At 42.5% G+C, this 288,358-nt stretch overlaps 1 protein-coding gene and 1 long non-coding RNA gene across 17 annotated transcripts; one reads left to right on the top strand and one right to left on the bottom strand.

Annotated features, from left to right (window-relative positions):
* Positions 1–59,815: 59,815 nt before the first annotated feature.
* Positions 59,816–264,187, top strand: PPIP5K1 (diphosphoinositol pentakisphosphate kinase 1). Of its 16 annotated transcripts, none has more exons than XR_012251298.1 (33): positions 59,816–59,910; positions 101,797–102,309; positions 108,069–108,264; positions 111,203–111,293; positions 118,967–119,052; positions 119,980–120,134; positions 122,507–122,608; positions 122,695–122,856; positions 124,042–124,163; positions 125,252–125,353; positions 137,252–137,338; positions 137,519–137,594; positions 140,063–140,172; positions 147,153–147,238; positions 147,788–147,913; positions 153,707–153,828; positions 155,696–155,878; positions 157,124–157,265; positions 161,367–161,590; positions 163,491–163,618; positions 164,773–164,887; positions 166,747–166,854; positions 176,486–176,602; positions 178,564–178,728; positions 190,990–191,139; positions 199,387–199,477; positions 214,858–214,986; positions 224,370–224,432; positions 249,855–250,034; positions 256,023–256,160; positions 257,920–258,033; positions 258,149–258,379; positions 261,018–261,155. XR_012251298.1 is itself a non-coding variant. In XM_073653163.1 (33 exons), the coding sequence occupies exons 2-32, from the start codon at positions 102,154–102,156 to the stop codon at positions 258,232–258,234; spliced, it is 3,912 nt and encodes a 1,303-aa protein (XP_073509264.1). In that variant the 5' UTR covers positions 59,816–59,910; positions 101,797–102,153; the 3' UTR covers positions 258,235–258,264; positions 261,018–261,148. The 16 variants fall into 16 exon arrangements, 15 of the variants coding, with proteins under 15 accessions (XP_073509264.1, XP_073509254.1, XP_073509257.1 ...); XM_073653163.1 differs by having other exon boundaries at positions 258,149–258,264; positions 261,018–261,148; XM_073653153.1 differs by lacking the exon at positions 258,149–258,379 and having other exon boundaries at positions 261,018–264,187.
* Positions 264,188–266,527: 2,340 nt separating this feature from the next.
* LOC141166462 (uncharacterized) lies at positions 266,528–279,744 on the bottom strand. The gene is made up of 3 exons (XR_012251297.1): positions 279,418–279,744; positions 276,578–276,785; positions 266,528–267,003 (listed from the first exon to the last, which is right to left on the bottom strand). It is a non-coding gene; the product is annotated as an uncharacterized lncRNA (long non-coding RNA).
* Between the last annotated feature and the right edge of the window lie 8,614 nt (positions 279,745–288,358).

The following is a 288,358-nucleotide window of genomic DNA, read 5'->3' as shown; positions in this document are numbered from 1 at the left end:
ATCGACACCACAGGTGTGTCACATAATTTTATACCATTGGGCAGTAAAGAAAAAATAATTACATTTTTACCACGAAAATTTTGTTTTAGCCCCAGATTTTACATTTTCACACTGGGAAATGGGTAAAAATGGCATCAAAATTTGTCCCACAATTTCTGCTGAATGTAAAAATACCCCATGTGTGGCTGTACAGTACTGTTTAGCCACATGGCGAGACTCGGGAGGGACGGATCGCTTTTTGCCTCCTAGATCACAGATTTTCCTAGAATATTTTGCGGACTCCATATACAGAGCCCCTACAAGCTAGAAGAGCAGAATCCCCCTCAAGTGACCCCATTTTGGAAATTATACCCCTTTGTGAATTTATCTACAGGTGTAGTGACGATTTTGATGGGTGTTTTCCAAAAACAAGCACAGTGGATGTTACTAAATGAAGATTGCAAACTGCTGTTGTAGTGACCAGCACGCTGTAGTGACCAGTACGTTGTAGTGACCAGTACGTTGTAGTGACCAGTACATTATGCCCAGCTCGTTCTTCTGGAGACATGCACCCATAAATTAGGCAGGCTCTCATTGCTACAGGAATGTAAAACATAAAAAAAAACCTAGAAACATAAATTGATGTGCATGCAAAATGTAAATGCATGTTCACACAAGGCCACGAAACAAAGAAAAACCAAAGACAAGCAAAATACCCAAGTAACTGGAAGTAAATGGGTAAATCGCACAGTGCAAAAATAATGATAAATAATAAAGGGTATTTAGTTAACATAATTTTGATCAAAATAATGTAAAAGCTATCCCGCAACGTCATGGCAACCCTTATGGGACAGTCCTAACTCTAATATTAAAACCTTACCATTTGTCAAGTGACGTACATGTGGATAAGGGCAGAGAGACTGACCCCCTAGTAGAAGCATAGACCTGAGGCAGAATGAACCTTTCAGCTCAGACAAAGGGCAGCCACACCCTTACATGTACTAAAGCACACTGAACTACAAAGAAAAAACCTAGAAGTCTGAACTGAAGCATAAATTGATGTGCATGCATGTGGATAAGGGCCACATGTATGTCACTTGACAAATGGTAAGGTTTTAATATTAGAGTTAGGACTGTCCCATAAGGGTTGCCGTGACGTGGCGGGATAGCTTTTACATTATTTTGATCAAAATTATGTTAACTAAATACCCTTTATTATTTATCATTATTTTTGCACTGTGCGATTTACCCATTTACTTCCAGTTACTTGGGTATTTTGCTTGTCTTTGGTTTTTCTTTGTTTAGTGGCCTTGTGTGAACATGCATTTACATTTTGCATGCACATCAATTTATGTTTCAGTTCAGACTTCTAGGTTTTTTCGTTGTAGTTCAGTGTGCTTTAGTACATATAAGGGTGTGGCTGCCCTTTGTCTGAGCTGAAAGGTTCATTCTGCCTCAGGTCTATGCTTCTACTAGGGGGTCAGTCTCTCTGCCCTTATCCACATGTACGTCACTTGACAAATGGTAAGGTTTTAATATTTGAGTTAGGACTGTCCCATAAGGGTTGCCGTGACGTGGCGGGATAGCTTTTACATTATTTTGATCAAAATTATGTTAACTAAATACCCTTTATTATTTAGCATTATTTTTGCACTGTGCAATTTACCCATTTACTTCCAGTTACTTGGGTATTTTGCTTGTCTTTGGTTTTTCTGTAGGAATGTAAAACATGTGGACGTTAACTGTGGTTTAGACACACACTGGAGCGCAGAATGGAGGGGGTATTTGGATTTGGGAGTGCAGAATTCGCTGAATTTCTTTTGGACGGTGAGGAGCCATTTCGTTTTTCCAGAGTCTTTGTGCTACCAGTAATGTGGAAGCCCCTATATTATTGTTAACAGACGACGGACCTGAATGGGGGCATATTTTGTGAATGGAGTTGAAGCTTTTATTGGGAACATTTTACATAATATTTTGGATCACATTTTTCCTGCGCTCTACGCTGAGCACTTATATCGGGGTTTACATCTAAATCTCCAAGTGATGTGATTTTGATGAAATTCCCAAGGGATCCATTCACTATAATGAGGCAGCAGAGTTAGTCTGGACTCCGTCAGGCCTCTCTTCAGCATCATCCTTCTTTTCAGAAGTGCACAGAACTGTGGCCGACGGCACTTTTATGCACGCCTAATAAAAAGACGGACACAGTGGGATCACAGGTCCTACGGCGTCCACAGTGCCTCCATCTGCCTCATTACAGGGAATCTTCCGCCGGGGGTTCTGTCTGAATCACATATTTCAGAGATTTACATGGAAACCCCGGTGCAAGCGATCAGCGCGGAGTGCCGGATAAATGTGAGCCAAGCCTTACTGCGATCTTTGGGAGGCAGAATGAATAAATCAACAGCATGTGAAGAATTGGTTTTATATATTTTTACGCCTTTCCTCGTGCGGTATAAGTGATTACACGACTTTATTCTTTGGGCTGGTGCGATTACAGCGATACCAGATTTATATCGGGTTTTTATGTTTGGCAGCTGTCACACACTAAAAGACGCTTTTTATTGTAAAAACAAGTTTTTGCATTGCCATATTTTGAGATCTATGATTTTTCTATATTTTGGCCGACAGAGTCATGTAAGGGCTTTTTTTCGCGTGCCGAGTTGATGTATTTATTGGTACCATTTTCGAGCACGTGATATTTTTTGATCGCTTTCTATTCCATTTTTTGGGAGGCAGAATGAACAAAATCCAGCAATTTAGGTATTGTTTTTGGGGATTTTTTTATGTTGTTCCGCGTGTGGTAAAATTGATAAGGCAGATTTATTCTTCAGGTCAGTACGACTACAGAAATACCACATTTATATATTTTTTATGTTTTGGCGTTTTTACACAATAAAAACTATTTTATAGAAAAAATAATTATTTTGGCATTGCTTTATTCTGAGACCTGTAACTTTTATTTTTCTGCTGACGGAGCTGTATAGCAGCTTGCTTTTTGCAGGACAAGATGACGTTTTCAGTGGTACCATACTTATTTACAGGCGTCTTTTTGATCTCGTTTTATTCCACTATTCGTTTGGTGATATGATGATAAAGCATCTTTTTTTGCCTTATTTTTTACCTTTTTTTTACGGTGTTCACTGAAGGGGTTAACTAATTGGACAGTTTTATAGGTTGGGTCGTTACGGACGCAGCGACACCAAATATGTGTACTTTTATTGTTTTTTTACACAGATAAATATATTTATTGGATTAATATTTTTTCTTTTTTTTTTTTCTTTATTTTGTGATTTATTTTTAAATATTTTTATAATTTCTATTAAAAGTTTTATTAATTTTCTTTACCTTGTCCCAGGTGGGACATCATCTTGAAACTGTCAGATCACTGATCTGATGCTCTGCAATGCATCTGCACTGCAGAACATCAGAGCAGCGTCTGACAGGCAGGAAGGAAGGGTCTCAGCTCCTGCTCTCTGAGCAGGAGCTGACAGGCCACCTTCCTGAAGGACCCCGCTCTTGGGACCAGGGGTCACCATGGAGACCATCAACACAACGTGATCACATCGCGTTGTGTTGATGGGATCACAGAGGGAGCCCACTCCCTCTGTGATGCCCTGCGATGTCGCTGTCACTAGTGACAGCGGCATCACAGGGGTTAAACTCCCTCGATCAGTACTAGCGCCGATCATGGGCGGTGCTGCAGGGTGTCAGCGCTCACACAGAGCTGACAAGCGTATGTGATCGCGGTGGCGCTCAGCGTGAGCCCGCCCGATCACCGCGCCGTACATGTACTGCTCTTTGTGGGAACGCAGCTCCCTCAGAGCAGTACATGTACATCGCATGTCGGGAAGAGGTTAAAAACAATTAAAAAAACAATAATAAAACACCATCACCGCAAGATGGAAATAACATCAAAATCTGCAGGAAAACATGAACCATTGCACAACTCTGATCCAAAATCATTAAGGGTGCGTGGAATTGACGTGTTTCATTTGGGCTCTCGTGGTGGCAACACTAAACAACTCCTGGATCAGAAAGAGGCCAGGTGGATTGTCACCCTTGACACCGTGACTCCACGTGGCCTCAATGAGGCTTTAAGCTTTGCTTCTTTCTTGTAAGTGACTTCTCTTTTTTTGCAAATGGTTCATGTTTCCCTTTGATTACATTGTGTAATGCCTTTTTGGCTGCTATACTTATTTACCGTGAGGACCTTGGGTGTCCAGACCTGCTTGCATTACACTTTATTTGGCAGTAACTAGAGGGGCCCTGTTCCTTATGCTTTACAGCTCTTACCTGGTGTATCAGTTTTGGTTGTTTTTTCATTCTATTGTTTTCTACTGAATGTAATAATGTTTGTATCGTATATGATATTTCAATAAAATAATGTTTTTACGCCAGTCAAACTCTATATTCTCCTTTTGAAATATTTATTTTGTATTTTGTGGTTTATTTTACTCACTTTACTTTTTTCAGCACACTTTCCCTTTTGTAGGCAATTTACACTCTGTTCTGCCCTCCAGTTGTTTAGGGGGAACGTGAAGCACTCAACGGCCTTTCAGGCAGCATAGGTCCGAGTTGCTATTGTCTAGACTGTAGTTAGTGCTATCTCAGCTCACACAGGCATCACTAGGGACTGTGGGGTCAGGATCTCTAGTCTGTGCAGGAACCGGCAGGGTCAGTTGCAGTTTTTAGTTTTACCTATTGATAAAAATAGCGCAAAAGCCATCCCACCACAACAAAGTGTACCCAATCAGAATGGTCCCTAACTCTAATATCACCTTGCTATATGCCAGAAGGCCTCAAAATAAACGGGACCTAGACCTGACTGTTTCACATCTGCTTGTTGAAAGCTAAATAGACAAAAAGTAGAGTACAAAGAGTGGGGGGATATACAAATGTGTCACATACTAGGCTGTGTGCTGCTGTAGTTTCAATACAATCAGTGTTTTATCAGCAGATTATCATTGCTGGACTAGGAGTTTTGTGCAGGCCGGTCCAGCTAATCTGTGCAACCCCGCCCCCACCACTTATTGGCAACTTGCTGAAAATGTACAGTGTACAAAAGAAACTGCTAATCAGGGGTGTGGGCGGGGTTATACAGGGCTCAGAATTGTGACCACTGATACATCTACTGCAGAAAAAACAGGGATTTTATCAAAACTGCACAAAGCAGCCCAGTAAGTGAACATGCATCTTCATCATGCAGCTCTCAGATTCCATAGCAGAAAGATGGCAGATTCCCTTTAAGGCCAGGGTCATATGAGCAATGATTCTCTCATGCGAGAGAATCGGGTTAATTTTGTTAATTACACTCGTCTCAAACTCTGTCAGAGTTCGAGCCGAGAGTCAGTTTACTGTGATCCAATTCTGCAAGAATCATATCACAGGTGCAGAGAAGACTGAGAACTTAATTTCTTCATCTTCTCCATTGTCTGTGTCTGCGTAAATCAGACTGCACTCTGGGTGCAGGCCAATGTTTTACATGCACTCATAGACTTGAATGGGTGCACGTGCAGCTTGGATTGTGGCCTCTCCACTCTTCCTCCGGACTCTCGGACCTTGATTTCCAAATGAAATGCAAAATTTACTTTCATCTGAAAACAACACATTGGACCACTGAGCAACAGTCCAGGTCTTTTTCTCCTTGGCCCAGGGAAGACGCTTCTGGTGTTGTCTATTGGTCATGAGTGGCTTGACACAAGGAATGTGACACTTGTAGCCCATGTCCTGGATACGTCTGTGTGTGGTGGCTCTTGATCAATGACCCCAGCAGCAGTCCACTCCATGTGAATCTCCCCCAAATTTTTGAATGACCTTTTCTTAACAATCCTTTCAAGGCTGCGGTTATCCCGGTTGCTTGTGCACCTTTTTCTACCACAGTTTTTCCTTCCACTCAACTTTCCATTAATATGCTTGGATACAGCACTCTATGAATAGCCAGCTTCTTTAGCAATGACCTTTTGTGACTTACTCTCCTTGTGGAGTGTGTCAATGACATCTGTCAAGTCAGCAGTCTTCCCCATGATTGTGGAGCCTACTGAAAGAGACTAAGGATCTTTTTAAACGCTTAGGAAGCTTTTGCAGGTGTTTTTTGTTAATTATTCTAATTTACTGAGATAATGACTTTTGTGTTTTCATTGCTGTAAGCCATAATCATCAACATTAACAGAAATAAACACTTGAAATAGATCACTCTGTTTGTAATGACTCTATATAATATGAGTTTCACTTTTTGTATTGAAGAACTGAAATAAATTAACTTTTTGATGATATTCTAATTTTGTGAGAAGCACTTGTACTAAAGTCACTAAAAAAGAGCAAATTACTCTAGAGAACTGGAGAAATAGCAATGATGAAATAGGGCTCAATTTTCTACCATTCCAGAAACTAATATACAAGCTCCATCTGCTGGTTGAACGTCTTCAACTGCGCTTTATATAAATATAAGTGACTATAAGCAGCAGATGCACCGTATGGAGGATGATGTATAGACTTGTGTCAGAACAGTTCTCAGCAATGTAAGAAGGAGTAAAATGCACAATTAGAAAAAATCAATTGATAGGATTCCGTTCACATGTGCATTTGGGAACAGACAAACAGAATAAATGATCGGTTATTTACAGTTATGCAAATTCAAGCAGAAGGTCTTAACTGGGAAATGAAGATGGATCCAGCTCAGCACACCGGGCAATTAATTAAAATTCAACAATCTTTACTGGCAAATAAACACTGCCAGTGTTCAAGAGTTTTTCACTCGAAACGGGTATGTTTTTTTTTATACACACCACCCCATAATATATGCTCTGTCGTCTGAGATGTTCATTTTTTGTCTTTTCTACAAGTTTTTAAAAGGATTTGCCAATGAAGATTGTTGAATTTTAATTAATTGCCCGGTGTGTTGAGCTGGATTCATCTTCACTTCCCCATTGACCCAGGTGCTGTGCAGCAGCGAGGACGCCGTGCTCCGTGCCGGACTGGAATTACATCTCAGGGGTGGGCTGACATTTTCTCTTTATTCAGAAGGTCTTAACTGCAACATTAAAAACACTTAAAAAGCCAAATGGCTGTTGATCACATAAACTCATAAGAGTTTAATTCTGCCCTATCAAACAATCACATGGTTAATCAATAGCAAAAAATTGGTAAAAACACTTAAATAAAGTGCTTAGTGCTGGATATGCAAAACAACAGCAATAAAGACAAACTGCGCTCAATGATAATATGAAACTAACAATAAAGATTAATCAAAAAGCAAGTACAATTGAAACCAGAAGTTTACATACACTATATAAAAAGACACATATGCATTTGTTTCCTCAATATCTGACATGAAATCAGAATAAACCGTTCCCATTTTAGGTCAATTAGGATTACCATAATTTTTAATATTTGCCAGATGCCAGAATAAAGAGAGAGAGAACGTTTTAAGGCATTTTTATTACTTACTGCAAAGTCAAGAGTTTACATACACTAATATTACTATGCCTTTAAACAATTCTGGACTGCCCATATGATGATGTTATGTGTTTGGAAGCTTCAGATAGTTTTTTTGGCAACATCTGAGTTAATTAGAGACACACCCGTAGATGTATTTTAATCCACACCCGAAACACACTACTTCTTTGTTTAGCAACATGGGAAAGTCTAAAGAAATCAGCCAAGATATCAGGAAGAGAATTGTAGACTTGCACAAGTCTGGCTCATCCTTGGGTACAATTTCAAGATACTTGAAGGTGCCTCGCTCATCTGTACAAACAATTATACGCAAGTACAAACAAGATGGGAATGTCCAGCCATCATACCGCTCAGGAAGGAGATGGGTACTGTGTCCCAGAGATGAACGTGCTTTGGTCCGACATGTGCATATTAGTGATGGGCGAGCACTAAAATGCTCGGGTGCTCTTTGCTCGGGTCGAGCACATTGGAATACACGGGTGCTTGACCCAAGCAACGAGCCCAATGTAAGTCTGTGGGAAACTCGAGCATTTTTCAGGCGACTCCCACCGGCGGTCTGCAGGGGGCCTAAAAATTGCCCAAATCGATGGGAACAGTGCTCAAATGGCATGGGAACAGCATGGGGAAGACCCCTGGAAGCATTTCTGATTCCCAGGTCACTGCTGTCAACAACGTTGTCAGAGGTATTACTCCACTTTTACGGACTCACAATAAAACATACAAAAACAAAAACAAAATGGATTTTCCTGGGAAATATGTTAAGGAACATCCTTTCGCTGGTAATGACTTGTATATAAGGCAAAATAAATAACCCCAAGAAAATACACCTCCACACCATAGGCTATGTTCACACGTAGCGTTTTTAATGCGTTTTTGCACTTTTGTATTGCTTTCAACAGTGACAAATGCATTCACCGAGAAATGTCATTTTAACTTTTTACAACCAAATCTGGCCATGTGGTGTGTGAGACATGATCATACACATCCTGTTTCATTTATGAAGGAGGGACTCTGAAAGTCACAAAGCCTATTTTTATAGGGTCATCAGGCGGCCTTTACTATTCTTATAGGGCCAGCAGTCCGCCCTCACTATTCTTAGAGAGCCATCAGCCGGCTATGCTTTGTTGTTCCCATTACTAAAGAGTGGGTCTCTTATACTGTTATTGCGTATGCAGTGAGTGGCAGGGCTGCCCAAAATTTGGACGCACCCCAATACCCATTTGAAAATTTGGATGCACCCCAATACCCCTTTGAAGAGACTTAGAGGAGGGTCTCCTGAAAACAATGTTCCCATTATTAGGAAGTGGGTCTCCCATTGTGTTTGCCTATGCAGTGAATGCAAGGGCTGCCAAAAATTTGGAGGCACTCCAATGCCCCTTGGAAGAGATGTGGAGGTCAGAGGGCCTCCTGAAAACAATGTTCCCATTATTAGGAAGTGGGATCCCATAGTGTTGGTCTATGCAGTGAATGCAAGGGCTGCCAAAAATTTGGAGGGACTCCAATGCCCCTTGGAAGAGACGTGGAGGAGGGCCTCATAAAAAAATGTTCCCATTAGAAAGGAGCGGGTCTCCTATACTTGTAATGCCCATGCACTAAGTGTATGGGCTGACAAACATTTACCCTTGGGGGGTATACATGAACATACTGTATAAAAAATTTTTTTTACGGGCATCATAAACACCCTTTAAAAAAATTATTATGTTGGTGTTGCATCACGGACCACAGTCACCCTGGTGATATGGTAGTGGAGGATGGCCCAATCCAGCCCTTGTTCATTTTTATAAGAGTCAGCCTTTCAGCATTTTCAGTTGACAGGCGAATGCGCTTATCAGTTATAATTCCACCAGCGGCCATAAAAACCCGCTCTGATAAAACGCTAGCGGCAGGGCAGGCCAGAAGATTCAAGGTGTAGAGAGCCAGCTCATTCCACGTATTCAGCTTGGGTACCCAATAATTATAAGGCACAGAGGAATCACGGACGATGTGGTACGGTCGGCAAGGTACTCCCTCAGCATTTTCCCAAACTTTGCACTCCTTGTGAGATTACCCTGCGCCTCAGGGCCTGTGCGATGGGAGGGGCTGATAAAATTCTCCCAAAACTTTGACAGTGTTCCCCTGCATCTGCTGGATTGGAGTTGTGTCTCTCTCGCCTGTAGTCCTTGGTTGTCCAATGAACTGTGACCTCTGCCGCCAGCGTTTTCAGATGGGAATTTTTTAATAGTTCCGCAACAAGGGACTTCTGGTACTGCCCCATTTTTTTAGACCTGTCCGCCTCAGGAATAAGAGATAGAAAGTTCTCCTTGTAGCGTGGGTCTAGAAGTGTCACCAACCAGTAATGACTGTCACCCAAAATTTTGAGAACGTGAGGGTCATGGGAAAGGCAGCGTAACATAAACTCAGCCATGCGTGCCAGACTGCTAACAGGCAAGACTTCCGTGTCCTCACCAAGAGGACGACTGACCATGCTCTCCTCCTCCTCCTCTCTGTCCTCAGGCCATCCACGCTGAACAGACGGTATGACAGTTGTGCAGGTAGTACCGTCTATAGAGCATGAAACTAGCTCCTGTTCTTCCTCCTCCTCCTCTTCCTCATTGTCACCCAATCCACGTTGGGATGAGATGAGGCTGGGCTGTGTGTAATTACCCTGTATGGTTCCTTGCTTCATCTCATCATGCTCCACCTGCAATGCATCCTCTTTAATTGAGAGCAGAGAACGTTTCAGAAGACAGAGAAGCGGGATGGTGACATTAATTATGGCATCATCGCCGCTCACCATCTTGGTGGAGTCCTCAAAGTTTTGGAGGATGGTACATATGTCTGACAATCATTTCCACTCCTGAGGTCTTATGTGTGGAGTCTGAACTGAATACCGACGGCCTTGTTGATGCTGGTAGTCAACAACTGCCTTATCTGCTCACAAATCCTTTCCAACATCTGCAGTGTAGAGTTCCAATGGGTGGGGACATCACACACCAGTCTGTGAGCCGGAAGCTGCAAACGCTGCTGAAACACGGCAAGGGTGGCGGAAGCTGTAGGTGACTTTCTAAAATGGGCACACAGGCGGCGTACTTTAACAAGCAGCTCCGGGTAGGATTTGAGAAACTGCTGAACCACGAGGTTAAGCACATGGGCCAGGCATGGTACGTGTCTGAGCTCGCCTCGGCTCAGAGCCGCCACCAGGTTTCGGCCATTGTCACACACGACCATGCCTGGCTGTAGGTTCAGCGGTGTGAGCCACAGATCTGCCTGCCCATTCAGAGCTGTCTACAACTCTTCAGCATTGTGCGGTTTGTCACCTAAGCATATTAGCTTCAGCACAGCCTGTTGCCGCTTGGCCGAGGCAGTGCTGCAGTGCTTCCAGCTTGTGACTGATGTGGTCATTTCGGAGATAGAGGCTGAAGAGGAGGAGGAGGCTGAGGAGGATGAGGTGCTGGAGCTGTAGACTGTGGGGGCAACCCTGATTGACCTTGGGCCCGCAATCCTTAGTGTCAGGAGGACTTTTCCGTCCCAAGGTCTGACTGGGTCCCGGCTTCCATTATGTTAACCAAGTGTGCTGTCAGCGAGATGTACCGTCCCTGCCCACAAGCACTTGTCCACGTGTCCGTGGTTAGGTGGACTTTCCCAGTAGCTGCATTGTTGAGGGCACGGGCAATGTTTTGGGACATGTGCTTGTATAATGCGGGAACGGCACACCCGGAGAAATAGTGGCGGCTGGGGACCGAGTACCAAGGGACGGCCGCTGCCATCAAGTTGGGGAATGCTTCCTTCTCCACGAGCCTAAAAGGCAACATTTTGAGCGCAAGCAGTCGCGAAATGTGGGAATTTAGTAGTGTGGCCTGTGGGGCGATTTGGCTGCGCATTTGTGGCACAATTTCAGCTTGCCCACGGCCTCGGCCTCTGCATGCACCATCACCATCACCATCACGCCCAGTTCCCCGTCCCTTGCCACGCGCCTTGCCCATTTTAAATGGAGGACAATATCTTCCACGCTCACTACAAATGGCTGAATTTGGAGCGAAGTTATATGTGATCTGTGTGACGGAGAAACCACAGTTTTAAATACCTGGCCTGTAGCTAACTATTTTGAACAGGAAACCGGTGTCAAAAACTTCGCTGACACACTGAAACTAATTTTTAATGGAGGCCAGAAATGGCAGTATTTTCTGAAAATGTATATGTGATCCATGTGACGGAGAAACCACAGTTTTAAATACCTGGTCACTCGTCAGAATTGTAAATTTTGGCCTGGTCATGAAGGTGAAAAAACTTGGAGCTAAAACAACAGTTTTAGTGGTAAAAATGTAATTTATTCTTTCCTCACCACCCAATGATATAAAGTTCTGTGAGACACATGTAGTGTCAACATGTTTACCGCACCCCTACATGAATTCATTGGGGGAGTGTAGGTTGTAAAATGACTCCACTGTTCTGGCACCTCAGGGACTCAAAACATTCCAGAGGTACGACACAGAATTTGATAACATTAGGTCATCATATTGAATGAGTTGTCATTAGTCTTGAGAGCAAGTGCTCGCTACTTGAGTTTGCATCGGGTGCTCGGGTATTCACCGAGTATCGCGGGTGCTCGAGTGACATGCTCGTGTCCCCGTCCCAAATGTTTCACGGTTGTTAGACACCCAAAAAAAAACATGCGGGGCATGGCACCCAATCCCCACAAGTTTTTTTTGGCTGTATAACAGCCACGAAACATATGGGGCGGAGACTCGAGCATGTCACTCGAGCACCCGCGATACTCGGTGCATACCCGAGCACCCGATGCAAACTCAAGTAGCGAGCACTTACGCTCAACACTAGTCGCCATATCATCATTTTTTTTCTTTACTTTTGAAAAAATCCCAACCCCAACACAACCCTAACCCCTACCCTAATACAACCCAAACCTAATACAACCCCAACCCTAGCACAACCCCAACCCTAGCACAACCCCAACCCTAGCACAAACCCTAGCACAACCTTAGCACAACCCTATCCTCACCACAACCCTTACCCTACTCTAACCCTAACTCTAGCACAACCCTAACCCTAGAGTTTATTTTTTACGCCGTTCCTCATGCAGTATAAGTGATTAGACAACTTTATTCTTTGGGTCGGTGCGATTACAGCGTTACTAGATTCATATCGGGTTTTTATATTTGGCAGCTGTCACACACTAAAAGACGCTTTTTTGCAAATGCTAGTTTTTGCAATAATTTTTCCATATTTCGGCCGACGGAGTCATGTAAGGGCTTGTTTTTTCTGGCACGAGTTGACGTTTTTATTTGTACCATTTTCAGGCATGTGACATTTTTTGATCGCTTTCTATTCCGATTTTTGGGAGGAGGAATATACAAAAACCAACAATTCAGGAATTGTTTTTTCCTTTTTTTCATGTCGTTCCATGTGTGGTAAAATTTATAAGGCAGCTTTATTCTTTGGGTCAGTGCGTTTTTTGCTTTGTTTTTTATTTTTTTTACCGTATTCACTAAAGGGGTTAACTAGTGGGACAGTTTTATAGGTCAAGTCATTCTGGACATGGTGATATCAAATATGTGTACTTTTATTGATTGGTTTTTTTTTTCATAATAATATTTAATTTTTTTTTCACTTCGTGACACTTTTTTTTACTTTCACACTTTGTCACACTATGGGACTTTCATTTTTTGCAGGCAGCAGCATCTCTATGCTATGCAGCCTGTCAGCGCTGCACAGACACAAGTTACTTTGATCCTGCACTGTGCATGATCAAAGTAACTTCCTGATGCCTGGTGACCAGGATGTCGTCATGATGACAATCGGGTTACCATTGAAATGACCGGGACCCAGTAGACACAGCGCCGGACCCAAGAAATAAGGTAAGAGGGGCGCGCTTACCTCCCCTTACTCCCGGAATGCTTCGATCGACTTAGATTGCAGCATTTCGGGGGTCAATGTGCCGGGAGTGGTGCGGGACCGCTCCTGGCACATAGCACCAGGTGTCAGCTGTGAGAATCAGCTGACACCCAGCTGCGATTGCCCAGCACAGCTTCTGTGCAGGCGCGATCACATTGTGCGTAATAGTACGTACCTGGTCCAATAGGCCCAGGGCACAGGGACGTACTATTACTGACAATGTCAGTAAGGGGTTAATCCACAAAAATGGTGTAAATTAAAATAGAAATGTACTCCGCTAAATGACTGCAGTGCATTTCTTGCAGTAGTGCACAGGAGTTAAAAGCTGCTCCAAATTGATTAATAGGCATTCGTCTCTTGTAAATGGATGCACCTGTACATTTGTCCGGGATCAATGTGTGTGGAGGGGTTTTCTATAGTCAGCATATGCCTGTAAGGCCACGGTCATGTTCACACGTTCAGTATTTGGTCAGTATTTTACATCAGTATTTGTAATCCAAAACCAGGAGTAGGTAAAAAATACAGAATTGGTGACATGTTTCTATTATACTTTTCCTCTGATTGTTCCACTCCTGGTTTTGGCTTACAAATTTACTGATGTAAAATAATGATCAAATACTGATAGATTAGTGAGGGGAGAGTTTAGTGAGAAGATCAATAGTAGTGCATTGCAGTAATGAAGATGATAATACATAAGAGTGATAGTAAACGTTTTTGCAGGTTTTTTTTATATTTTTTAGTTTATTTTTACTTGAACCTGCAATGGTCTGATCACTTCTATTATATACTGCAATACCACAGTCACTACATTTAGGACATCCCTACATACCACTAGGGCTGCCATCAGGGCATTACTGCCCTTACTTGTGTATGGGGCCCAGTGAGCAGGGCCCCCGTTCTTCTGCTCACCGGGTCCCAGCAGCAGGATTCTGTCGGTTCAGTTACTGTGAATGTATGTCCCAAGATGGATGTTCACTTCAAATCTATTGCCAGCAACAATCACAGTTAACAGCCGCTAGCCAATCAAAGGCCGGCAGCTGACGTCAACGCGCAAGTCGCTGGTGTATGACTGTCATGCGCCTGCCACCGTGCTTTGGGTGATGGGAGAGCTGGGTACTGCTGGAGCAAGGCAAGGTAAGGAGAAACTTTTTTTTGTAAAGAAAGCACTGTGGGGGCAGGATGGAGAGACATAGAGGGCAGAATGGAAATATGGCAACAGAATGGAAACATGGGGGCAGGATAAAGACATTGGGGGCAGGATGGAAATATAGGGTCAGAATAGAAACATGGGGGCAGGATGGAGAGACATTGTGGGCAGAATGGAAACATGGGGGCAGGATGGAAACATGGGGGCAGAATGGAAGTCTTGTGAGCCAGAATGGAAACATGGAGGAGAATGGAAACATGGGGGCAGGATGGAAACATGGGGGCAGAATTTAGAGACATGGGGCAAGATGGGAGACATGGGGGCCAGAATGGAGACATGGGGACAGGATAGAGAGAAATGGGGGCAGGATGGAGAGACATTGGGGGCAGGATGGAGAGACATGCGGCAGGATGGAGAGACATGGGGGCAGGATGGAGAGACATTGGGGCAGAATGGAAACAAGGGGTTAGGATGGAAACACGGGGGCAGGATGGAAACATGGGGGCAAAATGGAGAGACGTGAGGGCTGGATGGAAACATGGGGGCAGAATGGAAGTCTTGTGAGCCAGTATGAAAACATGGAGAAGAATGGAAACATGGGGGCAGAATGGAAAAATGGGTGCAGAATTGAGAGACATGGGGGTCAGGATGGGAGACATGGGGGGCAGGATAGAGAGACTTTAGGGCAGGATGAAGACACTGGGGGCAGGATGAAGACATAGGGGGCAGGGTGAAGACATTGGGGGCAGAATGGAGACATGGTGGCAGGATAGAGAGACTTTAGGGCAGGATGAAGACATTGGGGGCAGGGTGAAGACATTGGGGCAGAATGGAGACATGATGGCAGGATAGAGAGACTTTAGGGCAGGATGAAGACACTGGAGGCAGGATGAAGACATTGTGGGCAGGAGGGAGACATGGTGGCAGGATAGAGAGACTTTAGGGCAGGATGAAGACACTGGGGGCAGGATGAAGACATTGGGGGCAGGGTGAAGACATTGGGGGCAGAATGGAGACATGGTGGCAGGTTAGAGAGACTTTAGGGCAAGATGAAGACATTGGGGGCAGGGTGAAGACATTGGGGGCAGAATGAAGACATGGTGGCAGGATAGAGAGACTTTAGGGCAGGATGAAGACACGGGGCAAGTTGAAGACACTGGGGGCAGGATGGAGACATTGGGGACAGAATGGAGACATTGGGGGCAAGATGGAGACATTATGGACAGAATGGAGACATTGGGGGCAGGATGGAGACATTGGGGGCAGGATGGAGACATGGTGGCAGAATGGAGAGACATGGGGGCAGGATGGAGAAACATGGGGGCAGGATGGATACATTGGGGGCAGGATGAAGACGTTGGGGGAGGATGGAGACATTGGGGGCAGGATGGAGACATTGGGGGCAGAATGGAGACTTGGGGGTGGGATGGAGACATTGAGGGTGGGATGGAGACATTGAGGGTAGGATGGAGACATTGGAGCAGGATGGAGACATTGGAGACAGAATGGAGACATTGGGAGCAGGATGGAGACATTGGGGCCAGGATGGAGACATTGGGGCCAGGATGGAGACATTGAGGACAGAATGGAGACACGGGCGAAGGATGGAGACAAATGGGGGCAGGATGGAGACATTAGGGCAGGATGGAGACATTGGGGGCAGAAATCGCTTTTTTTTCTTCATCCGGTGTAGTGTAGAAGTTGGGGAAAAATTGGGGAATGTGCTCTGGAAGCTGTGCTCTAGATAACTGTGTTATTTTATGCAGAGATGAGTCCTGGCTGGAAGAAGTGATGGCGATCTGCGCTGGATGAAGAGGAAAAGTAAAGATGAAAATCTTCAACTAGAGACGTCACCGGTGAGTCAGTGTGTTATCTGTACACTGACACTATACACTGTATACTATGAACAGAGCCCCTGTGTATAATGGCACTTATGGTAATATTAGTATTGTGTTAATGATCAGTATTGTAGTATTCGGTCACTATGTAGTGGTAATATGTGGCCTGTAATGGTGTTATGGTATTTTTCCCTTGTGTGTGGTATTATTTGGTCACTATGTGGTAGTAATATGTGTTCTGATCATGGTGTGACGATATTTGTTCCTTGTATGTGGTATTATTCGGTCACTATGTGGTGGTAATATGTGGTCTGGTCATGGTGTGACGGTATGATAATATTAGCATTGTGTTAATGATCAGTATTGTGGTATTCGGTCACTATGTAGTGGTAATATGTGGTCCAGTAATGATGTGATGGTATTTGTCCCTTGTATGTGGTGTTATTCGGTCACTATGTTTTAGTAATATGTGTTCTGATCACGGTGTGGCGATATTTGTCCCTTGTATGTGGTATTATTCCGTCACTAGGTGGCGGTAATATGTAGTCTGGTCATGGTGTGGCTGTATTTGTCTCTTGTATGTGGTATTATTCGGTCACTAGGTAGTGGTAATATGTGGCCTGGTCATGGTGTGACGGCATTTGTCCCTTGTATGTGATATTATTGGTCATTTTTTTTAAATATGTATGTATGTGTGTATGTGACACATTCCCTTAAATAAAAATAAATAAAAATATACCTAAATAATATATATAAAAATATACCTAAAAAGAGTATTGGGTATTATAAGAAATTTATAAGAAATTAAAAATTATAAGAAATTTTTAATAGGTTAGAGTAGAGTATGGCCCGCCAGAAGAGTCTACCTTGCCCTGGTGGCGGCTTAAAAAATCTTTTGGCCAAAACTAAAGCTGCTGGCTGTGTGTGTGATATGGTGTTCGATGGGTACTGTTAATGTGTGATTGGTTAAGACGAAAACATATAACTCTGCTCTTCCCCTCTCCAAACAAGCCTGCTTCACCATCATTTTCACCTCCCTATCCAATAATCCCAAAATGACTCTTTGACACTTATCACTCCCTCAGTCCTAAAGTATGGCAGCTTAGCACCATCTCTGCGCTGATGATCTTGCCACTTATTCAAAAAAAAAATTGACCATATCCAGAATTTTTCTCCCAATCGCCTTATAGCATGGATTCTATTTCCTCCCACACTTTAACAAGTTTACTTTACATCTTTGAACTAGTCACAAAAGAAGTTATCAGACTCCTTGCTTCTTCTGGTCCTACTATCAACACCAGTGACCATATTCCCTCTCACCTCCTCAAGTTCTTCTTCCCAGCAATCACTAGCCACCTAACTAAAATATTTAACCTCCCTTTTTCATTCAATATATTTTCCTTCATCTTCAATCGCGTTGTCACAACCCCATTACTGAAAATTACATAACTCATCCAGAACTGCTCTGCTAACTACAAACCTGTCTCTAGCAACTCCCACCTACTCCTCTATCTTTCACATAACGCTCTTCTTGATCCTTTACAATACGGTTTACTCTCTTTACATTCTTCAGAAACTGCCCTTGCTAAAATCTGTAAAGATTTACTAACAGCTACATCTAATGGCCACTACTCATCTGATTCTCCTGGATCTCTCTGCAACATTTGTCACCATGGACCACCAACTCCTCCTCATTAGGATATGTCCACACGGTCAGCCGCTGCGGGTTTGAGGCTGCGTGTCTATGGACACGTGAGACAGCTGTTACCTCCGTCAGCAACATATGGTACTGGGCGCAAGTAGAGGGAAGGCCAATAGTCAGACAGGGACCATCAGACACCAGAGCGGCACAATGAGTGTGTATAAATGCTACCAGGGGACAAGGCAGCAGTTTGTGACAGGACCAGAGCACTGACAAGGCTTCCAGAGACTGCTTTTTGCCTGGTACAGTAAATGACAATTTAGTTCCCATTCCCTCCGGGAAATAATCTTGGACTGACAGCCCCTGAATTCCAGTGCATTCTTATAGTTTATTCTTCTGTGCACATTTCTGTTTAGTTTACTGACTAATATTGTGAATACTGTTACCATATTACCCATGCTTAATAACTACCACAATTAATACTAGTTTGTTAAATAAAAGAAATAAACTGTTGTTCCTCCACTGTCTCCGCTGTTGCATTCTGTTCACTTGCTTACAATTTGGCGTAGCAAGCAAGATACAACACTTCAGTGCTCAAATGGTGGAACAGGGTGATAGCGGGCTCATCAGGGGAAGTATTCCCCTAAGAGTCATGTTCACTAACCTCCCCAAAATAATTTACAGCTGTGGAAATGGGTGGAGAGACTTCGGAGCATGATACGGATGTATCCTATGACCCCCGCCATGCAGGTGGAGCTGGCCTGACTGACTCTTGATGGAGAGGCACGACAAATTGTTATGCAACGACAACCTAAGGACCGTGACACAATAGAAAAGGTGATTGGGATTCTAGAGGATATGCACGGTGACACTACTGACCTTGGTAACTTGCGAATGTGCTTATTTAAACGAGTTCAAGGAGAGGGTGAGACTATAGCGCAATATGTCAGTGCTCTGTAGGAGGTGACGGCCCATATCGCCAAGAAGACTCAAGAGGAATACCGAAGGCTAGGATCCTTGGACAAAGTATTGCAGGATCAATTTGTTGCTGGACTAAGGAATCCCTACTTGCAGCAGGCCTTGAAAGAGCGGTTATGGGTTAACCTGGACATGAGCTTCTTGGAGATGAGGGCTGAGGCACGAGTTTAAGAATAGGAGGCGCCTGCCTTAATAGGGGTGGTTCTGAGACACCAGGTGGCTACAACCTCGGAAGTCGCCAGCCAGGAGTCTGACTGGGCCCGAGAATTACGTCATGAAATCAGAGATATTCGGGGAGAGTTATGCAATATCAAAGGAGCCGCTAGTAGCTTACAAAAGTATGACCTCCCCAACTAAATATGAGGAGAGGGATCAAGGACAGTATCCTATGCCCCCAGGTTCATCATCTAACGGTTGTCGCCGGGTGGAAGAACGAAGAATTGAGTGCTGGAACTGTGGTGGCCGAGGGCACATATCTCGAGACTACCCAAGTTGGAGCCAAGGAAGAAGGGAGCGTACTTTAAACTAAGGAGCCCCACGGTCGAGAAACACACCGTGGTGTACCATGCACCAAAAGAAGGGGAGGAAGACTCTGAAGATATTATCACGGGTGTGTCAGAAGTGACAGACAGTGGCCCTGCAGTTGGTTGCAGGAGATCTCTACGCTTGGCATTACAGACATCTTCTTAGAGGCTGTCTCTAGGACCCAGTGGCTACCTTCCTCTGGTTAATTAACACCCTGCCTGGGTGTATAAATACCTGCTGTGTTTCAGAGGGAGATGCCGGTGATATTCATTACTACTTGTGAAGGCTTTAGCAATAGCAGTACTACTTCCTCTCTGGAGATTGAGGACGTGTGCGCATTTGTCTGGAGTCATCTAAAGCTAAGCAATTTCCCCCTGTTTGTGTACCCTTGTTGTCAATAGTGTTTAGTGGAGATCGACTACTGCTCATCTCCTTGCTTCCCTAGCCTTAGCCATACCCCCTAGGAAAGGACAGGGCGAGGCACACATGCGGCGATTGGTGAAGAGCCAACACAGGGACGTTAGGGGAGACAGGGTGTCGCTAGATCAACCTAGGAAGTCTCCACTCCCCCCCTTTCCCTAGAGTCAGGGCTCCTTTTCCCTCTTCCCTTTGTGTTGCACTAAGTCTTTCCTACACCTTGCGTGACATTATCGCCGGCCGAGCACATTTTGAAAAGGAAAAAAAACAACTGTTTTTTTTTCTCCCCTCTGTGTGTTTTTGGGGGCGGACTTTCTTATTCTTTTCTCCCTTGGTATGGGTACTGTTGCAGAACTCACAGAGCAGTTCCGCAACATCAGCGGCTACAGGTCGCTAATGTGGGGGTCTCTGCAGGTAGGTTGCCCAGCCTGAACCCAAGGTTGCCCTCCCGGACAGGTTTTCAGGAGGTAGGGACAAGTTTTTTGCATTCAAGGAGGCCTGCACACTATATTTTAAAATTCGTCCTTACTCCTCTGGAAATGAGAAGCAACGGGTTGGTATTGTGATCTCTCTACAGCATGAAGATCCTCAATCGTGGGCATTTTCTTTACCGCAGGACTCAGTTTGTCTCCAGTCTGTGGAGGGGTTTTTCGGAGCTCTGGCCCTCATCTATGATGACCCTGACCGAGCCGTCTTTGCTGAGTCTAGGCTATGTTGTCTTCAGCAGGGGAATCGGTCAGTGGAGACGTACAGTTTGGAATTCCGTAGATGGGCAACAGATTCCAAATGGAATGACTCAGTCCTTAGAAGTCAAATTTGTGAGGGGTTTACTGAAATGTTGAAAGATGCCTTGGCAGAATATGAAACCCCTCAGTCCTTGGAGGCTGCCATGTCGTTGGCCATACGTCTTGATAGACGCCTTTGGGATAGACAGGTGAGACCACTTTCTCCGGGGCCTTCTTGTCGGGGTTGAGTACCTCTGCTGGGGGAGCGGTCTGGAGTTGAGCCAGTACTGGGGGAGGTGGAGGAACCCAAGCAGTTAGGGGGTGTCTCTACATCATACATCTCCCCGGAGATTCGCAGGAAATAAAGGTGTATGCTTTTTTTATGGGAAAAAGGGACATTTTGTTGGGACCTGTCTTGCAATTCCTAAACAAAAGGAGTCTCGATTAACTCTTGGTAGTCTAGAGTTGGATAAACAGGGGTTGCATTTGTTGCCAATCTGCAGTTCCCGCTTTGTCCTGTCAGCAGAGGTGGTGCTAGAGCGCAAAACCGAGAAAATTTCTGTGTTTGTTGACAGTGGAGCCGAAGTTAGCATGGCTGATGCTGAGTTTGTGAAAACTCATGGTCGTGCTTGCTGTGCTTTAGCTGAACCTATTTCCATCTTTGCCATTGAATCTGCGCCACTTGCACAGAAAGCATTTACTCAGATTGTACATAATGTAAAACTGAAGATGGAGTCAGTTCATTGTGAAATAATCCCTTGCTATGCCCTGGACAATCTTCCCACACCGATTGTTTTGGGTATTCCTTGGCTTGTTAAACATAATCCGTTGGTGGATTGGCAAACCGGGGAGATTATTTAATGGGGAGATTACTGCCATGAGAACTATTTAGATATTTCCCTTGCTACTGTCTCAATGGAAATATTACCTTCGTTTCTGTCTGGTTTTTAAGGGGGTATCAGGATTTGCCTCCTTATCATGCTTATGACTGTCCTATTAACTTGACCCCCGGAGCTAAACTACCGAAATCCAGACTGTATATTCTTTCTGGACGTGCGGAAAGTCTGGAGACGGAACATATCAGATCCTCATCTTCGCCCTTGGCGGCAGGGTTCTTCTTTGTGAAGAAAAAAGATGGCGGTCTACGTCCCTGTTTAGATTCCCGGAATTAAATCAAATTACCATCCGTAATCCATACCCTTTTCCTCGGATCCCTGATTTGTTCAGCCAGGTTGTAGGAGCTAAGGTATTCTCCAAGTTGGATGTAAGGGGAGCATACAATCTGGTTAGAATCAAAGAAGGGGACGAATGGAAAACAGCGTTCAATACCCCGGAAGGACATTTCGAGAGTTTGGTTATCCCTTTTGGTTTGACCAATGCACCTGCGGTATTCCAGCATTTCATAAATTTATATTTTCCTTCATTTGGTGAGAAGGTTTGTGGTGGTCGCCTATCTGGACGATATTTTGGTTTACTCATCTAATTTTGAGACTCATTGGGGCCATGTTAAGTAGGTGCTCCAGATATTAAGTGATAACTAACTTTATGCCAAACTGGAAAAAGGTGTTTTCGCTGTTCAGAAGGTGCAGTTTTTGGGGTACTTATTGTCATCTTCGGGTTTTCGGATGAATCCGGAGAAGATCCATGCAGTCCTTGACTGGGAACGTCCCGAAAACCTGAAGGCTCTACAACGTTTTCTGGGCTTTACTAATTTTTACCGGAAATTCATCCAAAATTACTTTTATTGTGAAACCTGTTACTGACATGACTAAGAAGGGGTCTGATTTTTCCAAATGGTCGGATGCTTCCCTCCAGGCTTTTTCTTCCTTAAAGAATCATTTTGCCACTGCACCTATACTCAGTCAACCGGATGTTTCCCAACCCTTTATTGTGGAGATTGATGCATCAGATGTCGGGGTTGGGGCTGTGTTGTCTCAGGATTCCTCTCCTGGTGAATGGCGTCCATGCACCTTCTTTTCTAAAAAAAGTGTCTTCGGCTGAGAGAAATTATGATGTGGGTAATAGGGAACTTTTGGCAATCAAATTGGCGTTCGAGGAATGGCGACATTGGTTGGAGGGGGCTGTCCATCCTATTACTGTTATAACTGACCATAAGAACCTGTCATATCTCCAGTCAGCTAAATGTCTCAACCCTAGGCAAGCCAGATGGTCCCTGTTTTTAACTAGGTTCAATTTTGTTTTCACTTTTTGTCCAGGGGTCAAAAATGTCAAGGCTGATGCTTTGTCCCGGAGCTTCCCTGGTGGCGGTGACCATGAGAACCCTGCTCCGATATTACATTTCGGCACTGTATCCTGAACTGGAGGATGAGGTGTTGGACGTTCAGGGGGATGCCCCTGCCTCCCGCCCTTCAGGAAAGTTATTTGTACCATCTGATCTGCGCCGCAAAGTAATTAAGGAACATCATAACTCTGTTGGGCATCTAGGTGGTAAGGCAACCGCGGACCTCCTCTCTCGTTGTTTTTGGTGACCGGGGTTGCATCGGGATGTGATTGAACACATAGCTGCTTGTAGTATTTCGCGCGTTCTAAGGTTTCGCATACCCATCCGTTTGGTACTCTTTTTCTGCTACCTATCCCTAGTAGGCCATGGACGCAGGATAGCATCTGAAACGCGTAAAGCTACCCTCCCTTCCTCTTTACAAGTGGACATGTCTTTTTAAATTGGTTGAATAAATTTAAATGTTTTTATCTGGAGCTGGAAAATTCACCAATTTTTTTCTACAAGTACACGTCTGGGTCAGGACTGTTTCTGTGCTCCAACCTTACAATGTGCTGCAAGTACAGGTGGGCTGGCATTCTTCTTTCCAATACTTCTTAATCGCCCGTACTGTCGCCATGGCGTGTGCTGGTACGCTGCGTCAATTTGAGTGAAATAAATTTACAGTTAAACCCGCAGAAAAAAATCACCCTGGTGAATGTAATGCCAGAGAACCTCCCCAAACCAGACTCCATTGACTTGACACCCCTGGAAAATGATCCATAGACTCTATCGGTGTCTCTTGCTGCAAGAGTAAAAGAAGGGGAATAACAGACTGGTCGCTCCCTCCTGGAGCAGATGGAGGCTGATCTTACAGAATTTTCCCCTGAGCATGAAGGACAAATCGAGGGCCTACTGCAGCATTATCACGGGGTGTTCACTCGTCATGAAGGCGATTTCAACTCCACTGAGGCTTTCCAGCATAAAATCCCTACGGGGAAAAGCACTCCCATCGGAGAGAGATACCATCAGTTTTCGCTGCAGATGTTTCAAGAAGTGAAAGACCTCTTGTTCCACATGTTACGAAATGGAGTAATTTGAGAAAGTCAGAGTCCTTGGGCCACACACATTGTACTAGTTCGCAAAAAGGGTTGGACCTTGAGGTTCAGCATGGATTATCAAAGGTTGAACGCTTGTACAATGTGGGATTCCTATCCCCTGCCACAGATTGAAGAGTCCCTGTCGACTTTGGGAAAAGCTAAATATTTCTCTACCCTCGATCTGGCCAGCGGCTACTGGCGGTTCCCATGACCGATAAGGATCAGTCAAAGACTGCCTTCATTCTCCCCATGGGTTTATTCGCTTTCAACCGGATTCCTTTCGGCCTAACTAACGTGCCTGGAACTTTTCAATGGTTGATGGAGAGATGCCTTAGGGATCTGAATTTCAAAGCGACCTTGATATATCTGGACGACATTGTAGTATTCTCCTCCACCTTCGAGAAACATCTGTCGGTTAGAACAAGTGTTGGAGAGGCTCCAAAAGCATGGGCTGAATGTTATTCCCTGGAAATTCACTTGTTCCAGAGTGAGATTGAGTATTTGGGGCACACCGTCTCCAGTGCCGGGGTCTACCCTACCCCCGGAAATGTGGAAATGTATTGGCCATACAGCAGTGGCCCATTCCAACTAGCATAAGATAACTAAGAGCATTTCTACGCTTGTCAGGTTACTCTCGAAGGTTTATTAAAAATTTTGAAAAGTAGCGACCCCGCTCCACATGCTTTTGAGAGGATCATCTGGGGAGCATAAACAATGGGCCATTCAGTGGGGGCTCTACAGGAAGAAACCTTTTGTGCCCTGATGATGGCGTTAACCAATGCCCCCATATTGGCCTATGCCGACTTCTCTCAACTCTTCTTACTATACACCGATGGGAGTTTGTACAGCCTAGGGGCAGTATTAGCACAGATTCAAGAAGGCAAACAAAGGGTGATTGCATACGCTAGTCGGTCACTGAGAAAAACTGAGAGAGACCCTGATAACTACAGTTCATTCAGGTTAGAACTGTCAGCGGTAATTTGGGCTATGACTGAGAAGTTTGCTGAGTATCTGTCGGGGTCGGAGGCTCTGGTGCGAACCGATAACAACCCCCTTGCTCATCTCGAGAATGCAAAGTTGGGAGCGCTGGAACAAAGGTGAGTTTTAAGGATGTCCAAGTACTGGTACAGAATCGCGTATCGGTCAAAATCTCAGGACATTCAAGCTGATGCCCTGTCTCGAGTCACTCCAAAAGGTCTGAAGGGGGACACAGATGAAGATCTAGAAGATGACGAAATTCCGGATTTCACCCATTTTGCAGCTCCTGTGGTGGCCGCTCAAGGAAAAGAGGGAGAGCGTAAACCTGCTCAGGTCATGGGATGCCCGAGGGATGAGTGGATTTATCTACAGCAGTCCAATCCTGAACTTGAGGAGCTGAGGAAGTGGGTCACCTTGGGACAGAAGCATGACCAGGAGTTAAGAGTGTCTGTGTCAGATAGCACATTGCAGATCATGGGCCAATGGGAAAGACTCATCATGAAGAATGGATTGCTATGCCGAAGGATACAGCTGCTTCAGGAAATGGACGTCACCTGGCAAATGGTGATCTCTGAAGAAATGGCGATGAGTCTGTCTAGGGACGCTCATGAATGGGAGGCCCATTTTGGCACTGAGAAGACTTTCCGATGGCTGCAACGATTAGTATATTAGCCTCAGCTGCATCAGACAGTGGAAGAAGCCTGTCGAAGGTGCCGTCAGTGTGAGTTAACCAAGCATCCAGAGCAAAGGGCCCCAGTTCAAACTATGAATACGTTCGCCCCGTTGGAAGTATTGATGGTAAATTACTTGATGATCGGAACATATTACAATGGTTATGAGCATTGCTTGGTGATGACCGACCACTTCATGAAGTTCACTGTGGTCACCCTGACCCGGGATCAGATGTCAGAAACAGCCGCCAAAGCAATTTGCCAGAATTTAATCCGTGTGTAATGGTGTCTGAAGAGAATTCACTCAGATCAAGGGGCCCGCTTCCAAGGGAAGATAATGGAAGAAGAGCACCATCTCTACGGCATAGACAAATCACGGACCACGCCCTACAAATGGAGCTTGTGAAAAATGCTACAGACACTGGAAGAAGCTCAGAAGATGAGGTGGCCTGAGTTTATATCCGAGCTGGTGTTGATGTACAACAATTGGGTTCAAGCGACCACTGGATACATACCCTACACATTGCTGTTTGGGCGGGGTGGTTGAGAAATTACCAAATTAGGACATGAGCTAGAGGATGAACATTCAGGAAACCACCCAACTACCTGGGTTCGGGGCCATCATCATCGACTTCAAATGATGAGGCATCTGGTGCAACAGAAACTTAAGGAGATAGAATAGCCCATCAAAGCTGTGACACAGGAAGAACCCCTTCTGGCAGAAAAGCAGGTGTTGATACGGGCCAAGCAGCCCAGGAATAAGCTAGATTATCAGTGGGAGGATTTGCCCTATCGTATTGTGAGGAGAATCCACCCAAATAGCCCGGTTTATGAGATCCGACCTGATAGTGAAGAAAATACGCCGATTAGTGCCGCACAGGAATATACTTCGACCATGCCTTTCCGAGGTGGAGGATTGTAAGAAGGTGGTCCCCCAGGAGGCTCCACCAGAAACAGTTATGGAACCGGCGGCCGATCATTAAGGATGGATCAATGAGTCGATGGAGCTACCGGAGCTGACGCCCAATGGAATAACTGGAACCCCAGATCTCTCAGATGAACCCATATCAGAGGGACCATGCAGGACAGAACAGGCCATTGTAGGCATTCCTTCTATGTAGTATGCATAGAACGAGTTCGTCTGGACGCAAATCCAACAGAAATCTCAGGAATGTATGCGGCTCTAGGCAGAAGTTAGACTACCTTTAAAGAAACAGCACACCTTTGTAGACTTTCCTCGCCTGGGGACTGGCGAGATAAAAGGAGGGAGGAATGTAAGGAGACAAAACTCCACGAAACCAATATAGAGAAGAAAGTTGCAGAGGGGACGAGATTAACCAGGACTCCAGGTCGGGTGATGTCAGAGAGGCCAGCACAAGAGATAAGAAGTGCGCACGCAGATTCTGAAGAAATTTTGGCACCAAGGAGAGTGACACTGAAAGCCACAGCAGTGCCTGGAGAAATTACCGGAAACAGAACTGCCATGCATCCGCCCAGCCCAGATGCAGACGGTCAAGCCCCGAAGACCAGAGCGACGCCAGTCAAGGTTCCCAGCCCAGACATCGAGGGTCAAGCCCCGAAGACCAGAGTGACGCCAGTCAAAGTTCCTCACTTGAGTAGGGAGTGCGGGAGCAGATTCCGACAGCACAGTTCTTGGACGTGCGCATCAGCGGCAGGACGTCGCAGAAGTTGTGGAGGCACCAGATCGGGAATCCATATTCGGCGCAGCAACCATAGAGGACGTGTGAGACGGGCCATCCTTGTATATGCTCCCTCCATCCTTGTATATGCTCCCCCATCCTTGTATATGCTGCCCCCATTCTAGTCCATGCTCCCTCCATCCTTGTATATGCTGCCCCCATCCTTGTATGTGCTGCCCCCCATCCTTGTATGTGCTGCCCCCCATCCTTGTATGTGCTGTCCGCCATCCTTGTATGTGGTGTCCCCCATCCTTGTATGTGCTGCCCCCCATACTTGTATATGCTGCCCCCATCATTGTATATATGTTGTATGTTGCTCCCCCATCCTTGTATACATGTTGCTCCTCCATCCTTGAATACATGTTGCTCCCCCATCCTTGTACATACGTTGCTCCCACGTCCTTGAATATACGTTGTTCCCCATCCATGTATACATGTTGCTCCCACATCCTTGTATACATGTTGCTTCTCCATCCTTGTATACATTTTGCTCCCTCATCCATGTATATATGTTGCTCCCCCATCTTTGTATACATGTTGCTCCTCCATCCTTGTATGCATGTTGCTCCCGCATCCTTGTATACATGTTGGTCCCCAATCCATGTATATATGTTGCTCCCCATTCCATGTATATATGTTGCTCCCCCATCTTTGTATACATGTTGCTCCTCCATCCTTGTATACATGTTGCTCCTCCATCCTTGTATACATGTTGCTCCCCCATCCTTGAATATATGTTGCCCCCATCCTTGTATATACAGTTGTGCTCAAAAGTTTACATACCCCGCCAGAATTTTTGCTTTCTTGGCCTTTTTTGAGAGAATATGAATGATAACAAAAAAACGTTTTCTCCACTCATGGTTATTGGTTGGGGTGAAGCCATTTATTGTCAAACTACTGTGTTTTCTCTTTTTAAAACTTAATGACAACGAAAAACATCAAAATGACCCTGATCAAAAGTTCACATACCATGGTGATTTTGGCCTGATAACATGCACAGAATTTGACACAAATGGGTTTGAATGGCTACTAAAGGTAACATCCTCACCTGTGACCTGTTTGCTTGTAATCAGTCTGTGTGTGCATAAAAGCTAAGTGAGTTTCTGAGGTCCAGACAGACTCTTGCATCTTTCATCCAGCCACTGACGTTTCTGGATTGTGAGTCATGGGGAAAGCAAAAGAATTGTCAACGGATCTACGGGAAAATGTAGTTCAACTGTATAACACAGGAAAGGGATACAAAAAGATATTCAAGAAATTGATCATGACAGTTGACTAGCCCCCTGGGCCGTGGGGTACCCGGAACCGGGCTTCTGTACGATGCTGGGGGTAGTAGTGGCAACCCGATCCCGTGGCTCAGGGTGGTCAGACCAAATTGTGGCAGTCTATTTATCAATGTTTTGAATGTCCGACTACGCCACCCGTGGATTGCGGTCAGGGATAACCGCCGCTGCAAGGCAGACCGCTGAGGCTGGTGTTGGTGTGCAGCACAGGGGTAGGACAACTCCCCACGGGAAGAGTGTAGCCTCAGGGCAGTGTAGGTGGATGCTGGGGGTGATAGTGTAGGCCGCAATAGTAAGAGCTCAGAGTCCGCTTCAAACAGTCCAGGGTCTTTATTGTAGGAATTATTAATGACCCAACAGTAGTACTGGTTAGGAATGGGCCTGGGTGTCTGAGAGCATTCGGGCGAGCCCCACTGGTCAGGGTGAGTGTGTAGGCCTACCGTTCTCTCTATGTTCTGTCTGACTATCCCCTCTTCGTGGTGTAATAGCCCACGTCCCTGAGCTGGCCGTGTACTTCTCGCCCGTATGGCTTGCAACTTGGGTTCCTTTTACCTTTGGCCTCTCCTGGCCTTGCTGGCTCCTTCTGTTGTGGTGGAGCCTCCGGGCTTCTTAGGCCAAAGGACATGAAATCCCTCGCGGATTGGTTCTCTGCTGCTGGGCTTATAACCCTGACAGCCTTGGACCCCAATGTCCAGTAGATTGGTTCTCTCAGCCAGGACCGGCTCTCGTCGCCTCTGTCCCTGGCTTGCAGTTTCTCCTCTGCCTCACGGACTCCTCGGCTACAGCTGAACTGTCCCTCCTTCTCTGGGACTAGTCTCAGTCCTGAGCTAGGTCATCCAGTTCTCTCTAACCCTGCCCTCAGTTCCAGCTTTTATAGGGGCAGCCAGCTCCCCCCTACTGGCCTGGGACAGTTGGTGCTGTGTGCTAATTGTCCCTAACCAGGAAACCTCCCTCCTGCTCTCAGACACAGCCTTTATTATTTGTGGCACCCAGGCCTGGGGTGACACATTCCCCCCTAGTAAAATTTAGTACTCCGAGACTAAGCCTTTTTGGCCAAATCAAACGAGTAACATATGCACGACCATAAACACAACATCAATACATGGCAACAAACAAAACACAATTGAGTTCTTTAGGTCACAGTGTGGTCTGTGACCGGGTGTCCATTTCACCAACACAAGGGGAGCCTTAACCAGGTGGGGGTCTGTCCTTGCCCTGAGTCCTTGATAGTCTTTATTCATTCCTTTGGTTAAGCTCCGAACATATCTTACAAGAAAGTCCCGGTTACTCAAAGTTCATAACCTGTGAATCCATATAGTTAACTAAAAGAAACTGAAACACATAATTACTGGTCATGCAATTAACTGTTTAAACATGTGACAATTATTTACAAGGGTTATTTACAGCTCTTAATACACCCTATATTTTCCAGCGAGCGTTTATCTGCCCTCTAGTGCTCCGGGTTGACCTGCGTAACCCACTATCTGGTGGTGGTCTAACCTGGCTTTCCCCACTAGCATTTAGGGTACAGCTACTAGCTGGGTTTACAGGCAGGGCAGGCAGCTGTCTGCGGGTCCTTTGGCTTACCGCAGGCATGGCAGGCTCACTGTCAGCAGAGGGTTGACTCTCCTGGGCTGCTGGCATGGGTTCTTCTGCCTCTGGGGCTGCTTGTTCTTCTTGTTCTTCCTGCTGTCCTGTAGGCTCCTGCTGGGTTGGCTGAAGGAAGTGTAGGACTGGTACCACTATGGCATCGTTTATCCGAGTCCAGGACCGGGGGAACTCTCCGAGAACGGTGCTGATCATTTCTTCCTTGTCCACTGCGAGCTCAAGGTCATCTTGATCTTCACTTGGACTCTGCAGTTGCTCGGGGCACCGTTTTAGGTGGTCTCTGGAGACAGTGCTAGTGGTTTCTCCTCCATCCTTGGTAATTACACATATCTTCGGGTTGTTGTGGTCGGACTGCAGTACTGTGTACGGGTCTCTCTCCCACTGGTCATCTAGCTTGTGAAGCTTTCTCTTCCGCTTCAGGACCTGCTCACAAGGTTCCAGGGGACCAGCAGGGTCGTGTTGGTTGAAGAGCCTCTCTTGCTTTTCTCTCGCTTGAGCCAGACTCCTCTCCACACTCTCCTGTACTTTCTTGTACTGTAGTCGCCGTTCCGTATCCCAGTCCGCATCTGGGGAGGTGTCCTCGGGTACCAGGACTCCCATCTCCAGGTTCATAGGCAGCTTACCTGGTCTTGCTCGCATCAGGTAAGCCGGGGTGCAATTTGTAGCATTCACCGGGATATGGTTGTATAAGTCGATCAGGTCTGGCAGCTTCTCCGGCCACAGGCTGCGTTCTTCCAGGGGCAACGTCTTGAGGAGATCAATGACGATATTATTCATTTTCTCACATAGCCCGTTGGTTTGCAGGTGGTAAGGCGTTGTCCGAATCTTCTTACAGCCGTAGAGGTTGCAGAACTCCTGGAAGATTTCTGCCTCGAACGCTGGACCTTGATCTGTCAAGACCTGTTCCGGATACCCATGTGGACGGCAGAAGTGTTGTTGGAAGGCTCCGGCCGATGTTTGGGCTGTCAAGTCTTTAACGGGAACCACCACCAGGAACCGGGAATAGTGGTCCACTATTGTCAGGGCATAGACGTAGCCCGACCGGCTTGGAGCCAATTTCACATGGTCCAGAGCTACCAGCTCAAGAGGCTGCCTGGTGACGATGGGCCTCAAGGGTGTCTTCTGGCTGGTACAGTCCTTCCTTCTGAGGTTACATGGGCCGCAGTCCCTGCACCACTTCTCTATGGCCCCTCTCATACCGACCCAGTAGAACCGCTCTCTCAGTAGGAACTCCAGTTTCTTCCACCCGAAGTGTCCCGCTCTGTCATGGTAGGCCTCCAGGACCATTGCTGCATCTCGTCTTGGGACCACTACCTGCCAGGTCAGCTCGTGCGTCCGGTGGTTGACAAGCCTTTTGCACAGCTTACCTTCGTAGAGGAATAGCCTGCTTTTCTCCTTCCATAACTGCTTGGCTTCCTCTGGAGCGTCCGGGCCAGGGCTAGCGTCTGCCTGGGTCAACATGTCTTTCACCTGGCGAATTACAGGGTCACTATCTTGCGTTTCAGCCCAGCCGTGGTGGGGTAAGGGATTGAACATGATGGTGGTTAGGTCTTTGTCTCTTACCCGGTGAGAATACTGAGTGGCCCCATACCGGTGGAACGCAGGGAGCTCTACTTCCTCCAGCTCTTCTGAGTCCTCTTCTCCTTCGGGTAGGTGGGGCATTCTTGATAGGGCGTCTGCATTGGCGTTGGTTCTGCCTGCCCGGTACTTGATTGTGAAGTCATAATTTGATAGCCGAGCCATCCACCGCTGTTCTAGGGCACCAAGTCTTGCATTGTCCAGGTGTGTCAACGGGTTGTTGTCCGTGTACACAGTGAACTTTGCGGAGGCCAGGTAATGTTTAAACCGTTCTGTGACGGCCCACACCACCGCCAAGAATTCTAGCTTGAAGGAGCTGTAATTCTCCGGGTTTCTCTCGGTGGGCCTCAGCTTTCGGCTGGCGTACGCGATTACCCTTTCTCTGCTCTGTTGGCTTTGTGACAGTACGGCTCCCAGCCCCACATTACTGGCGTAGGTGTGGAGGATAAAAGGCTGGCCATAATCGGGGTAAGCCAGCATCTCATCCCCCGTGAGGGCCATCTTCAGCTGGCGGAAGGACTCCTCTTCCGGCTTGTCCCACTTGAAGGGTGGGTTTTGGCTTCTGGTCTTAGATTGTCCTATAAGGAGGTCCTGCATAGGGGCTGCCATCTTGGTGAACCCGGGGATGAACCTTCAGTAGTAGCCTACCAACCCGAGGAATTGCCTCACTTCTTTGATGTTAGAGGGGCTTGGCAAGCTCTTGATTACTGTAACCTTGTCGGGGTCGGGGGCTACTCCCTCTGCACTCACCACGTGTCCTAGGTACTGGACCTTCGGTTTCAACAGGTGACACTTTGAGGGCTTCACTTTCAGGCCATAGCCTGCCACGGCTTCGAACACCTCTGCCAGGTGTTTTAGATGGTCTTCGTAGGTCTTCGAATAGACGATCACGTCGTCCAGGTAAAGTAGGACCGTCTCAAAGTTTCGGTGCCCTAGACAGCATTCCATCAGCCTCTGGAAGGTCCCGGGTGCGTTGCAGAGCCCGAATGGCATACAGTTGAATTCACTTAATCCCATCGGGGTGGTGAAGGCGGTCTTCTCCTTGTCAGCCTCTGCCACATGAACCTGCCAGTACCCGCTAGTAAGGTCCAAAGTAGAAAAGAAATTAGCTGATTTTAGTGCGGCCAAAGACTCCTCTATTCTAGGCAACGGGTATGCGTCTTTATGGGTGATACGATTGACTTGTCTATAGTCCACGCACATTCTCATGGTACCGTCTTTCTTTTTTACCAGAACCAAGGGGGCAGCCCAGGGGCTACAGCTGTCTCTAATGACCCCGGCTTCTTTCATTTCTCTCAGCATACCCTTTGCGTTCTGATAGTGTGCGGGGGGTACAGGTCTGTATCTCTCTTTTATTGGTGGGTAGCTCCCCGTGGGGATATGGAGTTCTACCCCTTTCACTCTGCCGAAGTCTAGCGGGTGTTTACTAAAGATTCTCTCGTACTCCTGAACCACCCGGTAGACTCCTTGTTTTTGGTGCAAGGGAGTGGAGTTTCTGGCACCAGTCCTTGGGTTTCTGGGAGCCATTACCCTCCGCCTGGGGAGATGGAGGCAAGGGTTCCACGGCCCTGACAGCGTTGTGTTCAACAGTATACAATTTGGCTAGTGTAGCGTACCGGGGCAAGTGTACTTCCCTTTCCCCAATGTTTAAGATCCGGACGGGCACCCTCCATGGCGGACATCAACCACCCCCCGGGCTGTCAAAATGGTGGGCCTGCTGTCTGAGTACACGGGTTCTACCATGGCTTGGTAGTCTCTCCCTCTTAACCCGATTGCAGTCCGATACCAGATCATCATTTCACTTTTGGGAGGCATGGCAATGGGGAACGGGTCGCTCATCCTCACGCTACCGATCTCACCACCTGACAGTTCTACCTGTTGCCGTCTCATCAGGGCTCTTATCTCCTTCTGGAGGACCCTCTGTTGGCTGGAGCTCGCATTCATCGCCACCTGCTGAAAAATTACAATCACTTCTGAAAGACAATTTTCAATCACGTTAGTACCCAGGGTTATTTTAGGGTGACTTTCTCGACGGTCAATGTCCACAATGATCACTCCCTGTGCCGGCAGTTCAACTTTACCAATCTTAATGGTCATCTCTCTGAACCCCACCTGCGGCACGGGCTGGCCATTGCTGGCGATGATGCTCAAGTCATTGTCTGGATAGCGGGTTATGTCAGTGTCACTCCAATACTGCTTAAAAAGTACATAGGGGATGGTAGTTACTTGTGACCCGGTATCCAGCAGTGCACTCATGGTGATACCGTCCAGCACTACGGGTAGAACTGGGCGTCCCCCCCACATACTTATCATGCCAATTAGACGGGCCTGGTGACCTTATGCCTGGGGGTCGGCCCTCTGCCCCAGGTCGGACCCATTTAAAGTACAGTACATGGCTATGTGTCCCGGTTGGCTGCAACGGCGGCAAATCGGCTGTCCATCCTCAGTGTAACGATCGGCGGGCCTCCCTCTGAACGACGGGATCCTCCTCTGTCGACGCCACGGGACATCCTCCGGACTGGAAGCCAGCTTGATTGGTCCTGACGGGTCCATCTGTAACGACTGTACGGTCCTGGTCAATGCAGCAACACTCTTTGTTAGTTCTTGGACCTGATGGTGCAGGTTTGCAGGCGGGGATGGGTTTAGTGCCTGCGCATCAGCCCCTACAAGGTCTGCAGGGTAGGGCGCTGCCTCCTGGTGGTAAGTGATGGCAGGGCGCCGGGAAACTACAGCGCCACCTGGTGCGGGTTCTCGGAGCACCCGGATGGCCCTATCTTTGAACTGTGCAAAAGTCAAATCGGGGTTCTGTAGGGCCATCAGGCACAGCTGGGTTCTGTGGGCGCTGGACAGCAGACCTTCTATGAACTGGTCAGTCAACAGTTTATCTGTATCTTGCACGTTGCCAGGTCAGCTTGCTTAATTGCTCCCAAGGCTTCCTGTAAATTTAGGGCATAATCTCTGATGCTATCTTAAGCTCGCAGCTTGCATCCATAGAACCGCATTTTGACTTCTGCTGAGGTACGGGTATCAAAGGTGTCCCGTAGACGGGTCAGAACCCCCCTTACAGTCCTTTTCTCCTCAGCTATACAGCCTTTCTTTAAAGTCGCCCAGGGTATGCGACTCGCCGGCATACTGTGGCAGCCAGGCCGCTCCGGGGATATAGGGCATGGAAAACGGCATCACAGCTGCAGAGGCTACGCTGGTGGTAGAGGGTCCCTCTGCGTCCGACATCTTCCTCCCCCCTAGTTAACCGTGGCCTACCTTCCGGGGATCCTCTTCTGTAGGCCGCGGCTCTGCTCGCGATGCTCTGGGCGAGGACCTTGCGTCGCTCGGTGACGACGTCAGCGTCCGCTGGATCTCCTTCCAGGACCTTGCGCAGCGTCTCAGCGTAGGGCGGGGCTTCAGGTCTCGCGCTTTTTTGACGTCCACGCCCCTCTTTTTCCCGCGCGGCGTCCCGAAGATGGCGCCCGATGGCGGGAAACGGCTCCGATTGGCGGGAAATGGCCCCGAATGGCGGGAAACTTCACTCAGGTAAGTATAAAGTCCTTTTCAGGCACGCAATACCCATTTGTGGCGGGTTGGTCACAATCCTGCCGAGTACGCCAAAGCTGACTAGCCCCCTTGGCCGTGGGGTACCCGGAACCGGGCTTCTGTATGATGCTGGGGGTAGTAGTGGCAACCCGATCCCGTGGCTCAGGGTGGTCAGACCAAATTGTGGCAGTCTATTTATCAATGTTTTGAATGTCCGACTACGCCACCCGTGGATTGCGGTCAGGGATAACCGCCGCTGCAAGGCAGACCGCTGAGGCTGGTGTTGGTGTGCAGCACAGGGGTAAGACAACTCCCCACGGGAAGAGTGTAGCCTCAGGGCAGTGTAGGTGGATGCTGGGGGTGATAGTGCAGGCCGCAATAGTAAGAGCTCAGAGTCCGCTTCAAACAGTCCAGGGTCTATATTGTAGGAATTATTAATGACCCAACAGTAGTACTGGTTAGGAATGGGCCTGGGTGTTTGAGAGCATTCGGGCGAGCCCCACTGGTCAGGGTGAGTGTGTAGGCCTACCGTTCTCTCTATGCTCTTTCTGACTATCCCCCTCTTCGTGGTGTAATAGCCCACGTCCCTGAGCTGGCTGTGTACTTCTCGCCCGTATGGCTTGCAACTTGGGTTCCTTTTACCTTTGGCCTCTCCTGGCCTTGCTGGTCCCTTCTGTTGTGGCGGAGCCTCCGGGCTTCTTAGGCCAAAGGACATGAAATCCCTCGCGGATTGGTTCTCTGCTGCTGGGCTTGGTTCTCTGCTGCTGACAGCATTGGACCCCAATGTCCAGTAGATTGGTTCTCTCAGCCAGGACCGGCTCTCGTCGCCTCTGTCCCTGGCTTGCAGTTTCTCCTCTGCCTCACGGACTCCTCGGCTACAGCTGAACTGTCCCTCCTTCTCTGGGACTAGTCTCCGTCCTGAGCTAGGTCATCCAGTTCTCTCTAACCCTGCCCTCAGTTCCAGCTTTTATAGGGGCAGCCAGCTCCCCCTACTGGCCTGGGACAGGAGGTGCTGTAGGCTAATTGTCCCTAACCAGGGAACCTCCCTCCTGCTCCCAGACACAGCCTTTATTATTTGTGGCACCCAGGCCTGGGGTGACACACAGTAACTGGCGTTCAAACTGTGATTAACAAATGGAAAATCAAGGGCTCTGTAAAAACCAAGCCACAGTCAGGTAGACCAACAAAAATTTCGGCCACAACTGCCAGGAAAATTGTTCGGGATGCAAAGAAAAAAACACAAATAACATCAGCTGAAATTCAGGACTCTCTGAAAACTAGCAGTGTGGCTGTTTCAAGATGCACAATAAAAAGGCACTTGAAGAAAAATGGGCTGCATGGTCGAGTCGCCAGAAGAAAGCCATTACTGCGCAAATGCCACAAAGTATCTCGCCTACAATACGCCAAATAGCACAGAGACAAGCCTCAAAAATTCTGGAACAAGGTAATTTGGAATGATGAGACCAAAATTGAACTTTTTGTCCACAACCATAAACGTTACATTTGGAGAGAGGTCAACACCATTCCTACTGTAAAGCATGGAGGTGGATCGCTGATGTTTAGGGGATGTGTGAGCTACAAAGGCACAGGAAACTTGGTAAAAGTTGAAGGAAAGATGAATGCAGCACATTATCAGCAAATACTGGAGCCAAATTTGCACTCATCAGCCCGGAAGCTGCATACGGGATGTACTTGGACGTTCCAACATGACAACGATCCAAAACACAAGGCTAAGTCAACTTGTCATTGGCTACAGCAGAACAAAGTGAAGATTCTAGAGCGGCCATTAGTGATGAGCGAGAACTAAAATGCTCGGGTACTTGTTGTTCGAGTCGAGCAAATTGGAATTCTCGAGTGCTCGGTCCGAGTAACGAGCCCAATATAAGTCTATGGGAAACTAGAGCATTTTTCAGGCGACTCCCCCCGGTGGTCTGCAGAGGGCCTAAAAATTGCCCAAATCGATGGGAACAGTGCTCAAATGACATGGGAATAGCATGGGGAAGACCCCTGGAAGCATACAGTGCTCAAATGACATGGGAACAGCATGGAGAAGATCCCTGGAAGCATTTCTGACTCCCAGGTCACTACTGTCAACAACGTTCTCAGAGGTATTACGCCACTTTAACAGACTCACAATAAAACATGCAAAGACAAAACCAAAATGGATTTTCCTGGGAAATATGTTAAAGAACATACTTTCCAGGGTAATGATGACTTGTATATTATGCAAAATAAATAACCAAAAACAAAAATGCTCCTCCACACCTTGGGCTATGTTCACAAGTTTCGTTTTTGATGCATTTTTGCACTTTAGTATTGCTTTCAACCAAGACAAATGCATTCACTGGGAGATGTCATTTTAACATTTTACAACCTTATCTGGTCATGTGGTGTGTGACATCATCAGACACATGCATACAGTGCTGAAAAGACATGGGAACAGAATGGGGAAGACCCCTGGAAAGCATCTCTGACTCCCAGGTCACTGCCTAAAAGTGTTCCCATCATAAGTGATCCTTGACGCATGCGAAGATGCCTCCTGCCATGCACCTGTCATTGCAGACTTGCAACAATCACCGTCCACGTCCTTGTCCCAGCGCAGCTTTCAGTTGTCCCTACCCCATTCCTTGGAATGCAATTATGCAACCAGCCACCCACCCACAGGCTGCAATACTATACTGTCAAATTTTTGACAGCTGCTTGTACTTGAAATGTGGCATTTTAGGCTCGTGGAGGCGGAAGCTGTCAACAACCTCATGGCGGCGACGGCCGGGTGTCCATACTCGGTCCCCAGCCGCCACTATTTCTCCTGGTGTCGTCTCCTCCTTCCACAAGCACAGGTCCAACAACATTACCAGTGCCCTGCCCAGTGCACTTAGGTAGGAATTACCGCCTAACCACAAACAGGTGAATTAAGCCAGGGACGGTACGGAGCCAGGCCACATTAAAAATGCAGCCATAGAGTGTCAGGGAACCTTCCCAAACACATTTCTTAGCCAGGACTGCATCTTGGCAGGGTTGGACGGGCCCACGAGAGAATCGTTGGATGGGCCCTGGCTTCTCCATCAGGAGAGTTCATGATAGCACAAACTTTGCAGCAGCTATGGGGCTCTTGAGCGGGGGAGAAATCAAATACTCTGGTGGGCCCAATGTTTTTCAGTTTGAAACTGCTTCTCAGTGGATGTTGTATAGTGATAAGCGAGCATACTTGCAAGTACTCGGTACTTGCCAGAGCATCTCAGTACTCGAGATGCTCGGAGCTCGCCGAGTACTTGCGAGATGCTCGGGCGGATGCTTGGATCCCCTCCCTGCATGTTTGGCGCTCTTTAGAGCTCCAATCAACATACGGGGATTGCCTGCCATTAATTGTAATGCCGCAGCCATGGTGGTTGTGGCATTACAGTGATTGGCTGGCCGCACAGTGTCATCAGGTCTATATCAGACCTGGCGCCACTGTGCTCATCACAGTCACTCCGGAATCAGGCAGAGTAGGGAGAGGTGCTGCTGCGTCAGGAAGAGATTTGCTTGTGTATTAGGCAGTGTAGGGAGAAAAACCGTACATTACACATATCCATCTTAACAAACAGTCCTTCTGAGGACTAATCCATCTGCAGAGATATCAGGCAGGCAGGGTATATAGGCAGGCAGTTTATATAGTAGACTGCAGTGCATATAGCACAAGAGGCTCCGTTCCAATTCTGCCTTCTGCTGCTGTTAGATATTTCTATACAAAGGCCCAGGTCTCAGGGGCCAGGAATACTTTTCTTTGGATCTTAATCCTCATTATTTGCTTAAAAAGCAATCCAGAGAACAATGTTTTTCTGTGCCATTTGCTTGTTGGCACTGCAGAATACAGCCAGGTCCTTTCCATATTACAGCCCTAGAAATCCAGCTATTTAAAACTGTGTTTTCTCCGTCACATGGATCACATATACGCTGTCAGAAAATACTGCCATTTTTGGCCTCCAGTCCAATTCTTTTTCCACTATGTCAGCGAAGTTTTTGGCACCGGTTTTCTGTTCAAACTAGTTACCTACAGACCAAGTATTTAAAACTCTGTTTTCTCTGTCACACGGATCACATATACGTTGTCAGAAAATACTGCCATTTCTGGCCTCCATTAAAAATTTCTTTCAGTGTGTCAGTGAAGCAATTCACACCAGTTTGCTGTTCAAACTAGCCACCTACAGGCCAGGTATTTAAAACTCTGTTTTCTCCATCACACGGATCACATATAAGTTCGCTCCAAACTCAGTCATTTGTAGTGAGCGTGGAAGAAACTGTCCTCCATTTAAAATGGGCAAGGCACGTGGCAAGGGACGGGGAACTGGACGTGATGGTGCATGCACAGGCCGAGGACAAGGCCGTGGGCAAGCTGAAATTGTGCCACAACAAACACCCACATCTTCTCGCCCGACCTTACTGTCCCAATTCCTAGGGGACCGTAGCATACCACTATTGAACCCAGAGCAGTGTCAAAAGGTTGTTGGTTGGATAGTGGATAATGCTTCCAGTCACTTAGCCACCACCACCACCACCCTGTCTTCCACACGGTCAAGTCTCAGTAGCCGTGAGTCTGGACCGCATATTCCTCACCCTGATCCTCCTTCCTCCCATCATGCCGAGTGCCTGGAGACAACTGATCCCACACTTAGACACTCTGAAGAGCTGTTCACTTTTCCATTTATAGATTCAGGCCTCTCGCCCGGTCCACTTGAAGCGGGGCAAGAGGAGATCACATGTAGCGATGCCCAAATATTTGAGCAGCCACGGTCACATGAAGGCGACGGTGGGAAAGTGTCACAAGAGGTGGACGATGATGAGACACAATTGCCGGAAAGTCAGAAGGAGGACCAGGGTGCGGAAGTGGAAGACGAGGTGGTGGATGATATAGTAACTAACCCAACCTGGCAGGAGGACATGCAGAGCGAGGACAGCAGCACACAGGGGGAGGGAGGCAGAGCACCCCAACAGGCAGGAAGAAGCAGTGTGGTGGCCGCAGACGGAAGGCAGGCAACCGTTCCCCGTAACACCAACACAAAGGAAGTTCTTCCCGAGTCTGGTTGTTTTCTGCCGATAACCCCAAAAAGGCCATTTGCACCACCTGCCAGGCCAGCATCAGCAGGGGTGGCAAAACGACCAGCCTGACCATCACCAGCATGATCAGGCAAATGGCAGCAAAGCACCCGACTTTGTAGGCCGAACCCCAGGGTCCAGGAACAGTGTCTGCGGGTGGCACCATGGCTTCTTCCCCTGTTGTGCATGCAAGCCAATCCCCTGTCCATGGTGCATGCGAAGATGCCTCCTGTCCTTTACTGTCGTTGCACACGCTCAAGTAGCAGCATCAGGAAGCACTTCCATGTCCTTGTCCCAGAGCAGCGTTCAGTTGTCCATGCCACAGTCCTTGGAACACAAGCGCAAATATGCAACCAACGCCCCACAGGCCGCACTACTAAATTCTCACATTTCACGACTGCTTGCGCTCGAAATGTTGCCTTTTAGGCTCGTGGAGACTAAAGAATTTTGCAACCTGATGGCAGCGGCCGTCCCTCGGTACTCGGTCTCCAACCGCCACTATTTCTCCCGGTGTGCCATCCCCACATTACACAAGCACATGTCCCGGCACACTGGGTTAACATATTGGAAGCCGGGACTCAGTCGGACCTTGGGACGGAACACGTCCTCCCGACACCAAGAATTGAGGGCCCTAGGTCAATCATGGTTGCCCACATGGTCTACAGCTCCTGCAGCCTCCTCTTCCTCTTCAGCCTCCATCTCCGAAATGACCACATCAGTCACAAGCTGGAAGCACTGCAGCACTGCCTCGGCCAAGCGGCAACAGGCTGTGCTGAAGCTAATATGCTTAGGTGAGAAACCGCACAATGCTAAAGAGTTGTGGACAGCTCTGAAAGAGCAGGCAGATCTGTGGGTCACACTGTTGAATCTACAGCCAGGCATGGTCGTGTGTGACAATGGCCGGAACCTGGTGGCGGCTCTGAGGCAAGGTGAGCTCACACACATACCATGCCTGGCCCATGTGCTTAACCTCGTGGTTCAGCGGTTTCTCAAATCCTACATGGAGCTGCCAGATCTGCTTGTTAAAGTATGCCGCCTGTGCACCCATTTTAGAAAGTCACCTACAGCTTCCGCAGCCCTTGCCGTGTTTCAGCAGCGTTTGCAGCTTCCGGCTCACAGACTGGTGTTTGATGTCCCCACGCGTTGGAACGCTACACTGCAGATGTTGGGAACGATTTGTGAGCAGAAGAGGGCAGTTGTTGAGTACCAGCATCAACAAGGCCGTCGGTATTCAGTTCAGACTCCACACATAAGACCTCAGGAGTGGACATGGATGTCAGACATATGTACCATCCTCCAAAACTTTGAGGACTCCACCAAGATGGTGAGCGGCGATGACGCCATAATTAGCGTCACCATCCCGCTTCTCTGTCTTATGAAAAGCTCTCTGCTCACAATCAATAGGATGCTTTCCAGGCGGAGCACGATGAGAGGGAGCAAGGAACCATACAGGGTGATTACACATAGCCCAGCCTCATCTCATTCCAACGTGGATTGGGTGACAGTGAGGAAGAGGAGGAGGAGGAGGAAGGACAGGAGCTAGTTTTATGGGCTATAGATGGAACTACCTGCACAGCTGTCATACCGTCTGTTCAGCGTGGATGGCTAGAGGACAGAGAGGAGGAGGAGGAGAGCATGGTCAGTCATCCTCTTGGTGAGGACACGGAAGTCTTGCCTGTTAGTAGTCTGGCACGCATGGCTGAGTTTATGTTACGCTGCCTTTCCCATGACCCTCACGTTGTCCAAATTTTGGGTGACAGTCATTACTGGTTGGTGACACTTTTAGACCCACGTTACAAGGAGAACTTTATATCTCTTATTCCTGAGGCGGAAAGGTCTACAAAAATGAGGCTGTACCAGAAGGCCCTTGTTGCGGAACTATTGAAAAAATTCCCATCTGAAAATGCTGGTGGCAGAGGGCACACTTCATTGGACAACCAAGGAGTACAGGCGAGAGAGACACAACTTCAATCCAGCAGAGGCAGGGGAACATTGTCAAAGTTCTGGGAGAGTTTTCTCAGCCCCTTCCATCCCTCAGGCCCTGAGGTGCGGGGTACTGTCACAAGGAGTGCATAGTTTGGGAAGATGCTGAGGGAGTACTTTGCCGACCGTGCCAACGTCCTCCGTGATTCCTTTGTGCCTTATAATTATTGGGTATCCAAGCTGGATACGTGGAATGAACTGGCTCTCTATGCCTTGGAGGTGCTTGCCTGCCCTGCCGCCAGCGTTTTATCAGAGCGGGTTTTTAGTGCCGCTGGTGGAATTTTAACTGATAAGTACATCTGGCTGTCAACTGAAAATGCTGACAGGCTGACTCATAAAAATGAACAAAGGCTGGATTGGGCCAGACTTCTCAACACCACTGAATGATAGCAGCGTAACATAAACTCAAATCCAGTGTCTTTTCACACCCAGACATGGGTATACGCTTCCTGATTTTGGCTATTTGCTTTTGTCCTCCTCCTTCTCATCATCCTCCCCCACCATATCACTAGGGTGACTGTGGTCCGTGATGCAACACCCACATAATTTTTTAAAGGGTGTTTATGATGCCAGGGGTAAATGTTTGTCAGCCCATACATTTAGTGCATGGGCATTACTAGTATAGGAGGCCCGCTCCTTTCTAATGGGAACATTTTTTTTTATGAGGCTCTCCTCCACGTCTCTTCCAAGGTGCATTGGAGTGCCTCCCAATTTTTGGCAGCCCTTGCATGCACTGCATAGGCCAACACTATGGGAGACCCACTTCCTAATAATGGGAATATTTTTTATGAGGCCCTCTATGTCTCTTCCAAGGGGCATTGGAGTCCCTCCAAATTTTTGGCAAACCTTGCATTCACTGCATAGGCAAACACAATGGGAGACCCACTTCCTAATAATGGGAACATTGTTTTCAGGAGGCCCTCTGACCTCCACGTCTCTTCCAATGGGCATTGGAGTGCCTCCAAATTTTTGGCAACCCTTGCATTCACTGCATAGGCAAACACAATGGGAGATCCACTTCCTAATAATGGGAACATTGCTTTCAGGAGACCCTCCTCTAAGTCTCTTCAAAGGGGTATTGGGGTGCATCCAAATTTTGGGCAGCTCTGGCACTCACTGCATACACAATAACAGTATAAGAGATCCACTCTTTAGTAAGAGGAACAATAAAACATAGCCGGCTGATGGCTGTCTAAGAATAGTGAGGGCCGACTGCTGGCCCTATAAGAATAGTAAAGGCCGCCTGATGGCCCTATAAAAATAGGCTTTGTTACTCTGAGTCCCTCCTTCATAAATGAAACACGATGTGTCTGATGATATCTCACACACCACATGGCCAGATAAGGTTGCAAAATGTTAAAATGACATTTCCTGGTGAATGCATTTGTCACGGTTGAAAGCAATGCAAAAGTGAAAAAAACGCATCAAAAACGCTACGTGTGAACATAGCCCAAAGTGTGGAGGAGCATTTTTGTTTTTCGTTATTTTTTTTGCTTTATATACAAGTCATTACCCTGGAAAGGATGTTCCTTAACATATTTCCCAGGAAAATCCATTTAAGGTTTCGTTTTGGAATGTTTTATTGAAAGTCCATAAAAGTGGAGTAATACCTCTGACAATGTTGTTGACAGAAGTGACCTGGGAGTCAGAAATGCTTCCAGGGGTCTTCCTCATGCTGTCCCCATGTCATTTGAGCACTGTTCCCATAGATTTGGGCAATTTTTAGGCCCTCTGCGAACCGCCGGGGGGAGCCGCCTGAAAAATGCTCGAGTTTCCCATAGACTTATATTGGGCTCGTTGCGCGGAGCATCGAGCACCCGAGCATTTTAGTGCTCGCTCATCACTAGTGTTGTATTTCACCACAGCCATGTACTTTAGCTCAGTGAAGGGATTGGCATAGAGGGAAACCATATCTACTCCGGCTGTCATTTCTCCGTCACCACCAGATTCCGCCCATTGTCATACACGACCATGCTTGGCTGTATGTTCAGCGGTGAGAGCCAAAGATCAGGCTGCTGTGTTACAGCTTTCAACAACTCTGCAGCGGTGGGCGGTTTGTCACCTAAGCATTAAGCATGTTATCTTCAGCACAGCCTGTTGCTACTTGGCCAAGGCAGTGCTGAAGTGCTTTCAGCTTGTGAATGATGTGGTCATTTTGGAGATGGAGGCCGAACTGGAGGAGGAGGTGCAGGAGCTGAACAATATGATTACATTGAGGTTACATTGGTAAGTCTGGTTTTTATTCTAAACAAAGATCCTACTGTGTTTTTATGTATTTATTTTTTTACGTTATTTTTTAAGACAAATGCATTCCCCGAGAAATATCATTTTAACATTTTACAACCTTATTTGGCCATGTGGTGTGTGACACATCATCAGACACATCCTGTTTCATTTATGAAGGAGGGACTCTGAAAGTCACAAAGCCTATTTTTATAGGGTCATCAGGCGGCCCATACTATTCTTAAAGGGCCAGCAGTCGGCCCTCGCTATTGTTAGAGAGACATCAGCCGGCTATGCTTTGTTGTTCCCATTATTAACGAGTGGGTCTCCTATATTGTTATTGCATAGGAAGTGACTGCAGGGACTGCCAAAAATTTGGACGCAACCCAATACCCTTTTGAAGAGACATAGAGGAGGGTCTCAGTAAAAAAAATGTTCCCATTATAAAGGAGCGGGTCTCCTATAGTAGTAATGCCCATACTGTGACTGCAAGGGCTGCCAAAATTTGGGAAAAACCCCAGTAACAATTTAAAGACACATAGAGCTGGGCCACAGTATTGGAAAGGAGAGGGCCTGCTATACAGTTAAAGGGTAAGCAGTGAATGCTACAGTTGCCAAAAATTTGGAGGAACTCCAGTGCCCTTGCAAGAGACATAGAGGTCGGAGGGCCTCCTGAAAACAATGTTCCCATTATTAGGAAGTGTGTCTCCCATACTGTTTGTCTATGCAGTGAAGCAACAGCTGCCAAAAATTTGGAGGAACTCCAATGCTCCTTGAAAGAGACGTAGAGGTTGGAGGGCCTCCTGAAAACAATGTTCCCATTATTAAGAAGTGTGTCTCCCATACTGTTTGCGTATGCAGTGAAGCAATAGCTGCCAAAAATTTGGAGGAACTCCAATGCCCCTTGCAAGAGACGTAGAGGTCGGAAAGCCTCCTGAAAACAATGTTCCCATTATTAGGAAGTATGTCTCCCATACTGTTTGCGTATGCAGTGAAGCAACGGATGCCAAAAATTTGGAGGAACTACAATGCCCCTTGCAAGAGACGTAGATATGTTGATATGGTACATATGGTGGTGATATGGTGGTGGAGGATGAGGATGCGGAGAATGAGGAGGAAAAGAGCAAATAGACAAAATCAGGAAGCGTATACCCATGTCTGGGTGAGAAGATAGAGGTGCATGGGAATAGAGTTAGACCTCCCAAAAAAAAGACACTGTATTTGCGTTTTTTTGTTATGCTGCTATCATTCGGTCTGGCCCAATCCAGCCCTTGTTCATTTTTATAAGAGTCAGCCTGTCAGCATTTTCAGTTAACAGGCGAATGCGCCTATCGGTTATAATTCCACCGGTGGCACTAAAAGCCCGCTCTGACAAAATGCTAGCGGCAGGGCAGACCAGTACCTCCAAGGTGTAGAGAGCCAGTTCATGCCCCGTGTCCAGCTTGGATACCCAATAATAATAAGGCACAGAGGAATCACGGAGAATGTCGGCAAGGTACTCCCTCCCCATATTCCGAAACTTTGCACTCCTTGGGAGAGTACCCCGCGCCTCAGGGCCTGTGCGATGGGAGGGTCTGAGAAAACTGTCCCAGAACTTTGACAGTGTTCCCCTGCCTCTGCTTGATTGCATTTGTGGTTCTCTCGCCTGTACTCGGTTGTCCAACGAACTGTCACCACTGCCTCCAGCGTTTTCAGATGGGAATTTTTTAATAATTCCCCAACAAAGGCCTTCTGTTACTGTACCATTTTATTAGGCCTGTCCTGCAAGGGAATAAGAGACAGAAAGTTCTCCCTGTAGGGTGGGTCTAGAAGCGTCACCAACCAGTAATGACTGTCACCCAAAATTTGGACAACGCGAGGGTCATGGGAAAGGCAGCGTAACATAAACTCAGCCATGTGTGCCATACTGCTGTAACATCCCTGGCGGAGTGCTGGCATGGCTTACCATCTCCCACCATGCAAGACCGCCAACTTACCTATCAGTCCAGACTGTGCACTGTACTCCTCTGCTTTCTGTGTGCGTGGCTCTTGTCTGCTGGCTTAGGGCGGCGGCGCTGTTACTTCCTGATTCTTAAAGCTACAGTGTGCGCAGTCCTAATGTGCCCCCATCCTATTGCTGTGAGTCACTAGATACTTAAATTTCCCTCACCAAGTGGGAGGTGCCTGAGCAACACTTTCTTTCAGTGTGTTCTGTGCAACTGAGTTGCCAGGTCCTGTCCTGAATCTTGTCTTTTTCCGCCACCCTGGTGGCTGAGTACCCAGGCCCGTTACCAGTATCTGTGACTTCTTGTCTATTTCCACCACCCTGGGGACTGAATGCTCAGGCTCGTTCCTGAGTCAGTTCCTGTCTGAACTGTGTCCTAGCCCGTTACCTGTTTGTCTCTATGTCCGATCCTTTCCTTTTCCTGCAATGTCTCAACCAGTTCCTAACTCCTACTTGTTGTCTCTGTACTTCTGTTTGTGAGTTTTGTGTTCACTCGCTACTTCATAGCAAGTACCTTGTGTGTATCTGGTTCTGCTTGTCCCGTTTCCCTGCCTCTGTATCTACCTCCTGTGTTCTAGCTATCTTCCTGTGTTTCCCAGTCTGTTCCATGTGAACAGAACTCTGTCCTGTCTTCCGCACCTGCGGCTCTGCTCCGCTTGCCCTCCGCACCTGTGGCTTTGCTCTGCTCTGCTCCGCTTGCCCCCCACACCTGCGGCTTTGCTCTGCCCTGCCCCGCTCCGCTTGCCCTCCGCACCTGCCGCTTTGCTCTGCTCTGCCCCACTCCGCTTGCCCTCCGCACCTGCCGCTTTGCTCTGCTCTGCCCCACTCCGCTTGCCCTCCGCACCTGCCGCTTTGCTCTGCCCCGCTCCGCTTGCCCTCCGCACCCGCGACTTTGCTCTGCTCTGCCCTGCTTGCCCTCCGCGTCTGCGGCTTTGCTCTGCTCTGCCCCACTTGCCCTCCGCACCTGCAGCTTTGCTCTGTTCTGCCCCGCTCCACTTGCCCTCCGCACCTGCGGCTTTGCTCTGCTCTGCCTCGCTCCGCTTGCTCTCCGCACCTGTGGCTTTGCTCTGCTCTGCCCCACTCCGCTTGCCCTCCGCACCTGAGGCTTTGCTCTGCTCTGCCCCGCTCTGCTTGCCCTCCGCACCTGCGGCTTTGCTCTGCTCTGCCCCGCTCCGCTTGCCCTTCGCACCTGCGGCTTTGCTCTGCTCTGTCCCGCTCCACTTGCCCTCTGCACCTGCGGCTTTGCTCTGCTCTGCCCCGCTCCGCTTGCTCTCCGCACCTGCGGCTCTGTTCCATTATCCCAGTCTGTACTGGTCCCTATCCAGCCTGTTTTCCTAACAGCCAGTACCGTCCAGTCTGCATACTAGCCGTACCTGCCAGTACCGTCCAGTCTGCATACTAGCCGTACCTGCCAGTACCCACCAGTCTGCATACCAGCCGTGCCTGCCAGTACCCACCAGTCTGCATACCAGCCGTGCCTGCCAGTACCCGCCTGTCTGAATACCAGCCGTGCCTGGCAGTACCCGTCTGTCTGAATACCAAACCTGCCCGTTGCTGCATTCCCCGGTGTGTGTCAACAGCTGTGACCAGGATCTGACCTGGAGTAGCACCTGGGCCACCTCCCATGTCCCTCCTCGGACCACGAAGTCGATTAAGCTGCCATGTGTTCGTGGTCGAATCTGGCAAGGCCCCTAGTCACACCCCTCCAGGCACTCGGTTCGTGGCCCAGTGGGACCACTAACCATGCTCGTGCCAGTCAGTCCGGGCGCGAGCGTAACAACTGCCAAGAGGCAAGAATTCCGTGTCCTCACCAAGAGTACGGCTGACCATGCTCTCCTCCTCCTCCCTGTCCTCAGGCCATCCATGCTGAACAGACGGTATGACAGTTGTGCAGGTAGTACCATCTATAGCGCAGGAAACTAGCTCCTGTTCTTCCTCCTCCTCCTCTTCCTCATTGTCACCCAATCCACGTTGGGATGAGATGAGGCTGGACTGTGTGTAATCACCCTGTATGGTTCCTTGCTCCATCTCATCATGCTCCACCTGCAATGCATCCTCTTTGAGAGCAGAGAACGTTTCAGAAGACAGAGAAGCGAGATGGTGACGATAATTATGGCTTCATCGCCACTCACAATCTTGGTGGAATCCTCAAAGTTTTGGAGGATATTACAGATGTCTGACATCCATGTCCTGAGGTTTTATGTGTAGAGTCTGACCTGAATACCGATGGCCTTGTTGATGCTGGTACTCAACAACTGCCCTCTTCTGCTCACAAATCCTTCCCAACATCTGCAATGTAGAGTTCCAACGCGTGGAGACATCGCAGATCAGACGGTGAGCGGGAAGCTGCAAACGCTGCTGAAGCACGGCAAGGGCGGCGGAAGCTGTAGCTGACTTTCTAAAATGGGCACATAGGCGGCATACTTTGACAAGCAGATCCAACAGATCCTGGTAGATTTTGAGAAATCGCTGAACCACGAGGTTAAGCACATGGGTCAGGCATGGTACGTGTGTGAGCTCGCCTCGCCTCAGAGCCGCCACCAGATTTGTCACACACGACCATGCCTGGCTGTAGGGTCAGCGGTGTCAGCTCTGACAGATCTGCCTGCTATTTCAGAGCTGTCCACAACTCTTCAGCGGTGTGTGGTTTGTCACCTAAGCATATTGGCTTCAGCACAACCTGTTGCCGCTCGGCCGAGACAGTGCTGCATTGCTTCCAGTTTGCGACTGATGTGGTCATTTCGGAGATGAATGCTGAAGAGGAGGAGGTGCAGGAGCTGTAGAATGTGGGGGCAACCCTGATTGACCTCGGGCCTGCAATCCTTGGCGTTGGGAGAACGTGTTCCGTCCCAAGGTCCAACAGGGTCCCGGCTTCCACTATATTAACCCAGTGTGCCGTCAGTGAGATGCACCGTCCCTGCCCACAAGCACTTGTCCACGTGTCCGTGGTTAGGTGGACTTTCCCAGTAACTGCGTTGTTGCGGGCACGTCTAATATTGTGGGACACATGCTCGGGTAATGCGGGGATGGCACACCGGGAGAAATAGTGGCGGCTGGGGACCAAGTACTGAGGGGTGGCTGCCGCCACCAGGTTGCAGAAAGCTTCCGTCTCCACGAGCCTAAAAGGCATCATTTCGAGCGCAAGCATTCTCGAAATGTGTGAATTTAGTAGTGGGGCCTGTGGGGCGTTGGCTGCATATTTGCGCTTGCGTTCCAAGGACTGGGGTAGGGACAACTGAACGCTGCGCTGGGACAAGGATGTGGACGTGCTTACTGATGGTGCTACTTTAGAGTCTGCAACGACAGGTGCAGGGTGGGAGGCATCTTGGCATGCGTCATGGACAGGGGACTGGCGTGCACGCACAACAGCGAAAGAAGCAGTGGTGTCACCCGCAGACACTGTTGCTGGACCCTGGGGTTCGGCCCACTTAGTCACGTGATTTGCTGCCATGTCTGATCATGCTGGCGGTTGCCAGGCTGCTAGTTTTGCTAACCCTGCTGATGCTGGCCTGGCAGGTGGTGTAAATACCCTTTTTGGGGTTATCTGCAGAGTCTTTAAAAAATAACCAGACTCGGGAAGACCCAACAGTTGTACTGGCAACTTCCTTCGTGTTGGCGTTACGAGGAAAGCTTTCCTGCCTTGTGTCAGCAGCCACCACACGGCTTCTTCCTGCCTGTTGTTGTGCTACGCCTCCTTCCCCCTATGTGCTGCTGTCCTCGCTCTGTGTGTGTCCCTGCCAGGTTGGATCAGTTACTATATCATCCATCACCTCGTCTTCCACTTCCGCACCTTGGTCCTCCTTCTGACTTTCTGGCAATTGTGTCTCATCATCATCCACCTCTTGCGACAGTAATTGCACTTTACCACCATCGCCTTCATGTGACTGTGGCTGCTCCAATATTTGGGCATCGCTACCTGCGTTCTCCCCTTGACTCGCTTGAATTTACAAATGGAAAAGTGGACAGCTCTTCTGAGTGTCCAAGTGTGGGATCAGTTGTCTCCGGGCACTTGGCATGGTGGAAGGAAGAAGGATCAGGGTGAGGAATATGCGGTCCAGACTCACGGCTACTGAGACTTGACCGTGTGGAAGACAGGGTCGAGGTGGTGGTGGCCAAGTGACGAAGCATTATCTGCTATCCAACCAATAACCTTATCACACTGCTCTGTGTTCAATAATGGTGCTCTGCGGTCCCCTAATAATTGGGACAGGAAGGTCGAGCGACAAGATGTGGGTGTTTGTTGTGGTACAATTTCACCTTGCCCACGGCCACGTCCTCGGCATGCACCATCACCATCACGTCTACTTCCCCATTCCTTGCCACGCACCTTGCCCATTTTAAATGGAGGACAATATTTCCAACGCTCAAGAGAAATGGCTGATTTTGGAACGCAGTTATATGTGATACGTCTGACTGAGAACCACGATTTTAAATAGCAGGCCTGTAATTTACTAATATTATTCTACACAGAGAAGTAGTGTGAATAGCTTCACCGACACACTGCAATGGAATGAAAATGGAAGAAATTTATGATTTTTGAAGTCTTTTCGGTGATATGTCTGAAAGAGAACCACGTCTTTAAATTGTAAGCCTGTAACTTACTAATATTATTCTACACGGAGAAGTAGTGTGAATAGCTTCACCGACACACTGCAACGGAATGAAAATGGAAGAAATGTATGATTTTTGAAGTCTTGTCGGTGATATGTCTGACAGAGAACCACGGCTTTTCAATTGTAGGCCTGTAATTTACTAATATTGTTCTACACGGAGACCTAGTGTGAATAGCTTCACCGACACACTGCAACAGAATGGAAAAGGAGGCCAATATTTTCCAAGTTCAGTTCAAATTTCTGGATTTTTATCGCTGAAATATGGAACAGATCTGGCTTGATTCTGCTTAAAAATGGTGTAGTCTGGATTGCTTTTTAAGCAAATAACCAGGATTAAGAAAAAAAAATTGCCTTTCTATGTCTAGAAATATCTGTAATTATTACAGCAGCAGCAGACAGGACGTTCAATGGACCCTCTTGTGCTGTATCATACACTGCTGTCTGCCACATACACTGCCTGCCTAGCACTGATTATATGCAGCTGGATTAGTCCTCAGAAGGACTGTTAGTTCAGATGGATATTATAGATATATGTTGTGGAATACCTATACTAACTCTAAACAAGCAAATCTCTCCCTGACGCAGCAGCACCTCTCCCTACTCTGCCTGATTCCGGGGTAGAGTGTGACGAGCATGGCGGCACCCGGTCTTATATACACCTGATGATACTGAGCGGCCAGCCAATCACTGTAATTCCCACAACCAACATGGTTACGGCATTACAGTGCGTGGCAGGCAATCCCTGCATGTTCATTGGCTCTCTAAAGAGTGCCAAATATGCAGGGAGGGGACCTGAGTTCCCGCCCGAGCAACCTGGAAATACTCCTCGATCGCCGAGCTTATCGAGCACAGTGATGCTCGGGCGAGTACCGAGCAGTGGCGAGCACGTTCGCTCATCACTAGTGGCCATCTCAGTCTCTTGACCTCAATATCACTGAGCCACTCTGGGGAGATCTCAAGCACGCCGTTCATGCTAGACAGCCCAGGAATTTACAGGAACTGGAGGCTTTTTGCCAAGGAGAATGGGCAGCTTTACCATCTGAGAAAATAAAGAACCTCATCCATAACTACCACAAAAGACTTCAAGCTGTCATTGATGTTAGAGGGGGCAATACACTGTATTAAGAAATGGGGTATGTGAACTTTTGATCAGGGTCAATTGGATGTTTTTTTGGTTGTCATTAAGACTTAAAATGAGAAAACACAGTAGTTTGACAATACATGGCTTCACCCAACCAATAACCATAAGTGGAAAAAAAGTTTTTTTTGTTATCATTCATATTCTCTGAAATAAGGCCAAGAAAAGCAAAAATTCATTTGAGGTATGTAAACTTTTGAGCACAACTGTATGTTTCTCCCCCATCCTTGTATACATGTTTCTCCCCCATCCTTGTATACATGTTGCTCCCCACATCCTTGTATACATGTTGCTCCCCACATCCTTGTATACATGTTGCTCCCCACATCCTTGTATACATGTTTCTCCCCCATCCTTGTATACATGTTGCTCCCCCATCCTTGTATACATGTTGCTCCCCCATCCTTGTATACATGTTACTTCCCCATCCTTGTATATATTTTGCTCCCCCATCCTTGTATATATGTTGCTCCCCCATCCATATATATATGTTTCTCCCCCATCCATGTATATATGTTGCTCCCCCATCCATGTATATATTTTGCTCCCCCATCCATGTATATATGTTGCCCCCCATCCTTGCATATATGTTGCCCCCCATCCTTGCATATATGTTACTCCCCCATCCTTGTATATATGTTGCTCCCCTATCCTTGTATATATAAAGCAATTGGGACGTACAAAAGCCACTATCTGGAATCAACTAGATAAGCAAAGTGGTATAGGAATAAAATCTAACTTTTAATATATCCAGTTTAAAGAAACAAGAAAATAAACAATTATGACTAAAAGGGACCAGGATCAAAATCTAGTCCTTATGGTCCAAAAGTTAATACACACGTACAGTGGGGTACAGATTGGGGAATGAGAAACAGTAAGCACACAGTGAAAAACTGTAAGACGCTGGGTACTTATAATAACCGAGTCCCACAATCAAAAAAACCTTCAGAAGAACACAAACATATCCTCTTGGGGGAAGGTGGTTTAGCATATACACCCTTCTATATCCCCCAGAATAATGATAGACAATCCAAAGGTAAGTATATGTAATGATCAATTAGAGACGCAACATTGTTCACACCTATTAGGGGTGTGTAGACATATGACCCAGATGAAAAGGAGTGCTATAATCACAAATGGACTCTGTTATGTCAATCCAACCAACCACAAATAAAAATATAAAAAGTACACACAAACCACAACTGGGGGTTGGGATGTATATTAGAGTGTTGTATAAATGTCTGTGTGACTGTGCAGCATCACAGAGTAATAGCACAATAATATAAATTCAGCAATATTTGACCCTTAGGGTGTCAAGGCTCATATAATACCAAAGTACTAGCTGAAGAAAGGATAATTGATGTATGCATATAGTAAGAAATCCAGCAATTCTCACCCTTAAATAAGGAGCTGCATAGCTTAATGCATACCTGAAAATGGTGCCATTACCAAAAAAGCAACATTTAACTACAAATCAGAACAGTCTCATCCAGTCTTGCAGTGATGAATAGGTATTAAGGTACCGTCACACTTAGCGGCGCGACCTGGCAGGGATCGTTGCTGCGTCACTGTGTGGTCGCTGGTGAGATGTCAAACAGTCAGATCTTCCCAACGACGCAGCAACGATACGGCGACCCGTAGCGACCTATATAACGGTGCAACGCAAATGCACGCCTATGTGTCTCAGTTCTGAATCGCCAACGAGGTCTTTGGTAAGGTATCAAACACACCGATGCATGCTACCCAGCGGGACCTCAACGATCAAAAAATGGTCCAGGCCATTTCGACACGACCAGCGATCTCACAGCAGGGGCCTGGTTGCTGCTACGTGTCAAACGTAGCGAGATCGTTGCTGAGGTCGCTGTTGCGTCACAAAACGCAATCTCGCTTAATGTGACGGGGGCTTTACTCCATATCAGGCCGATCCCATCATATCCAGGTTCGCTGCCCAGTCATATCAGATAGGGATTGGAGGTAAAAAAAAAAACTCCCAACGTGTTTCCTCCCATTTAGATTCATCAGGGGAGACTTCAGTCAGGCTGGGAGATTCCACTGCAGAAATGCTTAAAAAATGCTTGGTAGAAGGCCTGCCATGTTCCCCAATGATAATCAGCATGTGCTGTGCACATGCTGCAGAAATTTCCGCTGCGGGTTATCATTGCGGAAAAAAAGGCAGCACTACCAATTATTTTGCGGAAGTGCTGCGTTTTCGCTGCCATTGACTTGCATTGGAGTGCATGGATTCCGCATCACTGCATCTGTACATGAGGAATCCAAACGTTTCAATGTGCGGATGGTACCTGGGTGTGGAGGACAGGAGACTCTCCTCCGGACCCGGGTACCATAGAACCTGGAAAAAAAATAATAAAATAAAAAATAAATATTATACTTACCTTCTGATAGCCCGCGGTGTGCTTGTCTTCACTTGCCAGCAGATCGCGGTGGACTGAAGGACCTGCGCTGACGTCATTTAGTCATGTGACGGCAGGTCCTTCAGTGTACCGTGAGCTGCCGGCAAGCCGAGACGCGTTGAATAAAGACTCCGGGGGCCATCACAAGGTAAGTATAGATTTATTTTTTTATTTTTTAACATTCTTTACTGTCACACTATATAAATCCATGCCGTTTGCATGGATTTATATAGTGTGACCAAGTTGTCAAGCAGTTTCCAAGTGATGCTAAAATCGCTTGGAAAGCGCTTGTCAACTCGCATGCGGAAATGCATGTGAAGAACGTTTCACATCCGCTTGTCCCTGGCAGAAAAAATGCATGTACAATCCGCATGCATTTTTTCTGCCAGGGAGATGCAGAAACGCTCAAGAAAAATTCCGGAGCATTTCTGCATCGTGGGCACATAGCCTAAGACTAAGGGACATTGTAGGGACAGGAGTGTAAGGATATCCGTCGCGGAGTGGGGGCGCCACTGCGCAGGTTTTAGGGTGCTAACCTCCACTGCTAGGTAGGGTCATGTGTTGAGATGTTATCTAGTACCAGCTTGAGTGTGCACCCTGTCTATCTACATTGTATTTTATGGTTGTTCTTTTCCTCCAAAAAATACCTTTTTCCTTTGCCGAGATCCTCCTCGTGGACTCTCTTCGATACCTATCCCCATCCTCCAGATTGGTTAATAAGGGCTTTTGTTTTAATCTATTTTTATGCATGGTTTCTTCAATCTACTCTATGTCGCTGTGGTGTGGCCCCTTCTTTGTGGTGAAAGAGCTGCCATACTTCTAAAGGGGTAGGATGACGCATTAAAAGTATTGGCACAATGTGTCAGCGCTGTCCTGTGTCTATGTGCCTCATAACAGATCCTTTATCTGGTCTGTTGGTGGCACATACAGTTATATGAAAAAGTTTGGGCACCCCTATTAATCTTAAGGTTAATGTTTTATAAAAATTGGTGTTTTTGCAACAGCTATTTCAGTTTGATATATGTAATAACTGTTGGACACAGTAATGTTTCTGCCTTGAAATGAGGTTTATTGTACTAACAGAAAATGTGCAATCTGCATTCAAACAAAATTTGACAGGTGCATAAGTATGGGCACCCTTATCATTTTCTTGTTTTAAATACTCCTACCTACTTTTTACTGACTTACTAAAGCACTTTTTTGGGTTTTGTAACCTCATTGAGCTTTGAACTTCATAGCCAGGTGTATGCAATCATGAGAAAAGCTACTTAAAGTGGCCACTTGCAAGTTGTTCTCCTGTTTGAATCTCCTCTGAAGAGTGGCATCATGGGCTCCTCAAAACAACTGTCAAATGATCTGAAAACAAAGATTATTCAACATAGTTGTTCAGGGGAAGGATACAAAAAGCTGTCTCAGAGATTTAACCTGTCAGTTTCCACTGTGAGGAACATAGTAAGGAAATGGAAGAACACAGGGACAGTTCTTGTTAAGGCCAGAAGTGGCAGGCCAAGAAAAACATCAGAAAGGCAGAGAAGAAGAATGGTGAGATCAGTCAAGGACAATCCTCAGACCACCTCCAGAGAGCTGCAGCATCAACTTGCTGCAGATGGTGTCACTGTGCATCGGTCAACTATACAACGCACTTTGCACAAGGAGAAGCTGTATGGGAGAGTGATGTGAAAGAAGCCGTTTCTGCAAGCACGCCACAAACAGAGTCGGCTGAGGTATGCAAAAGCACATTTGGAGAAGCCAATTTCTTTTTGGAAGAAGGTCCTGTGGACTGATGAAACCAAGATTGAGTTGTTTGGTCATACAAAAAGGCGTTATGCATGGCGGCAAAAAAACACAGCATTCCAAGAAAAACACTTGCTACCCACAGTAAAATTTGGTGGAGGTTCCATCATGCTTTGGGGCTGTGTGGCCAATGCTGGCACTGGGAATCTTGTTAAAGTTGAGGGACGCATGGATTCCACTCAGTATCAGCAGATTCTTGACAATAATGTTCAAGAATCAGTGACAAAGTTGAAGTTACGCAGGGGATGGATCTTTCAGCAAGACAATGATTCAAAACACCGCTCCAAATCTACTCAGGCATTCATGCAGAGGAACAATTACAATGTTCTGGAATGGCCATCCCAGTCCCCAGACCTGAATATCATTGAACATCTGTGGGATCATTTGAAGAGGGCTGTCCATGCTCGGCGACCATCAAACTTAACTGAACTGGAATTGTTTTGTAAAGAGGAATGGTCAAAAATACCTTCATCCAGGATCCAGGAAATCATTAAAAGCTACAGGAAGCGACTAGAGGCTGTTATTTTTGAAAAAGGAGGATCTACTAAATATTAATGTCACTTTTCGGGTGAGGTGCCCATACTTATGCACCTGTCAAATTTTGTTTGAATGCAGATTGCACATTTTCTGTTAGTACAATAAACCTCATTTCAAGGCAGAAACCTTACTGTGTCCAACATTTATTACATATATCAAACTGAAATAGATATTGTAAAAACACCAATTTTTATAAAACATTAACCTTAAGATTAATAGGGGTGCCCAAACTTTTTCATATAACTGTATACAGTATATATGGAGGATTGGTGTGACATATAATGCACCCCTAGTGGTGTCTTAAGATACAGCACCTTGTACCCACCTCCTTCCCATCTTGCCCATAGTAGAAATCTAAAGAAGCACAATGGCTTTGATATGGATACGCTTCTGCTTGCGTTCCACTTGTGCGCACGTGCGTTCCGGTAACCAGAAATTGAAATTACGTCACTGGATGTGACAATCTAAGAATGCTGAATGCGCTCCACCGACAAGGTGGATGCGCTACATTCACAGAAAGTACCAGGTCCTGTGACCGGAAATGACTTGGCGGCGTTGTCTAGCGCGGCTCAGTTAAAAAGGGTGATTCAGAACAAGGTAATATAGCGCTCTAAGTCTGGTGATTAGAGACAGCAGGTTATGGGCTGGACGCTAGGGAGGAATTCCCCAGCCTGACTGAAGTCTCCCCTGATGAATCTAAGTAGGAGGAAACGCGTTGGAAGGTTTTTTTTTTTACCTCCAATCCCTATCTGATATGACTGGGCAGCGAACCTGGATATGATGGGATCGGCTTGATATGGAGTAATACCTATTCATCACTGCAGGACTGGGCGAGACTGTTCTGATTTGTAGTTAACAGTCATAGTCCATATAGTCATTTTAATATGCCATACACGTTGCTTTTTTTGGTAACAGCACCATTTTCAGGTATGCATTAAGCTATGCAGCCCCTCATTTAAGGGTAAGAATAGCTGGATTGCTTACTATATACATACATGAATTATCCTTTCTTCAACTAGTACTTTGGTATTATATGAGCCTTGACACCCTAAGAGTCAAAATATTGCTGAATTTATATTACTGTGCTAATACTCTGTGATGCTGCACAGTCACACATAGACATTTATACAACACTCTAATATACATCCCAACCCCCAGTTGTGGTTTGTGTGTACTTTTTATATATTTATTTGTGGTTGGCTGGATTGACGTAACAGCATCCATTTGTGATTATAGCACTCCTTTTCATCTGGGTCATATGTCTACACACCCCTAATAGGTGTGAACAATGTTGCGGTTCTAATTGATCATTACATATACTTACCTTTGGATTGTCTATCATTATTTGGATCCTCCTGGGGGATATAGGAGGGTTGTATATGCTAAACCTTCCCCCAAGAGGATATGTTTGTGTTCTTCTGAAGGTTTTTTTGATTGTGGGACTCGGTTATTATAAGTACCCAGCGTCTTACAGTTTTTCACTGTGTGCTTACTGTTTCTCATTCCCCAATCTGTACCCCACTGTACGTGTGAATTAACTTTTGGATCATAAGGACTAAATTTTGATCCTGGTCCCTTTTAGTCATAATTGTTTGTTTTCTTGTTTCTTTAAACTGGATGTATTAAAAGTTAGATTTTATTCCTATACCACTTTGCTGATCTACCCAATCCTTGTATATATGCTGCCCCCATCCTTGTATGTGCTGCCCCCCATGCTTGTATATGCTCCCTCCATCCTTGTATATGCACCCCCATCCTTGTATGTGCTCCCCCCCATTCTGGTCCACGCTCCCTCCATCCTCGTACATGCTGCCCCATCCTTGTATGTGCTGCCCCAATCCTTGTATGTGCTGTCCACATCCTTGTATATATGTTGCTCCTCATTTTGGTACATGCCCCACCCATGAATATGCCCCCCCCTAATCCTGGTATATGCTCCCCCATACTTGTATATGGGCAGCTGTTCATCGTATAGTAAAAACAAACAAGCATAACAAGCGATGGGGGCGTATGACGTCACTGCCATGCGCCCAGTCGCCTGTACGCTGACGCCGGCAGCGTGTATTGTGGTGCACGGGCCTGGTTTGGGTTTGTGCGCTGCAATACACTTCAGCTAGATGTGCGTTCTCTGACACACATCTAGCTGAAGTAGGGGCTGGCATCGGCGACCTCAGAGTCCTCGCCTGCCGGGCCCGGTCCATGAGCGCTAGTGCTGCGGCGATGGCAACCGTGCCATAGGTCCGCTAGCACTGCAATAGACTGTTGTTCTGCCTGTGTCTCCGCTGTAGCATTCTGTTCACCTGCTTACATCACCAAGTGTTATTGGTACAGGACGGTGAAATACCAGTGTAATGAGCCACGACTGTGAGACATAGGATAATTCAGTCTGCAGAAATGGCTGTTGAGCCAAGGCAGTCTGAGCCATAGCACAGAACTCTCCATTTGTCTTTGCAAGTTGTGGGCAAGATGCGCTATGTACACACTAGCATCGACCAAGAGCTGGGCCTGATCCCTCTGTTTACATTTTGGGACAAACCGCGCTCCGTACACTGTCATTGCTGACGGCTATATAAAATACACCCGAGATATGATCTCTAAAAACCCACACTCAGCGTATCATGTACAGCCGCACATCTGCCCGGGTAGCGCGACCTCCGGAGCATGCGCACTGTGCCACCAGCTACAGGTCGTAAGCTTAGGTTGCAAGGCGCACGGTGCAGCTGAACACGCTAGGTTCTTGTCATGCCTCTTCTGGCCTCTCATTGGTAGATTCTGGGAGATGTCGTGCTTTCTATTGGCTGCTGTTTCTTGTTCGTGTCATAGTATTGGCTGCTGTGTCTTGTCCGTCTCATAGTCGGGTTAGGCTGGTGCAGGCGGAGGAGGCAGGTCAGTGAATGTAGGCGATAGCCGGTGTAAATAACAATAATAACGCTATAGGTGGCAGTGCCCTGTGGGCGCAGTGTGGCGGCCGGTGACGGGTGCAGGGTTGAACCCCCCGGCTGCACCGTGCATGAGTTCATGTCATATAAGTCAGGACCCCATATAAACAGGCTGTGCTGTGCGCCTATTTATAGAGGAAGCCTTCTACTCCGGCTCTCTGCAGCCTTGTGCTGTGCAGTGCGCCCCCCGGGGGTCTCCCACTGGGACTGCCCACTATCCGGGCTGTCAGTTGCTCCAGCCGATCCAATCACTTCTAGAGTCTTAGATTTGCTGTGATTTGTCCTATTTGTGTTTCACTTCATCTTCCCTGCTTGCTGTCAGTGAATGGATGCAGCACTGCTGCTTGATGTATCATCTCTGCTTGCTGTCAGTGAATGGAGGCAGCACTGCTGCTTGATGTATCATCTCTGCTTGCTGTCAGTGAATGGAGGCAGCACTGCTGCTTGATGTATCATCTCTGCTTGCTGTCAGTGAATGGAGGCAGCACTGCTGCTTGATGTATCATCTCTGCTTGCTGTCAGTGAATGGAGGCAGCACTGCTGCTTGATGTATCATCTCTGCTTGCTGTCAGTGAATGGAGGCAGCACTGCTTCTTGATGTCTCATCTCTGCTTGCTGTCAGTGAATGGAGGCAGCACTGCTGCTTGATGTCTCATCTCTGCTTGCTGTCAGTGAATGGAGGCAGCACTGCTGCTTGATGTCTCATCTCTGCTTGCTGTCAGTGAATGGAGGCAGCACTGCTGCTTGCTGGCTCATCTCTGCTTGTTGACAGTGAATGGAGGCAGCACTGCTGCTTGATGGCTCATCTCTACTTGCTGTCAGTGAATGGAGGCAGCACTGCTGCTTGATGGCTCATCTCTGCTTGCTGTCAGTGAATGGAGGCAGCACTGCTGCTTGATGTCTCATCTCTGCTTGTTGTCAGTGAATGGAGGCAGCACTGCTGCTTGATGTCTCATCTCTGCTTGTTGTCAGTGAATGGAGGCAGCACTGCTGCTTGCTGGCTCATCTCTTTGTTGTCAGTGAATGGAGGCAGCACTGCTGCTTGCTGGCTCATCTCTATTTGTTGTCAGTGAATGGAGGCAGCACTGCTGCTTGCTGGCTCATCTCTGCTTGTTGACAGTGAATGGAGGCAGCACTGCTGCTTGCTGTCAGTGAATGGAAGCAGTGTCTTGGTGGCTGTTCACACAGCAGTACGCCCATGACTCCTGGGGAAATCAATGTGCCCCCAATGGAGCCATTGAGTTTAATGACGCAAACAGAATCCACAGTCTGAACAGATGGACAGCGCTAAAAAGGAGCACCAATCCAGAGTATGAAATCTCCTTTACAGTTGTGTCCATCTTTCGAGATAGGCACAATAATGTACAGGTACTTAATTCTGGCTGCAATAACCCTACAGGCAATATTTGCATAAAACTATTTAAAGGGAATCTGTCACCCCCTGAGACTTTTCAGACCGCTAATATGGGCATACAGGTGATAGAAATGTGAATCTATACTTACCTGTATGGCCCATATTAGAGCAGCAGGGGACTTGTGCGCAGGCATCGGTGAGTCACTCTGCCTTCCCAGCGCCTGCGCACAAGTTCCCTGCTGCAAAACACTACACTGACGGCAGGGAGAAGAGCGCCGTCCGTACAGAGGAAACATCGCAGGCGCAGGATCCGGCCGGGAACTGCATATCACAGGGCCCTGTGACGTGCAGGGGAGGTGGGGTGAGTATGGAAATAGGGCTAGTAGGCGGGGATTTCTTGGCGTCCGGGGGACGCGAAGCTTCGCTTTTTTATTTAAATAATTTCTGCTATTACACAGCAATCAGACCGCTAATATGCACCATACAGGTAAGTATAGATTCACATTTCTATAACCTGTATGCCCATATTAGTGGTCTTAAAAGTCCCAGGGGGTGACAGATTCCCTTTAAGGTTTGTCTCATCTTTGGCAGCAGTGCACAGCTCCCTTACCTCCGGCTTCTCTCTTGGTTTGGAAAGGTGATTGGGGCTAGGGGGTCAGTGCGCTCTTTTTTGATTGACAGTTCAGACCCGCAGTATCATTGTGCCACTGGCAGCCCAAACTGTACACTCAGAATTCACTGACTGAGGACCTTCAACTCTCCAATATAAATTCCACTATTTCAAAAATTTTACTGACTGTACACTCCCATGTTCCTATATTGGGCAGTCTTGTATCAGAATAGCAGGGACACTGACGCTGACGGGGCTTGGGAACTAACAGTATGCTCCAGGTATCTTCCCAACTCTAGTGTAGTGCTTACAAACTCCATCGCAAAGAGCCTGCAAGCACTGTGCATGCACAGCCTCTGCTGATAGACTGGCAGTATCCGGTAACCTGGGCAATGAGCGGTGAACAATAGATAAAAATCCTTTTCATTCTTTAGAACTTTTAATTGCAATATACTTGTTAAGTTTCTTGTTTTTCCAAGCACTGCAATTTTAACCATAAAATGGGTTGTCCCCTTTCAAGAAATTTTCGTCACTTGGCATACTTTGGTATAGAAAAACCTGACCATGCAATATGTGTCTGGCATTGGCTGCAGTGATGACATCACTTCAACAGCCTGACGGCTAATCGGTCAGCTCAGCGTCTCTGCTAGGGAAGACGGAACAACCTCACTCAGCCACTGAGCACACTCGCTGCTGCGCTGATAAAAGGAGCTTTACTTATCCCTGGAGTCTGCCCTCTGCTCCAGCGCTGACTCTTCAGCTAAGCAGTGGTCTTAGCGGTCATGTCATGACCTACCGTCTAGTGGAGACTGTCAGACCAGCAGTGCTGGAGTGAAGGGCAGATTCTAGGGGAAAGTATGGCCTTTTTATTTTTTTATTAGAATGACTTCCCATTGGTAACTTTTAATTTTTTTTTTTTAACGGCCTTCAGCTTGATCTTGAGCCATGTCGACTTGATGAATGAACGATATATAGGAAGATCCATCTTGTCCAAGCCTAGATAGGTCCACCAGGGTTTTTCCTGCTGTTATCTTGATCGTATCAAATCATCGGGTTGCTGGTCTTCCTCTTCTCCTTGTACCATCTATTCTGCCGACCATGGTGTCCTTCTCCAGTGATTGCTCTCCTCGTATGATTAGTCCAAAGTTGGCAAGTTGTAGCTTGGTGATCCTTGCTTTGAGTGACATGTCTGGCTTCATTTGTTCCAAAATTGATTTGTTCTTGCCATCCATGATATAATATCCTTCTCCAGCACCACATTTCGAAGGTGTCAATTCTTTTGTGTTTCTTTATCGTCCAGGTTTCGCATCCATATGTTACCACAGAAAAGACCAAACTATGTACAAGCCGTGTCTTTGTCACCAGTGAAATGTTCTTCTCTTTGAAGATCTTGTCCAGTGACTTCATTGTTGATTTGACCATTAGTGTTGAGCCACCCCCGTAGTGTTCGAGTTCGGTTCGGTTCGTCGAACACCGTTAAAACCAATGGCAGGCAAACAAAAACACATAGAAACACATAGAAAACACCTTCAAAGGTGTCCAAAAGCTGACAAACTGCTCAGAAGACATAACTAACACATGGAAAAGTGACAAGTACATATAGTCATGCGAAAAGAAAAGAGGTGGAGGAGTAAAAAGAGGGGGAGACACAGATATAGGCATGTCATGCCCTTCTAAAATCCAAAATGTGAGAAGCCGACACGGCCAGTCCGTTCCTGCCCGTGCCACCTCAGTTTGTGCCAGAGCCGCGGTGGACCCTGACGGCCAGCCCCCCTCTCCCAATACTGGTGCCTGTCCGCTGGTGGGTCGAGCGAGCCCCCCTGTGGTGGAGGCAGCTCTAAGCTTTTTAATTTAAATTGTCTCTCTAATTTGAATGAATACACTTTAAATCCTTTTACAAGGATCTATTGAAGGGCAAGTCTCATGCCAGCAGCCGCGTAATTCCAGCTCCAGTAGTGTCCACTAAAGCTGCTGCAGTTAAAAAGCTTTTATAAGGATCGAGCTCGGCTGTCCACCGCAAGGCGTCCTACCGCCAGTCCCAGCCCCTATGCCTTGGGGTGCCTCCTGATGCTCTTCACTGAGTATCCCGTGGTCCCGAAGCATTTCCTTTGAAAAAATTAAGTGTCCAAACTACAGGTGGTGTACCTTGCTTAACAGCCGGGATAATCCGCTGACTAGCAGACACTGCTACTAGGCACAAAGTATTTCCTGGGCTAGATGCAGTTAAAAATTTGTAATTAGATACTCTCGTTGGATGCTGAGAAAGCATTCCATAGAGTCTCCTGGCACGCCATATATTATTCTCTTAAAAACCTTGGGGTAGGGGTCTAGGGGACCCTTTTATAGCCAAAATCACGGCCCTGTATCGCAATGCGTCACCTAGGCTGAAGATAAATGGAACTGTAGCACCCCATGGGCTCGGTTGCTGCAGAGGTATTGCACCTCACCCAGAGGTGTGATATCTCACTCTCAGGTAAGGATGGAGTGTGGATCAGGACCCTGACACCTGCATGCATTACACCACATTGCCGTGGGGCAGGGCGACCAATATGCCCCTGAGATGGGCACGACAGTCCCTGTCCCTGGCTGGAGTGGGGGGAGGGAACACAGAGGAAGGGGAACCCTGTAGTGCAGGAGCAGGGAGGAAGCAGTTCCTGGGTGCATTGAGAAGGGAGTATAAAAGGTGGGCACCATCTTAGTTCAGTGCAGAGAAGTCTGAGCAGAAGTGACAGGGAGCAAGGGCTCTGCATTAGCTCTGCTCCAGAGGCGTGCCTAGTAACAGAGGCCCAGGCCTGGAAGAGGGAGAAGGAAGGAAGAGGAGCGGAGAAGGCTCCAGGAACGAGGAACGAAGGGATCCCAGGGGTGTGGACGGGCGAGTCGCCACCGCACGCCCGAATCCACCTGCGTGGAGGGGTCAGGCCAAAGGGGGAGACCGGTCCCCGAAACTAGTGGAGGCGGGAAACGACCCTCAGCTAGAAACCGGAGGCTGTGACATTTTATGTGGCGCAGCCCCTCGCTACACCCGCTAGGAGGGCATCACATAGGGTCAGGGAAACTGGCGCCAAGTTTACCAAGAGGAGGCCCGAGGCAGCCGGACAGAAGGATTGGTAAGAAAGGCCAGACAAAGGACACACAAAGGGGGTCCTGTGAAGCGCTCCAAAGTTATCTGGGAGTTGTCTGAGCCCCTCACCTGGTGAGCACAGTACGACGTGGGCAGCCGTTACCTGCAGAAGTGGTCTGGATAATAAGAACTGTGAGTAAAGGCCCTGGACTGCATCACTGACTCCGTGTCGTTACTGCTGCTGCCCTGCACCATCACCCCCATCCTCCGCATACACTGCCCTGAGGCTATACTCCTCCCGTGGGGAGTTATGCTACGCTCTGCTGCACCCACAACACCAGCCTCAGCGGTCTGCCCTGCAGCAGCGGTTCACTCTGACCGCAGTCCACGGGTGGCGTAGTCGGACATTTAAACATCAAAACCACATAAATAGTTCCGCCACTGGTTTGACCGCCCTGTGCCACGGAACCGGGTCGCCGCCACGGAGAATACAACCACCAGCATCCACCAAAAAGGGTCCGGCTCCGGATGTCCCAAGGCCCAGGGGGCGCGTCAGAACATTTTCATCACCTTTCACAATCACCAATGGGACAAGGCAGGGATGTCCTCTGTCCCCTCTCTTATACATCCTAGTGACGGAGCACCTGCTCTCATCAATTCGCCATAACCCCAATATTAGGTGGATTGAGGTGGGAGGCATCGAGTACAAGTGCTCTCTATTTGCTGATGATGTCCTAGTATATATCACTCAATCACATATATCCATCCCTGCTGTTATGGCTGAAATAGATCACTTTGTTACATGGTCAAATTTTAAAATCAATACATCGAAGTCTGAGGCCCTCGATGTCTCCCTCCCCAAATCCATACAGGATTCCATCCAGTCCAACTTTCCCTTTGCCTGGCCCTCACAGGGTATCAAATTCTTAGGAATTCCTATTCATAGAGACCTCTCCCGTCTATGTTATCTTAATTTTTGGCCCTTTATTGAACAACTCCATACAGACCACGGTTGGCATATTAGAACTGTAAGATTCACTACGTGAACCACTGGTGTTTTGTGGAAAAGCACATGTACACTGTGTTCCAAATTATTATGCAAAAAGTGTTTAGGAGTGATAAGGGAAGTATTTGTTTGTTTGTCAGTTAAACTCATTGATGGTGATGTGTGTCAGGGCTCTTTATATCACTGTAAGCAATTGCAGACACCTGTGCTAATTAGTTTGGCAGGTGTGTCCAATGAACGGCAAGACTACTTAAGAAGGCTGTCCCACATTATTCAGCAGCCTACATTTTCTGCCAAAATGGGAAAGAAAAAGGATGTGTCGGCTGCTGAGAAGCAACAAATTGTGGAGTGTTTAGGTCAAGGCATGACTACAATCAACATTGTGCGATGATCAGGATGAAGTGTCTTGGCAATCAAGAAGTATGTAGCTGATTCACAGTACACACGTGTGCGTGCTGATAAGGGCAAATTGAGGACTCTTTCCTACAGGCAATTACGTCAGGTTAAAAGAGCAGCGACAAAAAAGCCTTGTCATAGCAGCAGACAAGTTTTTGAAGCTGCTGGTGCCTCCAACGTCCCCTGAACCACAAGATGCAGGGTCCTTCAGAGGTTTGCAGCTGTGCGTAAGCCATCCTGTCGACCTCCTCTATCCACTGCACACAAGCAGAAACGGCTCCAGTGGGCCAAACATTACATGAAGACTGATTTCAAAACTGTTTTGTTCACGGATGAGTGCCGTGCAACGCTCGATGGTCCAGATGGATGGAGTGGAGGATGGCTGGTTGATGGACACCCCATGCAAACACGGATACAGCGCCAGCAAGGAGGAAGTGGAGTAATGTTTTGGGCTGGAATCATGGGGAGAGAGATTGTCAGCCCCTTTAGGATCCCTGAAGGGGTAAAGATGAACTCCATAATGTATGTGGAGTTTCTCAAACAGCACTTACTGCCATGATTCAAGAAGAAGAACCGTGTATTCCGCAGCAAGATCATTTTCATGCATGATAATGCACCGTCTCATGCTGCACATAACACATCTGCATCTCTGGCTGATATGGGCATAAAAGGGGACAAACTTATGGTGTGACCCCCATGCTCCCCTGACCTCTACCCCATTCAGAACCTCTGGAGCATCATCAAAAGGAGTGTCTATGATGGCGGGAGGCAGTTCACATCTAAGCAACAGCTCTGGGCGGGTATTCTGTCCTCATGCAAAACAATTGAAGCAGAAACCATCCAAAACCTGACAAATTCAATGAACAAGAGAGTTCAGAAGCTCCTTTCGAACAAGGGGTCCTATGTGCAAATGTAACATCACCTAGAATAAAGTTTTGAGTTGAAAACTGTTTGATTTCAGTTTCTAGTAACCTGCTAATGCTTATAATTTCAAAAATGACCATTTTTTTGGTCTTTATTAAAATGAAAAGGTTGATCGAAGAGTGTGGGGGATCTAAGAGTGTGGCAACCCAGTAGTCAGGATTACTTCGAATTCTGACAATCTGAGGGTCATGTTGCAGGTAGTGCAGCAAGAAGGCACTTATGTGTCTTGTGCATCTCGGAGCCCCAAAATTATTTTCGGGCTAGATGCAGCTAAAAATTATTATTAATTTTAAATCTGGTGGAGCTTAGTATAGATGGCCTAATAGAATCCGTACTGCACACTGCTACAAAGCCCAAATTATTTTCCAGCCAAGGTACAGATAAACATGATTAGTAATTTGAAAGCTTAAAACGGTTGGTGAGGTGATTTTAACCAATCATCAAGCTTTTACTCTCCCCAGGATGACACAGGGGTAGAAAAGTCGTTTCGGATCCATGATTTGTTCATCTTTATGAACGTGAGTCTGTCTACATTATCAGTGGAGAGCCGCGTGCGCTTATCTGTCAGCACACCACCAGCAGCGCTGAACACACGTTCAGACAGAACACTGGCTGCGGGGCATGACAAGATCTCCAAGGCGTAAGTGGCGAGCTCCGGCCATTTATCCAGATTGGAAGCCCAAAAAGAGCAAGGGTCCGGTGACACAGTCATGGCTTCAATGTTTACTTGGAGATACTCCTGTACCATCGTCTCTAGGCGTTGACTATGTGTCAGACTTCTTGTCTTCTGTGGCCTTGCAAAGGATGAGCTAAAAAAGTGGTGAAATGATTCCGCAAAATTGATGTTACCAGCAGATACTGTGGTTCTGTTACGGTTTGAGTGCTGAACACTCGACGGTCCCACGGTTGGCAAGTTGGAACTGTGAGATTCACTACGTGCACCACTGGTGTTTTGTGGAAAAGCACATGTAAGATTCTGCAACAGTCTCTGCTGATACTCCTGCATGCGTGCATCCCTTTCTATGGCAGGAATTATTTCTGCAAATTTACTTTTGTACCGGGGATCTAACAGTGTGGCAACCCAGTAGTCAGGATTATTTCTAATTCTCCCAATTCGAGGGTCATGTTGCAGGTAGTGCAGCAAGAAGGCAATCATGTGTCTTGCGCATCCAGGAGCACCAAGTCCCTGTTGTGTTGGTGGCGAGGTAACAATCATGCTTCCTTCCTCTGTCCTCTCCCCCCAACCTCGCACAACAGAAATGTGATCAAGGTCTCCCTCATCTGTTGAGTCTTCCATCAGTTCGTCCTCCACTTCTTCCTGGGCTCCTGCACCTTCCTCACTAGTTTGGCTGCTACCATGCGCCCTGGTAAAACCATCTCCCCCACCCTCACATGCCTGCCGCCTTGGTGCTGCCGACCGTCTGGACCTTGCAGATGTTAGCCCTTCCGCATACAACTCCTCTTCCTCTACTTCCTCCACCTCCTCTTGTGCCACCACCTGACTCCGAATTCTGTTTAACATGTGCTCCAGCATGTAAATCACCGGAATAGTCATGCTGATAATGGCATCGTCAGCACTAAACATCTTCGTCGCCATATCAAAACTGTGCAGAAGGGTGCGTAGGTCCCTCATCTGAGACCACTCCTCCAGCGTGATTTGCCCCACCTCTGGATCCCGTTGGCCCAGGCTATACGTCAGAACGTATTGCACCAGGGCTTGTCGGTGCTGCCACAGTCGCTGCAACATATGCAGAGTTGAATTCTACCGGGTAGGCACATCGCATTTTAGCCGGTGAAGTGGCAGGCCAAACGACTTCTGTAGAGATGTAAGTCGCTGAGCTGCGGGATGCGAACGGCGGAAGTGAGCACACAGCGACCGTGCCCTCTGCAGAAGGCCATCTAGTCTGGGATAGTGGGCTAAAAATTGCTGGACACGTGAGCCATACAAGGCACGTGTGTGACATTGCCCCGGCGAAGGGCCGCACCCAGGTTTGCAGCATTGTCGCACACGGCCTTCCCTGGTTTCAGGTCCAGAGGAGACAACCATTCATGAAATTGGTTCTCCAGAGCTGACCACAACTCCTCAGCTGTGTGACTCACATTTCCCAGACATTTCAAAGTAAAAACTGCCTGATGACGTTGAGCCCTACTGCCAGCATAGTAAGGAGGTGTGCAGTATCCCTTCTGCGCAGTTAGAAAGCTTGTGGCATGACCAGACAGGCTTTGGGTGCAGGTGGAGGACCGAGAGGAGGTTGAGGAGGCAGAAGCAGTGGAGGAACTTTGACATAAAGAGGATTGACGCACAACTCGTGGGGACGGCAAGACTTGGACAGCAGCCCCTTGTCCTGCTGTCACCATAGTTACCTAGTGCCCAGTCAGCGACATGTAACGCCCCTGTCCATGCCTACTCGTCCAAGTGTCTGTGGTGAAATGCACCCTGTCACACACAGAGTTTCTCAAAGAAGCGGTGATGTTGTGTGCGACATGCTGGTGGAGCGCAGGCACACCTTTCTTTGAGAAGTAGTGCCGACTGGGCATCTGGTACTGGGGCACTGCGACGGACATAAAGTCTCGAAAATCCTCTGTGTCCACCAGGCGGAAAGGCAGCATTTCTGTAGCCAAGAGCTTGCAGATGGTGAAATTCAACCTCTTAGCTTTCTCATGGCTAGGAGGAAATGGTCTCTTACTTGTCCACATCTGAGGGACTGAGGGCTGGCTGTTGTGCTTAGACGGGGTTGATAAGGGTGTCCCCGGCAAACTGCCGGTCTGTGAGGAAGATGCAGGCGGACATGTTAGGTTGCCTTGATCCAAAGGTGGTGCTATCGATGTCGGACAGCGCTCAACTCCAGCTGGTGTTACCACCTCCAAAGAAAATGATGACCTGCCAATCACGCTGGCTGTTGCGGGTAAAGAGGTGGCAGGTCTGCGTCCCAAAACAGGTGTGACTGCTGTCCCCCCAGTCACAGAGGATGAAGAGGCCGCAGATGCACAAGATGGGGCAGACGGTGGTTGGCCCGGCCGGCTAGGCCGCGTTGTAGCACAGTGAGCTTCCCACTGCAACTTATGCTTCATATCCATGTGCCGGTTCATGCATGAAGTACTCAAACTATGTATTTTTTGGCCTCTACTTAGCTTTTGTTGACAAATGTTACAGATAACACGAGTTGGGTCATCTTTATCGATCTGAAAAAATGCCCAGGCTATGCAAGGCTTAGCACCCATGCGACCTGAAGAGCCACCACGACTTGTGGTCAGAGGCAGAGTTGTGTTTGAGGATGCAGTTGTTGACATGCTTCCAGTACTACGTCTCTGTCCAGGAAGGCGCAACCTGACCTCGTCATCACTAGCATCCTCCTCCACCTCCTCTGCTGACCTCATCTCTTGGCTGACTGTGGGTTGACAGTAAGTGGGATCTCCAACATCATCATCATCATCACCCTGTGTGTTATCACACCCGTCGTCCTCAGAGCCAACCTGTTCCTGCCCTGACAAAAAACTAAAGTTGTCGCTCCAATCAGGTATTTGAGTCTCATCATCGTCTTCCTCATTGTCTCCACCAACAGGAGTTACAGTTTGGGAATGAGGGTCTACATTATGGTCAGAACCTTCTGCGTCTGGTCCTGGATCCGACTCATAAAGATTCTGGGCATCAGTGCAGATCATTTCCTCGTCTGGATTCACAGAAGCGCTGGAGCCGACCTCTGATTCCCAGGCTATAGTATGAGTAAACAGCTCTGCAGACTCAACCATCTGTTCTACCTCATACTCAGACAGGCAGCTGGAGATTTGGGAGCTGTGAGGAAGCAAGTGCGATTTGGGTGACACCTTTGAGGACTGGAGTATTTGTGATGTTGAAGTTGATGTGGAGGAGAGCCCACTTAAAGGAGCACTTGATATCCGTTGAAGCACCTGCTGTTTTTGTGCCTCATCTGGAATTTGTAGCGATTGGCGTGGCCGTAAGAAAGGGATCTTATCACATTGTCCGCTAAAAGAAGTAGACATTTTAGTTTGGCTGGAAGATGGTCTTTTTTCTGCAGATGTTACTGTTGCTTTAACACCTACCCCACGGACACAACCTTTTTTCCCCTTCCCAACACGCCTATTCCCCTTTCCACCAGCAGCAGGCCTTTTTCCACTCATTTTGGTGGTTAACTAATTCACAACTCTGGAGTTGTTTGCACAAAAAAACAATGGATGGGAACCGAGCAGAGCTGAGTGGCCAAACTGTGGTATTAGGCCAAAACTATTGTCTGGGTTAGATGCAGAAAAAAATTATATTCAGTTTGCAGCCTGATGGAGGTCAGTATAGATGGACTAATAGAACAAGTCCCACACACTGCTAGAAGGCCAAATATTTTTTCAGAGCTAGATGCAGAAAAAAATTATATTCAGTTTGCAACCTGATGGAGGTCAGTATAGATGGACTAATAGACCAAGTCCCACACACTGCTAGAAGGCCAAATATTTTTTCAGAGCTAGATGCAGAAAAATATTATATTCAATTTGCAACCTGATGGAGGTCAGTATAGATGGACTAATAGAATGATGCTATGCCCAAAAGATTTTACTTCACTAGGTGCAGTAAAAAAAATGGTATTCTATACACAGGTGGTGTAGCTTGCAACACAGATAGGCTACTCCACTGACTAACACACTCTGCAATAGGCCAAAAAGGATCTGCTTTGCTAGATTCAGCCAAATGCTGTGAAAAAAACTTGCACAGCACTGGCACAGACCAGCCTGGCAAAAACTGATAGGAACTGATCTAACTTAGTCCTGAAAAGGACTGCAATTACAATTAGTCTTTACTCCCAACCTATCTATTTAAGAGCACAGACCTGCCTGATAAAAGTCGTAGGAAATGCTGTAACCTAGTCCTTAAAAGGACTGCAATCACAACTATTCCCTACTCCCAAGCTATCTGTAGATTTGTGCGAAAATTGGCTTGAAATTAACAAGGTATAGCGCACACAGCAACAGCGGTGCCGTCTAACACGCAGCTGCAGCAGTGAGAAAATGGTGGCGACGGGGAAAATGGCTTGGTCTTATAGGGCAAGGACATGTGACATACACTGCCAATGACACATGCCCTTGCTTGTGTGAAAAAAGGACTTCGCTCCGTGTGTGCGCTGCTGATAGGCTGACAGATTGCACCTCCCCACTGCAAATGCGGGAAAGAGAAAAAAAAATGGAGATCTTCATTGTTCCTGCAGAGATCCATCCCCTGCCCCTCCCCCCGCCCCGCTGTACACTCAAACTGCGTATTAACATTAATTTTCATCATTACTGAGAAAAAATCCAGTTATGATTTTGGTGCACGAACAGTTATCGAACATAACCTCGAACAGCCGAATTTTTTTCAAATCTTTCGTGTTCGCCTAACGGTTCGAACACCGCCCAAAACAGCTCGAATTTGAGATTGGCGAACAGTTCAAGTCGAACACCGCTCATCTCTATTGACTTCTGGTCTCATCGTTGCTTCTTGAGTGATCATTGATCCGGGTAGGGTGAAGTCCTTTACAACTTCCAGTTTGTCGTCATCCATCTCAAATACAGGTGCATCTCACTAAATTAGAATATCATCAAAAAGTTAATTTATTTCAGTTCTTCAATACAAAAAGTGAAACTCATATATTATATAGAGTCATTACAAACAAAGTGATCTATTTCAAGTGTTTATTTCTGTTAATGTTGATGATTATGGCTTACAGCCAATGAAAACACAAATGTCATTATCTCAGTAAATTAGAATACTTTATAACACCAGCTTAAAAAATATTTTTAAAATCTGAAATGTTGGCCTACTGAAATGTGTGTTCAGTAAATGCACTCAATACTTGGTTGGGGCTCCTTTTGCATCAATTACTGCATCAATGTGCCGTGGCATGGAGGCGATCAGCCTGTGGCACTGCTGAGGTGTTATAGAAGCCCAGGTTGCTTTGATAGCAGTCTTCAGCTTGTCTGCATTGTTGAGTCTGGGGTCTCTCATCTTCCTCTTGACAATACTCCATAGATTCTCTATGGGGTTAAGGTCAGGCGAGTTTGCTGGCCAATCAAGCACAGTGATACTGTTGTTTGTAAACCAGGTATTGGTACTTTTGGCAGTGTGGACAGGTGCCAAGTCCTGCTGGAGAATGACATTTCCATCTTCAAAAGGCTTGTCAGCAGAGGGAAGCATGAAGTGCTCTAAAATTTGCAGGTAGATGTCTGCACCGACTTTGGTCTTGATAAAACACAGTGGACCTACACCAGCAGATGACATGGCTCCCCAAACCATCACTGATTGTGGAAACTTCACACTAGACCTCAAGCAGCTTAGATTGTGGCCTCTCCACTCTTCCTCCAGACTCTGGGACCTTGATTTCCAAATGAAATGCAAAATTTACTTTGCATTTACTTCGTGTCAATGACTGCCTTCTGGACATGTGTCAAGTCAGCAGTGTTCCCCATGATTGTGGAGCCTACTGAAACAAACTAAGAGACCTTTTTAAATGCTTTGGAAGCGTTTGCAGGTGTTTTTTGTTAATTATTCTAATTTAGTGAGTTATTGACTTTTGTGTTTTCATTGGCTGTAAGCCATAATCATCAACATTAACAGAAATAAACACTTGAAATAGGTCACTCTGTGTGTAATGACTCTATATAATATGAGTTTCACTTTTTGTATTGAAGAGCTGAAATAAATTAACTTTTTGATGATATTCTAATTTAATGAGATGCACCTGTATGTCCTGGTTTTACCTGGGCAGTAGTCAATATCTTTGTCTTCTTTGCATTGAGTAGCAGTCCCATATTTGAGCTTTCCATCTTGACTCTCTGTAATAAGTCCTTCATTCCATCTGTGCTTGTTGCTATCAACATTGTATCGTCTGAGTATTTAAGATTGTTGATGATTCATCCAGCAATTTTGAATCCTTCTTTTTCGGCAAGTCCAGCCTTCATTAAAATAGCTTGTGCATGCAGCCTTGTATGACACCTTGCTCTACACTCCCTGACAGAAGTTATGTCGCTTATCCATGTTATGTAAATAAAAGCTTATAACCTGACGTTAAATTCATCCATTGGTTTTATAAATTACTCTTTTGAAAGCTGAAACCCTCCCAAATTTGGTTTAGGTAAAGAAAATAAATTGGCATCAATGCTGAAATATTGATCATTTAATGAACAGACAATGGTCAGATTTTGGCAAGACAAAAGTTTTGTCGCCACAGAAAGTAATGTGATATTCAAACAAATAATTATCTTAAAATATAAATATATGTTGCATAACATTGGTGAATGAAGTTGTGGTGCTATTAGAGTCATATTTAATATTTTGTGTGACTTCCATGAGCTTGAAGGACTGCATCCATGCGGTTGAACAATGATTCATACAATTTATTAATGAAGTCATCAGGATTAGCAAAGAATGCAGTCTTGCATGCCTCCCTGAGTTCATCTAGATTCTTTGGTTTTGTCTTCCAAGCTTCCTCTTTCATCCTACCCCAAACATGCTCAATGATGTTCATGTCTGGTGACTGGGCTGGCCAGTCCTTGAGCACCTTGATCTATTTTGCCTGGAGGAACTTTGTTGTAGAGATGGATGTATGAGATGGAGCACCATCCTGCTGCAGAATTTGACCCCTTTTATGATTTGGAATGTAAGAGGTAGCTAATACTTCTTGATATTTTAGGCTATTGATATTGCATTCCAACTTGCAAATATTTCGCACACCCCCATACTGAATGTAACCCCAGACCATGATCTTTCCACCACCAAATTTAACTGTTTTCTGGGTGTATTTTAGATCCATATGGGCTCCAGTAGGTCTCCTGCAGTATTTGCGGCGGCTGTGGTGTAATTCTACTGAAGATTCATCAGAGAATGCCACTTTTCCAGCGTCCATCTGTTTAGCAGGCTGTGGGACTTTGCAAATGCCACACGTTTTTTTATTTGCCTTTTGTTTAACGCTGGCTTCTGGGCACTGATTTGACCATGGAGGCCATTTCGAGACTGAATCCTACAAACTGTTCTAGTTGACACAGGGACTTGAGGTGACCAGGCCTGTTGGAGCTCTGTTACAGTGGAAGAGGGGCTTGCTTTGGATTTTCCAACCAACAAACTTTCCTCCTGAGCAGTTGTCTTGCGGGGGGGGGTCTGCCGGACCTGGGCTTGTCAAACACATCTCCAGTCTCTTCAAATCTTTTTTTAATTTTTTGTACTTGACACGGAGACACATTAAAGGTGCCAGCCACCTCTGCAGTGGATCTGGTCTTCAGCCTCTTGATAATCAAGGCTTTGGTCGCCGGGTGGATTTTTGGCATGTTGTCAGACCTCAAGTTGCAGTTCAAGTGAAGGTCTGGGGTGCTGGGTTTCTTTTTATACACACCCACTAATTAACCGATCATTTACTGAGCACTGGTGAGTATGTAAACTAGGATTGGGTGCATTATATGACCAGGCGACAAAACTTTTGTCTTGCCAAAATCTGACCATTCTCTGTTCATTAAATGATCAATATTTCAGCATTGATGCCAATTTATTTTCTTAACCTAAACCAAATTTGGGAGGGTTTCAGCTTTCAAAAGAGTAATTTAGAAAACCAATGGATGAATTTAACGTCAGGTTATAAGCTTTTATTTACATAACATGGATAAGCGACATAACTTCTATCAGGGAGTGTACTTTGAACCATGCCGTGCCCCTTTCGGACTGATGCTTCTTGGTCATTGTAAAGGTTCCTAATAAGGCGGATCAGATGGTTCAGCACACCCATATCCTTCATAATATTCCAAAGTTTCTGCTGATCAACACAGTCGAAGGCTTTACTGTAATCAATGAAGCAAACTAGATCTTGTTGTTTTCTTTGGCCTTTTCCATTATAAATCTGTTAGCAGTTACATCTCTTGTTCCTCTGCCTTTTTTGAATCATGCTTGTTTCTCTGCCAGCTCTTATTCAAAGTAAGGCTGTAACCGTCTTTGTAGGATCTTCAGTAGTATTTTGCTGGCATGAGGTATGAGAGCAATAGTCCGATAGTTTCCACAGTTGGTAGCATCTCCCTTATTCGGACAAGGAAAAAACAAGGATCTCGTCCAGTCGTTGGGCCATTTACCAGTTGTCCATATCTGTTGACACGGGGGTGTGATAATGTCAACTGCTTCTTCAGAAGACTTTATTAGCTCTATTGGAATATTGTCACATCCAGGCGCTTTGTCGTTTGACAGAAGCTTTATCGCATCAACGACTTCGTCTTTCTGGATTTTTGGCTCTCTATAATTTCCAGTCTCAGTTTCCTTCTTTATCACTGAGTTCTTCTTGTAGAGGTGCTCCCTGTTCTCTTTCCATCTTTCCTTGATCTCTTCTGGCTCAGTTAGTTTGTTCCCATTGGTGTTTTTTTAACATGCCTGCTCTTGGTTGAAACTTTCGTCGTATCTCTTTGATCTTTTGGTATGCCTTCCCGGTCTTGCCCCTCAGATGTTCGCTTTCTATCTCTGTACATATATTTTGGTAATAAAGTTCTTTGTCTGCTCGAATGGCTCACTTCAATAATTTTTAATAAAGAACGGAAAACCCGTTTAACACTTCTTACACTTGCGTTTGCTACAATTGTATCCCGTATTAGGAAGCCTCAGAAGCAACTACATCATAAATGGCACATGTCTCTCTTCAGCTTGCTGGAATTCTGGAGCTATTTGGGAAGGAGTATTATATCGACAAAATATATGGAATCCAGGCTTTTAGTGCTTTTGATTAAAGGGAATCTGTCAGCAGGTTTTTGCTACGGAATCCGAGGACAGCAGAATTCACAGAAGCCACAGAATTCAGCATTGTGTCACGCTGTATGCTGTTGTTTACTTACAGTGAAGGTTTTATCACTAGGATATCATTTCTGTGACTAGGTGCCCATGTGCCTCCTGATCTGACTCCGCCCCCCTCCTGTGATAAGCAGCTTATTGTCAATAAACTATATACATAGAGAGCCTGGTGTGGGCAGGGTTAGCTTTCTCAGCTCTGCTTCATGATACATCTAGAAAGAGGGGGGAGACACCAAGCGCAATAGGGTCTTCTCTGGTGGAGAAATTGGTCTAGGTGACAGATGCAGAATTTGCTCAACTTTGAGGAATCAAGTTGTTACAGCTGCTGCAATACCCTCAGGTCGGGAAGTCCTGCTGTGTAGAACAGTTGCTGGAGGATAGGAGTAGTAGTCTGCGCTACTGCGCTAGGTTCAAGAAACCCAGAGGATGTGATGAGGCATTAGATCATGCGGTTCCAACTTCATCAGGAGAACCACAACCTTCATCATTGTAGTTCTCCTGATGAAGGAGTTGGTTCAACTTCGAAACGTGTTGAGAATTAACTGCTTGATCTAATCCCTCATCATGTCCTCTGGATTTCTTGAATCTAGCACAGCAGTGTAGACTACTACTCCTATCCTCCACCAATTGATCATGATGCATGTAAGAACTCTTATTGTGTCACAACTGCTGCACCCAGTAAACTAAGTGATACATCATTGGATTCAAGGCCTCTTTTCCTACATCATACTGTCTCAGATGAGGTAGCAAAAACCTGGTGACTGATTCCCTTTAAGTCTGGTGTATGAAAATCTGGTCTTGGCAAATATCCTCCCCCTGACGTTGGTGTTATGTATATCCACCTTTCAATACTTATCAATAGATTTTAGTAATGTTCCCACTTACCGTGTCTGTTGTAAGACTTCCTCCTTGGGAACTCCAAAACAAAATCAGTGACGAAAATTGATTTGAATGCTGATTTTGTTGTATTTATTTAATATTTATTTTACTCATTTATATAGCACCAGAAAAGCTTTGCACGTTTCACCTTGCACAGGGTGAAGTCCGCGCTTGTATCTTCAGCACAAGCTGAGAAACTGCTGATTTCAAATCCGTCACTCAAAATCCTTAGAATAATTGCATCATAGTCAGCAAATAATTTCTTCATAAATGTATACCTAGTCCTAACTCAGCCCTCAATCTTTTCTGCTCCGTCTCCTGATTTTCATTTATGTGGCCTGGATCAGTGCTGACTATGAAGGTGCTTTGTCCATCCCGCAGCAGAGAAACAGGCAGGGTAGGTCTGGTTTAGACTTCCCCAGCACTTCCCAGGACCCTGCAGTGACCATTTTTGTAAAAAAAAATATGAGGCCCCAATCAGAGGGACAGGGCCATCCGCAGCAGAACGGATGTGCTTATGTATAGTGACTGTACATTAATTATATCGTCACACTTAATTTGGGGGACGGCTTAAGTTACTTTAACTTCCTAAAATACCTAATAATAGAAAACCTGTTGACATTCCTGAGACGTCTGTTTTAGAAAAATACGTATTCATTGCTAATCAACAGTTCTGAAGAATCTTTCCTTTAAAACTGTTATTCCTACAAATATTTCTGAATAAATTGACAGTTGGATGTAATCACTTGTGGGCATGTCACTACAGTGACCAATCAGCATTGACATTTAGAATTTGGTAATGAAAATGGTAACCTCCACTTGTCAGTTTTTGGAAACATTCAGGGGAACATCAGAGAAGCGATAAAACATAGAGTTCCGAGAAATGGGAATAAAAGTATTTAGTCAAACAGACGTGTCAAGACGTTGACAGATGTGCTGTGCGACATAAAGATCGCAATGCTGCATGGCAGCGCCACATCTTATTATGTCATCCTGTTTATATTGCAACCCCCACAAAGTCCAAACTTGTCCAATTTTGGGCTGCAAGTGCCACCCACTTTGCCTTCACAGACTGCAATGCTCGACCACAAGTCACAAATGTCTTGAGTTTGTGCAACTTGTCTGAGACTTGCCGTTGTGTGACCACAGTTGCCATGTGGCCCTATCCTAAATGTAGTTTGACAAGATTGAGGACCTTTATCTATGCCAGTGTTTCCCAAACCCCATCCTCACGGACCCCCACATGTCATGTTTTCAGGATCTCCTTAGTACTAAACAGGTGATTGAAGTATCATCAAGACATCAGGAATTCTCTCACCTGTGCAATACGAAGGAGATCCTGAAAACATGACCTGTGGGGGGCCGTGAGGATGGGGTTTGGGAAACACTGATCTACGCCATCAGAGCCGTAGCTAGGTTCTCATTTAGTCCTGTATCTACACAGTATGGCCAGGGCACGTGCCCATATGCCCTCCCTAAATACGCCCCTGTATGTTAAGAAAACTTAAGTAGTGTAGATCATTCTTTGCTCAATTCTACTGTATATTATTAGCTCTCTGACCTTCTGTGTCGTATATCATGTAACAAAGGGGTTTACACTAAGAAGTCTGGCTTTTTGTCTGTTTTAGATACCTTGGCGTTTAAAAGTGCTGTATTTTCACACTGATGTGTATTATGAAGTCACACACAGCATGTATTTTATGGATTGTGGTTTTTCGTTCTTGTGAACAGTAGACAGTGAAGACATTCTTCTGAATGATTAACAACATAAGCTGAGCTTTAGCAAGCGAAAATAGATCTAGGTTATAAGGATGGAATGGAAAAGGGACAGCTGAGCAGCAGCATGCTTATAGGCATGGCCAGCACCCGAAGCTTTTTACATATTCAGAGGTAGCATTGAAATGGTTGAAGGGAAGCTATCATAAGAAAATGATCTATGGTTTAAAGCAGGTCTTTGTTTTAAAAGGAACCACTCAGGATGTTATACCCTAAACTTAGGGCATGTATGTAAAGGTGCTTTTACGCTAATTAAATCCTTACCCTGCTTGTAGAAATTCATTTTGCGGATTTAGAGAAATCCATAGTTCAAATTGTATGCAAATGAGTTACAAGTGCAGTGGGGCGGGGCCTGCACTAACAGCTCTGCTTCCTCTCTGCCTTTTCCCCTCCTGTCTGTCTCTGATGCATGAGTTATCTGTCAGTCAGAGACAGACGGGAAATAGGGAGAAAGGCCTGAGAGCTGGTAAGTGCAGTGGCAAATTACTGGAGTGGTGTCGCTAATTCATGTTCCCTGACCCTAGTGACATACTTACACCTGCTGCCATCTTCTGCTTTTACCCGCGCCGCTCTGGTCTCCTTCCACCATCTTGTTGCCACAGCACCTGACTGGCCGGAAATCAGCAGTCTCAAACTCTCAATGTAAGTCTATGAGAGCTGCCTCCTTCTGACTGTCATAAACTTACATTTAGAAGTGACCTGTGGCTCGTCCAGCAAACACTGGAGCCATCTGACTAGTCACAACTAGCAGAAGAGGACTGGAGCGGTGCTGACAAAAGAAGATGATGGTGGCTGGTAAGTATTTTATTATGGGCAGGAAACATGCATTAGTGATACCACTCTGGCAGTGAAACAAAAAAAATTCCAGAGTAATTATTTTTAGTGTGTCTTTTCATACGCTCAGTTTGGGGTATAAAATCACAATGACTGGTTCTCTTTAAGGAGAACCTGACACCAGGCTTATGCTACTCAGTCTGACAGCAGCATATGATGTAGGGGTAGAAACCCTGATTTCATCAATGTATCACTTACTTTGCTGCATGTTGTATATTTTTTATTAAATCCTTGTTTTCTCTGCTACAGATCTTCCAGTTCTCTGAATGCTGAGCTCTGTATAGCCCCACCCACACCACTGATTGGCTATATTCCTTGTACACTGTGCATAGGCAGGAAGCTGCCAGTCACTAGTGAGGGCGGGATTATACAGAGTGCATGAATATGAAGGACTACCTGGCAGCAGGTTTACTAGTCCTCTAATAATCTGCTAATAAAACAGTGATTTCATCAAAACTACAGCAAGAAGGCCAGGAAGTGACATCACTGGAATCAGGGTATCTGCCCTTACGTTATGCTACATTCCGATTAGAAGGTTTAAACCTGGTGACATATTTTCTTTAAATGTATTTTTAAAAAATGTTTTGGCAGTGTATGTTATTTTTTCCCATACCATAAGTTTTAACCCCTTTACAACCTTGGACATATGAGTACGTCCAAGGTCGTATCCCTGCACTGAATACGGGCTCCAGCGAGGAACTCGCATGTCTTCGGACACATGACAGCTAATCTGCCTCAAACTATGACAGCGGCCTATAACATGCACGCGCCAGAAGCGCATCTCTAATCCGGCCTATCGGCGCCCCTGTCACATGACCGCGGGTCGCCGATGGGTTGGCATAACAACCCGGGGTCTGCAGGAGACCCCTGCGGTTGTCATTGCCGGGATGTAAGCATTTATGCTACACACAGCCCAGGCGATATGATGATCACAGCTTCTAGTCTCCCATGGAGACTATTAAAGCATGTGAAAAGTAAAAAAAAAAAGAATTTGAAAACTAAAAATATAAAAGTTCAAATCACCCCCCTTTTGTCCCATTCAAAATAAAGCAATAAAGAAAAAAAAAATATATACATATTTAGTATCGCCGCGTTCAGAATCGCCCGATCTATCAATATACAAAAATAATTAATCTGATTGGTAAACGGCATAATGGGAAAAAAAATATCAAAACGCCAGAATTACGTTTTCTTTTTTTTTTTTTGTCACCGCGACATTGCAATAACAGGTGATTAAAAGACCTAATGTACCCTGAAATGGTAAAAATAAAAACGTCATCTCTGCACACAAACAAATAAGCCCTCACCCAGCCCCAGATTCCAAAAATGGAGACGCTATCAGTCTTTGGATTTTTTTTTACCACTTAAATAAAAAATAACCTATACATGTTTGGTGTCTACAAACTCGTTATGACCTGGGGAATCATAATGGCAGGTCAGATTTAGCATTTAGTGAACAAAGTAGAAAAAAAAACCTTGTTCACTAAATCTTGATATTTTCACACTGGTCACTGTGGCTTTTTTAGCCTCTAACTTCCTGTTATTTCAGGAAACAAAACGTGTACATTAGCCACAATGGTCAGACCCCTTCACCATCTTTTGCATTGAGGCATCTAATGAGCCTGTGCAAAGGTCATTATGAATTGAGGGGAAGCAGGGTCCGCTGTGACATCACATGTTGTGATTGGTGGATCCAGTAGTATCAGCTGTATATAGAGGTGTTACCTGTGATTGTAATCTTCTGTCTCTGATGATATGTAGCTTTGTTAAAAACTTTTCCTTTTCTATGATGAGTTTTTTTGTTGTTGTGCAAACAAACAGCGACATACAGTGTCTTCAAACTGGATTGGATTTATAGAAATCTCATGCCCACTGTGCATTTTTTGTTATTCAGTGTAAATTGACTTGCGGTGCGTGCTTGAAATCCACAACATGTTTCTTGCAGGTACGCCTAGTTTTATGTGCTGATTTTCGGTAATGTACTACAAAAAAAATGCATGTAATCTGCACATAACTATATCATTAAAGGAAATCTGTCAGCAGGTTTTGCTATGTAATCTGAGGACAGCATGAGCAGGGCCGGCTCCAGGTTTTTCTGGGCCCCGGGCGAAAGAGTCTCAGTGGGCCCCTTTAACACATACCACGATTCATGATGCAGAGATACAGCGGAGAAATATATATATATAGTACAATGCAAAGATTTCACTTCTTACATTACATGAGTGATATCTATTGTAAATTCCACAATAGCTCAGAAACCGGTGAATCGCTCCACACAGAATACTGGCCCCCATATAAGGCTCCATACGGAATACTGGCCCCCATATAACGCTTCATACAGGATACTGGCCCCCATATAACGCTCCACACAGAATACTGGCCCCCATATAACGCTCCATACAGGATACTGGCCCCCATATAAGGCTCCACACGGAATACTGGCCCCCATATAAGGCTCCATACGGAATACTGGCCCCCATATAACGCTTCATACGGAATACTGGCCCCCATATAAGGCTCCATACGGAATACTGGCCTCCATATAAGGCTCCATATGGAATACTGGCCCCCATATAAGGCTCCATACAGAATACTGGCCCCCATATAACGCTCCATACAGGATACTGGTCCCCTTATAAAGCTCCATACAGGATACTGGCCCCCATATAACGCTCCATACAGGATACCGGTCCCCTTATAACGCTCCATACAGGATACTGGCCCCCATATAATGCTGCATGCAGGCTGTTACCCCCCACATAATGCCCCATACAGGCTGTCCCCCCCCTTATAATGCTCCATGCAGGCTGTCCCCCCCCCCCCTCTATATAATGCCCCATGCAGGATGTCCCCCCCCCCCCTCTTTATAATGCCCCATGCAGGATGCCCCCCCCTTCTCTTTATAATGCCCCATGCCTCCATACATTAAAAAAAAAAAATCAAATACTCACCTCCCTTCTCCTCACCTGCTACCTGCTGCCCGCTGCTCGCTGCTCGGCTCCGAACTCCAGCTTTGTCGGTGTCTTCCCGCTCAGCGCTCCCTGTGACGGCTCAGGGGAGGGCGCGGTGAAAATACGTCACCGCGCCCTCTGACCTGAGACGTCACAGGGAGCGCAGAGCAGGAAGACAGCGGATCTGCGGAGGCACGAGGAGAGGTAAGTATCCGCCTGCCGGGGCCCTGAGCAAGCGGCGGAGAAGGGCGGGCGCTGACACCGCTCTCCTCCGCCCATAGCCCAGCGGGGTGCGCGACCGCCAGTGGGCCCCTCTGCCTGCTCAGGGCCCCGGCATTTGCCCGGGTGGGCCGGGTGCTGACGCCGGCCCTGAGCATGAGGTAGGGGTTAAAACAGAATTCAACGATGTGTCACATGTCAGGCTGTGTACTGTTGTTTAGTTACACTGAAGGTTTTATCACCTGGTGATTATCATTGCCCAGACTACAGCAGCTCATGCATGCTAGTGTGACTCCAACCCTCCCCTCTCCTGTGATAGACAGCTCACTGTCAAAAAACTATATCAGGGATGTCAAACTTAAAACACACAGACGGCCAGCTAAAATGAAAAATTTGTACAAAGTCGCGGGTCAACCAATATACAGTATAATGGGCCCCACATGGTCCTCATTAGATGCCTCTTTTGCATTGAGGCATCTAATGAGCCTGTGCAAAGGTCATTATGAATTGAGGGGAAGCAGGGTCCGCTGTGACATCACATGTTGTGATTGGTGGATCCAGTAGTATCAGCTGTATATAGAGGTGTTACCTGTGATTGTAATCTTCTGTCTCTGATGATATGTAGCTTTGTTAAAAACTTTTCCTTTTCTATGATGAGTTTTTTTGTTGTTGTGCAAACAAACAGCGACATACAGTGTCTTCAAACTGGATTGGATTTATAGAAATCTCATGCCCACTGTGCATTTTTTGTTATTCAGTGTAAATTGACTTGCGGTGCGTGCTTGAAATCCACAACATGTTTCTTGCAGGTACGCCTAGTTTTATGTGCTGATTTTCGGTAATGTACTACAAAAAAAATGCATGTAATCTGCACATAACTATATCATTAAAGGAAATCTGTCAGCAGGTTTTGCTATGTAATCTGAGGACAGCATGAGCAGGGCCGGCTCCAGGTTTTTCTGGGCCCCGGGCGAAAGAGTCTCAGTGGGCCCCTTTAACACATACCACGATTCATGATGCAGAGATACAGCGGAGAAATATATATATATAGTACAATGCAAAGATTTCACTTCTTACATTACATGAGTGATATCTATTGTAAATTCCACAATAGCTCAGAAACCGGTGAATCGCTCCACACAGAATACTGGCCCCCATATAAGGCTCCATACGGAATACTGGCCCCCATATAACGCTTCATACAGGATACTGGCCCCCATATAACGCTCCACACAGAATACTGGCCCCCATATAACGCTCCATACAGGATACTGGCCCCCATATAACGCTCCACACGGAATACTGGCCCCCATATAAGGCTCCATACGGAATACTGGCCCCCATATAACGCTTCATACGGAATACTGGCCCCCATATAAGGCTCCATACGGAATACTGGCCTCCATATAAGGCTCCATATGGAATACTGGCCCCCATATAAGGCTCCATACAGAATACTGGCCCCCATATAACGCTCCATACAGGATACTGGTCCCCTTATAAAGCTCCATACAGGATACTGGCCCCCATATAACGCTCCATACAGGATACCGGTCCCCTTATAACGCTCCATACAGGATACCGGTCCCCTTATAACTCTCCATACAGGATACTGGCCCCCATATAATGCTGCATGCAGGCTGTTACCCCCCACATAATGCCCCATACAGGCTGTCCCCCCCCTTATAATGCTCCATGCAGGCTGTCCCCCCCCCCCCTCTATATAATGCCCCATGCAGGATGTCCCCCCCCCCCTCTTTATAATGCCCCATGCAGGATGCCCCCCCCTTCTCTTTATAATGCCCCATGCCTCCATACATTAAAAAAAAAAAATCAAATACTCACCTCCCTTCTCCTCACCTGCTACCTGCTGCCCGCTGCTCGCTGCTCGGCTCCGAACTCCAGCGTTGTCGGTGTCTTCCCGCTCAGCGCTCCCTGTGACGGCTCAGGGGAGGGCGCGGTGAAAATACGTCACCGCGCCCTCTGACCTGAGACGTCACAGGGAGCGCAGAGCAGGAAGACAGCGGATCTGCGGAGGCACGGGGAGAGGTAAGTATCCGCCTGCCGGGGCCCTGAGCAAGCGGCGGAGAAGGGCGGGCGCTGACACCGCTCTCCTCCGCCCATAGCCCAGCGGGGTGCGCGACCGCCAGTGGGCCCCTCTGCCTGCTCAGGGCCCCGGCATTTGCCCGGGTGGGCCGGGTGCTGACGCCGGCCCTGAGCATGAGGTAGGGGTTAAAACAGAATTCAACGATGTGTCACATGTCAGGCTGTGTACTGTTGTTTAGTTACACTGAAGGTTTTATCACCTGGTGATTATCATTGCCCAGACTACAGCAGCTCATGCATGCTAGTGTGACTCCAACCCTCCCCTCTCCTGTGATAGACAGCTCACTGTCAAAAAACTATATCAGGGATGTCAAACTTAAAACACACAGACGGCCAGCTAAAATGAAAAATTTGTACAAAGTCGCGGGTCAACCAATATACAGTATAATGGGCCCCACATGGTCCTCCGTACAGTATAATGGGCCCCACATGGTCCTCCTTACAGTATAATGGGCCCCACATGGTCCTCCGTACAGTATAATGGGCCCCACATGGTCCTCCGTACATAATAATGGCCCCACATATTGGTGGTGGTTCTGGTGTCGCGGGCCAGATTTAGCTCAGGGGCCAGAGTTTGACACATATGGCTATATACATCCAAAGCCTGGTGTGGGCGGGGTTAACTTTCTCAGCTCTGCTGCATTCTCCATCTAGAAACTCTGTGTCTGGCTGCACGCAGTAAAATTAATTGGTTTATTGTTGGATTTAGCTTCTCTTTGCCTACATCATGCTGCTCTCCGATGAGATGGCAAAAAACTACTGACAGATTCCCTTTAAAGTTTTGTTAAAGCCAAATATCAGCAAGTATCAAAAACAAATCCGCTTAATTTAAAACATGACACACCAAAAAAAAACAAAATAACGCAGGGTCATAAACGCAATAAAAAGTTATGAAAAAACCCTGCAAATAACCTATTTTACTTAATATGTACAGAAAATCTGCAACATCAAAAACTCTCAAAATAGTCATTATGGGAATGTGGACTAAGGGCCTCATTCAGACATATGTGTTGTATCCAGTTTTTCCCGTATATAATACGTACCCATTATAGTCTATGGTGATATTCATATTTCCTTGTTTTTACGGACCGTATGTCCCTGCAAGACTCAGAGATATGTCAGTTTTTCTCCGGCTTCCTGGATGAAAAGTACCTATAGAAGTCTGAAAAACCCGTACAGCACATGGATGATAATGGACCATTGCACTGATGACACACTGATCCAAAACACTGATGACACCGGTACCATTTCTTTCACATACATATTTAAACATGGACTTGTGAATGAGGCCTAAAAGGACAAGATATATGACGCTAAAAAAGCCCCAGTGGCCATTGTGAAAATTACGCATTTTTTTTTTTTTATAAAGATTGTGATACGAGAACAAACATTGCCAAAAATGTTTTAAAACTACTTAAAAACACAAAAACCTGATTGAAATATTAGATAATTTTCTGATGATCACTTCCCTTGAAATCCCATTCTGCAGCCATCTCTTTCCCAAAGCACAAAACCACTTCCTGCATTAACCGATTACAAGAGCACTGGATGGTATCAAAGACATATTGTCAGATGCACATTTATTTTCAGATAGAACCGGATTAAACCATCTAGAAGCAGTTCCAAATTAAAACAATATGTTCTCTATGGTGGTTGTTCTGCAAGGTTATAATCCCATCCCAAGCAGGGAAGAGACTCGGCAGCTTCGTTTGCAACTATTATTTCCATACTATTTCTGGATGTTTGTGTGTGATGACTGAAATCACACCTTGAAATATGTTGGTGTTGGGAATTACAGAAATGGAGCACACTATTAACCTGCAGATTTGGGGTTAATCTGCAGGTTAATAGCGTTGTGAACCTGCCTGCCGGGAGCAAATGAACTTTATTCCTTCTCACAGCATTCGGCATTCATTTATAGAGGCTGCGCCGTTTCAGTCACCGCTCTGTGTATAGAGAGCAGCTGTTGGAACCACGCCCCCGGCACTGACTGACAGCAGGATCAGCATTAGGGCCGGCTGTCAGTTAGTGCCGGGGGAGTGTTTACAGCACGGAACCCGCACCATCGCCACCCCCTTGACTGAAACCCGAACACTGCTGGGGGGAATAAAGTTAATTTTCTCTCAGCCAGCCATATTTGCAGGTTAATGTTATTTTTTTCACGTGACAGTTTCCTTTTAAAGCATTACACATTGGAGAAACCTACATGCTTTCGACACCAGAGGAAAGCAGTACAGAGGAGTTTTAACCTTTAATGACTAGACAATTTTTCATTTTTGTGTTTACATTTTTTCCTCCACTTTTTTACTTTTTTTTTTGTCAACAACCTTATGAGGATTTGTTTTTGCTACAGGAGCAGTCGTTTTGATAGGCACCATTTGCTTTACCATTTAGTGTACAGGAAAAAATCCAATTGAGATGAAATAGTGGGGGAAAAAAATCTCAATTCCGCCATTGGGCTTTTTCCCGCTTTGTTTTCATGTCGTTGACTGTGCAGTGAAGAGGACATGACATCATTGTTTTCCAGATCGGTACAATTATGTTAATGCCAAACAGGACCATACAGCACTAGCACTTTTTACCATTTACGTTTCATGTCTCCCCCATTTCCTCATAGATTGTAAGCTTGTGAGCAGCAGGGCCCTCACTCCTCTTGGTATATAAGATGTGTCAGGCTGGGTGCCCACTATGGTTTTTTAAGCGTTTCCACAGTGGCAATTCTGCTGCAGAAACGCTTAAACGCATGATAGAAGGCCTGCCATGTTCCCCAATGATAATCCGCATGTGCTGTGCACATGCTGCGGAAATTTCCGCTGCGGGTTATCATTGCGTAAAAATCCGCAGCACTACCAATTTCTTTGCATAATCGTGGCATTTTCGCCGCCATTGACTTACATTGAATCTCTTAATATCCACATGACTACGTGTGCACAGGCGGATATTAAGCGATTCAATGTGCGGATGGTACCCGGGTCTAGAGAAGAGGAGATTCTCCTCCAGACCCAAATACCATGGTACCTGTAAAAAAAAAAAAAAAAAAAAAAGAATTAAAATAAAAAAAATACATTATACTCACCTTCTGATGGCCCCCGGTCTTTTCTCTGTTGCGTCCAGTCTCTTGTACGGCTCGATAGTCTACAAGGACCTGCCATGACGTCATTTAGTCATGTGATGGGTCACGCGACCGCTGACGTCGCGTGGAGGTTAGTATAATTTTTTTTTTTTTTTTTTTTACCATTTTTAATCTTTTTTCAACTATTAACTTGGTCACACTATATAAATCCATGCCGTTTGCATGGATTTATATAGTGTGACCAAGTTGACAAGCACTTTCCAAGTGATGCTAAAATCGCTTGGAAAGCGCTTGTCAACCCGCATGCGGAAATGCATGTGAAGAACGCTTCACATCCGCATGTCCCTGGCAGAAAAAACATATGTACAATCCGCATGTACAATCCGCATGTGTTTTTTCTGTCAGGGAGATGCAGAAACGCTCAGGAAAAATCCAGAGCATTTCTGCATCGTGGGCACATAGCCATACTCTGTAATGTCTTTGTCTGTTCAAGTTCCCTCTAAAATGTAAAGTGCTGCGGAATATGTTGGCGCTATAAAAATAAAATTACTATATGTATAGTTTTTTTTATTTATTTTAGTGGCATAAAAAAAATTCACCATTATGAGACCTATGACTTTTTTTTTCTGTCAAAGAAGCTGCGTGAGGGCTTCTTTTTTTTGCTGCCAAGCTGTAGTTTTTATTGATACGATATTGGGATGCCTGTGACGTTTTTATCACTTATGATGCAATATTTCAGTAGGCCCCCAGCTGCCTCCGCAATCTGTCAGCACTCTGTGACTTATGTTGGGGATGTGGCAATGGGCGCCTGAAACTAGATCACATGGCTTTAATGCCGCTGTCAGAGATTGACAGCAGCATTTAAGGGATTTCACAGCAGTGATTGGAGCTGTCTGGTCTGCCGACATCTGCCCTGGGTGGCGCTTGCTCGGCTTCTCTCTTGCAGATTACGATAAAAACGTATTACTGTTCTTTAACTCCATTTTAAATTGTTGGATCCTAAATTCATATACTGTGTTCCAAATTTTTATGAAAATGCTGTTTTTCTATGATTTTCCGAAATGATCGATACATGGGAGTCAGTATATTGTTTAAATTATCAACTGTTAGAGTAAAAATTAGATTTTATTGGACCAATCTTGCAATAACAGTATTTTTTTCAAAACTAAAAAATATCAAAATACACTGTTCCAAATTATTATGCACAATAGAGTTTCCAAATATTTTATCGGTTGTCAAGAACTGAAAATGGTGATTTGTTGAATTTACAGCATTAGAAGGTCTACTTTACTGAAATCAAAAACTTTTTCAGTAAAAAAAAAAAACATCTTAACATGCCAAGTTACATGTTAACATAGGAGCCCTTCTTTGATATCACCTTCACAAATTTCGCATCCATTGAACTTGTGAGTTTTTGGATATCTTCTGCTTGAATATTTTTATAGGATGTCCGAATAGCCTCCAAGAGCTGCTGTTTTGATGTGAACTGCTTCCGACCCTCATAGATCTTTTACTTGAAGATACTTCAAAAGGTGCTCAATAGGGTTGAGATTAGGGATGGTGGCCACACCATGAGTTTCTTTCCTTTTTATGCCCACAACATCCAATGACTCGGAGGTATTCTTTGCAACATGAGATGGTGCATTGTCATGCATGAAAATGTTTTTGCTACAGATGGCACGGTTCTTTTTGTACCATGCAAGAAAATGGTCAGTCTCAAACTCTATATACTTTGCTAAAATCATTTTCACAAGTTCAGTGACCCTAAAGGCACCTTTCTACTCACTTGCCATGATTCCAGCTCAAAACATTACTCCGCCACCTCCTTGCTGACATCGCAGCCTTGTTGGGATATGGTGGCCATCCACTTCTCCATCAATCTGAACCATCCAAGGTTGCACTGCAGTTGTCAGTAAACAAGACTGTTTTAAAATTAGTCTTCATATATGTTTGGTCCCACTGCAACTGTTTCTGCTTGTGAGCACTGTTTAAAGATGGCCAAATAGTAGGTCTTCTGCACCACTGCAAGCCACTGGAGGAACCTACACCATGAGGTTCATGACACCAGCAGCTTCAAATACCGGTTTGCTCCTTTGTAATGGTATTTTAACAGCTGCTCCTCATTATGCCTTTATCTGCACAAACCCGTCTGTGCTCTGTATCATTCGCAAATCTTTTCATAGTGCGATGATCATGCTTAAGTTTTTGTGAAATAGCAAATGTCTTCATACCTTGTCCAAGGCATTGCATTATTTCACTCTTTTCGGTAGCAGAGAGATCCTTTTTCTTTCCCTGTGGCCTGCTTAATAATGTGGAAAGTCCTTCTGAAGTTCCTTTATTTGGGCTCACCCGGAAAGCTAATAATCACAGGTGTTTGAGATTGATATCACTGATCCAAAGAGCCCCAAGACACAAACCATCTGTGAGTTTATTTGAAAAACAAAAATTAAATCTTTATGACGCTTAAATCTAATTTGCTTAATAATTTGGAATGCGGTGTATATACAATAACATGGCGGAAGCAACGGCAAAATGCTCGTCGGGGTGGAAGGACGCAGCTCCTACTCGCATTTCAACCTATGTGATTAGTACATTCGATGTTCAGGTAATATATCCATACTCTTATTCTTATACTGTTATAGCTATGTTTGGCTGGGTTAATGAGTTTATTTTGATTTTTGATGCGTGCTGTGAACGCACTTTGTTTATATGGGTATTTCCATTATACATGCTGCAAACAAAGATGGGTACTTATGATAATAATAAGTGAAAATGTGTTTTTCTGCCCCAGTATGTATTTTGTTTACTGTGTGCACTTTCAACATCTTGCTATCTTTGGAGTGTATACTTCTTTGATTTGGGAAATATTGTATCATAATGTGCACTTACTGTAATCATATGCAGTCAGTTATACATATGGTAATGTGGAGCTGGGTTCCCTCTGGGCTAGTAGCACCCTTTTATTAAATATCTTGTATGGTATTATTGAAATAAATTAATAAAGCAAATATTTTTAAAAATACGTTTTTGTAAAAAAAACACTTCTTTATCCTCTAGAAAGATCTAATATCTTAGAGTTTAATATATTTAGAATATATTTATTTCTCCTGGAGTGTTACCCCCTTCTGAGAAAGGGATTGGTTTTCTGTGGACTCTTAATGTTTATAACTTTATTAACATGTGCTCTGGACAAATCTCAGATTTATTCTACACCAAGCAACATAGCACAGAGCTGAATAGAATGTAGGGTTTGGTTACGAAAAAAAATGTGGCAAAATATGTTCACATGTGAACATAGCCTAAAAATGGGTTCACGCAGAGTTTTTCCTGTTGGTTCATACAACTGTGTTTTTTCCAAGTTGATTCTTAAAACCACTTCATAACTTGAAAGGCTCCACTGACGTGTCTGTTTTAATTGTACTTTTTTTTTATTAGCACATGGACACAATAAAGTCTAAAGCCACGTTCATACGTTCAGTATATGGTCAACATTTTACCTCAGTATTTGTAAATCAAAACCAGGTGAGGAACAATCAGGGGAAAAGTATAATAGAAACACGTCACCACTTCTGTATTTATCACCCACTGGTTTTGGCTTACAAATTCTGATGTGAAATACTGACCAAATACTGAATGTGTGCACGCGGCCTGATAGTTTTTTTGAAAACCAGTCGTCTGCCTTTGGTCTGCTCTGTGGACCAAACTTTGCTATTCAGATAAATAGGTCCACAAAAAATGGCCAGTACACGGATGTCATCCATGTTATATCCGTGTGCTGTCTGCTTTTCGCTAACTGGTTGCTCGGCAGAGCTTGGGAAATTTGCATCTATTTTTCTATCCTAGAAAAACAAATGACACGCATGGACAAATGGACACAGTGACCAAAAACAGATAAAAATCGGATCCAGTATGCTGAGGAAAATCAGTCTGTTTTTGTGTACGAGAAAAAAAACCTGCCATATTTAAAGGGAATGTGTCACCCCCCTGGGCGATATCAGACCTCTACTATGGCCATACTGGTGATAGAAAGGTAAGTCTATACTTACCTGTATGGCACATAGCAGAGGTCTGATTGCGGAGAAATCTGCTTTTATAAAGTCTGTTTTCCAGAGGCTTGGGGTCCGGGGGACACCAAGCAAACCCCTCCTATCTGCTTACTATTCCCCTAAATCCCCGCCTCTGTGCTAAATTACCATATTCCCCCTCCCCTGCACATCACTGGGTCCTGTGACAGGTCCTGTGACAGCCCTGCTCTGCCTCCCATGGAGCGTGCTTTGTCTCCCTCCAGCCCCGTTTGGCTGCGTACTGCCAGCGGAGTGGAAGTCTCAGTGACTCGCCCTCTCTTGTGCAATACAAGGCTGCGGCGCAGTACGCAGCCAAACGGGGCCGGAGGGAAACAAAGCGCACCCCATGGGAGCGGCGCGTTGCGCATGCGATGAAGGGAAGTCAGAGCAGGTCAAGTCACAGGGCCTTGTGATGTGCAGGGGAGGGGGGAAATATGGTAATTTAGCACAGAGGTGGGGATTTAGGGGAATGGTAAGCAGATAGGAGGGGTTTGCTTGTCGTACCCTGGACCCCAAGCCTCTGGAAAACAGACTTTATAAAACCAGATTTCTCTGCAATCAGACCTCTGCTATGTGCCATACAGGTAAGTATAGATTTACTTTTCCATCAGCTGTATGCCCATAGTAGAGGTCTGATATCGCCCAGGGGGTGACACATTCCCTTTAAGTGATTTCCCGTCCAATTGCATTGTGACAGGTAGCAGCACATCCGGTGGGGCTATTCTAGAAGTGAACCCATGACCATATATACTGCAAACCCACATCTAATACCTAAGATTCTGCCTTGGATCTTTGCTGAACATACATTTACTCCATGTGAGCATAACCTCCTGCAGCACCTATTGCAGTTAAAAATGTGGAAAACCACTGTTTTAGAGGCTATGTTATAAGTCTTTGTCACGTTTTGATTAAATACAGTATTATCACTGCATGCAAAATGACAGACACCTAAGTGGAATCCAACATATCCATTTATTAGTACATTGTACGACGGATCCTGCACTGCATTGTGGGTTTGGTTTGAAACCGAAACCAATGCATCAATATGAACAAATCCCTTAAAGGATTGTCCACTTTTGGCTCCAGATATCACTGAGAGTCTTGCAAATAGGATCGTCCTTGACTGGTCAGCAAGTCGCTCACTTGGAAATATTTCCCTTTGATTCTTGTGTGATAACTTTGTCAAATAAAAAGACAAATGCTCCTGTGAGCGCAATAATAAAAGTTCCAAAAAGTTTTTTTGCTCTTGAAATGCTCGTTCACATGATCGTTCTCATTTGTGGCATAATGTCCAGTAATAAAAATGGAAACCTGTCGTATCCTGTTATAAGGCATTGGGATATTCTCTAAGATGAATTCATGAAAGACTGACGTCAGTGTGAACCGTTTTATGTAATTACAAGAGAAGGTGTTGTCCTCGGTACATGCGGATGCCAACACAAACAGCCATTTATAAGCTTTTCATATCTTTAAAATAATTAATTGCCAGATAAAGACATAATAGCCGAGTTTATGTTGTAAACACCTAAATTACTATCTCGCTCCTGGTTAATCACTGATTTCTGTACACTATTGTGCTTTGGTTTGCTCTCAGTGATACAATGGATAACCCATTATTCTTGTCTTTACCTTCCCTTCTTGAAATGATGACCCTATCAAAAGCCCCTCATACACACTAGACTAATGTCAGCTGATATTGACGGGTTCAGCCATTAATGTGTATGGGAACCCCAGACAGATGATTGTTGGGGGCACAAAGGACCTGACACCTTCATTTCTGGACTGTCGATCCTTTTGTTCTCCCTGAGGTAAAACCATGCTAGAGATGTCTGTCAGCGGCTCTCACAAAGAGAACGCAGGAATGCCACTTAGACCACGTGCACATGTTGATTATTTGGTGAGTTTTTACCTCCGTATTTGATCAGTATTTTACATCAGTATTTGTAAGCGAAAACCAGGAGTGGGTGATAAATACAGAAGTGGTGACGTGTTTCTATTATACTTTTCCTCTGTTCCACTCCTGGTTTTAGCTTACAAATACTGATGTAAAAAACTGACCAAATACTGAACGTGTGCACGTGGCCTTAGGGTATGTGCACATGAGAAGTCGATCTGCAATATTTTCTGGTTCCATTCACATGGACTGTAAAAACTGTATGTTACCAGTCATTAATACGATCATTGTGTTCCCATATGCCATGCATGTGGGCAAAAATGATCTGATCAGACAACAAATGAGCATTTTACTCGTTTGTTATTCATTTTTTATAGCGGTGGATCTGCGATATCCAGCAGCAGCCACTAAACCGTGTAGGAAACGGTCTATTCAGCTTGGTTCAATGTTTACTTCCTAATCTCTTCTTCTGCCTAGACAACTACTTTAAGAAATGCCCTAATGCTACTGTCCCACTATCAGTATTCGTTAGTATTTTTCTTCAGTATTTTGTAAACCAAAACCAGGTGAGGAACAATCAGAGAAAATGTATAATAGAAACAAGTCACCAATTCTGCATTTATCACCCACTCCTGGTTTTGGCTCCCACTCCTGAGGAAAAATACCGATCGAATACTGATAGTGGGGTTGTAGCCTAATAGAGCATATGGACATCAGAGCGTGTGGGTCTGTTGCTTAGGACTAGCTGCCGTTCCTGAAAGTGCTGGAACAGAGAAATATTTTGTATGAGCATCTGGTATTACACGGACGACTATTCAACTGATTGTCCACTATCGCATGATCTTTATTCCCTAAGGCTATGTGCCCACGATGCAGAAATGCTCCGGATTTTTCCTGAGCGTTTCTGCATCTCCCTGGCAGAAAAAAATGCATGTGGATTGTACATGCGGATTGTACATGCGTTTTTCCTGCCAGGGACAAGCGGATGTGAAGCGTTCTTCACATGCATTTCCGCATGCGGGTTGTCAAGTGCTTTCCAAGCGATTTTAGCATCACTTGGAAAGTGCTTGTCAACCTGGTCACACTATATAAATCCATGCAAACAGCATGGATTTCTATAGTGTGACCGAAAGAATGTTTAAAAATAAAAAAATAAATCTATACTTACCTTCTGATGGCCCCCAGAGTCTTGCTTCGCTCCATCCTGGCTGCTGGCAGATCGCGGTACACTGCACTGAAGGACCTGCCGTCACATGACTAAATGACGTCAGTGCAGGTCCTTCAGTCCACCGCAAGCTGCCGGCAAGTGAGGACGAGCACACCGGGGGACATCAGAAGGTAAGTATAATGTATATTTTTTATTTTATTCTTTTTTTTACAGTTTTCTATGGTACCCGGGTCCGGAGGAGAGTCTCCTCTTCTCCACACCCGGGTACCATCCGCACATTGAACGCGTGCTTATCTAGTGAAGCAGAATCCATGCTATCTAATGCAAGTCAATGGCGGCGAAAACGCAGCACTTCCGCAAAATAATTGGTAGTGCTGCTTTTTTTTTCCGCAATGATATTCCGCAGCTTAAATTTCGGCAGCATGTGCACAGCACATGCGGATTATCAATGGGGAACATGGCAGGCCTTCTACCATGGTTTTTTTTAAGTGTTTCTGCAGCGTTTTTGCCGCTGCGGAAACGCTTAAAAAAAACGCATCGTGGACACACAGACTTAGAGTAAACCACTTCTAATGAATGACTGACTGAAGGAGAGATTTTAAAAACAGGTAGGAATTGATACAGAAGCGCTTAAACGAGAAAACCCCTTTAAGGGTATGTGCACACCGCGTTTTTAGAAGCATTTTCATAGCAGAAACGCTTCAACTTTTCCTCAAAAACTTTGAGGTTCTGTTTAGTTTCTGCTTTGAAAACTCATCAAAAAGACTCCATCTGCACATTGCCTGCTATAGGGAATCTGTTACCAGATTTTGGTACTCCATCTGAGAGCAGCATAATGTAGGGGCAGAGATCCTGATTCCAGCGATGTATCACTTACTGAACTGCTTGCTGCAGTTTTAATAAAATCCTTGTTTGATCTGCTGCAGATCTCCCAGTTCTCTGAGTACTGAGCTCTGTATAACCCCGCCCACACCACTGATTGGCAGCTTTCTGTGTACACTGTGCATAGGCTGAAATCTGTCAATCAGTGGTGGGGGCGGGATTATACAAAGCTCATAAATATGGAGGACTACATGGCAGAAGGTTTACTAGTCCTCTAGTGATAATATCCTGCTAATAAAACTGTTATTTTAATCTCGGACAGTGGCATTTAACATGAGCTGGCCAGAAGGGCGTCATAAGTCCCACCCATAGGCGCCCCCGTCACGTGTTTGCGTGGCGCCGATGGGTTGTCATAACAGCTGGGGGTCTGCAGAAGACCTCCGTACCTGTCGCCCGTGGCCAGTGTTCATAGGAGATCATGATTTCTTTTACACATAGCAGAGCTGAAGCATCAAATTGGCATGAGAAAAAAATTGCAGTTGTGAACTGCCCCATAGTATAATATTGATCCGAGCTCTAGATAAGAAATCACATGGCACTCGGCCAAGTTATAAGCTCGTGTGAGCGGGCCCTCAGCTTAATTTACCACAATGAGAGTTCGTTGCAGTCCATGTGTTGTCCATTTTTAACATCATAATGGATAGGAGAAGCCTTACTTTCTTACTTTTTTTTTTTTTTTTGCAAACTAGAAAATTGGTAATAGTAAATACTGACACATTGCCATCAGTGTGCTGGATCAGACTTTTATCAATCAGTTAGTTTTTTTCAAGTATGTAATGGCAGTTTAGGAGAGAAGTAAGCAAATAAATTGGTGAAGTAAATTAAAATAAAGTGTTCATTTTAGGGTTATGCAGAAAGGAAACGGAACAGAATAAGAACTATATTGGATATGTCCAGTATTCTAAGTGCCCACGATGCAGAAATGCTCTGGATTTTTCCTGAGCGTTTCTGCATCTCCCTGGCAAAAAAAACGCATGCGGATTGTACATGCGGATTGTACATGTGTTTCTCCTGCAGAATACATGCGGATTGTACATGCGTTTTTCCTGCCAGGGACAAGCGTAAGTGAAGCGTTTTTCACATGCGATTTCGCATGCAGGTTGTCAAGCGCTTTCCAAGCGATTTTAGCATCACTTGGAAAGTGCTTGACAACTTGGTCACACTATATAAATCCATGCAACCGGCATGAATTTTATAGTTAAAAAAAAGTTTTTAGTTAAAAAAAAGGTAAAAATGGTAAAAAAAAAAAAAACCCGATGGCCCCCGGTCACCTTATCCTGTATGATGCGTCCGGTCTCCCCGGTGTCTCACGGTTGTGTAAAAGGACCTTCCATGATGTCATTTAGTCATGTGACAGGTCACGCGACCACCGACGTCAGCGGTCGCGTGAACCGTCACATGACTAAATTACGTCATGACAGGTCCTTTTAGACCATCGCGAGCTGCCGGAGAGCCAGGACGCATCATACAGGAGACCGGAGGACATCAGAAGGTGAGTATAATGTATATTTTTATTTTAAATTCTTTTTTTTTACAGGTACTATGGTACCCTGGTCTGGAGGAGAGTCTCCTCTTCTCCAGACCCGGGTACCATCCGCACATTGAATAGCTTAATATCCGCATGTGCACATGTAGTCATGCGGATATTAAGCGATTCAATGCAAGTCAATGGCGGCGAAAACACAGCGAGTACTCAAAATAATTGGTAGTACTGCGGATTTTTCCGCAATGATAATCTGCAGCGGAAATTTCCACAGCATGTGCACAGCACATGCGGATTATCATTGGGGAACATTGCAGACCTTCTACCAAGCGTTTTTTAAGCGTTTCTGCGACGAAATTGCCGCTGCGGAAACGCTTTAAAAACGCATAGTGGGCACACAGCCTTAAACAGATTGTTTTATTAGGCCAAAAAGATTAAAAGATATCCTCCATGTTGCTCAGGACATCACACTTGCCAGAGAGATACCATTAAAAGAAATCTGTCAGTAGGATTAACCCTCCTAAACTGTCTATGGGCATATAGGTCATAGGAAGCTGAATAAAGTGATACCTTGATATCTGTGATCCAATGTCTTATTTTAGAGAAATCCATGTTTTTCTTATATGTAAATGAGCTGTTAAGATCTATGGGCCGGACACTGATCTCCCTGAGAAGAAAGATGGTGGTCAGCAGCACTCACTGCAAGGGACGCACGTCCATAATCCTCAAGGAAATGTCAGCATACAAAAGTAAAAGACAGCTTCCATGCCAGGGTGTTCAGTTGCCAAAAATTGTTTATTCCGCCCTCCCAAAACACACAACGTTCTGACAAAGACCCACACAGGGTCGAAACGTTATGTGTTTTGGGATAGCGGAATAAACTCCTCTTTTGCAACTGGACACACTGGCATGGACTCTGTCTTTTAGTTTTGTATACTGATCTCCCTGAGGATCTGCCTGTAGACATTATTTTAAAGGAAAGGGGGCATTACCAGTGTGAGACGAGTAATGACTGACAATCTGCTCTCCTGATCTACTTGTCTCACACTGGTAATGCCCTCTTTCATTTAAAATAATCTCTGAAGGCAGATTCTTATGCAGATTGGTTTCAGGCCCATAAATCTTAAAATCTAATTTATTTAGATAGATATAGATAGATATAGATATATGTTTTTTTGGGAGGTTATATATATAACCCCCCAAAAAAACAAACAGGGATTTCTCTGTAATAAGACATCAGATCGATGATATCAAGATATCATTTTATTCAGCTTCCTATGACCTACATGTCCATATATACTGCTTAGGAGAGTTGATGCCCTTTCCACTTCCTGCCGACTCCAACTCAAAAACATCTCCCGGATCCGTGCATTCCTCAGCAAAGACTCTGCAAAAACACTAGTGCATGCCCTCATCATATCCTGCCTCTACTACTGCAACCTCCTGCTCCGTGGCCTCCCTTCCAATACTCTTGCGCCTCTCCAATCTATCCTAAACTCTGCTGCTCGACTAATCCACCTGTCCCCCCGCTATTCCCCGGCCTCTCCTCTCTGTCAATCTCTTCACTGGCTCCCCATTGCCCAGAGAATTCAGTTCAAAACTCTAACCATGGCATACAAAGCCATCCACAACCTGTCTCCCCCATACATCTGTGACCTAGTCTCCCGGTACTTACCTGCACGCAACCTCCGATCCTCACAAGATCTCCTCCTCTACTCCCCTCTTATCTCCTCCTCCCACAATCGTATACGAGATTTCTCCCTTGCATCCCCCCTACTCTGGAACTCTCTACCCCAACACATCAGACTCTCACCGACCGTGGAAACCTTCAAAAGAAACCTGAAGACCCACCTCTTCCGACAAGCCTACAACCTGCAGTAACCACCGCTGCACGACCAGCTCTACCCTCACCTAATGTATCCTCACCCATCCCTTGTAGATTGTGAGCCCTCGCGGGCAGGGTCCTCGCTCCTCCTGTACCAGTCGTTGACTTGTTTTGTTAAGATTATGTAAATGCTTTTGTTATGTATATCCCTATCACATGTAAAGCGCCATGGAATTAATGGCACTATAATAATAAATAATAATAATAATACTACTGACAGATTCCCTTCAAGTATGACTCCACTCTGGATGACTGGGCACGGCCATGTATTATGTGGTAGCCCTTTCATTTGAACAGGTACCAATGAAAGCTACATTTCTACTCCAGCGTGTGCTGGAAGGTGAATAAGTGGTTACTCGTGTTGTCCCTTGGTTTATATCTACTGCTGGTAAGTGGTGGTGGTCGTCCTGGGTGCATTCTGAAAGGGTTTTGTTCCTGTTGAGGCTGCACTTCTCCAGCTGTTCTTCAGAAGCATGTACTGTACTTATGCTCTCATCAGTGAAAATGCTCAGTGAGTGAAGAAGCACCATGGAAGGGGTTACTTAAAGGGGAATGTCCAGCAACTTAGCCAATAGATTTCTTTACAAATCTGTGTAGCCTGATTGACTTTCATCTGTCCTCTACCAGCTCATCTACCAAGTGTATGTTAGTATCAAATTCCGGTGCCTGTAATATTGATAGTTATTCCATTAACAATCCCCCACAATGCCCATCCTTTACTGACTGTTATTGGAGTTTTACTTCAAGGCATGGGGTCACAATTGTGCTTAGATTTCTTTGTGCAGTCGATGAGGCCCAGTGCGGCTGATGCCATGTTATACAACTGTACATGTACGATGGGAATGTTACATACATACGTAACATCCACTTATTTCACAAGAGGACCAGGGCCGATAGCTGGGACTGACAGATGTCCATCCAATAATTTGGACAATTTGTATCGGCAGTGGGTGTTAGAGGCAAAACCCAAGAGAGCTTGTCCCAGCCCTTCCACCCCCCTTCCCATTGTCAGTCCTTTTAGACGTGGCTCTTGCATTCTGTCACTTCAGAGCCTTGCTTCTTCCTCTGAAGAGCTGAGACAGCTGCCTTATGGGGTGGAGACCTTAGCTCTGCAAGCCATAGGTTATTGAGCAGGCAGAACTTTGCCTCACCTACTGCTCAGAGAAGAGCTGGTTACTAATCATCACGGTAGCCAGCTCTTGGCTGAACAGTCTGCTTTATATCCCAGCCCTGCTTGAAGGACACTGAACAATATGATCATCTTCTTTCTTTCCCTCCAGATTATTGACTTGTTAGACACTCACATTGTAGAGTAAGTTTGTCTACTCATATATGTGTACACATAGTAAATCCTCCTCCAATTCCTTCTATTGTGTTGTGTCTACTAATGAGTAAATACGTCTAAGTGTTTGCCTGAATATTTCAAAATTCTGTAACATGTTTTTTTAATTTTTTTTTGTATTTTTTTTTAGGTACAGCTTTCTGGATGACTGATGTCTGGCAGAGATCACGTATAGAACTGTAGACGTCCACATTGGTTTTCAAGCACTTTTCTGCCGGGAATAGATGATAATTGCACTTTTAATTCTGACTGCCTTCTAACTAATAAAATGTATGCATCACCCGGACATACAGCACATGGTAAAATTGGTGCTTTCTCGCATAGTTAGAAGCCCTTGGATCTTCCTTGCCACTCATGCATCCTCTCCTTGCTTCTAAACCCCGTGTCCTTAAGCTGGAGGCCTTCAAACTGACCCCATATTTTTGCACGATCTGTAATATTTTTACGTAATGGTTCCAGAGCGTGATGTTAGGCTCACTAGTTTGTGATGTCATCCCTGACCCCACCCTGCGAGGGCGACAGCTCGACACCCAGATTTTTTGTCGGTGCCCGAGATGATGAGACAGACTTCCTGGAATCAAACATGAATCCAGACGAGGTTGATTTCTACGAAGAAGAGGAAGATGAAGATGAGGAAGAGACGGTAAGGAAAATATTACTGCAATTTTGTAGTTTCATAGTGCAATTCACCCAGAAATGTTCCTTTTTTATAAATGTGTTTCAAAGTTTTATTTAGTTTATTTGCATACATTTTATTCCAAAACCAAGTTTAGCTATAAGTAATAATTTAGTAATTTATTATCTTATGAATGTAGTTTTCAGGGATCCTGCCTATCAACCATTGTAGATCATATAGGCCATTGTTCAATGTGAGGGGATCTTTTGTTGCTTGTAGGTGACAGTGATATATTTCTCAAAAAAGCAATATTTACATTTTTTTTCTGTAATGTGAAGAATAAGATAATTCTAATATACTTTTATATGGAACTCTGTTACTTGTTGTTCAGAAGTGTAAAGATCTCAGAAGGAGGGAAACTTTTTGGTGAGGTTCCTGAACATGAGCTAAAATCATATTCTTTCCCTTCCCTTCTGTCTAACCTTTTTTTCCCTTGCTTTCTACCTGGCTGTGTGCCCACGATGCTTTTTTTAAGCATTTCCGCAGCGGCAAAAACGCTGCAGAAACGCTTAAAAAAACGCATGGTAGAAGGCCTGCCATGTTCCCCAATGATAATCCGCATGTGGTGTGCACATGCTGCGGAAATTTCCACTGCGGATTATCATTGCGGAAAAAAACGCAGCACTACCAATTATTTTGCGGAAGCGCTGCGTTTTTCGCACTGCCATTCTGTGCAGTTTTGGCTATTAGAAAGATAGACCTGTCCTTGCATTGTGCTGTCCTTATATAGCAAAGCATGTTCTGATCCACTATAAAGAGGTTTTCTGGTTTTGGAAACACCCTTTATCCTGGCTGCAGCTTGTTTAATAAAAACAACAAATTTTTTCTTCTCTCACCCTCCCCTGGTCCAGCACTGAGTCTTTGCCATTGCTCTCAGTATCTGTTATTGTCTGCAGCTCTGCGCTCACTGATCTGTTGCAGCGATGTCAATGTGACATTAGCGCTGCAAACAATAACAGACATCGGGAGCAGTGGCAAAGACTCATTGGTGGACCCAAGAAAAGTGAGATTTAAAATAAATAAATAAACTTCAGCTGAGGAAGAGGGTTTTTTCCAAACCAGATCACACCTTAAGGTCCTCAGTCATATAAAAATGGTTGCTAACAGTAAAAAAAAAGGACAATTAAACTTTGTTCTATTCATTGCAATAGACAGACACCTTTATAAAAAAAAATAATTCTTTATTTTTAATAAATTTTGTTTGTGTCTGTAATGCAAAAAATCAACAAAGTTGTAGGATATTAACCAAAAATCTCCACATACTCTCTCCACACTTTTTGTGCCTGTTTAACCCCAATGCTTATCGTTTAGAATTTGAATTGATGATCACATTACCAAGGAGATTGGCCACCTCTTTCCCAATGTTTACTTGTTGACAATAGACTAGTTCCAGAGAAATTCGATAGATCTAATTGTTTAGACTGTTATCTGAGCCTCTCTCACTCCTGAGAATGGGAGTAAAGGCACCGTCACACTTAGCGACGCTGCAACGATCCCGACAATGATACGACCTGTCAGGCATCATTGCTGCGTCGCTATGTGGTCGCTGGTGAGCTGTCAAACAGGCAGGCTCACCAACGATCAGGGGAGCAGCGACATCGTGGAAAGAATCTTTCCACGATGTCCTGCTCCTGGTTACCAGCCTGCTGAAGCAGGAGCAGGCTGGTAACCATGATAAACATCGGGTTACTAGGGGCACACGCGCACCTAGTAACCAGTTGTTTATCATGGTTACCACTCTGCTACGGTGAGCGGGAGGTTACCGCTCACTTTAGCAGGCTCGTAACCATGATAAACAGCGGTTTACTAAGTGCGCGTGTGCCCCTAGTAACCCGATGTTTATCATGGTTACCAGCCTGATCGCTGCTCCCGCTGGTCACACACAGCGATGTGCGCTGACCAGCGGGAGGGCAACGACCAAAAAATGGTCTAGGACACTTTGCAGCGATCAGCGACCTCACAGCAGGGGCCTGATCGCTGCAAAGTGTCACACATAGCACCATCGCTGGTGAGGTCGCTGTTGCGTCACCAAAACCGTGACACAGCAGCGATCTCGCTAGCAAACTCGCTATGTGAGACGGGGGCTTAAGTAATTTGGGATTCCAGCACATGGACCTTCACTGAAAACTTCTGCCATGTCATGCATTTAAAACCCTTCCCCACTTGGCCAATTTCTGTTTTTGTTTTTTCCTTTTCTTTTTCCGAAAACCATAACTTTTTAATTTTTCTGTCCACATAAATGTTTGAGGCACCAAACGTCGAGTTTTTCTTATTTTAGTGGTGAAAAAAAAAGTTCTACAAATTTTTTTGGGGGGGTTGTGTTGCCATTTTCCGAGACCCATAACATATTAATTTTTCAGTCGTTAAATCTTTGTGAGGGCTTACTTTTTGCAGGGGCAAAAGAAACAAAATTTTTATTGATACCATTTTTTGATAGATATGACATTTTGATCACTTGTTACAGCACTTCTGTAGTATTGCAGCGACCAAAATACTTACTTTTTCCGTTCTTCATTTTTTTCCGTTTACGGTGTTTAATGATTGGATTAATTATTTTCATATTTTGATAGATCTGAATTTTCTGAATGTGATGATACCACATATGCACAATTTTATTATTTTTATTATTATCTATTTTTAAAGGCGATGAGTTTTTTTTTTCATATTTTTTAAAACCTTATTATTTTTCACTGTACTTATTAAAGTCCCCTAATAGGACTAACCTACGAACGATTGTTTGATTTGCTTGTGCTAGTTACAGTAATACCACAGTATTGCTGCATATAGTGAAAAACAGTCTCATCTGAATCTCGGCCACGGGCAGGGCTTCAAGATTGTTCCTTAATGACAAGCACAGCAAACCCCCTGCTGTTATAGCAACTAGTGTTGAGCGAGTATGTTCTATTAACCCTTTCGCCGAGTATGCTCGGCCGAGCTCTGAGTATTTATAGCTGCTCGGTGATATGGTTGAATCGCTCCCGTGTACATGATTTGCAACTGTTTCACAGCTTTATTACATGGGAGGAATGTCTATTTCTTACACATTCCTCACATGTAATAAAACGGCCCGAGCGTACTCGGACAGAACATACTCCCTCAACCCTAATAGCAACCCATTGGTGTTCTCGTGACTTGAATGATGTGCCCTTTGCCAGCGCATTGTTAATGCCATTGTAAGGCTGTGTGCCCACGATGCTTTTTTTAAGCGTTTCCGCAGCGGCAAAAACGCTGCAGAAACGCTTAAAAAACGCATGGTAGAAGGCCTGCCATGTTCCCTAATGATAATCCGCATGTGCTGTGCACATGCTGCGTAAATTTCCGCTGCGGATTATCGTTGCGGAAGAAAACGCAGCACTACCAATTATTTTGCGGAAGCGCAGCGTTTTCGCGGCCATTGACTTGCATTAGAACGCGCCAATTCCGCAAGACTGCATCTGTACTTGCGTAATTGGCGCGTTCTAATGTGCAGATGGTACCTGGGTGTGGAAGACTCTCCTCCGAACCCAGGTACCATTAAAAGCTGTAAAAAAAATAATAAAATAAAAAATAAAGATTATATTCACCTTCCGACGGCCCCCGGACTCCTTCCCTGTGCTTGCCTGCAGATCGCGCAGGACTGAAGGACCTGCGGTGACGTCACAGTCATGTGACGGCAGGTCCTTCATTACAGCGTACCGCGATCTGCCGGCAGCCAGGACAGGAGCGCAGCAAGACTGCAGGGGCCATCGGAAGGTAAATATAGATTTATTTTTTATTTTTTGACATTCTCTCGGGTCACACTATATAAATCCATGCTGTTTGCATGGATTTATATAGTGTGACCAACTTGACAAGCACTTTCCAAGTGATGCTAAAATCGCTTGGAAAGCGCTTGTCAACCCGCATGCATAAATGCATGTGAAGAACGCTTCACATCCGCATGTACAATCCGCATGCGTTTTTTCTGCCAGGGAGATGCTGAAACGCTCAGGAAAAATCCGGAGCATTTCTGCATCGTGGTTGTTCAACTATCAGCTTTCTTTTCTTCTGTTTAAAGCTTCCCCATACACAATAGATAGTTGTCGGATTGTTCGGCCATCCGCTAGCTCTACCGACTCCTCCATACACAGGGGCGCTCGCTCCCATGTTCTTTATGAGAGAGCCACTGCGGCAGGTTGTGTGAAATCTGACATGCTGAATCCCTGTCTCCCTCCATTTCATCTATTGAGTCTGTAGGCCCCCCATACAAATTAGATTGTCGGCCGATAGCAGCAGGTTCGGCCAACATTAGTCTGTGTATTTGTGCCTTATGGTGTATAAGCCGCCTTTATTGCCTACAAGTACAAACTAAATTGATAGGACTGTAACTGATTTTCTAGGTTAGATATGTGTTATGTGTTAATTTCCCTAACTTGCTAGATAACAAGCCGCTAGATTAAGCAGTAGGACTGGACTCTGGCCCCTGGTTTACAGTTTTGAAATGGGAAGAAAAAAACATAAAAGATAGAAGTGTTAGCTACCTAGCTACCTATGAAGAGAGCTGGTGACCGTAGTATATGTCAGGATATAACTAGTTCCCTGGGGAGATATCATGGTGTCATGCCCCCTTGCTTCCACTTTGGATTGTGGGCGACTCCTCCGAGATAAAGGCCAGTTGTCGCGTCAGGTAATATCCACATGTTATACAGCAGGAGCTGTATGGAGCCATTACATTTATGTATACAGCAGCAGAATAAGGACATAGAGGTCTCAGTTCACAATGACGACATGAGTTCTGTATTGTAAGATCCGTGATGGATCCATCTCAACCTGCTTAAAATCATTGAATCATATCCTAATGGATCCAGTGGATCTATAATGGATCTGTAATTTGTTATTGAATCCTTCTGTATTGATAGAATATGTAAAACAACAAAATAGGTTAATGCGTAGGTTTCACTTGAGGCACACCCTGCTTAAATATATTTGGGAAACTTTATCATTCCATGTACACCAGTTTTCTAGTATCAACGAGTTGCAGAGTTTGCCTTAAGGGGGATTTGCAGAATTTTTTTTCTCATTGCCTAATAATAGCTGGGGCTTAGGAAAGGATGTGCATTTGGCGCACATAACATTTTCTATATTTTATGCCAGAAAATTGGCGTGCATTGTATATAAAATCCATGGCACCTCTTGGCTAACTTAGATTTCACATTCTGGTGCCCAGACAGACCATAGATGTACCTCTTAATAAATGTAACTTATTCCTAGCAGGATTTTAGACGATTAATCAAGACAGGCATTTAATTCCAATTTTGAAAAGAATTTGGCTGCAGGTATAAGGAATGCCAAACTCCTTCGGAGACGCACACCACCTAATGAATTTGGCGCATCTTTCAGGGTGCCCGTGCTCTATAATCAGACTTCTACACCCCCTATGAATTGGAGTTGATCTCTGCTATAGTTTACACCACTTTTGGGCATAAATTATAGTGAATAAACTGGTCAAATGCCCTACTTCTAAGCCTTACCCACCTTTAAGAAAAGTGACGAGAAATTGTATAAACCATAAAATTTTTGTGCCACTGTGTTGAGCAAGTATTTGCAACATTTATATGCTAGAAATCTAGGGTAAAAGACCTAACACGTTCTCCCATTGTGTTTTTTTTTTTTCATGCTAGTCAAAGAAAATTGATTTTAACTTTCCCTGTAAAACTCCTGTAGCATATAGTGTTATATATAGTAATATATCTTTCTATGATATGCAGCCTCCGGAGCGTCAGATTGTGGTGGGAATATGTGCCATGACCAAAAAGTCCAAATCAAAGCCCATGACGCAAATATTGGAACGTCTGTGCAAGTTTGAGTACATTACTGTGGTCATCATGTCTGAAGACATTATCCTGAATGAACCTGTGGAGAACTGGCCCATTTGTGACTGCCTCATCTCCTTCCACTCCAAAGGTAATCTCTCCCCTGTGTGGTACTGCATGCTCTGTTGTCAGCGCTCTTATTAGCTTGGTGTTTTCAGCGCTCTTATTAGCTTGGTGTTGTCAGCGCTCTTATTAGCTTGGTGTTGTCAGCGCTCTTATTAGCTTGGTGTTGTCAGCGCTCTTATTAACTTGGTGTTGTCAGCGCTCTTATCAGCTTGGTGTTGTCAGCGCTCTTATTAGCTTGGTGTTGTCGGCACTCTTATTAGCTTGGTGTTGTCGGCGCTCTTATTAGCTTGGTGTTGTCGGCACTCTTATTAGCTTGGTGTTGTCGGCGCTCTTATCAGCTTGGTGTTGTCAGCGCTCTTATTAGCTTGGTGTTGTCAGCGCTCTTATTAGCTTGGTGTTGTCAGCGCTCTTATTAGCTTGGTGTTGTCAGCGCTCTTATTAGCTTGGTGTTGTCAGCGCTCTTATTAGCTTGGTGTTGTCAGCGCTCTTATTAGCTTGGTGTTGTCAGCGCTCTTATTAGCTTGGTGTTGTCGGCGCTCTTATTAGCTTGGTGTTGTCGGCGCTCTTATTAGCTTGGTGTTGTCGGCACTCTTATTAGCTTGGTGTTGTCGGCGCTCTTATCAGCTTGGTGTTGTCAGCGCTCTTATTAGCTTGGTGTTGTCAGCGCTCTTATTAGCTTGGTGTTGTCAGCGCTCTTATTAGCTTGGTGTTGTCGGCGCTCTTATTAGCTTGGTGTTGTCGGCGCTCTTATTAGCTTGGTGTTGTCGGCGCTCTTATTAGCTTGGTGTTGTCGGCGCTCTTATTAGCTTGGTGTTGTCGGCGCTCTTATTAGCTTGGTGTTGTCGGCGCTCTTATTAGCTTGGTGTTGTCGGCGCTCTTATTAGCTTGGTGTTGTCGGCGCTCTTATTAGCTTGGTGTTGTCGGCGCTCTTATTAGCTTGGTGTTGTCGGCGCTCTTATTAGCTTGGTGTTGTCGGCGCTCTTATTAGCTTGGTGTTGTCGGCGCTCTTATTAGCTTGGTGTTGTCGGCGCTCTTATTAGCTTGGTGTTGTCGGCGCTCTTATTAGCTTGGTGTTGTCGGCGCTCTTATTAGCTTGGTGTTGTCGGCGCTCTTATTAGCTTGGTGTTGTCGGCGCTCTTATTAGCTTGGTGTTGTCGGCGCTCTTATTAGCTTGGTGTTGTCGGCGCTCTTATTAGCTTGGTGTTGTCGGCGCTCTTATTAGCTTGGTGTTGTCAGTACTCTTCAGCTTTTGTTGCTTTTCAAAGCAAAACCTTTTTCAATAATTAAATGCATCTTGTTTACTAATTAAGTAATTGGGTTGGGTATACATGTAATAAGGGGTATCTGGTAACCACCATGAACTGTGAATTGCCACCATGTTTAAAAGCTGGAGCACTGTCTGTACCCATACTCACACAGTACAGAATGGTGTGCCAAAACGTCCACTAGGGAGCTACAGAACATAATCAAAATGACTACAAAAGATCAGTGTGTAATTACAAACCTAATTCCAAAAAAGTTGAGTTGTAAAATATAAAGAAAACAAGAATGCAATGATTTGGAAATCTCTTATAGCCATATTTTATTCACAACAGAACATAGAACACAGATCAGAAGGCGAAAGTTACACATTTTTCTATTTCATTTTAAAAAATGACAGTATTTTTTGGACTGTAAGATGCATCTACAGTAATTATAAGACTGTTTAGAAAGCAGAAAATAGGAAAAACATTTTTCCTATTGATTAAAACTTCCCTGGTGGTGTAAAGTGGAGGGGTTATTATCACTCATTTTAATGCAATAGAGTAGAATATGGTGGTAGTAAATATTTTTGTTACAGCTTCCCTGCAGTGTGTATTATACTCACACATACAACTCTGCTACAAATGCACATATAAATCACACACACACACAGCTCTGCTACATGCACATGTATACACATAGCTCTGCTACATGTACATTTATAGACGCACAGAACTCTGCTACATGCTCATTTACATACATAGATTTGCTACATTCATATTTACATAGACACAGCTCTACTGAATGCACATACACACACACTATACATTACCAGATCTTGCAGCTCCTTCAGGCATGTGACTGATCAAATTACCTGAAAGGTCCTGGAGCTGGTCAGGTGGAAGGTCCAACAGCTGCTCAGGACATGCTGCCTTTGTGCAGGTCCCAGTAACTTCCTCCCCTGCTCTCCACATGGATTATCACATGGGTTCGTGTGGGGCAGGAGAAAAGAGAAGTTCTCTCTGCGATCGGTAAGGGCACAGTGTCAGCGTTCTCCTCGATCACAGAAAGTTGCCTCACACTTTTTAGCAAGAATTTTTCTTGCTAAATAGTGTGTTTTGGGCGGTGTGCCCACAATGAATTTTTGTTGAAGTTTTGACGCTGCATATTTTTGCTGTGTCAAAAACGCAGCGTCTTACAGTTCCAGCAAAGTGGATGGGATTCATAGAAATCTCATGCCCTCTGTCCTTTTTTTTTTTTTTTTTTTTTTTTACTAAGCGTGAATTGACCTGCGGCCCGTTTCAGATCCGCAACATGTCAGATTCTCTTGCAGGTACGCTGAATTTTATATGCAGATTTTTTCCATAGACTTGTTTTAGATGCGAAAAATCCGCAGGTAAAAACACAAATGTGTTTAGTGCGTTTTCTCGGCGGAAACATATCAAAACGCATGTAGTTCGCACATGACTGTATCAATTAAAAAATAAAGCAGCTTTATTTATAACATAACATACCAACAAGAGACAAAAATCTCAGCGTCAAAAACGCGATAGCTAACTCATTTAAAAATTGATGGCAGCAACACATCTAAAAAAAAGTTGGGACAAGGTTAACAAAAGGATGGGAAAGTAAGCAATACTAGTATAATGTCTTGATTTCAGTTTGCACATAAGTTGTGCTCTGCAGTAATGTAACTAACAATCTCCTTTTTATACTTCTAGGATTTCCGCTGGATAAAGCTGTTGCCTACTCAAAACTTCGCAATCCATTCTTGATCAATGACTTGGATATGCAGTATTTTATACAGGACAGGTATATTGTTGTCCCCTGTAATCTTTAACTGATATGTTAATCACACTTTTGTTAATTCCGTCCCGACATCTGCTGCACATGTATGGCTTGTGTATAGGGCAAGCATGTGGTTGGGCTTAAGGGTCCGTGCCCACGATGCGTTTTTCAAGCTTTTTTGCTGCGGAATTTGCGCAACATAAACGCTTGTAAACTGCTTGGTAATCCGTCCCCCATGTTCCCCAATGACTTTCCGCAAGTTCAATGCCCATGCAGTCCGCAGCGTTTTTGATGTACGTAAAAATCCACAGCATGTCCATTATTTGTGCGTTAACGCATGCGGAATTTCCTTCTTCAATGTATTAGAAAAACGCAAGGCAATTCCGCATGTGCGAAACGCTTCAAAAACGCGCGAAAAACGCATGTGAAATTCCTCATGCATTTTTCCAGGCAAGGACATGCAGAAATGAAGAGGAAATTTTCCGCTTCATTTCTGCATCGTGGGCACATACCCTTACAGTAATATTGCAGTATATAGATTAGACGATTGCAGATTCAAATTCCCTAAGGGGACTAAAAAATAAAATAAGGAGTTAAAAAAAAGTTTTACCAAGATATAAAAAAAAAGTTGAAAAGAAAACGTAAAAATTTGAATTTCACCCACTAAAAAAGATATTACAGAAATAAATACACTGCTCAAAAAAAATAAAGGGAACACTTAAACAACACAATGTAACTGCAAGTCAATAACACTTCTGTGAAATCTACCTGTCCAGTTATGAAGCAACACTGATTGTGAATCAATTTCTGCTGCTGTTGTGCAAATGGAACAGACAACTGGTAGAAATAATAGGCAATTAGCAAGATACCCCCTATAAAGGAGTGGTTCTGAAGGTGGTGACCACAGACCATTTCTCTGTTCTCATTCTTTTTGGCTGTTGTTTTGGTCACTTTTTCATTTTGCCGTTGCTCTCACCCCTAGAGGTACAGTAGCATGAGGCGGTGTCTACAGTACAACCCACAGAAGTTGCTCAGGTAGTGCAGTTCATCCAGGATGGCACATCAGTGCGAGCTGTGGCAAGAAGGGTAGCTGTGTCTGTCAGCACAGTGTCCAGAGCATGGAGCAGATACCAGGAGATGTGGAGGGAGCCATAGGAGGGCAACAACCCAGCAGCAGGACCGTTACCTCCTCCTCTGTGCAAGGAGGAACAGGAGGAGCACTGCCAGAGCCCTGCAAAATGACCTCCAGCAGGCCACAAATGTGCATGTGTCTGCACAAACGGTTAGAAACCGACTCCATGAGGGTGGTATGAGGGCCCGATGTCCACAGATAGGGGTTGTGCTCACAGCCCAACACCATGCAGGACGCTTGGCATTTGCCACACAACAGCAGGATTGGCAAAGTCTCCACTGGCGCCCTGTGCTCTTCACAGATGAAAGCAGGTTCACACTGAGCACATGTGACAGACGTGACAGAGTCTGGAGACGCCATGGAGAGCGATCTGCTGCCTGCAACATCCTTCAGCATGACCGGTTTGGCAGTGGGTCAGTAATGGTGTGGGGTGGTATTTCTTTGGAGGGCCGCACAGCCCTCCAAGTGCTCGCCAGAGGTAGCCTGACTGCCATTAGGTACCTAGATGAGATCCTCAGACCCCTTGTGAGACCATATGCTGGTGCGGTTGGCTCTGGGTTCCTCCTAATGCAGGACAATGCCAGACCTCATGTGGCTGGGAGTGTGTCAGATGTGATGTTGTTACTACATATGTGATTGGTTGGCTGTTATCCTTGTTTCAGTTTCTGCCTAGTAACGATGATGTAATGGGGAGGAGGGGACAAGGGGGAAGGGAACGGAAGCAGGAGAATAAAAAATATGGCTGTTTAAACCTACCATCCAGCATCTCTGTGTGGCCTTCTGAAGTTCCTTTCGTCTGCATAACAACACCACAACTGGCGACGAGGATGGGATTCATCATCAACTAAAGGTATTTCAGCTCTACAACAATGGCCTGTTTACCTGCCTTCCCTGCTTTTGATGTACATCAGTCCCCAGCTAACCTAGCAGCATGTTGGGAGAAATGGCTGAAGCGTTTTGATATATTCCTACAAGCCATGAACATATCAGATGATACTAGGAAGAAAGCCATGCTATTACATTATGCAGGGGAACAAGTCTATGATATCTTCACTACTCTGCCTAATACTGGAGAAGACAAAGACTATGAGCTCAGCAAGGCAGCATTAAGCAAATACTTCTCCCCACACAGAAATGCGGCATTTGAAATCTTCAAGTTTAGACAATTAAAGCAGTCAGCAACAGAAAATATTGATGAATATCATGTCCGACTACGGCACCTTGCAGCTTACTGTGAATTTGCAGATGTCGACAAAGAGATCCAAATGCAGATTTTACAAGGCTGCATCTCCTCTAAATTACGGAGACAAGCACTCAGAGATCCCACCATGACTTTAGCAAAATTGCTTGAAACAGCACGTGTAAATGATACCGCCGAAAAACAAGCTAAACTCATAGAGAACATTGAGTGCGAGGCGGAAGCACCATCTTGTATAGCAAAGCTAACACAGAGACCGCCTGTGCCTCGTACGCAGGGGGCAACTTGCTACAACTGCGGAGGGTCGTATCCTCACCAGAATGTCTGCCCAGCAAAAGGGGGGACCTGCCATAATTGTGGAAAACAAAACCATTTTGCAAAAGTGTGTAGATCCAAACCACAATCCCCTCATCCCACAGTACAACCCAGGTCACAAAAAGTCCAAACGCTGCAGCTTACTGACGAGCCTCACAGTACTTATCTATTCTCAGTAACTGCAGAGGGATCTCAAACACTGCACTCACTTACCCACTTACCAGTCCAAGGCGACTTATCCTGATAAATGGCAGTCCGGTGGAAGCCCTAGTAGACACGGGGGCGTCAGTAAACGTCATCAGCCGTGCAGTCTATAGCCGACTCCTGAACAGACCTGCTCTACAAAGCACTAGCCTAAAGATTTTTCCTTATGGTTCAGCATCGGCACTACCCCTGTGCGGCAAATTTCAGTCAGAACTTGCAGCTGACGGGAAGTTCTTCACCGACACTGTATATCTAGTAGAGTGCTCCGCAGACACGCTTCTCAGCTGCAGTACTGCTATATCTCTGGGTCTGGTCAACCTGGTCAATAGCGTCACGGGTCCTTCGGCCCAACACATCATGCAGAGGTACCCCAATCTCTTTAAAGGTCTCGGTAAGCTAAAAGACGTTCAGATAAAATTGCATATTGACCAGTCAATACAGCCGTCTGTTCAACCTCACAGGCGCATCCCATTTCATATCCGCAAACTTGTGGAGCAAGAACTGCAAGATCTGGAAGTGTCTGATGTTGAACGAGTTGAAGGCCCGACCCCTTGGGTATCGCCCATTGTTGTTGCACCAAAACCAAAGCAGCCTGGTAAAATCCGGCTATGTGTGGATATGCGGCATGCCAATCTGGCTATTCAAAGAGAAAGGCACATCACGCCCACTATTGATGACATTCTCGCAGACCTGAATGGTGCAAAAGTATTCTCTAAAATTGATTTAAAATCAGGTTATCATCAACTTGAGTTGCATCCAGATTCCAGATACATTCCAACTTTTAGTACCCACGTGGGTTTACGACGATTCAAGAGGTTGAACTTTGGTATCTCATCTGCGGCAGAAATATTTCAGAACGTTATCAGTCAGGTTCTATCTGGAATAGCAGGAGTCCTAAACGTCAGTGATGACATTCTTATATATGGTACAACCCAAGAGGAGCATGACAGTCACTTAGAGCAAGTGTTTCAGAGACTGCAAGCCTGCAATCTAACTGTCAATCCGTCAAAATGTGAGTTTAACCAAAAGTCATTAAGCTTCTTTGGATATATCTTTTCTGAGCAAGGAGTTTCAGTAGATCCTCAGAAAATTTCTGCCATAAAGTCAGCTAGCCAACCTCAAAATGTGTCAGAGGTTCGCAGTTTTCTAGGACTAGTCACGTACTGTGGACGATTTATACCTGATCTGGCCACGGTCTCCGAACCCCTGCGACTACTCACAAAAAAAGACACTCCTTGGACATGGACTACTGAACACCAAGCAGCATTCGACTCCATGAAGTCCACTCTAACTGGCGACACCGTCATGGCCTATTTTGACCCTCTAAAGTCCACCGAGCTTATCGTGGACGCAAGTCTGGTGGGCCTGGGTGCAATTCTCACACAAGTGTCCAAAGCAGGCAACGTCTCTACCATTTCCTATGCAAGCAAAGCCTTAACAGAGACAGAACAACGCTATTCACAAACTGAAAGGGAAGCTCTTGCGGTTGTATGGGGATGCCTTCATTTTCATCTGTACCTTATGGGACATAAATTCACAGTGATAAGTGACCACAAACCGCTCATTCCGCTTTTCAACAAACATTCTTCAAAGCCTCCCCCACGACTTGAACGCTGGTTGCTCCGCCTACAGAACTACCAGTTTCGGTTGAGATACGAGGCAGGAGCCGGTAATCCGGCAGACTACTTCTCGAGACACCCAACACCACAAACTACCAAGGACGACATCCCAGCAACTATCCTTGCAGAGGAACATATCAATTTTATCGTTGCACATTCTGTGCCAAAAGCCATGACTATGGAGGAAATACAACAAACGGTGGATTCCGATCACCAACTTCAGTTAGTTATAGAGACTGTTCGATCTAAAAATTGGAGCAATTTTCTTGCTGAAGCCCGCCTCCAAACACCAGATCAAACAACCTACTTGACAGCTTTCTTTAATGCACGACATGCTCTCTCCGTGTCTGATTCAAGTCTACTGTTGCGTAACAATCGGCTGGTGATACCCCAGAAGCTTCAAAGCAGAGTACTGGATCTGGCCCACGAGGCTCATCAAGGGGTGGTGAAAACAAAGCAAACAGAGAAAGTCTGGTTTCCAGGACTAGACAAAAAAGTAGAGGCACTTATTGAAACTTGCATACCTTGCCAAGCAACTACAATTGACCATAGACGCGCATCCTTACAAATGACACCCCTGCCAGAGGGCCCGTGAACTGCTGTTAGTGTTGACTTCTGTGTTTTACCGGATCACTCCTACCTGCTGGTTGTCATGGATGACTATTCGAGGTTCCCAGTCATTGAACATGTTTCGACAACCTCTGCCAGGGCTGTTATACCAAAATTAGACAAGATCTTCTCGGCATATGGCATACCGGAAACAGTGAAATCCGACAGTGGACCACCTTTTAATAGCACAGACTTTCGATCATTCGCTACCTATCTAGGTTTCACTCACAGGAAAATAACTCCTTACTGGCCTCAGGCCAATGGTGAAGTGGAACGGTTCATGCAATCAATCAACAAAACTTTGAGGATCGCTACCATGGAGCACAAGGATTTACAGCAAGAGCTACACAGATTTCTTAGACAGTACAGAGCTACACCCCATTCTACTACCGGGGTACCACCCGCCACTGCGCTGTTCAACAGGCCTATGCGTGTCAAACTCCCGAGCGTTCCGCTGAGTCCTGTTCAAACACCAATTGCTACTAAGGATGCCATATCCAAACAGAAGATGAAGAGGTATGCAGATAAGAGCAGTCATCGTTGCAAGCCGCCGGAAGTTTTGGTGGGAGATTGGGTCCTTGTAAAAAGACTAAGACCTAGTGACAAGTTTGCATCACGATACTATCCTGAACCCTTTCAGGTCACACAAGTCAAAGGCACCATGGTCACTGCTCAAGATCACGGTCGCCAGGTCACAAGGAACGTGTCACATTTTAAAAAACTTTGTGACTATATCCCAGAAACAGACGAGGCAGATGGCGATGATGTCCTGCCGGGTCCCCAGAGCTCAGCAGTTCCAAGGGAGGATACCTCAGAGGACTCGGAAAGTTCATCTGGGGCTGAGATGTCTCACCGCTATCCAGCGAGGGCAAATCGAAAGACCGCCAGCCCACCTCTTGGACTATGTTCTGCAGTAAAAAGAAAAAAAAAAAAAAAAAACCCTTTTGTACTAATGTGAATTTTTGAACCGTTATCCAGTTCTATTGTTGTTTTGTTTTGTGAGAAGAGAAGAGATGTGATGTTGTTACTACATATGTGATTGGTTGGCTGTTATCCTTGTTTCAGTTTCTGCCTAGTAACAATGATGTAATGGGGAGGAGGGGACAAGGGGGAAGGGAACGGAAGCAGGAGAATAAAAAGTATGGCTGTTTAAACCTACCATCCAGCATCTCTGTGTGGCCTTCTGGAGTTCCTTTCGTCCGCATAACAACACCACATCAGCAGTTCCTGCAAGATGAAGGCATTGAAGCTATGGACTGGCCCGCCCGTTCCCCAGACCTGAATCTGATTGAGCACATCTGGGACATCATGTCTCGCTCCATGTACCAACGTCACGTTGCACCACAGACTGTCCAGTAGATGGCGGATGCTTTAGTCCAGGTCTGGGAGGAGATCCCACAGGAGACCATCCACAACCTCATCAGGAGCATGCCCAGGCGTTGTAGGGAGGTCATACAGGCACGTGGAGGCCACACACAATACTGAGCCTCATTTTGACTTGTTTTAAGGACATTACATCAAAGTTGGATCAGCCTGTAGTGTGTTTTTCCACTTTAATTTTGGGGGTGACTCCAAATCCAGGCCTCCATTGGTTAATAAATTTGATTTCCATGGATGATTTTTGTGTGATTTTGTTGTCAGCACATTCAACTTTGTAGAGAACAAAGTATTCAATGAGAATATTTCATTCATTCAGATCTAGGATGTGTTATTTGAGTGTTCCCTTTATTTTTTTGAGCTGTGTATAACTGGTATCGCAACATCTGTAAAAGTCCTATATATTAAAATATAAAATCAATTAACCAGTAAACACAGTACAGAGAACAAAAAATAGAAATGACACAATTCAAAAAACCACCCCAGACCATCACACCACCACCACCATATTTTACTGTTGATATGATGTTCCTTTTCTGAAATGCTGTGTTACTTCTAATCCAGATGTAATGGGACATACACCTTCCAAAAAGTTCAACTTTTGTCTTGTCAGTCGACAGAGTATTCTTCCAAAAGTCTTGGCGATCATCAACATGTTTTGTGGCAAAACTGAAACGAGCCTTTGTTTTTTTTTACCCAATTTATTATATACTTTAGGAGTTGGAGTCAGTCCATTTTATACAGACTGCAACTCCACCAAAATGGACACCGTCATTAGAGAAAGAGGTTATGTACTATCTAATACTGACGGGATTTTCTGGTGTATTACATTTTAATTACCGGAGTGATCTGAATTTATAGAATTTCCTTTCGGCATATTTTTCATTGCTTAGCTTCCCTTTTTTTACAGTTATTGAAGTGAACCTTGTCATGAAACAAACCTCAGTAACTCCACAGGTTAAGTCCAGGGACTTTGGTTATTCAGTATGAAGTCAGCAAGAATCTGCTAATAATAAAATATTGTTAGGGTCTTAGGAAAGGAAAATTTACAGGATTAGTACTAGAATGAATGAGAAGTGATTTACTGTGTATACAATGGGGACCACTATAAATCAGTGGAATTCAGGAAGTTAACCTAGGATCTTAATCTTCATTTTTTAAGGTATTTAGAAAGAATTGTGAAGTAAGGCATAATTTTTGTGTGGTACCATCCTATACTAATTGTTCTTGCTTTGCTCTGTAGGAGGGAAGTATATCGCATCTTACAGCAAGAAGGAATAGATCTTCCCCGTTATGCAGTACTTAACAGAGATCCTGACAAGCCAGATGGTATGTTTACATTTATCTGTGAAAAACTAGCTTTAAAGTGGCTTTTGCATTTTTATTCTTTGGGAGCTACTACCTGGGTTCTTTCTTGCCTGGAGATGGTTTGGTCCTGTTTGCGTGACAGTCTGGACCAGCGTCATTGTCCTGCTGACCCGAACTATACACTCTCCAATGCTGCAATCAGAGGCAGGATTGTCTCTGTGGCAGCAGAGGAGCACAGCGGCTCTGAAGCTGGCTAATCCAGCTAGTTTTAGAGCAGGGTTTATGAGCTTCATAGCAAAGAGCTTGTAAGCGCTGCAATCTTTACCAAGAAAGGTGGCCACCTCTGATAGAGTTCAAAGGTGGCCTGTAGCCTAGGCAACAAGTAGTAAACGATACAATTAAAAATCCTTTCCATTCTTGAAGTTCTTATAACACTTTGCAATTTTTGTCTGATAATATGTTGGAACAAACCCTTTAATTTGGAAAAATACATTTCGGTTAGCTGTCAGTGAAGACAGTGTGATTACTTATTTTGGGTAGAGGTTTCTGTGAATTTCTGCCAGTTTTCTCCTGTAACTATGTTGAAAAAATAATATTCAAAGTGAACACCATATTTATGAAGCCACTGCACTTTTTTGCTTTATTTTTTTAATAGACATTTTTAAAATGTCCGAAAAGGGGACATTGCTTCAGTCACGCTCCTATTCACTTGGTCATTAAGCTTTTGCACAATTCTTATTATTAGAAAATACGGAAAAAGCACCAGACCACCCCCCAATATTACATTTATTAACAGTGTGCTTCCTGTTTATGATGATTTCATGTACCGCCATGGGAGTAACTTGCTTACAGATCTGACTTTGCAGCTGTATTGAGATATCTCACCCTTTGTTTCTTTGAATAAATAAATGTTAATCGGAGGCTTTTTTTTTTTTTTTTTTTTAACAGAGTGTAACCTGGTGGAAGGTGAAGACCAGGTAGAAGTGAATGGAGAGATCTTCCCTAAGCCCTTTGTAGAGAAGCCAGTTAGTGCAGAAGATCACAATGTATATATCTACTACCCAACATCAGCGGGAGGTGGTAGCCAAAGGCTGTTTAGAAAGGTAAGGAGTTGGACATTTACAAGTTTAAGATACTATGATTTCCTTTATCTCGTCAAAAATGACAGATAATAGAACAAATCCAGTTCTCTCCTCTACATCTTCTGCATTTACCTGCACCGTCAACACTTGCCTCTCCTTTCATTACACTAAACAATATAATGAGGTCACACTCTGTCTGCAAGGACATGTCCATTATCAGCTAAGGCTGAGTTCACATGTCCAATATTCATCTGTTTTGAAACGGATCCATTTCCTATAAGCTTCAATGTTTAATTTAAAAAAAAAAAATGTAGATCCAGTTGCAATCTGATTTTTTAAGCCCGATGAAAAAAAAAGAGCCGTCTGCACAACTTTTTGATCCTGCTAAAATAACTGATTACTGCTGGATCTGTTTCATACGTATGATTACTGGAGATGTGAACTTAGTCTAAGTTATATAGGCCCAGTGACAACTATGTAATAAGCAGAATTTACTGGTGACAAGGAAATATACTCACATTCATGTCTCATTTACTGCACAAGATATGTTTTTTTTAATTAAATGTGTTCATTAGAAATTAAAAAGTCATGAAACTTTACTACTCACAGTGTCTGTGTGCAGTCTGTGACTTGAAACATTCAGACACTGAAAACCCATACAAATAATGTACTGCTCAGATAGTGTATCAGAGCTCGCACCCATCTAAAGATGCATTTACACTGCAAGATTATCGTCAACACTTGTTCACAATATTCTTCAGTAAATACGGTAGGCTGACGATCACCCATCGAATGAGCAAAACTCGTTTATCAGGTGAAATGATATTTTGTACTCTACAAAAGTCCATTGTTCTGAGCAGCGTTTTATCCTGGCAGTCTATGCGCACTGAAGGGTCAATTGCAGATCATTTAATGTTCATTGCTTACTGTGGTCTGCCTGTGTAAACAGACTATTAAAGGACTGTCGATCAATAAACATTTACTGATCACTGCACCCAGTGTCAGTTCACATAAACTGACCTTAACACTCTGCACCTATGTAAACGGAATATAACCGAGACTGATTTTCAGATTTTAGATGTTTCCATTTAATTCTGGAAGCAGGCATCTTGAAAATGGTATGGAGTTAAAACACATCAGAATTATATCAGAAAACTGTAAGGTTTTACAATAAAGAAGGGTTATTCACATAAAATCCATTGAAAAGAAATATTAGTCATTCAATTTTTCACTTACCTTACCCATTCCCAAACAGGTTCCAGGGGATATACATAGAATATCGTCAAGTCTCTGTAGGATTTTTTTGTATTGTGTGAATTTTTTTTTTCCCTTTTTACAGTTTGTCTGTTGTGATATTTGTAAAGAGGCATGAATTCATTAATTTCCAAAACTTCTGTATATTACAATCTACAATGTACAAGATAAATTGTTAGCACATGAAGCAATTAGATTTAAAATCTAAAAATGTAGATAAGATGTAAAGAAATATATTATTATTAAGCATTTATCTTTTGTGACCCATCTCACACCCATTTCCTCATAGATTGTAAGCTCTTGTGAGCAGAGCCCTGTTTGGTTTGGTAATTTGTTTCTCTGTAATGTGCTTTTGTCTGTATATGCATCCTGTGAAATATGTTGGCGCTATATAAATCTAGATTATTAGTATCATTGATCAATGTAGGATACTTAAATTGCTGTGATATTACTTTCATTTCGTATACTACAATTCTTTAATGTTTATATGTAGTATGGAACATATATTATTTTCTATAATGTTATTCCTAAAGTTTCTGTATATTGTTGTGTGAAATGTGGTACAATGGTTAAAGATCATGTTTCACCAAATTGAGCATGTTAAACTGGCCAGATCATGACTTAGTGACTGCAGAGCTGAATAAAGCCTTTTTTTTTATTCTCCTCTCCGATTGTGCCGATATTAACTTGCAAAGTTTAGGGTATAATTTACCTCCTAGTTCAACTGAACATTACTAGATATTTGTCTCTGGGGGCGTGTACTTCTTCCACTGCATATGGTGGACCAATCATAAGCAGATGGCGTCATGCAGTTGAGAAAAGAACACGCCCTCCTCACTGATCCCTGCAGCTACTTGCAGAGCTGAGTTATGTATCATTACAAACACTTCCAGATCTCAACTCACAGTGCTGTCAGTTCTCCACAGTGACTGCCATAAGATGAGATCTGCAGAGGAAAAACTATAAAATAACTATGTTTTACTCAGCTCTGCAGCCACTATTCCATAATTTGGACAGTTTAACATGCTCAGACTAGTGAAAGGTCCTCTAATGCTTAGCATTTTATAGGGGTTTTACATGAAGGGTCCTTTAATGCTTAGCATTTTGTAGGGGTTTTACATTGGTTATTATTATTACAGATTGGCAGCCGTAGCAGTGTGTATTCTCCAGAGAGTAGTGTTAGAAAGACTGGATCTTATATTTATGAAGAATTCATGCCCACTGATGGCACTGATGTGAAGGTAAGAATTCATCCTTACCCCTTGATTTTTTGTTATTCTGCCAGTGATGAAAAACGGAATAATAGTAATGATTCCATGTCATTTAGGTGTATACAGTTGGTCCTGATTATGCCCATGCAGAGGCCCGCAAGTCTCCAGCTTTGGATGGGAAAGTGGAGCGTGACAGTGAGGGGAAAGAAATTCGTTATCCAGTCATGTTGACTGCAATGGAAAAGCTGGTCGCCCGTAAAGTTTGCTTGGCCTTCAAGGTAATGCAGTATTTCCAATTATGCTTTTGTCAGGTGTTATGATCTGAAATATGGGAGCAGTCACATCAAAATGCCTGATCTCCAAGGGAGCCCAAATGCAACAATGGGAGGGCAACAGGACAGATTTTGCATCAGGAAACTGGGGCTTTAACCTACACATCTGACTTTTAGTTACATTTGCCATGGTTGACCAGGGGTGTCAAAATTATTGTTCAATGAGGTAGTACACACAATAAATGTCTGCCTTGTGATTGACTCACTGAGGATGCTCCCTCTTGGTCAAAAAGTTTAATTTTTATTTCATGAATCAATAGTGGAAATAAGAAGCTTTGTAATACATCTTATCAGAGAAATTAGCTTTTTTTCTCCAGCAGGACTGATTTTTCATTCTCCAAAATCTGAATACCCAGGTAAAATCTTTATTCAGTTAAGGCCAATTGTTACATTACTGAGATAGGAGATGGCAGTGGCTACTGGTAAGGTTCTGGTCCGATTGGGAAGGGGTAGGAGGAGGGAGGAGCTCTGTGTCTAGCCCCTCCTTCCACCTCCTCCCTCTCTTCTACATAGATGACAGATACTACTGATAACATTGTATCTCAGTAATGTAACAATCTGTCTTCACTGAATACAGATTTTACCCAGGCATTGAGGATTTTGAAAATGAATGATCAGTCCTGGCAGAGAAAAAAAAATCAGATTTCTCTGATTAGATATATTACAAAGTTGCTTCTTTTCATGTGTACTATTGATTTCTGAAATAAAAATTAAAATAATGGTTACTTTTTAAATATATTTTAATGGATGGACATTACACCAGTTAAGCATTTCTAGGTAGCTTTTAAGTTAAAGAGTGTTATTCCTATCTAGCTACAAAGTATAATTTTCCTATAGATACAGGCTTTACCATTGGCACCTGCATTTATCTGGAGAATGGGCCCCTATTCCTCGCCGCTGTCAGTAGAGAGGGGGCTGCTCAGGATTTTTAGGAACTTTCTACAGGGCCTTGTCCCACAGATAGACTCGGGTTGTAATGGGACTCCCACCTATCATATATTCATTGTGCAGCTTATGGATGTCTCATAAATGTCCGATATGAAATAGTCTGATTAACAGACTATTATTTTAATTGATCAATATTAAGCTTAACAACGGTTCATCTATTGCTGAATATACCTCTGTTTTCAGCAAACAGTCTGCGGCTTCGACCTGCTGAGAGCCAATGGTCACTCTTTTGTTTGTGATGTCAACGGTTTCAGTTTTGTGAAGAACTCTATGAAGTACTATGATGACTGTGCCAAAATATTGGGGTAGGTTTCTAGCTTTTTGTTTATATGAGCTGGTAATGATAAAGTGCAAGCTTCATACAACATTGTGTATTTTGCACAAAGAAGGATCTGTGTACAGTCATTGAAAAATATAATTACAGGCTATTTGCTGTGCTGTCCCCAATGATTACACTGCTAAGCAGAACACTCTGGTCAGGGCGTTAATTCAGTGTAATTTCCAAACCTGCCTTTGAAACGCTATCCTCTGATATTTCTGCATAAGACAATACTATTACCAATGTGATACAGGGAAAATATATATTTTTGTACCGTGTTAGCCAGTAGATAGAAAAATATTTAGATTTGAGAGTCCCTGTGATTTTGTTGCCCTGATCACAGCATCAAAGACATGAAATTATTGGTATAAAAAGGTAATTTCAAATCTCAGAGAGACAGAAAAGTTTGGGAATATAAACTCATGGTGACCTTTGACCCCTTCAAAGCAGGAGTGAATGTGTCGCATGGATTTATGTCATTCTACATCAACTAAGGAATGTGCTCCTCAAACCTGTGTGGTCATCACAACTCTGGACCAGACCTCAATCACCGGATAATAAAACTTTCGCACTCTTTATCTATGAACTAATCCAATATTTACAGCCAGAACTGTTTATCTCTCTCTCACAGTAATAGCTCTGCTTTACGTCAGCTGTCTCATCTATTGCATTATTTCTGTGTCCTATTGTGTATAAATATGTGACTCTTCAGATTTTGTGTTATACTATGCCTTATGAAGAGTCCTGAGTAGTCTCGAAAGCTTGCAACTTGTTACCATCTTTTCAGTTAGCCATTAAAAGGTATCAACCACTGAGGACTCTTAAATCTAAATATTTTTCTATTACCAATGTGAAATTTGTTTACACCAGTGATGTCTGTAAACAGTGATTTCTTAATACACCATCACAACATTTAGCTTATATAATGTGTGTCTTTATATGTAATAGTGTACATTATGGGTAATAATGCTGAGATTTCTATAAATGTGTGTCTAGGCATTAGAAGAAAAGGGGAGAATGTGTGCACTATAATTAAGAAAAGCAATAAACAAGTGTTCATGTGTTTTATTTTAGGAATATAATAATGAGAGAACTTGCTCCACAGTTCCACATTCCATGGTCCATCCCGACAGAGGCAGAGGATATACCTATTGTACCAACTACATCCGGCACAATGTGAGTGGCATGATACCTATCCTTGGTTTGGTTAGGCTACGGTTAGCCAGGGTTTTATGGAACTTATTTCAGAAAATGTAACAGAAAGGCAGTCTTGTTTGTGGTTTACAAAACAGTTGGCCAAGTCTGCCTTATTTGGCTGGGCCGTCTGATTTTCTGATGTATATGGAAACCTCTTGACTCATTGATGGATGAGGTTGGAGGAAAGTTGGATCAGCCATGTTCAATTTGCAGTCCTTTTTTTTTATTCTCAGGGAGATGAGATGTCTGGCAGCAGCTTCTCCCCGCTCCGCTTTAAGAATATCACATAAGGATTCATTAAAGGGGTTCTCCGAGAAATGTGCTAAAATAAATAAACAAAATAATACACATTTAAATATTAAACATTTTTCTAAATACCTTTTATTTAGCAAAAAGATAAGCTTTATCTGCACTCTGATGGGAACTGCCATCTTTGAATCCTGACCGAGTGCAGTAGATAAAGCTTATGTTTTTGCTAAATGAAGGTATTTAGAAAAATGTTTAATATTTAAATGTGTATTATTTATTTTTTTAACACATTTATTGGATAACTTAAGATGTCAGTTTCATGGGTAGAACACATACCCATTATAGGCTATGGGGCTAGCCACATGTCCTTGTCTTTTTGTGGTCAGTTTGTCTGTGCAAAAATCATGGAGACGTCCATTTTTTACTAACATCAAAGATGACAAGTAGCTATAAAAGTCTGTAGGTCTGTGAGACGGAACATAGATGTCATCAGTGTTCAATTCGAGTGCGGTCTAGGATTAACATTGCAAAGGATAGGAGACGCTTTGTAACGTATATATTTCTCCTTTCGTGAAAAACACTGACTACAGTCGGACCATTTTTTTTGCGTACGTGAACAAACGGACATCTGCATGAGGCCTTAATACTGGTATGAACTGATCTGTATGCGTAACAGCTATTGGCCGACTGCTATGGAAGGTGTATGAGCACCTTAAAGGGGTTGTCCAGTACTTTTAAAAATATGCCAATGTGTTTTAATGATAAATAGAAGCTTCTTTCTAATTACCTCCTCGTGCTGTTTCTGCCTGTGAGTGGCGCTATCGATGGCCGCTCACAGGCAGCACGTGACCCCTGGCTGCAGCCGGCTCTGACATCCGCTGATGACACGACAAGTCCAGGCTGCAGCTGAGGGTCTCTCTTCTGCGTTCCACCAGTGGCTGCTGGGTTGTGGGCGGGGTACCCCACGCGTCACACCCGGCATCCACCACGCACTCTCCATGTCCCCATTCATTGGGAAAGCGCGCGGTGTGATGCTGGGAATAACCCCACCCACAACCCAGCAGCCACCGCGGGGACCCCAGCTCTGAGTCACGCCTCACTTGACGTGACGTCAACGGGGGGGTCACGTACTGCCTGTGAGCGGCCACCGATAGCGCCACTCACAGGCAGAAACAGCACCAGGAGGTAATTATAAAGAAGCTTCTATTTATCATTAAAACACATTGGCATATTTTTAATAGTACTGGACAACCCTTTTAACTCTTCTCTATGTAAAGACCCTCAATGAATTCTGAGCTAGGGATATTCCATTATCTAGATTATCTTTGCCTGGCAGCTTCCAGATGAATATAACGACCTAGGTCTCCAAGTAGGTTTATCATGTCACCTTGCTAATGATAGGCTATTGATGTTTAAGGCTCAGATAATAAGTTTGTAAATTTGTTCACATCTTATTAAACTCTTGACCAGTATTAAAGCAAGATGCCATGAGTTCTGTGAAAGCATGTATGCAAATGCTATCACATTAAGAGATTTGGAGAAGAGGAATGTTTTTTTTATCTGGCTCTGTTTGCTTCGCAGTTTGACAATTTTTGAAAATGTGGATAAGAGCTTTTGGCTGCTGAAATAATAGGACTAGTGATGAGCGAGCATACTTGCAAGTACTCTACTCGTCTGAGCATCTCAGTACTCGAGATGCTCGGAGTTCGCCGAGTACTTGTGAGATGCTCGGGTCCCTTCCCTGCATGTTTGGCGCTCTTTAGAGTGCCAATCAACATGCAGGGATTGCTTGCCACTCATTGTAATGCCGCAGCCATGGTGGTTGTGGCATTATAGTGATTCGCTGGCCTCACAGCGTCATCAGGTCTATATCAGGCCTGGCGCCGCTCTGCTCGTCACATGTCACGTGTATTAGGTAGTGTAGGGAGAAAACACATACATTACACATATCCATCTCAACAAACAGTCCTTCTGAGGACTAATCTATCTGCAGAGATATCAGGCAGGCAGTGTATATAGCAGACTGCAGTGCATATAGCACAAGAGGCTCCATTCCAGTTCTGCCTACTGCTGCTGTTAGATATTTCTAGACAAAGGCCCAGGTCTCAGGGGCCAGGAATAATTTTTTTTGGATCTTAATCCTCATTATTTGCTTAAAAAGCAATCCAGAGAACACCGTTTTTCTGTGCCATTTGCTTGTTGGCACTGCAGAATACAGCCAGGTCCTTTCCATATTACAGCACTAAAAATCCAGCTATTTAAAACTGTGTTTTCTCTGTCACACGGATCACATATACGCTTTCAGAAAATACTGCCATTTCTGACCTCCATTAAAAATTTGTTTCAGTGTGTCAGTGAAGCAATTGACACCAGATTGCTGTTCAAAATAGTTACCTACAGGCCAGGTATTTAAAACTGTGTTTTCTCCGTCACACGGATCACATATACGTTTTCAGAAAATACTGCCATTTCTGACCTCCATTAAAAATTTGTTTCAGTGTGTCAGTGAAGCAATTGACACTAGTTTGCTGTTCAAAATAGTTACCTACAGGCCAGGTATTTAAAACTGTGGTTTCTCCGTCACACGGATCACATATAAGTTCGCTCCAAATTCAGTCATTTGTAGTGAGCATGGAAGATATTGTCCTACATTTAAAATGGGCAAGGCACGTGGCAAGGGACCGGGAACTGCATGTGATAGTGATGGTGCATGCAGAGAACGAGGCCAATGCCAAGGCCGTGGGCAAGCTGAAACTGTGCCACAACAAACACCCACATCTTCTCGCCCGACCTTCCTGTCCCAATTCCTAGGTGACCGCAGCACACCACTATTGAACCCAGAGCAGTGTCAAAAAGTTGTTGGTTGGCTAGCGGATAATGCTTCCAGTCACTTAGCCACCACCACCACCCTGTCTTCCACACTGTCAAGTCTTAGTAGCCGTGAGTCTGGACCGCATATTCCTCACCCTGATCCTCCTTCGTCCCACCATGCCGACTGCCCGGAGACAAATGATTTCACACTTGGACACGCTGTAAAGCTGTTCACTTTTCCATTTATAGATTCGGGCCTCTCGCCCGGTCCACTTGAAGCGAGGCAAGAGGAGATCGCATGTAGCGATGCCCAAATATTGGAGCAGCCACGGTCACACGAAGGCGACGGTGGGAAAATGTCACAAGAGGTGGACAATGATGAGACACAATTGCCAGAAAGTCAGGAGGAGGACCAGGGTGCGGAAGTGGAAGACGAGGTGGTGGATGATATAGTAACTGACCCAACCTGCAGGAGGATATGCAGAGCGAGGACAGCAGCACACAGGGGGAGGGAGGCAGAGCACCCCAACAGGCAGGAAGAAGCAGTGTGGTGGCCGCAGACAGAAAGCAGGCAACCGTTCCCCGTAAAACCAGCACAAAAGAAGTTGCCAGTACAACTGTTAGGTCTTCCCGAGTCTTGTTGTTTTTTAAAGACTCTGCCGATAACCCCAAAAAGGCCATTTGCACCACCTGCCAGGCCAGCATCAGCAGGGGTGTCAAAACGACCAGCCTGACCACCACCATCATGATCAGGCACATGGCAGCAATGCACCCGACTTTGTGGGCCGAATCCCAGGGTCCAGTAACAGTGTCTGCAGGTGGCACCATGGCTTCTTCCGCTGTTGTGCTTGCTAGCCAATCCCCTGTCTATGGTGCATGTGAAGATGCCTCCTGCCCTGCACCTGTCATTGCACACTCTCAAGTAGCAGCATCAGGAAGCACGTCCTTGTCCCAGCGCAGCGTTCAGTTGTCCATACCCCAGGCCTTGTAACGCAAGCTCAAATACGCAGCCAACGCCCCACAGGCTACACTACTAAATTCTCACATTTCACGACTGCTTGCGCTCGAAATGTTGCCTTTTAGGCTCTTGGAGACGGAAGCATTCCGCAACCCTCGTTACTCGGTCCCTAGCCGCCACTATTTCTCCCTCCGGTGTGCCGTCCTCGCATTACACAAGCACGTGTCCCAAAACATTAGCCGTGCCCTCAACAACGCAGTTACCAGGAAAGTCCACCTAATCACGGACACATGGACAAGTGCTTGTGGGCAGGGACAGTACATCTGGCTGACGGCACACTGGGTTAATATGGTGGAAGCCGGGACCCATTCGGGTCTTGGGACAGAACACATCCTCCCGACGCCCAGGATTGTGGGCCCTAGGTCAATCATGGTTGCCCCCACGGTCTACAGCTCCTGCACCTTCTCCTCCTCTTCAGCCTCTATCTCTGAAATGAACCCATCAGTCACAAGCTAGAAGCACTGCAGCACTGCCTCTGCCAAGCGACAACAGGCTGTGCTGAAGCTAATATGCTTAGGTGACAAACCACACAATGCTGAAGAGTTGTGGACAGCTCTGAAAGAGCAGGCAACTCTGTGGCTCACACCTCTGAACCTACAGCCAGGCATGGTCGTGTGTGACAATGGCCGGAACCTGGTGGCGGGTCTGAGACGAGGTGAGCTCACACACGTACCATGCCTAGCCCTCATGGTTCAGCATTTCTCAAATCCTACCCGGAGCTGCCGGATCTGCTTGTTAAAGTACGCCACCTGTGTGCCCATTTTGGAAAGTCACCTATAGCTTCTGCCACCCTTGCCGTGTTTTAGCAGCGTTTGCAGCTTCCGGCTCACAGACTAGTGTGTGATGTTCCCACGCGTTGGAACTCTACACTGCAGATGTTGGGCAGGATTTTTGAGCAGAAGAGGGCAGTTGTTGAGTACCAGCATCAACAAGGCATCTGTATTCAGTTTAGACTCCACACATAAGACCTCAGGAGTGGACATGGATGTCAGATATATGTACCATCCTCCAAAACTTTGAGGACTCCACCAAGATGGTGAGCGGCGATGACGCCATAATTGCCATCACCATCCCGCTTCTCTGTCTACTGAAATGCTCTCTGCTCACAATCAAAGAGGATGCATTGCAGGTGGAGCACGATAAGATGGAGCAAGGAACCATACAGGGTGATTACACACAGCCCAGCCTCATCTCATCCCAACGTGGATTGGGTGACAATGAGGAAGAGGAGGACGAGGAAGAACAGGAGCTAGTTTCATGCGTTATATACGTTACTACCTGCACAGCTGTCATACCGTCTGTTCAGCGTGGATGGCCAGAGGACAGAGAGGAGGAGGAGGAGAGCATGGTCAGTCATCCTCTTGGTGAGGACACGGAAGTCTTGCCTGTTAGTAGTCTGGCACGCAAGGCTGAGTTTATGTTACGCTGCCTTTCCTATGACCCTCGTGTTCTCAAAATTTTGGGTGACATTCATTACTGGTTGGTGACACTTCTAGACGCACGCTACAAGGAGAACTTTATATCTCTTATTCCTGAGGTGGAGAGGTCTACAAAAAATGGGGCTGTACCAGAAGGCCCTTGTTGCGGAACTATTAAAAAAATTCCCATCTGAAAACACTGGCGGCAGAGGTCACACTTCGTTGGACATGCCTTGGAGGTCCTGGCCTCCTCTGCCGACAGCGTTTTATCAGAGCGGGTTTTTAGTGCCGCTGGTGGAATTATAACTGATAAGCGCATCCACCTGTGAACTGAAAATGCTGACAGGCTGACTCTTATAAAAATGAACAAGGGCTGGATTGGGCCAGACTTCTCAACACCACTGAATGATAGCAGCGTAACATAAACTCAAATCCAGTGTCTTTTCTTGGGAGGTGTATTCCCATGCACCTGTTCACACCCAGACATTGGTATACGCTTCCTGATTTTGGCTATTTGCTTTTGTCCTCCTCCTTCTCCTCATCCTCCACCACCATATCATCAGGGTGACCGTGGTCCGTGATGCAACACCCACATAATTTTTTTAAAGGGTGTTTATGATGCCCGTAAAAAAAAAAAAATGTATACAGTATGTTCATGTATACCCCCCAGGGGTAAATGTTTGTCAGCCCATACACTTAGTGCATGGGCATTACAAGTATAGGATGCCCGCTCCTTTCTAATGGGAGCATTTTTTTTTTTTTTTGTGAGGCCCTCCTCCACGTCTCTTCCAAGGGTCATTGGAGTGCCTCCCAATTTTTGGCAGTCCTTGCATTCACTGCATAGGCTAACATAATGGGAGACCCACTTCCTAATAATGGGAACATTGTTTTCAGGAGGCCCTCTGACCTCCACGTCTCTTCCAAGGGGCATTGGAGTGCCTCCAAATTTTTGGCAACCCTTGCATTCACTGCATAGACAAACACAATGGGAGACCTACTTCCTAATAATGGGAACATTGTTTTCAGGAGGCCCTCCTCTAAGTCTCTTCAAAGGGGTATTGGGATGCATCCAAATTTTGGGCAACCCTGGCACTCACTGCATACGGAATAACAGTATAGGAGACCCACTCTTTAGTAATGGGAACAACAAAACATAGCCGACTGCTGGACTTTTAAGAATAGTAAAGGCCGCCTGATGACCCTATAAAAATAGGCTTTGTGACTTTCAGAGTCCCTCCATCATAAATGAAACAGGATGTGTCTGATCATGTCACACACACCACATGTCCAGATAAGTTTGTAAAATGTTAAAATGACATTTCCTGGTGAAAGCATTTGTCACGGTTGAAAGCAATGCAAAAGTGCAAAAACGCATCAAAAACGCTACGTGTGAACATAGCCCAAGGTGTGGAGGAGCATTTTTGTTTTTGATTATTTATTTTGCTTTATATACAAGTCATTACCCTGGAAAGGATGTTCTTTAACATTTTGGTTTAGTTTTGGTATGTTTTATTGTGAGTCCGTAAAAGTGGCGTAATACCTCTGACAACATTGTTGACAGAAGTGACCTGGGAGTCAGAAATGCTTCCAGGGGTCTTCCCCATGCTGTGCCCATGTCATTTGAGCACTGTTCCCGTCGATTTGGGCAATTTTTAGGCCCTCTGCAGACTGCCGGGGGGAGCCGCCTGAAAAATGCTCGAGTTTCCCCTAGACTTACATTGGTCTCGTTGCTCGGGGCGAGCACCCGAGTATTCCAGTGTTCTCGACGTGAGCAACGAGCGCCAGAGCATTTTAACCGCTTCCCGACCGCCCACTGTAGATAAACGTCCGCGCTGCCTGGGCTCTGTGCAGCGCGGACGTTTAAAAACGGTGGGTGGTCTCGCAGTGCTCAGGACCCCCTGGGTCCTGCAAGCGCTGTGAGAGCGGTGCAGAGCGTTAGCTCTGACAGGGAACATCATCGGGACCTGATTAGATCAGGTCCCAGTGATGTTAACCCTTTGCTGTCTTCTATATGCTCTGATCTATAGTGATCGCGGCATATAGGAGACAGCAGGAGGAGAGGGGGTCGTCCACTTACCTCTCTGACGACCCCTTGATTGCTTTCAGGACCTGGCGTTGCTATGGCAGCTGGAGGTCACATGACCGCCTCCAGCTCTGCCATATATGGTGTCCTTCCTGTCTGACTTCAGCCTGTATGTAGCTGATGCCAGACAGGAAACTGACTGAAAGAGTCAGTGAAGATCTCATGTAATGTAATATATGTCTATTACATTACATGAGATCAGGGATCAGAAAAATAAAAATTAATGTCCCATACAGGGACTAAGTAAAAATGTAAAAAAAGTAAAAAAAAATGTTTTGAAACTGTTAAAAAAAAAATACAAAATAAATAAAAATAAATAAATAAAATATTAAACCGATAAATCCATATAGTTATGCAAAAATAAAAAAAGTACACATATTTGGTATCGCCGCGTTCGAAACAACCCGAGCTATAAAACTGTCACACTAATTAACTCCTTATGTGTACACCGTAATAAAAATAAATAAAAAACGGAGCAAAAAACTATGCTTTTTCCTCATATCGCCAAACAAAAAGTGGAAAAGAATGCGATCAAAAAGCAAAATGGAAATAGAAATGGTACCGCTGAAAACGTCATCTTGTTCTGCAAAAATCAAGCCACTATACAGCTCCATCAGCCAAAAAATAAAAAAGTTATACCTCTCAGAATAAAGCAATGCAAAAAAAATATTTTTTCTTTAAAATTGTTTTATTGTGTAAAAGCGCCAAAACATAAAAAAATATACAGTAAGTGTAGTATCGCTGTAAATGTACTGACCCGAAGAATAACGCTGCCTGATCACTTTTACCACACGCAGAACGGCATAAAAAAAAACCTCAAAAAACAATTCCTGAATTGTTGGTTTTTGTTAATTTTACCTCCCAAAAAAACGGAATAGAAAGCGATCAAAAAATGTCACGTACCCACAAATGGTACCAATAAAAATGTCAACTCGTCCCGCAAAAAACAAGCCATCACATGACTCTGTCGGCCGAAATATGGAAAAATTATAGCTCTCAAAATATGGCGATGCAAAAACTAGATTTTGCAAAAAAAAAGCGTCTCTTAGTGTGTGACAGCTGTCAGTCATAAAATCCCGATATAAATCTGGTATCTCTGTAATCGCACTGACCCGAAGAATAAAGTAATCTAATCAGTTATATCACACTAGGAACGGCGTAAAAAAATAAATAAAACCAATTCTTCACCTGCTACTGATTTGTTTATTATGTCTCCCAAAGATCGCAGTATGGCTCGGCACACATTTATCCTGCGCTCTGCGCTGAGCACTTACGTCAGAGTTTCCATGTAAATCTCTGAAATATGTGATTCAGCCGGAACCCATGACGGAAGATTCCCTGTAATGAGGCAGATATAGGCCACTGTGGATGCCGTCTGGCCTGTGATCCCACGGTGTCATTTGTTTTAGGCGTGCATAAAAGTGCGGTTGGCCACAGTTTTGTGCACTTCTGAAAAAAAGGACACCGCTAAACAGAGGCCAGACGGAGTCCAGAGTAACTCTGCTGCCTCATTACAGTGAATGGATCCCGCAGGGGTTTCATCTGAATTACATCACTTGGAAATTTAGATGGAAACCCCGATGTAAGTGCTCAGCCTAGAGCGCCGGATAAATGTTACGTAAAATGTTCCCAATAAAAGCTTCAACTCAGTCCTCAAAAAAAGCTAGTCCCCACTCAGGTCCGTCATCTGTTAAAAATATAAGGGACTTCCAAGTTACTGGTAGCAGAAAGGCTCTGGAAAAGCGAAATGGCCCTTGCCCCCCAAAAGAAATTCAAAAAATTTTATGCTCCCAAATCCAAATGCCTATTCTACAATAATTTGTTCTCCAATTGTCAAATAGCACTTCGTCCCCCCCAGATCTCGCCGTATGGCTGAGCGGTACGATACAGCCACATATGGGGTATTGGCACTTTTAGAAGAAATTGTGTGACACATTTCGGCACCATTTTTACCCATTGCCCTGTGTGAAAATGTAAAATCTGAGGGTAAAACATTTTTTTGTGGTAAAAATATAATTATGCTTTTTTCACTGCCCAATGGTATAAATTTAAAAATTAAAAAATACTCACTACTTCCCTAGATGAATTCCTTGAGAGGTGTAGTTTACAAAATGGGGTCACTTGTGGGGGTTTCTGCTGTTTCTGCATGTCAGCGACTCTTCAAATGTGACATGGTGTCTGCTGCCTATCCCAGCCAACATAGCGCTCCTTTCTCTTCCGAACCCTGCCGTACACCAAAGCAGTGGTTTTCCCCCACATATGGGGTATCGGCGTGTTCAGGAGAAATTGCACAACAAATTTCATGGTGCAATTTATCCTATTACCCTTATGATAATGCAAAATTAAGGGATGAAAAACGTTTTTGCGGGAAAAATGTGAAAATTTTATTTTTACAGCTGATTATTATAAACTTCTGTGAAGCACCTTGGGGTTCAAGGTGCTCACCACACATCTAGATAAGTTCCCTAAGGGGTCTAGTTTCCAAAATGGTGTCACTTGTGGGGGGTTTCCACTGTTTAGGCACATCAGGGGCTCCCCAAATGCAACATGGCGTCCGCTAATTATTCAAACAAATTTTGCATTCAAAAAGTCAAAAGGCGCTCCTTTCCTTCCGAGCCCTGCCGTGCACCCAAACAGTGGTTTGCCTCCACATATGGGGTATCGGCGTGTTCAGGAGAAATTGCACAACAAATTTCATGGTGCAATTTATCCTATTACCCTTATGATAATGCAAAATTAAGGGATGAAAAACGTTTTTGCGGGAAAAATGTGAAAATTTTATTTTTACAGCTGATTATTATAAACTTCTGTGAAGCACGTTGGGGTTCAAGGTGCTCACCACACATCTAGATAAGTTCCCTAAGGGGTCTAGTTTCCAAAATGGTGTCACTTGTGGGGGGTTTCCACTGTTTAGGAACATCAGGGGCTCTCCAAACGCAACATGGCGTCTGCTAATTATTCAGACAAATTTTACATTCAGAAAGTCAAATGGCGCTCCTTCCCTTCCAAACCCTGCCGTGCGCCCAAACAGTGGTTTTCCCCCACATATGGGGTATCGGCGTGTTCAGGAGAAATTGCACAACAAATTTAATGGTGCAATTTATCCTATTACCATTATGATAATGGAAAATTAAGGGATGAAAAACGTTTTTGTGGGAAAAATGTGAAAATTTTATTTTTACAGCTCAATATTATAAACTTCTGTGAAGCACCTTGGGGTTCAAGGTGCTCACCACACATCTAGATATGTTCCCTAAGGGGTCTAGTTTCCAAAACGGTGTCACTTGTGGGGGGTTTCCACTGTTTAGTCACATCAGGAGCTCTCCAAACGCAACATGGTGTCTGCTAATTATTCAGACAAATTTTACATTCAAAAAGTCTAATGGCGCTCCTTCCTTTTCGAGCCCTGCCGTGCGCCCAAACAGTGGTTTTCCCTCACATATGGGGTATCAGCACGCTCAAGAGAAATTGCACAAAAAATTTTGGGGTCCATTTTTTCCTGTTACCCCTGTGAAAATAAAAAAAATTGGGTCTAAAGTAACATTTTTGTGAAAAAAGTTAAATGTTAATTTTTTTCTTCCACATTCCAAAAATTTCTGTCAAGCACCTGAAGGGTTAATAAAGTTCTTGAATGTGGTTTTGAGCACCTTGAGGGGTGCAGTTTTTAGAACGGTGTCACTTTTGGGTATTTTCTGTCATAAAGACCCCTCAAAGTGACTTCAAATATGATGTGGTCCCTAAAAAAATGTTTTTGTAAATTTTGTTGGAAAAATGAGAAATCGCTGGTCAACTTTTAACCCTTATAGCTCCCTAACAAAAAAAAATTTTGGTTCCAAAATTGTGCTGATGTAAAGTAGACATGTGGGAAATGTTATTTATTAAGTATTTTGTGTGACATATTTCTCTGATTTAAGGGCTTAAAAATTCAAAGTTTGAAAATTGCAAAATTTTCAAAATTTTCGCCAAATTTCCGATTTTTTCACAAATAAACACATGTGATATCAAAGAAATTTTACCACTATCATGAAGTACAATATGTCACGAAAAAACAATCTCAGAATCAGGGGGATCCGTTGAAGCGTTCCAGAGTAATTGCTTCATAAAGTGACAGTGGTCAGAATTGAAAAAATTGGCCCGGTCACGAAGGCAAAAACAGGCTCTGGTGCGAAGTGGTTAATGCTCGCCCATCACTAAATAGGACTTATTTTAGTTATTGGCAGCATATAACCCTTTCAAACCCTTGCGACATAAGTCTGCTAATTGTTTTGAATGTAATATTTACTTTATACATTATTTAGGATGGAGTTGAGATGTGTAATCGCAATAATTCGTCACGGGGATAGGACACCGAAGCAGAAGATGAAGATGGAGGTTCGACATTCTAGGTAACGGCAAAATGGCTGCTTTTACTTGTCTTGTAAACTATGGTTTCCCTTTTCTTGTACATACAATGATGGCTCTTTGTAACTTAGGACATGGGTATTTGAGGATTACTGAAGAAACTGCAGGGAAATCCTCATTATTTTAAATTATTTGACCTAGCTCATATTTTTCTTTGCTTCCAGATTCTTTGAGTTATTTGAACATCATGATGGTTACAAAACAGGGAAGCTAAAACTAAAGAAGCCCGAACAATTACAGGTATGTTAGTTGTCAGAAAACATATTAATAGTCTGTATAAACTACAGAACTATATTTCTTTGTTTATGCTAAGTATAAATCGTGTGTGCAGCAAAATTTCAATAGAGGATGTTTCCACATACTTTACTGCCCCGTTTATGGACAGCAGAGTATAGTGACAATAGCCCAGATCGCACAGCAAATATTGTGCAAATTTACTCTTAGTAGCAATCATATAATTAATGTCTCATACCTAACTAAGTGTAGAATAAAGCTTACACAAGACACTTGAATGCCATCCCCTCATGGTCAGTGTATTTTAATGTTTTAAAACAAAAGTCACTTTTTATTATTCTCTTTTTAGAATAGCCCCTTAAAAGGCAAAGTAGGAGAACAGTGAGGACATAGGGGCACTTCTAATGTTTTGCACTTGTTTTTTTTTTTGCACTTGTTTGTGAAATTGGAAATTTATGAATTATAACTTTTTAAAAAGTTGCACAGTTTTTTGTTTTTTTTTGCACAAAATCAATTGAGGAGTGGATAAAAAAATGACTGTCTAATGTCAGCCTTAATGTGTGCCAAACTGATGAAAAAGCATAACACTTTGGCATAAAAAAAACTCTAAAACATTAGATTGAGAATACTCCATTATTAATGTGCCCCATAAGGGGCACATTACCATAGTTTAGTACCTAGGCTTTTAATCAGTGTTGTGGAAGGCCAAACCAAGTGGCTGAACTTAATACTGCTTAATATTATTTATTTTTTCGCTTTATAAAAAGCAGTGGATTTTATGGCTTTGACTTGCTGCTACTGGTAAGAATACATGTTATGGTAAGCTTTATTGTAACATGTATTAGCAATAGCAGCTAGTCAACATATGTTGCCCACACTACAAAACATATAGAGCTGCTGCGCCCAGTCACTGACTGCAGTGGTCACTGTTGGGTAGTCTGCAGCATATAAGCAAATACTGGAGTAACGGCAGAAACGTGTTGCTGACTGGAGAAGGCAAGTAACTGCTCATATTATTATTTTCACATAGCTCAAGCCAAAGGACATAAAAATATTATACTAGGAAAATCTTTTAAGAGGGGGGTTTACGCTTTAAGATTATGTAATTGAAGTGCATTTTTCAACTTAAATTCATTCCATGGATCCACAGAAAGTGGATGTATGAGGCCCGAATATGTTTTCACCCAGCCCAGAGTGTGCTTCTGGAGCTGTATAAGCCTCATTGTGTTCTAGAAGTACACTTTGGGTCAGGTCAAAACATATTTGGACCATTTCATGAGGTGTCAACATGTTCATATACTTGCCTATGATGAACCTGCCTCCAGGTCCCTTATTAAATTTTATTCACCGGTTGCCCGGCCGGAGAGCTAAACTACTTTTTACTGAGGTGACGCAGTGAGGAGTGTCAGACAGGCGCACACATTGCGGGAATCACTGGCAGACAGGAGCACACACTGCGAGGATCACTGGCAGACAGGAGCACACACTGCGAGGATCACTGGCAGACAAGCGCACACACTGCGAGGATCACTGGCAGACAGGTGCACACACTGCCAGGATCACTGATATACAGGTGCACACACTGCCAGGATCACTGATATACAGGTGCACACACTGCGAGGATCACTGGCAGACAGGCGCACCCACGGCAAGGATCACTGATATACAGGTGCACACACTGCCAGGATCACTGGCAGACAGGCGCATACACTGCCAGGATCACTGATATACAGGTGCACACACTGCCAGGATCACTGGCAGACAGGTGCATACACTGCCAGGATCACTGCTATACAGGTGCACACACTGCCAGGATCACTGGCAGACAGGCGCACACACTGCCAGGATCACTGATATACAGGTGCACACACTGCCAGGATCACTGGCAGACAGGCGCACACACTGCCAGGATCACTGATATACAGGTGCACACACTGCCAGGATCACTGACAGACAGGCGCATACACTGCCGGGATCACTGATATACAGGTGCACACACTGCCAGGATCACTGGCAGACAGGCGCACACACTGCCAGGATCACTGATATACAGGTGCACACACTGCCAGGATCACTGGCAGACAGGCGCACACACTGCCAGGATCACTGATATACAGGTGCACACACTGCAAGGATCACTGGCAGACAGGCGCACCCATGGCACGGATCACTGATATATAGATGTGCATATAATGGGGAGCGGCAATGTGCAGCTTAGCTTTTGCACTTTCAATGCATCTTGTGGTCTTGACTATGCAAGTCAGGTGGACACTGCACCCGAGAACCATTGCATTTTGTTCTAGCCCTGTAGCTATCCAACAGTAATACAGATAAAATACATTGTGTATCGGTATCAAGCATGAGGCCATTTGTAATGGTAATTTGGATCCAAATTGAGAATATTTTCCAATATTGGAAATAACAAGTGCTTTACTATTTATATGAAGTCTGAAATCCCATATTATGTAAAACAGGAAGTGCTCGATATCGCAAGACTGCTGCTGGCTGAACTGGGAACCCATAATGATTGTGAGATCGAGGAGAGGAAATCTAAACTGGAACAGCTGAAAACTGTGCTGGAAATGTAAGTGAAATATTTATACCGAAGATCAGCTAGGAGCCAATCTGATATAGAGCGTCCAAGGCCTGCAGATGGCTGCACAGTCCTATATTTGCACTGCTTGCAGATGATGAACAGAATGTTCTTTCCTCTGTAAAAATTCATATGTTGGATCTAATCTGATTATGCTTAAAGCGTAACTGTTGTTTTAATTTTTATTAAATAATAATTCAGAGCAAGCGATTTTAATAATCTTTCAAATATTCCTTATAAATGAAATCCGAATGAAAACCTTTCAAAAACCCTCTAGAAGATGTCCCCCTGTGCTGTTTCTAAAGCAAATCCTTATTCAGCTCCACACACACTGAAGGGTGGGAGCGGAGCCTACACAGTGTGTGCACTCCTGGCTGGATCCCATGCACTGTATGTCAGTGCATCAGCAGGTTACCTCAGTCACACAGTGCACCCTCTGTCAGCACACAGCTCCTCTGCCTGTCAGCTGGTTTTTGTTTGCTCAGTGATGTGGGCAGTTTTCCACAGTGTATAGCACAGACACACAGGACAATCAGCTGACAGGGCAGAAGGAGCTCAGTAACATCGGCACTTCCCTTCCTGTTTACCACACTGCTCCTCTGCCTATCAGTTGGATCCTGTGAGCTTAGTAACATCCGCACTTCCCTTCCTGTTTACCACACTGCTCCTCTGCCTATCTGCTGGTTCCTGTGAGCTCAGTAACATCGGCACTTCCCCTAGTGTTTACCACACTGCTCCTCTGCCTATCAGCTGGTTCCAGTGAGCTCAGTAACATCAGCTCGTCCCCTCCTGTTTATCACAGAGAGACACTTCACATTAGTGTTTACCACACTGCTCCTCTGCCTATCTGCTGGTTCCTGTGAGCTCAGTAACATCGGCACTTCCCCTAGTGTTTACCACACTGCTCCTCTGCCTATCAGCTGGTTCCAGTGAGCTCAGTAACATCAGCTCGTCCCCTCCTGTTTATCACAGAGAGACACTTCACATTAGTGTTTACCACACTGCTCCTTCTGCCTTTCAGCTGGTTCCTGTGAGCTCAGTCACATCGGCACTTCTCAATGTTATTGATCGTCCTGAGGCACATTTGCTGGAATTTTCATCACTTACAGGCAGCACAGGAGCCAGCAGCTGATAGAATAACACTGAGAAATGCTGATGTCACTGAGCTCACAGGAACCAGCTGATAGGCTGAGGAGCAGTGTGGTAAACGCTGAGGAGAAGTGCCGATATTGCTGAGCTCCTTCTGCCCTGTCAGCTAATTGTCCTGTGAGTCTGTGCTATACACTGAGGAAAACTGCCCACATCACTGAGCACACAGGAACCAGCTGACAGGCAGAGGAGCTGTGTGCCCACAACCAAGAGGGTGCACTGACATACAATGCATGGGATTCAGCCAGGAGTGCGCACACTGTGTAAGCTCTGCCAACACACTTAGAAAGCCTTATTCAGTGTGTGTGGAGCTGAATACAGATTTGCTTCAGAAACAGCATAGGGGGACATATTCTAGAAGGTTTTTGAAAGGTTTTCTTTCAGATTTCTTTTATAAGGTATACTTGAAAGATTATTAATTTTGCTTGCTCTGCATTATTATTATATTAAAAAAATGTCAGTTACACTTTAAATTCCAACATGTGCTGTGTTTATGTATAGTTTTACCAAAAATAATGTATAACCAAGGTTATCATGGCCACGGTGGTTTTTTTTGCAAAACCCCTGCTTTCAGTTATTTTTGCTGCAGCTAGAAGGATCTTGATCTTTAGAGTTCATGCTTGCGGCAGGAAGATGGGTACCAGAAATTTCCAGTACAACCCTTTGCTACTGGTGCCTAATCCTCCCTAAGGACTGAGAAGTAAATAAATGAGGTTAAAAGAACTTGATTAACCAGCTCCATCTACAGACTCCATCCCCAGACCTGAGGTTAATGTGTCAATGATAAACATTACTCATCCTGCCCCTTAGCTCCTGTGAACACTAAATTTCTCCATAAGATCTGATTTTTTTTTTCTGAGTTTTTAATAAGGAATACTCCTTTTATTTGTCACCAACTGCCAAACTGAAGTAAAATAACTTCATATATATTTATAGGAGAAAACTTACCGTATTTTTCGGACCATAAGACACACTTTTTTCCTCCAAAATTTTGGAGGAAAATGGGGGGTGCGTCTTATGGTCCGAATGTTGGGAGGGTATATTTATGTGTGCTGTGGGGGAAGCGGTATCGGTGGAGGAGCGGGGCACAGGAGGCAGCAGCCGCCTACTGCAGCCTACACTGTCCCCGCTGCTAAAGAAAACGAATATTCACTGCTCCCCAGGCCCATGGGGCGTGGGGAGCACTGAATATTCATGCTCCTTAATAGCGGTATACAGTGTAGCCGCGCTGCGGCTGCTGCTGCTGCCGGCTATCTCCTGTGCCCGCTGTTAAAGGGCATGAATATTCAACCTCTCTCCACGCCCATGGGCGTGGGGAGCGGGTGAATATTCATGCCCTTTAATGAGCGGGCACAGTAGATAGCCGGCAGCAGCTGCCACAGCGCTGCTCCGCTGTGTGCCAGCTATGAAAGAGAGTGAAGTCACTGCTCCCCGCGCACACAGACCCGGTGTGGGGAGCAGTGACTTCCGGCAGCTGATCTCTCCATGTGAGCTGCGCATGGCAGTGACGTCATGCGCGGCTCACATGGAGAGATCAGTGCAGGCAGACAGGACGCAGCGCTGGAGGAGAGAAGAGAGGTGAGTATGAGTGTTTATTTTTTTTTTAATGTGCAGCCTGATGGGGATTAGGGGGACCATGCATACTAGGACAGGGATTAGGGGTGCCTTGCATACCAGGACAGGGATTAGGGGTGCCAAGCATACCAGGACAGGGATGAGGGGTGCCATGCATACCAGGACAGGGATGGGGGGTGCCATGCATACCAGGATAGGGATGATGGGTGCCATGCATACCAGGACAGGGATTAGGGGTGCCATGCATACCAGGACAGGGATGAGTGGTGCCATGAATACCAGGACAGGGATTAGGGGTGCTATGCATACCAGGATAGGGATGATGGGTGCCATGCATACCAGGATAGGGATGATGGGTGCCATGCATACCAGGACAGGGATGAGGGGTGCCATGCATACCAGGACAGGGATGAGGGGTGCCATGCATACCAGGATAGGGATGAGGGGTGCCATGCATACCAGGATAGGGATGATGGGTGCCATGCATACCAGGACAGGGATGAGGGGTGCCATGCATACCAGGACAGGGATGAGGGGTGCCATGCATACCAGGACAGGGATTAGGGGTGCCATGCATACCAGGACAGGGATGAGGGGTGCCATGCATACCAGGATAGGGATGATGGGTGCCATGCATATCAGGATAGGTATGAGGGGTGCCATGCATACCAGGATGGGGGGGAAGACTGACATACCAGGATGGGGATGGGGACCACATATAAAAGAAAGGGGGGCGGCATATATACCAGGATGGGGGATATTGTCAGAATTGGGGGACATTACCCCTATACCAGTGTCAGCAGAAGACCCCCTCCCCCTTAAAAGTGCATCATGACCACATTTTTTGCTTAAATTTTTATTTTTTTATCTTCCTCCTCTAAAACCTAGTTGCGTCTTATGGTCTGGTGCGTCTTATAGTCCGAAAAATACGGTACTTTTATTTGTGAAATTTAATTTTAATTTGTTTCATAAATTTGGCACATCTTCAGATAACTTGATCTAACTGTATACCAAGTATTATTTTGATTACTTTGTGCAAGGAATTAGCATAAAAAAATTTGGTGCACATTGTTGGATTTCAAGCTAGACCCCATTACAAACAAAACCACACTCTTTCAAATAGATCATGCTCCCTTTTCGAGTGAGACAGAAAAAATACCTAAAACACATAATAGATGTGGTCCACAGCATGTACAAGTTTATTTTTGTTTTCTTTTTTTGTAACACAGCAAGCCAGAATTCAGGCCCATTCATCTTAGTAAATCTCCCCCATTGTGTTGCATTTACATCACACCACTTCCTGTTTCCAAGGCTAGCCACTAGAATACTGACAACATATGTATATAACCGTGGGAAACAATTTGCAATTTACACAAAATCAGCAACTTAAAAGATAACAATGTTTAGGGTTAATTCACACTCTGCAGATTTTGTTGCAGAAATGTCTGTGACTGTCCCATTCTTCTGACTTGCACAAATTGTTTGGCTTGCTGCAAAAACAACTTTATTTAAGAGGAATTAAATTGATTTTCAAGTCGCAGAAATGTCTGCAGCATCTGGTTTCTGGAAATCCAACCTTAAAGAGACTTTCCAAGGAAAATAAATCAATAAATAATAAAGCAGGTTATTAATCACCTGAAGAATCACCATTCTTTTCAGTTCTGACACTTCCTATTCCCTACAAAAATGATAAGGAAACCTGCACTCCCGTATTAAAAGTTGTGCTCAAAAGGAAATTTATATATCTCTCCAGTAAAAAGAAGACCTTTCGGCACAGAATCAAGAGTTGTTGTTTTTTTTGTTTTGTATTTTTTTATGAGCTTGAATTTATTAAACCGACTAGTGTATAGCAGAAATAATTCCCAACGTTACGGTCCTTCCGAAGCACACGCTGTCCTTTGGAAAGACGTCAACAAACGCACCCTTGATCAAGGCCAGATGCCTGAAACGTTGGGAATTATTTCTGCTATACACTGGTTGTTTTTAATAAAGTCAAGTTAATAAAAAAAACAAAACAAAAGCTCTTGATTCTGTACCGGAGGTCTTCTTTTTACTTCCTATTCCCTGATATATCGCAGAGTGGTCAGTTCATAAATCAGTTTAGCAGAGTTCAGGAGAAGAAAGACCAGGGTTCAAAGACTGCTGGTAGAACAAGCTCATTGACTGATTCACTGTTTTAAAATCTGGTATTTAAATATTGTTACTCATAAAGACATACAAAACAATAGTGCAAAACAGAAGCCCTTGGATTACATACATAAAGGAAAATAGCCCATTAAGAAAAGTCACCCACCTACCTTTACCCTGAGAGACATCCTCCAAGATAGTCGTATCCATTTGCAATATTTCCAGTTATGGGTTGCCGGAAATGCCCAATACCGCCTATCATTTGTAAAGTATATTAGGCAGAACGTTAATAAAACTTAACCAAATGTAATTAGCCGCCCGCAGACAAGACAGAAATTCAGTTTAGATAAGTGTACCATACCATAAATTTACATTAAGAAGAATGCCATGCTTAATCTGGAATCCACTAAAGCCTGAGATCCAGGAGTACAAATCTTTTTCATATAGCTTCAAAGGTCCTTAAACAATTAACATTTCATCCCCAGTTCAAATATTTGCAGGGTTTTGTTTTTTAAAGCCCCTTTCCTTTTTTTGTCCTGTGGTATTATTAGTTGCCGTTTTTTTGTGCCAAATTCATCAAAATAGATCACATGATTCATGAATTTGGTGCAAAATCTAAAATGGGCCTTTTTTTCATGTTTTGAACTGTTTTTGCAACAAAAAAAATGAAAAAAATGCACCAAAATTCAGGCGTACTCAAAAGCACACCAGAATGGGACTGGAGTGAAATTGCACCAAATTTTATGATTTTTTAAAAAGATGCATTTGATGAATGCCTCTTCTCTCCCACAGGGAGAACCCTTCCAGTCTGAGGATTGCTGGGGTATCAGATAACTCAGAGAGGAGTAAACTAGAGTATAACTCTATACCTGTAAAAAGGGCCCACACCTTCACCATGCCATGAGAGTAAATAACAGCCCAAATGTAGCCAGATTTCTGGATGAACCTAGCTCCAGAGTCACTATTGGCGGTGATCTACTCACTTTCCTGGTCCCAAATCTTCCAACAGCACCCAGTCCATTTCTATCACCCCAGCCTCACCTGTTGTAGCTCAGTTGCAAGAAAATAAAGCCAAGAATTGCAACTATTTTAACCTTATTTTTGGGAACTGTTTTTTTCAAAATTGGTGCTCAAAGCTTTCTGAGTTTAATGGACAGTTTGAGAAGGGATTGAGACTGGGGAATTGTGAAGAATGGACAGAAGTTGAAGCATCATAATGATTTTAAGAAGATTACTGTTCTACCTCCCGGGGAGAGGGAGCGTGCACCTTGCAGTTCCAGATTATCGGAGCTATAGTCCATCATAGGATGCACTGTTATCTCCTTCTGCGTTCCGCTTTGTACAGGGCTAGATGTTGAAGATATAGCAATTTAATATTTCCACTAGTTTTCTACCTAATGACATACTTACTGACACATAATGTGTCTATACCTCGCTGCCAAGGTATGAACTATATATTTGTTAATCTAGAAACTATAGTCCATATATTACCAAATTGCTCTATCTACAACAACTAATTAACGGATTCCACTTATTAAATCAAATATTACCTTTCATTTTTTAGAGAAAATAATAAAGTTTATATTTTATTGTAAAGGTGTAATGTTTTAGGTAATTATTTGCTCTCAGTAGGGCAATTTCTAATTTATTTAATGTACCACACACCTCTTGGGGTCACCGTTGTATAACTACACCCTCTAGCTCTACTTCTCTTGGATGATAGGGTAGGCTTGGCTCCAGCACTATGAGTTATAGGAGGATGTAACTGTGGGCTAAAAGTGAAAGGCGCTGTCATTCTGCCCTGGTTTTGTTTGTTTGCAGCGCTGGCAAAGTGGACAATGGGCTTGAAACTTTGATTGTCTAAGGTCCATAAGTTTATGATGTCAGTTGTACATTTACTCCAGAATCACCTGAAACCTCTCGCAGTGTAGTAGCAATGAACATCCATAATAAAACCGTGTCATCCCACACTATCCATGAGGTCTAATTGCTGCACAGATGTGAGTGCCCTGCATTGGTAAAACATTATCGCAGTACCTGGTTTCAAAGATGAAAGATTTTTATTGAATCCCTATGTAAGCTTTACTTATTTTATAGGTGCCCTTTATTTCATTTTCTAGGTATGGCCATTTCTCTGGCATTAATAGGAAGGTTCAGCTGACCTATTTGCCCCATGGGCATCCAAAGCCATCCAGTGAGGATGAAGGTAAGACCATTGAGGCATTATTTTTCTTGATGAGTATGATTTGATGAACGTTCAGTTGTTTCATATTTTATCCCCCCATTTCCCCATTTGTGGTTCCTTTTCTTCATCTTTGGGTATTATGGGCTTACAAAATGGAAAACACTTTTTTAAAAAAAATATGAATGTCTATGAAGAGAAATTAACACATGAGTGTTTCACTGGCCCAGTTAGGACCACATTGCACAGACCTGCTGCCGGTGTCCTGTCTCGAACTCGACAGCCTTATAGATGTCTATGAGGCTGTCTAGTTGTGATCAGGAGACCCGCGGCTGGTCAGTATTGCGGTCCGTGAAACATGGATGTCTGTCTGAATCCAGCCTTAACATGTGGTTAGGAAACAGATTGCCAGGTCCCATCAAGTAGACCCTCATTAGTGCAGTGCTGCTGAATATGTTATCACTATAAATACTGAAAAAAGCTACTGACTAATAGGGTATGGCAGATAGGAAAATGTTTCTATTTTCTGCATGGCTGAAATTGCTGTGATGTTTCTTCATCTTTCCTATGCAGATGCCCGCAAGGATTGCCCTTCTCTGTTGCTGGTTTTGAAATGGGGTGGTGAACTTACTCCAGCCGGGCGAGTGCAAGCCGAGGAGCTTGGACGGGCATTTCGATGTATGTACCCCGGAGGGCAAGGTATGTTTTGTTTTCTTCATCTTTTGCCTTTTTTTCTGCTGCTGGTAACTTCTCACTTTCCTGATTGGGAAATGTTACTTTTAATTAACGCAGCTGAACTCATTTACATTGAAAATAATGACACTTTCTATCACACATTTGTCCCATCTTTGCATGGTCCCCCTGACTCTAGTAGGGATGTAAATATTCATTACATTACTGCTTGTGCTGAATTTTGCATGGAAGCATCAACATATTAATCCTTTATAGCTATGTGTTATGTTACCACTCATCAGCGTGGGGTCACATGTGTCCATACAGGGTTGGTGTGTTGAAGCCATCCTGACAGCTCTGGAGATAGCAGTAATGTAAATGATAGTTACAGTGTATTGCTAAAATGGTAAAGGTGGCCATGGTTGAACAACCGTTGAGCAGAGGATCATTTGATGGACAAGTTGTCCGAGAGAGACCTATTTCTTTTAGAGGAGAGCTAATTTGCATACCTGTTTTTTCCAGTGGGCATAGCCCGACATTTAGTTTTACCTATGCCAGCTGGCAATCTCCACAAGGAGAAACATTACCGTCTTAGAAACCCACATCCAAACCTTCTCATCCAGCCAACTAGTACCTTGCTCTGCACTGACCAGGGACAAGAACCTTCTCAACAACTACCTGCAGATGGGTTTCCCTTTGTTTTGGAGGAGACTGTAGTTTGGCTTATGACCTTAAGGCCCCGTCACAGTTAGCGACGCTGCAACGATCCCGACAACGATACGACCTGTCAGGGATCATTGCTGCGTCGCTATGTGGTCGCTGGTGAGCTGTCAAACAGGCAGGCTCACCAACGATCAGGGGAGCAGCGACAACGTGGAAAGAATCTTTCCACGATGTCCTGCTCCTGGTTACCAGCCTGCTGAAGCAGGAGCAGGCTGGTAACTATGGTAAACATCGGGTTACTAGGGGCACACGCGCTTCTAGTAACCTGCTGTTTATCATGGTTACCACTCTGCTACGGTGAGCGGGAGGTTACCCCTCACTTTAGCAGGCTCGTAACCATGATAAACATCGGGTTACTAGGGGCACACGCGCACCTAGTAACCCGTTGTTTATCATGGTTACCACTCTGCTATGGTGAGCTGGAGGTTACCGCTCACTTTAGCAGGCTCGTAACCATGATAAACATCGTGTTACTAGGGGCACACGCGCACCTAGTAACCCGTTGTTTATCATGGTTACCACTATGCTACAGTGAGCGGGAGGTTACCGCTCACTTTAGCAGGCTCGTAACCTTGATAAACAACGGGTTACTATGTGCGCATGTGCCCCTAGTAACCCGCTGTTTATCATGGTTACCAGCCTGATCGCTGCTCCCGCTGGTCACACACAGCGATGTGTGCTGACCAGCGGGAGGGCAACGACCAAAAAATGGTCCAGGACACTTTGCAGCGATCAGCGACCTCGCAGCAGGGGCCTGATCGCTGCAAAGTGTCACACACAGCGACATTGCTGGTGAGGTCGCTGTTGCGTCACCAAAACCGTGACTCGGCAGCGATCTCGCTAGCGATCTCGCTATGTGAGACGGGGGATTTAGTCATGTTGAAAGACATGTTAAAGGGTCAGACATTGACTTAGCTACCTTCAATAGGTGGCACTAGAGAGGCACAGCTAATTTGCATACATGTTTTCCAATCAGAACGGACCTATGACTTTACGCCATCGACATCACCCCTTAGTACTGTATCAGGACATTTTATTATTAGCAATCTAAAACTAATTTAGTTATCTTTTTTAAACGTACACTACCTATTGCAATCCTTTTCCTTTTCTTTGCTGTTTTCTTTTTTCTCTCATCTCCATCAATTATTTGCATACATAATTACTGATATCCGTTATTACAAATTAGTAAATATATCGTGCACCGGTGCCCATGCTCACATTTCTTCTGGATGGTGTTACTTTGGTGACACTACTGAAATATTGATAAACGATAATGTGACCAGTGTCTTCAGGTTTTATCGATGCATAGTGAAGAAACTACGCCTGCCATGCTCATATCGAAATCCATACTTGTACATACATCTTCTAGTCAGACATAATGGCACAGTCCACCACGCTACTGTGTCAGGCTTAAAAGAAGGTCAAGCAGAGTCCAAAGCTTTGTGTTTTAGACTCTATTTGCCTCAGTGAAGTGAATTGCTCCATTGGTTGGAACGTCTGAATACCGTTTTCCGGCTGATCAGACAGAAGCCCTTGATGAAGTGCTCAGCGAGTGTGCTACATTAGCGTTTTAACCTTTTAATAGCCTAAGAAATGCTTACGTGTGAACTTTTTTTTTCTTTTCTTTATTTGCCACTTTACTTTTGTTCCTCCTTTTACTAACAGCTGTAGAGTATACATTTTCTTATAGCATTCTGTCATTGTAGGTTTAATAGTTTATTCTATAATATATCTTTTCTTTATATCTGATTAGTTATATCCTGCAATCATCTTAGTGCCTCCTTTTGTGTAACTCTTTTGTACTCTATGTTCTTTCAACCCATCATTCTAGTGAATGGTAACATCACGGCTTTGGGCTGTAGTTCCCCTGTAGATTTTGGTAAGAACAATGAATGACCGTGTGATTTGCACAGTCCCTATAACTGCATCGGGGAAATCCTGTCCCTCCAACTAAACAGTGTACCGTGTATACTGTGCCATACAACTAATTTATACTTTTTAGATTTAACAATTCCCTCTTAACTTGATTCTTGTATTTGTATCCTATTGATGCTGAGACGTCCTATGAGTCAGATTACCGCATGCAAGGTGACGTATTGGACCAGTATACTTTCATCTCTTGCAGAATTGCAGTTTCTATGTATAAATTTGTTTTTGGAAGAAATAATCTCTAATACTTTGCTTAGGTGTTAAAATAAAAACTGTTTAATTAAGGGGGTTGTTCGGTCCAAACCGATAAGTCTGCAGTCACTCTGTGTGACTGCCGACTTATGAATCCACTCAGTGCACACACTATGCGCTGCGAGGATTCGCCGGTTTCAGACCTGGGTATGGAGGGTGCGTATGAGTTATACATACCCCCTGCAAGTGGGCACGGTCTTTCTGCATACACTTGTATGGAGCAAGGCCACACTCTCTAGTCGACCAAGCTCACTGGACGGCAGCACCATAGTCGGGGCACGGTCTCGCTCAGTATAAGTGTATGGATCGAGGCTGCTCCCACTCCACGGCTTCTGCCCGGGAGTATGTATAACACATACATACCCTCTGGACCCGGCTCAGAAACCGGCGAATCCTTGCAGCTCACACTGTCTGGACTGGGGGGTTTCATAAGTCTGCAGTCACATAGAATGACTACAGACTTATCGATTTGGACCAAACAACCCCTTTAAACCTGTGTAAATTAACTTTCTATGGTTTGTTGTTTGGGACAAGACAGAACATTTCCCCATTGCCTTACCTCTACTTAGAAACAGCCAAAGTTCACCCCCAAAAAGCATAGGATTGATTTAAGAGGGAGGCAGTTAACTCTTTAAAAGTCAATTTTTTGCTGTGATCTCAAATGTACCTTTGAGTACTACTGATCCGCTACTTATTTTCTGTAGTATTGGATGCTTTTTAGCTTTGCTTTGTTAGGGCGCTGCTATGATCAATGCTTGCATGTTAGCTACTTGGTCTCAAGAGAGGTTGTCTAAAATTAACCTCCTGTTCCTTCAGAGACTCTGGCTTCTATCAGTGACCCAAGCAGTTTTAATTGGATTGTCCAAGTTTTTTAAAAAATTGTGTCAAAGCCAGAAATGTGATAAAATAACTGTTACGGTACATACGGTACCCCATCAATCTCCTGCCACTCCATCGCCCCCACCGGCTTTTGTTAAAGGGATTATCAGCTACGTGTACTATTTAACATAAACAACACAGCACAGCCCAAACATAACGAAAAACACACACCTACCGATGTCCCACTACTTCTCTGTCTGAAGCGGTCACATTCTGCCCCCTGCTGGAAGAAGGAGCAGAGAGATCAGTAGGGGGCCAAAGTATGCCTGAAGTGTCCTACCATCAGTAAGAATGTGTTTGTTTTTTTAATGACAAAAGTAGGGGACGACAGCTGTTCTGCACTGCTGACTTTCTTTACATGTGCAAGTGACCACTGCAGCCAATCTCTTATCTCAGTAGGGCTGTCTGCACATACAACCCAAGATTGTTGAAGATGGTTATTGACTGCAGCTGTCACATGGGCATGATCAGCACTTCATGCCTGGTTTATGACCGCTAAAAAAGAACAGTGTCCCATGAAAGGGGCAGAGGTTTTTATTACTTTTATCACATGCCATGCTTTTAATTACTGCAATTTTTTTTCTGGACAACCCATTTAAAACAGCAACTTGGTTTGGCCACTGCACAAGCCAAAAAAATGTCCGTGCATGAAGAACTGATTCCATTACAGCGAGAATGCAATAATTTTGTACTAAACGGCCAGGTTATGGGGTGTGTAACATGTATATTAAACCAGATGACGTTTAGACAATCTTCTGGCAGTTTTCTACCTCTCTAATATTGCATAAAAACTATGAGAATAATTATGTCATCTGGAAATGCTGCATTTTCCTCCAGAAGTAGTTCCATCACCAGAATTAAACGTAGACTATATGTAAATGGTTACAGATTCCTTTTGCTTGATCAAATGTTTTAGGCTTTGTTCACACTCGTGTCCTGTCTTCTGTTCATATTGAAAGACCTATCCCTGTGCTCTTATCTGTCATACCATGGGCTCTAATGGACACAATTGACTTCTAATAGAGTCTTTCTGGGTTCTGTATACAGTTCCCTCGTTTTGACATTGTAGTGACAGAAACTTCTGCGCTACTCCAAACAGAAGAGGTGCATAGCAGTGTGAACATAGCCCTTGTTTGTCGATACCTGATACTCCATACAGTCCATGGACATGTTTGTGATTTTTCTTTTGTTTGTTTAACCATAATATGTAACATGTCAAACTTTTGCTTGCTTAATAGTAGAAAACTTTCTTAAATATTGGCTACAATTATTTTCTCTATATAACAGTTTCCCAACTATTGGTGACTACAGCGGTGACACGCGCTGTTGACATGTCACCACTCTAGTCACAATGCCAAAATACGGAAAGCTGGCGCTGTACCCAGAGCGGGTGCGTAGCTGATTATATGTCCATGATTAAGGTGAAGCAATGAACCTGATCACTAAGGCCTCATTCACAAGCCAATGTTTGTCGTACTCGAGCTCTCATACTATAGTCTTTGGGCCTATTCACGTGTCAGTTTTTTTTTATATTTTTAATAGAGACATGATTTCCTTTGGATTTATTTGCAGACAAAACCAATCAGGTGATTGGATCTATAAAAAACAAAACAAAATAAATAGCATGCAGATGACTTCCGAGTTGCAACGTGCTGGCCAATTTTCTCTGTCTGGTTTCTAGACGGAGCTTGGGAAACCTCAATCCGTTTTGTTTAGCATATGAGAAAAACTGGTGACAAATGAATGATAAAGACAGAAGTAGGGATCAAAAACGGATCAATGTCGGATCCAGTACACTGATGAACATTGGTCCATTTTTTTTTTGATGAGTTAAAAACAAAACTGTACATGTACATCTAAAACTGTATATATTAATAACCTGTATGTGCAGAAAAATATGATGGTTTATGTACCCACAGTAACCAAGTGAACCTGTGATTTAAATGATTGTGGTGCTCTTCATACAGTTACAGAAACCTACTGAATCTTTATACCTTATTTGCTTACCAAGCCACTAACTATGATGATACATTACAGGAGATTATGCAGGCTTTCCAGGCTGCGGACTACTACGACTACACAGTACCTACCGCCATGACCTCAAGATTTATGCATCTGATGAAGGAAGGGTGCAGATGACTGCTGCTGCTTTTGCTAAGGTAGAATTTAGGAAAGTTGTAGTATCTTTTTGCTTACATTATGATGTTTCCAAATGCAGTCCTACAATATAATACAGACTTTTTTATTTTAAGCATCGAGATCACTGGTAAATTTGCAACATTAGGGAGACTAGCTGTAAATGTTTTTCTTCATTGTATGACCAAACATATCAATTTAGTCATTATGTATACATTGAAGGGAATGTGTCCTCAGACACATTCCATGCCGAAAAGCTTGGTGCCCTCCACAAAAATCATAGAAGTCATACAAAATACTGAATGTAGTTTTTGTTTGAGGGGTGTATTCATTTTTACATGAGTAAAACTGAAGATTTTGTAATGAAAGTATATCAACCTTACTTTTCATTTTTTTGGGGTGTAAAAAAATTTCTGTGAAACTCTGTCTTGTAAAAAAATTTTAAATTGTTGTATTCTGTGAGATAAAGCTTACTTTCAAAGGGGGCATGCTCATGCCAAGTACTGTATATATTATAATAGAAGTAATATGTAATGATGCACGGTTTTGGGGGAGGAGGTCTGCTGCTGACACTGTTATAGGGGTAATGTCCCCCAATTCTGTACTAATATCCCCCATCCTGGTATATATGCCCCCCTCCCTGTTATACGTGGCTCCATCCCCATCCTTGTATGCATGGCACCCCTCATCCTCCATCCTGGTATGCATGGCACCCCTCATCCTAATATGCGTGGCACCCCTCATCCTGGTATACATGGCACCCCCATCCTGGTATGCATAGCACCCCTATCCCCATCACACTGCACACACAAAAATAAATGTTTCTACTCACCTTGCTTCCCTCTGCCCCAGTGCTGCGTCCTGTTCTGCTGCCAGCAGCTGATCTCATCGTGTGAGCAGCTCATGACGTCACTGCCATGTGCCCTCACAAGGTGAGATGAGCTGCCAGAATAGTCACTGCTAACCACGCCGGAATTATGGGCGTAGGCAGTATTGACTTCATTCTTCTTAATAGCAGGCGCACACTGTAGCCGCAGCCTCCGGCTTCCTTCAGCGGCTGGGCAATCGCATGTGCCCACTATTAAAGAGCATGAATATTCACTACTCCCCACGCCCATGGGAGTGGGGAGTAGTGAATATTCATGCTCTTTAATAGTAGGCATATATGACCGTCGAGCCGCGGCAGGAGCCGGCAGCTGCTGCTGACACTGTGCGCCCATTATTAAGAAGAATGAATATTTAGTGCTCCACACTCCTATGTGTATATAGTAAATGTTATATTTTATATTTAGTCCACTCAAGTCAGGGATATTCATTTTAATTTTAGTGGATTTCTGAGTATCGTAGATACTTGTGCGGTGATGTAATTAAAATCAATAGTGCACATGAAAATAAGAAACTTTTTAATATAACTTTTTAATCTTCTTCTTTCTTCTCCTGGACTGAACTTTCATTCTCAAAATTCTCAGTTCATGGGTAAAATCTGACTTCGGTGAATACAGATTTTCCCATTACTAAGAAGATGACAGTTGGTGCTCTTAAAGTTCTATGGAGAACTGTAACTGTCGTTTCAGCAGAACTTGCTGCCGAATGTCTGTTTCTGCCTCTAGCTCCTCCCTCCTTCATAGAATGTTATAAGTACCAACTGTCATCTTCTATTTTAGCAATGTTTAAATATGTCTTCATTGAATACAGATTTTACCCATGAATTGAGAGTGAAAGATCAGTCCAGGAAGTAAAGTTGGATTTCCCTGATACGATATATTACAAAGTTGCACTATTGATTCTTGAAATAAAAATTAAAATGGTGGTTACACTTGTAAACATATAGTTTATTGTATTACAGAGGAACTGATGATACAATATAATATGACATGCTATTCCTTACAGGGTCTCCTGGCATTAGAAGGTGAGCTTACACCCATTTTGGTTCAAATGGTGAAAAGTGCAAACATGAACGGACTCCTGGACAGTGACAGCGATTCCTTAAGCAGCTGTCAGCAAAAAGTGAAGGTTCGTCTCCATGAGATCATGCAGAAGGATGCAGATTTTGCAGAAGAGGACCTGGACAAGGTAGTTCTGGAGTCCTGGGCTAGAATCCCACCATAGAAATTCCAGCATTTGTTATATTCTCTTTGTGCTCTTGTTAGTTTCCGGTGTATTTACATTTTTGAATGAGATTGGATGGGATGTAATAAATTATGCTGCAGTCATATTACCATTTTTTGCTGCATGTCAGTGATGAGGTAAAGAAGAATACTGAATGGCGGATTTCTGTTGAGATCTTGTACTTTAGATATGAGATAAGGGTAGAATAAGGCTATGTGCTCACGATGCAGAAATGCTCCGGATTTTTTCCTGAGCGTTTCTGCATCTCCCTGGCAGAAAAAAACGCATGCGGATTGTACATGCGTTTTTCCTGCCAGGGACATGCGGATGTGAAGCGTTCTTCACATGCATTTCCGCATGCGGGTTGACAAGCGCCTTCCAAGCGATTTTAGCATCACTTGGAAAGTGCTTGACAACTTGGTCACACTATATAAATCCATGCAAACAGCATGGATTTATATAGTGTGACCGTAAAGAATGTCAAAAAATAAATCTATACTTACCCTTCGATGGCCCGCGCTGGCTTGCTCACCGTCCCGGCTGCTGGCAGCGGTAGAGTGAAGGACCTGCCGACGTCAGCGTCCCGTGACCCGTCACATGATTCTGACGTCAGCGCAGGTCCTTCATTCCACCTCGATCTGCCGGCATGCGAGGAGGAGCGCCCCACGGGCCGCCGGAAGGTAAATATATATTTATTTTTTATTTTATTCTTTTTTTTACAGTTTTCTATGGTACCCAGGTCCGGAGGAGAGTCTCCTCTCCTCTAGACCTGGGTACCATCTGCACATTAGAATGCATGGAATGCGCATCTACATATACAGTGATGCGTAATACATGCGATCTAATGCAAGTCAATGGCGGCGAAAACGCAGCACTTCCGCAAAATAATTGGTAGTGCTGCGTTTTTTTCCGCAATGATAATCCGCAGCGGATTATCATTGGGGAACATGGCAGGCCTTCTACCATGTGTTTGTTAAGCGTTTCTGCAGCGTTTTCGCCCCTGCGGAAACGCTTAAAAAACGCATTGTGGGCACACAGACTAAAGCATTAGGGGCTTAAGATAAGCCTGTCTATTCCTTATTTCAGTTAACAATACCTTTGTTCTAGTTCAGTGATAAATACGAGGCTGGACATCTTTTTCCTATATGGGGTAAATACCAGAGTATGTATGTGAATAAATGTGTGGCTCTTCTGCTTACGTTTCTGCAGCTGGCCCCTACGAGTAGCAGTTCTCTGCTTAATTCTATGGAGTCCATAAAGAACCCTGTGAAGACTTGTGACTTGGTGTTTGCCCTCATTGAGAATCTGACCTCTCAGATCCGTCAGCGTTTGGAAGATCCTAAATCTGCAGGTAAGGTTTTTTTTATAATATTAAAAACACTTATATAGTTGTGATTGCAGATTGCTTCATAGACCCATTTTATTCGTCTGAGTAGTTATCTGACATCTTTCTTAAGTTAACAGTGTTACCTGCATGCTTCTAGCACAGACATAACAGCGGGAAATGAGCACGGCGCTCTGCAACAGATCAATTAAAGGGGCTGTCCACTACTAGGAGAACACCTTCTGATTCAGAACGCTTGTCCCCGTTAAAATAAAAACATCTACGCTCACCTCCCGTGCCAGCACCGTTCCAGTGGTGTCGGCATTTGCTCTCCCGGGGCTCACGCGGCGTAACAACTTCGTGAGCACCCAGGATAGTGCATGCCAACACCGCTGGAATGGCGCCGGTACGGAAGGGGAGTATAGGTGTTTTAATTTTAACGGGGGCAAAATTTCAGAATGAGAAGGGGTTGTTATAGTAGTGGACAACCCCGCTAACCGCTTACTTGCCATGGTCAATAGGAATCGTGGCATGTAAGGATTTTGACAGACTTAAAATTGCTTCCAGATCTGCTCTAGATTAAAATCAAATAGTTTTTTCAGAGGCTAGATCTAACAGGCAAGGTAACATCAGAATAACACCTAAGCTAGTCTTGAAAAAATAAGTCCTCAAACAGCTCTGTCTACAAAAAATAAAAAAGTTATATGTCTCAGAACATGCTGGCCTAATATACAGTTGTGCTCAAAAGTTTACATACCCCGGCAGAATTTTTCCTTTCTTGGCCTTGTTTCAGAGAATATGAATGATAACAAAAAAACTTTTTCTCCACTCATGGACATTGGTTGGGTGAAGCCATTTATAGTCAAACTACTGTGTTTTCTCTTTTTAAATCTTAATAATAACCAAACACATCCAAATGACCCTGATCAAGAGTTCACATACCCCAGTTTTTAATACCGTGTATTGCCCCCTCTGACATCAATGACAGCTTGAAGTCTTTTCTGGTAGTTGTGGATGAGGTTCTTTATTTTCTCACATGGTAAAGCTGCCCATTATTCTTGGCAAAAAAGCCTCCAGTTCCTGTAAATTCCTGGGCTGTCAAGCATGAACTGCGCGCTTGAGATCTCCCCAGAGTGGCTCAATGATATTGAGGTCAGGAGACTGAGAAGGCCACTCCAGAACCTTGACTTTGTTCTGCTGTAGCCAATGACAGGTCGACTTGGCCTTGTGTTTTGGATCGTTGTCATATTGGAACGTCCAAGTACGTCCCATGCTCAGCTTCCGGGCTGATGAGTGCAAGTTTGCATCCAGTATTTGCTGATAACGTGCTGCATTCATCTTTCCTTCAACTTTTACCAAGTTTCCTGTGCCTTTGTAGCTCATACATCCCCAAAACATCCGCGATCCACCTCCGTGCTTTACTGTAGGAATGGTGTTCCTTTCATCATAGGCCTTGTTGACCTCTCTAAACGTAACGTTTATGGTTGTGGCCAAAAAGTTCAATTTTGGTCTCCTCACTCCAAATTACCTTGTTCCAGAAGTTTTGAGGCTTGTCTCTGTGCTGTTTGGCGTATTGTAGGTGAGATACTTTGTGGCATTTGCGCAGGAATGGCTTTCTTCTGGCGATTCGACCATGCAGCCCATTTTTCTTCAAGTGCCTCCTTATTGTGCATCTTGAAACAGCCACACTGCTAGTTTTCAGAGAGTCCTGAATTTCAGCTGATGTTATTTGTGGGTTTTTCTTTGCATCCCAAACAATTTACCTGGCACTTGTGGCCGAAATCTTCGTTGGTCTACCTGACCGTGGTTTGGTTTTTACAGAGCCCCTGACTTTCCATTTGTTAATCACAGTTTGAACGCTACTGACTGGCATTATCAATTCCTTGGATATTTTTTTTGTATCCCTTTCCTGTGTTATACAGTTCAACTACCTTTTCCCATAGATCCGTTGACAATTCTTTTGCTTTCCCCATGACTCACAATCCAGAAACGTCAGTGGCTGGATGAAAGATTCAAGAGTCTGTCTGGATCCCAGAAACTCACTCAGCTTTTATGCACACACACTGATTACAAACAGGTCACAGGTGAGGATGTTACCTTTAGTAGCCATTCAAACCCATTTGTGTCAAATTCTGTGCATGTTATCAGGCCAAAATCACCAGGGTATGTGAACTTTTGACCAGGGTCATTTGGATGTTTTTGGTTGTCATTAAGATTTAAAAAGAGAAAACACAGTAGTTTGACAATAAATTACTTCACCCAACCAATAACCATGAGGGGAGAAAACGTTTTTTTGTTACATACATACATACATGCATACATACAGCTCTGGCAAAAATTAAGAGACCACTGCAAAATTTTCATTTTCTCAGATTTTTCTCTTTATAGGTATATTTTTGAGTAAAATGTACATTGTTGTTTTATTCTATAAACTACTGACAACATGTATCCAAAAATCAAAGCTAAAAATTTTGTATTTATTTGCAGCAAATGAGAAATCATCAAAATAATAAAAAAGAAACAGTGCTTTCAGACCTCAAATAATGAAAAGAAAACAAGTTCTTATTCATTTAGAAACAATAATACTCATGTTTTAACTCGGGAAGAGTTCAGAAATCAATATTTGGTGGAATAACCATGATTTTTAATCACAGCTTTCATGTGTCTTGGCATGCTTTCCACCAGTCTTTCACACTGCTATTGGGTGACCTTATGCTGCCGCTCCTGGCACAAACATTTAAGCAGTTCTTCTTTGTTTGATGGCTTGTGACTATCCATCTTCCTCTTGATTACATTCCAGAGGTTTTCAATGGGGTTTAGGTCTGGAGTTTGGGCTGGCCATGACAGGGTCTTGATGTGGTGCTCCTTCATCCACACCTTGATTGACCTAGCGATGTGGCATGGGGCATTGTCTTGCTGAAAAAAAACAGTCTCCAGTGTTGGGGAACATTGCCTGAGCTGAAGGAAGCAAGTGTTTTTCAAGGATAACCTTGTATGCGGCTTGATTCATACGTCCTTCGCAAAGATTAACCTGCCTAATTCCAGCCTTGCTGAAGCATCCCCAGATCATCACCGATTCTCCACCAAATTTCACAGTGGGTGCAAGACACTGTGGCTTGTATGCCTCTCTAGGTCTCCATCTAACCATTAGATGACCAGGTGTTGGGCAAAGCTGAAAATCAGACTCATCAGTGAAGATTACCTTACTCCAGTCCTCTATGGTCCAATCCTTTTGGTCTTTGGCAAACTTCAGCCCAGCCTGGCTCTCCTTTGCTTCTCATTGATGAAAGGCTTCAAAAATATATATTTTTTCTAACAGAGTATTTAATTTGCAAAATACTAAACTTATGTAGTATTATTTATATCGCCATACTTCTACTTATGGAATAGAGACTTTATTTATGCAGCAAATGAAAAGTGGAAAATTTAAAATGTCCAAAAAACAACACTGAAGAATAGATGTTTTTTACATATTTCCCGTAAAGAGTTAATAAAGGGTATTAACTTGTATGTACCCCAATATGGTACCAGTGACCAATACAACTCATCCTTCAAAAAAGTCATGCCTTCATACAAAATAATAAAAAAAATGTTCCCTAAAATGCAACGGTGAAAAACAAAAAAAAGATGTGTGTACATTAAAGGGGTTGCCCGGCCTTGGGGTACAAGTTTGCAATCCCACTATGTGGCTACAGACTTGTGAATCCTCACAGCATGCAGAGTGCGAGCTGTGAGGGTTTTATGGTGCCGGCGCCAAGTGCGGGCGGTCACGTGACTACAGGTATTCGATTTGCATACATGCGGTCATGTGCCGAGTAGATGTGCGCAGCCTTGCTTAATGAAAGCGAATTGAGCGAGGCCGGATACGTCTAGTTGGAATGTGGCCGGGAATATTCAAATTACATACTTGCAATCAAATGACCGTCGACTCTTGGAACTGGAAAATCCTTACAGTGTGCAGTGTGCGCGCTGTGAGGATTCACAAATCTGCAGTGATTTCAGACTTATGCCCCAAGCCTGGGCAACCCCTTGAAGGCTAAATTAAGCGTAGTCCTCAAAGGGGTAAATATGGAATGCATACTACTAGGCTGGTGTATGTGGTACTACTAAAAATGCCTTTGTTCCTAGAGCTACAGTTATATCATAGTGAGACTTTGGAGCTGATGTTACAGCGATGGACCAAGCTAGAGAGGGATTTTCGCATGAAAAGTGGGCGTTATGATATCAGCAAGATTCCTGATATTTATGATTGTGTCAAGTATGATGTCCAGCACAACAGCTCACTCAACATGGACGGGACTGATGAACTCTTCAAACTTTCTAAATCTTTAGCAGATGTCATAATTCCACAGGTCGGTGTAGTCATCATTTATTGTAAGTGTATCCTTCAAATGGAACAGTATAAATCTTCTTGTCTTATTTTAATTAACATTTGTTCTAGATTGACTTTATCATCAGTCACCAGATTTCACAATCCAAGCTTTATACGTTAAAGGGGTTGTCTGATCTAGAATGACAGGTCTGCAGTCACTCTGTGTGACTGCAGACTTGTGAATCCTCCCAGCTCACGCACTGTGCACTGCAAGGATTCGCCAGTGTATTGAGCGAGGCCGCACCCATTAGACAGTTTCTGCCTGGAAGTATGCATATTGCATGCTTGACCGCCGTTCCCAGCGCAGCTAGGATTATCAAGTCTGCAGTTACATACAGTGACTGCAGACTTGTCATTCTAGACCGGACAACATTTTGTACCAGCGGCATGGTTACACTGCTTGTCTGAACTATTCTCTCTCTAATGCTGCAAGGTGAACCAGGTTTGCCTCTGCAGCATCGGAGGAGCACATGGGCCCTGGGGCTGAACTCATCCAGTGATCAGCTTTAAAGCACTGTATGAAAGCACAGAGATTGCAAGCACGCTCATTGCCAAGGAAACTGACCACCACTGATAGACGGCAGAGGTGGCCAGTAACCTACGCAATGAGCAGTAACCAATAAACTTCCAATGTTGAAAATAGAGAGAATTTTTAAAAGCTAGTAAAATGTGCAAAGTGTTTGATAAGACAAGCAACTTTGAATTTACGTGTTTGTGAAGATGAGGCAACCCCTTTAAAATGATATTAATGAGGCAGGAAATCTTTAAAAAAGCCTTTCTGACATGAATTTCTTTTCACAATTTGTACATCAGCCTCATCAAGTTAAGTGTATTTAATAACACATATACAATATGTATTGTAAACATGTCTTTGAAAAGGAAGATCCAGATACAAAATGTGCAAGGGGCCAAATTCACTGAGTTTTTAAAACGGTTATCAAGTCCATATAACAAAAATAATATTAAGTGAATAGCAGACATTCACAACCTTGCAGGAACATGATTGGGGCAGATGAGGAAATGAGGAAAAGGGGGAGGACAAAAGAATAGAAAAAATGTATACGGCATGTATGATTTTGTCTCAACCCCAAACAAATCTGCTTACGTCGCACCAGTACCAATATGAGAGTGGATCTCCGCCAAGCTCAAACTGGATTCTTAGTACAATAGCCAAAATTGCCAGAGTAGAGCATATCTGTCCTCCAGATTAGTGTTGTCTATCAAATCTTCTCTCCATAGTTTTTCCGCGAACGTATCCTGCTATTTGTGGTTTTCCAATACTTAAGCACAACAAGGCAAGTAGATAGTACAAAGCACAGGAGCCTAGTTTTCAGTTCTACGTATGCACAAACATTAGAGCCATGTTCATTCTCGCCATACGTCAGCTTCTCTGGATCTCCTAGACAGATGTTATGCAGTACAGGTGTCCCATACTGAATTCCTCTCTGCATCTCCTACACATATCAGAATGGTCTACAAAGGGACTGTAGAAAGCATCGTGATAATGTATTACAATATGTGTTTCCAAAGAACTTGCATGAAGTAGAGGGGTGGGCATCCATTCCCCTGAGAGCAGCCCATACACACTAACTAGGACAGTATGGAAGAGAGTGAGCATGGGGATTTGAATCTGGTCTTATATCATTTAGATTAGGAGCCTCATTAAAAGTAGGGCTAGAAATCTTCATGTGGAGTAGCTATGATCTCCTGGACCTGTCTCCCAGCCGCAAAGCCATTTTTCTGATAATTAGATTACAAAACATTTTTCTTATTAGTTGGAAGCTTCTACATGCTGACCCCAATTATACACAGGCACTGTGTTTTGTGAGTTACCACATTCTTTGCAAATATCAAGTCATGGCCTGTTCTGTGTTTTGTAGGAATATGGGATTAATAAAGAAGAAAAACTGGAGATCGCATTGGGATATTGCCTTCCACTAATTAATAAGATCTTGCTGGACCTTCAGAGAACTCACGAGGACGAGTCTGTGAATAAGCTGCATCCACTGTGAGTTATATCACACTAATGCCATTGTGTGGGTTGTTGTTAGATGCACAAAATGATTTGCTTTGCAACCTAAGAAAGCTTCATTTCTGACAAAAAAAAGCACAATATTTTCAAATGTTCTAGTTATACCATTTTAATAAATACCTGGACGCAGCAACAGAATTGTGCTCCCTTTCTTCCTTCATATAGATATATTTTATGTTATGTTTAGTAGGAGGAGAAATAATATTTGTAAATCAACATTACCTTCCAACAGGGCTGTGGAGTCAGTAAGCCAAACCTCTGACTCCTCAATTTCCATGACCACGACTCCACAGCCCGGCCTCACTACTGAGCGTGTACATAAAGGGCAGCACAGATTCATCTCAACTAAAAGCCGAGATCCTTAGATCAGGAACAGAACAGACATTTATAGGACATTTCATAACTTTCCCAAATTCCTATGAAAAAATATTCAGCACACACTGTACCCAATTTATTATATATTTTAGGAGTCTGAGTCAGTTGATTTTATACTGACTCCAACTCCACCAAAATGGACACCGACTCCACAGCCCTGCCTTCCAGAGTGCTGCACATGTATAGTACAGAAAAGATTTAAATGAATAATATTAGTTAATTAGAAGTATAATATATATGAGCTTATTTGGCATCTGGCACAGAAGGAGAGAGGCTGCTGCTTATACAGTTATGTAGTAAAGATTGGCTATCGCAGGTTGTACACTTTTGTGAGGAAGCTAGTTATCAGGTTTGGCTGGTGGGAGAGTGTCTGGTAGGGTAGTCAGGTCTACAGTATGGGGAATGTTGGAGACATAAATAATAATAATAATTGTACTTCTTTAGTGCCAACATATTCCACAGCTCTTTACAATGAAGAGGGAACATGACCAGACAATAAAGACATTACAAAGTAACACATAGTTCAGCAGTTACAGGGGGAGTGAGGGCCCCGCTCACAAGCTTACAATCTATAACGGACATGGATATATTGTGGTCCGTTGTTCTAAATACCCTCCTGTACCAGCACAGTCTGTTGTGATCTGATCCTTACTCCCTATATAGGGTTAACTTTTCTCTTACGACTATCATTTATTGCTTGCAATTTACAATGTTTAAGTGTTTTGTTGTATTGTATTTTGTATCCTATTTTCTAGTTATTCAAGAGGAGTTCTTTCTCCAGGGCGTCATGTGAGAACGCGCCTTTACTTCACCAGTGAAAGCCATGTGCACTCTCTGCTGAGCATTTTTCGTTATGGAGGGCTCTTGGATGTGAGTGCGTTGTATAGCAACTGTTTTACCTTTTTGTGGTACATGATGCAACTGTTGTAATTACAGTGGCATGTAAAAGTTTGGGTACCCCTGGTCAAAATTACTGTTATTGTGAACAGTTAAGCAAGTTGGAAGATGAAATAAGCTCTAAAATGCCTAACGTTAAAGATGACACATTATCTTTTATATTTTAGGCAAAAAAAAAAAATTTGTAATTTTTCAAATTACAAAAAGGAAAATGGGCCGATGCAAAAGTTTGGGCACCCTTGGAGATTTGTGTGCTCTGATAACTTTGACCAAGTTTCAGGCCTTAATTAGCCTGTTAGGGATGTGGCTTGTTCACTGTCATCATTAGGAAAGCCCAGGTGATGCAAATTTCCCAGCTTTATAAAAACCCAGCCTCCTCTAACCTTGTGCCAAAAAACAGCAGCCCTTTCTACCTTACTATGGTCTGAGAAAAAATGTAAAAGCAAATCCCTAAAAGCACATAAAATTTAAAAAACATCACAGTATGAAAACAGCCGTATTTACCAATACTAAGTCACAATACTAATGCATTACAGGAAGAAGCAGCACAAGTGCAAAAACACTGATGAAGCAACAACTCACAGACTGACCATTCACAGAGGGGGTGTTCTAAATATACACAGATGAGGCTTGTATAGGGCGCCAGTCACACAGAGATGTGTGATGCACAGTGTCTGGCTTACAGCCTATTGGTAACGTCCATATTGGATCTGATGAGCAGCCCAGTACTATGTAAGTGCATCCCAGAAGGACTGACACCTAAATCTCCCCAACCAACATTATAGGGTCTGACAGCATCCTGCAAAAGGTACAACAAAAATAAGTTAAAAAAGTAAAAAATACATGATGTATTGGTCGATGTTTTAGCCAAAATACGCAATCATGCAACCCACGTCAAGGTTCCTCATTGTCTTGCGAGTCCCTACACTAACATGTAAAAGCAACTCGCCGAAAACGACCCAAAACTCAAAAACACTTTTACACAAAAAAGCAGCTGTATTCACCAAAACTAGGTCACAATACTAATGCACTGAGGAAAAAATATGCAACAAAGTCCTCATCCCTCGGTTGACTTTGAAGGACGTGTCTTTTTTCAACTGATTGATTGCTATCAGTGGGAGAAACAAAATGATAACACAGGTCTGCAAGGGTAAAATTGTCTGTAAGCCATAATCATCAACATTAATAGAAATAAACACTTGAAAAAGATCACTCTGTCTGTAATGACTCTATATGACATGAGTTTCACTTTTTGTATTGCAGAACTGAAATAAATTAACTTTTTGATGATATTCTAATTTAGTGAGATGCACCTGTGTATATATATATATATATATATATATATATATATATATATATACCATTTTATGTATATTTTATTAGCACATTTGCACATTAAAATAAATAAACTGTGTCCATGCTTAGAAAAGTCCAGCCTGAAGTTCCTTGTGTCTCCACACACATTGTTCATTGACATGGCACTGGTCTGTAGTCAGCACGGACGCACCTTTTTTACAGTATATGTAAGGTTTTATGGCTGCATGGTGTGATGTCTTGGATGGCAATACCTCCTATATATAAAGACATGTGTTAAACCCATCATGATGAGAGGTCTCTATATTGTGTGAGACATTTCTAATCTTTAGCCCAGCAGGGTCCTGTTTAGCAGTTTTGACTTATCGACAAATGGATTTGGCTCTGTGCTACAATTTGTCACCATTATCGGCCAATTGTATTCTTTTTGTTGAATGTGGCAGATTACAATGGGAAAAGGATATCGACATACAATACATAATTGGTAATACTAGAGCCAAATTACTTTCTTTTTCCAGGAGTCTAAAGATCAACAGTGGAAAAGAGCAATGGATTATTTAAGTGCTGTCTCAGAGCTAAACTACATGACGCAGATTGTGATTATGTTGTATGAAGACAACAATAAGGTAAGTTAAAAAAAAAATCCAAGTGTTCTGTTATTTGTCAGCATGGACGGCAAAGAAGCTAATGTAAGGCTGTGCAATTCCGCTGCAGAAACGCTTAAAAAACGCTTGGTAGAAAGTCTGCAATGTTCCCCAATGAAAATATATAGCGAAAATGTGGTACCAAATATTAGATAATAATTAGCAAAAAATAAAACAATGTCTCTTTATTATAACTTTTAATATAAAACCGCTAGATGCTGAATAAAAACTGGCCACAAAGCATGTAAAAAGACACACACAGTGTACTGATAGATAGAAAGAATGAATGTAAGGTCAGCCTGTTTAAGACTTGACCTGACTGAAACAAGTGGTATGTTATGATAGAACCCCTGAAAATATAGGGCCCTACAGAAAAAAAAATGTGTCGCACCAAAGGTCATAGAGACCCATATAAAGTGAAAATAATGTGACACATACACTACCACAAACGAAGGACAGTACACACAAACCAACGCACTAAATGCGTAAAAACTAATAGTTATTAGAGTATGTTAATGGATAGTGGTTAAATAATGTCATATACCACTCAAACCATTCAAGTCTACCATCTCTAATAGTGCCTAAAGATTGGACCAGTGCACATTGAAGGCTGCCTAGTCATATAATCTACCATCTCTAATTGTACCAAAAATTAGACCAGAGCACATTGAAGGCTAACTGGTCAAATAATCACAGCAATATATCTGAGTCAGTGGGTACAGCTGTCTCTCACACACTGCTGTATATCCACATAATCAATAGATTTGCAAAAAATAGGAGACACTCATAGCTCAATAGAAAGAAACCACTACTTAGCTTTCCAGTTTTGTTAGCAGTGCTCCATTAATAAGGCTTGCTCCCGACGCGTTTCTCCTTCATCATCAGGGGAGTGCATAGCCCATTCATAGCCCAGTATTCTGCGCCATCACAATGGTACATATGTTGAGAAAAGATTGTTACTGTGTCTTTTATACACGCCGCACGCTGACCGCCGGCGTGCGGCATGCTTCCGGATTGTCATGTGTCAGCTAGGTGACTCACATCCTGCCGGATTCATCTCACATCCGTCTCTCGCAGCGCACCGTGGAACGCATAGTGCTGCGCATGCGCGGGCACGGATCCCGCAGTCATCTCGTGCACACACGCACCCGCTCAGATCAGAGGCCATATACCTACAAGCAAACCGCCATGGAGGCAGCTCCAGCCCCCAAACATAAACCGCATTAGAGGAACCGCCTTATAAGACAGTACCAATGTAGATGATCATGCCAGCCACCATGGACCTGTCAAAATGATCATAGACCACAGGGAAGGTCAATTCCTGGACATGATAATTAGACATCCAACATACCAGACCAAAAGGTGGTGGAAAACAAACATATAGAGGCTAAGGAGGTCGGTCTCATCAATTAGGACCAGATATACAAATGTGGTATAATTGGGGTCCCTGAACTCGCAAGTCGTGTTAAAGATGTGACTCAAAAACATGGGAGAGGACATAGTGAGGAAGGAGTAGGAGGGAACAGAAAGAGGATCTATTGCTGGTTCTATGAACTAGGCCCTCTCTAAGCTGGTCCCTACCTACCGTGGAGGTTGGCACCCTAGGGGGACTACGCAAGTGGCGCCCCCACTCAACGGCGGCTATCCCTCACTAACTGGGTCCCTATACTGACCCTGTTATTAAAAAGAGGTGAAGGAAAGTTGTTCATTAAGGCCGTGAGGCTGCATGGTTCTCAACCAAAAGATCCATTTACATTCCTTCTATAGGATCTTTTGATCCCAATTCCCACCTCTAACTGGAGGCCTAATTCTGTCAATGCCTACAAATCGCAAGCAGTCTAAGTTGCCACTATAAACATTGTTGATGTGATTGGCAACTGGAGTATCCCTTTTATTGACGATGTCACGTATATGGTCCCTGATCCTCTTCCTAAACTCACGTTTAGTCTTTCCCACATATTCGACACCACAGTCACACGTTGCCTTGTAGACCACCCGAGCAGTACGGCAGTTAATGAACTGTCGGATGGTATAGTGTTTACCCGTCATGTTACTGGTGAAGCCTTTGACCTGTGCCACCGATACACAGGCACTGCAATGACCACACTTAAAGCACCCCTTGACTTGGGTGCTTAACCAAGATGGATGTGAATCGTCTGTAAAATGACTGTGAACCAGTCTATCCTTTAAAGACCTACCCCTGCGATAGGTGACCTGAGGAAGGGCCCCAACTGTATCCTTGATGTCTGCATCCATTAACAACACTGGCCAGTGACGTTTAAGGATCTTCCTAAAACCATTAGCTTCATTGGAGTAGGTAGTAATGAAACGGGTTAGGTTCGATTCATTATTATTGACCCTGGGGATGAGTAGATCCCTGCGTTCTTTTTTGATGGAATTCTTATAGGCCTCAATTAGGATTTTTTGAGGGTACCCCCTCTCAGTAAACCGTTCATGTAAATCATCAGCTTGTGCTTTAAACCTGCCGATGTCAGAACAGTTTCTGCGAATCCTTAGGTATTGCCCCTTAGGGATACCTTTTTTTTCAGTGGGCCTGGGTGTCCACTCTCCCACCTCAATAAAGAGTTAGTGGCCGTGGGTTTCCGGTAATTGCTCGTAGTCAATTCACCATTATCACCTTTACGGATGCAAACATCAAGAAATGGTAGGACAGCATTGTTACATTCATGCGTGAAACGTAAGCCAATGTTGTTAATGTTGAGCTGCTTGACAAACTCACTAAAAAGGGCCTCAGATCCCTTCCACACAACGAAGATGTCATCAATATAATGTAACCAAATGATCACCATGTCACATAGGGGGACCGGAGGTTCACTAAAGACCATCGTTTCCTCCCACCAGCGCAGGAGCAAATTTGCATACGAAGGGGCGCAAGGACACCCCATCGCTGTGCCCCTGAGCTGGTGGAAGTACTTATTGTCAAATAGAAAAAAATTGTTCTTCAGACAGAACTCCAATGATTGTAAGATAAACTTGTTATGTCTGGTAAATTGACCGCCTCTCGTACTCAGATAGTGGTCCACGGCCCGAAGACCCTTGTCATGTGGGATTGATGTGTATAGTGCCTCCACGTCTATACTGCCCAGAATCATATCGGGCTCTAGACAAATACCATCCAACTTTCCCAGTAGATCTGTGGTGTCACGGACATGCGAGCTCAAGGACCCCACAAATGGTTTTAATATCTGGCCCAGATAAATCCCCAAGTTCTGTGTTAAACTGTTAGTGCCTACAACAATAGGTCTACCCTTAAGGGGGTCAAGTCCCTTATGTACCTTAGGGAGACAGTAAAAGGTGGCCATGGTGGGGTATGTGGGGCAGAGGAAGTCTCCCTCCTTCCTATCGATTACACCATTGTGCACTCCTTCCTCAACGAGACGCTTAAGTTCCTTCAAGAGACCAACCGTGGGATTTCCCGCCACGACTTCATAACTGGTACGATCTCTAAGCAGGGTCATGCAAGTCTCTTTATAGGACAAGGAATCCATGATAACAATATTATCGCCCTTGTCAGATGGTTTAATCGTGATGGTACGATCATTCTCAAGGTTACAGAGACACTGCATCTCCTGTTTGGTGGTTTATGATCATTTTGACAGGTTCATGGTGGCTGGCATGATCATCTACATTGGCACTGTCTTATAAGGCGGTTCCTCTAATGTGGTTTATGTTTGGGGGGCTGGAGCTGCCTCCATGGCGGTTTGCTTGTAGGTATATGGCCTCTGATCTGAGCGAGTTCGTGTGTGCACAAGATGACTGCGGGATCCGTGCCCGCGCATGCGCAGCACTATGCGTTCCACGGTTCGCTGCGAGAGCCGGATGTGAGATGAATCCGGCAGGATGTGCGTCACCTAGCTGAAACATGACAATCCGGAAGCATGCTGCACGTCAGCGTGTGGCGTGTATAAAAGACACAGGAACAATCTTTTCTCAACATACACTGTGTTCCAAATTATTATGCAAATAATATTTTATCAGATTTTCCCAAATTACCTATATGAATTGCAGTCATTGTAATTTTCCAGTCAAATAACTATTAGAGTACAATTGAAAGGTTTTTGTACAAACTGCCTATGATAAAAGTATATTTTTTAAAAAATAAAAAACTCAAAATGCACGTTCCAAATTATTATGCACAGCAGAGTTTTCAACCTTTTCATTTTAATAAAGAACAAAAAAATGGTCATTTTTGAAATTATAAGCATTAGCAGGTTATTACAAACTGAAATCAAACAGTTTTCAACTCTAAACTTTATTCTAGGTGATGTAACATTTGCACATAGGACCCCTTGTTCGAAAGGAGCTTCTGAACTCTCTCGTCCATTGAATTTGTCAGGTTTTGGATGGTTTCAGCTTCAATTGTTTTGCATGAGGACAGAATACCCTCCCAGAGCTGTTGCTTAGATGTGAACTGCCTCCCGCCATCATAGACACTCCTTTTGATGATGCTCCAGAGGTTCTCAATGGGGTTGAGGTCAGGGGAGCATGGGGGCCACACCATAAGTTTGTCCCCTTTTATGCCCACAGCAGCCAGAGATGCAGATGTGTTATGTGTAGCATGAGACGGGGCATTATCATGCATGAAATGATCTCGATGGTCCAGATGGATGGAGTGGAGGATGGCTGGTTGATGGACACCCCATGCAAACACGGCTACGGCGCTAACAAGGAGGAGGTGGAGTAATGTTTTGGGCTGGAATCATGGGGAGAGAGATTGTCGGCCCTTTTAGGATCCCTGAAGGGGTCAAGATGAACTCCATAATGTATGTTGAGTTTCTCAAACAACACTTCCTTCCATGGTTCAAGAAGAAGAACCGTGTATTCCGCAGCAAGATCATTTTCATGCATGATAATGCCCCGTCTCATGCTGCACATAACACATCTGCATCTCTGGCTGCTATGGGCATAAAAGAGGACAAACTTATGGTGTGGCACCCATGCTCCCCTGACCTCAACCCCATTGAGAACCTCTGGAGCATCATCAAAAGGAGTGTCTATGATGGCGGGAGGCAGTTCACATCTAAGCAACAGCTCTGGGAGGGTATTCTGTCCTCATGCAAAACAATTAAAGCAGAAACCATCCAAAACCTGACAAATTCAATGGACGAGAGAGTTCAGAAGCTCCTTTCGAACAAGGGGTCCTATGTGCAAATGTAACATCACCTAGAATAAAGTTTTGAGTTGAAAACTGTTTGATTTCAGTTTGTAATAACCTGCTAATGCTTAGAATTTCAAAAATGACCATTTTTTTGTTCTTTATTAAAATGAAAAGGTTGAAAACTCTGCTGTGCATAATAATTTGGAACATGCATTTTGAGTGCAGTTTGAGTTTTTTATTTTTTTTAAAAATATACTGTTATCATAGGCAGTTTGTACAAAAAACTTTCAGTTGTACTCTAATAGTTATTTGACTGGAAAATTACAATGACTGCAATTCATATAGGTAATTTGGGAAAATCTGAGAAAATATTATTTGCATAATAATTTGGAACACAGTGTATGTACCTTTGTGATGGTGCAGAATACTGGGCTATGAACTCCCCTGATGATGAAGGAGAAACGCGTCGGGAGCAAGCCTTATTAATGGAGCACTGCTAATAACACTGGAAAGCTAAGTAGTGGTTTCTTTCTATTGAGCTATGAGTGTCTCCTATTTTTTGCAAATCTATTGATTATGTGGATATACAGCAGTGTGTGAGAGACAGCTGTACCCACTGACTCAGATATGTTGCTGTGATTATTTGACCAGGTAGCCTTCAGTGTGCACTGGTTTAATTTTTGGTACAATTAGAGATGGTAGATTATATGACTAGGCAGCCTTCAATGTGCACTGGTCCAATCTTTAGGCACTATTAGAGATGGTAGACTTGAATGGTTTGAGTGGTATATGACATTATTTAACCACTATCCATTAACATACTCTAATAACTATTAGTTTTTACGCATTTAGTGCGTTGGTTTGTGTGTACTGTCCTTCGTTTGTGGTAGTGTATGTGTCACATTATTTTCACTTTATATGGGTCTCTATGACCTTTGGTGCGACACATTTTTTTTTCTGTAGGGCCCTATATTTTCAGGGGTTCCATCATATCATACATCTTGCTTCAGTCAGGTCAAGTCTTAAACAGGCTGACCTTACATTCATTCTTTCTATCTATCAGTACACTGTGTGTGTCTTTTTATATGCTTTGTGTCCAGTTTTTGTCCAGCATCTAGCTGTTTTATATTAAAAGTTATAATAAAGAGACATTGTTTTATCTTTTGCTAATTATTATCTAATGTTTCCCAATGATAATCCGCATGTGCTGTGCACATGCTGCGGAAATTTCCGTTGCGGATTATCATTGCGTAAAAATCCGCAGCACTACCAATTATTTTGCGTAATCGCGGCATTGACTTGCATTGAATCGCTTAATATCTGCATGACTACATGTGCACATGCGGATATTAAGCGATTCAATGTGCGGATGGTACCCGGGTCATAAAAAAAAATACATTATACTCACCTTCTGATGGCCCCCGGTCTCCATAGTGATGCGTCCTGGCTTCCCGCCAGCTCATGATGGTCTAAAAGGACCTTCCATTCCGTCATTTAGTCATGTGACAGGTCATGCGACTGCTGATATCGGCAAAGGTCCTTTTAGACCACCGCGAGCCGCCCAACACGCCAGACGCATCGGACAAGGAGACCGGGGGCCATCGGAAGGTGAGTATAATGTTTGTTTTTTACCATTCTTTTACTATAACTTGGTCACACTATATAAATCCATGACGGTTGCATGGATTTATATAGTGTGACCAAGTTGTCAAGCACTTTCCAAGTGATGCTAAAATCGCTAGGAAAGCGCTTGTCAACTCGCATGTGGAAATGCATGTGAAGAACGCTTCACATCCGCATGTCCCTGGCAGGAAAAACGCATGTAAAATCCACATGTACAATCCGCATGCGTTTTTTTCTGCCAGGGAGATGCAGAAACGCTCAGGAAAAAATCCGGAGCATTTCTGCATCGTGGGCACATAGCCTAATCCTGCGCTGTATGTGCAGGTCAGTGTGATGTGCTATTTAGTTGATGGTTTTCGTTTGAATGCACTTTTTTCCTGTGCGGATCTGCCGTGTTTTGTAGTTTTCAGTTTGGATACTTTACTAAGCACTTTTAGAGATAATGGTCTTGCAAGTCTGAATACCTACACATAAAAAATGACAAATTACTTTTTCTAAAGACCCTAATTATTTATCATTCTTGTAAAGTGGTTACATGTCCTAATACACGTGAATACTAGAACATTTCAGATGGCTTTGTGGTTAGTGTTTCCAAACTAGTCTTAATACAAAAGGTGACGTCTCATAAAGTGAATCAAAAACAACACCATCTCCTGGCTCCACAATAATGGCATGTTCTGGCATTTTGATTTTCTTTTTATGCTGTTACTAATTAGGGTACTTAATTTTACATTTTGATAGATCAGACTTTTACGGACGCAGCGATAGCAAATATGTTTAGTTTTTTCATTTTTATTATTTCTTTATTTTTGAAGGGAATTTGTCAGCAGGATTTCACACCCGAAACTATAGGTGCATGGATCTCTTTCACAGACAAGTCCAGCAATACCTTTACATGGTCAGGCCATTACTGAGAAGTCACACAGCATAGAAGCGACGCTGTGCAGGGTATAGAGCTATGTAACACAGCAGAACAAGGGAAAAGAAATGACTTGGGAGGGCTATATTTATGAATTAGTAAGAAGGGGACAACCATCAGTTGTGTATAGAGCTGGAGTGACAGAGGCTTCAGTTCTACTAATAGTTCTTCAGCTTCATTTGATTTCCCAGTAAAGGAGAGACTGGCCATGTAAAGATATTGCTAAATTTATCTTTGAAAGAGTCACATGCACCTATAAATAATTGGGGATTAAAATTATGCTGACAGATCCATTATAATGGGAAAAAATGAGAGTGATTCAAATTTTTATAGAATAAAAAATGTTCTAAATCAAATGGACTCAACAGAAAAAAAAAATACCCTGTAGAGGGTGTGTAAGATAGTATAAAGTCTAGTGACATATGAATGAGGGTATGTAATGAGAGCCTGAATATAGGGCAAACCAATGAGTAAACACAAGAAAGCAGAGGAAAAAAATGGTAATGCACCTAGAGCAATAATCAATGTAGAAAAATATTTTTTATAAAAGATAGGCGTCAAACATAACAGGAGAGGACACATAATGAGGCATACATGTCTCCTAACATACTGGGATAGGGATGTTAATTAATTAACAAAGGTAGTACCAAAGTGATAATGGGTTAGCTTACAAAAACATAGCCATAATTGTTCTCTCCTGCTGGAATGACGCCAGCGCCAGCGCGTTTTTCAGAGACATGCCTTTTACTGTTGTACTCATGCTTAGACCATGATTGTTTTTATTCAATAAAGGTTCATTTTCTACATTGATTATATTGCTTTGGGCTCAGTCATTACCATTTTTCCCTCTGCTGTTAGTGGCTGTTACATGCTGTTTATCACAGCCAGTGTCTGCCTACAGTTCATGAGCTTGCCATCTACAAAGGAGACCCGACATTGGAAATACAAGTACGTCCAATGTTGGGAAAGGGTTAAAGATCTTAATATGAAAATAAAACATATTGGCAACATTTTTTTTACAGAATACTTTAAATACAAAAATCCTGATTTACACAATAGGTCATTTACTAATGATGGCTTCCCTTTAAAAGGAACCTGTCATGTATAGAAGCGGTATTAACCTGCAGATATGGAGTTAATCTGCGGGTTAATAGCGTTCTAAACCTGCCTAGTGCCCTCATTGAGTGCCCGCTGCCGGGAGGAAATTAACTTTATTCTTCTCAGCAAGCTCGGGCCTTCAGTCATAGAGGTGGGCCGGTGCTGCTTCAGTCACCACTCAGTACTTGGTGAGCCATGACTGTAGCCATGCTACTGGAACTAACAGACAGCCGGCTCGGCATTACGGCTGGCTATCGGTCAGCACCTGGAGTGTGGTCACAGCCATCGCTCACTATGCACTGAGTGGTGACTGAAGCAGTCTCGGCCCACCCCTATGACTAAAAGCCCGAGACTGTCAGGGGGGAATAAAGTTCATTTCCTCCAGGCCGCGGGGCTCTCAGTACAGGAGCTGAGCAGCTTCAGAATGCTATTAACCTGCAGATTAACTCCATATCTGCAGGTTAATAGTATTTTTTTACATGACAAGTTCCCTTTAAGAATTGAAAGCTGTGCTGTGATTGGTTATTTTGGACAACCAAGACAAGTTTTTCTTTTAGGCAGTTTGCATAAATTTACCAGAATATCCCCAAAAAAGTGTTGTGGGAAAAGGGCATGGGTGAGACTGCTTTTATCATTTTACACTACTCTGAAACCGATTGTGTGCACTTTTAGTTAGCATGATATACAGCAAGCAGCCATAACATAACCACAGACAGGTGATGTGAATACCCTTCATCTTGTGACAATGGCACCTATGAAGGGGTAGGAAATATTTGGCAGCAAGTGATCAGTCAGTCTTTGAAGTTAATGTCATTAAATGTATCCTGATAATTCCTGCTATTATCTGATTGCAGGACGCCTCTTCAGAAGAAAGATTTCATGTTGAGCTTCACTTCAGTCCAGGAGTCAAGGGCTGTGAAGAAGATGAAAAGGCCCCCCTGGGCTTTGGTTTTCGGCCCGCATCTGCAGAAGTATGTTTGCCTTCTAATTTGAGTAGAGTTACAGTAAATCTTCGATAAATTTTTAGCTTGCTGAAATACATTATTTTTTTTACCAGTTCTATCCACCTCCATTTGTTCAGATGCTTTCAATAACCTACACAGCCTTATCCCAATAATATTGTATTAATGTTCTGCAATTTAATTAAATAAATAAAATATTTCAGTTTGTAAGGGGGAACCCTCACCACCCTTCTTTTTGTGACTTGGCCCTCATTTATGTTAGTTTGTTTCCTCTTACTGAGTTGGGTGTTTGGCTGGCCATGATCATGGTTGCCATCAAACACTTATCGTGTCCCTCCTGGTCACCAGGTTCCAGTAAAGTGGAGCCCGGCATCAGTGTAGCCTAAGGCAGAGCCTGATTTTGATGCATGCTCAGTCCTTGGTGCTACATGGAGAGGAGGTGATAGAAGAGGGCCATGTGGCTTACACCACCTGTACAGCCAGAAGTACTTGCCACTTGTGCTGAGGTAGTAGCAGGCCCCAACCATCCCCTGTGAGACATGTCTGTGGTGAGGCACAGCTTCTCAGTTCAGCAACAGAGAGGACACTGGTCTTCAGAGTTGCGAAAGAACAATGCTACATTTTTGAGGACCTGCAATCAAGTTGTGCTTGAGAATTTTTGTTTGTAACCTGTGAAACGTTCAAATGCTATGACGTTGTTGTGAAGGTCACATTTTATTGTAATCTAAGGTCCTGTCCAGTCCTTAGAGACAGTATTCTATGTCTGTGCAACCCTTTTAGTGACATATAGGCAGGGCAGACTGTGGAAGAGGGTGGCTCCCCGGAGACCCATAGCCCCACAATAAGTCAGGCTGCATAGAATGCAGACAATTTTGGCATAACTTGAGCTAGTGTGAAGCCATACAGTATCAAGGTCCACAACATCTCTTATGGACACCACTGTAAATCTGAGGCTATTAATTAATGATCCAATTGAGTTGCATCATCTTTGTCTTACTCAGAAGCTCCTCGTGATATGCAATTATGCGTTATTGTAGAAATTTTATACAAATTTTGTACCGTTTTTATAATTGACTAGGATGTTTGCCTTCATAGTTTGGTCTTGAATATAGTGAACAGGTGTCTTTTGCTGCTTAATTTGTAATTAAAATTTTTTAATTTTCAAATTCCCAATTGCTTGACCTCTGTGAACATCAGGCTTCCTGCTTACTTAGTGGGAAAAGGAGTGCGCTCCTCCTTGCACTACTAGCCTGAACTGTACACTTTCCGATATATCAGGAGATAACAACTCCAGTGATCACGGCCAGCTTCAATGCAGAACTTACAAACTCAATTGGAAAGAGCTTGTAAGCACTGCGTGCATTCGGCTAGCATTGATAATCAGCAGTGGCCAGTAATTTAGGCAATGATAAAAAAGAAATTACATTTTAATTTTCAGGATAGGGGGTTGATTTTTTATAAAATGTGATTCGGAAAGTTGCTTGCTTTTACTAGTATGTTCCAATTTTACCCATCTTTGAAGATGGGAATAACCCTTTAAAAGTATCTGTAATTACATTCATGTTACCTGAACCACGGGCAGCATGAATCAGATCCTCACTGTTCGAGTGCAGCCAGGCATGTTTTTACATTGCAGTGTTTCATAAAAAAACATGACTTGAAGAGTTGGCCAGGGACCATAGTGAGGGACTTGATTAGTCCGATGATGATCCCCGCCAGCTTCTCCCTAATTTGCTCCAGTTGATTGACAGGTCTCTCCCTATGTACACACATAGGGTCTCTCCCTATAGTCCCAGGCTGACTTTTCAGACTGTGTCCTCTGCAGCATTAAACCAGTCACACAGCCAGGCTCTGACTCGTGCTGCCCATAGTCCAGACAGCACAATTCTAATGACAGGTTCCCATTATGTCAGTTCTCTAAAAAAACATAGTAGCCCTGTATTAAGCACTGTATTTCCTGTTTACACCAGAATGAAGACAAAAAAACAGATCAAGGGAGTCTGGAAGACTTGACCAAAGCAAAAGGAACCGATGATGTAGACAGATCTATACTTATGTCACCACTGCCTTCAGAGCCAATCAGCATTCACCGGAAATCGCCCCTTACCCGAGCTAGGAAAACTGGGTCCATGGAGGTAAACACCTAATGGACATAATTCTGTACTTTTTCAGTGTGAAAATTGTTGCCTGTTCTGCAGTACCATGGAGCGTAATGTACATTATGACTGCTTTTACCTTCTTGTTTCTAAATAACCTCACTGACATAAAGAGAAATCATGCAATACAATGCATTTTCTAAAATCTAATTCTGCTGCACCTAACCTAGTTGGATTTGGAAAAGCCACCAGTATTGATTATTGTGCTGTTATATCCTGTTGTTATTGAAAAGGAATGATCATCTTTACAGGATAAGTTCATTCCCGGACTAGAAAATAATAACCCCGATGTTGTACTGGCACAATCTTCTGTTTTGGAGAACTGTAAAAGAAATTATTAAGTCATAGCCGTTCTCCTGATGGGGTTGGGACTTAACAGAAATATACAGATCCAAGACATTTTTTATTAAAATCACTAGCTGCGCTGTAATGTTGAGAGCTTTTGCTTGAATGCAATGAAACTGTCATTCAAAACCCTAGAAAACCGCCTACCTCTATGTTTGACCGTAGTTATCCTGTAGAACTTTCTTGGTTCCTTTAAAGAGATTGTCCACTACTTTGTCATTGATGGCATATCCTTAGGATAGGTCATCAATGTCTGATGGCTCAGGGTCCGGCACCCTCGCCGATCAGCTTTTATTAGTGTCACCAGCTGCTGCCGGCCGGCGCTGCTCGATTGTGGAGCTGCTCCATCTTCTGATAGTGGCTGTGGCAGGGTACTGCGCATCCACCTCCTATTCAAATCAAGGAGGCGAATGTTTAGTACCCTGCTGCGGCCACTATCAGAAGATGGAGCAGCTCCGCAACTGGGCGTTTCAGGCCGGCAGCTGCCGCCACCGCCACGGCGCGCAACTAGTCAGCGGGATGTCGGACCTTGACCTATCAGATATTGATGACCTATCCTAAGAATAGGTCATCAATGACAAAGTAGTGGACAACCTCTTAAAAAAAACAAACATTAGCTCTGCTTATTGAATCCCGTGTAACTACACTTGTTTGTGGTTTTATTAAATTTTAAAGGAATTTTCTCCTTTTGAACTAGTTACAAATGACAAAATCAAGACGTGGTCTCTATCGCTCCAGTACCATCTGTCTGCTGCTCTTTGTTGACATGGTTTCAACCGTGACCTCCCATCTGCAGTATTTGACCGCTGCAGCCAATCAGTGGGCTGAGTGATTGGCTACTTCATTCACATGCTGTAGATGGGATGACAGTTCTGTTTACCTTTAAACAAAGACTGTAAGGCTGTGTGCCCACGATGCGTTTAAGCGTTTCCGCAGCGGCAAAAACGCTGCAGAAACGCTTAAAAAAAACGCATGATAGAAGGCCTGCCATGTTCCCCAATGATAATCGGCATGTGCTGTGCACATGCTGTGGAAGTTTCCGCTGCGGGTTATCATTGCGGAAAAAAACGCAGCACTAGCAATTATTTTGCGGAAGCGCTGCTTTTTCGCCGCCACTGACTTGCATTGGAACGCATGGATTACGCATCACTGGATCTGTACATGTGGAATCCATGTGTTTCAATGTGCGGATGGTACACGGGTGTGGAGGAGAGGAGACTCTCTTCCGGATCCGGGTACCATAGAACCTGTAAAAAAAAAAAGAAGAATAAAATGAAAAAAAAATATTATATTTACCTTCTGATGGCCCCCGGTGTGCTTGTCTTCGCTTGCCGGCAGATCGCGGTGGACTGAAGGCCCTTCGCTGATGTCATTTAGTCATGTGACGGGTCACGCGACGCTGACGTCGGCAGGTCCTTCAGTGTACCGCGAGCTGCCGGCAAGCCAGGACGGAGCGAATAAAGACTGCGGGGGCCATCAGAAGGTAAGTATATATATATTTTTTTATTTCTTACCATTCTTTAAGGTCACACTATATAAATCCATGCCGGTTGCATGGATTTATATAGTGTGACCAGGTTGACAAGCACTTTCCTAGTGATGCTAAAATCGCTTGGAAAGCGCTTTTCAACCCGCATGCGGAAATGCATGTGAAGAACGCTTCACTTCCGCATGTCCCTGGCAGGAAAAACGCATGTACAATCCACATGTACAATCCGCATGCGTTTTTTCTGCCAGGGACATGCGGAAATGCTCAGGAAAAAATCCGGAGCATTTCTGCATCGTGGGCACATAGCCTAAGAAGCAGTGGTGAGGTAGGGATTAAGCCAGGGGTCTCAAACTCTGCAAGGCAAATGGGCTGCACAGAAAACAATTGAAGTTGATGTGCAATTCTTTTTTCTATACAACTTTTTGATTACTTTTTATTCCATTTTTGTGTGTCCGTATAATGAAAAAGCTACATTTTTCTCATGTTTTTTTTTTTTTTTTACTATGTTCATCGTTTTAGAGCTTGTGTTGTTCAATGCGACAAGACCAAATGTGTACTTTTTTGTTAACTTTGTTTTTTACATAAAACAGTTTTTAGCGGCAAAATATTTTTCCATTCTTTTTTCATACTTTAGTTTGAATCTTTTTTTATTTTATTTTTGACTTTCTACAAATTTCTTTTCCTGCACTGCGACAGGAGCACAGCTATTTAGGGAAAAATTGTGAAGCAGCCACAGCATTTAACTAGCCCTGCACCCAAATTATTCTGAAGATCAGCAGGGGTCCCAGCCACTGCACCCCCGCAGATAAGAAAGTGATGACATATCCTAGCAATGTGCTATCACTGTCTGCTATCTTCAAGCAGAATGTAATTGCTTTTGAGCAATTGCTATGTTCTTATGAACCTATTATAGCAATGTATCTCTCAGACATTTGTGTGTGTTAGTCCCGTCTAATCTACATTGTCGCCATCTAAGTGTTGCTTAGTTTGTACTCTGACTCGTTCCTGCTAGCTTTAATAACTTGTCTTCTCCATGACAATATTTATGACCAGGAACAGTGACCAACATTAAGAGTGAAAGCCTGGTAATAGACACACACAGTCAGCTCTATCACATCATTACAAATTGTATAAATGTTCGTACTTTTTATTTATTTTTTGTTCCCACCCATAGTCATTTATAGAAAATGTTTGTCAAGTTTACCAAAATGTTGCATAAATGTCACCGCATATACATGTTTGGTGCTGATGTAATATACATACATATAGTATTTGGTTGATTTTTGTTTTTTACAGAATTTTAAATCCACTATGCGTTGCCAGAGAAAAGAGCCTTTTTATTTAATGCTAATTTTTATTGTCTTTACAAGGGGGCTTGGCTCAAAGGATTTTCTGGGGTCATAACTTCAGGGTGATCTGAATAATTATCCTGTCAGCAATGCCCCCTTGTTAAAGTCCATAAAATTAGCACTAAATAAAAAGGTGCATATCTCTGGAACCATATGATGGATTTTTTTAAAAAACAAAAACAATATTACTCAGTCAAGCAACGCAAATGAAATAAAAGCTAAAACTTGTCACTTTTGACCTGGTGACTTGGTCCTCTTTAAACTTTAAATGCCTCTTCTTACCACATCATATTCTTTCTAGGCCCTGCACTTTTACACGTAGCTTTACTATTACTTATAAACAGTGGTTGTGTGCTTCTCTCTTGGAAATGTCCGTGGATCCTGCATCCTGATAGAGCCCTGATAAAAAATTGTCATTGTACAGTCATGGCAAAAAGTTTTGAGAATGACACCAAAATTATATTTTCACATGATTTGCTGGCCTCTGGTTTTTATTAGTGTTTGTCTGATGTTTATATCACATACAGAAATATAATTGCAATCATATTATGAGTACCAATAGGTTATATTGACAGTAAGAATGAGTTAATGCAGCAAGTCAATATTTGCAGTGTTGCCCCTTCTTCTTCAAGACCTCTGTAATTCTCCCTGGCATGCTCTCAATCAACTTTTGGACCAAATCCTGACTGATAGCAGTCCATTCTTGCATAATCAATGCTTGCATTTTGCCAGAATTTGTTGGTTTTTGTTTGTCCACCCGTCTCTTGATGATTGACCACAAGTTCTCAATGGGATTAAGATCTGGGGAGTTTCCAGGCCATGGACCCAAAATCTCTATGTTTTGTTCCATGAGCCATTTAGTTATCACCTTTGCTTTATGGCAAGGTGCTCCATCATGCTGGAAAAGGCATTGTTGGGCGCCAAACTGCTCTTGGACGGTTGGGAGAAGTTGCTCTTGGAGGACATTCTGGTACCATTCTTTATTCATGGCTGTGTTTTAAGGCAAGACTGTGAGTGAGTCGATTCCCTTGGCTGAGAAGCAACCCCACACATGAATGGTTTCAGGATGCTTTACAGTTGGCATGAGACAAGACTGGTGGTAGCGCTCACCTCTTCTTCTCCGAATAAGCTGTTTTCCAGATGTCCCAAACAATCGAAAAGGGGATTCATCAGCGAAAATGACTTTGCCCCAGTCCTCAGCAGTCCACTCCCTGTACCTTTTGCAGAATATCAGTCGGTCCCTGATGTTTTTTCTGGAGAGAAGTGGCTTCTTTGCTACCCTGCTTGAAACCAGCCCTTGCTCAAAGAGTCTCCGCCTCACAGTGCGTGCAGAAGCACTCACACCAGCCTGCTGCCATTCCTGAGCAGGCTCGGCACTGCTGGTAGTCCGATCCCGCAGCTGAAACAGTTTTAAGATACGGTCCTGGCGCTTGCTGGTCTTTCTTGGGCGCCCTGGAGCCTTTTTGACAACAATGGAAGCTCTCTCCTTGAAGTTCTTGATGATGCGATAGATTGTTGACTGAGGTGCAATCTTTGTAGCTGCGATACTCTTCCCTGTTAGGCCATTTTTGTGCAGTGCAATGATGGCTGCACGTGTTTCTTTAGAGATAACCATGGTTAACTGAAGAGAAACAATGATACCAAGAACCAACCTCCTTTTAAAGTGTCCAGTAATGTCATTCTTACTTAATCATGACTGATTGATCGCCAGCCCTGTCCTCATCAACACCCACACCTGTGTTAATGGATCAATCACTAAAACGATGTTAGCTGCTCCTTTTAAGGCAGGACTGCATTGATGTTGAAATGTGTTTTGGGGGTTAAAGTTCATTTTCTGGGCAAATATTGACTTTGCAAGTGCAGTAATTGCTGTTAAGCTGATCACTCTTTGACATTCAGGAGTATATGCAAATTGCCATTACAAAAAATGAAGCAGTAAACTTTGGAAAAATTACTATTTGTCTCATTCTCAATACTTTTGGCCATGACTGTACACATGCCTACGTTATCAGATGTACTGTGTTCATACTGTTTTATAGGACTGTTGTGTGATGGTTGTGAAAGGGGCTAAAAGAATATTCCCATCTTAGATACAGCAGATATAAAAGTCTACACACCCTTGTTAAAATGCGAGGTTTTTGTCATGTAAAAAAAAAAATCATACAAAGAAAAATTATTTCAAAACTTTTTCCCCCTTTTATTGTCACCCATAATCTGTACAAATCCATTGAGAAAACAAAACTGAAATCATTTTGAGGAGGGGGTGTGAAAATAACAAAAATTAAAGAAATGGTTGTGTACTGCATGTGACAACAATCTTCCGTATTCTTCATATGTAGGGAACAAGATTGAAGATTGTTAAAGAAGTTGTCCACTACTTTATATGAACCCTCCTATGTATCCCCCCCGGAGCCCAGAAGTGTTGAAGTGTTTTTGTAAATACCTTGCGGTGCCTTGCTGGCCGCTCAGAGACATCACGTGACCCATCACTGATGTCACTTCAAGTGAGCTGTGACATCAGTGATGCGCTCCCCGCGGTGGATGCTGGGCTGTGGGCGGGGTTACCCCATGCGTCACACCCAGCATCCACCGCTCGCTTTCCCAGTGAATGAGGAGAGGGAGAGCGCTCGGTGGATGCCGGGTGTGACGCCCCGCCCAAGCCCAGCATCCACTGTGGAACGCAGAAGTGAGTAACCCCTGCTGCAGCCGGAACTTGACGTGACATTAGCGGATGTCAGATCCGGCTGCAGCCGGGGGTCACGTGATGCCTGTGAGTAGCCAGTGATAGCGCCGCTCACAGACAGAAAAGGCACCACAAGATATTTAGAGAAACACTTATGGGCCCTGGGGGGATTCATTGGGGGATCATATAAGGTAGTGAACAACCCCTTTAATACAAAGGAAAAAACTTCCAAAGCCCGGCTGTGTTTTACCAAAACTTACATCAAGTCTGCCAAAATTATGTGGGAAAACGTATTATGGTCTGATAAGATAAGGCTATGTTTACACATGTTGGGTTTTTCAACGTTTTTTTCTGCAGATTTTTATGCAAATTTTCAGCTGCGTTTTGCAGTAACAGCAAAATCTATGAGAACCCAGAATTCTCTGTTGACACATCATGGTTTTTCTTTGTTGCGTATTTTGTGCCTTGGTTGGGTTTTTAGAAAATAGAGCATGTCACTTCTTCTTTCAATGTTTTTTCACCCATAGGAAGTAATGGGTGGTGAAAATAACGCTGAAAAAATGCACCAAAATTTGCATCAGCGTTTTTGTTGGCAAAATAGAATGGGGTTCTTTTTTTTTCACAGAACTTTATGTACATGCATAAATAGAGACAGAAGGACAGTGAAAAAACACTGAAAAAGCGCAGCAAAACCTGCGTTTTTGACACAGCTGATTTCCTTCCAGAGATTAGGTTTTGCTGCAGATTTGTGACGCTGAAAAACCCAACATGTGTTAACATAGCTTAAAGGTTGAACTTCTTGGCCATAATTCCAAAAGCTATGCTTGGCGCAAAGCCAACACTGCTCATCACCGAAGAACACCATACCCACAGTGACGCATGGTGGAGGCAGCATTATGCTTTTGGGGTTGTTTTTCAGCCGCTGGAACTAGACCTTTAGTCAAGTTGGATTACGAACAGTTCCAAATATCAGTCAATTTTGCTACAAGACCTGCAGCTTAAAATAAAGAGGATTTCACATTTCAGCACGACAACGACACTATGGCCATACCTCCAAATCAACAAAAGAATGGATTAGCTAGAACCCAAACCTGAATCCACTTGACCTAAAGAGTGCCGTACACAGGAGATGCCTTTACAATCTGACAATTTTGGAGCTCTACTGCAGGGAAGAGTGGGCAAAGATTGTCAAAGCGAGATGTGCCATGTTGATAGACTACTACCCAAAAAGACAATGCTGTCATTAATTTAAACGGTACTTCAACAAAGTATTAGTTTGAGGGTGTGCATATTTATGCAACCACGTTATTTTAATTCTTAATTTATTTATTTTTCCACTCGAAAATATTTCAGTTTATTTTTCAATTGAATTGTACAGATTATAGGTGACATTAAAGGTGGAAAAGTTCTGAAATTATTCTTCTTGGTATGATTTTTTTTTACATGACAAAATATGGCATTTTAACAGTGGTGTGTAAATTGTCATATCCACTCTATTTGTGGCATCTCCACAGGATATGCCTTAAGTGTCTCATAGACGCAGGGCCCATTGCTGGGATCCACTCACAGCACCCACATAACCAGCAGCAACTTTGGCCAGTGACACCCAGAAGTACAAAGAGTACAGGGTTGTTCTTGGATTCTGTAGCTCGGTTCTTAAAGAAGTTGTCCACTACTTTTACATTGATGCCCTATCCACATGCCCTATCCACGGGGGTCCCTCACGCGGCACCCCCGCCGATCAGCTGTTATCGGCGGCGGGTGCCGAATGGGAATGGGAGGCGGATCTGCAGTACACCGTGGCGGCCACTACCACTTGACGGTGGAGCCCCGTGGGTGAGCACTTCCGGCCGCCGGCACCGATAACAGCTGATCGGCGGGGGTGCAGCGTGCTTGACCCCGGCCGATCATACATTGATGCCCTGTCCTACGGATAGGGCATCAATGTAAAAGTAGTGGACAACCCCTTTAATGAAAAGAATGAGTGTTGAGCTGCAGTACCTGAGGACGGCCACTACACCGTGTAAGAATCTGTGGTATTTTGACTCTGTGCCAGATCCTCAACAATCTAACATTGGTGACCTATTAATTATTAGACAGTCTTGTATTTTTGATGATTAATTTTATTATTGAACAACTAAAGTGCTATCGTTCAGACCAAAAGGTTAATAAACTTGAATATTTAAGAAAGTAAAAGTGAGGTTTTGGCTTTCTTAGGAGAATATCTGTGTGCAGAATTATTGGGCAACTATTAGTATGCGGAATTATTATGCAGAAATGTATTTCTGACATTTGAAAAAAAAATATCAGTGACCAATATAGCCGCCCTTCTTTTCAATAATGGTCATAAGCCTTCCATCCATGGAGTCTGTCAATTTCTTAATCAATTGACGAGCAACTTTTTGTGTAACACCAGCCACAGCCTCCCAGACACTGTTCATAGTAGACTACTGTTTTCTTTTCTGTAAATCTCTCGTTGAAGGACGCACATCTTCATCTCTAAGTCCCTTACTGGCAGCCAAACGGTGGAATACTTCGATGCATGCAATAGAGAATTGTCTTGCATAAAAATCATGGTTTTCTTGAAAGATGTAGACTTTTTCCTATACCACTGCTACTGCTTGAAGAAAGTGTCCCCTAAAAACCCGCCATAGGTTTGGGAGTTGATTTTGAGAGCATCTTCAACCTGAAAAGGTCCAACTAGCTTATCTTTACTAATACCAGCCCACAACAGTACCCCACCTCCACCTTGCTGGCATCTGAGTCAAAGTGGAGGTCTGTGCTTGTTACTGATCCAGTCTTGGGCCTATTCATCTGATCCGTCAAGTGTCACTCTCATCTCATCAGCCCAGAAAAGCTTTGAAAAATCTGTCTTCAGATATTTCTTGATGTTTCAACTTCTGTGTCTTGTTCAATAGTGGTTGAGTTTCAGCCTCCTTACCTTGGCCATGTCTATGAGCACTGAGCACCTTGTACTTCGGGACACTCGAGGGAGGTTGCAGCTCTGGAATATGACAGCACTGGAAGATAAGAGGTTCTCAAATATTTAACAGTTAATGTGTCTTTTTTTTCTCCGCAAGTTTTTGACACCCCTGTTGACTATTTACAAGTAAACTTTTGATGGTTCTGTGATCACGCCCCAGTATCTCAGCAATTTGAAGAGTGCTGCATAACTCTTTAAGACCATTTTTGAAGTTAAAGGGGTATTCCCATCTCCAAGATCCTATCCCAATATGTAGTAGGTGTAATAATAAAAATATTAGCAAATAGCTCCAATTAGAAATGTAGTATAATTTTTTAATTCGCTATGTGTCTTTCCTCATATGCAGGCATTCAGGGCTGGCCCCAGGTTTTTCTGGGCCCCGGGAGAAAGAGTCTCAGTGGGCCCCTTTAACACATACCACGGTTCATGATGCATAGATACCGCAGAGAAATATAGGGATAGTACAATGCCAAAGATTTCACTTCTTACATTACATGAGATATATCTATTGTAAATTCCACAATAGCTTAGAAACCGGCAAATCGCTCCACACAGTATACTGGCCCCTATATAACGCTCCATACAGAATACTGGCCCCCATATAACGCTCCGTACATATAATGCCCTATGCCGGATATCCCTTTTCCCCCCAAATAATGCCCCATGCAGGATGTCCCTTACCTCCCATATAATGCCCCATGCAGGATGTCACTCCCCCCCCCCCCCCCCCATATAATGCCCTATGTAGGATGTCCCTTTCCCCCACCATATAATGCCCCATGCAGGATGTCACTCCCCCTCCATATAATGTCCCATTCAGGATATCAATTCTCCGCCCCCCATATAATGCCCCATGCAGGATGTCACCCCTCCCCCTTTATAATGCCCCATGCAGGATGTCACTCCCTCATATAATGCCCCATGCAGGATGTCACCCCCTCCATATATCCATATAATGCCCCATGCAGGATGTCACTTCTCCCCCCCCCCCATATAATGCCCTATGCAGGATGTCCCTTTCCCCCACCATATAATGCTCCATGCAGGATGTCACCGCCCCTCTTTATAATGCCCCATGCAGGCTATCACTCCCCCCACTTTATAATGCCCCATGCAGGATGTCACCCCCCCCATATAATGCCCCATGCAGGATGTCACCCCCCCATATAATGCCCCATGCAGGATGTCACCACCCCCCCCATATAATGCCCCATGCCTCCATACATTAAAAAAAAAAAAAAATCAATACTCACCTCACTCCTCCTCACCTGCTGCCGCTTCTCTGGTCCGGAATCCAGCGTCGCCTGCGTCGTCCCGCTCTGCACTGCCTGTGACGTCACCACACCCTCTGACCTGAGACGTCACAGGGAGCACACAGCAGGAAGACAGCGGATCTGAGGAGGCATGGGGAGAGGTAAGTATCCGGATGACGGGGCCCTGAGCAAGCGGGGGAGAAGGGCGGGCGCTGACACCGCTCTCCTCCGCCCATAGCCCGACAGGGTGCCCGACTGCGAGTGGGCCCCCCCCCCGCCTGCTCAGGGCTCCGGCACTTGCTCGGGTGCTAACGCCCGCCCTGCAGGCATTACAGGACATTAGGTATCCATGGTTACGACCACTGATACAGTGACTGTCAGCTAGTTGCTAGAGTTCGTAACCATGGATACCCAAGGTCCTGCAATGCCTGCACATGAGAAAAGAGACCTAGCGAATCTGAAAAACTATACTACATTTCTAATTGGAGGTATTTGCTAATATTATTATTATTGGAATAGGATCTTGGAGATGGGAATACCCCTTTAAATTTCTTTTAAGCAAGCTGCCTAATAATGCACACCTTGATGAAGGGTGTTGATATCCTTAGGCCACATTCTCTCTTATCACCTGATCTTCATTATCCAATAAGCATTCACGTTTATACAGATAGGAGTTTGAAAATCTTCATAATAATAATGATATGGTCAAAATACTCACTTGCCTAATAATTGTGCACAGAGTCTACAAGAGGAAGGGGAAGTTAAAAATAAACTCATCCCTTCTCCAAAAAAGCTTGTTGGTTGAGATATTTTGCTAAATGTTGGTATCACGAGCCTGATCATTGTGCTATTTTTCGTTTTGTTTTTCCATTGTGCATGCTCTTTTTTTGCTGTGTAAACAGGTATCAAAATTTATTTTGTGTAAAATATATATAATCAGATATAGTATTTGCGGGGATAACATCGTTCTTGTAGGCATTTGATTATTCAGTATTTATTGATTTGCTTTTAGCCTGTGAGACCTCAGTAATTGTGAGAGGAGGTTTATTGATTCTATGCTTTAACAAGAATACCTTTCCTGAATTCTCTGTGAATCTTGTGTTGTGTTGAGTCAGTGATTATTATGCAGCACAAGTAGATTCTGTGCATCAAAGCTATTAATAATGCATGTGTAATTACTTGGCCAGTTGTAGACGTAGATTTCTTTCCCAGTCTGTGCGTGCTACATGATTTTTTTTTTTTTTTTTTGTTATATAACCGGAGTAATTGATCACGAATATTAACATTTTGCTTTTTGTTTTGGTTTGTTCTATTCACTTTGTCATCATTGATTGTGCAGACCAATCTGTGCCACCCATAAGTTTATTAATATTTCTAATCTTCCTTTCTCATGATAAAGTTTTTGTGAACCAGTTCAGATTAAATCAGCTGTGGCATTTTAGAGAAACCACCACCTGAAGTCAAGCCAAGAAAGGGGAGAGGTCTCTGCTGGGTGGCTCATTTCGACTTCACTCTGCCCAACTGTGCTTGATTCGCAGGTCTTTCCCTGTTTGCATATAGGTAGAAACCTTTCAGTCAAGTCGTGCGGGTCAGGGAGAAGCCAATGGGTGCAGCCCGATGTACTCCTACCCCCGTGTGCATCTTGTTTCTCAAGATGTAGTTTCTCAAGGTCAATGGGAAACAACCATGGTCGTGAATGTTCTTCATTTTTCATCCTTTGGCAGCTTTTAGGCTTTGCACTTCACAAAAGAGCAGAATGGTTTCAAGTTCCTCTTCTCTTCTAATAAATCATATTACAATTGCTATACTTTATATCCTAAACTCTTTATAATCCCATTCTCATATTCATAAATGACACGTGTGCTTTGATATTAGTGTTGGTATTGGTCAAAACACAATATGTATTCGGACCCAATGTTTTACCTTTATGTTGTGTGTAGTGCTTTTCTCAGTTGGTACAGAAATGTCTGTAATGTGTTTTTTATGCGTGCTTTTGGTTATTGAACTAGTCAGCTATTTTATTGTAATGTGATGGATCTGATGTTATGACCCTACAGTAGTGGGGAAGCTTAACCTTCATATTTCTCCAGTCAGCTGTAATTGGGCTGAAACCTTCCTGTCCACGAATTTGATTTCAGGTGATGAATACCAAAAACACAGGGAATTTGGAGTTCATGTCCCAAAAAGGGCGTCGGAGGAGAAGATCGGGAGAACCCCATCATTCCCCATGTTCCATCACTCTACAGTCCAGAGCCATGTCCATCACTAACCTGGCATCATGGCGACAGGTGTTCTTTTTTTTGTTTTTTACATTGAGTTCATCAGCCACCCAATTCCCGCTACCTGTATTCCTGAATTTCCCACTTTCTCTTAGCTGCTGGATTCTCTCCTTTTGCTTGTTTTAGTTGAGTATCTCAGGTGTAAATTGAATGTAGTCATACTGGTACATATGAAGCTATGTGCACATCTATACACAAGATAAAGCTAAAGAATAATGGCTGTCATCAAATGTTGGGTCTTTCAAATTAAGTTACATCTCATTGTATGAGCTTAAATTGAATTATTACTTTTAAAATATGAAGAATGTAAAAAATTGTGAATGACATTTGCTTTCTATGACACATTGAATAATATTATTTAAAAGGCATCTCACTGCAATATTTTGTATATCTTTATGATGCATATATAGTTGCTTAAAAAGTACAGTACGTTACCAAATAAGAACATTTTAAAATACTTGTCTCTTTTCAATGATCCAAACTTAGTGCCTTATTGTCAAAGTTTCATTGCCCTGCTGTATGTCGCTTATAGAAAGTGGGTGCAGAACGGAAGCACCTGCTACACGTGGCCAATCCTTTTGTCTCATATTAGTTCGTAGTCTTCAACTCTCTCAGCATTATGCGGAATGTGGTGTGTTTTCTGTATTGATCTGCCTTAGTCATCAGGTATTCATCTCCTATGATGTGCTTGCCGTCAGTATCATCTGACTGTTCTGTTCCTCTTTGCAAATTGTCTCTTCAGAGAGGAAGAGGACTATAACTCTAGCGCCACCTATAGGAAGTAGCAATCCTAAAAGTCAATATCGACTCTCTAACGAACCTTGTCATATGACTTAGGATAAAAGCCAAAACCAAAATCTCACACTTTGCACTGACGAGGGACAGTGCTCTGAAACAGTGTCTGCAAATTGAGATTTTGGATTTGGCTTTATGCGAAGTCATGTGACAAGGCTAATTAGAGAGTGGATATTGACTTTTAGGATTACTACTTCTTATAGGTGGCACTAGAGTTCTAGACTTATTCCTCTTTGAAGAGACAATTTGCATATTTCGCAGAGGAGCATTGCTGCTTCAAAGTCTCTTCACCTTGGCATGTCAGGCTTCACATGTCACTCTCCGCAAGGAAAAATGTTCCTTTTTGCAATTCTTTTCTATCTCGTGATATGCACAATACCAATATTTCTCAGCTATAGTGACTAGTTTGCTAAAGCTACCAAGCAGCATTTTGTTATATGTTAATGGTAATCTTTTTTCAACATGGTGAATAAACGTTCCTTGGATAAATGAATTGTTAAGATAACTTGTTAGGGCCCATTACGTCATGTACCTCATAGTTGGATGAGATGTAGAAGTCCTGCGGGCTAAAATCACATCACTGTGGTGATACAGATGCCCCGTGAATTGCAATAACTCATTACAATATAGTTGATGTCAGTCGCACGGGGAAACCTGCCTGAGAGAGGACCTTTGTGTTGTTTGTGGCTTTGGGAACAGAACATTCTAAAGGAGAGAGATTTAAGTTTCTTAGTGAACACGGACTCCTACTAAGCGCAGCTTTAATGTGCAGGTACTTTAATAGCAGCTTTAAAAAACAAAAAAAGATTGTAAATGGAAAAATCTAATCTCTTAATGATTTTAAATCTCCATGGAAAATATGGCAAATTGTGGATTGAGTCACTCTATGATAATATCTTAGTGCCTATGGTACTGCAATACACTGCAGCACACTAACACCCCCCTTTAACGTAAAATGCAAAAAAACATTCCTCTTTCTCCTTCTACCCAGTATCAAGCATTAAAATGTCAGTAGGGATGCAAAAATGTACAGACTAATTTGAAATGACTTCCATATAGTATCTAGTCAGTTAGTATTAGCAGATGTATATGTGGATGCACATTATATGATAGTCTAAATGGCTGTAGGTTGGGTATGAAAGGTATTTTTTCATTTTTACACCTAAAAAAAAAAATGGAAGTGCAAAAGGGGTAAATAAAGTATATATTTAGAGGGTATATATAATCTTGATGTTTTTGAAGTTTCACCTCACTGACAGACACAGTCAGGAGAGGGTCCCTGTGCAAAAGCAGTATATGGGCTCTTTGAAGTCCAATAGCTCATCATAATGCATAATTCCACTTTGTTTGGAGGTGGAAATGGCCCCCTTACTTCTTGGGCCCCTATATGAGCACACAGGCTGCACTAATGATATGTTCACCCGTTTCACCTACTGAAACATGCTTGAGGTTCGGGACCTGAGAGCTCCACCGACCACTCAGGTGCATTCACCTCTGCAAGTACAGCATTCAGTCCTTGCATGAGCGCATACATAGAGCTATGTATGTGTCCAATACTAAGTCTATGAGTCTGTTCTCCATATTTTATAGGATTGTAGACTTTCTATTGACCTCGTACATCTCTCTCTACATGCACTCATGGAAGAGCTGAATAGTGGTGCTTGAAGAAATGAATACATTAGAGATTTATGTTACTGGTGGGGGGTCTCAGGACCTGGACTTCCTCCTCTGATCAGCAAAATGTTTATTTATATAAAACATATAAAAGATAAAATAAAGTGATAGGTACCCTTTAAGGCCATTTTACATACATTTTCGCAAGGTCTAGAGATTTAGACTAGCAGTACTACGAAGATACTAGTTTAGTTATTGAGGGACAATAAGTTCGGTCTGGCGCGACATCAAATGTGCTTCACGCTGCATTGGTGACTTAGCATCTATAGCGCTTCTTTTGATTATCCAGCCTGGTGCAGTCAGGCAAAAGACTGTTCTCCTGCTCCCATTCATTGGCTGCAGACCTCGGTCATGGCCAATGGGCCATTCACAGTGACGTGTGAATCGATTCGCACCAACTCTTTAATTATAGTTATAGGGGAGAAGTAGTAATGTTCTTTAGTATCCGCACTGATGTTGCTGAGGTCAGATGACTTTAAAGTGCAGAAATGATAATACTAAATGTGTTTTTTCTACCAAAAACCTAAATACATATTTTTCTGCAATAAAAAACTGGAATATTTTAAAGGCTAGGGTCTCTTGAAAGGCCGAATGGCTGTCTGCTTAGACTTCAGCTTTATAAGTTGAATCGAATGCACGGATATACCGTAATTGCTTTTATTTTTTTACAACCCTGAATGATACTTAACATGATGTGTGCATGGATCTAAATGGAAAAAGTACAATGATTCGTCGCCATGTGGATTCACTTCCTCTCAAATTTTTGTTTTAGAGCATTGACAAGGGGTAGAGATGATCTCTACAGCAGCCTGCTGTAGTTTTGATAAAATCAATGATCTATCATTAGGAGATTATCACTAGAGGACTAGTAAATGTGCTGCCTGGTAGTCCTCCATATTCATGAGCTCTGTATAACCCTTCCGCGACCACTAATTGGCAGCTTCCTGCCTATGCAGAGTCCTCATAGAAAGCTGACAATCTGTGGGGTTGGAGTTATACAGAGCTCGGTATTCGACTGGGAGATCTGCAGCAGATAAAACAGTGACTTTATCAAAAATACATCACTAAGCGTAGTAAGGAATATATCGCTGGAATTCGGGCATCTGTCCCTATAACATGGTGCTTTCAGCTTGGGAAGCAAAAACTTGGAGCCAGATTCCCTTTAATATGATATTTTGGTGGTTGCTTTTTAAATAGATAGATACTTCTTATCCAGATGTGATCTTCTTAGGGTGCTTTCATAATGCGTTTTGGCACTCGTTTGGTGGTCCTGTCGGGGCTTACGTCCGAATCCCTCGCAAAACAGGGCCATAGACAATAATAGTACCGAGAGCGTGAACGTGTGTTTTTTCATGCATCATTTTCGGGCGTGTACGCCTACTGGAGATGGACACCCAGATGCAGGCTACACTGTAACCGATTGATTTTTTATGGTGGTCAAAGAATGACTACAAGCTGAACAGACAGTATGGAAATTAATATAATAAAAAAATGTATTGGGTTTGTCCACTACTTAGACAACCCCTTCTCATTCCTCATGTTTGACCCTGTTAAAATAAAAACACTTATACTCACTTCCCGTGCCGGCGCCTTTACAGCGAATCTAACATCAAGAGGAACTCGGAGGGAAGCCGCAGCCCTGACTTCCTGTTGATGTCCAATATGTCCGAAGGCAGGGACTGCCGGCACTGAATGGGCGCAGGGCTCACGTGACGTAACAATCTCTCGTGAGCCCCGGGAACGCGAGTGCCGACACCGCTGGAAGGGCCATGAGTGTTTTTATTTTAACGGGGCCAAATATGAGTAATGAGAAGGGATTGTCCTAGTAGTGGACAACCCTTTTATATTATTATTATTATTTATTATTATACCGCCATTTATTCCATGGCGCTTTACATGTTTATATTACACTTACAGTGGGTACGGAAAGTATTCAGACCCCTTTAAATTTTTCACTCTTTGTTTCATTGCAGCCATTTGGTAAATTCTAAAAAGTTCATTTTTTTTTCTAATTAAAGTACACTCTTCACCCCATCTTCACTGAAAAAAAACAAATGTAGAAATTTTTGCAAATTTATTAAAAAAGAAAATCTGAAATATCACATGGTCATAAGTATTCAGACCCTTTGCTCAGTATTGAGTAGAAGCACCCTTTTGAGCTAGTACAGCCATGAGTCTTCTTGGGAATGATGCAACAAGTTTTTCACACCTGGATTTGGGGATCCTCTGCCATTCTTCCTTGCAGATCCTCTCCAGTTCCGTCAGGTTGGATGGTGAACGTTGGTCATTTTCAGGTCTCTCCAGAGATGCTCAATTGGGTTCAGGTCAGGGCTGTGGCTGGGCCAGTCAAGAATGGTCACAGAGTTGTTCTGAAGCCACTCCTTTGTTATTTTAGCTGTGTGCCTAGGGTCATTGTCTTGTTGGAAGGTGAACTTTTGGCCAAGTCTGAGGTCCAGAGCACTCTGGAAGAGGTTTTCATCCAGGATATCTCTTTACTTGGCCGCATTCATGTTTCCTTCAATTGCAACCAGTCGTCCTGTCCCTGCAGCTGAAAAATACCCCCATAGCATGATGCTGCCACCACCATGTTTCATTGTTGGCATTGTATTGGGCAGGTGATGAGCAGTGCCTGGTTTTCTCCACACATACCACTTAGAATTATCACCAAAAAATTCTATCTTTGTCTCATCAGACCAGAGAATCTTGTTTCTCATAGTTTGGGAGTCCTTCATGTGTTTTTGAGCAAACTCTATGCGGGCTTTCATATGTCTTGCACTGAGGAGAGGCTTCCATTGGGCCACTCTGCCATAAAGGCCTGACTGGTGGAGGACTGCTCAGTGATAGTTGACTTTGTGGAACTTTCTCCCATCTCCCTACTGCATCTCTGGATCTCAGCCACAGTGATCTTGGGGTTCTTCTTTACCTCTCTCACCAAGGCTCTTCTCCCATGATTGCTCAGTTTGGCTGGATGGCCAGGTCTAGGAAGACTTCTGGTGGTCCCAAACTTCTTCCATTTAAGGATTATGGAGGCCACTGTGCTCTTAGGAACCTTGAGTAATGTAGAAATTCTTTTGTAACCTTGGCCAGATCTGTGCCTTGCCACAATTCTGTCTCTGAGCTCCTTGGGCAGTTCCTTTGAGCTCATGATTGTCATTTGGTCTGACATGCACTCTGAGCTGTGGGGTCTTATATAGACAGGTGTGTGCCTTTCCAAATCAAGTCCTATCAGTTTAATTAAACACAGCTGGACTCCAATGAAGGAGTAGAACCATCTCAAGGAGGATCACAAGGAAATGGACAGCATGTGACTTAAATATGAGTGTCTGAGCAAAGGGTCTGAATACTTATGACCATGTGATATTTCAGTTTTTCTTTTTTAATAAATTTGCAAAAATGTCTACATTTCTGGGGGGGTTTCAGTCAAGATGGGGTGCAGAGTGTGCTTTAATGAGAAAAAAATGAACTTTTTAGAATTTACCAAATGGCTGCAATGAAACAAAGAGTGAAAAATTTAAAGGGGTCTAAATACTTTCTATACCCACTGTGTGTGTCTATGTGTGTGTGTGTGTATATATATATATATATATATATATATATATATATATATACATATATATATACACAGTACAGACCAAAAGTTTGGACACACCTTCTCATTTACAGATTTTTCTGTATTTTCATAACTATGAAAATTGTACATTCACACTGAAGGCATCAAAACTATGAATTAACACATGTGGAATTATATAGTTAACAAAAGAGTGTGAAAGAACTGAAAATATGTCTTATATTCTAGGTTCTTCAAAATAGCCACCTTTTGCTTGGATGACTGCTTTGCACACTCTTGGCATTCTCTTGATGAGCTTCAAGAGGTAGTCACCGGAAATGGTTTTCACTTCACAGGTGTGCCCTGTCAGGTTTAATAAGTGGGATTTCTTGCCTTATAAATGGGGTTGGGACCATCAGTTGTGTTGTGCAGAAGTCTGGTGGATACACAGCTGATAGTCCTACTGAATAGATTGTTAGAATTGGTATTATGGCAAGAAAAAAGCAGCTAAGTAAAGAAAAACGAGTGGCCATCATTACTTTAAGAAATGAAGGTCAGTCAGTCCGAAAAATTGGGCAAACTTTGAAAGTGTCCCCAAGTGCAGTTACAAAAACCATCAAGCGCTACAAAGAAACTGGCTCACATGAGGACCGCCCCAGGAAAGGAAGACCAAGAGTCACCTCTGCTTCTGAGGATAAGTTTATCCGATTCACCAGCCTCAGAAGTCGCAGGTTAACAGCAGCTCAGATTACTGACCAGGTCAATGCCATACAGAGTTCTAGCAGCAGACACATCTCTTCAACAACTGTTAAGAGGAGACTTTGTGCAGGCCTTCATGGTAAAATAGCTGCTAGGAAACCACTGCTAAGGACAGGCAACAAGCAGAAGAGACTTGTTTGGGCTAAAGAACACAAGGAATGGACATTAGACCAGTGGAAATCTGTGCTTTGGTCTGATGAGTCCAAATTTGAGATCTTTGGTTCCAACCACCGTGTCTTTGTGCGACGCAGAAAAGGTGAACGGATGGACTCTACATGCCTGGTTCCCACCGTGAAGCATGGAGGAGGAGGTGTGATGGTGTGGGGGTGCTTTGCTGGTGACACTGTTGGGGATTTATTCAAAATTGAAGGCATACTGAACCAACATGGCTACCACAGCATCTTGCAGCGGCATGCTATTCCATCCGGTTTGCGTTTAGTTGGACCATCATTTATTTTTCAACAGGACAATGACCCCAAACACACCTCCAGGCTGTGTAAGGGCTTTTTGACCAAGAAGGAGAGTGATGGGGTGCTGCGCCAGATGACCTGGACTCCACAGTCACCAGACCTGAACCCAATCGAGATGGTTTGGGGTGAGCTGGACCGCAGAGTGAAGGCAAAAGGGCCAACAAGTGCTAAGCATCTCTGGGAACTCCTTCAAGATTGTTGGAAGACCATTTCCGGTGACTACTTCTTGAAGCTTATCAAGAGAATGCCAAGAGTGTGCAAAGCAGTCATCAAAGCAAAAGGTGGCTACTTTGAAGAACCTAGAATATAAGACATATTTTCAGTTGTTTCACACTTTTTTGTTAAGTATATAATTCCACATGTGTTAATTCATAGTTTTGATGCCTTCAGTGTGAATGTATAATTTTCATAGTCATGAAAATACAGAAAAATCTTTAAATGAGAAGGTGTGTCCAAACTTTTGGTCTGTACTGTATATATATATATGTTATATATATATAGAGAGAGCGAGAGAGAGAAAAAGAGAGAAAGAAAACAAACTGCGGGTACTATAGTAGTAGAGGTACAGCTCACCTGCACCTGTGGACAAATATAGCATCGCTTTTGGAAGAATCAGCAGATCCTTTTTTCTAATCCTGGAAAACCTATTTTAAGCAAATGCATTATGTTAACAATTCGATGACCTTCCTATATGTGAAGCCACTCCTTGGCTGTTCTTTCCCTCTAAATACTGAGACTCCAGACTCCATTGCTTAGCATAACATCAGTCCTGCTGCAGTTCGTCTCTTTTGTGTAGAGCCTGTTTGGCTGCTCATTCCTCTCATCCCTAATGCCATGGCTTTTTATATGGACCTCTGTTTTCCTTCCTAATGTAAACTTCTGGAAAGTTTGTGGTGTTAACTTGCTTGTTTTTTGTCGTGTACACATTCCTGATAATGCTGTTGTACCTGAGAAGTGAATGTTGCTTTTTTTTGGTGTAGAGACTTCACTGTTTTTATCTCCGATCCACAGGTGCTTTCAGAGACTTCCTCTAAATCTGGTGGGTACCGGCTCTTCACTTCCTATGCCAGGCAGCCATCGGACATGAAGCAAAGTGGTTTAGGTATGTTGGATTTCTTAGTCCGTTTTCTATGGGGCGGGGGTTTTTGTTGCTTGTTTTGTTTTTTGGGGGGGTTTTATTGTCACAAATGCAAACATTTTAGAGAAAAAATGTATGTATTAGATTTTAGATTATTAAGGCGTTTTTAACATGATAATCAATCCATCTTAAGTAAAAGATCTTGGAAAAACAATTAATTTTTCATATACAATTAATTTCTAAAAATGCATAATTTTTCTGTTTCAGGCTTACCTATGTAGCCTGATCACTGGTCTTATTTGCCTCTATCCACGTATTTCATCATTGACCGGCTTCTCCTGCTCTGGCTGATGAAGCACACGTGATGGCTGTAGTTGTGTGGTGACGACATAAGGGCGAACATAACCCTCCACTAGCAAACAGCGGCTGTCAGACCTGGGGCCTAGCAAGCCCAGTGTACCGCCGTCCGTTCTATGCAGCTATTTACCTGCACTATGGCTGAGAGATTGCGAGTACAAGCCAGGAGTCGCAGTTAGGCTGTGTGCACACGTTGCAGATTTGGTGCCTTTTTGTCGTGTTGTTTTCTCTGCGGATTTGTGACAAAACCTGATGCGAGCAAAGTGAATGAGAAACCTGAAGTGTCATGCACACGTTGAGTATTTATGACTTGCAGATTTGGTGCAAAAAATAATCTTCAGCATGTCAATTCTCTGTCTGTTTTTACCTGCTTTTTTCACCATTGACTTCACGCATATCAGTCAAAACAAATTCCTAGAGATGCAGAAATTTCTGCACACAAAATACTCAACGTGTGCTCATAGCCTTACGGTAGAAGTGATCACTGCACTTTCCCAGTCATAGAGCACTGATCACAACGGTACACTGCACATGTTCGGCCCCAATTCTGACAGCCTGCTATGAGAAAGCCGCTGTCTGCCTGGGCCAACGTGCAGGGTTATTTTCTAGGTAAGCCTGGAATAAAAAAATGATGCATTTTTGGACGTGAATTGTATTTGAAAAGTGTTTTGTTCTTCCAAGATCTTTTACGTAGAACAGATTTATAGTTACACCCCTTTAAGTGCAAACATTGAAAATGAAAATATGGTACCACTATCTTGTGGACAGTCTCTACTAGTTTATCTATTCTCACAAATAGTCTCCTCACTGTTGAGTAGTTGTAGATTTTATAATATGTTAACTCTCTTACTGCCAAGGACATAAGCAAAATACCATGACTTTGAAAGCTTGCCACAGCAAGAATATTAGGGTAGAGTCCATAATCTTAGTTTTTTAAAAATAACAGACTCACTGTTCACAATACTTGGAATGCAGCACTCTTTTGAGGTCATTAAGTTGTACTTGGTTCAGAATCTGTGTAAGCTGGAGGTAAGAGTGAAAAAGTTGCAATTGAGATCAAGAAAAAATATCCCAACCTGTTACGGTCATCACTCATTACAACCTGCAGTGACTCCAGTGGGTAATTCAAAAACTTTACTTTTTATATCACCCCTCCTATAAGTCACAAAAAAAAACATTTACTCTCGAATTGTTACATATAGGAGGGACGAGTTTTATTTTTTTTCCTAAGAGCTAGCAAAAGAAGCATATACTACATTGTGGACAATTTTACGCAATTCATGAATGGAATGTTTAAGGACTTCTGGATTAAAGATATATATAAGTGGTTTTTATTAACTTTGCAATCTTTGTACTTTCATTTTTAGTAGATTTTGTGCATCTGATGGCCTGCAGGGGTCTTATTGTTAAGTACACATGTGATGAGAAATTGTATGAACTTTTTCACAATGTTCCAGGTGTCTGCTTTCAGAAAATGTGTTGAAATTAGGTCATAATTTTGGTTCTTTTACTTTATAATTCAGGTTTTATATATATATATATATATATTTTTTTTTTTTTTTTTTCATTATATTGTTTGGTCTGCTACGATTTTGCATTTTTAGGTGGTGTTTAATAATTGTTTGTTAAAACTATGAAAATGTCCTGGAAGTGAAAGAGTTTAAGGCTATGTGCCCATGATGCAGAAATGCTGCATATTTTTTCCGCTTCTCCCTGGCAGGAAAAACACATGCGGATTTTACATGCGTTTTTCCCGCCAGGTAGAAGCGTTTGTCAAGCTTTTTTGCATGCATTTCTGCATGCGGGTTATCAAGCGCTTTTCCAAGCGATTTTAGCATCACTTGGAAAAGTGCTTGACAGCTTGGTCACACTATATAAATCCATGCAACCGGCATGGATTTATATAGTGTGATCAAGACATAGTTTAAAAAGAATAAGAATGGTAAAAAATAAAGATTATACTTACCTTCCGATGGCCCCCGGTCTCCTTCTCCGCTCCGTCAGGTATGTTGAGCTTCTCGCGGTTGTGTAAAAGGACCTGCCATGACGTCATTGAGACACGTGACAGGCCACGCGACCGCGACGTCAGCGGTCACTTGACCTGTCACATGACTGAATTACATCATGTCAGGTCCTCACATCACTGCGAGCCGCCCAACACACCGGGCGCAGCGGAGAAGGAGACCGGGGGCCATCGGAAGGTAAGTATAATCTTTATTTTTTATTTTAAATTATATTTTTTACAGGTACTTCTGGTGGTACCCAGCTCTGGAGGAGAGTCTCATCTTCTCCAGACCTGGGTACCATCCGCACATTGAATCGCTTCATATCCGCGTGTGCACATGTAGTGATGCGGATATCAAGCGTTTCAATGCAAGTCAATGGCGGCAATTACACTGCGTGTCCACAAAATTAATGGACATGCTGCTTATTTTTCCGCAATGATAATCCGCAGCGGAAATTTCCGCAGCATGTGCACAGCACATGCAGATTATCATTGGGGACCATGGGGCACGTATTACCAAGCGTTTTTAAGCGTTTTCGCAGCGGAAATTCCGTGGCAAAAACGCATAGTGGGCACTCAGCCTAAGGCTGTGTGCCCACTATGCGTTTTTCAAGCGTTTTTGCCGCGGAATTTCCACAGCGAAAATGCTTAAAAAAACACTTGGTAACACGTGCCCCATGGTCCCCAATGATAATGCGTTTTTCCTGCCAGGGAGAAGCGGAAAAAATATGCAGCATTTCTGCATCGTGGGCACATAGCCTAAAGGTGTTATTCGGTCAATTGAAAAGTACTTTAACTGTTTCTGTAGGCAGGAGATGAGAAACTTACCCATAGGTACTTTTTTCAGTTTACATCAGTGGTCTACCCCATCGTATGGTCATGAGACTAGATTAAGGCTGCACCTTTTGCATCGGTGTAACGTTACATCTGCTGACCACATGATGTACCCTCTTTTTAGACCAGTTTTTTTCTTAAAGTATTGCATTTGCTGCACATGTTGACTTAATCCTTCTAAGTTGGTTTCCAAACTCCTTCCACTCACCAGCTATGTGTAACACCTCATCTTCTCACCACCAATTACCTTAATGATGGAAAGGTGAAAGCTTCACATACAGTGTGGATGTGCCAGATGAGACTGCATTCAACTCGGCAAGGGTCTAGATCAGTGTTCCCCTATTCCAGTCCTCAAGGCCCACCAACAGATCATGTTTCCAGGATTTCCTTAGTATTGCACAGGTAATGTAATTATTGCCTGTGCTGGTGATGTAATTATTACAATTCAATACTAAGGAAATCCTGAAAACATGGCCTGTTGGTGGGCCTTGAAGACTGGAGTTGGGGAACCCTAGTCTAGATGACATGCGTGGGAGGGAGCTGGGCTTTCAGGAAGACAAACCATGTAATCCGCTGACCTTATGTCATGCCAATGTAGGAACAGTTACAGAGCAGACCATCAAGGCAAAGTTGAAGAGACATCTGTGAAGACATGTGGGTCAGTGGGTGCTTAAGAGTCAACCTTCAGACTAGTATGAAAAATAGTCTGTCTCCTGGCCTACTGAAAATATACCTCTGGCATAATTAAGATTAAATCTGTGTCGTCACAACATCTATTTGTAAATTGCTCCGATTCTGCCCATAAGAACATTTATATCTTTTTATTTGACCAAACAACTCCTTTAAGCACTTATATAGCCTAATATTTAAATACTTTACCAATGACCATTGAGTTGTAGATTGTTTGCCGTTCTTAAAAATAAATGTATTTCCATTATTTTGGTGAGCCATATTTTTATGGCTTTTGTGAGGTCGTGCTCTCTTTGTGATATTTTTATCATCAGTCATGGGATGATGTTATATTACCACCTGAAGATGGAGATTAGCACTTGTAGTTTATTGCACAGAGGCAGAATATACACAAGAGTCTAATGAAGAATTCAGCCAACAATTTAATTGTCCTGGTATTTAGCATCAAATTTTTCCAATATACTTTATCAAGAATTACTAGAAAAGTAGTGTAGGATAGGGAAAGGGTTCTTCAAACTGGGACTTTCTGTAAGAAATATGTTATTATAATGGTTTTGTTCAACACTCTGGTAAGTAATTTACTTTGAATTTTTCTTGAACTTGATGCTTTTTATGTTATATATGGACATTATGTACAATAGAATATAATTTTTAATACCATAATTCATTTTTTTTAGCATTTTTCTGTTGCATATGTGTCTGTTTTATCTTTACAGCAGATGAGAAATAACTCTTTTAAATTGATGTTGAAACCGCGCAGTAGAACATGAATAACTTGGGCTAAATATATCTACTTTACCCTGTTAATGTAACTTGACACATTTAGCACCCTCTAGTTCATAATTTCTAATAAGTCTATTCTTTTTAAGATTAAAGTGTGCATTTCATCCCAATGCACTAAATATCCTAAAACATTCTTTGGAGTGTTATATCTTTTGTAAAGATATTTCTTCACTAATGAAGAAAAAAACTAATTTATCTCAACATCTACTACAACTCCAGACAGATGAAAAACTGAGTAATATAGGCATGACTTATTTTATAGCTATCAAATTATAATGTCCATTATTGTTATAGAACCATCATATTCATGGTAAGTAGTAAACATAAAACATCACAGCCGGGTATTCGTCTTGCAATATACACTGACAGTGCGCTCTGTTGCTACTGAACAGAACCGTCGAGAGACAGCACTGTCATAGTGCAGATCTCACAGTGACAAGAATCTACTGACAACCGATGCCTGCTCAGTACAGCAGCGACTAGCTCAGCCCCTGAAATGAAGGTCACTGATGACATTTTGTTTCATGGAGGGGGCAGAGGCTGTAGCAGTGACAGTAGCCTCTGCCCCCTTATGACACTTCGTTTCAGTATCCAGCATACACTGGGGATTCTCATATGAAGCGTCATCACAAAGGAAGTAGTAAAAAAAATAAAGTAATTATAGAGTATTGTTAGGGAAGGATAGGGACTTTTTAATGAAAGTATATTAGTAAATAGATTAGAATATGACATTATATAGATAGAGATTTAAAATGAATTTGTGTTTCAGACCACCCCTTTAATAAGGCAGTGAACTGTTAAGGTATGTGCACACTACACACAACGTACTTTTCAGGCCTGTTGGCTTTGAAACTGGCCTGAAAAAGAGGCGAGAAAAAACTCAAAAGACTGAACATATGCATTTATGTATAAACACGACTTGCTGCACACATGTTCAGTATTCTCAGATTTTTTTTGTAACCGCTTCAGGTTTACAAAGACACCAAGCGGTTAAAAAAATAAAGTAAGCTGACCGTTCTTCCAGCGTCTTTCACTCTGAAGACGTTTTATACTTTACAATACAAGGCATCCTATATGGCGTATATCACAGAAGGCCCAAAACGAAGTAAAAACGTTTGATAGGACGAAACGAACAAAAAAAACAAGAAAAGACACTAAAGTAAGAAAGAAAAAAAAGACACCGGTGTTCCTTGTAGGAAATCTCTTGGAAAACTCCGCAAGTTCTCCCGTCTGGAAGATCTTGGAACATCTGTCTTGTGCACATATGATTAGGAGGAGCTGAGGTGAAAACTGAAATTCCCACTGTTATGCAGAGCTAACACACTATCTTTATGTTCTGTGTGGGCTTGCTTGGTGTATATCATGTCCTGGTGGCCATCTGTATGTTTTCCCATGTAATTTGCCAGTAACAATGTTCCATTGCTTTATACTTGTGTTTTGTATGGTATACCTTATGGTGTCTCGCTGGGGCAGTATTGTTTCTTCGTTTTCTTGAGTAAGGGCTGCTTCATTTATTCATTTATTTTTATATAAATAGATTTAGAGATAACCAGCAATATTCCGTACATATTTGACTCCCTTGCTTTTGCTTTCATAATGTCATTGTTGGCTTTTTGTGTGTGTTTTGTGTCTGGTATGGACAAGCAGTGATTTATTATGATGCACTTATTGTAATGTACAGAATGTTATATGTCATTGATTCTGGAAATCTGTGTTTTGGATGCATTATTTTTTTTATCTTCTCAACACATTTAAATGTTTTGTGATAAACCCTTTAAAGAGAGTCTGTCACCCCAAAACGCTAATTACACCACCTATACAGGTATGTAGGGGACTTGGTTCTATAAAAATGATACCTATTGTATAAATTTTAGCAGTTTAGCTGCCATAAAAGTAACTATTTATATTGTTTGCAAATGAGGAGGCTCTGGTGCTGATTGAGGGGGTGTAACCGTGCACTGAGCCCTTGATCACGCGAAGGGTGCAGAAAATCCAGAAATAATTCTTCATGGCAAGTAAACCACTTAAATCGGTAGTACGGGAATGATTTTTTTTTAGATGCTAAGTTCCCTACATACCGGTATAAATGGTTTACTTAATGTTTTGAAGTGACAGACTCACTTTAAGTTATACCTATTATTGTTTTGCTGTTTCAAGACCGTGTTCACATGATGCATTCCAAATGCGATTTTTGCTGTGATTTTCAGAAAACGCAGTAATATCGGTGCTTTTCTTATGTGTTTTCATAAAATCACAGCAAGAAAAATGCATCACAAACACATCGTGTGAACACTGCCTAAAGCTCTTGATTCCTAGATTTCAACACCTATCTTGTTTGCCTTGGACCCCCTTTAGGGCTTTTTCACATGTAGGGTTTTAATGCATTTTTTACACTAGTGTGCAGAAAAAAAGTATCATTTGGCAATAACCGCAAAAAGAATGATTTTCTTAACCTTAGCAATGTGAATGAGATTTATTCTGACCATTGCCTGCATTTTTCATGCAGAAAAAAAAGCATAAAAATGCTATATGTAAGCATATTCAACTTTGCAAATAAGAACTTTCTTCAATTTTCTTTTTTTGGGGCCCAGTTTAAAGCTCTTGGATCCATGGATCACCTGGATCCAGCTGTTGTAAAGGGGGTCTATACTTCCTGATTGATGACAAATTAGTAGGTTGTGGCATCAATATTTAAATGTTATTTGTCTACTGTCATCCAAATGAAAAGACCAGATTGCTCAGTGAAATGCCAGGATCCAGTTAAAGGGGTTTTCCCAGTAACAAAGTATATTTTAATCAACATTTTAATCAATAGATCTTGAAATAATAATACGTTTACTAGTTAGATGTGTTTGAAAAAAATGTCCCTGTGCTGAGATAATCTTATAAATGTGCCTCTGCTGTGTACTGTGTAATGGCTGTGTCTTACCGGACAGGAACATGGTCTGATCATACCACAGCTCCTGGGCAGTGGGGGGAGAGAAAAAGAGTATACAGACATTACAGCAGGGGATCACAGCTGATTCTTTCTTTGAGGTAAAATATTGCTTAAAAACACGCAGTGAAATGTTTTGCCGCACAGAAAGAATTGATTAAAATGTGCTTTGTGGGAAAACCCCTTTAACTGTCACCCCTCAACAGTCACACCTTGGTCAATGTACTTTATCTGGTGTTACAACTCGGCTGTAGCTAAGCCCTATTTACTTAAAGGGAAGCAATAATCAGAAAATAACCCATTGTTGAAATCAGGTTTTTGTGTTAAATGTATTTTTTCAAAATGTTTGGCAATGTGTTTTTTTTTCTCATGTCACAATCTGTATTAATAATAAAAAGAAAGATCTTTCAATTTTCACACTGCCCTCTGAGACTTGTTTTAGACCCATACTTCCTGTTGTATCAGGAAACAACAGCTGTACATTAGCCACAATGGAAAGATTGAAGCATCAAATGAACCCCTGCAAAGGTCATTGTGAAGGGAGTTGGGAGCAGGGACCGCTGTCAATCCTCTGTTGTCAGCTGTATATAGAGTTGTTACCTGTCATTGTAATCCTGACTTTTGATAAGAAACCTTGCCGAAAACTGTTCATGAAAGGACAGGAAGTCAAAGTCTTGAAAATGCCTCAGTGGCCAGTGTGAAAAATGCAACAAAAAAGATCATGCCATGAAAATTTTTTTTTTAAATGATCAAAAATTAAAAATACACAAAAATTTGATTTATATAATAGGTAATTTTCTGATGATGGCTTCTGATGATGGTTTCGTTTTAAAACCAGACTTCTGTGGTTTAAAGTCTAGTGCAAGCAAATGGAATCAGTGGGGGCAGTCATACCTTTGTGCATCACATATACTGTGTGCACAATTATTAGGCAATTTGTATTTTTGATTCATTTTGTTATTGAACAACTGCAGTGCTTTCGGCCAATCTAAAAGGTTAATAAACCTAAATATATAAGAAAGTAAAAGGTGAGGTTTTGTTTTTCTTAGCAGAATATATATATATACAGTGGGGAAAATAAATATTTGATCCCCTACCGATTTTGCACGTTTTCCCACCTACAAAGAATGGAGAGGTCTGTAATTTTTATCGTAGGTACACTTCAACTGTGAGAGTCAGAATCTAAAAAGAAAATCACATTGTGTGATTTTTACATAATTAATTTACATTTACATTTTATTGCACATAATAAGTATTTGAAACAATATAAAACAGAACTTAATATTTGGTACAGAAACCTTTGTTTGCAATTACAGAGGTCAGATGTTTCCTGTAGTTCTTGAACAGGTTTGCACACAGTGCAACAGAGATTTTGGCCCACTCCTCCATACCGATCCTCTCCAGATCTTTCAGGTTTCGGGGTTGTCGCTGGGCAACATTGAGTTTCAGCTTCTGGAGACTTGCTAGGTCACTCCAGGACCTTGAAATGCTACTTGCAGAGCCACTCCTTAGTTGCCCTAGCTGTGTGTTTCGGGTTGTTGTCATGCTGGACGACCTAGCCTTAATCCATCTTCAATGCTCTTACTGAGGGAAGGAGGTTGCTGGCCAACATCTTGAGATACATGACCCCATCCATCTTCCCTTCAATACGATGCAGTTGTCCTGTCATCTTTGCAGAAAAGCACACCCAAAGTATGATGTTTCCTCCACTATGCTTCACGGTTGGCACAGTGTTCTTGGGGTTGTACTCCTCCTTCTTCTTCCTCCAAACACGGCGAATGAAGTTGTTACAAAAAAAGTTCTATTTTGGTTTTGTTTGACCACATAACCTTCTTCCATATCTCCTCTGGATTATTCAGATGGTCATTGAAGAACTTAAAACGGGCCTGGACATGTGCTGGCATTAGCAGGCGGAGCTTTCGTGCCCTGCAGGATTTTAATCCATGACAGTGTAGTGTGTTACGAACTTTAATGTTTGAGACAAGTAATGAGTGCAGAGTAGGAGGACTTCTTAAACAAAAACTAACAGGGCTGTGAGAGCCAGAATTCTTGCCGGTTGATAAGTGATAAAATACTTATTTCATGCAATAAAATGCAATTTAATTATTTAAAAATCATACAATGTGATTTTTTTGTTTTTTATTTTTAGATTATATCTCTCACAGTTGAAGTGTACCTGCGATAAAAATTACAGATATCTCCATTTTTTTGTAGGTGGGAAAACTTGCAAATTCGGCAGTGTATCAAATACATATTTTCCCCACTGTATGTGTGCAGAATTATTGGGCAACTATCAATGTGTAGAATTATTATGCAACTATATGAAAACGTAGATGTTCCCATCTCAGTTGTTTTTCATACTTTATAGTGAGAATAATAACCAAACACCTCAAAATGTACAAAGAAACATTTCTGACAGTTAAAAAAATACCAGTTAGCAATATAGGCACCCTTCTTTTCAATGCCAGTCATAAGCCTTCTATCCATGGAGTCTCCGTTTTGTAATCTGTTGATGATCAACTTTTTGGGTAGCACCAACCATAGCCTCCCAGACACTGACTGTTTTTCTTCACTGTAAATCTACAGTTTAAGGGGGCCACAAGTTTTCCATAGGGTTTAGATCAGATGAGGACGAGCATGTCATTATTCTTTCATCTTTAAGGCTTTTACTGGCAGCCAAGCAGTGGAGAACTTTGATTCATGCATTGGAGCATTGTCCTGCATAAAAATCATGGTGTTTTTTTTGAAAGACTCAGACTTTTTCCTCTACCACTGCTTAAAGAAAGTGTCCTAGTAAAACTGGAAATAGGTGTGGGAGTTTGAGTCCATCTTGAACTCAAAAAGGTCCAACTAGCTGATCTTTAATAATATCAGCCCATGGCAGTACCCCATCTCCGACTTGCTGGCATATGAGTCAAAGTGGAGATGTGTACCTGTTACTGATCCAGCCCCGGGCCCATCCATCTGGTCCATCAAAAGTCACTCTCATCTCATCAATCCATAAAACCTTTGAAAAAACAGTTTTCAGATATTTCTTGGCACAATTTTGATGTTTCAACTTTTGTGTCTTGTTCAGCCTCCTTGCCTCGGCCATGTCTCTGAACACTGAATACTTCTGGGCTCTCCAAGGAGGTTACAGTTCTGGAATATGACAGCACTGGAGGATAATGGGTTCCTGGTCACTTCACTTTTGATTCTTCTAAAATCTTTAGCGGTTAATGTGCATCATTTTTTTTCAACAAGTTTTTTGCGACCAGTTGACTATTTGCAACTAAACTTTTGATGATTCTGTGATTGTGCCCCAATATCTTAGCAATTTAAAGAGTGCTGCTTTCTTCTAAGATTTATTTTTAAATTTTGACTTTCTATTCAGTTAAATCGATTTTTTTGACAATTTTGCCTGAGGACACAAAGCTGTCTAATAAATAATAATTCTGCACACCTTAATAAAGGGTGTTGATATCTGTAGACCACACCCTCTCTCATAACACATATATATATCACTTGATATGTTTCAAACCGATAAGACTATGTTCACAAAGTATTTTGGCATACTTTCAGTGGCTCTGTCGGGGCTTGCGTTTGAAGCTCTGCAAAATGAGATTTTGGGTGTATGTGCTGACTGGGGCCATTAGCTATAATGTGTCTTGCTGCTTACCTCAACTACCTGTATACAGCGTAAACTATGTCCGACGGAGCACACAGTGACTTTGTCTGCATCATTATAGTCAATGGCCCATCAGCGCATACACCAGAGTACCATTTTGTAGGGCTTCGGATGTAAGCCCTGACCAGCCATTGAACGTATGCTATAACATTCTGTAAATATAGCCTAAGCATTGAAGTTTATCTAGCTCAGAGTTGGAAAAATGTAATAGGTCAAAATACTACCTTGCCTAATAATTGTGCACAGAGTGTATTGATAATATATTTAATGAATATGCCATCAATCATTTATTATAGGTATTTTCTGTGGTTATGCAAAATACAGATCCTGCGTGTGTCTGAATGCTCACCAGTTGATGTCTTCATGGCTCAGAAGTAGTAATTTTTCATTTTCACTGTCTTGCCCATCTCTGTGCAGCACCTTTATTTTCATGCTGCCAGTGTTTGTGTGCATACATTCACTAGTGTAAAGGGCTAGTATGTAATTCTCATTATTCCTCTCATAGACATTGCCTCTATTTACAGCTGCCTGCATGCTCCTCGATTACAATATGTAAGGTCGTGCTGTAATGTATGCGATAAATCATACTGCAGTTTATGACCATCTGCATATCATTTTTAAAGATCCGAACTATTTTAAGGGAATTTGTCTCCAGGATTTTGTCACCTAATCTGAGAGAGGCATAATCTACAGACGCCCTGATTCCAGCAATGTGTCACTTACTGGGCTGCTTGCTGTAGTTTTGATAATCTACTGATACATTAGAAATTTTATCAGTAAAGGACTAGTGAACCTGCTACCATGAGATCAACCAATATCTCATGCATTTTTTTTTACATCTTTTTCATATTTTTTGTTACACATTTTTCATTTTTTGCAGGGTCCAGCCAGGTACTATGGTGTTGGCTTGGGAATTTGGGGTGTCTGTCCTTGTGGGGTGCAGTTATATTGTGCTAGGCAATCCTCCTAATCCAATAGTATGGGTGTCAGTTATAGCCGTATCCATACGCATTTGTAATACTGAACAAATGAATGGTAGGCATGTGGGTGGTTGTCATCAGTATATTTTGCGTGTTAAACCTGCTGTCATGTAGTCCTCCATATTCATGAGCTCTGTATAACCCCACCCCGACCACTGATTGGCAGCTTTCTGTGTACACTGCATAGGTAGAGAGCTGCGAATAAGTGGTGGGAGTGGGGTTATACAGGGCTCAGCATTCAGAGAACTGCTAGATCTGCAGCAGATAAAACTGTGATTTTATTAAAAACTGAAGAAAAAAGCCCAGTAAATGACACATCGCTGGAATCAGTGTCTCTGACTATCATCCTGCTGCGTTTTCAGTACAGAACCACTTGCATTTCTTTTTCAGCATCTAAATTAAATAGGGAGTAAACTTCTATTGTAATATAATCTTATCATCTGCATGTGAAGATGAAAATCTGTACAAAGAAAAGTCTGGTTTTCTTCCAGAAACAACACATCTGTCTGAAGAATGCTTCTGGTATTGCAAGTCTGCCCCATTCACTTAAAGAGGGATAAGCTGCAAAAACTGACAGCGCCGTTTGTGGAAACAAAGCCGACACTTTTCTAATTGTGGATAAATGTCACTTAGGTGGAGATCATGGCTTTTGATGCAATTAACAATTGCTCCAAATACTTTGATACATATGTGAAATTTAGGAAATAAAATAGTATCAACTTTATTAAAGAAGCGCTCCTCCCATCAAAGTTTTTATCCTCTTAATATATTGCAATTATCATATTATATACAGTGGCGACCAAAAGTTTTTTGTTTGTTTTTTTAAGTGTGATTGATTACTTCTGTCTGGTTGTTGTGATGAATTGAAAGGGCATGAAGTTGTCATCATGCAAGACCTTAATTTGACCAAAATGCTTTTGAATATAGGTATAGTCATTTAATGAAAGAAAACTGACTGCCAAAAGTTTTGCATATACTATTTATTAATCACAACATGGAGAGTAATCCATTGTTTAGAATGCCATAACTTAGTATTTTGTAGCATAACCTCTTGCTTTAATTACTGCACCACACTGACGGGGCATTGAAGCCACCAGGGTATTCAAGACATCTTGAGGGATCTTGCTCCATTCCATTTGCAAATCTGCAAACAATTTATCTTTATTGCTATGGGTAAGGGCCCCAATTCATTACTCTAACTCATCCCAAGGGTGCCCTACAGGATTTAAATCAGGTGATTGGCTTGGCCATTGCAACAGGTGAACATTTTTCTTTGCTAACCAATTTTTTACTAAATTGGATTTATGCTTAGGATCATTGTCTTGCTGGAATTTCCATCCTCTGCCTACTCTGGTTTTCCCATGTGGCAGCATTACATTCTCCAGTACATGGTAGCATTCATATTTCCATCAATTCTATGCAGAGGGCCAATGGCAGATGCAGAAAAGCAGCCCCAAACCATGACATTGCCACCACCATGTCTTACTGTAGGTGTTTAGTACCTTACATCATTTCATTTTCAAATTGAGCAATATATAGAGTGCTTGCCACCACTACCAAACAGATTGAACCTGGATTCATCCAACCACAACACCTTAGACCAATCTGTCTCTTTCCATTAGCTATATTCTTTGGCCAACTCAAGTCAGGCCTTCTGGTTCTTTGCAGAGATGAAAGGCTTCTTGACTGGAACTTGTGCATTCAACTCTGCTGCTCTTAGCCGTCAGACCACAGTTTGGTGACTCACTTTGACCCCATATTCTTTGTTCATTTCATGCGAAATCTGTACAGCACTTTTATGGACATCAGAACTGACTATTTCTTAATCATGTGATCAACTCTGGAGGAAGTTTTCCCTGGTCATCCACTTCTAGGTTTGTCAGCTGTTCCATAACCTTCTTTTTCTTTCTTTAATATACGGGACACTTGACTTTGAGAACATTTGAACTCCATAGCTATCTCTTTTTGGCTTTTGCCTGTCTTCACTCTCAGAATAATAAGCTTCCTGACATCTGGTGCTAAGTTTGGCTTTGTCTTTGCCATGTTTTAACCTAAAAACACACACACAAAAAATTACATTTTAGTCAAAATTCAACTACCCATGACAAAATCTGCAAAACATTTGGCCCAGCAAATGTTGAAAACTAACACATAACGGGATAAAACAATGTCAAACACAATTTTCGTCCTTATAGCTGACAACCATTTGCTTCCTGTTTACTAACGTCACCAAGAAAATGGCATCACAACAACCAGACGGAAGTAATGACACTTTAAAAAAAAAAAAGCAAAACTTTTGGTCGCCACTGTAGCACTGTGTACTTACAATTGCTCATTTCGCCTTTCTACCCAGTTAATTCTCTTTTCTCTGCTCTGTGTAGAAATAGGAAGTTTCTTGTCCCTACATTTATCATTCCCCTCTTCAACTCCTGACCCAGCTGCTCTGCCCCTCTCGTCCGCCCTCTGCCATAGACTTTTGCAGTGACTCATGACTCATACAGGGAAAATTAACTTCTTGTTTCTACACAGAGCTTAGAAGGATTCAGCTAGTCAGCTTTTAATCATGTGATGTCATAGACCTAATGGAAAACAGAAGAAATAACTGGGTAGAAGAGCAAAATGAGCAATTGTAAGTACACAGTGCTATATAATATAATGACTGCTATATATTAAGAGGATAAACATTTTGATGTGAATGCTTATTTAAATTTGCATTTTTCTAGAATAAATTAATTGTAATTCCATAGAAAATAAACATTTTATAATGTAAATTTACTTAGCATTCACAATATCCTTTCATGTTACAAATGGGATGAGATTATAGAAAATACTGTAAAAGCGATTGATTTAAACTAACTCTTTTTCTGTAAACCATAGAGGTGATTTTCTGTCCATTCTTGCAATATAATAAATGTTCTCATTTTTTTTGTCCGTATGTATCATTAAATTGCTCTTGCACTGTGTGATCTTAAGATTTTGCTGTGTCTCACCAATGAGTTTGTACTAAATCAATGGCATAACAATAGTGTTTCAATATTTTCAGATCGAATCTGCTACATATGGGAAGATGTCTACTATTAACAAGGGTGATTGATATATAGTGGCATGTCCTAGATCTGTGTGAATACTAATCCCCAATCCCAACCTTTCCAGGATCACAGTGTACTGGTCTGTTCAGCACCACAGTGCTGGGAGGCTCCTCCAGCGCTCCAAATCTACAGGACTACGCGCGCAGCTACCGCAAAAAAATCAGCGCCGCTGCCAGCCTGACTTACAAAGACGGTACGTGTATTCTACACCAGATGCACTCTGTACCCCGACGTTGTGTATTTAATTTCTCAGCCCTGGAAAGGGGGAATGTTTGCATGTATCAGATTTTGCTTTATGTCACCGTGATCATTAAGTGCCGTGTAATAATACTCATGACTTCCAGATGGTAATTCACTGACAAGGTACACTGGTTGCTCACAAGGACGCAAAGTATTTTAGAACTCATTTTTGGTAATTTTTTCCTTTGAGATTTACCTGTATACACATATAATGCATGTGTGTGTGTGTGTATATATGTATATTTATCAGGGCTGTGGAGTCAGTAAGCCAGACCTCCTACTCCTCACTTTCCATGACACCGACTCCACGACTCCGACTCCCTCATACATGGCTCATGTTTAAGTGATAAATTTACTGTAGCACAGATTCATCTCAGCTAAAAGTCTAGACCCTTAGATCAGGAATAGGACAGACATTTATAGGGCATTTCATAACTTTCCCAAATTCTTATGAAAAAATATTCCGCTCAAACTGCACTAAACTACTGTACCCAATTTATTATATATTTTAGGAGTTGGAGTCGGTCCATTTTATTCCGACTCCACCAAAATGGACACCGACTCCACAGCCCTGATATTTATATGTATCTGTGCATATATACACTACTCACAAAAAGTTAGGGATATTTGGATTTCGGGGGAAATTTATGGAAAATGTAAAAAATGTACAGTACATTGATATTTTGTCATGAAAGTGGGGTATTTAAGTAGAACCATTCAAAGGTTATTTCCTCATCTCAAACAATTTATTGAAACAATAGCCAAGAACAGTTGTGGTATATCTCCCCAAAAGATGTCAACATCTCAATAACTTGTCATGTGGCTTTGAGCATCAGTTACAGCTTAGCAATGACGTCTCATGCTGTTAACAAGTCAAGTTATTGTCTGCTGAGGCATGGCATCCCACTCTTCTTGAAGGGCGGCCCCAGGTCATTGAGGTTCTGGGGTACAGAGTTACAAGCCTCTACACGGCAACTCAGCTGATCTCATAGGTTTACTATGGGTTTCAGATCTGGAGAAAGTGCAGGCCACTCCATTTGAGGTACCTTAGTCTCCAGCAGCCGTTCCCTAATGATGCGACCTCAATGAGTTGGAGCATTGTCATCCATGAATATGAAATTAGGCCTGTGTTGTTCATGCAGAGGCACAATGACTGGATTAATGATGTTATTCAACTAGTAGGGGCTTGTCACTGTACCATTCACAAAGAGTAGGGCAGTTCTGTATTGACTAGGCACACCTGCCCTCACTGTAACACCATCACCACCAAAGGCTTGTCTGTTGACAACAGTGTCTGATGCATAGTGCTCTCCTTGACGTTTTCAACATCGTTGGCGGCCATCATTTCTGCTTTTCGAGAATCGTCTTTCATCAGTGAACAGCCCTGAGGTCCACTGGTCCCTCTTCCAGTGTAGATGCTCCCTGGCCCATGCAAGACGATGACGCAGGTGCCTGGTCGGGTGGTCAGGTACCCTTGCCTGTCGTCTAGTACGCAGACCCCGCGGATGTAAACGGTTTTGAATGGTCTGACATGACACTTGGGTGTCTCTTATCTCCCTTAAATGTGCCTGGTGTTGTGTTGCATTCATCATCCGGTTCCAAAGGGCATTGCTCACAATGAAGCGGTCATCGGTGTGGGATGTGGCCAAAGAACTTCCACTTCTGTGATTCTTCCAGTTTCTCTGCTCTGTTGCAACCTGCTGATGACACTGATTTCATGATGTCAAAATGTGAACAGCATGATGTGGAGGACTGTTTAAATATCAATTCTAATTGAATCTGAAATTTATTGGCCGATTCATACATCAAACACCTGTGAATTTTGCTATTACGCTCCTTGTTAGAGAACAGCAAGTTGAGCAAAAAGCACTGAAACATTGAACAGTTGGAGAAGGGCATTCAAAAGATTAGAGAAGGTCAAATTAAGTTCACCTGAAAAGGTTAGAGTGCATTTTAGGTTCATCCTGAAATTTCACACAAATGTCAAATATCCCCAATTTTTTTGAGTATTCTATATATAATATGTGTATGCATGTATACATACAATCCTTGGCACCTACACATCTGTATCAGATGCAATCTATATCAGTCATGGCTGAAAGTGTTGGCACCCTTGAAATTGTTCCAGGAAATGAAGTATTTCTCCCAGAGAATTATTGCAATTACTGTATTTTTTTGATTGTAAGACGCACTTTTTTCCTCCAAAATTTTGGCGGAAAGTGGGTGGTGCGTCTTATAGTTCGAATATGGCTGGTGGAGCAGTATTTTGTATGGATGGGGGTGCTATGTATGGCAGGATGGGGGTGCCATGCATGCCAGGATGGGGGTGCCATGCATGCCAGGATGGGGGTGCCATGCATGCCAGGATGGGGGTGCCATGCATGCCAGGATGGGGATGGGGGTGCCATGCATACCAAGATGGGGATGAGGGTGCCATGCATACCAGGATGGAGGACCATGTATCCTAGGATGGGAATAGGGGCCACATATAACAGGAAGGGGAAGCCATATTTAACAGGATGGGGCATATACAGATGAAACCAGAAGTTTACATACACTATTTAAAAAGACATATATGCATGTTTTTCTCAATATCTGACATGAAATCAGAATAAACCTTTCCCGTTTTAGGTCAATTAGGATTACCATAATTTTTAATATTTGCCAAATGCCAGAATAATGAGAGGGAGAGAATGTTTTAAGGCATTTTTATTAGTTACTTCAAAGTCAAAAGTTTACATACATTTCATTAGTATTTGGTACCATTGCCCTTAAATTGAATGACTTGGGTCAAATGTTTGGGATATCCTTCCACAAACTTCTCACAATAGTTGGTCGGAATTTGGGCTCATTCCTCCTGACAAAACTGGTGTAACTGATCCAGATTTGTAGTTCGCCTTGCTCTCATCTGCCTTTTCAGCTTTGCCCATAAATTTTCAATAGGATTGAGATCAGGGCTTTGTGATGGCCACCTCCAAAACATTGACTTTGTTATCCTTAAGCCACTTTGATACCATTTTGGCAGTATGCTTCGAGTCATTGTCCATTTGGAAGACCCATTTCCGCCCAAGCTTTAACTTCCTGACTGATGTCTTGAGATGTTGCTTCAGTATTTCCACATAATCTTCTTTTCTCATGATGCCATCTATTTTGTGAAGTGCACCAGTCCCTCCTGCATCAAAACAACCCCACAACATAATGCTGCCACCCCTGTGTTTCACAGTTGGGATGGTGTTTTTAGGCTTCCAAGCTTCTCCCTTTTTCCTCCAAACGTAACGATGGTCATTTTGTCCAAAAAGTTAAATTTTAGTTTCAGCAAACCACAGGGCTTTTCTCCAAAAATTAAGGTCTTTGTTCCTGTGTGCATTTGCAAACATTAATCTGGCTGTTTTATGTTTCTTTTGGAGTAATGGCTTCTTCTTGGCAGAGTTGTCTTTCAGCCCATGTTAGTACAGTACTCGTTTGATTGTGGTTATTGACGCAATCTTACCAGCTTCTTCCATCCTCTTCACAAGGTCTTTTGCTTTTGTCCTTGGGTTGATATGCACATGTCGGACCAAAGCACGTTCATCTCTGGGACACAGAACCCGTCTTTTTCCTGAGCGGTATGATGGCTGGACATTCCCATCTTGTTTGTACTTGCGTATAATTGCTTGTACAGATGAACGAGGCTCCTTCAGATATCTTGAAATTGTACCCAAGGATGAGTGAGACTTGTGCAAATCCACAATTCTCTTCCTGATATCTTGGCTGATTTCTTTAGACTTTCCTATGATGCTACACAAAGAAGCAGTGTGTTTCAGGTGTGCATTAAAATACATCCACAGATGTGTCTCTAATTAACTCAGATGTTGCCAAAAAAACTATCTGAAGCTTCCAAACACATGACATCATCATATGGGCAGTCATGAATTGTTTGAAGGCTTAGTAATCTTAGTGTATGTAAACTTTTCACTTTGCAGTAATAAAAATGCCTTAAAACATTCTCCCTCTCATTATTCTGGCATTTGGCAAATATTAAAAATTATGGTAATCCTAATTGACCTAAAACGGGAAAGGTTTATTCTGATTTCATGTCAGATATTGAGAAAAACATGCATATGTGTCTTTTTATATAGTGTATGTAAACTTCTGGTTTCAACTGTATATACCAGGATGAGGAATATAGATACAGAATTGGGGGACATTACCCCTATAACAGTGTAAGCAGCAGACCCCCTCTCCCATAACAGTGCATCATGACCACATTTTTTGCTTTCATTTTTTTCTATTTTCGTCCTCTAAAACCTAGGTGTGTCTTATAGTCCGAAAAATACGGTACACATTTTTTATTTCCTTTGTGTGTTTCAATTTTTTTTTTGTGTTGTTCCAATATTAAGGCACATTGGACATATTTTTACACAAAATCCCAAAAATGGGCCTGACAAAATTGTTGGCACCCTCAACTTAGTATTGGGTTGCAAACCCTTTGGAATAAATAACTGCAATCGCCCCCTATAACCATCAACAAGCTTCTTACACCTCTCAACTGGAATTTTGGACCACTCTTCTTTTGCAAACTTCTCCAGGTCTCTCATATTTGAAGGGTGCTTACTCCCAACAGCAATTTTAAGATCTATCCACAGATGTTCAATGGGATTTAGTTTCGGACTCATTGCTGGCCACTTCAGAACTCTCCAGCGCTTTGTTTCCATCCATTTCTGGGTGGTTCGTGAAGTATGTTTAGGTCCATTGTCCTGCTGGAACACCCATGACTTAGGACACAAACCCAGCTTTCTGACACTGGGCATTACATTGCGACCCAAAATCCTTTGGTAATCTTCAGATTTCATGATGCCTTGCACACCGTCAAGGCACCAAGCGCCAAGGGGACCAAAACAATCCCCAAACATCTTTGAACCTCCACCGTATTTGACTGTTGGTACTGTGTTCTTCTCTTTGTAGGCCTCATTCCGTTTTCGGCAAACAGTAGAATGATGTGCTTTACTAAAAAGCTCAATCTTGGTTTCATCTGTTCACAAGGCGCTTTCCCGGAACAATTGTGGCTTACTCGTGTACATTTTGGCCTACTGCAGTGTAGTTTTTTTTATGTCTGTGTCAGCACTGGAGTACTCCTGGGCCTCCAGTCATAGCGTTTCATTCAAATGTCGACGGATAGTTGGTGCTGACACTGATGCACCCTGTACCCGCAGGACAGCTTTGATTTATTCGGAGCTTGATTTGGGCTGCTTACCCAACCATTCAAAGGTGCCAACACTTTCAGCCATGACTCACTCACACTCTCTCTCTCTATCTCTCTCTCTATATATATATATATATATATATATATATATATATATATATACATTTGTATGTATGTATATATATATATATATATATATATATATATATATATATATACATATACTTTACAGACGGTATATATGGGAAATTGGCCTTAAAGGTCTGTCAGAGTTATAAATATTTAATGTGATTTATTTTATTCTCTTTACTCGTTTCTGCCCACAGTATACTATTAAAACATTTTTATCCTTATCCATTGATATTTGCTAATACAGTTATATTAACTCTATATATGGAATAATGACGTACAGTAGATAAGGAGTGAGATAGATATGTACACAGTGTTAAAGGGATTGTATCACCTTTGTTTGTGATTTATTTGCGTTTAACGTAAATGCTCAATTTAATCCTTATGTCTTTTTCAGATGACACATTCCCTTTAAATAACTTTACTCGTGTGGGTTCTGAATTTAACTTGCTACTTTAAGCCAATCTTTAAACACCTGTATAAATGCATATTATGAGAGAAATAATGTTCATTAAAGAATGGGGGGTTTGTTTTCAGAAAACCCCTGATCCCATTTGTTTTGAGAAAACAGATTGTTACTCACCCTCCCGTGGTCCAGCGCTGAGTCTTCACTGCTGCTCCCGGTGTTTGTTATTGTCTGCAGCCAGTCAGTGAACTGAGCTTCTTTATGCGATATGTTCCTCCTACTCCTGCAGAGCTGCTCAGCAATTGGCCGCAGCATTGTCAACATTATTGTCAGCGCTGCAGACAATAACAGACACGGAAACAGTGTACCGGACCTGGGAAGGGTGAGTAAATTATAGTTTTTTTGTAGTTTTTTTAAAACCAACTGCAGCTGACGGACAGGGGTTTTCTGAAACCTGAAAAACTTGTTAAAGTACCCCACACCCTAATACTAAGCTAAGTATCCATACTTCAAGTTGAAACTGAGATCCAGGTGAGGTCTTCTCTGCCGCAGCCTCTGTTGTGTACAATAGAAAATCAAGATCTTCTGCAGTGAGCTGCATATCCCGATAAACCCCCCAAAAAGGAAGGGTACAAAAAATAATATACTGTATATTTGCTTTTATACTTGTTCATGTTCAGTATTAATTACAACAGACTGGGGATAAATGTGTCCTTTTTATTATGTTTTGAGTTGTATATATTTGTTAGAGAATTTCTATTACTCGCTCGTGTCGAGGCTATACAAACTATTTAATACCTTGCACAAGGAAGTTGCGTAAAATATACTCTCATTCTCCTTTGCTGAGGATAAATGCTTAGTGAAACTTTGCCACCCACTCCCTGACTCTGCATGCTTCCAATTTGTTTCCTGCAGAGCTGAATATCATATGAGGGTTGCATATCTAGATGTATGCTTATAACCTCGCTAGACTTCTCTTACTGATATCATATGAGGGTTGCATATCTAGATGTATGCTTATAACCTCGCTAGACTTCTCTTACTGAAAAGTAATTGAAAAAAAGCAGTGCGTCCGGTAACAAGGAGCATAAACACATTCATCTGTAAATCTCTGAGTTTCTTATATTTTGGGGTCAGACACTGCTTTGCATAAATTTAACCTATTGTAAATCTACATGGGTCACTTTCCAAAACCTTAACATTCCTCACCAACTTACTTACGATCACTCCACTCCAAGTTTCAAACGTTCTTGCCATTACAACGGCAAGGTAGAGTTGTAGATCCGCATTATGGTAACATTTTTGTCTTATCACATATGGTTGAAGTCATATAAGGAGAATAGAGAGTTGATGACACATTGTTTGTACCCCCAAGGTAAAAAAAAAAATTTCACACTCCCTAACGTTAATGTTCCAACTAAAATGAATGCCCATTAGACTTTTTTTTTTCTTGATATATTTTGGAGTTCTTTTGGTTCCTTCTTCTTTTTTTCTAAATTATGCTGTTGATAAGTCAATCATTTCATTTTTCTATAAAATTTCAGATCCGAGAAGAACTCACTGACATTGGTGGAGCTATGCATTATTTACAGCATTGCTCATCAGTTATGGCCATAATCTATGTATGTGCTACCAAGATTAGAGACTTCTATACTTGTATTCTGCAGTGGTTACTCGCTCTGTTTTAGCTTGACTACCTGTAAATTTCACTGTTATATAAACACATATCTCAGACTTTATCAAATCTAAAGCCACAGGAGCTGTCCACTACTAATGTCAACCTTATCAATTGGCAAACTTAGGTGAAAAATAAACTCATACTCACTTTTCACTCCTCTGTAGTCGACTTTCCATCCATTGCCAGTCTGCTGGCATCAACATGAAGCATGAGGTGGGGGTGTCATGTGAGCACTGCCACCAATCAGCAGCCGCTGATCGGCTGCAGCGTTCAGTTTGTCTGAGCCAAGTGGAAGAAACAATCAATAAAGGTTGTTTTCGTTGTGAAAGAACAGTTTCTTTTGTGTTTTTACTTTAGATGTCAGTCTATACATTGAATCATTCCCAAGTATAAGATTCAGTACATTTGTAGTCTTACATCCAGTGCATTCTTGATGTCCCTAGTCTGCATTTCACACACTTACTACAGTGTTTCTCATACATTTAACTCCTAAAAATATTAGATGCATTCTTACACAGTTATATGTATACATTAAGGTGTACGCAGAGGTTGAAAGATGCTTACCCTGCTTGAAAATTGCCGATCTTATCACCTGGATTTTCTAAGAGAGTGCGTTCTAATTAAAATCGATCTAAAGAATTAATGAAATAAACGTTTTTTTCCATTAGCCCTATATATACAACAGAAAATGTAAATTAATCTGGGAGAGACAGAAGAATATAAACATACATTCCTGTCAATATACAGTGGAGCACAGCGTCTGATATAAAGGGATGAGCAATGAGGCATATTTCTGTAGACGTTCATAAAAGTATCATGCCTTTAAGACTGTGTTCATATGTGTAGTCTGACATATCATGTTTAGTTGAGAACTTGCCTGCAGAAATTCGAGACTTGCACTTTGATTTCTGTTGCGGGTGTGTGGCTTGAACTGCTGCGGATAAAAAACTTAAGACTAATTGCCATTCTTTGTGGTTAATTTTCTGCTTTTTTTTGTACAAAACGCAGCTCTGAAAATGCGGATGGAAATTTTCTGTTGCAAAAAACAGTTGCTGTGATAACCAGGACATTGATAGAAATAGGGTGTGCATTTTGGTGAATAAGACATGTATACTATAAAGGTTAATAGGAACAGTTGGAATCTCCACCTATTATTAACACGTATAGAGTCAAGCCAAATGTAAAACTACAAGAATTCGTCATGTAACCTGTTAAATCATGCCCAATTGTGAACCAATAACCAGACTATTTGCCTACAGGAAAATGAACTCAGGTAAGCAAGTCAGTATTTGAGGATCATGGTCCATCTCTAATGCTTGGATCTCGTGAGACTGGCAACCATGGCATGGTATTCCAAAGTTCTAATTGAAAATGAATATTGGGCACCATAAAAGGAACCCTAAAACAATCAGTCTTGGCATCCTGCTAAGCAGAGAGGCTGCAAGTTGAGATGAGATTATCTGGCAAAACCTGACTCAGTCCATGGATGAACTAGCACTCTTTGTGGCAAAAAATAGCTTTTTTGTGCAATCCAACAAACCTCTGTAAATCGGCATCTATACTTGTGGTGGATACTATGGTGCCCCTTACTTTAATATCTGCTCTCTACAATTTTCAATAATATGTACTATTGTTCTAAAGTCGAAAGTGGAACCTTACCCTTTGTAACTGGTCCTCAGTCCTGCTCTTCTTCTCGGGTTTATGCATTCTCTTATGGCACACGGCAACTTTTTTGAGCATGACATAGCCACACTTACCCTTTGCTTCTCTATTGCATGTGGCTTCTAATAAGCACGCCAAGGCAAATGGATGCAGTTTGGCCTTTAACACAAGCTGTGCTTGCAGTATGTTGTCCCAGGATCCTCTTGGTGTGTGAATGTGCCTGTCTTGGTGCCCAAGATCAGAATGTTAATGCCGATACTTGTTTTTTTTTTTCCTCAGAACTGTTGTCTATGCCAGCTGTAAAACGATTTTCTGTGTCGTTTGCAAAGCATCCGACTAATGGTACGTTTGCTTCCTTGATTTGAAGTGTTGACTCACACTATTAACCCCATTTTTATTTTTCCGTTTTTTTTTTCTTTTTCTGTCCGTTTGCCATCCAACAAGTCTTGTTCGTGTTGATATTGTGGTGTGGACTCTTCCTTTCCTTTTTTTTCCATCATTTTTCTTCAAGTATGTTAATTTAGTCTTTTATGTCATATCATAATTCTTCATGCTCATTTACCAACTTTATCCAGTAGCAAGATGTTTCTTTGTTTTCAAATAAACCTAATAATTCTCAAATATATAGTTCAGGGTAATGGAAACACAACGTTCAGAACAGTGCTTTGATTTGTTTGCATGTTTTTTTCTATATTTCAGAGATTTTATATATACTGTGCCTTATTCTAAGATCACAATTCCACTATTAATAAAAACAATAAACCAAACAAGGAAATAATGTATGAAAATATAGTCTGATTATCAGGAAAAAAATCATTATAGGCTTAACTATGGCTTTTTTTGTGAATACAAAGGAGGTCTAGTTTTGATAACGTTTAGGAAAGCCCTTTAGCACCACAAGACTCGTTACCGACACATGAATTACAATTACAAGATATGATGGCTCCCAGACTTTGATGCCGGCTCAATTCCTGAGCTTGGAACTTTCCCATCAGGTGATGGCTGTGATATTCAGCCATCATCTGCCTCTAACAGCCGCACGTGGAGTGGAGCTCCACCAGTGGCTGTTACCCTGTTAAATGCCGCTGTCAATCTCTGGCAGCTGCATTTACAGTGCGTCATTCGAAACGCCATCAGCAACCCCGTGATGCAATCGCGGGGCACTATTTGGTATCCATGACGGACACGTATGCTGAAGACCCCCTTGTCTGTCATGACTGTACTTCTGTGAACACCAGCTTCTGGTTAGTGTTTATACATTATGTGTTTTGCTGTACACCGCAATACTGTAGTATTGCTGCATATAGCCCAAGCGATCAAATGATCGCAGGTTCAAGTCTCCTAAGGAGACTAGTAAATACAGTGAATAAAATGTATTTAAAAATATAAAAAATATATAAAAGTTCAAATGCCCCCCCCCCCCTTTTCTCCATTAAAAATAAAGAAGAAAAACTACACATATATGCTGTTGTTACATCTGTAAAAGTCCTGTCTATCAAAATCTAAAATTAATTAACCCGATTGGTAAACGGTCTAATGAGAAAAAAATCGAAAACCACCAAATTACGTTTTTGTCTGCCGCAGCACTGCAATAAGGGGCGATCAAAATATTGTATCTACTCCAAAATGCAACCAATAAAAACATTGGCTCAGTACACAAAAACAAGTCTTTCCAGCTCCATCGTCCAAAAATGTAAAATCTTACAGGTCTCAGAAAATCTATTTTTTTATACAAATTTCTGACATTTTTTTAAAAAAAATTGCCGTAATCATATTGACCTAGAGAAACATATTGCAGGTCATATAGTGAACATGGTAAATTAAAAAACCCCAAAAACTATTGTAGAATTGCAGTTTTTTCACAATGCTAAAATAAATGGTGACATTGAAAAGTTAAACTCATCCCTCAAAAAAACAAGTTGTGTCGATGGAAAAATAATAAAGTTATGGCTCTTGGAAGAGGAGAAAATTGAAAATAGTCACGTGAAGAAAGGTTGTCATCTTTATTTATTTTAAATATTTCTTTTGTCGGGTGGGAGGAATTGTTCTGATCGAACACTCCCATCAGGCATAGAGTTTATCGGACAATGCTCCATGCGATAAAGTATGCTCATTTACATAGTGCAGAAGCAGAGCTAATTTGTATATTTTTACCTTTGGAAAATTCAATATATTTAAAAATCCAATAGACTCGAGTTCAAACATTTAGCACATTTACTAACTTCTGCTCCCTGGGAGTCATTTTTTAAGACAACTTAGTTGCTTTGACTTGCGGTACTGGCTTACAGTATCTTAAAATGCTATTTATGAAAACTTATATGGGCAGTGTAAAATATAGGAAGCACTGTGTTTTTATATGACTAAAGGGGGATAGATACTACTGAGTATGTCTTGTAAGTTAATTTACATGACAATAAAAATTAATTGTTTTAACATACTCATGGTATTAAGGGTGCTTTCACATTGCATTTAGGGACAGACTCGGTGGCCCCGTCAGGGCATACGGGATTCAAACGTGTTCGCCGATGGGGCCTTAGACTGTAATGGTACCAGCAGAGTGAACGTGTGCTCTGACGTGCATCATTTTCGGGATAGTCCTCCTAATGGATGCATACAAACAGACGTAGTACACTGTTTCTGAGCGTCCGCCTATAGTAGGCGTATATGCCTGAAAATGATGCATGGCAGAGAGCACGTTCACTCTGTCGGCACCATTACAGTCTATGGCCCCATCGGCACATATGTCCGAATCACGTTTTGCGGGGGGATTTAGACATATGCCCCAATGGGCCAACCGAGCATGTACCTAAACACAACGTGAAAGCACCCGTAGTATTTTATTTCTTGGGTTATCTCTTAAAGATGACTATTTTTCTACGTCAATCGTGTGCCAGCAATCAGCTCATGTGGCTCTAGAAACCCCTATGGGGGAATGAAGGAAGCTGTTATACATGTTGTCTCTTTGGGAGCGTATCACTACTTTAGCTATATAGCAGAAAGTACTTCTATTACATCCATATGTCCAAAATGTCTGTTTATGAGAAAACCACTGCTAGCCTAGCTATTTTCCCCAAAGTTTTTTTATACCTTATAGTTTACTACCGAAATAAACAATCAAAGTATCAAAGTGTGTACGCCAGAAATCTGGATTAACACTGTTCAATGTTGCAAAATGTTTCGCGTTTTCAGTAGATGCCTTACTCATGACAAGTTGTGGCATACTCTAGGCCAGAAATATTACTCCAGTCTTTGAATGGAGTAAGATTTGTGCCGAGGCTCACTCTAGTTTTAAGACTCTCCTGATTGAACAGTCCAGTCTTGATGAATCGGGAATTTTATATTTACAAATTTACAATATTTGGTTGCATATAATATGTGGACAAGGCGACTTTTGATTTAACGTTGCCTACCAAAATCTTTCTCAACAAACAAATGCCGTCTGGGAGCAGCGAAGCTGTGGAGCAACAGATCTTTGGTAGGTAAGTACTGCTTATTGTGTTATGTTAAAGCAAAAGCAGCTGCTTGCCCACATCTTTACTAATAACTTATCTTTCTAATAATAGTTAATTATTTTTTTACATTTTATAAATATTTTTTTCTAAATATATTTTATAATATGATAATGACATCCAGATGCATCCAAATGCAATATTCTAAAATAAACTTTGTTTATTTTCTAAAACAGAATATAATCCTGTTTAGTGAAATATTAAAAAAAAAAAAATTGAATTAAAACCTAATCCTTCTTTCCTCTTTTTGTAAAGGCTATTTTTCTTTCCAAGGCTTCATTTCAGTTTTTATTAAATTTAATCTTTCATTTTCTCAGGTTTTATTTCTTATTCTCGTTCTTATTTCATTTTGTGAAACAATTCTTTTTGTTTTTTTCCTAATAACTTTGGTTATTGGGAAAAATTGGAGTTAAAGAAAAATTGCAGGAAAATATCTGCTTTTGTGGTATGAATAAGTAGTTTTGATTTTTACAATTTTAAAAGGTAAGCTTTAACTATTTTGTTATTGATCACCTATTCTAAGAATAGTCATCATTAACAGATTAGTGGGGGTACAACACCCAGCACCCTGAACTGATCAGCTGCTATCCACTCTCAGCAACTGCCACTAAGCAGTGTATGGAGGTGTGCTGTTCTACCCTGTACACGGTTCACATCCAATTGATCGCAAAACTGATGACAGCTGATGAGCGGGAGTGCGGGATGTTGGACCCCCATGGATGTGATATTGATGACCTAACCAAAGAATGGGTCATCGATATCAAAGTAGCGGACATTCCTATTGATAAATTTAATCTACTGTATGTCATATCAGAACTTGTTTAAATACTTTTACCTTTTTAGCATTTTATTACAAGTTAACAGCTTTTTTTTTTTTTTTTTTATAAACAAAGATAAACTAGACTTACAGTCGTGGCCAATCGGTTTGAGACTGACACAAATTTTGTTTTTCACAAAGTTTGTTGCTTCAGTCTTTATAGTGGCAATTCGAATTAAGTTTAGATTGATATGAAGAGTGATCAGATGAACTGCAATATCATTCCTTGTCATTAAAATTAACTTAAAAGAAATATATTATTAGGATCAACCCTCCTAAGCCGTCTGTATGGGCATGCAGGTCATAGGAAGCTGAATAAAAAAAAAGATACCCTGATATCTGCAATCCGATGTTTTATTCCAAAGAAATCCATGTTTTTCTTATATGCAAATGCCCTTCTCCAGGTTATCGGGAGGATGTTGTCTGGAAGATAACTCTGCCTACAGAGCTTATTTTAAATTAAAGGGGGAGTTATCAGTGTGATACAAGTAACTAACACAGAACAGGAGAAATTAACATTGTCTTGCAAACACTTTTTTGCAGCTCTCTGAGCTCTGCTGTATTGCAACAATATTGCAATCCTTGCTGCCTGTGAGATGGAAGCTGAAGCTGAGAGGAACCTGCAGATGTCAGTTATAACCACACACAACTCTGTGATGTGTAATGTTCGTTCTCTGCTTTCTTAATTTCATTACACTGATAACCATTACACATTACACTGGTAACCATTACACATCACACTGGTAATGCCCCTTTCTATTTAAAATAATCTCCGGAAGCAGAGTTATCTTCCAGGTAACATCCTTCCCATAGCCTGGAAGAGGTCATTTACATAAAGTGATAAAAGATGATTTATCTACAACAAGCCATCTGATATGAGGCATACAGGTATGACTTTTTTCTGCAGTCTATAACCTGTATGCCCATATTAATAATTTAGATAAGTCAAATATGGTGTCCCTTTAATCACAATACCAAATTCCCACTGAATGTCAGCCCTGCCACAAAATCACCTGCTTACAACATTTCAATGGTCTTCTCATTAGCTCAGGAGTAAATGTTAACAAGGACAAGACAGCTGATATCGCTCTGTCATGCTGATTAAATTATAAGAGCAGACTGGTTGGTTTAAAGGGGGTTCTTCATAAAACACATGCAGTCATCATTGCTTTGCATCAAAAGGGCTTTACATGCAAGGACATTGCTGCTTGTAAGATTTTCCCTAAATCAACCATTTATTGGATCATCAAGAAATTCAAAGAAAAAGATTAAATTGCTGTAAAAAAGGCTTCAGGGCCCCCCTGGAAAACCCAACTAGTGCCAGGACCGTCTCTTAAAGAGGATTTAGCTGTGGAATCTGTTCAACACCAATGCAGAGTTTGCTCAGAAATATCATCAGGCAGGTGACAGTGCATCTGCATGCACAGAGAGGTGAATGCTTTTGGAGGCTATCCTGGTGTCATAGAAGGTAGTAAAGAAGCCAATAAAAGCATCAAGAACCGACCGACATTCTGCAGGGAGTACAGGGATTGGACGGCAGAGGACAAAGGGGTAGAGTTATTTTCTCCGATGAAGCCTCATTCAGACTATTTGGGACATCTGTAAGAAAGATTGCCCAGAGAAGAAAAAGAGTAAATTTTACCATGAGTCTTGTGTCATGCAAACAGTAAAGCATCCTGAGACCATTCATGTCACAATTTTGCCTAAGAACACTGCCATGAATAAAGAATGGTATCTAAACATCTTCCAATTTCTCCCAACGATCTAGGAGCAATTTGTTGTAGAACATTGCTTTTCCCAGCTTGATGGAGCACCATATAACAAGGCAAAATTGATAACTAGTTGCTCAGTGAACAAAACATTGAAATTTTGGGTTCTATGGCTGGGAAACTCCTCAGATCTCAATCCCACTGAAAACTTTGTCCCCAAAAAGAAAGTGGACAAATAAAAAAAACAACTGAAATTGTGATAAACTCCAAGCCCTGATTAGACAAGGAATGTGTTGTCATCAGTCAGGATTTGGCCCAGAAGCTGATATCCAGAATGCCCGGGCGAATTGCAGAATGCTTAAACAATAGGGGTTATAAACTCGATGTATTTGTCAAAAAAAGTTTAAAAAGTTATGAAATGCTGATCATTGTATTTCAGTAACCATAGAAAGATCTGACTAAAAGATCTAAAAACAGTAAAGCAGCAAACTTTGTGAAAAAAACAATTTGTGTCCATCTGAAACTTTTGGCCATTATTACAAAGAGATAACAGAAAAATATGTTGCAACTAGGGTTGAGCGAGTATGTTCTGTCCGAGTATGCTCGGGCCGAGCTTCGAGTATTTGCAGCTGCTCGGTGATATGGTTGAATCGCTCCCGTGTGCATGATTTACAACTGTTTGACAGCTTTATTACATGTGAGGAATGTGTAAGAAATAGACATTCCTCACATGTAATAAAGCTGTCAAACAGTTGCAAATCATGCACACGGAAGCAATTCAACCATATCACCAAGCACCTATAAATACTCGAAGCTCGGCCCGAGCATACTCGGCGAAAGGGTTAATAGAACATACTCGCTCAACACTAGTTGCAACTAAAAATACTGTTTTTCTGTAAAAACATAACTAAACAAAAAAAGTGCAAATCCAAAAACAACCGATCTATAAAACTCTCCTAATATTAACCCTTATGGTGAACATCGTAAAAAAAAAATTAAAAAACACATACCAAAAATATAAAAAAAAAGTGTGAAACCACTGAAAATATGTCTTATATTCTAGGTTCTTCAAAGTAGCCACCTTTTGCTTTGATGACTGCTTTGCACACTCTTGGCATTCTCTTGATGAGCTTCAAGAGGTAGTCACCAGAAATGGTCTTCCAACAATCTTGAAGGAGTTCCCAGAGATGCTTAGCACCCCAAACCATCTCGATTGGGTTCAGGTCTGGTGACCGTGTAGGCCAGGTCATCTGGTGTAGCACCCCATCACTCTCCTTCTTGGTCAAATAGCCCTTACACAGCCTGGAGGTGTGTTTGGGGTCATTGTCCTGTTGAAAAATAAATGATGGTCCAACTAAACGCAAACCGGATGGAATAGCATGCCGCTGCAAGATGCTGTGGTAGCCATGCTGGTTCAGTATGCCTACAATCTTGAATAAATCCCCAACAGTGTCACCAGCAAAGCAACCCCACACCATCACACCTCCTCCTCCATGCTTCACGGTGGGAACCAGGCATGTAGAGTCCATCCGTTCACCTTTTCTGCATCGCACAAAGACACGATGGTTGGAACAAAAGATCTCAAATTTGGACTCATCAGACCAAAGCACAGATTTCCACTGGTCTAATGTCCATTCCTTGTGTTCTTTAGCCCAAACAAGTCTCTTCTGCTTGTTGCCTGTCCTTAGCAGTGGTTTCCTAGCAGCTATTTTACCATGAAGGCCTGCTGCACAAAGTCTCCTCTTAACAGTTGTTGAAGAGATGTGTCTGCTGCTAGAACTCTGTGTGGCATTGACCTGGTCTCTAATCTGAGCTGCTGTTAACCTGCGATTTCTGAGGCTGGAGACTCGGATAAACTTATCCTCAGAAGCAGAGGTGACTCTTGGTCTTCCTTTCCTGGGGCGTCCCTCATGTGAGCCAGTTTCTTTGTAGCGCTTGATGATTTTTGCAGCTGCACTTGGGGACACTTTCAAAGTTTTCCTAATTTTTACCACTGACTGACCTTCATTTCTTAAAGTAATGATGGCCACTCGTTTTTCTTTACTTAGTTTCTTTTTTCTTGCCATAATACAAATTCTAACAGTCTATTCAGTACGACTATCAGCTGTGTATCCACCAGACTTCTCCACAACACAACTGATGGTCCCAACCCCATTTATAAGGCAAGAAATTCCACTTATTAAACCTGACTGGGCACACCTGTGAAGTGAAAACCATTTCCGGTGACTACCTCTTGAAGCTCATCAAGAGAATGCCAAGAGTGTGCAAAGCAGTCATCAAAGCAAAAGGTGGCTACTTTGAAGAACCTAGAATATAAGACATATTTTCAGTTGTTTCACACTTTTTTGTTAAGTATATAATTCCACATGTGTTAATTCATAGTTTTGATGCCTTCAGTGTGAATGTACAATTTTCATAGTCATGAAAATACAGAAAAATCTTTAAGTGAGAAGGTGTGTCCAATCTTTTGGTCTGTACTGTATATATATGTATATATATAAAAAAGTCCCAATATACAAATGAAGAGGCATAACAGTGCACCAAACTCTTGGCCACACCAAGTGTGCCCTAAGCCTCCTCATTTGCATATGAATGTAAAGTTATTTTCTTAGACACTGTACCAGTAACAGGTACAGTGCTAGTATGGTTGTTATAGGGGCTAAGTCCCTTACACCTCATAGCCGATTTAACATGAATTTTGGGGGTGACAGACTCCCTTTAAAGGGATTCTCCATGATCTAATGATTGATGATCTATCCTCCGCATAGCTATTCAATACGAAATCTGTATTGTTCCAAAACTCCAGCAATCACCTGAAAACTGCTCCTGCAGCTGCCGGAACTAAGCTATGATAAGAGCACAGCAGCTCCGTACATTGCTTAGTGGGCACCTTACTGCGCTTTATCTCCCATCGAATTGATTATACTGCATCAGTTGGCAGCAGCCATAAAACAATGTGCGGGTCTGCTGTATTTAGCCCATATATCACCTAATTCGAGCCGTTGCATTTTTCAGCTGACCAGTGGGGGTATTGGACTTCCACCAATTTCATATTGAGGTCATCAGTTGTTAAGCCCTGGAAAACCTATTTAACAATTTATGTGCACCAGTCTCCAGAGGCAAAAGCTGGAGAATAAACAATAGTCTCTCCACCCGTACATGAATTCCTTGAATATAAGGGGGGCAGTTTTTGGGGGATTTCTGCTGTTTTGGAACTTATGGGCCTCTGCAAATGGTGCCCTCAAACTATTTCAGGAAACTGTGCCCCAAAAACTAAAAGGTGCTCCTTGTCTTCTGAGCCCTGCAGTGTGCACAAGCCTTACTATATGACCATTTAAACAATATTGCATGACTTGGGAGTAACATCATAATAATTTATGGGGTACTTTCGTTGTTACCATGGTAAAGCCTAAACATTTTGAGCTAAATCTACTTATTTTTGTAATAAGTGTAATTTTTCATTTCCACACACCCCAATGGTTAAAAGAAATAAGTGAAACACTTGGCGTCTAAAACTGCTGATTTAGACGCCAACGTGAATTCCATGAAGGCTGTAGCTTCCAAAATGGTTTTCACTTTGGGGGTTTTCTGCTGTTTTGGCAATCTGGAGGCTTTTCATTTGGCACAAACAATCTAATATTACCAAATATGGGCTCCAACATTCAAGTAGCAATTCTTTCCTTTTGAGCCTCCGCTTTGTGCACAAACAGCAGTCTCCGACCACATATTGGGTATTGTCGTAATCAAGAGAAATACGTTCCAAAGTTATTACCACATAAAGTGACACATGTCAGATTTACAAAATGGGGCTTTGTCCAGAAGATGAAAACTGTCTTCCAACGTAAAGGGTTACTGAGCTGCCTACTACAGATATGAACTTCCATCCTTTCCTTGTGGCTCTATGAATTCCTAGATAATTGGTGATAAGTAGAAATGAGTGAAGCCAAATGTAAAAGTTCGGGGTTTGTACCGGACAGTTAGTGTCCAATGCTAAACCCTGAACACGGACTTCTCCCGGAAGTCCTTTTTAATGTTCGTAGTTCTGGGGGAAGTCCAGGAGGAGAGAGCGAGATTAGGTCCCCATTGTTTTCAATTAGGTTCAAGTTCGGGTACCCAAACCGAACTCTGGACTAAAGTTCGGGTCGGGTACTAGACCCCGAACTGCCACGGGTCTGCTCATCCCTAGTGATCAGCTTAAAAAGAACTTCCATTTCTTGTAGCATTCATCAGGCTAACACAAAAACTTTTTTTATTCTAATGCAAAGGTTTTTGTTCTTTTTTCACATTTGGATGTCTGTTGCCAGTCATTTTAGGCTATTTTGAGCAAAGAAAGGTAAGGAAAATGACATTCCTGTACCTTTTATTAAATCCACATTAGTCGGTGTAAATTTCAGCAAACCAGTTAAATTAATTGATGCAGCTTTGTGTTCGGGTTTTTTACACATGCGGATTTTCCTCAATTAAGCAAGTCTAGGGGAAAATCCTTATTTCTAGAAATCCCATCCACTATGCTGTAGCATCTGGCCGCTGAGTTCTGGATGCTGCATAAATACACAGCGTCCAAACCGCAGCAAATCCTGAACTTTGGGAACGCACCATAACTGCCACGGGTTGAGCTATAGATTGCCATGATGGCCAGGGGTCTGTTGAAAACCCTTGTGCCTGTCATGACCGTACACCTGTGAAAGCCAGCTGGCTTGGGTGGATACTTTATTTATATGTCCAACACCTACCAGATATTTTGCCTTTTGGCTAACAATGACCTCATTATATTGAGCATTTCTGAGCATGGAACTTTCCAATTTGGTTTCTAGGACTTATACCATTTAGATAGTTTTACTCATCTTACCTCTCATGAATGTCTGCGGCACCTCTTAAAGATTGCTGTTGTGTCTTTATTGTAGAAGAACTTTCTGTCACTGCTTAGTAAAAGGTGCAAGTGAGATGTGAAAATCATTGTCCTAACTGCAGCCTCAATGCAATTCCTGCTAATCCTGTTAAGGAATGAAGACCGTAATAGAAAATGATTGAGTGCAGGATGAAATATTGCCAATCCTTGGTCATAGCTTCACTACTACTTTTCTAAGGTTTATTGGACAACGATCAAAGAACTGATCAGCTCTCCTATATGCATTATACAAGAGGCTGACAAGACGAGTCCAAAATATGCAGCAAGGAAGTAGCATTCAGTCCTTTTAAAAACTGATACATTCGATATTACAGCACAAGTCATAATTGTTTATTCCTGCCATTCATTGAAATTGAACATATGACTGGTGTGCATGACCAAGTATGGCAACCCATGTTCTCAGCAATCCAGAAATGCTCTGAAAGTCAAATAGTAGGCTAATGCCACAATGAAAGTAAACAGGGAATCTGCCACCAGGTTGTTTGAGAGCAGCATGATGTAATGCCAGAGACCCTGATTCCAGCACTGTGTCAATTTCTGGGCTGCTTGATGTAGTTTTGAAATAAAGATATGAAGATGTTCACCAGAGGACTAATAAACTTGCTGCCATGTAGTCCTACATATTAATGAGCTCTTTATAACCCCGCCCCCCATCACTGATTGGCAGCTTTCTGCTATGCACCATGCACACAGAAAGCAGCCAATCAGTGGTGTGGACGGGGTTCAGCATTAGAGAACTTCTAGATGTGTAGCAGAGAAAACAGTGATTTTATTTAACCCCTTTCCGGCCCAAGGCGTACTAATACGTATCTGTGCCATGGGCCTGATACGTATTAGTACACCCTGGCGATTTCGCCCGCACACAAGCGGTGCAGGTGAAATCGTCGCCGGGTGTGAACTGATAGTACCAGGTGTCAGCTGTAACAATGTGCAGAGAGTGGTCCCTCACCGCTCCTGGCACATTAACCCCCGAAATGCTGCTATCAAAATCGGCAAGAGGAGGTAAGCGTTATACTTACCTTCTCTGCCGGCATCCCGCGGCGTCTGAGTCCGGTTCCGGATCTTGCCATGGTGACCCGACGTCATCATGACAACATTCGGGTCACCAGGAGGCAGGAAGTTGCTTTGGTCATGCGCAGTGCACGAGCAAAGTAGCTTCTCCCTGTGCAGCGCTGACAGGCTGCATAGCACAGGGATGTTTCTGCATTCCTACGCTATACAGCCGATCAGGCTGCAAAAAGTGAAAGTCCCATAGTGGGACATAGTGTAAAGGTAACAAAAGTGCCAGAAGGTGAAAAAATAAATAAAAAAAAAATTGTAAAAATATAAAAAAAAAAATGAAAAAAATAATATAAAATATATATATATACATTGTAAACATAAATAAATAATCTTATGAAAAAAATAAACAAAAAAAAATATTTGGTATCGCCACGTCCGGAACGACCTGACCTATAAAACTGTCCCGCTAGTTAACCCCTTTAGTGAACACGGTAAAAAAATAAAAAACGAAACATAAAACGATGTTTTATCATCATACCGCCAAACAAAAAATGGAATAAAACGCGATAAAAAAGATAAATGTAAATAAAAACGGTACAGCTGAAAACGTCATTTTGTCCCGCAAAAAACAAGCCGCCATACAGCTCCAACGATCGAAAAATAAAAAAGTTATAGCTCTCAGAATAAAGCGATGCAAAAACAATTCTTTTTTTCCATAAAATATTTTTTATTGTGTAAAAGCGCCAAAATATATAAATGTGGTACCGCTGTAAACGTACTGACCCGAAGAATAAAGCTGCCTTATCAATTTTACCACACGCTGAACGGCATAAAGAAAACCCAAAAAAACAATTCCTGAATTGTTTGTTTTTGTTTATGCTGCCTTCTAAAAATCAGAATAGAAAGCGATCAAAAAATGTCACGTGCCCGAAAATGGTACCAATAAAAACGTCAACTTGTCCCGCAAAAAACAAGCCGTCACATGACTCTGTCGGCCGAAACATGGAAAATTATAGCTCTCAGAATATGGCGATGCAAAAACTAGTCTTTGCAAAAAAAAGCGTCTTTTAGTGTGTGACAGCTGTCAATCATAAAAACCCGATATGAATCTGGCATCTCTGTAATTGCACCGACCTGAAGAATAAAGATGTCTAATCACTTATACCACACGAGGAACGGCGTAAAAAAATAAACTTTAGGGTTAGGGTTGTGCTAGGGTTTGGGTTAGGGTTGTGCTAGGGTTAGGGTTGTGCTAGGGTTAGGTTAAGGTTAGAGTTGGGTTATAGTTGGGCTATGGTTGGGGTTGGGATTTTTTCAGAAGTAAAAAAAAAATGACGACTATATGGCGACTAATGTTGAGCGCAAGTGCTCGCTACTTGAGTTTGCATCAGGTGCTCGAGTGACATGCTTGAGTCTCCACCCCAAATGTTTTGCAGCTGTTGTACAGCCAAAAAAAACTCTCGGGATTGCCTGCCATGCATGAGCGATCCCCGCATGCTTTTTTTTTTTTGGGTGTCTAATAACCGTGAAACATGTGGGGCAGGGACTCGAGCATGTCACTCCTGCACGCGCGATACATGTGCATACCCGAGTACCCAATGCAAACTCAAATAGCAAGCACTTGCACTCAAGACTAATGACAACTTATTCAATATGATGACCTAATGTTATCAAATTCTGTGTAGTACCTTTTGGTTCAAAATGTTCACTATACCCCTTGATAAAATCCTGAAGGGGTGTAGTTTACAAAATGTAGTCACTGGGGGGAGGGAGGAGTGGTTTCCACTACTTAGGCACAACAGGGACTCCCCAAACGCAACATGACGTCCGCTAATTATTCAAGAAAATTTTACAATCAAAAAGTCAAATGGCGCTCCTTCCCTTCCGAACCATGCCGTATGCCCAAACAGTGGTTTTCCCCCACATATGGGGTATCTGGTTACTCAGGAGAAATTGCACAACAAATTGCATGGTGCAATTTCTCCTGTTACCCATATGAAAATGCAAAATTGGGGGCTGAAAAACATTTTTGTTGAAAAAAAGTGAAAGTTTTATTTTTACGGTTCAATGTTATAAACTTCTGTGAAGCACCTGGGGGTTCAGGGTGCTCATCACACATCTAGATAAGTTCCCTGGAGGGTGTAGTTTCCAAAATGGTGTCACTTGTTGTGTCCACTGTTTAGGAACATTAGGGGCTCCCCAAACGCAACATGGCGTCCGCTAATTATTCAAGCAAATTTTACATTCAAAAAGTCAAATTGCACTCCTTCCCTTCCGAGCCCTGCCGTGCGCCCAAAGAGTGTTTTTTACTCACATATGTGGTATCTGCGTGCTCAGGGGAAATTGCATAACAAATTTTGGGGTCCATTTTTTTCCTGTTACCCCTGCGAAAATAAAAAAAAATTGGGTCTAAACTAAGATTTTTGTGAAAAAAGTTAAATGTTCATTTTTTTCTTCCACATTCCAAAAATTCCTGTGAAGCACCTGAAGGGTTAATAAAGTTCTTGAATGTGGTTTTGAGCACCTTGAGGGGTGCAGTTTTTAGAATGGTGTCACTTTTGTGTATTTTCTGTCATAAAGGCCCCTCAAAGTCACTTCAAATGTGATGTGGTCCCCAAAAAAATGGTTTTGTAAATTTTGTTGTTAAAATGAGAAATCGCTGGTCAACTTTTAACCCTTATAGCTCCCTACTAAAAAAAAATTTTGGTTCCAAAATTGTGCTGATGTAAAGTAGACATGTGGGAAATGTTACTTATTAACTATTTTGTGTAACATATCTCTCTGATTTAAGGGCATAAAAATTAAAATTTTGAAAATTGCAAAATTTTCGCGAAATTTCTGATTTTTCACAAATAAACGCAAGTGATATCGAAGAAATTTTACCACTATCATGAAGTACAATATGTCACGAAAAAACAATCTCAGAATCAGGGGAATCCGTTGAAGCGTTCCAGAGTAATTACCTCATAAAGTAACAGTGGTCAGAATTGTAAAAATTGGCCTGGTCATTAACGTGCAAACCACCCTCGGAGATAAAGGCGTTAAAAAAAAAAAAAAAGCAACACAGCCCAATAAATTATATTTTGCTGGAATCAGGGTCTCTGCCTTTGAATCATGCTGCTCTCAGAGTAGCAAAAACCCAGTGACAGATTCCCTTTAAATATGACATTGATTTATCTGTTAATGCGTATTAACATAGTTGTTAACACCTGTCAATTGTGTGTCTAGTCTGAGCACTAACACCCGCTCTCTGCTCTGACCTAAATTTTGTTGGCTGAATTAAAGTAGATATGTCACCAGATTTCACAATGTAAACTTATTAACTAGCTCTATTAGACCTGATACTTATATTAATAATTCATGTGAGAATGACTGTATAATCCTGATCTTAAATAAGCATTTATGAGTTCTGCTGGAGTTGGACTCAAAAAAACGCTCATTTTAATATCAGACAAGTAAACGTTTAAAAAGTATTATTTACCCATTCTGACGTAAAGTAAGTACACCATCTTCATCAGATCTATTTAAACATCTATATAAACATGGATGCCGTTTGTATTGTGAAATCTGATGACCGATCCCCATTTAAGGTTAGTTTTACCAGTTTTAAAACAAAAGAATAATAAAAGAAGGCAACAGTCCCCATTAGAGTACCATCTTTTATTAGTCCAAAAAAGCCAAAATAATCAGTATTAGCAAACACATTTATTGCGGTTGTTGGGTCCACGTTGGTCTATTATACTGTTTGGAGGACTATGTGGGACCCATTATTCTGTATGGAGGACTATGTGGGGCCCATTATACTCTATGTAGGACTATGTGGGGGCCATTATACTGTATGGAGGACTATGTGGGGCCCATTATACTGTATGGAGGACTATGTGGGGGCCATTATACTGTATGGAGGACTATGTGGGGGCCATTATACTGTATGGAGGACTATGTGGGGCCCATTATACTGTATGGAGGACTATGTGAGGCCCATTATACTGTATGGAGGACTATGTGGGGGCCATTATACTGTATGGAGGACTATGTGGGGGCCATTATTCTGTATGGAGGACTGTGGGGCCCATTATTCTGTATGGAGGACTGTGTGGGGGCCATTATACTGTATGGAGGACTGTGTAGAGCCCATTATACTTTTTTACAGGTTGGCCCGCGACTTTGTCCACGTTTTTCATTTTGTCCCTCTGTGTGTTTGAGTTTGACATCCCTGCTCTAGAGGAATATATAATGCTTTTTGCAATATTTTTTTGGGTCACCCAAATACTGCTAAGCTCAGACAGCTAGAATCCAGGTGACTTGGCTCATGTTAGGTGACTGTTCTGTGTGGAAAGGACTTAAGTGAAATGGGAACTATAGTAACTAGAGTATCACCGGCTTAGCCACTGAAGCCCTGCAAGACATCCAATTTTGCCCAGAAATATCCACCTACATATCTTTTTGTGCTGCTTTGATGTGGAGTTTTAGGCACACACAAGAATCTACTCATTCTGAAAGATTAAAGAAATGTTATTTCAATAACTCTTCAGGCTATTCACTTTTATTGATACAAATGCTATTGGATTTCAAGGACAACAAAGTTAAGAGATAGTGTTTTATTTTTTTAAACATAGCTGGTTATTTTGTGTTTTGAAAACCTCCATAGGGAGTTACTATATTGGTGGAAAACATTTCCTTTCTGCATTCTCTGTATAGACATAATTGCAGGGTCTGTACTTAAAAAGCAACTGCAGTAGACTAATAGTCTCCAGGAAAAGAGAGAATACAGCCATATCCCTATAAACCAGGAAGAGATGAGGAAGACGTATGGAAAGTCATATGCGTGTAAAGGCTAGTCTTATAGCCATAGGTAAGCCTCCACTAGTACAATACAGTACCCAATAAATCCTCTAGTCTCCGATAATAATGACTGGTTATTCTACACTAGCTTATGCAGCAATCTTGACAAGCAGCGTAAAAAAGAAAGTGTCAGCCTAGTGGCTACGCCAGTGGCTACTGTGATAGCTTATATTTCAAGAGTTTTTATATGTATTACCAAATTTAAAAAAAAACATATATATAGTTCAATTCTTATTTCATACATCAATAGTACAAGTGATAAGAAACTTTGTAGTATATCTTGTTAAAAGGAATCTGTCAACAATTGTTTTGCTTTGTAATCTGAGAACACAATAATGTAGATGAAGAGACCCTGATTCCAGGGATGTGTCACTTACTAGGCTCTGTTTTGCTCTTTCGATACAATCAGTATTTTACCAGCATGAGATTATCACTGCAGGACAACTGGCCACCTGCTTCCTAGTCCAGCCACGCCCACACCACTGATTAACAGCTTTCTGTCACTATACAATGTACACAGAAAGCTGTGGTGTGTTCGGGGTTATACACAGATCAACAAATGAGCTCTGCTCGATCTGCAGCAGAAAAAACTGTGATTGTGTCATAACTGCGGCACCCAGTAAACTAAATGATACATCACTGGAATCAGGGTGTCTGTCCCTACATCATGCTGCTGTCATATTACATATAATAATTTAATAACACCAATATACTTAAAGCAACAATCAACTACATGGCCTGAGTTAAAAAATTGCCAAGACTTTATTGAAAACATGTACGAGAAAAAAATGTGCAGAATAAAAACAAGGCACACCACAGATGACAAAAAGGTAGGGAGCCTAGACCAATATAATGTATGAGGAACCACTATATAAATCGTGTGGCTCCCATAGGTAAATATACAACATCAAATATATGGAATAATAGAACTTAACATGTTTGAGCAGCATAAAATGCACAAATGGCTAAACACATATAATGAATATAAGTACATAAATGCACAGCATGGTTGCATCAAAACATAAACATATATATAGGTAAGTATGACTCCATAACCACTCTGTGCACAATATCCAAGTGGAGCTACATATAGGTGTAAGAAAAAATATATAAACTGCCCAGTATAACCATGGAGGTAGAAAAAAAAGATATATTTACCAAGGAGCGTAGGTCAGAGGTCCAGGCACTCACCACACACCCAATATTATATAGCAAAAACCTGCTGACCGATTCCCTTTTAAAGATATCTGCTTTTTCAGTGAATATAGATTTTTATATTTCTGAGATAGGGATCACAGTTAATGCTCATAAAACTCTATGGGGAGGGGAAGGAAAAGGAGAAGGGAGGTAGAGACAAACAGACATTCTTCTGCATGCTCTGAAATGACAGTTGCACAATAAGCAAAATGAAGTGTGGGCTTTTGGAATTCCATGTATCATATTATGGAATGATTAGTATTTTAAAATAGCAGGTACTTGATTCAAAGTAAAAATTGCTATCTTCAACAATTTATAACACAAAATTTTAAAGGGCATTTTTGGGCACAGATTATTAAAGCATTGTAGAGCCTATCAGAAATGAGGAAACTTTATAATTTACTTGCTGTGAAAAGTCTGCTCTCTTCCTGAGCTGTGACATGTAGTGATGTGACCCAAAACGCCTTACTTCCCACTACAGTCCATTCAAAGCACAGAGATTCCCTGTCTGTGCTTTGAACCGCTCATCCCGTAGCTCTGCAGTGTGCTGTGAATGGTGAAGTTGGGGACATGGTCATGTCTTTGATTCTTTGCCAAGTTCCACAGAAAGTGAGGGCAGGGAGAGTAAGTTGTAGGTTCTACACAGAACAAGAGCAAGTAATCTTACCAGCTTCTGGCATTAGGGCATGGTGATGGGCTGGACTCATTGATCTACAGTACACTAGGCTTCTGTGGTGCCAATGTCGGCATGTACTAGGTGAAGCGGTGGGAGTGATAGGAAGTAGAAATTATGTATGCAGCAGTTTGTCCTTCTTGAGACTAAATACAAGTTTCTGGTGCTTTGTGGGTGGAGTGGGCAGGCACTAAGGATGGATTGTTGTGAGCCGTGGGACAGATACAGCTCTGCTTTTTGGGAAATGTAGTCTAGAGGCACAGAAGGTGAGCTGGCAAGAAGTTCAGAATGGTAAACCACAAACCACAAGGATGGCTGGAGGGGAGCTAAACAATTAAGTAAAGATAACAGAGAGGGGGGATTTATTACAGAAACAGATATTTTGGGGGGGGGGGTTGTCCTTGGAAAACCAAATTTTAACATCAACAATTTTTTTTACTTCCAAAAAAATCTTAAAAACTCCACTGCTTGCAATCATACACAGTTTCTCCTAGGTAAAAATGTTCTGTACATTTGGGTCTAGTAATTGGTACGACAGTTTAAGTAATCCCTGTTTTTCACACTACTTTAGCTATAGTAAGGCAAGTAATGTTAATGAGCTCCATTCTGGTGTCAAGCCAAAAAGTATGGAAAAACTGTTATATGTGCTTCTTTGAAAAAGTCTCATAAGTGGGTTTTGACTATTTTGTCTTTATATTTGCTCCCTTAAATATTTATTTTTTTAATTTCCACCAACTATTTTGACCTTACTACTGAATGTCATTTTTGAGTGACCAAAAATGTTGAGATCTGATGTGATACAATCTTATCTGTGGCGTGATGTACAATATGCTAAGAAGCCTGCAGTTGTCAACTAAATATCATTAGCTGCTCATCTGCCATCACATTCTCATTTTTGCTTTTGTTTTACCAGTCTTTCATGAGAATAATTTCTGATTCAGTTCCTGATATAACAACTGATTTCAAACTTCAACATGTAACATTTTTATATGCTTTTTCTATAACAGACTTTATTAAATAAAATATATTAATTTTAGATCAAATTAAAATTGAAGGGGAGACTTGACTTCAGTGAAGAGTCGATAGACATGACTATACCTCTCTCCTTTCAAATTAGGTGGTAATCCTAAATTCTGAACCCCACTAATGGTAATGTCTAACTGGCTGCTGTAATTAAAGGGATTAATGGAAAAAAATTACCCTAATTTTTTCTATCATGTACTTAAAATATACCTCCAATGCAAGAAAAAGACCACATAGAAAGATCAATTTTTTTGGAAAAAGTAAATCTTTAAAGCTTAGTCATTTGTGCTGCACATCTCTTCTTTTTTCTAATATATGAGCGGGATATTTAATTTGTCTGCCATGCTATTCATACCGTAGACCTACAGACCCGAAGCCAATCACTGTTGTTATAAGTCTAAAAAAATTTTAAAAAAATAGGGCCCGCACATCTTTAGTCTTAAATGCACAAATATGCTATGTGGCCAATATACAAACATATACATACACTATGTGACTAATGAATACATGATTTCTAATATTGTTACTGGTATATTGGTACTTACGTTTTTTGATGAAAGACCGCAAAAGTCATCCAACCCCATTAAGGTGTACCTTTTAATAAGACTAAGGCTCAGCACCCTTATCCACCCATCTTTCCCATACAAGGTTTTAATTGCGAGCTACACCTGGTTTCCTTTCGACTCCTAATTCAGATGAGCCCTGATTTGGTATGGAGAGGTATGAAATATAGTGGTTAGGGACCATCCATATTAATAGTTACACCTTGACTTGGTTGGATAGCTTCTGTGCTCTTTGATTAAACGCTAACTAAGTACCTTGCTTTTTTTAGCGTTTATAGCAATATTAGAGTTTATGTATTCATTAGTCGCAGTGTGCTGACGCATCGTGTATATATATGTTTGTTTTTACAATACTTTTTCTACTCTTCTTTCTTACCATTTAAAGGGAATCTGTCACCACATTTGACCTATCTAAACTATTAATATGGGTATACAGGTTATAGACTTCTGAAAAAAAGTTCTACATGTATGTCTGATATCAGATGTATTGTTGTGAATAAATAATCTTTTATCACTTTTTATGTAAATTACCTCTTCTAGGCTCTGGAAGACACTGCCTGGAAGATAACTCTGCCTCCAGAGATTATTTTACATGAAGTTACCAGTGTGAGACATGTAATGGCTGCTCTCTGTTCTCCTGATCTCACTGCAGAGCTGTGTGTGATTATACCTGACACATCTGCAGGCTCCTCTCAGCTTCCATCTCACAGGCAGACAGGGTTGCAATATTGTTGCAATACAGCAGAGCTCAGAGAGCTGCAAAAAATGTTTTTGCATGAAGACAAATTTCAGTTCTCCTGTTCTGTGTTAATTACTTGTCTCACACTGGTAACTCCCCTATTTATTTAAAATAAGCTCTGGAGGCCGAGTTATCTTCCAGGCAGCATCCTCCCCATAGCCTGGAAGAGGTCATTTACATAAGAAAAATGTGGATTTCTCTGTAATAAGACATTGGATCGCAGATATCAAGGTATCATTTTATTCAGCTTCCTATGACCTACATGCCCATATGGACGGCTTAGGAGAATTGATCCTACTATCTTCCCTTTAAGACTGTAAGTAAGCCAACTTTGACATACCTTAGGCCATGTTCTTACGTAGAGTAAACTCATGTATGTTTCCCACTGTGTTTTTTTCTGCAGAAAATCTGCATTTAAAAGTTCAAGCAAAGTTTGTGATTTCATAAAAAGTCATGGCCGCTGCGCACTTAAACGTACTGTTGAGCTGTGCAGAGTTTTTTTTTTTTGTTGGGGGGTGGGGGGGGGCGGGGGTTGCATTTTTTTCCCTTTTTAGGCTCATATTGTGAGCTTGAAAAAACACATGTAAAAACACAGTTGCATTAAGTGGGAAGTCCCAAGGTTTGTGCACTAAAAAACAGATCAAAAAACGCTGTTTCAAATCTGCACCAAAAACGAAATAATCCGAACAGATTGCAATTGTGCATTTTTGTGTGGACACCTGCAGATAAAAATGCAATGGGAAAAAAGCAGCATTTTTGCACATAGTGTTAGGTACAATTCAATATCTTCATTATTGAATGAAGGAAGTAACGGGCTCCAATGAGTCAAGCCTCCTCTTACTGTGTTATGCACTTTACATGGGATGTCCACTAGTTTTTATTAGTACAAATGTGTCTTTAGTGGTCTTAAAAAAATATATATATAAATATACCCCCTATACCCAACTGCTGGATGTCCGCTGGTCCTCTGTGCTGATGCCAGTGTCCCCAGCTGGTCTCCTGGCTTCTTCTTCCAGCGGGGGCAACAGATGACCTCTACAGACACTTTGCAACCACTGACTAATTCCAGCTTAATAATAATTTTTATCTCTATATTCTGTATTCCATCATATTCCGCAGCACTTTACATTTTAGAGGGCACGTGGACAGACAATAAAGACATTACAGAATAACACAACTCCAACAGATACCAAAGGATGAGGGCCCTGCTCGCAAGCTTACAATCTATGAGGAAATAGAGGAGACACGAAAGGAAATGGTAAAAAGTGCTAGTGCTGTATGGCCAAGCCATCAATATAATAAATAGGGTATTCACATAACACTGCATGAACTGCTCACCAGCCACTATGTACAATACAGACACAGAGGGCTATTAAGTGCATGGAGGGTATGTGAACAGAAGATAAGAGGGTCCTGAGTTTGAAGAAAATCTTGTATGGGCAAAACGGGGATAGTTTGATAAGTGAGGTGAGACGATAGGCCAGTCCAAAGAAATGCGTTTTTAGGCCACACTTAAAACTGTGGGTATTGGGAATTAATCAAATTGTCCAAAGAATTGGCGCAGCACACAAGAAGTCTTGGAGACGAGAGTGGGAGGTTCGGATTATTGAGGATGTTAGTCTTAGGTCATTAAGAGAATGGAGGGCACGGATAGGGTGGTAGGCTGAAACAAGGAAGAAGAGGTAGGGTGGTCCTGAACCATGGAGCACTCTTTGGGTGAGAACGATGTTTCTTTTGGACTCTATAGTGGAATGGCAATCAGTGCAATGACTGGCACAGGGTAGAGGCATCGGTGTAGCTGTTGCAAAGGAACATGATCCTGGCTGGTGCATTCAGGACGGATTGGAGAGGGGAGAGTTTAATTAGAGGGAGACCGATTGTAGAGAGTTGCAATAGTCCAGATGAGAATGAATAGGAGCAACAATAAGAGTTTTTGCAGAGGAAAAGGTAAGAAAAGGTCGAATTCTAGAGATGTTTTTTATGTGTTGGTGACATGAGCAAGCGAGTAATCGGATGTACGGGGTGAATGAAAAATCTCAATCAAGTATGGCCCCAAGACAGCGGGCATGTTGCTGGGGAGTAATCGTGGAGCCACACACGGAGATGGCAATATCGTGCATAGGTAGGTTAGTGGAGGAAGGAAGCACAAGGAGTTCAGTTTTTGACAGATTCAGTTTTAGGTAGAGGGAGGACATGATGTTCGAGACAGCGGAAAGACAATCACTGGTATTTTGTAGTAATGCAGGGGTGATGCCAGGAGATTATGTATATAAATCAGCATAGAGATGGTACTGAAAACCGAATCTATTGATTGTTTGTCCAATAGGGGCAGTATACAAGAAGAGGAGGGGGCCTAGGACTGATACTTGAGAAACCCCTGACAGTAAAGGGAAGATTAGAGGAAGAGGAGCCAGCAAAAGATACAGTAAAGGAGCCGTCAGAGAGGTAGGAGAAGAACCAGGAGAGATCAGTGTCCTTGAGGCCGATAGAGTGGAGCATAGTGAGGAGAAGCTGGTGATCCACAGTGTCGAATGCTGCAGAGAGATCCAGGAGAATCAGCAGGGAGTAGTGGCCTTTAGATTTAGCTGTTGGTAGGTCCTTAGAGACTTTAGGAAGGGCAGTTTCATTAGAGTGTAAGGAACGGAAACCAGATTGTAAAGGGTCAAGAAGAGAGTTATCTGAGAGAAAGCGGATTAGATGGGAGTAGACTAAGCGTTCCAGGAGTTTAGAGATGAAGGGAAGATTGGAGACAGGTCTGTAGTTAGCAGCGCAGTTCTGGTCAAGGGATGTTTTTTTAGGTAATGGATGTATGCTGGTATGTTTAAATGAGGAGGGAAAGATACCAGATGAGAAAGGTTAAATATTTTAGTTAGATGAGTGGTGACAGCCAGAGAAAAGGGACTGGAGGATATGTGAGGGAATAGGGTCACGGGTGCAGGTAGTAGGGCGAGAAGAAGGAAGGAGCTCGTTACCTGTTCAAAGACGGAAAGTGAGCTAGATGCAGTGCAGGAGGGAGGACAATGCATAATATTAGGGGATTGAGAGAAAATTTCCTGTTGAATATGGCTACATTTTTCTTTTAAATAATTGGCCAGATTGTCAATGCTAAGCTAGGTGGTGGGGTCTGAACTCTTGGATTGAGGACATGAACATGTCTTGTACAGAACATGACTGCTGTAGCCAATCAGTGGTCAGGGGACACTGGCTGTAGTACAGAGAAGCAATAGGGGTCTAGTAGGTGAGTGTTTTTATTTTAGGACCACAATTTACCCCTTTTTAAATGAAGATTGTGCAGCTTGCAAATGAATGAAGATACAAGAGAGCGTAAAGTACTAGTTTTGTTATTCTAGGATAGACATCTGAATTGTGTACTGATGTGCATATTCTAAGATGTTTTTAAGTGGATCATTGGAGGTATATACGCTAAAGGCTTTTAATTGTGAATTTCATCAAATAAAATCTGACCCGTTATTCCAAAATATTTGCTTGTTGCAGTATAAAAGGGAAGAAATGGATTAATCAAGAGTAACTGAGCTGTGTAGAGCTATGGCATTGCTAAGATAAATTACATTCCTTAACTGGTTTGTATTATGCTAGAGATGGAAAAAAAAATTGGATTGACTTTTTTTTTTTTATAAACTTTCACATAACCAATTTTAACATTGACTTTAACCTGGAAACAGTAAGTTGTAGCAGCAACACTAAACTTTGCGTTTTAGTGCCATGCTTCATCCAGAATTAATTTGTTGCAATTTACTTTTAATCCTGAATAACAATTGTGTCAATAACAATTGTTGTAATTTATCTCCGGAAAAAAAATATGGTAGTCTTTAAAGGCTATGCATCAGGTATTTGGTTTTAATTTTATCTATGGCATTGTCACCTTGAAATAAATATCTTTAGATGCATTTAAAGTGTTAAATATATACAACTTACTAAAAAACTTGTGTTTAGGAAGGTGCCCCAGTCTCACAGAATCAGTGTTGGTCCCTGTTCCCAGTAGCTCTGTTTTCAGCCTTGGTTGAACACTTTTTATGCTTACATATAACCAGTGTTGAGTTGGAAGGCAATTGGCTCATTGACGAATTTTAATACCTAAGCCAACTCCCTTCTGTGTCTATGCATTGGCTGTGAAAACTAACAAGTTGGCCATCTTCCTTTACACACAACGTTGTCAGACCAGAGACCAGCACAGACATCTTGAGATCAGGGAACCTTTCTTATTACAAGTTTAAGCTGTATATATATTTTATTTTAAACTCACATAAAGACATTTTTCAAGTGAACAACTTCTTTACTTTGATTCAGAACTAAATGCTAAATAAGAGAAATAGAGTTCTAAGTGTATAGAAAATGAGTAAACACCAAATTGAGTCTGAATTGTTGTGTACAATGTTTAGGTCATATCTCTAAATATTGACATTGTTTACTAATTGGCAGCTACTATTCCAAGTTAGATAATGATTCATTGTCTTCATCTGAATAGATATGCTTTGCTGTTTTTGCTTTCATTATATCCCAAATTTATGAAACTGAGAAATTAGAAAAAGCAAGTTAAGTAATCTGAACAATGTTTAATTCTCTCAAAAAGTTGCATGAGTTTTGAACATTTTTATTCTTTTAGCTTGGAATGCAAAGATCCTCCATCTAAGGCTGTACACATTTCCAGATGCCTCGTCACATGTTTATTTTGCTTTTCTTTTTGACCCTTCTCTCCATCTTGCCATCCTCACGCTTCTCTTTTTCCTTGTCGCTTGTTGTGGGCCACTTTCCTCTAGAATGCCTGGAAGACCACGAGGTCGCCCAGCTGCTGCGTCACTTTTCCTCTGAATACCCTCAGTCTCGGAACATCTGTCTGGATGGGGCCATGGCCCACCACCTGCACCAATGCTACTACCATCTCCGTCTCTTCAAGAACTGGCTGATATCGGGCCAGGACGATTTGGAGTGCCTCTACGGTACTGCACGCTTGCCGCTGTGCCTTCAGCTATGGGGGCAGAGACCGTTCCGCTGTCTGCTTTATGGAATGCAAAGTGCACTGAGAAATATTCAGATGCTCGTGCCACAAAGCAAGCATATGAATGTCTGTCTGGTCATTAACCTGCATTTATTACCCCAGTGTTCTTTTCCAGTGGTTTGCTTCCTGTGCATTTTGTGTTGCATTGAGTCCTCTTACTGCTTCTCAAGTTCTTAGTATGCACTTGAGAGCTTTGCTTGGTTGCTGTGTTTGTTATCAAAGATTGAGACTAGCATTTATTTTGCATTTAACAAAAATGTGAAATACAAGTTTAAACTAAAATACAATGAGCCCAGTGTATAAAAATTTGCAAAGACAGAATGGGACACTTGCCCAAAAGCAACCAATCGTGTTTCATCTTTTATTACGATAAACAAATTGCCTGATTGGTTGCCATGGCCAGATGTTCCATTTGTTCACTGCACTAATTTTTATATATGAGGTCTGATATGTAGATGATGTGATGGTGAGGAGTGATAGGTAAGGATACAGATTAGGTGGCCACTATAATTAAAGAAGAACACCCATCAAAGTTTTTATCCTCTTAATATATGGCAATCATCATATTATACAGCAATGTGTACTTACAATTGCTCTTGCCTTTCTACCCAAATCATTCTTCTCTTTTCTCTGCTCTTTGTAGAAACAGGAAGTTTCTTGTCTCTGCATAAATCAACCCCCTCTTCATTTCCTGACCCAGCTGCTCCCTCTTTCCTCTGCCAGGGACTTTTGCAGTGACTTATGACTCATACAGAGAAAATAGTCTTCCTGTTTGTACATAGAGCTTAGGAGAATTCTGCTAGTCGATTTTTAATCACGTGATGTCATAGACCTAATGGAAAACAGAAGAATAAACTGGGTAGAAAGGTAAAATGAGTAATTGTAAGTGCACGGAGCTATATAATATCATGACCACAATTTTTATCCTCATAATATATTGCAAAGGGAGGAGGAGTGCTTCTTTAAGCAATATGGCAACAATCAGACACTGCTAAAGCTACAAATGTAATCCTAAAAATAAAACTCAGTGAAATATTTAACTGTTACTAGTTGAAACTTATCTACTCTTTTCTTTCCCATAATTTTAACTGTATGTTGAAGACACCCCTTTTTCCACCTACTTTTGCATAGTCCTATTTTAACACCCTGGACTAGAAATTGTGTACTCGTTCTGTACAGTCAAGTACTTTCCACCACTCTTATCTTAGTCATATCTGTCTTACCTGTAATGCCCTGAATGAAACCTCACATAATGGACTCACAAATAGGTCATCTACAAGAAGCTTACAAGAGTATGCTTATATTGGATGTCCTACAGAGCTGCACTAGCAATGTTATCTGCATGCTGTAAAGTTTATTAACAAAGATAAAAAGTAGCTTGGCATCTCAGTGGACATTTGAGAGATTGCGTTAATCCATAGCATCATTATCTAGCACTGATCTTTCTTATCAGTGGTTTTTAAAAGTTTTTCTCTCTTTAAGTTAATAAAAATGCAGATGTGAGGTTTTGGCAGCATTTGTGAAATTTATTGGAGAACAACTTCATACATTTGTCCTGTTCTCCTCCACTTTGTACCAAAACTGGCCTATTCTTCTTAATTACAGGACCTCATGATTACTATTTACATATGATTTTCCATAGCAAGTGGTTGTTACAAGGCACTAGTGTAGACAACCTTTCATGAGCTGTATATAGCAACCACTTTCTTGTCCATTCTCACAGCTTAATCAGCCTTATGGTAGCCGTACATGTTGGGTTAATGTTGGCCGAATCTGCCTTTTTGGTGGGACTGATCAACTATATAATGGGTGTGGTGAAGTTCCAACTCTCTCCCAACAACAAATGTCAGGGGAAAGAACGGTTGGATTTAACATGCCTGATCTTTTTCTCTTTAAAGAAAATAAGACCGCTCCATAGGTGTCTTACAGCCACCTACTCCCTCATGCCTATTCACGTGTATGCTTGGCAGAACAGAGTGTGCATATTTGCGGGAGGCAAGAGTGTTAACTGCTGGCTAAACACTTGCTATCTAAAATGTTTGGTCAGGTTTACACTGATATATTGTAAAAATAAAACTTCAGCTGTCTCAGTAGAAGTAGGTGTGTACAAATTTTCCACTTCTGGAAAATATATGGAATAGTGAGGTCCCTAAGCTGTTAAAGGGTTTGTTTTGTTTGCAATGTTATGAATCTTAAAATAGGGTACTTTGTGATCATACATACATGGGTTGCCAACAATATTATCTTGTGTCTTGATGTTCTTGGGAAATAAAGTATGAACCAGTTGCTATTGGCATAAGTGCTTAGAGAAAGGGAATTCTAATTACATTTTAGAACCATGCCAAAAAATACACTTACAGATGTTTTTTGGGACCTTACTATTAATGGTCTATACTGATTGGGTTTCTCTGGGATCTTGCTACTAATGGCCTACATTTGTGGAATCACCCCCTAATCTAAGCTAAATGAAGAGGCAGTAGCTTACCCACTTCAAAATGGACTCCGCTGTACACGGTATACACTGAAGGGCATGTGGTTCTCGTCAGAACGCTGCAGTTCCTCAGTCAGCTATTCAGTGGTGGTGTTTATTATCGTCCCCGACTAATCTCTTATGGCCTAGCATAAGTGTCCATACATTAAATAACCGTCAGCGCAAATGTTCCTTAAGCGATCTCTCCCAACTTCCCACATACGCATGCATGCTCGGTTTGGCAGAGAACCAAAGAACCTGCCCATATCTGTTTCACATAGCCAAAGAAAACACATTAAAAACGTGTTCAAAAACTGAATTGTGTAAGTGATACCTTAATCGGGATTTTATGAACTGTTAGCTAGTTAAATAGTTGGCTAAACTGTTACCGATTTCCAATCCAGCCATTTATTACAAAGGTCAGAATCCAGACCTTCCATGTTCTCCGAACAATGAATTGCAGTAATTGCTTGCATTTTAGTGTGGTGTTAGCAAATAATGAATCCTACAAGTGCCTACAACATTGCGTTGCATGCATTCATGATTTACTTGAAGGAAATACATAAACGATTACTGGATGTTATCCAACTTGTATGAATCTCTATGTGCATGCATCAAAATGTGGCTTGAACATGGACAAGTCGGCTCTGTGTTGTATATATAAAATTGTACTGTCATGGGTTATACGCAGACTTTCTGGGTTTGCCTCTGGATTAAAGTTTTAGGGGATGTATAAACTTTGAGCAAACCCAGATTAAAGAGCTTGTCCAATCAGAGATGACCTCTTTTTAGTATTGAGCTGCCACAGTGGGCTTCAGATCGTAGGTGCTCAGGCATGGCAAGTAGCAGATTTTTGCATGGGGAAACCAGGCACGTAGTATGTACCTGCCATTCCACTGCGGCAATTCCAGGGAGAATCTTTATTCCCTCACATAAGTGGAATCTTGTCAGGAGTCCCCCCTTTATGACATCCATATACACTAATGTGGACAGGGAGTGCCTATGTTGAGGCAACCCCTTTTACACTTAACCTCCTTTTGATATTTTGATTTTTGCAGCCTCATGTGGATCCAGAAGCTAATGCTGGTCATACAGATTGCTGTCAGCCTTATGTAATATAGGCTTTTTTACAGCTTTTGGAAGATGACCATTTATCTGAAATTGTAATTTCAATTTCTGATACATTTGTGTACAATGTATCACAGGAATGTTTTCTCACTGCATTAAAAAAAAGTGAAGTATTGAATGATGGGGCTAATTTCATTAAATATTATGCCTGTGTTAGTGTTTTAAGATAACTTATTACCGAATATTTTGCAGTATTGTGATTAAATTCCTGATGTAAAAAGTTGTCAGTGACCTTTCCCTTCTCTTTGGGTCAGCACACAATGTAAATTCTCAAATGGTTTTTAATCAAGAGCTTGTTCCAATAACTTGCTGAACAGGGGGGATCCCACAGCTGATTTTGAAAATTGGGCTCTGGATTTCTCCAATTTGAATGGAGCAATGTTGCCGTATTTGCACTATCTCTCCATTCATGGTCTATTGGACTTCCAAATACAGGAGTCGGCAATAAATTACTGTGTTCTGTTCATAACGTTCAATTGTGTTTTACCGCAAACTTATAGTAATGAAATTTATACCAACTTATTAATTTAGGTAAGATTAAAAACATTAAGCTAAACTTATCAAAACTATGTAAAAGAAAATCTGACATGTTTTGTCCTTAGCAGCCAATCACAGTGCAGACTTCATTTTTTCATGTAGTTTAAAGGGAATCTGTCAGTACGATCAAATCTCCTAAGCCGTCTATATGGGCATGCAGATCATAGGATGCTGAATAAAATGATACCTTGATATCTGCGATCAGATGTCTTATTACAGAGAAATCCATTTTTTTTAATATTTAAATGAGCTGATAAGATCTATGGGCCGGACACTGATCTGCTTGAGAATCTGCCTCAAGAGATTATTATAAGTAAAAGGGGTGTTACAAGTGTGATGTGTAATGGTCGCTCTCTGCTCTCCTGATCTCACTGCAGAGCTGTGTGTGATTATACCTGACACATCTGCAGGCTCCTCTCACTGCAGAGCTGTGTGTGATTATACCTGACACATCTACAGGCTCCTCTCACTGCAGAGCTGTGTGTGATTATACCTGACACATCTGCAGGCTCCTCTCACTGCAGAGCTGTGTGTGATTATACCTGACACATCTACAGGCTCCTCTCAGCTTCCATCTCACAGGCAGACAGGTTAACAATATTGTTGTAATACAGCAGAGCTATGAGAGCTGTAGCAAATGTGTGTGTTATAAGACAAAGTTCAGTTCTGCTGTTCTGTGTTAGTTACTTGTCTCACACTGGTAACTCTCCTGTCATTTATAATAATCTTTGTAGGCAGATTCTCATGCAGAGCAGTGTTCGGCCCATAGTCCTGAACAGCTCATTTACATATAGGAATAAGACATCAGATCACAGTGCCTATATAGACAGCTTAGGAGGGTTGATCTTACTGACATTCCTTTTAAGAAATGAAGGTTGATTGTGAAGGTGTGATTGTTTATTAGATGATTTTGTGAATTGGGGGAAGGGACTTGTTATCTAAAGGAGGTTCCTTTAGTATACCTGGTTCTTCAAAATATCCAAAATGGACTGACAGGTTGATTTGATCACAAAACGGATTGAATAATGAAACACCTCCTTGAGAGCCCTTCACAACTGGCATTCAGTTTCTGCATTGCTGCATTGTGGAATTTGTGCATAAATTATAAAATTATTGATGGGTTACAGAGGTTGAAGTGACTTGAAATCTCAACCATAATAACCTCAAAAAAGAAAGTAAAATATATAGAACAAGGAATGAAAGGGTTATTCTAATCTCAGCTATGTATGGCATATCCTCTAGGTATAACCTAAATGTCTGATGGAACAGGAGTCTTCCATCAATGGAGAGATGGCCGCCATGTGACTTTGTTCTTTGACGTTTTTTATTTCCAAAAATAGTCTGTTCTATGGATAGGCCATTATTTACCTTTATTACTTCTGTAACTGCAGGTAAATAGCATTTGTGGACATGTCAATCTCCTTATAAGATAAATGTTACATATCCAGATGCATTACATATTGAACAGTAGGAAGAGGAGCCTTACGATTGATTAGAATATGAAAAGTTGGCTTAAAATTAAATTTTCAACCCCAATCATGAGGAAGGCCCTGCATGCTTGAAATCATGATATAAACACTTCTTTTGGTAAAAAGAGATGAAGTGAAATGAGAACACAGTGGAGGACATGGCAGTGAGTTAGGGCAGTACAGCTAGTTGATTAGGGCTCATTGCACACTTCTGCCTAAGCCATGTATAGAATGTAACAATTTGGAATAGGTAGAAGTATCTATTTGTAAGGTCTATTGATTTGACAGTCTGGTAAAATGTATGTACTTATTGTTTCTATTCCAGGATTTGAGGGATGTTCAATGGTTCCTACCATCTACCCCCTGGAGACGCTTCACAACTCATTGTCTCTCAAACAAGTCAGCGAGTTTTTAACAGACATATGTAAAACGTTTGCTGAGACTCACTGCCGAGGATCAGCAGGTATCGTACATTTTTTTATTATTGGATAGTTTTTTATTTTATATATTTTTTTTAAGATATGATTTGGTAAGTTTGTCGGCAATATGATGTGACAACGTATGCAAGAAAAAACAAGAAAAAGATTGGTTTTCTGGCCAAATAAAAGAATAAATGATAAAATCAGGTTCACAACATACCTTGTATGTGTGCCTAGAAGAAAGCTTGTCTGCTGTTTCATACTGGTCTAGCCATTGGCAGCATGCAATACCTTCTCATTGCAGAGGCCTGATTTTTACTTTTTTTTTGTACTGAAACATTACAGCCCTACAAAGTATGAGGAGGAGTCGGGGTCAGAAATGGGCGGCTGATGGGCTTCTCCTCTCCACTCCTCCGGCTAGGCTTGATTGACAGATTTATAGCTAATGTTTGTATACCTGTCAATGGGGTGCCATAGAGCAGAAGCCCAGTGAGCACTTCTTCCTGACTCCATTTCTTTCTCAAGCGGTGGTTTTCTTTTAAGCATAAAAAAAGTTCTGCTGCGAATTCTTGCTGGACGTAGTTAGGGAAGCATGAAACTGCTCACAGGTTTTGCTTAATGCAGAATTCTAGTTAAGATCTTACTCCTGAGTCAGCTGTTGACCTGCTTATTAGTTATGCTTCGTAAAGTCTCTACTATTTACCGTGATTGCATATTTCACTCTATATTAGGAGCCAGACTTCTAAAATAAAGGCCACCATACACATTAGATAAAAGTCAACCAAACCTGCCAATTTCAGCAGAATCAACTGATCATCTAATGTGTATAGGGGACTCCCAGCTGTCCCCCAACAGATTATGTTGGGGAACATAAGAATCAGTCGGTTGGAATTCAATCACATCATCCTTTGTCCATTGGTAAGATAAGCCACGAGCGGCTCTCTCATAGAGAACACAGGAATACATGGCTGAGCAGAAATTTGGGAGAGATAGCTGTCAGCCAAACAATGGTTAAGCTGACTGCTACCTAAGGTGTATGGACTGCTTAGGTCTGAGGTCATCTGAATCACACATCATGTCTCATCAGAAGCTTAGACTGCTCTTTTATCATTCCATTAGTGCTCAGATTGGCTACCATTATAAGTTCAGTCTGACCAGGTAGAAAAAAGTACCATTGAGATGATTTCTATTACAGCTTAGATGGAATGATGATAAAGCACACAGCCTTCACTGAGAACAAGAAGAGTATCCAGTAACTCCTACACATCTACTGAGCCAAATGAGTCTTATGCGCATTCACACATCCATGAGTCATGGGCTGACCTCAGGTCTCCTGATCCAAATTGACAGTCTCAATATGAAGCTGTCAAGAAGGAATTAGTAGATTTGCTCCACGGGCCATACTTGGACTGTTACACATGGATGTGTGAATGCTCATTAGTAATGGAAAGTCTAGAATTTAGCTATTAAGCAAAATATTTTGTCAGGTTGCTGCTTGATAAACACAATCTTCTCTCCCTTTATGTTGTCCTCATTTTGACTGTTCATTAATTTTGATGATTTTGCTGTCACATTGCTGGTTAAACATTTCCAACAAGTTGGTTCTATTCATATACAAAGTAGAAAGCATTACACATCAAGCAGCTAAGATGTCTCACTGGTCATAGTTACCAGTGAGACATATATCTTGGTGTGCATAGATAGCGATAATTCCAAGATTTATGTGACCCCTTGCACGAATATGTACTTGGAGTAGTATCTATCACAGCCGAGTAATCACTACCATTTGTTCAATTCTGTCAGCGGGATGTGACTCCATGATGAACCGCCATGCAACAGGAGATGTTTATCTGCCTCACCGGATTCTCTCATCCTCATCACTTCCTTTGCGACACCGCTCAGAGCGGCCTCCCTGGTGTAAGTACTTGTGGTGTATGTGTTACTGTATAAAGATTCTCCGGGCAAAATATAACTTTCTCCAGGGGGTAGAATATGTAAAAGAAATAACAAATTCAGTCATTCTCACCTACAGGCACCCACCTGGATCCAACTCAGGACGCTGTGTTATCTACACAGAGACAGGAAGCGATGATGTCACCGGTCCACTGCGACTTGTGATTGCCTGCAGCGTTCAGCTGACTTTAAGCAGTGCGTTATCACAAAACATCCAATTCCGCGTTTTTGAAATCACCTGTCCACTGAAACCAATCACAGGACGCAGCGGTTTTGCTGCTGGTGGAAAAGTAATATCTCCTCTTTCTGTGTAAGCGCAGGCCACAGAGCAGCCTGTGCTGGGGGCCTGTAGTACGACTTACTTTGGGGGTTTTTTACTGCTCTAAGCCACCAGTGACATTTTGTCTGAACAACCCCTTCTTCAGCCTTCAGTGGCAATTCTTAGCCTGCTCTTTGATTCATCTATTTCTTATCACAGCTTTTTATAAAAATGTATAATAGTTTTGAAGAGGTTGTTCTGATGCACAGGAAAAAAATAAAAACATTTAAAATCTGTTCATTAAACATTAAAACCTTACTATTACACAAAATAGCTTGTTGGGCTTCACGATTAACCCATCTGCACTTACACTAGGATGAGAGAGCAGCGATGAAGAAGGATGTAGGCTTGGGTGTTAAACAGTCAAAATATCAATCCAAGGTGATCTCTTGCTTGGTGACTTGCAGACTTTACCAGGAGGATAAGGTAGCCTTCATCTTTTGGGGCTGTGTTGGCACATCACAATATAGAAGGAAGTCACAAAGCTTCTGGAACTACGTGACTAAATTTTGATAATGAGGATTGTAAATACAAACATGTTAGAAAGTGCTATCAAATTATTTTATTAAATTGTTTCTTCTATAATTTTTATTACAGATGTAGTACGTGTTTAAGAGTCACTATGTGTTACGTACCTTGATGGCAAACATTAACTTTACATTTAAAACTGTACCAACAATTGAATAATGTCACATTAGGGTTGGCTGCATCAATATATTGTAACGCGTTGTGTGTTCAGTGTCGAGGTGTTTGCTAAATCTGTGGCATTTGTAGGCCGTGGTCAGTGCTGCATGAAGCTGCTGATGGTTTCATCCTCATTTTCAGCCCCTTGAAAACCCCTTTTCAAAATAAATATTTTTGGAAAAAAAGCTACAACTGTAGAAAAATGGCACACACTGTTTTTCCACAGGGACTTAATCCCCCAAAAAATAAATTTATAAGAGTATATTATTCAACCATAAAAATAAATTTTATTATGTCAAAAAATTAAAAACAATGTAACTAAACCACATGTTATGTGCATATGGGATCCCTGAAGAAGGCTAGACGAAACGTGCGTCGGGGCGACGGGCGGGCAGTTGCGCTGAGCACTTTATTAAGGTATTAACCCTTTTTGATATTCTCTTATTCATTCTTATTTAATTTATTCACATAGTTATTGGAAAACCGTGTGTAGAATTGTTTTTTGGCAGTTATTCATTATTGTTTAAACATGTCAGTCCATACTTACCTATTCCTGTATTACACAGGTGGTACTCATTGTTTCAATACAGTTTTCCCCATATGCACATAACATGTGATTTAGTTACAAATTAGGTATGTTCTTATTCTATAGGCTATGTTTGGCAACAAAACTGTTTTATTATTGAACAACCTATTAGGGGATATCCTCTTTACATCTTTCATATCATAAAGGTTTTTTGATGAAATATGTTCTTATCAATTGTCTGTGCATATAAATTCATTTGCTGCCGGCTCTTTTTTGTGAAGCACTGTATTTCATTGTTTTTAATTTTTTGACACAATAAAATAAATTTTTATGCTTGAATAATATACTCATATAAATTTCTTTTTTGGGGGATTAAGTCCCTGTGGAAAAAGAGTGTGTGTCATGTCAATATTGAGTTTATGACCAGAATTACGACATAGGATCCCATTAGTGGAACTTTGTTGTTAACTGTAGAAAAATACATGGATCCCACGTCCAAAACTCATACAGCTAAGCAAACATTTACAAAACTAAACACGAGGCTCCTAGTTAAAATTCTGATCCGCCTGTATGAAGCCCACTGCCATGTCACGGCGAACCTCTTAGTGGGTCCTTGACTTTAAAGTTGTGGCGACCAGCAGTGAAGTGACACTACATCAGCGGGAGGAGTGACCCAGACTGACACGTCACTGCTTTTTCTATGACCTGCCTTCTTTGGCCGAAATCTCACGCAGGCACCTTTATTACCAGGGGCTGTGCATGCACAGTAACTTCAAAATTACATAGTTGACCAAAGAAAATGATCTGCGCATGCGCCGCCCCTGGCAATGCCAGCGCCTGCACAAAATTTTGGCCAGAGGTGATAGGTCGCTGAAAAAGCAGTAACCTGCCAGTTATAGACCGGACGCAGATAAGGGTGAGGCTAATACTCAGATAGGAGAATATCTTTAGTTCAAAATGCTGACTAGAGGTCCTCTTTAAAGGGACTCAGCACAATGACTGTTCAAACCAAGTACAGGTACTCTGTTCATCATGGTGGGGCCAAACATTTAAGTATACCTTCCCACCTGCTTGTTTTCCATTTATCTCCACCCACCCTACCCCTCCAACCTTCTTTGATTTACCGATCTGGCTTCATAGAGCAAAGATTTTAATGTTTGGCCACACCGAGGGTGCACCGAGCGGCTGTACTTGGTTTGAACAGTCACTCTATGCTGACAGTCCCTTTAAGGAACACTAGTTCAACCTGTCAGCTCTCTAATACCATCCTTTGCTGTATTGTATATGTATTCACATGTGGGAATAACTTCCTACTAGTATAATGCTGACGAGTTTTTAGGTTTTCCATTACAATCATTAGTGTAAGTTAAAGAATTTTAGCACTAAATGATAACAAATACATTGTATTGTCATTAACAGATAGCAGCGGTCCATCCAGCACCGTGTCAAGTGCAGGGCCTTCATCTCCAACCACTATAGACCTTTCAGCACGTTTTAACTTTAATGAAAAGACGCTGACTGAAGATCACAGAAGAAAGTTAAATCTTGATATGTTGCAGCCCCAGCAATCACAAAATGGTGACACATCCAGCTGTCAAGATGTATCTCATAACACACCTCCATTGGAAGAACCATCGAATGCTGACCCATTGTCACCACAGCCTTCTAGTGACTTACCATCAGCTTCACAGCTATGCGTAGAAGATGAAACCGAACCACCAGAAGACTTAATTAAAAATGAAGATTCTGCAGAGGAGACAACATGGAACATGGACTCTGGTGATCAAATCCTTCCACAGTCAGCACTAAATGAGCAGCTATTCACAGAGCTATCCATACATGGACAGGAAACCTCATTGTAGATCAGATAAAAATGACATTTATCAGTTCTAATGTGGATCAAACAATATTATATGTTGTAATTAAAACAATGACTAACTTAAGACATTTAAAAAAAAAAACTTTTTTTATTGTTTTTATTGGGTCAAAAAATTGAACAGCTGCCTAGGACCCCACAAACCACTTAATGTATCAGGTTGAAGAACGAGCGTCGGTATATCTTCTGGATCAACATCGGTTATTAGACTTTAGTGAATTGATCTATTTCTAAGCTGCTGAAGAATGTTTTTTTTTACAAGGAGTAAGATTCTGCTGGCTTTCAGTTATACTAGGAAATTGATCCATCAACCACTAATTTACTTCTCATTGGTCGGATTTCTAGACCTGACCATGGTGAATTGCCTACTTATGGACTGCTACCAACATGTGCAGCTGAATGAAATCTGTTTTGTCGCACTCTGCTTTGCAAACCTTTGCAGTGTAATGTAGCCAGCACCTTTTTAATCACGGTTCTTTTCATTGGACAGTTTGGACTTTTTCTCAGCTTTAGCGCCATTAAAAATCTTATGACAGCAGATGAACTGAATTGCAGAAATCAGACGCTTGTGATAGAATACTGCCGTAGTGACGAGCCACTGATGTAGATACTGAGCACTACCTATATCATGCTCCTAGTTTTCAAGCGGTCGACTGAGATGTTTTATGAGAGAGACTTCCAAAATACCTTTGTAATGAATGAAGATAATCCATTTATTTATTGCCCTTTATTTTTGTATTCATCTGTTTTCATTAGTATTTCTTGCATATTGACTGATAAATCCTAGCAATGCTGGTAACAACGCTATGTCCAAATTTCACCAGCATTGAAGAATAACTGAAAACTAAGTGTGATGCATGAATATTTTTAAAGGGATACGGAGTTCTGAAACTACTGATTATTGATGATTCTTTCTAGGACTGTGCTAATGGTATTAAGTACAATACTCTCATTCTCTCACCAGAACAATAGGACACCTTCAAGTTGGAATTAGTTTCTGGAGAGTTTGGGATTAACACCTTGAATGATTCAATACTGTTTTTCTGAAAATGTGTCTGCACTGAGCTATTGCGTCATACACCATTTGCACTTTGCGCTCTTGTGGTATGACTGATTATGCCAGAGAGATTTTAGTTAAAAATAATTTTTGACTGTGTGTTAGGATCTACATGCAACGACTGAATTTAATTTATTCTACCGACTTTGGTTGAGTGTGTGTAGAATATACTGCCAGGTGCCCCTCTTCTGAGCACTTAGAGATTTATACTAAAGCAGCTAGAGCAGTTGTGGCTTTATATTTTGTATATCGATTAGACCTTACAGGGTGCATTTTAGTCCTGATGAATACTTGAAAATCACTGCTGAGCAAGAATGTTTTCTTGCATATGGCTGACAGTCCACTTATTGAACAAAAGTTTAGGTGCCAAAAGCCAATAACAATAATCGTTTTCTATTTTCTCAACTATTTCTGGGAAAATCATAAAATACCATAAAAACTTAAGGAAAACTCTCAGTGGAATGTAATCTGGTACCTATAACGGAGTAAATCTATGGCTTTTTCTATAAGATGTTGGACACACTTGCTAGAATGCATCCTGTGCTGTTTTACTTGACCGCAGATTATGGCTACCGGTTTTGATGTTCGGAATTTATATATATATATATACAGGGTGGTCCAAAAGTAGGTGGACAGAAAATAATAACATTTATTTTGATTTATATATAAAATTATATTTACTAACACAAGCATAACATTGACAATTAAATTTTATTCTGAACAATAATACAAAAGCCCTTAAATTTTATCAACGCAGGTGCTCAAACTGTTTTCCATTACAATTCAGCTTTGAAGTCTGCCTCTTACGCTTCAACAAATTTTTTTGCACAAGTTTCTTAGGGTATTAATTTCTTGAAATGCATCTTTTATGTAATTTTTCAAATCACTGACACTTTTTGGTTTTCAACTATAAACTTTGTCCTTGAGTACTCCCCAAAAGAAAAAATCCATTGGGGTCAAGTCTGGTGAACGTGCCGGACAATCAAGTGGGCCTCTTCGGTCAATCCATTTATTAGGAAATGTTTCATCAAGATACTCGCGGACTACTCTTGAATAATGTGGAGGGGTCCCATCTTGTTGGAAATAAAGGTCATTTGAATTAGGCTGTTGCTGTAACTGGGGAACAACTTGATTTATTAGAATTTCGAGATACTTATCTCCTGTGACTGTTCCATCAAAAAATATTGGTCCTAAAACACCAAAACTTGAAATACCACCCCAAACATTGACACCAGGCTCATTTAATTGTTGCTCTAATGTTAAATGCATGTTCGCATTATACCAGTAAATACAATTATGTCTGTTAATATGGCCGGATAATTTGAAAGAAGCTTCATCACTCCACATAATGTTATCTAAAATTACTGGATTTTCTTCAATTTCGTTAAGCATAATCTCACTAAATTGCAGCCGCCTGTCTGGATCATCCTCCAATAAACCATAAATTAGACGTGGACGATCAGCTTTCCACCCAATAGATTTCAGGATTCGCATGATAGAAGCTCGTGAGATTCCCAATTCCAAAGAGGCTCTTCTGGTGGACTTTTTTGGACTCTGAACAAATGTTTCAGCAACAAGTTGTTTATTATCTTCTGTACAGACTGTTTTGGGTCAACCAGTTTTTGGAGCATTAAGGATTGAGCCAGTGGCATTGAATTTGTCATGAATGCGGTAAATGGTTTGTCTCTTTGGGGCTTGAGTACCAAATGTTTCTACCCAATTTGCTCTAATATTTTCAGCATTTTGAAATTTCCAATACTCTGTTAAAATCCATTTTCTTTGATCTGTATTTAAATTATTTGCCATTATGTGTTATCTGAATTATCTGAAAAGAAAACAGATTTGGGGGAGATCCATCTGTGAAAACTAGATCTGTGAAACTGGCTCGGTTGCCCTTAGCAACCAATCAGATTCCACCTTTCATTTTCCAAAGAGTCTATGAGGAATGAAAAGTGGAATCTGATTGGTTGCTAAGGGCAACTGAGCCAGTTTCACTTTACACCATGTTTGATAAATCTCCCCCTTCATAAGCTTATTACACTTTCTGTCCACCTACTGGTGGACCACCCTGTGTGTGTGTATATATATATATGTATATATATATATATATATATATATATATATATATATATATATATATATATATATATATACAGTACAGATCAAAAGTTTGGACACACCTTCTCATTTAAAGATTTTTCTGTATTTTCATGACTTTGAAAATTGTACATTCACACTGAAGGCATCAAAACTATGAATTAGCACGTGTGGAATTATATAATTAACAAAAAAGTGTGAAACAACTGAAAATATGTCTTATATTCTAGGTTCTTCAAAGTAGCCACCTTTTGCTTTGATGACTGCTTTGCACACTCTTGGCATTCTCTTGAAGAGCTTCAAGAGGTAGTCACCGGAAATGGTTTTCACTTCACAGGTGTGCCCTGTCAGGTTTAATAAGTGGGATTTCTTGCATTATAAATGGGGTTGGGACCATCAGTTGTGTTGTGCAGAAGTCAGGTGGATACACAGCTGATAGTCCTACTGAATAGACTGTTAGAATTTGTATTATGGCAAGAAAAAAGCAGCTAAGTAAAGAAAAACGAGTGCCCATCATTACTTTAAGAAATGAAGGTCAGTCAGTCCGAAAAATTGGGCAAACTTTGAAAGTGTCCCCAAGTGCAGTTGCAAAAACCATCAAGCGCTACAAAGAAACTGGCTCACATGAGGACTGCCCCAGGAGAGGAAGACCAAGAGTCACCTCTGCTTCTGAGGATAAGTTTATCCGAGTCACCAGCCTCAGAAATCGCAGGTTAACAGCAGCTCAGATTAGATACCAGGTCAATGCCACACAGAGTTCTAGCAGCAGATACATCTCTACAACAACTGTTAAGAGGAGACTTTGTGCAGCAGGCCTTCATGGTAAAATAGCTGCTTGGAAACCACTGCAAAGGAAAGGCAACAAGCAGAAGAGACTTGTTTGGGCTAAAGAACACAAGGAATGGACATTAGATCAGTGGAAATCTGTGCTTTGGATTGATGAGTCCAAATTTGAGATCTTTGGTTCCAACCCCTGTGTCTTTGTGCGATGTAGAAAAGGTGAACGGATGGACTCTACATGCCTGGTTCCCACCGTGAAGCATGGAGGAGGAGGAGTGATTGTGTGGGGGTGCTTTGCTGGTGACACTGTTGGGGATTTATTCAAAATTGAAGGCATACTGAACCAGCATGGCTACCACAGCATCTTGCAGTGGCATGCTATTCCATCCGGTTTGCGTTTAGTTGGACCATCATTTATTTTTCAACAGGACAATGACCCCAAACACACCTCCAGGCTGTGTAAGGGCTATTTGACCAAGAAGGAGAGTGATGGGGTGCTACGCCAGATGACCTGGCCTCCACAGTCGCCAGACCTGAACCCAATCGAGATGGTTTGGGGTGAGCTGGACCGCAGAGTGAAGGAAAAAGGGCCAACAAGTGCTAAGCATCTCTGGGAACTCCTTCAAGATTGTTGTAAGACCATTTCCGGTGACTACCTCTTGAAACTCATCAAGAGAATGCCAAGAGTGTGCAAAGCAGTCATCAAAGCAAAAGGTGGCTACTTTGAAGAACCTAGAATATAAGACATATTTTCAGTTGTTTCACACTTTTTTGTTAAGTATATAATTCCACATGTGTTAATTCATGTTTTTGATGCCTTCAGTGTGAATGTACAGTTTTCATAGTCATGAAAATACAGAAAAATCTTTAAATGAGAAGGTGTGTCCAAACTTTTGGTCTGTACTATATATATATATATATATATATATATATATATATATATATAACATCGAGCTTCATTTTCTAACTTTGTTTTTTTTGCAAGCAGTGTTTATTTTTATTTCTTTAGCTGTGATAAATTTGAAAAGAAATGACTGATAATTTATTGTAAAAAATGCATATAAGAAAAAAGTAATCAACAAAGATAATATAAACTTTTAATAAAACCGGAAGCCCTAATTGTAGTTGAAAGAGGATTTATTGTATAAGAGGTGAAGACAAAAAATGCTATTTTTAAAATAATCTATTACAATTTAAATGAATTTAAATGAATAAATCTATATTATATATAAATATAAAAGTTTATGTAGAAACCGTTGTCCAATGTATTTCTCCATGCTCTTTGGATCATGTTACCACTGTGCTGAATAGAAGAAGTTGGTGTCGGCTTTAATAATCTGTGATCAGTAGTTGTTCTGTATACTTCTGCTCTGGCTTTGTACACATTGTAGATTTATTTTGTGGATGAGTATGCTGTAAATTGTCACTTCATGTTGTGATTCTCTCTATAATTGTTGTTTCGCTGTAATGTGTATAAGTTATACGGTACATGGGTATTCTGTGCTGATTCTGTTCCCGTTGTGTCCATACAAAGCTGGCGTCTTTATCTGAATGGTTCTTTTCCTGCTGTAGCCATACACAGGAGGCTTCTTTATCTGAAAAGATATACAATTTTGAGCAAACAAGGGAATACATCCTACACCGTCTTTATGTCTTCATGCATTGTTACATCAAATGTGTTTGTTAACCGATAAATTCTGTGCACAAAACGACGAAAATGAAGATATGAGGAAACTTTGGAAACAATTTGATATGGAACAATGCTTAGTGATCAAGGCTAGTTTTGCAGGAACATCAGCCTAACGTGATTTCCAGAAAATCTGCCGTTTTTGTGAAGGAAAAATTCTACCTTTTTAGGAAATTATTTTTCTGAATTCTCTTTTCTATATTTTAACACAACCTTTATCTGAAAATAACATAGTGACAGTAGGTCCTTCTATACAGGGAGGTATACAAACAATAATGAGCTTATTGTTTGTTTAGTGTTCTATAATGTCTTAAAAGGGAATGTATGATCAGAAAAAGATCTTGTTAAATCAGGTTTTTATGTCAAAATTTTTAAGGATTTTTGGTGTTTTTTTTTAATTCTTATTATCATGCCATTATATATATATATATATATATTTTTTTTTTATGTCGAAATCTTGTAATTTTAACCCTAACCACTGAGCCTAATAATAGGCTGACATTTCCTGTTCTGTACAGATCACTTTTCAGTAGTAATCACTAAATCCTTACAGGTAGGATTACAATGACCACTAACATTTCTAAATTGATGACACCGTATGTGCCACTGATTAAAGTTGATAGTCACAGCTCACCCCTACCCCTTTCTGCACAATAACCTTTGCAGATATCTCCAGACCAAAATCCAGCGAGTGAGGAGACTCCAGCGATGTGGTGTAATTAAAATTTCCATTTATTTGAAGGATGATATTTCCATAAAAAATGCACTAACAGAAAGAGCCAATTCACATCATATGGGCAAACAGAGTAAAAAAAAAAATGCTACGCGTTTCGGCTTAGAAAAGCCTTTATCATGGTGCATGGCCTAGAAAACTCTCCCATTGAAGTTATTCAGTCATCTCCTGTCAATAGGTTCCTGTGGTGCACTTGGCTACTGTAAGCCTTATTTTTGAAGGTTAACTGCAGTTCAGACACAATGGCTATCCTGTAATTACCGTATATGTAGAGAATAAATCTGCAATTAGAAAAACCCTACAATTAGAAAATAAAAACATTAAAAGAAAGTTTCCTTTTTGAGGCTTTAATTAGTAAAACAAAATTGGTGTTATATATTTAATTTAACCTTTTCGCAATATATGAAGTAGTATTACATAATTTGTCTGGCTCCAACATTGACTTGCTGGCCAGGGAGTTTAAGGAGAAAACTGACTACTTTAGCCCTGTCTACAGCTGGCTTCTTCCTGCTCTGCTTTAAGGGATTAACAGGTCTCTCCCTTGTGTGTACATTGTTTTTCTCTATAGTCCCCAGCCGGCTATTTATACTATGCTTTCTCTTTGAGCGTTTCAGAGAAAAACATATTTGGCTGCAATCGTGCAGCCCTCCTCTGATTCATGCTGCCTGTGATTTGGGCAGCATGGATTGATGGACAGGTTCCCTTTTAATAACGTAACGCAATATAATCTCTTTAATAGGGTTGTAAAGGATTAGAAAAGCATGGTCAAAAGGTGCCACTTTTGCCCATAGGTCTTCGCTTCAACACGCAACCTGTAGACGGTGTGCCATTGTTTTTATAAGAAAGCAGTCTTGTTTTTTAAACCTGGCAAAAAGTTCTATTTTTTTGGATTTATCTGTTGATAATGATTTTCATAGTACATTGTGTCTTAACGCCCCAATCTCAGTTGATTCTCGCGTGCACAGACCGAGTCCTCCTGTGTTCTCTATGAGAAAACCACCGGCTGACACATGGGCTGGCAACTTATCTCCGGGAGAACAGTGATTGGCAGCCCCTGATCAATCGGCCATGTCTAGTGATGAGCGAGCATGCTCGTTTAACCCTTTAACCGAGCATTCTCTGGTGCTTACCAAGTAGCTTGGGCGTGCTCACATATTATGTTCGAGTCCCTGCGTCTGCGTGATTTACAGCTGTAAGACAGTCTCAACATGTGAGGATTCCCTAACAAACAAGCAATCCCTGCATGTGTTGAGGCTGTCTAACAGCTGTAAGTTATGCTGACGCAGGGACTCGAACATAATATACGAGTATGTCGAAGATGCTCGGTAAGCACCCGAGCATGCTCGGTGAAACGTTTAAACGAGCATGCTAGTTCATCACTAGTCATGACCTATCAACATCTCCCCCAACAATTAGTTGGACGAGGCTTCCATACAAATTAAATTGTTGGCTAAACCAGTTATCGGCAGGTTCGGCTGACATTAGTCTGTATATGGGACCATTAGACCTTGATTCCACACTGTTAAAGCAGATCTGTCTCCAAATGTTATTAATTAATTATTAATAAATAGATCTCTAAAACAGTCTTTACTAATCTGGATCAGAATAGCTGTATAATTCATTTTGAAAGTTTAATTTCAAACTCTGTCCCCCCTAGCCTACTTAACAGCTCCTCAGAGTACCTCCTCCCTGCTGCTGAAATTTCATACTGGTAACAAACTCTTGAGCTCGCTCCCTCTGTAGCTTGACTCATACAATGCTAATTTTAATCAGGGCTGTGGAGTCTGTAAGCCAAACCTCCGACTCTGGCTCCATGACACCGACTCCGGCTCCCTCATACATGGCTCATGTTTAAGTGATAAATTTACTGTAGCACAGATTCATCTCAGCTAAAAGTCTAGACCCTTAGATCAGGAATAAGACAGACATTTATAGGACATTTCATAACTTTCCCAAATTCTTATGAAAAAATATTCCCCACAAACTGCATTGAATTACTGTACCCAATTTATTATATATTTTAAGAGTTGGAGTCGTTCCATTTTATACCGATTCCGATTCCACAGCCCTGTTTTTAATATTGAGAATATACAGCCATTTTGACGTGGATTTGCAAGTACATGATCAGGTCTAAGAGATCTATTTATGCCGTATGCTGCGTGTTTTGTGAAATCTGGTGACAGATCTGCCCAGTGGTTTTAATATTTTTAGTTGACCCTTTGAGTTAAGTCTGTTAATTAAATTTCATTTTGATCATATGAAAGTATATACTCTAATTTTATCTTTTTACAACATATTATAGTTTATGTACTAAATTACAAGTCATTATACTCAAAAATAAAGGGTTGGTAGAGAATAAAGTAAAATGAAGCATCTGTCCATTCATGATTGCCCTATTCTATAGTTGGATGTTGTTTGTTTTGATATATTGAATTGTATCATTGGTCTGGACCAGGCTATATACAGATTGCCTATACCACTTTAAAGCCATATAGCTTTATATGTACTGGTATGAAAGCTTAATAGAGTAAAATATACCTTTTACCAAGAGTGAGAGGTTTCTGTTTCTACAATCCTTGAATGGTTAAAGCTATTTGTCTGTTCTTTGTATCTCGTTGTGTGTTGCGTATGGTACAGTATTCTTGATAAAAACATAAATACTGCACTGATGTCCTATGGTAACTGTAGAAAAGTGCACAAATGGCTTCATGTTGAATTGCAGCACTCCTTGTTAAAGCAATAAAGTTGCATTAAAAACTCATCATTCTCATTTAGAGTCATACTTCATTTCAGAAACTTGAGATCAGGATCAAAATTCCAGCTTCAACGTACTTCACTGATGGTGGACTTCCAGATGCATTTTAGACCAGTTGGTATCACCCATGGGGTTTCCAACTACTGACTGCTCTAAGGTAAAGACATAGAACTTTATATTTTCACATATAGCCATTATGGAAATAGCCAACAATTGGGCCTCCACCTGAAATGCCCATCTGGGTACCCCTTAAAGTGCACCTGTCAGTAGGATTGTGGTCAGTAAATTACATACACTGTCAGGTGGGTGACATTACACTGATTAATATTATACCTTGGTTGATGAAATCTGTCCTGTGGTTCTTGTGTAATCTTTACTTTCAATTTGGAGATCATGATATGCTCGTGCTCCGGGGGATGGCCTGTGGCGGGCGCTCTATCTGGTGCTCTGCTTACATAGTCATCTGTATGCTCTTATGACAGGTCACTGTGCCTTCACTGACCTGCCTCCTATTTTACCTAGCCCCACACTACTAGATGTATTATGTAAAATTGGAGGCAGGTCAGTGAAGGCACAGTGAGCTGTCATAAGCGCATACAGATTAATATGTAAGCAGAGCACCAGATAGAGCGCCCCTAACAGTCCTCCCTGGAGCACGGGCATATCATTATCTCCAAACTGAAAGTAAAGATTACACAAGAACCACAGGACGAATTTCATCAACCAAGGTATCATTTTAATCAGTGTTATGTCACCCACTTGACAGTGTATGTAGTTTACTGAGCACAATCCTGCGGACAGGTGCGCTTTAAGCACCATTACAATTATTTTTTATGTAAGTTAAACACTATTTTAATAACAGACTCTACAGTTGAAACCAGAAGTTTACATACACTACATAAAAAGACCCATATGCATGTTTTTCACAATATCTGACATGAAATCAGAATAAACCTTTCCCTTTTTAGGTCAATTAGTATTACCATCATTTTTAATATTTGTCATGTGAGAGAGAGAGAGAGAGAGAGAATGTTTTAAGACATTTTTATTACTTGCTGCAAAGTCAAAAGTTTCCGTACATTTCATTAGTATTTGGTACCATTGCCCTTAAACTAAATGACTTGGGTCAAACATTTGGGATATCCTTCCACAAGCTTCTCACAATAGTTGGTCGGAATTTGGGCCCATTCTTCCTGACAAAACTGGTGTAACTGATCCAGGTTTGTAGGTCGAATTGACAGTGCTCGGCCCAAACAGCAGTGCAGAATATCACAATCCAAAAAGATATATCGCAGCAACACTCGTCATAAAATTCAACTTTGTCTTTAGCACAGGCTTCAAAGCTTTTACAGCATTAACCATGTGGGTCCATCGGTCCTCACACCTTCTCACCTTATACTGAACAAATATAGTAGGATTATATGATGAGTGCTTTTGCAATACATCTTTTTGGATTGTTACACTAGATAAATGTTGGCCAAAACCACTGATTTCAGTGGTATTGTTGAGGATTCATTAAATTTTACCATGCCTGATACTTTGATCCCATCTGAGATTAGCTTCTGTTCCAAGGGTGTAGTAGCTGCTTAGTCCTCTCTGCTAGGGTTGAGCGAGTATGTTCTGTCTGAGTATGCTCGGGCCGAGCTCCGAGTATTTATAGCTGCTCTGTGATATGGTTAAATCGCTCCCATGTGCATGATTTGCAACTGTTTGACAGCTTTATTACATGTGAGGAATGTTTAAGAAATAGACATTCCTCACATGTAATAAAGCTGTCAAACAGTTGCAAATCATGCACACGGGAGCGATTTAACCATATCACCGAGCAGCTATATATTACTCGGAGCTCGGCCCGAGCATACTCGGCGAAAGGGTTAAAAGAACATACTCGCTCAACACTACTCTCTGCCCATTAACCCCTTAACAACATTTGCCGTACTAATACGCGTCTGTGCCCTGGGACTTAAGAGCCAGACCCGTATTAGTACGTCATGGCGATCGCGCGCGCACACAGGCTGTGCGGGCGCGATCGCCGCCGGGTGTCAGCTGATTGTCACAGCTGACACCCAGAACTATGTGCAGGGAGCGGTCCTGCACCGCTCCCAGCACATTAACCCCCGCGATGCTGCGATCGAAGTCGATCGCGGCATTGCGGGGGCAAGGGGAGGTGATCGCCGATACTCACCTCCTCTTCCGGCTTCCAGCGCAGTCTGCAAAGGCTTCCCGGGTGTTGCTATGACGACCCGATGTCGTCATGACAACATCCGGGTCACCAGACAGCAGGTAGATTGCTTGGACATGCGCAGTGCATCTCCAAGCAATCTTCACACTGTGCATTTCTGACAGCTTGCATGGCATAGGGATGGTGCTGCATTCCTGTGCCATGCAGGCGATCAGAGAAAAAAAAGTGAAAGTCCCAGAGTGGGACAAAGTAATAAAGTGTATAAACTGTGTGAAAGTGGGAAAAAAAATTAAAAAAAAATTTGCAAAAATATAAAAAAAATAATCCACCAAAAATAAAAATATAATGTACCCATCAATAAATATTATTATAAAAAAAAAAAACAATAAAAGTACACATATTTGGTATCGCCGCGTCCGGAACAACCTGACCTATAAAACTGTCCCACTAGTTAACCCCTTCAGTGAACACGGTAAAAAAGAAAAAAAAAAAAAACGAAGCAAAAAACAATGCTTTATCACCATACCGCCAAACAAAAAGTGGAATAACACGCGATCAAAAAAACGAATATAAATAAAAATGATACCGCTGAAAACGTCATCTCGTCCCGCAAAAAACAAGCCGCCATACAGCTCCATCAGCCGAAAAATAAAAAAGTTATAGCTCTCAGAATAAAGCGATGCTAAAAAATATTTTTTTCTATAAAATAGCTTTTATTGTGTATAAGCGCCAAAACATAGAAAAATGATACAAATGTGGTACCGCTGTAAACGTACTGACCCGAAGAATAAAGATACCTCATCAATTTTACCACACGCGGAGCAGAATAAAAAAAAAAAAAAAACAATTCCTGAATTGTTGGTTTTTGTTTATTCTGCCTCCCAAAAATCGGAATAGAAAGCGATCAAAAAATGTCACGTGCCTGAAAATGACACCAATAACAACGTCAAGTCATCCCGCAAAAAACGAGCCATCACATGACTGTCTGCCAAAATCTGGAAAAATTATAGCTCTCAAAATATGGCGATGCAAAAACTAGATTTTACAAAAAATGCGTCTTTTAGTGTGTGACAGCTGTCAGTCATAAAAACCCCATATGATTCTGGCATTGCTGTAATCACACCGACCCAAAAAATAAAGTAGTCTAATCACTTATACCGCACAAGGAACAGCGTCAAAAATAAACTCTTGGGTTAGGATTGGGCTAGGGTTAGGGCTGGGTTTGGGGCTAGGGCTGTGCTGGGGCTAGGGCTGTGCTGGGGCTAGGGTTGTGCTGGGGCTAGGGTTGTGCTGGGGCTAGGGTTGTGCTAGGGCTAGGGTTGTGCTAGGGTTAGGGCTGGGGTTGGGATTTTTTTCAAAAGCAAGAAAAAAAGATGACGATATGGCGACTAGTGTTGAGAGCAAGTGCTCGCTACTTGAGTTTGCATCGGGTGCTCTGGTATGCATTGAGTATCATGGGTATTTGAGTGACATGCTCGAGTCTCTGCCCCATATGCTTCGCGGCCAAAAAACTTTACGGGGATTGCCTGCCATGCACGAGCGATCCCCGCATGTTTTTTTTTGGGTGTCTAATAACCGTGAAACATGCGGAGCAGGGATTCGAGCATGTCACTCGAGCACACGCTGTACATGGTGCATACCTGAGTACCCGATGCAAACTCAAGTAACGAGCACTTGCGCTCAAGAATAATGACAACTTATTCAATATGATGACCTAATGTAAACAAAATTCTGTGCCGTACCTCTGGGTTCAAAATGTTCACTATACACCTTAATAAAATCCTTGAGGGGTATAGTTTCCAAAATGGGGACACTTGTGGGGGAGCTCCACTGTTTAGGCACATCACGGGCTCTCCAAATGCAACATGATATCCGCTAACAAATTGTCGGCTCAAATTGTTAGCGGACACCATGTTGCGTTTGGAAAGCCCCTGTGTGCCCAAACTTTGGAGCTCCCCCACAATTGACCCCATTTTGGAAACTAGACCCCCCAAGGCACCTATCTAGATGCATAGTGAGCACTTGGAACCCCCAGGTGCTTCACAAATTGATTCGTAAAAATGAAAAAGTGAAAAAAAAAACATTTTTTAATTTTTATGAATCAATTTGTGAAGCACTTGGGGTTCCAAGTGCTCACTATGCATCTAGATAGGTGCCTTGGGGGGTCTAGTTTCCAAAATGGGGTCACTTGTGGGGGAGCTCCAATGTTTGGGCACACAGGGACTCTCCAAATGCAACATGATATCCGCTAACAAATTGAATGGAAAATCGGCTCAAATTGTTAGCGGACACAACGTTGCGTTTGGAGAGCCCCTCTGTGCCCAAACTTTGGAGCTCCCCCACAAGTGACCCAATTTTGGAAACTAGACCCCCCAAGGCACCTTTCTAGATGCATAGTGAGCACTTGGAACCCCCAGGTGCTTCACAAATTGATTCGTAAAAATGAAAAAGTGAAAAAAAAAACATTTTTTAATTTTTATGAATCAATTTGTGAAGCACTTGGGGTTCCAAGTGCTCACTATGCATCTAGATAGGTGCCTTGGGGGGTCTAGTTTCCAAAATGGGGTCACTTGTGGGGGAGCTCCAATGTTTGGGCACACAGGGACTCTCCAAATGCAACATGATATCCGCTAGCAAATTGTCGGCTCAATTTGTTAGCGGATATCATGTTGCATTTGGAGAGTCCCTGTGTGCCCAAAATTGTGCTGATGTAAAGTAGACATGTGGGAAATGTTATTTATTAACTCTTTTGTGTGACATATCGCTCTGATTTCAGGGCTTAAAAATTCAAATTTTGAAAATTGCAAAATTTTCAAAATTTTCGCCAAATTTCCGTTTTTTTCACAAATAAACGCAAGTGATATCGAAGAAATTTTTCCACAATCATGAAGTACAATATGTCACGAAAAAACAGTCTCAGAATCAGGGGGATCCGTTGAAGCGTTCCAGAGTAATTACCTCATAAAGTGACAGTGGTCAGAATTGTAAAAATTGGCCCGGTCATTAACATGCAAACCACCCGCGGGGCTTAAGGGGTTAAAATAGATATGCAAGTTCAGATGAATGCCTATAGTGGAATTGGGTGTAATGGTTGTTAGTTTTAGTGGACTTTAAGGGGCTGTCTGGGACTTTTATATTGATAGTCTATCCTTTTGGATAGGTCATCAATATTTGATCAGTGGGGAGTGCAACACCTAGCACCCCCATCTATCAGCTCTTCCAAGTGCCGCCGGATGTGCTGAGTCGTGGAGCTGCACAGCACAGCTCCTTCAACAGAATAGTGTCCGCGACCGGGTACTACAGATCCACCCCCTATTTGAATCATTAGGGGGCGGATGTGCTGTATCGGGCCGTGGTCACAATTCAATTGACAAATTATAAGTGCAAACTGATTATAAGTATTAAGGATGTGACAGCTTGAAATACTGATCTATACGCTGGCAGCCCATTACAACTACAAGTCTGTACTCCTATTAGCCAAAACTGTGCCATTTTTTTCCTGTTTGGCTAATGGCTGCACTGTATAAAAAAAAAAAAAAAAAGAGTGACTCCTAGATATGAGTGTGGTGTATTTAGAATTCGCGAATTAGCATGGTCCCTTCTGCCATCTCCTGCCTCTCAGGGCTGTTATTAGCAGGCTACTATGTATATGTGCATACACAGCTGCCTGTCAGATACTGCCCTACGAGGTGCAGAGAGATGGATGCAGGCTCTTTGCTCTGTAAACCACTTTACTGTCAAAATGATTATTAACTGCAACATTTGAGAGATTAAACAGATGACTATGGAATTAATGCTTCTTGTATACTTACTCCATACTTTATTGCTTGACAGTAGGAAATATCCTTTTTATGGCTCTGTGCACACCTTGTCGGAACCCTACGTTTAACATATATCCCGGAAAAAAAATATTGTGTTCAATAAGAATATACAGTTGACCTTATTCACACAATGGAGGTCAGAAGAGTGCCGTTCTGGCTTGTGTTGTTTGTTTATTTCATTGTACTCATTTCCCTTCACCTATAAAAACAAAAAGTAGAGAAAGTCATATCTTATGACTGGCCAGGAAACCTAGAGCCAATAAAAAGGCAACTCCCACTTGTTCTTTCAGTGGTTTCCTTTCCTACCACAGAGAGGAAGCTGGGACATGCTTGCGTAGCCGTGAAACATGGAACACTTCTATGGTGGACTGAAGCAGGCCCTAACCGGGACTGCAGTTAGTATAATTAGTCAAGTTGGCCCCTGGGATGTTTACCTCCACAGAGAGCAGTATGTATATCCCTCTTCTCTCATGCCTCTATTGTCTCATGTCTTGGTTTGGTTGGTTGCGTCATAGTTTGGTTGTGGCCTACTACCTTTCCTTCATGGCTTGGTTGTGGCCTACTGCCTCATGCCCAATGGATTGATTATGGCCGGCAGCCTTAGGGGTTTTGTAGTGGCCTGTTGCTTATTTATTTGGTGTACTTTTGGCCAGAGATTTTTGATGTATGGGTCTTCTCTCCAGCCATGCCCATTTCCATAAAAAATACCCATTTCCAAGGAAGCAACATTCCTTTTTTGTGCAATTTGCAAAAAGTGTATAAAACTCATAAGAAATGGGTTGCAAGGCAAGTAAGTTTATGAGAGTTTTTTTACATGGGTTTTTGGTTTTGGCAAAGTTTTGTAAGTTTTTTATGTGTTTTTAATTAAATTATTGGGTACAACAATAGGGTCTGCTATTGTTGAGTTTCCTTTTAAAAACCTCATAAAAAAGCATCAAAAACTATGGCATAAACTTGTTTTGTCATAATGTGTGCGAGGAAAGAGCATCAAAGGATTGACATGATCAGGGTTTCTTTAACCAGATGTTAAAAAAGGGTAGAAAAAATATGATTTGTCCAGTGTTGATGCATTTTCCTATTCAAAATATTGGGAAGGTTGTTGCAATAAGATTTGAAGTGTATTTTTTTTTATAGGGATTGTGGCGTGGAAATCACTACAGTAACTCAAAAAACTCTGTATAAACATACCCTAAGTGTCACATAGTGGGTGGGGGAGGGATCGGGTAGATGCTCACAGTAAAGAGACTGTAGGCACCTACCCGATCCCTTGAACTAGGGACGCCCTAGTCTATCAGTGTCCCCTGGATTACTTCTGAAGGTGGAGACGCTGGGTTCTTGTACCTATCTATGCTCCTAACTTAACTCCTATGTAATCCCTCCCCCACCCAGGGAGGTGAAAGGCTGAAGTGTATAGGAAAACACTAACCAGACAGACAGGGAGAAAGAAAACTACAGTTATACAAATACACTGACAAATCAATAGAGTGGGAAACAGAGGAGATATAGGAATGGGAAACCAAATGTGAGAGGATAAGGAAAAACATGCAAACCAACCACGCAGCAATTTCCAGAAAAACACTCTAACCGCCAACTCCAAACACTGAACTTTCTCCTTCACCACCAAACCAGAAAGTAGAACCATCACTGGCATCTCCCAAGTTCCAATGGTGAGCATATATATCAGAGGGGAGTGGCCAACACAGAACAGCTGAGACAATTCAGGATGGAGAGCTCCAGGAGATCAACTGAACTGATTAACCCTTTCCATGGCAACAAGGAAACCTGCACTGTTTAATAGGATGGTGAAGCAGTTCTAATAAGTGCAGGACTTTGTGTAACCAGACACCGCGATCTTCAGTCCCCTCTCTGTCATGGTATCCCTGTGATACTAAAACTGTGAAGTCTGACAACCTCCCCAATATCAGGTGTGCCATATGTCAAGCAGTCAGAATAGCGCATTATGCTGCGGTATTAAAACACTGATACTTAAAGCACCACTCCAGCATCTGTTTTTTATTACAACGCTGGAGTTATGCTTCTAATTCAAGTCCTCTGCCCCTAGTCTTATACTCACCCGCTGCCGTCTTCACCTTCTATCAGTGCCGCCCTGGTCAGTCTCCAGCAGTTTTTGACCTGCCTCTACAAGGCCAGGATGAGGCGCTCATAGACTTGCATTGAGAGCTTGTGACCGTTACTCCTGACTTCCAGTCAGTCAGAAGTTGCAGTCACATGATGGCTGCACCAGAGCGGCACCGACATAAGGTGAAGACGGCAGCAGGTGATTATAAGACTGGGGTCAGGGAACTTAGATTAGTAGCACCATTCCAGCGATGAAATTAAAAAAAAAATCTCTGAAGTGATGCTTTTATGGGCTTGTTTTAGACCAATGTAGAAAAAAAATGAACAATGATGAAAAAGTAATATATACTGTATGATAATGGATTTGTCATGTCTACCATGAATGCTGTGAAAATGGAAGCCATGATGCCAGGGTGAACAGAGCTAATCGATGTAAAGATGAGACTGGAAATTACAGCTGGAATTAAAACTTTATAATCTATACTAGTTTACTTGAGGGCAAAATCATTTCCCATGACGGACATTAGTAGACATGTTAATGTGTGGATGTTAAATTTGTGCCTATGGAAATCTCCCTTCTGGTAATAATGCATTGATATTCGACGTATGATATAATAATGGCTGGAGATCCGGCTGAGCGCTGCCTCGTATACAGCACAGCTTCGGAGCGGGCAGCGCCTGTGCTGAGATCTGGGTGCACAGAACACTGGTCGTTGTGGTGAAGGAATGACGACTTTTTTATGGGCAATTACCTTATTTCTTCAAGGGTTGTTGATGTAAGAATTTCTATTCCCCCGATTGTCTAAATCTCCACTTCTTCTAAAGATCTTTGTTCCTGTTGCTAAGTCTCCAGTTGCCATGGTAATGGCTATTTCGCCTGCTAAATTAATGGCAGAAAAAGATCCATCTTCCCTGTAAAGCGATGGAACAGGCTTCCTCGTCCTGCCACACGCCTTATTGGCTCTCAGTATTGCACAGAAGCATCAATTTGGCCCATTAGGGATTTTGGGATGAAAATGCAAATAGAGATTAAGACTGGAGAAGATTGCAGCGCTGGCACCGTCAGCACTAGAGGGAGACGTTACATCGAATACAATTAGTCAATATCCCATCTTTTACGGAAATTTGTCACCTCTGACATAGAAAGACACACTTGCTTCATAGCTAAAACCGAGCTTCTTGGCAGTCGCTTGCAAATGGGAACACAAACGTATATGCCCCGAAAATGTTTTCATATTTTGTCTCCGTTTAGTCATTATTTTGTTAGCCCAGTGTAAAAACTGCCCCATCCCGTCCTGCTTCTTGTCTAGGTCCTTACTTATTTCATGGGCACACTGGTTATATCCGCACTGTCTGGCATCCATTTAAGAACTATGTGAAGGTTCACACTGGCCTTTCTCTTGTAATGATGATAGAATATGAGTATATACACTGTGTTCCAAATTATTATGCAAATAATATTTTTTCAGATTTTCCCAAATTACCTATATGAATTGCAGTCATTGTAATTTTCCAGTCAAATAACTATTAGAGTACAATTGAAAGGTTTTTGTACAAACTGCCTATGATAACAGTATATTTTTAAAAAAATAAAAAACTCAAACTGCACTCAAAATGCATGTTCCAAATTATTATGCACAGCAGAGTTTTCAACCTTTTCATTTTAATAAAGAACAAAACAATGGTCATTTTTGAAATTCTAAGCATTAGCAGGTTATTACAAACTGAAATCAAACAGTTTTCAACTCAAAACTTTATTCTAGGTGATGTTACATTTGCACATAGGACCGCTTGTTCGAAAGGAGCTTCTGAACTCTCTCGTCCATTGAATTTGTCAGGTTGTGGATGGTTTCTGTTTCAATTGTTTTGCATGAGGACAGAATACCCTCCCAGAGCTGTTGCTTAGATGTGATCTGCCTCCCGCCATCATAGACACTCCTTTTGATGATGCTCCAGAGGTTCTCAATGGGGTTGAGGTAACGGGAGCATGGGTGCCACACCATAAGTTTGTCCCCTTTTATGCCCATAGCAGCCAGAGATGCAGATGTGTTATGTGCAGCATGAGATGGGGCATTATCATGCATGAAATGATCTCGATGGTCCAGATGGATGGAGTGGAGGATGGCTGGTTGATGGACACCCCATGCAAACACGGCTACGTCGCTAACAAGGAGGAGGTGGAGTAATGTTTTGGGCTGGAATCATGAGGAGAGAGATTGTCGGCCCTTTTAGGATCCCTGAAGGGGTAAAGATGAACTCCATAATGTATGTTGAGTTTCTCAAACAGCACTTCCTTCCATGGTTCAAGAAGAAGAACCGTGCATTCCGCAGCAAGATCATTTTCATGCATGATAATGCCCCGTCTCATGCTGCACATAACACATCTGCATCTCTGGCTGCTATGGGCATAAAAGGGGACAAACTTATGGTGTGGCACCCATGCTCCCCTGACCTCAACCCCATTGAGAACCTCTGGAGCATCATCAAAAGGAGTTTCTATGATGGCAGGAGGCAGTTCACATCTAAGCAACAGCTCTGGGAGGGTATTCTGTCCTCATGCAAAACAATTAAAGCAGAAACCATCCAAAACCTGACAAATTCAATGGACGAGAGAGTTCAGAAGCTCCTTTCGAACAAGCGGTCCTATGTGCAAATGTAACATCACCTAGAATAAAGTTTTGAGTTGAAAACTGTTTGATTTCAGTTTGTAATAACCTGCTAATGCTTAGAATTTCAAAAATGACCATTGTTTTGTTCTTTATTAAAATGAAAAGGTTGAAAACTCTGCTGTGCATAATAATTTGGAACATGCATTTTGAGTGCAGTTTGAATTTTTTATTTTTTTAAAAATATACTGTTATCATAGGCAGTTTGTACAAAAACCTTTCAATTGTACTCTAATAGTTATTTGACTGGAAAATTACAATGACTGCAATTCATATAGGTAATTTGGGAAAATCTGAGAAAATATTATTTGCATAATAATTTGGAACACAGTGTAGTATCTAGCTTTATAGCGAAGGCTCTGAACACTAATCACTTTACTCCTTTATATGCATCGATAGGTATATTTTCATTGTTTAATTTTATTTGTTGCATAAATGGAGCCTCATATTGTTTGTGCATGTCCCTCTGCATTGAGAAGTGTAGTAGAATATATTGGTGCTACAATATACATTATTATAATTATTATAAATTCACTTGTTATAAAGAAATGGAAAATGAATGCTAGATATTAAATACTCATGTGCTATGTATGCAACATCACTTATCACAATAGCATTGTGTGATTCACATCAGAGACGTACAGTGGTGGCCAAAAGTATTGGCACCCCTGCAATTCTGTCAGATAATACTCAGTTTCTTCCTGAAAATGATTGCAATCACAAATTCTTTGGTATTATTATCTTCATTTAATTTGCTTGCAAGGAAAAAACACAAAAGAGAATGAAGCAAAAATCAAATCGTTGATCATTTCACACAAAACTCCAAAAATGGGCCAGACAAAAGTATTGGCACCCTCAGCCTAATACTTGGTTGCACAACCTTTAGCCAAAATAACTGCGAACAACCGCTTCCGGTAACCATCAATGAGTTTCTTACAATGCTCTGCTGGAATTGTAGACCATTCTTCTTTGGAAAACTGCTCCAGGTCCCTGATATTTGAAGGGTGCCTTCTCCATACTGCTATTTTGAGATCTCTCCACAGGTGTTCAATGGGATTCAGGTCTGGACTCATTGCTTGCCACCTTAGAAGTCTCCAGTGCTTTCTCTCAAACCATTTTATAGTGCTTTTGGAAGTGTGTTTTGGGTCATTGTCCTGCTGGAAGACCCATGACCTCTGAGGGAGACCCAGCTTTCTCACACTGGGCCCTACATTATGCTGCAAAATTTGTTGGTAGTCTTCAGACTTCATAATGCCATGCACACGGTCAAGCAGTCCAGTGCCAGAGGCAGCAAAGCAACCCCAAAACATCAGGGAACCTCCGCCATGTTTGACTGTAGGGACCGTGTTCTTTTCTTTGAATACCTCTTTGTTTTTCCTGTACACTCTGTGTTGATGCTTTTTCCCAAAAAGCTCTACTTTTGTCTCATCTGACCAGAGAACATTCTTCCAAAACGTTTTAGGCTTTCTCAGGTAAGTTTTGGCAAACTCCAGCCTGGCTTTTTTATGTCTCAGGGTAAGAAGTGGGGTCTTCCTGGGTATCCTACCATACAGTCCTTTTCATTCAGACGCCGACGGATAGTATGGGTTGACACTGTTGGACCCTCGGATTGCAGGGCAGCTTGAACTTGTTTGGATGTTAGTCGAGGTTCTTTATCCACCATCCTCACAATCTTGCGTTTAAATCTCTCGTCCATTTTTCTTTTCCGTCCACATCTAGGGAGGTTAGCCACGGTGCCATGGGCTTTAAACTTCTTGATGACACTGCGCATGGAAGACACAGGAACATTCAGGTCTTTGGAGATGGACTTGTAGCCTTGAGATTGCTCATGCTTCCTCACAATTTGGTTTCTCAAGTTCTCAGACAGTTCTTTGGTCTTCTTTCTTTTCTCCATGCTCAATGTGGTTCACACAAGGACACAGGACAGAGATTGAGTCAACTTTAATCCATGTTAACTGGCTGCAAGTGTGATTTAGTTATTGCCAACACCTGTTAGGTGCCACAGGTAAGTTACAGGTGCTGTTAATTACACGAATTAGAGAAGCATCACTTGATTTTTCAAACAGTGCCAATACTTTTGTCCACCCCCTTTTTTAGGTTTGGTGTGGAATTGTATCCAATTTGGCTTTAGGACAATTCTTTTTGTGTTTTTTCATTGAAGACAAATTAAATGAAGATAATAATACCAAAGAATTTGTGATTGCAATCATTTTCAGGAAGAAACTGAGTATTATCTAACAGAATTGCAGGGGTGCCAATACTTTTGGCCACCACTGTAGCTATATCGGATGTAATTTCCTCTGACCCTTGTGCTTGTGAGATCTCCAAGACACATTTACCATAAACCACAGATGGTTCTTGGTTAAAGAGAAACTTTCATCAAATTTTTCATGTTGAACTGGACGCACGAGATGTTAGCAATCAATGTATGTGGCACCTAAAGTTTAAACATTTTTTTAAGTCCAAGTGGGGGTTATAAGAGTTTCCACTGGGGATGTGTACTTCTTCCCCTTGTATGTCGCTGACATAGCAGGCAGCAACACTCAAAGTAAAGAAGAACGTGCCCACACCATAGTTTTGAGCAGGTTCCTCAGTATGTGAGATGTAATGATATAGCTCTGATCTCCTGGTCTAACCTCCTGTATGATTAGAAAGTATACATGTCTAACACCATTCCGATAAGATCCCTGTGAGGGGAGGGGACGTACAGCTGAGTTTAGCTTGTCACATTACAAACCGATCTATCAGCATTCCTCTCCTAGCACAGTCTGCTCTGCTGTACTGCCACTCCCCCTCACTGCCTGTCCAGAGATGAGAGCGCTCAAAGTGTCAGTATCACACTATCTGTTGTGCTCAACTTGTACTCGTTCTGCAGAGATCAGAGCAGTGTGTAATTTCATCTCACATAAGAGCAGTTTAAAACAGGCAGACGACATGTGTGAGATGAAATAACATCCTGCTATGATCTCACTTGAGAGTGAGTACAAGTTACCTGAGCACAACAGACATAAGTGTGATACTGACACACTCAGTAACAAGGAGAGCTGATAGAAGGGTTTGTAATGTGAACCAGCTAAACTCAGCTGTGCTGCGCTTACCCCCACAGTCTTGTGCAGGAGGTTGGACCTGGAGATCAGAGCTGTATCATTACATCTCACACACTGAGAAACCTGCTCTAAGCTATGGTGGGGGGGGCATGGTCTTCTTTCCTTTGAGTGTTGCTGCCTGATTATGATTGGTCAGCATCATACAGGGAGCAGAAGTACACCCCCATTTTTAAACTCTCATAACAACCACAAGGAAGTCACATGTCTGTTTAAATAAATAGAAGCCAAAAATGTTAATTTTCTACTCCAAAAGAACTCGGGCAGTACAGTGATACATGATAAATACAATTTGCACACTTGTTCCACCCAGTAAACAGGTAAATGTATCTTTAGGTAATAGAACCACCTAAAGGTAGCCATACACATTAGGCAAATGTTTTCCACACCAACCAGTTTCAGCGGAATTGGACAGCTACCATGTGTGTGGGAGTCAACAGCAAACATTGAAATTAGAAAGTAGAAATTGACATGTAAGTTTAAATCAGGCCATGAGCTGTTGTAATATGGTACTAAAATAATCCACATTGCAGTCATCTGAGTTACCCCATACCCTGAACAAAAAAAATTATTGTGATGAAACAATAAATTTATCAGTGCCTGCAGGTCATTATAATTTTTATCCTCCAATGTATTTCTTCGTTGATCAGCTTCCACCATACCTCATTTAATATGCAAGGACATACAGCAATGTTCATAAATCAGGCAGGTGTGCTGGATTTAATGAGGTAAAAACAAGCAACCGATCATTACTCTCCTGCTGTGAGATGGCCTTAATGAAAATCGCAACATTAGATTTGGGATAATCTGAAGACCGTCATAAATTACAAGGAAATTGCAGATCCCATCCAAGCTCCTCACATCCATTCAACTCCACTAGTGCATCTTTGTCTGTGGTCCCTTTCTATTGCACTTTAGATCTATAATCATTATTTATAAGGTAAATATGAACCTCAATATATGTACAGGGATCTTTTTGGCTAGTGAAGTTACATCACTTCCTAGTGAACTGCAGGGTTCTTGTAATGATTGGACCAAATCTTAAATCATGTAGATTTTTTTAAATCCCAAGATAGACTCATAAAAACAAGCTTCTCTGGAGACACGTTTGTTCAACTTTTCTGTTTTGTTCCACAACCCCTGCAATAATGACAATGGATATCGACATCATAAACCCCTTCCTGAAATAGCTAATTTCCATTTTTGGGTATTGGTTTTTCCTCCCCTTCTTCCAAGAACCATAAAAAATTGTATTTTACTGTTCATATAGACATATGGGGGGTGGGTTTTTGCAAGATAAGTGGTACTATTGGATAGCACCGTTAATTTTGCCACATAAATGTTTGACAGCTTTAATACATGTGAGGAATGCTTAAGAAACAAGCATTCCTCACATGTATTAGAGCTGTCAAACAGTCACAAATCATGCACACGGGAGTGATTCAAACATATCACCGAGTACGCTGAAGATACTCGGTACTCACCCGAGCATACTCGCCAAAAGGGTTAACCGAACATACTCGCTCATCACTACGTGTGATCATTCCTATCTCATTGCCTTCTTCAGGTACCCCCACAGTACTTTCTGGTCAGGAATCTCAGGATGGCTTCCCAGTACAATTTCCATACAAAACACAAAGTACTGACACATCTAACTACTGGGGTGTTGGTACTTTGTAGTATGTACTAAAATGTACAGGTACACTATTTGTGACAGTGTCACTCACAGAAGCGATACAACCACCCACTACTGAGAACAAGATGAGTGAGTAAATATTTCTCAGCACTTTGCACTTACACCATTTGCCACTTATGACTTGTCTACATGCTGGTGAGAACTTGTGTTTTCACCTGCCCTTGTGCCAGTAACTATGGCCATTTTTAAGTGAAGACCTTTTGATAACACGTTCAGTGATTTGATTTTTTTTAATGTAATATGTCTAGTGATAAAATTTGCTCAATATGCCGGTCCAGGGACACTAGACTAGAATATATTACATAGCCCATTGTTCTTCTGCATATTCATTAAACAGGCTGTCTTAAACTCTTGAGATGGTACCGAGTTTCTGGCAAAATACCTTCTATCCTGTCCTCCGTTCCCTCCCATTGTTAGCATGCTGCCATGACCCCAAATGACTATCCTTCATATTTTTTTTAAATTAATGATTCTGGCTGGCCCTTTTTTGTTGAAATAGGCCAAAATCCACTATGAAAGACTTTTCATTTTTTATCCCTGCTTTGTTCAGTTGCATTGTAGCAACACCTGGCAGAGATAGAAACAGCTTATATCCCAGCCTTATATGACTGTCCTGCTTTCTCTTTCCTGGAGCTCTGGCTCCAAATTGTGGAGAATTTGCCGTGAATGGAGAATCTAGCTTGTTAAATTAAAAGCTATCATTATGATAATCATCAATTATTGCTCAAGATATAGGCCCCCAATTCATCAAGACCGACATTGTACATGCTGGTCTTGATGAGGGGGCTTGTGCGAGTCAGTTATGCCCCCTAATGAATCAGGCACGTCTTAATAGTGGCATGCACCATGCCACAAATTTTACTCCAGTCAGAAACTGGACTAAGTTTTGTGTTGCCATGCCCTATCTTCCCCCCATTCAGCCCCAACTCGACCCATTATAGCAAAGCTGGCCAGAACTGGAATGTAAACACCAACAGTCACAATCCCGTGTTGGGCAAAAAAAATAGGACTTTTCAAAGCATTATAGGCCAGATTTCTGGAGCAATCGCTTTGATGAAGCGGGGCCTAGTGCTTCAAGACTCTACTGAATACAAAACCAATAGCACAATGAATGTCTCTCTTACAGGATCTTGTCTTGTTTCTAGGGAGGGTGGAGGGGTGAGAGCCAAGACTGGGGAAGAATCCCTCTTCCATTTCCCTTTTTATTTTTCACTTTTTTCGCTTTCTTCCTTCTCTGTTTTTCGGCAGTCCGAGTGCTGGTCAGGCCTGACCAGGGGCGCCCGACAGACTTTGTCAATTGTGGGGTTAATAGTAAAATAATTAAAAGGTTCGTGACACCAGTTGGGATGTTCGGCCTGGTAGGGCCGGGCACTGATGAAGGTCCCTGGAAGTTAGGTGGTGATGGACAGTGCCAGATGATTAACACTTCACAACCAGGAATGGCCCCCAGGGGAGTTGGAGCAGGGATGGTGCAGCAGAGAATAATCAGCGACGGGATAATAACCAGTTTGTACCTTTTACTGAAGTTCTGCAAACAGTTCCAGAAGATTCCATACAACTCACACACAGGGTTTTGGACAGACCTGCATGGTGAGGGTTTAGTTTCTCTGCTGTGATGTAATGTAGCCTTCCTGCTGCTAATTATATTTATGATAAAAGATTCCTTGGATCCCCAGGGGTCCAAGGTGAACAGTTACTGGATCCATGATCACTTCCAGCGAGCAAGCAATGTGAATCCTGTAAGAACACTTACTTCCACTTGCAACAGTGTTCTTGATTCTATGTGGCTGCTGAGCCCCTGGGCAAAATCACTCTTCTGCTAGTTATATAAAAACCAAGCAGTCTCTCAGTTTAGCAGGGACGCTGGAAGTCTCTTGTCCTTGCAGAGAGTGTGCTGCTGTCCTCTGCACCGGAACCTCCAACATGCTACTTCTTCCTCACATACCAACTTCAGAAACACCTCCTCCCCCCTTGAAGGATCGTGCACACTTCCTGGTTCAGATAAAAGTGCACAATCCTCCAGTAAGAGATCGGGTACAATGTTTGGATGCAGTTTTCCACAGCAGAAAAACGAACCCTCACCATAGCTGGCAATACATATAAAAGTTTATCACACACATGCAGGTATTCTGTGGGTGGCGCTACAGACACGGATGTCATATATACTTTTAAGTTGGGCCTACGTGCCCCATTATTTCCTTCTCATTGTATCTTTTCTGCTTTCTAC

The sequence above is a fragment of the Phyllobates terribilis genome, unplaced genomic scaffold (assembly GCF_046119375.1).
Source record: "Phyllobates terribilis strain yellow unplaced genomic scaffold, ASM4611937v1 Scaffold_11__3_contigs__length_659146591, whole genome shotgun sequence".
NCBI lineage: Eukaryota > Metazoa > Chordata > Amphibia > Anura > Dendrobatidae > Phyllobates > Phyllobates terribilis.
This window is presented reverse-complemented; position numbering and strand designations above follow the sequence as displayed.

Coding starts and splice junctions, on each gene's coding strand:
- PPIP5K1 (XM_073653153.1), top strand. CDS start 102,154: ATGTCATCCCTGACCCCACCCTGCGAGGGCGACAGCTCGACACCCAGA. Junction 108,265..111,202: donor CATCTCCTTCCACTCCAAAG/GTAATCTCTCCC, acceptor TTATACTTCTAG/GATTTCCGCTGGATAAAGCT. Junction 250,035..256,022: donor CGATTTGGAGTGCCTCTACG/GTACTGCACGCT, acceptor TTTCTATTCCAG/GATTTGAGGGATGTTCAATG.